General features: G+C 39.6%; 1 protein-coding gene across 3 annotated transcripts; it reads right to left on the bottom strand.

Moving 5' to 3' along the window:
- Positions 1 to 86,204: 86,204 nt before the first annotated feature.
- Positions 86,205 to 202,317, bottom strand: LOC126266727 (ubiquitin carboxyl-terminal hydrolase 35). 3 transcript variants are annotated; one of them, XM_049971204.1, is made up of 11 exons: positions 202,088 to 202,297; positions 199,594 to 199,638; positions 196,640 to 196,784; positions 172,899 to 173,104; positions 148,280 to 148,606; positions 144,324 to 144,691; positions 142,267 to 142,425; positions 105,010 to 105,200; positions 104,159 to 104,344; positions 89,700 to 89,965; positions 86,205 to 87,922 (listed from the first exon to the last, which is right to left on the bottom strand). In XM_049971204.1, exons 3-11 carry the CDS (start codon positions 196,777 to 196,779, stop codon positions 86,940 to 86,942), a joined length of 2,826 nt encoding a protein of 941 aa, XP_049827161.1. In that variant the 5' UTR covers positions 196,780 to 196,784; positions 199,594 to 199,638; positions 202,088 to 202,297; the 3' UTR covers positions 86,205 to 86,939. The 3 variants fall into 3 exon arrangements, with proteins under 3 accessions (XP_049827161.1, XP_049827160.1, XP_049827162.1); XM_049971203.1 differs by lacking the exon at positions 199,594 to 199,638 and having other exon boundaries at positions 202,088 to 202,317; XM_049971205.1 differs by lacking the exon at positions 199,594 to 199,638 and having other exon boundaries at positions 201,661 to 202,095.
- Between the last annotated feature and the right edge of the window lie 86,041 nt (positions 202,318 to 288,358).

Here is a 288,358-nt window from a genome sequence, read left to right as displayed (position 1 = left end):
CAGTCTAGCTCCTTTAGTCTTTCCCTAAAGTTTACAGTATTTATATTGTTAATTGAACGCACTGCTTTGAAATTCTGATTTGATATACTGCATGGAACTGTGCCATGTACTGTAACTAGCTGTGCACCATGATCTGAAAGACCATTCTCAACAGGATAAGCATTTATGTCCTTAAACTTATCTTGGTCTATAAAAAAGTTATCTATCAATGTCCTGCTGTTCTTTGTTATCCGAGTAGGAAAATCAATGACGGAGCTCAAATTGAAAGAACTGAGTAATACTACAAGGTCATTCTTCCTATCACACTCTTTCAGGGAATCAACATTGAAATCCCCACAAATGATAATTTGCTTCCCCCCGTCTGACAGATAGCACAACAAAGCATCCAAGTTTTCTAGAAATAGCTGGAAATTCCCTGAGGGGGACCTATACACTGTTACAATTATGAAAGTGCCATCATTTAGTTTTAGTTCAGTGGCACATGCTTCCATATGTTGCTCTACACAAAATTTTTTAGTTTCTAAATGTTTTGCGCTGTGGAAGCTTTTGACATATATGGCAACACCTCCTCTCATCATATTATCTCTACTTACATGTGCAGCTAATTTGTACCCATTGATGCTAACCTTTAGCATATCAGTGACAATGTGATGCTCAGACAGGCATATTACATCTATTACATTCTCAGTTTCTATATCTTCTAAACAAAGCAGAAGCTCATCAATTTTATTCTTCAATCCCCCAATATTTTGATGAAATATACTAACATATTTCATTTTACTTTTGTGAGTATCTTGAACTTTTTTAACATCTTTAGTACTTGCCTGGCTGAGTTTCCCACTGGACACTGATCTTACACCAAAAAAGAGTTACCACCATGAGATGTAGTTCCTCCCCCTTTAAATTTCCTGCTATCAGCCCAGCCAGTTTACCCTTCCCCTTCTTGTTGAGGTGTAGGCCATGTCTAGTATAGTCCCACCTACAGAGTGAATCAACAGGAGCCACACCAATGTGTGACCCCGCATCAGATCCAAGTAGCCGTTCCAACTCCAAATTAACTCTCCTGACAGAAGAGCTCAAATGAGGCCGTTCGTGGCGCTCCAGAACTGACACAAACCCAACACTGGTATGACTCGATGCCGATGCAATATTTGCCAGGTCACACGCTATGCTGTACCCTGGATCTCTGTCAATACTGTTGCCCGGCCCACCCACAATAACCACGGTATCTTCCTTAGTAAAGCCTCTACATAGTGAACCTAAATCCTCTGTAACCTGCCCCAGTCCAGCACTAGGTTTGAAAAACTTGTGAGCTGGTATTCTGACCCTAATTCATCCTGCAGAAGTTGGCCCACACCCCTAGCATATGAACTATCTAGCAACAAGACTTTCTTTCTCTTTGCACACTTCCCTACCTTCTTATTCAATTTGCTGCTGAAAGCTTGTTGAGCCCTGTCTACATCTACTTCTGTGAGAGGCTCATCAGTTTCCGACTGAGGCTACAGGTCAAACCTATTTTGTACATTAATAACAAAGTTGTCAGAAGAATTTCTTGGCCTGTTCCTTATGCCTGTTGCCACTTCCCACCCCCGTTTACCCTTCTCCCCCCTTTACATGCACAGTTCTCGTCTAGCCTCATCTAACTCAGCCTGAAGGGCAGCAATTTTCCCCTCCTGTTCCACAATCTTTCTATCTCTACTGCATAGCCTACAGAACCACTAATGAGTCTCGCTCATTTTCCCAATTCCCACGCTACTACAATCTCCCCAATGAAAAAAGTTACTACATCCATCACACCAGACCCCGGAGCTAACGATTCTACGGCACGTCAGGCACTTTACACTCATGGTACAAATCGATTTTAGTGACAGAAAGACAATTAAGTTACCGGAAAACAATGAAAATACGTGTACAAAAAATTAGGCCTACTCGCGACAATGTAAACAATGGTTCAGATGTTTCTTACTGGAAATTACTTAAGAGATGACGATATTCTACAGATATAAAGGGGCAGCAAACGTATTTGGTACACTAAACTATCAGTAAATGCACTTAAAATTGCGGTATGAAGTTTAATCTGAAAGCTTAAAATTTCGGCCTGGCCCCAATATGTAAACAATACGAACTTTGCTTGATTACTGTGAAAATACGCGAGTGAGACAAAAACTTTTAATGGTACGCTTGAAGAGCACTATAATTAACTTAATAAATTAGTTTAAATTGTTAGAAACAGTTTATTACTACTAAAATTACTTATCTTGTACGGGAGCTGTGACTCAAACGTCCGTATAGCAGGCGCAGGGCTATTGTGTCAGTATACTCTGAAAGGAATGTCACTGGTACAGAATCGGGAGTGGGGACCTTGCCTTTATTAAGTGTTTTACGCTGCTCCACTACACCGAGGAGATCTGCTTCTCAGTTTCCTCATGTTGGCAGTTGTTCTTGATTCGAATAGAAGGATATTTACTTCGTCTTCTTTTGTGAAGGACTTTCGGAAAACCTTGTTTAGAAACTATGGTTTAGTGGAACTGTCATCAGTAACATCACCGTTGTTATTACGTAGAGAAAGTATTGATTGCATATTGCCGCTTGTGTACTTTACGTTCGACCACATACAACCAGATCTCTTTGCGTTTTCAGCTAGATTGAACGAGAGAGAGAGAGAGAGTTGTGGAAACTGCTGAAAAGCATCTCGCATCGAAGTTCGTGCTAAATTCCGAGCTTCTGTAAACTTCACCAATCTTGGGGATTTTGCGTCTCAATGATGTTAGTGTCATGCTCTTAACGATATCAAGTGGTTCAAATGGCTCTGAGCACTATGGGACTTAACAGCTATGGTCATCAGTCCCCTAGAACTTAGAACTACTTAAACCTAACTAACCTACGGACATCACACAACACCCAGTCATCACGAGGCAGAGAAAATCTCTGATCCCGCCGGGAAGCGAACCCGGGAACCCGGGCGCGGGAAGCGAGAAGCGACGACGAGCTCTGGATCCTACGACCATGAGCTCTGGATCCTACATAATGCAAGGTCCCTAAGATTGACAGTGTGTCTACTACATTCCTCTACAGTACTGGTTTTTATTAGTTTGTCATAAATATACTTTACATTCCTTCCATTAATAACCACAGATAATAAAATAATAAAATACACACATTTCTGTTCTGAAAATAATATCGACGTACTGTGTTGTAATGTTAAACACTGTTGGTGCAGCACGAGACAATGACGAATGTAAATTGGAAAATTCAGAGAGAAGGTAGAGGTAACGAAGAGGAATGACAATTTTCCTCAAAATATCTATAAACGTGCTAGGGCAATGGAAATGGAGACAGATTCACCTCCAGCCGCCAGGACGGACTACTATAGTAGAGAAAAATTCCACGCTGAAACATCGAACCAAGTGATACAAATGCAAGTTGATCAACCTGCCATTGGAATCCATCGCAAAACAAATATAAAAATGTGATCTAAATGATGGCCCATTTTAACCATCAAAGGCTGTCATTTTTATTCATGTGACATGGGATGTAATCATCTGTAAGGACTGTTTTACTACAGTAATTTTGGGCCACTTTATAATTTGTGTAATGACGAGAAGTATAGAGGTTATTTTCGGCAATGGCATATAATACTGAGACCATTATTAAAAAGATATAATAAGACCACGGAGCATCACTGAAGCAGTAACGTAAGTTTAATTGTGCATATAATGATTAAAAGCGCTGTTAATATCCATCATGTAAGACTTTATAAAAATTAACGACATTTACACAAAAACTCTGATGGTCTTATGACTGCAGCTCCCCCTGATGATAACTTTGTCTCTGCAAAGTGTCAGGTCTTAGAATGCTCTTTGGTTCACACATGCTTCCCGCGATTTATGGTAGTTATGTTTATGTATGAGACCGGAAAAGTACATGGTGTGCTGCTTAATGAATGTGCAAGGGCCAGGAAGCCACCTGTTAATAGGATTTTTGGCTACATGAGGTGTTGTGAAAGTTGTTCTTTGAAGCTGATTGGTATGTGCAAGACTATATCTGTAACATTCTACATGTGTGTAATTGACACACTCCGACGTCACCGGCAACTCCAGCGACATATTCGAAATTTGCTCGCGGCTAAGAAACGCCGGGAATGGCGACAGACATGCACCCGTTTAAATGCTACCCTGCCTATAAACTCGTCCAAGTTCTGGTCAGCCTTCCGTCGCCTTACCGGAACTAAACCCTTCCCCTACTATACTCTTCTCCATGATGATCACCCCTTCCCTGACACCCTAAGTAAGGCCAATCACTTTGCCTCTTACCTCTCTGATGCCTTTTCCATCCCCGATGATCCTCAGTCCGATTACTCTCTCTTCCCAGATGTCCGCGATCGAACTGACACCTCTGTCCCTCCCTCGCACCTGGTTTCCAGTACTTGGACAACATTGCACACACAGAACTCAATGCCCCTATCACTACACAGGATCTCATTGCTACACTCCGCACGAAATGCGACACCGCTCCTGGTCACGATCGTGTCACCTACCGTCACCTTCGTGAAGCTCCTGTCTCTTTCCTCTCCACCCTGGCCAGGCTCTACAATGTAAGTCCTCTCCACCGGTTACTACCCCGACCTGTGGAAAACCTCCCATATCCTGATGTTCCTTAAACCTGGTAAACCGCCGTCCGCCGTCTCCTCCTACCGTCCCATCAGCCTTACCTCGGTCTTAAGCAAGGTCCTGAAATCTACCCTCACACACCGCATCCACCAGCATCTCCACCAGCACCGCCTCCTTCCTGTTACCCAGTGTGGCTTTCGGCCATCCTTCTCTTCCGACGACCTTCTACTTCACCTCGCTCATCTCCTTTCTGAACAGCTTAATTCCCGTCGCTCCGCAATCTTCCTCTCCCTGGACCTCAAACGTGCTTATGACCGCGTATGGCATTCCGGTCTCCTCTTCAAGCTCCAAACCTTCGCCCTTCCCATTAATTACGTCCGTCTGATAGGCTCCTTTCTCTCTCACCGTCCTTCCTACGTCACCATCCATAACACGGATTCCTACACTTTTTTTCCCTCCGCCGGTGTGCCCCAAGGCTCCGTCCTCTCTCCCCTTCTGTACCTTTTATATACGGCGGACTTGCCGCAGCCGTCAACCCCCATCCACCTTATCCAGTTTGCCGATGACACCGCCTTCCTTGCCCTTGCCCCCACCCTGCAGCACTCCCAACACCTTCTCCAATCCCATGCACCGCTTGGTGCAACCAGTGGTTGCTCAAGGTCAGTCCCTCCAAAACCCAGGCGATCATTGTAGGCAAAACCTCCCCTTCCTTCTGCCTCCTTTATTTCTATCTCACCATCTATGGCTGTCCTATCCCCCTCACCCCCACCCTTAAGTACCTTCGCGTCACCCTTGATCGTCGACTCTCCTGGAATCCCCATCTCCGGACAATCCAAGCCAAGGCACGCTCCTGACTCCATCTCCTCATGCTCCTTTCCGGCTGTACGTGGGGTCTGGACCCCTCCACCATACTCCAAACCTACAAATCCTTCATCCGCCCTATCTTTTGTTACACCCTACCTTTTATAAGTCCCTCCAAATCCTTGAACGCTATGCTCTCCACCTCGCCTATCGCATCCGTCTCCCCTCCCTCACGCGGATCCTGTATGATCTCATTCCATTCCCCCACCTCCTTCTTTTCCTCGAGAGGATACAGATCCTGTACACCTCCCGCAAACTCTATCCTCCTCACCAGCTTGTCTCGCCCATCCTCTCACGCGCCCGCCCGCTGCCGCGCCTGTAATCCCACGTTTTTCCCAGTCTTCATCTCTCCACCCTCCTTACCCTCTCCCAAGGTGGCTTCCGCCAGCTCCCCCTCCCTGATGATGTCCTCCTTCCCTCCATATACCCCTCCTACCAACTTTGATCCTCCCTCCCTCTTCCTGTGTCTGCTCCTGGGCACACTCCCTCCCTCCTCCCTCTCTGCCCACTCCACCCCCGGGCTTCCCCTCCCCTGTCCCTCTACTCCTCCTCCCGTCTCCTCTGCCATTGGCATCTTTGTTCTCCCCTCTCCACCCTCTCCACCCCCTCACCTTTCTTCCCCTCTTGGGAGGTCGCCGGACTCACACACGCTACGTGGACTTTCGCGCGCTGGAGATCATCGCCATCAGTGTCTCATGTGTGCCGTCGTGTTTAGTGTTCAGTGTTCACCGTCGCACTCCATCGCTCACCTGTGCAATCGCCATCTTCAATGTTTGTGCGTCGTGTCAACAGTTTGCAGTGTGTATTCTCGTCGAGTGTGAACAGCTTCGTGTTTGTCTTTATGTGTCTGCTTTTTATTGCCCACTGTTCTGTAACTTATGTGTATTCTTTCTGTTGTTTCTCATTGTGTATTCTATGGCTGAAGAGCAGCGTAGAATGTTGCTGACAGCCTGCCTGTTGTACAGGTTTTAAAATAACAATAAAGGGGAAAAAATTTGTGTAATTGAGAACACACAACACGAAACATAATCAGTATCACGTAATTTAAACAAGTGTAATGTCATCTACATCTACATCATCGCAAACCACGCAATGGTGTATGGCGGTAGGTACTTTCCATGACTAAATGCGCGGCTCTTCGTTGGATCTTCTCTATATCTCTGGCTCCCAGCCAGCATCCTTTCAGTTGGTTGGATGACGTGGGGAGACAGTTTCATTAGCGTCTTCCTCTTGGAACGCATTACGCCCAGAAATAAAAACCTTCTCCTTTTTATTACACTTTCGAAGATAGCAGCAGAGCTTCCACCAGTTCGGATAATATCAACCATAATTACCGAGAGAAATACATAGAGCCCAGTTATATTAGCGCATGATACTACTGCCATGCCATCAGAAAATAACAAACATCGCAGACAAACGTACTGCACAGCAAAGTTGAACATATACAGAACGCAAAGAAGACGTAAAATAAAATACGTAAGGGAATATTTATCTGCTGCGGCGGTCGATACTGCATAAGTGCAGCAAGTGTTTCTTGGACAGTTACATAAAATAATTGGATACGATGCAGTACAATACTTCGGGAACCGTTGCACCACTGGACTGCTACAATGACAAAAGAATGATTCGAAGTAACGCAAGCGAAAATGTTTGAATAATGGCATATCTAGTGTAACAGCAGGAACCACGCATCGTTAATTTATATGTGCCACCTGGAAATCAAAATGAGAAGCTGGGATATATTTCGGTAAAACTGAAATACTACACACACTATTTGATACACTCGTGGTGACCTCTTTATATTCGTAGCTTTGTCGCTGAAAAATCAGACACCGAACTTCAACTGTGGTGAACAACTTGGTTGCCTAATTATCAGTCTAGAAATGAGGGGTGACTGGGAGGTATGTCACGATGGCATTCACGGGTACACATACGTAACAGACCAGTCAGTAAGCAGGGCCGGCCGCGGTAGTCTCGCGGTTCTAGGCGCGCAGTCCGGAACCGTGCAATTGCTAAGGTCGCAGGTTCGAATCCTGCCTCGGGCATGGATGTGTGTGATGTCCTTAGGTTAGTTAGGTTTAAGTAGTTCTAAGTTCTAGGGGACTTATGACCACAGCAGTTGAGTCCCATAGTGCTCAGAGCCATTTGAACCATTTGAATCAGTAAGCAGGTCAGATCGCTTTTCTTTCGCATCATACTATCTAAACCAACAGCAAAGGAAATTTTGTCACTATGTTTAGAGGAACACAACGCTAGCCGCAATAAAACTAAATGTATGCAGCCAGAATTGTGGAAATTGTGGAAAATGTTGAGCACGTTGGTCATAAAAAAAGGTCGTGAAGGATGAGGTACATCGTAATTGGGGACAAAGGAAAAGACAAGTGAACAACTACTTAAATACACTACTGGTCATTAAAATTGCTACTCCAATAGAAATGCAGATGATAAGCGGGTATGCATTGGACAAATATATTATACTAGAACTGACAAGTGATTACATTTTCACGCAATTTCAGTGCATAGATCCTCAGAAATCAGTACCCATAACAACCTCCTCTGGCCGTAATAACGGTCTTGATACGCCTGGGCATTGAGTCAGAGCTTGGATGGTGTGTACAGGTGCAGCTGCCCATGCAGCTTCAACACGGACAAGCCAGTTGTTCGGCCACCATTGACCGGACGTTTTCAATTGGTGAGAACGTGCTGACCAGGGCAGCAGTCGAACATTTTCTCTACCCAGAAAAGCCCGTACAGGACCTGCAACATGCGGTCGTGCATTATCCTGCTGAAATGTAGGGTTTCGCGGGGATCGAATGAAGGGTAGAGCCACGGGTCGTAATACATCTGAAATGTAACGTCCACTGTTCAAAGTGCCGTCAATGCGAACAAGAGGTGACCGAGACGTGTAACCAATGGCACCCCATACCATCAAGCCGGGTGATACGCCAGTATGGCGATGACGAATACACGCTTCCAATGTGCGTTCACTGCTATGTCGCCAAACACGGATGCAACCATCATGATGCTGTAAACGCTTCCAATGTGCGTTCACCGCAATGTTGCCAAACACGGATGCGACCATCGTGATGCTGTAAACAGAATCTGGATTCATCCGAAAAAATGACGTTTTGCCATTCGTGCAGCCAGGTTCGTCGTTGAGTACACCATCGCAGGCGCTCATGTCTGAGATGCACCGTCAAGGGTAACCGCAGCCATGGTCTCCGAGCTGATAGTTAATGCTGCTGCAAATGTCGTCGAACTGTTCGTGCAGATGGTGTAGTCTTGCAAACTTCCCCATCTGTTGACTCAGGGATCGATACGTGGCTGCACGATCCGTTACAGCCATGCGGATAAGATCCCTGTCATCTCGACTTCTAGTGATACGAGGACGTTGGGATCCAGCTAGGCGTTCCGTATTACCCTCCTGAACCCACCGATTCCATATTCTGCTAACAGTCATTGGATCTCGAGCAACGCGAGCAGCAATCTCGCGATTCGATAAACCGCAATCGCGATAGGCTACAATCCGACCTTTATCAAAGTCGGAAACGTGATGGTACGCATTTCTCCTCCTTACACGGGGCATCACAACAACGTTTCACCAGGCAACGCCGGTCAACTGCTGTTTGTGTATCAGAAATCAGTTGGAAACTTTCCTCATGCGTGCACGTTGTAGGTGTAGCCACCGGCGCCAACTTTGTGTGAATGTTCTGAAATGCTAATCATTTGCATATCACAGCATCTCCTTCCTGTCGGTTAAATTTCGCGCCTGTAGCACGTCATCTTCGTGGTTTAGCAATTTTAATGGCCAGTAGTGTATAAGGCAATGGTGAACAAAATGCGCAAAGCCATGAATCAGAGGAAAGGTACGCTGTAACTGCAGGTGGTGGACAAAGATATGAAAATAGCGCGGGAAATGCAGGCTTGAACTTAAATGCAGACGCTAGCCAAGCGTGCAGGTTGCTCTGTTGTATTTGATCACGAACGGCCCCTGTGCATTGTCCTCAATACGCAACGTGTGTCGGTCGTTGTCAGAAGTGTGTTCCGTAGAGTCGTGAGTGTAGTACGTGAAGTAGAAAGTGGGCAAATTATTGGGGCTCGCGTGGTGGGTGGTTTTGAGAGACACCGTATCAAAGATTTATACCGCATACGGGAAAGCGGCAAAAATCGCAGCTCCGTAAGCAGGGAGATGGAATTCCAAAGTCACTCATCAGTGATACAAATGTCCTTTACAGGAAAACGTGATGCCGAAGCCATAAAACCTGGACTACGGAGAAATGGAAGATAGTCGTTTGATCGGATGAGTCTTGTATCACACTGTTTCCAATTTCTGGCCCATTTTACGACCCAAGCGTGAAACTCGACAAGAGTTCGGCGGTGATTTGAGCAGCAATATCGTAGTACCCCATGATCCCCATGGTAGCTCTGCAAGGTTACGTTACTGCCAAAAATTATGTATCTATTTTGGCTGATCAGGTCTATCCCATGGTACAATTTTTGTTCCCCGGTGGTGATACTGTGTTCCAAGACGGCAGGGTCCCTGTTCATATGGCTCGTGTCGTTCAGTGCTGATTTTGTGAGAACGAGGATGAATTGTCGCATCTCCCCTAGCTACAACAGTCATCTACTACTACTACTACTACTACTGCTACTACTACGTGATCAGGTCCAGCGGACCGCACGCATCTACAAGTTTCTTCCTCCACTGTATTCTGTCCATTGCTGCTATCCGCCATCCGTTCACATATACTGACACTTGATTTAAATCTTCGTGGAGTCCATCCCTCCACCGCTTCTTGGGTCAACCTGGCTATCTTTTTCCTGTAGGTGTGAAATCCATGAGCTTCCGAGGCCATCTGTGATCGTCCATCTGGGCCACATGGCCAGCCCACTGCATTCATTTGGCTTTGACAGTTCCTGCTATGTTGGGCTGCTGGTATAGTTCCTCAAGCTCTTGGTTGTATCTAATCTTCCATTCCCTGTATCTGCATCCAGAACCGGACCGAAGATCTTCCGAAGCACTTTTCCCTCAAAAATAAGGAGCTTATGGGACTCCTGTTTCCGGATACTCCATATCTCACAGCCATATGGAACAACAGGCTGGATCAGGGTTTTGTACAGTCGAATCTTGAACTTTTTGGAGAGATATCTGGACCGAAGCAGTTGTGCTAAGCTGTGGTAAGATCAGTTTCCTGCTTGTATTCTGGCATTGATCTCTGCTTCACACGAGGAGTTCTCAGTGAAAAGTGCCCCTAGGTATTTGATTTCTTGCACTCTCTTGTAGGACTGGTCCCCAACCTGCCGTGATTGTAGATGATCAGCATTCTGACAATGACCACGCGTCATAACGAGGTACTCTGTCTTGGCTTCGTTTATGTTTAACCCAAATTTGCTGGCAGCCTGCTTTAGTGCTTTGGTCATTTGCTCCAACTCCTCTTCCGACCTAGAGAGTAAGCAGATGTCGTCTGCATAGGCTAAGTATGCCAGTCTCTTTCCTTCGATTTCAATCTCAACGTTCTCTTGGAAGGTCTCGAGGGCAAAGTTGAACAGGATAGTGGACAACCCCTCTCCTTGTCTGAGTCCTGTCACAATTTCAAACTCCTCAGTTACGCGATGATCTTCACCTTTGCACGTGTTTCGTTCAAACAGATTTTTATCAAATTGATGCGTTTCTCTGGTATGCCAAACTCCCTTAAACAGTTGAGCAGGCTCTTGTGATGTATGCAATCGTAGGTCTTCTTAAAATCAACGAATAAAATATGCAAATCTTCACCGTATTCACCCAGTTCCTCAGTGAGCTGCCGAAGACTGAAGATGTGATCTACTGTTGACCGTCCTGGCCAGAAACCTCCCTGGTACTCCCCAATCATCGATTCTGCCACTGGATGAATTCTACGTATGAGGCACTTAGACAGGATCTTATAGCAGACGTTAAGTAGGGCGATTCCTCGATAGTTGTCACATTTCAGTTTGTCGCCCTTCTTATGTATTGGACAAATCAGGGCTGTTTTCCATTCTCCTGGTAGTTCTTCTTTGGTCCATATTGTCTGTACCAGTGGGTGTATTTTTTCTGCAACTTCCTCTCCTCCTGCCAGGATTACTTCAGCCTGTATTCCATCTTCTCCTGGACTCTTATTCTGTTTAAGGTGTCTGGTTCTGGTTTATATCTTATCCAGGGTAGGATTTTAATATTATTTAGCCTTCATAGTCTACTTTGGAGAGAAGGATGCTATCTTCCTCTATCCCATCACCGTTACCTGAACTTACCAATATTTTGCAGGGACAACGGTATTAAATTCCCTTGAAAACCACACAAGACCTTTATTTATCCATTCCTAAATGACTGAAAGCTATCCAAACGCCAATGGTTTTCCTACATTGTATTGTAATGTATTTTGTTTTTGGTGTTTCCATACTTTTGTCTACCCCCTGTATACGCAAATGGAAAAACATCACAAAAGATTTTCTTCTGCTCGCCCTGAGGGACTTGATGGTATTACAAACGATATAACTATGTTGTTGTTGTGGTCTTCAGTACTGAGACTGGTTTGATGCAGCTCTCCATGCTACTCTATCCTGCGCAAGCTTCTTCATCTCCCAGTACCTACTGCAACCTCCATCCTTCTGAATCTGTTTAGTGTATTCATCTCTTGGTCTCCCTCTACGATTTTTACCCTCCACGCTGCCCTCCAGTACTAAATTGGTGATCATAAATTCTGCTCCTATGCTCTGCGAGCCATTATGAAGTTCTCGGCAGAGGCTACCTTGCATTGTAACACTTATTATGGCTTCTTAAAATTCTATTCTCGTGTGGAGCACAGGAAGAATGACTGTTTAAATGCATCTGTGTGTGTGCTGTGATTAGTATAGTCTTCCCAGCGATACCTATGGGAGCGACTCGCGTGCCGGGTCCGGTTGGTGAAAGTCCAGTGGCATCTAATCAGTGGAATGTGCAGGCCAACGGATAACGCCTTCACGACCTACACAGTGACCAGATAAGTGCTGGACGAGCGTTTATCCTAGAAGCAAGCGGGTAGTGAGCCGGGGGACCATCAGGCTGGTATCACATACGTCTGTGTATTTCAAGTGGTATTGCCTCTAAGACAGCCGGACAGAGCGGGGTGGCGCAGTGGTAGCACACTGGACTCGCATTCGGGAGGACGACGGTTCAATCCCGCGTCCGGCCATCCTGATTTAGGTTTTCCGTGATTTCCCTAAATCGCTCCAGGCAAATGCCGAGATGGTTCCTTTCAAAGGGCACGGTCGACTTCCTTCCCCGTCCTTTCCTAATCCGATGACACCGATGATCTCGCTGTCTGGTCTCCTTCCCCAAAACAACCTAACCCTCTAAGACAGCCGGTTGTACTTGGTAAGAAATGGTGTCTTTTACTTACTAAGGTTACTGCGATGAAGTAAGGACCAGCCAACTAGTCTCGCACTCCATACATGCCTCAGCCTCTGTACATTCTCAGCGACCCAGTAAGACGTATTTCGTACTTCCAGCTTTCCATGGTTTGTGAAGGCAGCTTCATTAATGAAGAGAATTTTTTAACAAAGAAGTTGTTGTCCAGAGATCACATCAAAAGTGAACAACAGAATTCCGGGCGCGATCTGCAGATCCACTTATTAATCTGCTGGTGAAGCGACGCATAACGTGGACGGAAGCTGTTTGCGCAAAATGCGATCAAAGCTGGGCTGACTTACTCCAGAGGCACTCGCAATTTCTCTAAAGCTAACAAGTTGATTATGAACAACGGCTGCCAGGACATCTATTTGGTTTGCTCCATCGTTGTAGGCTTGCTCCTCACTCTCTGCATAGTATTCCACTGATCTTTTGCGCATTCGCTGAATTGTTGTTCTTGTTGGACATCATTTCGTTAGATACCATTATGAGTAAAGAACTCATTTAGTTCCTCTTGGTTTCTGAAAGACATTTATTTTTCAAACCAACCAGCACTTAACCCATGTTAAATGAACGCCGGTGTCACAGCAGTGCAACATAATGCTCCACCTTACCTGACATGAAGTATTCCCTTAGTTTGGTCTGAAGTCACGAACTTCCGCTTAAGACAGCATTAGGCTGCATGCTCAAACTGGATGAATGCTAAGTTTTAAATATTGTACTTTCTCCGAAACTACCAATCGAATTTTGAAGAGCGAAACGCCCTTGAATTCGCCTCTTGTTACGATAGTAGCAGTAGAAATAAGAATAGTTCCTTTAATGATGGTTGCATGCATGCATGCATGCATGTCTGAAGGAACGGATGACACTCTTCTGACAATTACAGCAGTAGTAATGATTACAAAATGGATTCGCAGTTTGTGAATGGATTGATATCAGCTGTTTGAGAGAAATGAAAATTTGTGCCAGACTGGGACTCGAACCCGGATTTCCCACTGAAGGCAAGCTGTCGACTTAATCACTTCAGCTATCCAAGTATGCCTCTAGGACCAACCGAAACTTTCATGTGTCGCGGAGTCCACAACCCATGCTTTTCTTTAGATTTGTAGTAAGTTCCTATGGGACATAATGGCTGAGTTCATCGGTCCCTTGGCTTACACCCGACTTAATGTAACTTAAATCAACTTTCGCCAGGGACAACACACACGCCCATGCCCGAGAGAAGACTCGAACCTCCGACGAGGGGGAGCCGCGCAAACTGTGACAAGGCGCCTCCGATCTCGTGGCTACCCCGGGTGGCCAGCACATGCTTCAATGGACTAAAATGACGATAATATAATTATCTCTCCCTGTGCAGGAATCACGAAATGTGCGAGCGAAAGGGTTGTCGTCTCTGGTGATGTATGGAAGTCTGGGTCAGTCCTGGAGGTGTGTTCAGACAGATGAAAATAAATCTGCCTTCGACAGTGTACTTGCAAGGAAGTCTTTCTTTATGTCCTTGCTGTGGAGCTCGCACTCTGTTGTTTTTGTACTTCAGCCATGTTTGCGCGCTATGTTTCCATTCGAAAAAGAATGGCATACTGGTATCGTAAATCGACAATGAAGATCAGTTTTTCGAGTGATTGTGCGCGTCTGAAAACACTTCAAATCGAATAATATCTCTGACATGTTGTTAAGATTGGCTATAGCGATCTTGTTGGCATATATCTATCCATAGTGTGTAGTGTGTTGTTTGTCAAATTAATAAAGGGCACAGTGCCTGACATGATTCTAAATGACACTAGGAAAGTATTGGGGCAAGGGAGACACAAGGATACACTGGATTCTTGTCAGATTTATGCAAGATGGCGGCATGTAGACTTGGCAACAGCGCATGATGTCATCCAAGATGGCTGCCATGACGTCATCCAAGATGGCGCATTTTAGCGAGAAGTTTGATTTTGGCAGGAAAGTGCCACAACCCCCTCCCCCAGAAAAATGGTGAGAAGTTCCAACTCCAGTAGGATAATGCATCACACCACGGTTGTCTCTATTAAGCAAAAAAAATCGCGGGAAGATAGCTCACTTGGGCTACCTCCACTAACCTAAGTCACCCAACTGACACTTTCTCCTATGAAATGGCTCCAAGTTTGAATTTTGGCTGTAAACAAAGGTCAATTGGGGGTTTCACTGCTAATCTAAGAAAATGACGCGAAAGAAAGGACACTTGTTCTAACATCAGACGCCAACCGCCACCTCCTCCTAAGGATTTGTGGGAAAAGGAGACAAGTCTTTATTTAAACAATTTCATGCATGTGTGTTCGCCACGAGGTCCAGAGCCCAACTGACTTAGTACACGTCGCCACCACCAGAGGGCACTCTCATCTTCGACATATTCCAAGATGGCGGCAACCAGTGTGTTCACCACGATGTCTGGACACCAACTGACTTAGTACATATTTCCACCACCAGAGGGCGCTATCGTGATGTCAGGTAACAAGTACCGCTATCCAAGATGGCATCAAACAGTGTGTTCATCACGAGGTCTACTACTCAGTACCACCACCAGAGGGTGCGGTCATCCGTTTCGTGCCGCAATCCAAGATGGTGGGCGGAGATGAGGGAAAACAACTCTGGACACACGTCTTTATTTTGCAGGCAGTCTCTCCATCATGAGATCTAGACGCCAACTGACCTAGTACACAGTGCTGCCACCAGATGGTGCTGTCATCCCTCCTTTGATGTAATCCAAGATGGTGGTCTGTAGTGGGAAAATTTCGCCAAAATGACTCAGCCTGCATTGGGCTGCTGTATAGAGTAAGGAAGGACTGCACTCTATTTATTTTGGAACATTTTATTTAGGGATGGAGTACATTTATCACACTGATACAAAACACTAGCCTTGTTGTGCTTGGGGCGTCTGATGTTAGAACAAGTGCCCTTTCTTTCGCGCCCACAGACCTGTAAACTATTTCTAAATAACGCTCTCGAGAAATGCAAACAACTCCTAAATTAAGGAAATAATTTCAGTACACACTAGCAAACTCATCCTAAGTAATGCAGCACAGTGATGTGCAACATACTCAGTAGTCGTAAACTGTCCAAGTAAAACGTAATGCACAGTACAGACCTGCTCACAAAATAATGCAATAAACACGTGGAAGCACCCCCCGCTAAGTGACCTGGTCATGAGCTGTCAAACTACACACAGGTTCCCTCAGGCATGAGGCGGTGACAGCCCTTTCATACTTGACACCAGAGAAATTCCTATCGCAATACGTGTTCACATAGACGCCAACGATGACACAATCGGATGAGAGCGAAGACTTATTTACAGAGCACAGACACTCCAGGCTGAGCCGCGTGATCGTGTGGTCGATGAGGGAGACGTGAACGGGTGGGAGCACACACACTCCAGGGAGCGCACACAGCCATGAGCCACCACCGGAAGCTGGGAAAGTTGTCTCTGTTTCCAAGTATACAGTCACCTTTATACTGTACCAACGTCACAGAGCTCCAAGGCACGTTCACGTCTGTCTCATACTCGAGACACCTCAAAGCTGCACTTTTCTTCACCGCTCATAACAGAATAGCGCAGGCTGATTTCCCGCTAGTGTTTCTAACGTACCATGTGTGACATGTTCCAGCCGTGCGTATCCGCCCCAGCATAGCTCACACCTCGCCTCGCTGCGAAATGTCCGCGTGGTGACTCGCCATCTAAAATGTTCTCAATGTTATTCTTACGTCACTTGCTTTTCTTTCTGGGACTTCCAGAGGTAAAGTCATTTTGCACAGATTGCTAAGTTCCATCGACTGTTAAACCCACAAACTTGTCAACAGATCATCAAATACATACGAGACTCACAAGAATATTGGAAGCCAGGAATACATTTACCAGTTAACTACAATTAAAGATTACAATTTCTGCTACATTCTGACACCGATCAATGTACAGGTAATGACTCCTCTTGACGATTGTGCTTCTGGAACGGATCTCAGTATCTATGGTGCTTATAATTTTTCACGTAAAAAATCTCTCTCATATCCTTGCGGTTATTGATGTGCTGAATCCATACGTCCCTCATGATAGGACACACAGTCATACTTTCTAGTCATGCCATAACATAAACAATAGTAACTTTACAATGCAATATATACTCATTTTACAAACTTCAGTGAGGTGCAGCGTGCTGTAAATCAATGAGTAACTACAAACAAATAGAGGAAAGTTTACAATACAATACTTTCAGCGTCAATAAACTATTTTATACTGATCACCATAGTGCACCGACAACTAAACCTCCCAAAGTGCCATACATATCGTCAAATACAGGAAGACTTTTACGCTTTTACAATGTTCGCCCACCAATGGCAGGAGCTTGAATATTAGTCCACAAAACCGATTGCCAACCCAGCAATATATAACCGCCTACCGTGTCAATGTAGTAAACATACAAACTCATCCCTTTTACATCATTCATACATATACCGTGAAGACGGACAGTACGTATATATACTCCTCTCATCACTAAGGCATCCCGACAGGTGCCCAGCACCTCAGAACTGGTCTACAAATTCAGGATCGTTTCCCCTCGGCACAAACGCGTTACTGTTTCTGCTTCCTTTCTTATGCACTCTTCTGCGCACATCTCCAGACTTGGGGATTACAAGAGCACACGTATTTTCGAATGGTTCGCCATAATATTACACCATTTTCGTGGTACTTCTCTATATCAAGCACTAGGCAGCATCCTAACCGATCGCTAGCGTAACATAATTCCCATGATAAAGACTGGAAATTATTTCTTTACAAACCCCAAACCTTAGCGAGGTGCATCGTGCTGTACACCAATTGAGTAACTACAAACAAATAGAGGAAACTGTTATTTCCACTCTCGGACACCGATGTTGGTGACGTAAGTTTCCAAGTCATCCCTATAAATTGCAAGCCAACTAAGGTCTTTCCAACGTCTAGAGAACAGGCAAATGTGTCTTCCGCATGCTAGATGCACACGCCACAATCGATCTTCCCTCAACTAAATAAAAGCGCGAAATGTACAGAAGCAGTCAACTGAACAGTCTACATCGGAGGGAATAACTGTCCAGCGCAAAAGCACCTCCTTTCACATGTCTCGCGGACAGCTCCCAGGACCCAGCTCTTTCCGCTGGTGGACCAAACTTCTAACATAGAATACGTATCCGGATGTAACGCATGGTTGGTCCAACCACGAACCCTATCGCAGATGTGGCATGTGGTGGATCTGTCTCTGAACATAGGTCTGGATATATGGTCCTTGGCACATCCACACTCGAACGCTAACTCGGATGTGGTATATTATACCTAGCAACATGCCTCCCATCAATGGACAGTAAATGGGATATAACAATTCTTTCTCCAATACCACACTGTCGCTGTCGGGTGCTACAGAGGCTCTATTGGATGCTCTCCACACACTACTGCATGATCTGATGACGTTGAAGATGGACCAATGAACACAGAAAAAGCTCCAGTTGCTGCAGCAGCAACCAGTGACTGTTAATCCACTGGGAATCTGGATGTAGTCGCACTGTCTGTTGGAGGGGCACTTGTGGACACTGCTGGTCTTCTTGCTTCAATTGGCATCTTCATGACGAATCGCATTTTGCGAATCCGGTTTGATATCAGCTGTTTGTGATAAATGAAAATTTGTGCAAGACCGGGACCCAAATCCAGGTTTCCTGTTTACGTGAGCGGTCGCCTTAACAATTTTTTTCAACTTACAGTGGTCATCTTAACTGTTTCTTTTTTATTTTTTAAATTTAGAGCGATCACTTTAACCACTTTTTTTAGCAGCAGCTAACTTATTTCAGCAGCAAGTATAAAACAATGTACAGAAATATAACATATTGCTGAATTTATTACAGTGCCACTAACAGTATCACTTTCTTATTATCAGGATATCAACATGTAATAGATTCGTTCAAGGTCTGAGAATAGCATCAAAATAACAAACAACAATAATTAGCAGACGAAAGCTCTCCTGGCAAACAAAACAAAATAGCGACCACATACCAATAAGAGATGAACGGTTTCACATTGGTCACCAAGTCCCAGCAGGCCTGATTTGGACACGTCACATCGATAAATATTCCTTAGTCCTGTCTATGGTTCGAGGCCTGGAACAACACCAAATAAGAATTTACCTTCTCGTACCTGGCACATCCAATGGTGGGGAAGAGTCATAAAAACACTACCCAAAACGTTCACATAATATAGACGATATTTCAAATGGTGAATTAAGGCGGTACGATGATACTGGAGAAAGGCCCAAAATTCAAGGAGCTCTCGTTGCTATCTTGAAACAAATAATGAACTGACAGTTCTTTAGTCCAGTTCACTGCATTTGTCTTTGGACAGGGGTAAAGGTATCATTTGGGAACGGAAGCGATTGTGGCACAATAGCTTGTGGAGCAACAGTTTCATCAATCAGCGATCCTGACAAACCAGCTTGATGGTGCAGACATAGAAGACAGCCATAATAACATGGACGTTAGCAAACCAAGGCTTCGTTCCTGAAGGGGAAGAGTAAGTGTGTCATAATGAACTTTGAAGAAAAGTCTCATGCACATGAAATAGCCAATTGCTGCTAGCAACCTGTTCACCATCGCCTTTGCCATTCGTAAGATGTGTGTCAAATGCTGTATCTCAGACGCCAGATGATAAAATCAGCCAATCATACCATGTCCAAAGCTCAGAGCTGATTACTATGGACTCTCATTCAGATCACTTGAAGGACACATTTATAGTCAGCTGCAGCCATTCTCTATATATTGCATGGGAAGGTGATTTGAGCATGTCCATCGACCACAGTGGAGCCACATTCCCTTCCAGAATACCGACGCCAATATTTAAAGCACCAGGCGTATTCAAATTCATATGAATGCCTGCAGCAGTTTCTAACTGAGTGATCCATTCCAGCGCCCCACACACCTCACCCCCAGACAGAACCAAGTAGACCAGGACATCCATGTATATCCAACAGATAACTGTATGTCCCCTCATCGTGAGCACAGTTAACTGGCTCCACAATCCACATAATAGTGGCTCAAAACCAATGGCAAAAAGTATCATCGACAATGAATGACTGACCAATTGTGAAATAATAACGTGATGCACAGCATGTCAATTGATCAGAACCCACAAAGAGGCTCCCCAAAAAAGTTGCATGGTGATATGTATATTGTCACACAGCCATGGCTCACCCTTTCAAAGACGTGGTCGAAGTCCACTGACAGCAAGGTGCCACAAAAGCAGCAGGTCACTGCTAGGGAAATAACATAATGATAGTCATTGAATGGAGTCTGTATGTTACTATCTCAACCAAGACACCTCTAATCCAGAGATATAATTTGAGGCAGGATACTCTTGAAATGGGCTGCAAGAAGCTCGGTGAAAATCTTAAAATCACAGTGAAGCATAGTCAATGGCTGGTAATGTTCAACCCACCATCCCCTGGATAACTTGGGGTCTGGAATAATCAGTCCTTCCACAAAAGCAGGTGGATGTGGAAAGTCAAGAGGCATCAATTCTTGGTACACAGCAACCCGATGAGAAACTATAATGTCATGGAGTGCACAATAGAACCCCAGTGGAAGATCACCTTGTGCCTGAGACTTCTTCAGGGCTCCCATACAGAGAGCATCATCAAACTCATCAGTCACAACCACAGCTGTAAGGATCTCCACAGTTGCCCCACCAAGGATGCAAAGCAAGGACTGGAGGACTTCATGCACATCTGTAGCATCCTGATCCAGCATCCTGATACAGTGCTGTCAATGGTGGTCCACAAAGGTACTTGCAGTATCTTCCTTAGAAATTAGGCAGTGACCATCTGGTGTGTGAAGTGCATGCACCAGTCCTCTCCAGCACCGCTGCTTCTCTAATGCAGTGTTTTGACTAGGGTTCCCCATGGATCTGATTTTGATATCTCTCATGTAAGATTCCTCCCTCAAGGCAGTGGTGTGCAAGCAAGTTAATCTGCATCTTTATCCTCAGAATGTCAACCTGTAGATCAAAAGATGGTGCTTGGCTAAAGAGCTCCTGGAGCAGCATGAAATGAAATTCCATTGTATTTTGATGCTAAAATGTCATGACCATATTGTATCATCGTGTGACACAAAGCAGACTTAGCACATTCAAGCCAACTCCAAAATGTTTAAGGGTATGTCACTAGGTGTCTTTTGCAGGTTGTCCATGTCTCCTGTATTAACTATGTGCGCTCTGGATCATGGATATGTGAGACATTCAACTTCCACTTGCCTCAACCCTGCCAAACCATCTTCCATTGGAGAGAAACAGTGCACATGTATGTGATACGGTCAGAGAAGGCTGCAGGTGACAATTCAGTGTCAAGAGTCACAGGTGAGAACCAGAGTTTCCATATGATCTCAGAATCACTCCTTTGATTCCTTAAGTCAGTCAATCTCTTATACCATGACTCACAAAATTCTTTCATGTTATTTAGCCTTTATCTTCGAACATTCTCACCATTATAAACTCACACCAGAGGCTTTTTGTATCTGCTTGGACCAATGCTCATACAAGAACTTCCATCTATATTCACTGAAGGTCTTTGCTTCAGTACTTAAGTTAATTTCCCATTGTTTAGCATCTCCTGCTAAACCACTAATTATGATATTTATTTTTTCCTGATCTGTGATATTTTCAGGAAACAGCCTTATGCAGTTCTTAATAAAATCCACAGCAGATAATCCACTGTGTTTTTGGTAAAGGTCGAATTTTTCTTCACCCTCTAGTACCTTGTAAATTGGTGTTCTGTCTACCACATAAGGGCCATTACACGTAAACTTTCTTTCTAGGTCACTAACTTTTTGTTGTATACTGGAAGTGTAATTGCAACACTTCTCTTCACAATGCTCTACTTTCTTTTCTAGGTTTTTCTCAGTGTCTTTAACAGTCATTTCCAGTTTAGAAATCTGTTCTTTGTTTGCTTCCGTTATTGCTTTCTTAACATGGGAAAACTTTTCCTCAAACTCCAACTCTACCATAGGTTTGACCTGCTCCTGTATTTTCCCTACTTTGGTTTCATGCCTATCATCAATGTCCACAATTCTGCATGTATATTAGTAACAGTTTCACCTAAATCTTTCACATCTTTCTTCATGTTAATAAGTTCCTCTGTCAGAAAACCTATTTCATTATTAATTTTTTCTAACTTTTGATTATTCCTTTCGATTTGTTCACTGTGTTTCTCACATTTTTCGTTTATGCTGGCAGTGTTTTCATTTAAAATTGAAATGCTCTTGTTTTGTGCTATCAACTGTGTATGCATAGTGTCAAGTAATGCATACAAATCAGTCAGTTGTTGTTCATTTTGCTGATTTTGTCTACACCCTTGTATTCCTCCTCTGAATCTACTTCTTTCTTAATATGAAATGGGCTTAACAGCATAGAAGTCTTATCCTGCAAATTAATATTGTTTACCTGCTTTTCCATCAGTAAAATCAATTTTCTCTGTCCTGTTCCGGGATAACTGTTTACAGAAGTGTCATCACTTGTATCCTCCTGCTTTACTTCTCTGTACTGCATATACTTATCTTTATCCATTTTTAATAATAGCTTGAACCACATATGTAATAATTTATACTGCTGTACCTTTCTCCTAACTGCTTTAACAAACTCATGTCCCTGAGACCTTTATACTTCTTCCAAAAGAATCCTACTTATCTGTAAAATGTATAACTGTGCTTAACTGCTTGCGGACTCTTAACTGCTGTAAAAACTCCTGTCACCAGGTGCCATGTATAACCCTGCCACTATTATGGTAATTTAGTATTCTTTTACCTAAATAACAGAAAACCCTGTCTCTATGTTGTCACGTATAACACTCTTACCAAAAAGCACAGTATTGGAGGATAGTCCTTTTAATAGGAAAAGCTAATCAATAGAGCTACCCTTTTTACAAGATTTGGCCTTGTATTGTGCCTAATGGATAAGAATAGAATAGAATAGAATAGAATAGAATATTTTTATTAGCCTTTCAGTATTTTTCATACAATTGGCTTCGTCAAAGTTTACAGAGGGTTTTACTTTCAGTACGATATTCAAATAGTTACAGAAAGGGGAGAAAAGGAACTAAAGGCCTTTTCTTCAGCATTATGTGAAACAATGTTTTATACAGTAATTAAATACACACATAAGAAAAGAATCACAGTGAATAACTAGCTTTATGTAATATCAAAACATTTTCTTCATAACTTAGGTAAAACATATATTTTGATGATAAGTTTCTAAGAATTCTTCAGTTGTATAGAATTCGTTGTATTTTAGCCAGGTTTGCAATGTATTCTTATATTTATTTAGTGGTACTGTACGAGCTGAGCATGGTAACTTATTGAAAAATTTTATGCTTAAACACTTATAGTTATTATGGACTACAGCAAGTCTTGTGAAAGGCAAGTCCACCAGGTGACTGTTTCTTGTACTGTGTGCATGCACATCACATTTCATGTTCATTTTTTTTCAGATTTTCTCTGACATATATTAGACAGTTATATATGTACATGCTTGGCACTATCGTTACGCCAAGAAATTTAAAATAATTTCTGCAGGACTCTCTGGGTGCTAACCCCTCCAGGCACCTGATTTCTTTCTTCTGCCATCTGAAAATACATTCAGCAAATCAGACTATTCAAGTCTTTTTCCTAGGATCTTATCCATTGGTTAGAAAGAAACACAATATGAATAGTCTTATTATATTGAAGTTGGAACGTCTCAGTTCCAAGTTCATTTAGTGATTTAAAATATGTGCTTACAGTTATCAGCCTATCCAGGCAATGAAACAATGAAGTATTGGAAAAGCAGGAGTATGAATTTTGCCTACTTTCTTGCTACTGTTTAAGTTGCTTCTTTGAATAAATATTACTCCATGTAAACAATGTTGGTACAGACACTGGAATTATTTGACTGCTACATCCTTATACATTACATTTTTAAAAGAGAAAAACCCAGTAGATAACTTCATTGAAGCTAAAAAAAAATTAGTCAGAGGGGACCTTTAGAATAGTACTTTCCATAACCAATACATTTGAATACTAAAATGTTTATATACTAAAGTACATACTTTTTATACTGAACATTTCACTTCAAGAAAACTTTCTTACTGGAATCTACTTTCAAAAGCTATTACTGTTTGAACTAACTCTGTATAGTCATTTAACAGATTCTAGTAACTTTGTTTCACTCTGGCTGAATCTTATGCAAGAAAACTTTTACTATAACACTTTGCAGTAGTTAAGAAAACTTTTAGAACAAGAATAGTTTGACTTTATTTCTTTGTAATGTACTAAAGCATGACAGTGTTATTACTCTAACTAAAATTTTCATTATGCCTTTCAGTGAAACAACTAAGACAACTCTTCTTTAACTATTGCTTAAGATGAAAATATTTATGAACTCTTTAACTCTAAGGTTCAAAATTACATTTAAATTCACTGTAATCAATTTACACTCTTCCACAATTGAGATGTAATTTCATTACAACAGGATGTAGTCCCTCACTCATATATCTCATTATATACACAGAAACAGTTTAAATGGCGCCTCTTTATATTAACTTTGCACTTCATAAGTCTGTAAAAACAGGATACTTGAATTAATCAAACACCAGGAAGGAATCCTAAAAGGTGTATGATTAGGATGAAATAACAGATTGAACCAGTTTCTCAAAAGTTCAAGGATGCTTATTCACTTATAAAACACAGTTTAAATTAATGGTTAACACTGTACAAAAGTAGAATACCAAAAGAATCTTATCTGGTGGCTGTAAATTTGGGTGTGGCAAACAACTATAGTGGCTAAACTACCCACAGTATGGCCTGCAGGTATCTTGCTGCATGGGCTCAAATTCTCTTCTTGGCATCGTTCAGTTTTACATACAGTAGCCCAAAAACTCACAGCTATGCCATAACCCATTTGCAGTCTTCATCCAAAGCATTTTTGTGCAAATCATCAGGCAAAGCTTCTCCTGCTCCACAAGAGGGTTGCATCAATCACTGTTGCCTACAGACAGCGTGACTTACTTCCCGTGCAAACTCTAAGTAGTGTGCCAATTTGCCCTTGACACCTTTTCCACTCCTCAGAGCCACTTTCATTTCAAGCAAAAACACACTGCCTTTTACGTAACACCTATTTCTTACATTGGTCCTAAGCATAACTGTTTCTTACAATTTACATCAACATGAACAGTTTATAGACACAAATATTTTTAAATACAAAATGTCATCAGAAAATTATTTAACATAATAAACAATTTAGATAGTATTTTACATACATTACTCACATACAATGCAAAGAACTTCAACTAGTATAGCATACTATATATATATACAGAAAATATAGTACCACTATGTGAAAATTTTCAAGCAAAAAATTATCCAAATTTAAATGAACCATAAACAAATAGCATTATAATGCCACCAACAGAGGGTAGAAAAACCATCCCTTTCTTCTGGCTGGTCTTGAGCTTTAGTGCACACATTTATAACCGTAGCATTACTTCTTAGTGTAACACTGACTAGTGTTTAAAAAAGAAGAAGAAGAAGAGAGAAAAAAAATTGCAACTGACAAGGCTGGGAGATGCGGACAAGATTTGCAAGCATTTGTCTGTTTCAGTGTCCAATAGGGTGTTTGTTTGAACATATGGATGTGCAATCCCTGGACCAATATCTCATCTCCCCAGTAAAATAGGCTTCCATGGAAGAGTGGCAACCTAATTCCTGTGAAACTCCACTGGTTAATTTTAAGGAACATGTGTTTGAGGTATGCTATATCTTGCATAGAGAGAATAGGAATGAGAGAGAGAGAGAATAATTTAAGGTCTGTCTTCATTAACAATGTTATATGCAGAGCAGTGAGATATGTACAGACTTAGCACAGTATTAATTTTTTCCACATGGTATCAGACAGTTAATGCCTTCAATGTTGGATTTATGGTAGAGCAGCATATCTCTCTTCCATCTCCTCCAGTAACCTTGAAGTGATTCCTTCATTAACTATCAGCCTAAGTCCATTTGATACATTGCCACATTTTTATAAGATCTATGGGATAACAAGATGCACCTTTCATAACTATCCCCCTTAAGTTTATCCAAATAGGAGTTTTGTAATATTATTGACAGAAAATCTGTACCCAGTACCCTCTGCCCTGTTGGACAGTTGCCAAAATGCAGTGTTAACAATTACAGAAATATAACTGGAGATGACAAAAAGGTATTTCAAAATTAGGAAGACAAAATTTGCTGTATATCTTGAACACAGCAGTTTTTAATGGCAGAGCTAGATTTATAGTTCTCCAGAGCAGTGATCAAAGAAATCTTTAATTTTAATTATACTGTACTTAACATAGTATCTGCATGATATCTGATTTTGACTAAAGCAGAGATCCCATCCTCCCACATTGACATTGTGCAAATTTGTCTCCTTTAGCTTCCTGTGTGAACTATGTATGTTTCTTTGGAACTCAAATGGCATTCAAAGTACAACAGCTGTTTCGGATAATCCTAGTGTCTATAACAGGTCTATACCAAGAAAATCAGAACACCATTCCTGCCCCATTCACATGGAAAGAATAGCTGTTGATAAACAGCCATAATTCCTCATTGTAGTCATTTCAGAAGATGTGTGTGAGGAAGTAGTGTTTCATACAAAATGGATTTGCATTTTGCAAGTACACATTGATGTCAGCTGTTTGTGACACATGAAAATTTGTGCCAGACCAGGACATGAACCTGGATTTCCTGCTTATCACAAGCAGTTGTCTTAACCACTTCAACTATCCAAGCATGGCCCCAGGACCAATCCAAACCTCCATATGCCACAGCTAGCTGACGTTTTAAGGCAACTGCTCATGATAAGCAGGAAATTTGGGTTTGGTGGGGGCATATCTTCATGTGTTGCAAACAGCTGACATCAGTCTGTATTCACAAAATGCAAATCCATTTCATATAATTTACTACAGCCATAGTGATCAGAACAGTGACTGTTCCTTTGGCCACATTTGTATGTTTGAATGACATCAAAATATGAAGATACAGACACTGCATAAAAAAAATATGTAACCATCAATAGAGTAATATATCACCACAACCTACTCCCCTGAATTTTTTCTTGACAATAAACCTCTTCATTATACATGATGCTTGTATTTGTAGATACTGCCACCTAGGGAGGAAATTTAGAGGTATTAAAGTGACAGTTATATTGTAGCTTGACAGGTATACTGTGTCCTTGTGCAAAAAAGTGATGCACACTGCAAAACCCAAATTTATCTGCAATGGTTTCAATGATTGTGATCCCACGAGAGAATCATTAACTAACTAGCACTGCAAACAAATACATTTCCCAGTATCGTCATTGTATCCAGTCTTGCACCTTCTTGTCAGTTTAAAACTGTGTATCAGAATGAGACTCACAAGTCAGGACCTTTGCCTTCCATGGGTAAGTGCTCTACCAACTGAGCTACCCTAGCACAACTCACAACTGTAGATCCAGCTTCACTTCTGTCAGTACCGTACCTCCTACCTTCCAGACTTCACAGAAGTTCTCCCGTGAAACTTGCAGGAGTAGCAATCCTGGAAGAAAGAATATTGCAGTGACATATTTTGCCTCAGCCTGGGGCATGTTTCCAGAATCAAATTTTTCACTCTGCAGTGGATTGTGCACTGATATGAAACTTCCTGGTGGATTAAAACTGTAGGTTAAATTGAGACTCGAATTTGGGACCTTCATCTTTTGCACCCAAATGTGACTCATGACCAATCCTCACAGCTTTACTTCTGCCAGTAACTCCTCTCCTACCTTCCAAATTTCCCAGAAGTTCCTCTGTGAGACTTGTGGGACTAGCATACCTGTAAGAAAGGGTAATGTGGTGGTGTGGCTTAAGCACATCCTGGAAAAGGGTGGGGTACAGGATGAATTTTTCACTCTACATATTTCACAGGAAAACTGAAGATTGGAAGATATAAGAGGAGATACTAGTGGAAGTAAAGCTGTGAGGACAGGTTGTGAGTCATGCTTGGGCACATCATCTAGTCTATCCAGTCTTCGTTGACTCAGCAACTTTAGCAAGGATCCAGCACAGGTAAGTTTGCTTTTCTTCTGTGTAGGAGTCACCAATAACAAAGACAGTCTACAATACACCACTCAATCCCCTTTTTTTTATTAAAGTATTGCTCTTTGGTACTGCCTCCCACTGTTAACAAATGTTCCATCAAAAAACTACAGTCTTCTACAGCATATACAACCCATTCTGATTTTTGAAATGCAAATTACTTACGATGAATGTGCAGTACTACAGCAGAGCAAGGGAATTGATGCACAACCTATATTTTTGTATAGTCAGCAAATACACTTGTCAGTCCTCTACTACATAACAGTACTGCTGTTTGTTACTGCCTCCACCATTATTAAATGTACCACTGAAACTACATTGTTCTACAACATATACATTCCATACTGATTTTCGAAATGCAGTTCCCTTCCGACGAATAGCCAGTACTCCAGCACAGCAATGGAACTGTATGCACAATACTTGAAAGAAGTTACAGAAAATTTTCTGTTCTTCACAATAAAATGTACCACAAAACTGACAAATAATTGAATACATTTGAATGAAGTTGAATTATTCATATTGTATGAAAAGTCTTTCAGCCTTTTTTATTTTTTATTTTTTTTAATTTTTTTATCACCATTCACTCCATATTCCCTCCTCATTGAAGTCTGTCTTTTCAGCATGTCACATCTTTGGATTAGTGTGGTTTTCAATCTGTATAGTTATCATCCATTTCATAGAGCAGTCTTTTACTTGAATTTTGTTTACACACATATCTGAAAAAGTTTCATTTCTGTATCAAAAAGTTGAGTACCGGCTTGTATAAAGGTTTTTGTTTTATACAGAAATTTGAGTTTCAGAGAAACCCTATCGACAAGTAGAAAAATGGATGTAGTTTCTAATACAAAAATACCAGTATTTAAACAAGACGTAATAAAGCTAAACTACATAAAATATATATATTTGAAAATACAAATACAGAATTGGTATGTCTGCAAAATTTCAAATAATACTCTTGAGTATATATACATGATTTATTACTGAAACAAAAGTCTTCACTCTAGAAGCACAAAACTGGTGTTTTTATGTTAGAACAAATATAGGTTAAAATTTGACAAAATAATCTATCCACTACACATAACTTATCCATAGGATTTTTTAAAACTCACTAGTGATGCACTAATATTAACAGAGGCATTTCACTCTGCTACATAAAAAAAATAGAAAAATTTGCAACCAATTTACACAAGATCCAGATGAATTTCACTCTCTGAAGCAACAAGAATTTGCCCAGCCTGTTTACTACATAAAATATTCAAGGGAGTTTCACTCTGAAAAGTCAAAAATAATTACATATCCTCTTTATTACATTCAATATTTACACATGTGTTCTAGTATAACAGTGATGTTCTATTTCATCAAATTAGGCCTTTTCACAGAGAGTGATAGGTGAGATTTAGGGCTAGTGATAAAATAACTTTTAAATTTTTTTTCAGGAACAGTAAAACTCTTCTTAGGTGTTTATTTCAATTTCAGGCATCACATAGCAAATAAAAATGGTAATTTTTGTACAACATTAGCAAAAAGTTGTTCCATACAGACAATCTCTCCAACTCCCAGTTTTTCTTACTTCTGAATCAGACCTGCCAACTTCCAACTTCCATCATAAATCAATAAAAATTACACAAAAATATCTGTATCTGAATTCAAGACATAGGAACTGACAAAATTATGTTACACTTAAGTAGTTCAGAAAAGAGACATAGGAATGAACAGGTACAAAATATATACAAACAGTAATTAATTTTACTTAAAGAAAAGTAGAATATAATGAACATTTTCTTATAACCATTGACATAAAAGTAGAAGAAGAGAGTGAAACAGAAAATGAAGAATGTATTCGCCCAGCTGGGGTAGCAATACTTTCCACATAGAGTTTTCTCTACGGATTAGTGAATCCTCTGCCAGCATAGAAAATCACATAAAATATTCCTATTTGCTTCATTATTTACATGAATTCTCAAAATAATTTATTAGTAATTTCAGAAGTTTTCTTAAAAATTGTTATCCAACACCCAAGTTTCAAAACAGTATGCTTTCTTTAATTGAACTGATACAGTAAAATTTTTAATATTTTTCCAACAGCAACCAACCAACTCATACTTTCTTGAAAAAAGTGTAATAGTTCCCTAAAGACAGGCAAAAATTATATATTTTCCACATTTATGTACTAAATGTGACTTAGAGAAAGCTTTTGACAATGTTGACTGGAATACTCTTTTTCAAATTCTAAAGGTGGCAGGGGTAAAATACAGGGAGCGAAAGGCTATTTACAATTTGTACAGAAACCAGATGGCAGTCATAAGAGTCGAGGGGCATGAAAGGGAAGCAGTGGTTGGGAAAGGAGTGAGACAGGGTTGTAGCCTCTCCCCGATGTTATTCAATCTGTATATTGAGCAAACAGTAAAGGAAACAAAAGAAAAATTTGGAGTAGGTATTAAAATTCATGGAGAAGAAGTAAAAACTTTGAGGTTCGTCGATGACATTGTAATTCTGTCAGAGACGGCAAAGGACTTGGAAGAGCAGTTGAACGGAACGGACAGTGTCTTGAAAGGAGGATATAAGATGAACATCAACAAAAGCAAAACGAGGATAATGGAATGTAGTCAAATTAAATCGGGTGATGCTGAGGGAATTCGATTAGGAAATGAGACACTTAAAGTAGTAAAGGAGTTTTGCTATTTAAGAAGTAAAATAACTGATGGTGGTCAAAGTAGAGAGGATATAAAATGTAGACTGGCAATGGCTAGGAAAGCGTTTCTGAAGAAGAAAAATTTGTTAACATCGAATATAGATTTATGTATCAGGAAGTCGTTTCTGAAAGTATTTGTTTGGAGTGTAGCCATGTATGGAAGTGAAACATGGACGATAACTAGTTTGGACAAGAAGAGAATAGAAGCTTTCGAAATGTGGTGCTACAGAAGAATACTGAAGATAAGGTGGATAGATCACGTAACTAATGAGGAAGTATTGAATAGGATTGGGGAGAAGAGAAGTTTGTGGCACAACTTGACTAGAAGAAGGGATCGGTTGGTAGGACATGTTTTGAGGCATCAAGGGATCACAAATTTAGCACTGGAGGGCAGCGTGGAGGGTAAAAATCATAGAGGGAGACCGAGAGATGAGTACACTAAGCAGATTCAGAAGGATGTAGGTTGCAGTAGGTACTGGGAGATGAAGAAGCTTGCACAGTATAGAGTAGCATGGAGAGCTGCATCAAACCAGTCTCAGGACTGAGGACAACAACAACAGCAACAACAATGTACTAAATAGATCAAAAATGCAAATGCAAATAATTGAGGACAGATCCAAAATCTTTTTGAAGAACTACAATGTTTCTACAAAGTAATGACATTTCATTAATGAAACACGAATATTCTCTGACACAGTGAAAATTTCATCAGTATGTAATAGTTACTTTTAAATACATATGAACTTTTTTGGCTTCAGACACAATAAAAATATAGAAATAAGGCAAATTTTTATTTCATGTAGCATTTTTTAAATATAGATAACAAAAACACCAGAAAAAATACCCAATAAGTAGACAAAAATGTAAAATTTTTTCCCTGTTATACTTTGAAATTGTGTTCTAGTAATAGGCATTCTTATTCTCCCACAAAATTAATCTTAGCTACTAAAGAGAAGACAGACTGACAACAAAAGAGAACATATAAAGAAACATTGAAGAAATAATGTAGCACAGAAGACTGAAAATCCATAAACAGTGATGCATAGCAGTGGACCTGTGTTTGCCAAGTACATATCATGAATAGATCTCATGACTACTTTAGGATTCAAATATCAATGTTCCTTCTTACTTTCACTGCTTCTTAGATCATCCATCCTCTTTAACAACTTTCATCTTTCTGTTTACATTAGTTGTTTTGGCTCTCTAATGTACAAACTTTGAGCAGCATTGATCCACAAATTGGATTCCCCTCAACAAACTGTCTTGCAACATTTCGAACAAGAACTTCACTTGCAACTTTGCTTACCCAGATATTTTCTGACCAATTTAATTTTTAATTTGGCTATCACACCTGCCATAAAAATATTTTTACAGCGAAACCAGCAGATTGGGGGGTGGCATGAATATAATGCACCATTCTGAGTGGGTCACACCCTATGGCTTCACTGTCTGCTGTGTTTCTGAGGATGCTCCTTTGTGAGATGTAAGTTGTCACTAGCAAAATTTTTCACTGGAAGGTTGGCCCACATAACACCACTGTCAGTGCACAAATTTGTAGACACTATACCCTTTTGAATTTGAACTAGCTTTTTGCCAGTATTGGACAATTAATTCTCTAACACAATCATTGGTTACAAGCTTTTCTACATCACATAACTTTACATCTTATTTAATAATTGTTCCCTTGGTTTCAACAGTTTGAGCATACAATTTCTCTCCTGAATGTTCTTTTACATTGTTCACTTCTGTTTTAATATTATCATCCTCCTCTTCAATAACAGTTCTAATTTTCTTGCAGTTCTCTTCATTTTTACTAGTTTCTTTGATAAATTCTGTTTCTATAATAGCTGTAAGGATAGTGTGGTCTACATGGTGTTCAGACAGACAGAGTATATCAATCTCAAAAATAAGAATGAGATTGATATACTGTGTCTGTCTGAACACCATGTAACTGTGGGCATGGATAGTGTCAGTATAAGTGGGTATAGTTTAGCATCTTACACTTGTAGCTCTAGGATGATAAAGGAGGTGTTGCCATTTTCATAAAAGAAGGGTATAAATGCAAAACTGTAGAAGTAAGCCAATTTTGTGTTGATCAGCACTTTGAGGTTTGTACATGTGAACTTCAGTTAGATAATGTAGTATTGATATTAGCAACAGTGTACAGGTCCCCATTGGGAGACTGGGAGCTGTTCATAAAAAAGTTTGGCCCTATTATGTCTGTCAGACACAAAGAAGACGTTATTAATCTGTGGTGATTTCAATGTCAACTTTTTTAAGTAATTGTGATAGGAAAAGTGAACTAGAAGTGTTATTAACAACATATAACTTGGAATCAGTGATCAGTTTCCCTAAACATATAGCCTGGCAGTAGAGGGAAGAGTCTGTTTTGAAAAAAATTAGTCATATTAAGTTTCTGTAGGTTGATTCTTACAAAGAAGAAAACAGCAACCAGCCGCTATTAATACTGCTATTTATTTAAGTAAATAGCGCCCAACAGTATAGCGCCCAATAGAAGTATTAATAGCGGATGGTTGCTGTTTTCTTCTTTGTAAGAATCAACCTACATTAATTGTATACAGCCATGGTCTCACCATGTGAGTTTTACACAAAATAGATTAAGTTTCACCTAACAACCTCTTGTTAAATAAGTAAAATTATTAAATCTTTGAAATATAAATGTTCTATTTGAGTAGATGACATCTCTAATAAGATATTAAAACAATGTGGAGCAATTACAGCTGATGTTCTGAGTCACATATGTAGTGCATCACTAACTCAAGGTATTTTCCCAGACAGGTTAAAATATGCCATTGTCAGGCCTCTCTACAAAGGGGGGACACTACAGATGTCAATAATTATTGGCCAGTATAATTGTTTGCAGTATTCTCAAAAATCTCCGAGAAAGTAATGTACTCAAGAGTAGTTAGCCATTTCAACAGTAATGGGATACTTTGTAAATCACAATTCGGATTTCAAAAATGCCCATTGATACAGCAATATACAATTTCACTGTCCACATAATAGAGTCCTTAAATAGTAAAATGTCACCAACAGAAATTTTCTGTGACTTATCCAAGGCATTTGATTGAATGAACCATGACATTATGTTACAGAAATTACAATTCTATGGTATAAATGGAATAGCATATGAGTGGTTTAAGTCATACCTACAGAACAGGAAGCAAAAAGTTTTGTTATATGAGCCAAGTGATTGTTTATCACTTCGTCTAAGTGGGGTGAAATTGTATTAGGTGTTCCACAGGGTTCAATCATGGGTCCCCTTTTGTTCTTGGTACATGTGAATGACCTCCCTTCCTACCTGAAACAGGAAGCTGAACTGACACTGTTTGCTGATGATACAAGTGTCATTATTAATCCAGTAAAAGAAACTCCAATTCAAAATGACACAAAAAAGGTCTTTGGAAAAGTCATTAATTTGTTTTCTGCAAATGGGCTTGCTCTAAACTTTGAATAAACACAGTACATCCAATTTTCTGCTGCAAAAAGTACATTTCCTTCAATAAGTATAACACAGGGTAGAGCATACTAAGTGTTTGGGTGTACATATAGATGAGAATAATAATTGGAAAATTCATAATTTGGATCTTCTAAATTGACTAGGTTTGGCAATTTTTGCAATCAGAATAATTGCCAATTTTGAGGATACAGAAATTAGTAAGCAAACATACTTTGCATACTTTCACTGTCTGATGTCATACAGAATAATATTTCAAGGTAACTCAACATTTAGACAAACAGTATTCACTGCTCGAAAGAAAGTGGTTAGAATAATGTGTGGGGTTCTTAGTTGCACATCTTGTAGGGACCTTTTAAAAAATTGTGAATAGTTGCAACAGCCTCACAGTACATTTACTCACAAATGAAATTTGTTCTCAACAACATGGACCAGTTTAAAAACAACAGTGACATTCATGATTGTAATACCAGAAAAAAGAAAGACTTACACTTTCCTTTACTCAACCTATCTTTGGCACAGGGAGGGGTAAAATATGCTGCTATAAAAATTTTCGACAAATTACCAGATGAAATAAAATGTCTGACAGACAGCAGTAATAGCTTCAAAAATAAATTGAAATCATATCCCCTTGACAACTCCTTCTATGCCATATATGAATTCTTGAACAGGAATAAATAGATCTATAAATATAGTACATGCATTTTGTGCCATTTAACGGATGGGGTAAATAATAGAAATATTAATCTTTAAATCTGTATTGTAATATAAAGGGTGTTTCAAAAATGACCGGTATATTTGAAATGGCAATACAAATTAAACGAGCAGCGATAGAAATACACTGTTTGTTGTAATATGCTTGGGACAACAGTACATTTTCAGGCAGACAAACTTTCGAAATTACAGTAGTTACAATTGTCAACAACAGATGGTGCTGCGGTCTGGGAAACTCTATAGTACGATATTTTCCACATATCCACCATGCGTAGCAATAATATGGCGTAGTATCTGAATGAAATTACCCGAAACCTTTGACAACGTGTCTGGCAGAATGGCTTCACATGCAGATGCGATGTACTGCTTCAGCTGTTCAATTGTTTCTGGATTCTGGTGGTACACCTGGTCTTTCAAGTGTCCCCACAGAAAGAAGTCACAGGGGTTCATGTCTGGCGAATAGGGAGGCCAATCCACGCCGCCTCCTGTATGTTTCGGATAGCCCAAAGCAATCACACGATCATCGAAATATTCATTCAGGAAATTAAAGACGTCGACCGTGCGATGTGGCCGGGCACCATCTTGCATAAACCACGAGGTGTTCGCAGTGTCGTCTAAGGCAGTTTGTACCGCCACAAATTCACGAAGAATCTCCAGATAGCGTAATGCACTAATCGTTTCGGATCTGAAAAATGGGCCAATGATTCCTTTGGAAGAAATGGCGGCCCAGACCAGTACTTTTTGAGGATGCAGGGACGATGGGACTGCAACATGGGGCTTTTCGGTTCCCCATATGCGCCAGTTCTGTTTATTGACGAAGCCGTCCAGGTAAAAGTAAGCTTCGTCAGTAAACCAAATGCTGCCCACATGCATATCGCCGTCATCAATCCTGTGCACTATATCGTTAGCGAATGTCTCTCGTGCAGCAATGGTAGCGGCGCTGAGGGGTTGCCATGTTTGAATTTTGTATAGATAGAGGTGTAAATTCTGGCGCATGAGACGATACGTGGACGTTGGCGTCATTTGGACCGCAGCTGCAACACGGCGAACGGAAACCCGAGGCCGCTGTTGGATCACCTGCTGCACTAGCTGCACGTTGCCCTCTGTGGTTGCCGTACGCAGTCGCCCTACCTTTCCAGCATGTTCATCCATCACGTTCCCAGTCCGTTGAAATTTTTCAAACAGATCCTTTATTGTATCGCATTTCGGTCCTTTGGTTACATTAAACCTCCGTTGAAAACTTCGTCTTGTTACAACAACACTGTGTTCTAGGCGGTGGAATTCCAACACCAGAAATATCCTCTGTTCTAAGGAATAAACCATGTTGTCCACAGCAAACTTGCACGTTGTGAACAGCACACGCTTACAGCAGAAAGACGACGTACAGAATGGCGCACCCACAGACTGCATTGTCTTCTATATCTTTCACATCACTTGCAGCGCCATCTGTTGTTGAAAATTGTAACTACTGTAATTTTGAAAGTTTGTCCGCCTGAAAATGTACTGTTGTCCCAAGCATATTGCAACAATGGGTGTATTTCTATCACTGCTCGTTTAGTTTTTATTGCCGTTTCAATTATACCGGTCATTTTTGAAACACCCTGTACATACACTCCTGGAAATGGAAAAAAGAACACATTGACACCAGTGTGTCAGACCCACCATACTTGCTCTGGACACTGCGAGAGGGCTTTACAAGCAATGATCACATGCACGGCACAGCGGACACACCAGGAACTGCAGTGTTGGCCGTCGAATGGCGCTAGCTGCGGAGCATTAATGCACCGCTGCCGTCAGTGTCAGCCAGTTTGCCATGGCATACGGAGCTCCATCGCAGTCTTTAACACTGGTAGCATGCCGCGACAGCGTGGACGTGAACCGTATGTGCAGTTGACAGACTTTGAGCGAGTGCGTATAGTGGACATGCGGGAGGCCGGGTGGACGTACCGCTGAATTGCTCAACACGTGGGGCGTGAGGTCTCCACAGTACATTGATGTTGTCGCCAGTGGTCGGCGGAAGGTGCACGTGCCCGTCGACCTGGGACCAGACCGCAGCGACGCACGGATGCACGCCTAGACCGTAGGATCCTACGCAGTGCCGTAGGGGACCGCACCGCCACTTCCCAGCAAATTAGGGACACTGTTGCTCCTGGGGTATCGGCGAGGACCATTCGCAACCGTCTCCATGAAGCTGGGCTACAGTCCCGCACACCGTAAAGCCGTCTTCCACTCACGCCCCAACATCGTGCAGCCCGCCTCCAGTGGTGTTGCGACAGGCGTGAATGGAGGGACGAATGGTGACGTGTCGTCTTCAGCGATGAGAGTAGCTTCTGCCTTGGTGCCAATGATGGTCGTATGCGTGTTTGGCGCCGTGCAGGTGAGCGCCACAATCAGGACTGCATACGACCGAGGCACACAGGCCCAACACCCGGCATCATGGTGTGGGGAGCGATCTCCTACACTGCCCGTACACCTCTGGTGATCGTCGAGGGGACACTGAATAGTGCACGGTACATCCAAACCGTCATCGAACCCATCATTCTACCATTCCTAGACCAGCAAGGGAACTTGCTGTTCCAACAGGACAATGCACGTCCGTATCTATCCCGTGCCACCCAACGTGCTCTAGAAGGTGTAAGTCAACTACCCTGGCCAGCAAGATCTCCGGATCTGTCCCCCATTGAGCATGTATGGGACTGGATGAAGCGTCGTCTCACGCGGTCTGCACGTCCAGCACGAACGCTGGGCCAACTGAGGCGCCAGGTGGAAATGGCATGGCAAGCCGTTCCACAGGACTACATCCAGCATCTCTACGATCGTCTCCATGGGAAAATAGCAGCCTGCATTGCTGCAAAAGGTGGATATACACTGTACTAGTGCCGACATTGTGCATGCTCTGTTGCCAGTGTCTATGTGCCTGTGGTTCTGTCAGTGTGATCATGTGATGTATCTGACCCCAGGAATGTGTCAATAAAGTTTCCCCTTCCTGGGACAATGAATTCACGGTGTTCTTATTTCAATTTCCAGGAGTGTATATTAAAAAATCTTGTTTCATATGTGCATTTCTTGTGCACTTGACACATTGCACATAGTAATGGCTACTGTGCGACTGATCAATGGAACGTGCAATCAACTAACAAACTAACTATAAAATGCATACATGAACTATCGGTATGGTAATTTTCCACTTTATTAAACACAGCCACAAACTACATCTGTGAAAATGTTAATAAGCTACAGACAACAGGAAGCAACAAAGAACATGAGAAACTGAAGACACATCATACTTGACACATATTGATTAGTTGATTACGTCACTTCCACACAGCCCCCTTGCTGCCCCTCTTCCCCTCCCCATCCCCCAAAGTATGGAGCACCAGGGATAAAGGGGAGTTTAAATGTGACCTTGCAGCCAGCTCTTGTGTGGACAACTAGATGTGGTGTGGTGAACATGTAACTGAAATAGGTAACAGAGCTGGTTCCTAGGAATGATAGTTGGAAGGGGTGTAGTGGGTAGGAGGCAGTGGGGGAGTAGTGTGTGATCTTTATTACCCCTGGAGTAATCGTCATGCCATTGGAAGTTGGTGGTAAATCCCAGGCTAGCTTAATCCACTCGATGAAGACATTTGTTTCATGTACCCATTCCCGTGCAATTAGATGGACATGTGATGAAAGCGGCAGACCGGATGGGGGGGGGGTAGTATGAATATGTCTGCTGTGTTTCTGAGGATGGTCCTTTGTGACAAACATGGCTGCACTGCAGATGTCACAAACCTCTCTAATGTTTAGTAGACTGTTTGTAGTTCATATTCTGTTGCTAGCAGAGTATCTTCTAAAAGACTGTTCTCCTGATATAACTAAGTAGTTTCACACATGACTGTTTCATAATCCTCTTCCATGTTCACCAATCAAGATGCGTCAATAAGACTTACAGTAGCACCAATCATTGTTCAAGACAGAAATACTTAAGTTTTGCGTGCTGTGAATGGCATGTGTTGTCAAATGATCCCAGCCTTGGACTGTGTGTTCCACAGCGTTTTCGTAAGTAAATTAGAATATTATCATATCCCTGGCAATGCTAAGAAATGGTTTGAGTCTTATCTAACAGGAAACAAAGGGTGGTGTTGTGAAATACCTGTGCAGTAAGCAGTCTGCCTTCATTTGACTGGAAATTAATTATATGTGGTGTTCCTCAAGGTTCTATCTTGGGTCTATTGCTTTTTCTTGTGCACATTAATGACCTCTCATCTGTTACATTGCCAGATGCTAATTGTATTGTTTGCAGATGATACAAACATTGCATCAATGCAACCAGTCATTTATCAGTGGAATAGTACCTGAATGGTTGAAATACTTAAGTTAAGGCACTGTTTAAAAAGGGAGATAAAGCAATATTGTCAAATTTCCATCCAGTTTCACTTTTGTCAGAATTCTCAAAGATTTTAGAAAAGGTAATGTACAATTGGATTTATAACCATCTTACCACAAATAACATACTGTCAGAGTCACTGTTCAGGCTTCTAAAGGGTTCTGATATTAAGAAGGCTATCTACACTTACAGTGAAAATGTACTTAATTCATTAGACAAAAAATTGCAGGCAACTGCTATATTTTGTGATCTGTCAGAGGCATTTGACTGTGTAAATCACAATATCCTTTTAAGTAAATTAGTATATTATGGTGTAGGAGGAAATGCTGCAAATGGTTCAAATCTTATCTCTCTGGCAGGAAACGAAGGGTGTTATTAGGAAAGAGACATGTATTAAGCTATCAGGCATCATCAAACTGGAAACTAATTAAATGTGGGACCCCACAAGGTTCCATCGTAGAGCCCTTACTTTTTCTTGTGTATATCAATGACCTTTCATCAGTAACATTACCAGATGCCAAGTTTGTTTTGTTTGCTGACAAACATTGCAATAAATACCAAATCAAGTGTAGTCTTAGAAAGATCAGCTAATAAAATATTTGTGAACATTAATCACTGGTTCCTAGCCAATTCTTTGTTACTAAACTTTGAAAAAACACTCTACATGCAGTTCAGAACTTGTAAGGGATGTCCCACAAATACACCTAACATACAATGACAAGCAGATAGAAGAAATGGACAGAGTTAAATTTTTGGGATTACAGCTTGGTAATAAATTCAACTGAGAGGAGCACACCACAGAACTGATGAAGCATCTTAACAAATCTCTATTTGCAGTGTGAATTGTGTCAGACATAGAGGATATAAAAATGAAACATCTTGCATACTGTGCTTACTTTCATTCCGTAATGTCATATGGGATTCTTTTTTGGCGTAATTCATCAAGCCAAGCTAAATTTTTCCAGGCACAAAAGTGTGCAATAAGATTTATATGTGGTGTGAACTCAAGAACATCCTGCAGGGGCCTGTTTACAGAACTAGGGATACTAACTAATGCTTGCCAATGTATTTATTCCTTAATGAAATTGTCTTTAAAAATATATCACTTTTCCAAACCAACAGCTCAGTTCATGGACTCAATACTAGAAATAAGAATAATCTTCACAAGGATTTAAAGTCACTTACTCTTGTACAAAAAGGTGTGCATTATTCATGAATACACAATTTCAATAGCTTGCCAGCAGCCATTAAAAGCTTAACAACCAATGAAATTAAGTTTAAGAGAAGCCTAAAGGATTTATTCGTGGCCAACTCCTTCTACTCCATTGATGAATTTCTCAGTAGAACCAACTGATTTGTGTGTATCTAACTTCTGCACCATTTCAGTGCAGTAATGTGTTCATTGTAAATAAGTATTGTAGAAGTTCTATTATATGTTTATTATCTTATAAATAAATAAAACTTTTTTAAATTTTAAATTCAGTGCATTAATGCGATCTTAGTAAATTAGTGTTTGTAAAATGATTCTTTCATATAGTGTTAATTAAAGAAAAAATGACGATCATTCCACTTGGGATCTGTGGAAGGTACATCAGCCTATGTGTTTCAGTTCTAAATATTTTTCATGTATTGTTGTTTTACTGACATGTTCTACACCCTGGAGAACCTCCTCGCTATGGATCAATTGGAATGAAAGTAAATAAAATCTAATCTAATAAGTAGCAAGTCAAGTACAGATTTAGAAATAGCTGCTAATCAAATTTTCACTGACATTAATAAGTAGTTTAAAGCTAATTCACAGTCATTAAACTTTGAGAAGACCCACTACATGCATTTCAGAACCTGTAAGAGATTTCCTCTTTCCAGCTTGCACATAACATATGAAGACATGCAGATCAAAGAGGTTGATAGTGTTAAATTTCTTGGATTATAACTCTATTAAATTCAGTTGGGAAGGGCATACCACAGAATTGCTTAAGCAGCTAAACAAGTCTGTATTTGCAGTGAGAATTATGTCAGGTGTAGGAGATATAAATATAAAAAACTTGTGTACTTCGCTTACTTTCTTTCTATCATATCGTATGGGATCATTTTCTGGGGCAACTCATCAAACTGAGCAAAAGTTTTTATGGTGCAAAAGTAAGTGGTAAGAATCATTTGTGGTATAAATTCAAGAACATCATGTAAAAACTTGTTCAAGGAACTTTGTATTCTAACCACTGCCTCTCAGTATATTTATTCCTTAATGAAATTTGTTGTAAGTAATACCCCTCTATTTCCAACTAATAGCTTGATACATAGTATCAATACTAGGAATAAGAACAATATAGCATAGCCGTTGGTAAAAAAAAAAAGAGTATAAATTAGTCGTTGATACTCAGTAATGGAGAAGTGCTATCTGCACTCTTAGGATAGCAGTCATTATTATCTTTGTCCCTTTGTACAAGAAGAATGAGCGTATTTTTTTTGTTTCATTATTTTATTGATTCTGATGTTCTAGCTAATGGACACTAATTGTTCACAGTCTCTAACTGATACAATTATCTGTAGTAGTAATAGAATTTTGTTGAATATATATGAAATTAATAACTGTAATATGTGTTTTTGTCAGTAGTGAATAACTATCCTGCATATGATTCAGTATGTAATAATTAAATGTTGCCTTGGCCATTTTGTGTAGGCTCATTATTTTAGTGACACCATTGATGACAAAAATTATATAAGTTCTTTTAACAGTCATTTAAGGCTAAAAGTATTAGAAAGAATAATTTCAATAAACTGTAAACAGTGTCTTGTAATATTTTCCAATTGATATCAGGCCAGAGGTACAGTTCTTTATTAATAGTAATATCTATAAATGCTTACGCTGCCATTGCACATAGGCAGCTATCCTGGAGCATCAAGCCTCACAGAAAAAATAATTAAGCATTGTTTAAATGGATTATCACATAATATTAAAGAAAGAATTTTAATCCTTAGTGAGTAAGATGGATGTCTTTGCTTTGGGGTATGTATGATATTTTTGGCGATAGTGCCCTGAGAAAAATTAAACATGGCTTTTAACAAATATAAAAGAGTACTTTCAAAACCATTTCATACAATAGGAATAACGGCACAGTTATCATTGTATGAAGCAGTATTCAGCTTAATTCATTCAAAAAAATTACGTGCTAACAATCTACATAAAGACCTAAAATCACTTACCTGGGTTCAAAAAGGGGTCCAATATTCAGGAACATACATTTTCAATAAATTGCCAGCAACCATTAAAAACTTGGTTTCAGATAAAGCATTGTTTTAACTTAGTTGGAAAGACTTTTTGATAGGTAACTCCTACTTTATAGATGAATATCTTAACAGAGATGTTAAGCCAGCTTAAGTAAAAATATCTGTTAGATTTCAGTTTTGACAGCACTTGGTCACAACAGTCAAGATTAGGTATTTTGTGTATTATAAATTTATTAATAGTGCATAACAATGTTTCAATCTGACAGCGTGTTAATTTCATAAATACTAGCTGTTCCAGTTTACCGCATTGTATTCATCTATTTTGACAATCTCCCACACCCATGTGAATCATCTCATTTTTGTGTCTATGGAATGAAAACTGAATCTAATTTAATGTTATACTAGGAGTAGTGTGACCACTGATGGAACTTGTCAGATGAGCATTCTCTATGTGGAAATCAGTGCCCAAAACAGTTTGCACAATGCCAATTAAGACAAATGTCCACTTGCAGCAATCGGTGCGTCTATGTCAAACACCAAAGACTTGTGACCACACATGTGTATGACAGATGTGTTAACTGCTGTTAAGAAAGCCCTACTGATTTGTTCAGCATCCATCTAGTTTGTGGCTGGCAGTATGCTGATGTCTGACACCACATCATTTAAAAACAATAAGCCTGATGAGTTGTCAGTGCCAAACATACTCTGTCATGTAGTGAGATGTAGCCATGCTGTGTACAACCCATTGTTGTACTGCAGCTGGAAGCACAGTGAGCAGTCCGACGAAGGTTGTGTATCTTAAATCCATGATGGGTCTTCTGTGGTAAGTGCTGTACATGAATGTCACTCTGTGTTGTGGCTGAACCAGATTGTTTTTTGGTATTTGGGTGCAAATATTGTTTATGGACATTGTAGCCCTACAACCAAAATGTCTGTAAAACCAGCAAATAACCACCTGAGGTAGCTCATAACTCTGTGACTGGTGCAGAAGGGCATGGTGTGTATGCACACTCTCTGCAGCCCCAGCCTGTAGTTGCAATGCTTCTAACTGCTTAACCAGCTTCTCAGTTGGGGCATGGAAAATTGTGAGGTCCTCAGGTATGCTCTACAGTTTTTGGGTGGAGGCATGTCACAGTGAAGCATCAGCATGTTTGACTGGTCCAGAATAAATTGGCAGAAGGAACACAAGTTGTCATGGCAGTCGCCATGGCATGCAAGTTAGTTAAGCAAGGCTTGCACTGTGTTGGCAACTTCCAAATGAGTGTTATATGACAACAGTTAAGGATAGCTGAACATGTGATGGCAATTGTTGCCACATGTGTAGTAACAAAACATCCAAATTGACACCAGCATCAGTTGTTCTCCACAAATGTCTCCATAATTCTGATGGTGTCTTGCTGCCAAGCCCCTCACAGTAAAGGATTTACATTAGTCTTTGACCTGTTGGTTTTGTGTAGCATGAGATCAGCACCACCTTGAGAGCATTGCAGGCATGCTTGAGGGGTATCCAATGTTACAGACTTATTGCAGGGTAAAAATGTTATCCATTATTGTAAACTATATTCCTGGTTGATACTGCATCAACAGTGGGACCTATATTTGCAAATGCAAAGTGGAAGGGCTGCAAGAGCCAATGGGTGGAAAGTATGTCGTTCTTGGCTGCGGTACCAACACAGTTGGAGGGACCGGGAGTGTATTCACATTGGGTTTTGTTCGGTCGGTTCGAGGGTGGATGCCGAGGAATAAAATAAAAAGAAACACATGTAATGCATATGTAAACTGTTTACTTAACTCTCTTCTGCAAGTTCAAATAGTAATCCACACTAGTACATTACACAGGCATGGCCATCAAAACAATCACAATAACAGAAAGGCAAACTGTTACTGCAGTGAAAGCTCCAAATGACAGGTGCCACTGAGGAGGCAGGAACCTAATTTGATGACAAGCTGCTGCCCACATCCCAAAAACCAGCCATTAGTTGCACATCCAAGGCCAGGGACGGAAAATCTTCTTCCACTGGCCAGCCCCAACAGCATCTGGAGGGTCATGGTGGCCCACTCAAAGTGGACCTACCTTTTACAGCTGGGGCTGCTGGCACTGTGGTGTCAGTGATGGTGTTGCACTGATGGTCACTGGCTCCTGGGCACCAATTCTGCATGAAAAATACATGACAATACAGTATTACACAGCCCACACAAGCAAAGCTGATTCTGATGGTGCTTCTGCAGCCCAGTGGGACGCTGTAAGACTTATAGAGAAAGGTCCAAGACTTTCCTGATAATGTCTCATTCCCAGTGCCTGGGTCTGCCAAAGACTTTGAAAAAGATGACATTATTAAAATTAAACTTAGAGCATTGTGGAGAGTGGTCCTACCACTGTGGAGGATGCAATAACTGAAGCAGTGTCCTATGTTGATATCCATTCAAAAGTTCCACTAGTGACTTGCTGTTGCATGGTATGATGAGTGGAAGAGCACTAACACTTACTCCTGCATACAAGAAGTGTGTAACTTGTTCCTCTGTTGCCTGAATGTTCAGTCAAAGCATTCTGAGTCAGCATTAGATTGAGGGTGGAAAGGTGCCACTGCCACATGCATGTCACTGGCATCACAAAACTGTTAACATTCTGCTGATGTGAACTGGTGTCCACTGTGCAAAACCAACACTTCTGGTAGACCTTTGATGCAGAAGTTAGTATCAGAGTCTTGATAGTACTAGCTGTTGTGGTGGATTGTGTGGGTACCACCAAGAGAAACTTGCTAAAGCCATCTACCACAATAAACCAACAAGAATTCCAGAAGGGACCCGCAAAGTCAACATGCGGTTGCTGACAAAGGTGCTAGACTTAGGGCAATTAAAAATTTCTGTGATAGAGCAGCCTGATGTTCCAAGCATACAGAACATTGTGAAGTTAATTGAGTCAGTTGTTCAATTTGAGTGTCCATGTGGTGAGTGTGCAGTGGTGCTGGGTCAGCTGCTTAGTATGTGCAATACCCCAGTGTCTTTGTTAAAGGAGCAAAGGATTTCCTTCTGAAGAAAGTGTAACACAACCACTCAAGAGTGAGCCCTTGCCTGGACTAACCATCAGTGGTTGATGGGATAACCATCAAGTGTTTCATTGGCCTCAACATCAATGTGCAAACATAAATCATCAGAAGTGTCAATTGCCAAATAAGCACCAACTGGGAGGCACAGAGAGTGTCTGCATTCAATTGCTTAGCTGTTGGCCTGTAACAGTTTTGTACTGATAATTTGAAAGGAGCAGAGACCAATGCTGCAATTTTTGTGCTGTGTGTAAAGGGACTGGTTTGGAAGTGCTGAACAATGAGGTGAGAGGCTTGTGATCCATCATCAAGTAAAATTTTCTGCCATGTAATTATTGGTGGAATTTTGGGCACCCCATCTATGATAGCAAGAGCTTCCTTCTCAGTCTGTCAGTATTTGCACTGAGTCTTGCATAGGTAATTAGCCTGTCTAATGATCCAACTTTATTGAGAGGACAGCACCAATCATATAAGCCACACACCGTCAGGTGGCTTGCGGAGTATGGATGTAGATGTAGAGGATAGATCAACAGCAAGAATGACCAGCTTACCAGGGTTAAAATGTACCAAACAATAATTGCTCAGTAGAGCAACTTTCAGTTTCTGAAGTGCACACTCTAATCCACTCAAACAGAACATTCTTTCATCAAAGATGAGGTAATGGAGCTGCAATCTCCTAAGGGACACACGATTATAGGGTGCTGATCATGAAAACTTGTTGCAACTGTCCATAAGCATCATGAAGATCAATCTTGGACAAGAAACAACCTACACCACATTTATGTATGAGTTCCTCAGGCCATGGCAAAGGAAGAGAGTCTGCCACATTCTGGATTTACTGTTGGCTAGAAATCAGCAAATTAGTGTAACCTGCTTGAGGGTTTCTTTATTATCACTAAATATGATCACCATTGACTGGCTGCTACAGTGTAAATTACACCAGTGTCCTGCCAAGATAAGAGTTCTTGTGACACCTGATTTCTGATAGTATGAGGGATGTGCCATTCTCAGTAAAACTGTGGTTGTCAATCGTCTCTTGCGGTAGTGGGAGCTGGTTGGTTAGTTTGGAGAGTAAAGGAACTAAAATGTAGATCATCAGTCCCATTTTCCTTATTCCAACAGGCCTCAGATTAAAACCATTCTCCAAAACAATCTCATTATCTGAAATCTGAAGAAGGAAAAAAGGCATAAACCTAACTGGGAACTACACTGAAGGAGAAAATGAAAGAAGCAAACCAAAGATGTAAAATTTAACTAAAATGAAAAAAGGGGTAGAAGATGTTAAAACAATATAGCTGATGGCCAGGGCTGGTTAATCACAAGGATAAAAAAGTGTGAGCCAGCCACTCTGTAAAACACTAAATCTCCAAGCCAAAAGCAAAAGGCAAGAAGAACAAAGATGGTAAAAGGATGAACATGAAGTAAAACAGAGAGCACCGGAAGGAGTGACAAAGAGCGAAAATTTAGGTAAGGTGAAGGCCTGGGAGAGAAGGCCACACACCCACCCTTAAACTGAGTGATAGAAACCCTCTTCATGAATAAAACATATAACTAGATCAGCCAATGAGGCACTGTCACCTAACACCATAGGTAGTATGTCCGAAAGGTTAAAGGACAGCCTCAGGTTGGCTAGAATGGGACACTCCAATAAAATTTGGACTACCATCAATCAAGAGCTGCAGCAACACTGGCGTGGGTCCTCAGAATGGAGCACGTGACCGTGAGTCAGTGAAGTATGGCTGATGTGGAGCTGGCAAAGGACAATGGGCAGTTGGCTCTCACGGATGACCTCCACACATTTGTCATCTCCTTTATAGCACATAGTTTATTTGGTGTACTTAGGATGCCCCATTCAGTATTCCAGATCCAAAAACTTTGCAGCATAAGACTGATTGGGGATCATTCTCTGATATGCCAATCTATAGAGTCAGTTTAGAGGTAGTCTGTTTGGCCAGCCTCTCAGCAAGTTCATTTCCCGGGTTTCTGACATGTCCTGGAGTCCAGACGAAGGCCACTGAATGTCCACAGATTTTGAGGGCTTAACGAGACTCCAGTATATTCATTACCAAAGGATGGCAAGGGAAGCACTGGTTCAGAACTTGTAGGTTGCTTAAGGAGTCACAATAGATGAGGAAGGACTTGCCTGGACAGGAGTGGTCATGCTCAAGAGTGTGAGAGCTGTCTATCTACTCTGAAGTGAAAACACTGCACTATTTGGCAAGGAGCACTATTCGGTATATCCAGCATGCCTGTAAGTGAAACCACCATGACCAGCGACCATTGATAGAATGTTTCTGAGCCCTGGAACTCGCTGAGAAGAGGGAAAAATTGGTGGCGGAGGGCCTCAGGAGGAACTGAGTCTTTTGGGCCTTACAATAAGTCCAGACAAAGCTGTGGCCAAGGCATAGACCATGGAGGTGTATGTGAGTGGACCCAGAGGAAAGGTGGTAGGGGAAAGACTCGAGTTCAGTGAGAAGGGACCGGACTTGGACTGTAACTGGAATCCCCGATCTCGCCATTGCGGGAGATAGATTGCCGAGTTAGGGAAAAGGATGTTGAGGGGAGCTGCAAATGTGCATGACCTAATTTGTGAGCAATTGTTGTCACCTGATCTGCAATAGAGGAACCCCAGCTTCCACAAGTAGGCTGTTCACCGGGCTCCTATTCCTCCTGTTGCAAGTTGATCTCCACAGTGGTGTGTAGAGTCCAGCATCCGCAATGCTGAGGATGATGCTGAACCATACACCATTCTCCCATAGTCAAGATGGGACTGCACAAGAGCTTCATACAACTGCAACATTATAGGGTGGTATGCACCCTAGATGGTAAGACTTAGGCATCAAAGAATGTCAAGATGCCACCAGCACTTTTCCTTAAGCTGCAAAGATGGGGAAAACAGGTTAAATGGGTGTCAAAAACAAGTCATAAAAAGCAATAAATTTCCACCACATTAATCAGATGGCCATTGAGGTAAAGTTCTGCATTTGAGTGGACAGTATGATATGATAACAAAAGTACATGATGCAAGTCTTGGTGGCTGAAAACTGAAAGCCATCAGAGAGGGCCCATGACTGCACCTTTCGTATGGCTCCCTGCAGTTGATGTTCAGTCACACAAACTGAGATGAGCAAAAGGAAATACAAAAGTCGTCAGCATATAAGAATGGCAGTACTGAGCAGCCCACTGATGTTGTGAGACCATTAATGGCAGTCAAAAAGAGTGGGTCACTCAGTACAGAGCTCTGTCAGGCCTCATTCTCTTGGATATGGGGGGAACTGTGTGAAGCACCAAGTCAAACTCAGAGGGTGTGGAGTGACAAGAAGTTCTGTATACAAATAGGGAGCAGGGCCCAGAGGCCCCACTTGTGTAATGTAGCGAGGATGTGGTGGCACCAAGTGGTGTCATAGGCTTTTGTCAGGTCAAAAAAAGACAGCAATATGGTGATGACAGAGGGAAAAGGTCATTCGGATGGCAGACTCCAAGTGTACCAAGTTGTCAGTGGTGGAGCAACCTTGATGAAAACTGCCCTGGATGGAGCCAGAAGGTCCCACGATTCAAGGAGCCAACACAACCACCGGCTCACCATGCATTCAAGTAACTTGCACAGAACGTTGGTGAGGCTAATAGGATGATAGCTATCCATAACTAGCAGGTACTTACCAGGTTTTAGCACTGGAATGATGATACTTTCATGCCATTGTGATGGGAACTTGCCATTACCCCAGATGCAATAAAGATGGCAAAGAGGTGGCACTGGTAATCCACTGACAAATGTTTAATCATTTGGTGATGGATGTGGTCTCACCCAGGGGATGTGTCAGGGCAATCATCAAGCGTACTGAGAAATTCCGTCTCACTGAATGGAGCATTATACAGCTCTGGGTGGCGTGTAGAAAAAGATAGGTATTGTCATTCCACCCGCTGTTTTAGGATACAAAAGGTGGGGTGGTAATTCTCAGATGCATAGGTTCGAGCATAACACTCAGAAATATGCTCTGCGATTGCATCTGGGTATGTATATGCAGCACCGTGTGTGAAAATTCCAGGTATACCTACAGGGATCTGATATCCATAAACGTGTCTCAGCTTTGTCCAAACCTGGGGAGGAGTGGTTTGTGTACCAATGGTGGCGACATCATTCGCAATACACCTGCCTCCATTGTTTGATTAGTTGACAGATCTGGACATGGAGCCATTTGAAGGCAGAGAGGTGCTCCAGGGATGGGTGTTGCTCATGATGTTGGAGGGCCTACCTACAGTCTCTGATGGCTGTTGTTACTTACAGCAACTGCCAAGGCAGTCTTTCACCAGGAGCAACATGAGGAACAAGGGATTGCCAATTCAGATGCAGACACAATAGTAGTAGTAATAGTCTGGATCACCTCATCAGTGTTGCCATGCAACAGAGGTCCAACAGTAGTAGAAGAGGTGAAAGTGTGCCAGTCAGCCTTGGTAAGAGCCCATCTGGTTAAGTCTCTAGGTGAGTGATGCTGGGAGAATGATGGGAAGAGCAGAAAGTGGTCACTACCATAAAAGTCAGTGTGATCTGTCCAGTGGATAGACGTTAGAAGGTCAGGACTGCAAACTGAAAGATCAGTGGCCGAGTATGTCCCGTGTGTCACACTGAAATAACTGAGGGCACCTCAGGCAAAGGTCGAGTTGAGTTAGGAGATGCTTGGCATCTTTACCATGGCCAGTAATCTTGGTTCCAACCAGCAAAGGTTTATGGGGATTAAAATCACCCAGAAATAGAAAAGGTGAAGGGAGTTGGGAAATTAGTACAGCCAATACAGGGCGTGGGGCTACACCTTCTGGAAGAAGGTAGAAGTTACAGACAGTAATTTCTTTAATTGCCTCACCCTGACACCCATAGCTTCTAAATGTGTCTGAAGGTGCACAGGTTCACTATGTAAAGAGATAAGGACATATATACAGACCCCCCCCCTGATATCCTGTTACAGTCAGTATGATTTTTATAATACCCCAGATAGCCAAAAAGTGCAGGGGTCCGCATTGCTGGAAACCAGGTTTCCTGAAGCGCAATGCAAAATGCAGGTGTGATGCTTAAGAGTTGTTATAACTCATCCACTAGGGGGGGAAAACCACCATAATTCCACTGGAGGATGATTCTTTCTGTAGTCTGGGAAGGCACAAGGTCACCAAGGAGGCAGTTTACGCCTCAGTTTCACCTTCTGCCCCTGTCGAGGTCCGGTGGCCTTTGTGTCCATTGGTTCTGAGGCTCTGGGGAGATCTAAGTCCTCAGGGGACACTAGGATCACCACCTCATCCTCAGAATTGGAGCCTGCCAGAAGTGGTGGTGTGGGGGCCACCAGGCTCTCTTTCTTCTTGAGAGGCTTCTTCTTTCATTCCTCCCACTTTTCTTCTGATTTCTCTGGTTGGGATGGTTTCTCCGAGTATGTCTCAGGAACCAGTGATAGGGATTCCCTATCAGCAGCTTGTGGCTCCTTCCGCCACTGGATGTTGTCCAACTTCACGACAGCAGAAGCCTTAGAAGATAATGTTCCAACGGACCCCTTCCTGGTGAGAGGAGCCAGACAGGGCTGTTGCTTTTCCAGTCAAGGAGTGGGGACAGTGTCCTTGATGACTGGGCAGGCATTGCTCCTGAAGCAGCCAACAAGAGAGCATGCATAGTCTGGCAGCCGTGAGGGCCCACTATTCGAGGTGCAGCTGGTGGTGTTACCGTTCCCAAGATGAAGATGAAGGCACTGGTACCAACCCTATACATACACCTGATGAAGTGTACACTGTGAGTTAACAAGCATTTCACTCTCAATTAAGTATGTGGCCGAAAGAGTCAGCCTGCAGGAATTGTGAAATGAACCCTGTCATCCAGGACTGTGTTCCACAAAGGGCACAGATTCACCATGAGATGGGAAAACTCACAGGTGTCTACTGTCTATTGAGGCATAAGCACTGTAATGTGTGAGTAGGACAGATGAGAACCTACATCATAGGGAAACCCAGCAGAAGCCTTTGTGGCCAAGGAGACGTAGCAGTGTTAAATGTGGTGGACCCAAGATCGGCCATAAAGGGAAATATTTATGAAAAATATTGAATTCTGAAGCAATGGAGGGAATCAAGCCACAGTAATTTTAATCTGCCATCCTCCAAATATTTTCAAGGCAATCCCAATAAAACTTGAATATTGATCATATCTATAACAGTTTAGGGTTTGCTGTTAAAGTTAAATTAATAACTTTTGTAACAAAGACCTGAATGCAAAAATCTGAATGCTTTAGTTGATCTTAACAATCAACATTTCATATGGAAGCGCATCATTAAAATGATTAATGTTGTAATTATCAACTCTAGCTAATTAATGGAAAATCTCATATAAAGATGTGAAACAATTACTAACAGAGATAGAGGGGCTGGCCAGTACTTACCTCAGCTCAGTACAGCCGATAGAAACACAAAAAACAACCGAAAATTTAAGTTCCTAGCTTTCGGAATAAATGTTCCTTCATCAGGGAGGAGAGAGGGGAAAGAAAGGGAAGAAGGGAAAGTGGATTTAGTTACTCACAACTAAGTAAGTTACTCACAACTAAGTAACAGTAACTAAATCCACTTTCCCTTCTTCCCTTTCTTTCCCCTCTCTCCTCCCTGATGAAGGAACATTTATTCCGAAAGCTAAGAACTTAAATTTTCGGTTGTTTTTTGTGTTTCTATCAGCTGTACTGAGCTGAGGTAAGTACTGGCCAGCCCCTCTATCTCTTTGTTAGTAAATATCAACTCTGTAACTTTACTTGTTTCAAAGGTACAGTAAATTTAAATTATCTGTATTTTCAGTTAAGCATCAGATCATCATTTCCTCCACACAAAACACACTGAACAATGACAGCACGACACCTTATTGAATCATTAGGTAATAGAATATTTGTTGTAAAGTCTAGTGCATAATAGTTAGCTCTGTTCTTCATTTATTTATCAGAAAGCACATTGGTGCAAAGCTACTGGCCATGACATTAAAAGTTAAGAAGGAAATTGTATTGGTTTTATGAAAAACAATTTAATGTTTATTATGTAATGGATATTATTGCTAGAGTATGTAGAGTATTGTAGATTAAAACTGAAGAAACTGCAAAAAGGTGGGAATTTAAGGACATGGGATCTGGATAAGCTGAAAGAACCAGAGGTTGTACAGAGTTTCAAGGAGAGCATAAGGGAACAATTGACAAGAATGGGGGAAAGAAATACAGTAGAAGAAGAATGGGTAGCTCTGAGGGATGAAGTAGTGAAGGCAGCAGAGGATAAAGTAGGTAAAAAGATGAGGGCTGCTAAAAATACTTGGGTAACAGAAGAAATATTGAATTTCAGTGATGAAAGGAGAAAATATAGAAATGCAGTAAATGAAGCAGGCAAAAAGGAATACAAACATCTCAAAAATGAGATCGACAGGAAGTGCAAAATGGCTAGGCAGGGATGGCTAGAGGACAAATGTAAGGATGTAGAAGCTTATCTCACTAGGGGTAAGATAGATACTGCCTACAGGAAAATTAAAGAGACATTTGGAGAGAAGAGAACCACTTGTATGAATATCAAGAGCTCAGATGTCAACCCGGTTCTAAGCAAAGAAGGTAAGGCAGAAAGGTGGAAGAAGTATATAGAGGGTTTATACAAGGGTGATGTACTTGAGGACAATATTATGGAAATGGAAGAGGATGTAGATGAAGACGAAATGGGAGATAAGATACTGCGTGAAGAGTTTGACAGAGCACTGAAAGACCTGAGTCGAAACAAGGCCCCGGGAGTATACAACATTCCATTAGAACTACTGACGGCCTTGGGAGAGCCAGTCATGACAAAACTCTACCAGCTGGTGAGCAAGATGTATGAGACAGTCGAAATACCCTCAGACTTCAAGAAGAATATAATAGTTCCAATCCCAAAGAAAGTAGGTGCTGACAGATGTGAAAATTACCGAACTATCAGTTTAATAAGTCACAGCTGCAAAATACTAACGCGAATTCTTGACAGACGAATGGAAAAACTGGAAAACTTTAGCGTCGTGTGGTAGCGATCTCGCTTCCCACACCTGGGTTCCTGGGTTTGATTCCCGGCGGGGTCAGGGATTTTCTCTGCCTTGTGATGACTGGGTGTTGTGTGATGTCCTTAGGTTAGTTAGGTTTAAGTAGTTCTAAGTTCTAGGGGACTGATGACCATAGATGTTAAGTCCCATAGTGCTCAGAGCCATTTGAAAACTTTAGCTTGGCTTAATCAATTACCCCAAAAAATAATCCCATATGATATTCTGTAGTGAAAGTAAGCATAGTATGTCAGCTTTTTCGTTTTTATATCCCGTGTCTGACGCAATTCAGATTGCAAATAGAGATTTGTTAAGATGCTTCATTAGTTCTGTAGTGTGCTCCTCCCAGTTGAATTTATTATCAAGCTGTAATCCCAAAAATTTAACTCTGTCCATTTCTTCTGTCTGCTTGGCATTGTATGTTAGGCATATACTCGTGGGACATCCCTTACAAGTTTTGAACGGCTTGTAGTGTGTTTTTTCAAAGTGCAATTACAGAGAATTGGCTAGGAACCAGTGATTAATGTCCACAATATTTTATTAGCTGATCTTTTTAAGACTACACTTGATTTGCTATTTATTGCAATGTTTGTATCATCAGTAAACAAAACAAACTTAGCATCTGGTAATGTTACTGATGAAGGGTCATTGATATACACAAGAAAAAGTAAAGGCTCTAAGATTGAACCTTGTGGGATCTCACATGTAATTAGTTCCCAGTTTGATGATGCCTGATAGCTTAATACATGTCTCTTTCCTAATAACACCCTTTGTTTCCTGCCAGAGATATAAGATTTGCACCATTTTGCAGCATTTCCTGTTACACCATAATATTCTAATTTACTTAAAAGGATACTGTGATTTACACAGTCAAATGCCTTTGACAGACCACAATGTACGTCAGTTGCCTGCAATTTTTTGTCTAATGAATTAAGTACATTTTCACTGTAAGTGAAGATAGCCTTCTTGATATCAGAACCCTTTAGAAGCTTGAACTGTGACTTTGACAGTATGTTATTTGTGATAAGATGGTTATAAAGCCAACTGTACATTACCTTTTCTAAAATCTTTGAGAATTCTGGCAAAAGTGAAACTGGATGGAAATTTGACACTATTTCTTTATCTCCTTTCTGAAACAGTGGCTTAACTTCAGCATATTTCAACCATTCAGGAAATATTCCTCTGATAAATTACTGGTTACACAGACAGCTTAATGTGTTACTTAACTCAGAATAACATTCTTGAATTAACTTTGTAGATATTTCATCATACCCATTGATCTTTCTTCTCATGGCGTAATGAGGGTCTAATTCATATTAAGGAAGTTGAAAAGTCTGGTCTGAGCTATCCCATGGCAGCATCTACAGAAACTGACGACCCCATCTTTTTCGTAACAGTTATAAAATGCTTGTTAAAAATTTCTGCAATACTATACACATCTGTCACTTTACGTATCACTCACTCTTAATGCTATTTGCTCCTCTTCATGTCTGGTTCTACCAGTCTCCTCCTTGACTGTATGTCATATTGTCTTTATTTTGCTGTCAGATATGACTATCTTTTCCTTGTAATATATTTGCTTTGATGTCTGTATTACAGTCTTTAATGTTTTGCAGTATTTCTTGTAATGTGCTATAGCATCAACATCAGAACTGTTTTGGACTGACAGATACAGTTTTCTTTTTGTTTTACAAGTTACCTCTACTCCCTGAGTAACCCATTGCTTCTTTGTAGACTTTGCTCTAACCTTTGTTAGTTTTGGGGGAAACAGTGTTCAAATAAGGTAAGCACTTTATTAGTCTCTGAGGAGTGTCCTAAAATATTGGCTTATTGATTACCCCTATGTTAAAATTTAACAGATTTTATATCCCGTTCAGTATAAACATTTAACAGAAGGAACTGCATTTCATGGTCTGAGAGGCCATTGACTATTGGTTTTGTAATATAATTTTGTTCATTGGATTTTTCTATAGATATTATCACTGGCCAAGAAAGCAATTCTCCATAGAATGATCTATTTGCAGCAGGCATATATTCAATGACTTTCTTCACACTTCCATCTTCATTCTAGAAATAGGTACTTGGTTTCTTGGGTAGGCCATTGGAATGCTGTCCATTATCACGGAATGATGGGCTCATGACTTTTTCTTTAGTGAAAAGTATGTCTTACTAATCCATCGACATACATATTTGAAATACACATGAATTCATCACTGCACGTACATTCAGGAAAGATTTCTTCCAAACCAGTCTCCTTTCACTTCCAAGCATTATATGGTAAAGAAACATTGCATCCCTACAGTTTTCACAACATTCTGCATCAGATTTCTGAGGATGCCTGTGCTTTATTTCCTTTGCTTCAAAGGATGCAGATGTGAGTCCTGGGCATCTTTGGTACGAAGATCAAGAAATCTTATTAAAATATTATTAAGCTGAATATGTCGATGCAGTCATAACATTTCATTCTGCAGCTGAAAGGAAATTAATGACATAAGATTGGTATTGCTGGTAATACTGATAACAGTTATATCTATACCGTTTCCCATGGTTGTTCCAAGAAAGATTGATATTTACCAGCAAGATTCTCTAACTGCTTTCCCTGGAATGTAATCTCCTCTCTAATTTTGATAAGGCAGTCCTTTGTTATGAGCTTCCTTTACCTTATTTCTGTAATAACCGATACTATTATTCTTCCTTTTTGGAGCCATAGTAATACAACCAACTGCCACTCAATGAACATCAACAGTGACTGTTAGTGCCACAACAAAGGAAGTGGATAATTTCACCAAAAATGTGTAGTATTGGAAGAAAACAGATTCTGTGCAGGAATGAGCAGCATCTGATGAAAAGAAATAAGTCAGTGGCTTATTTGGTTTCAACAACAAACAGTGTAAAGTGCACCTCCTTTTCTACCATTTGTAGGAGCATCACATGTTTCATTTCAACAGTAAATGATAGGCTATACTCTTAAATGTACTATTCAGTCAAACAATGAAAACTGGAAAATTTTGACTTATTTGGTTTCAACAATCTGCAACTCAATTAGAAGCACATGATACTGCTCAATAATGTAACTAATGAGGAAGCCCTGAATGGAATTGGGCAGACAAGAAGTGGCACAATTTGACCAAAAGAAGGGATCAATTGACTGGACTCATTCTGAGACATCAAGGGATCACAAATTTTGTGTTAGGGGGAAGTATGTAGGGTACAAATTGCAGAGGGAGACGAAGAGATGAATACAGTAAGCAGATTCAGAAAGATGTAGGTTGCAGTAGTTATTCAGAGATGAAGAGGCTTGCACAGGATAGAGTATCATGGAGGGCTGCATCAACCTAATCTTTGGACTGAAGACCACCACACAATACGCAAGTGAAATCAAACAGTGGAAAATGCCAAACAGAACAATGACAATATTATGAAAAGGACATATTGCTACTTACCATGTAGCAGAAATGTTGAGTCATAGACATGCACAGCAAAAGGCTAGAAGTCCTTCTGAAATAAACAACAGACACACACATATTCGTGCAAATGCAGCTCACACACACATAACCATTGTAAGTATTAACATTGTTTATTTAACTTTCTTTTGCAAGTCCAAATAGCAGTCCACACTAGTCCATTACATGGGAACATTCATCATTAACAATAACAATAACAAAGAGGCAAGCTACTAACACTGGTGAAGGCTCCAAATGAACTTCACAAATGGATGGGCTTGCATCAGTGTGGCATGTTCTTAAGCCAGCTCTGAGGTGGTGTTACTCGTGTGTTCAGCAGAGGGTCTGTCTATGAGCTAGCTGTGAACTGGCAGGGGAGTTGCATGTTTTATTGTCAACCTCTGGATGTAGAATGTCTAGTGTGGTGTCAACAGTGTATGACACCACTGCTTTAATCTCACTTAACAGTATCAAATGGCTGTCCAAAACATTGTTCTGTGGTTGCTTCACTATAACTGGTGCCATGACTGGCACAGTTATGGTATGGAATCCAGTGATTGAAGTGCAGCAGATGTGTGTTGCAGAACCTCAATCACATTTTTGATGCCCTAGTTAGTGCCATCAGTGATGTACAGTATGTTATCGATGATAGTTGTGGCTGTAAACTTCTGTACAGACTGTAGCACATCACCTATCCACAAGTTATTAAATACAGACACAAAATAAATGTGTGAAAACATTAATGAGCTAGAGAGAACAAGAAGCAACAAAGAACCTGAGAAGCTAATGATAAACTCTACTTGTCACATATCAATTAGTCAATTGTGTCACTCCTACATAACCATTCTGTTTTGAACTGCCTCCACCCTGGAACTCATGTCCAGTAAGCCGATCTCAAAGAAGAGTTTTAACTTCTCCATTTTATTAATATTTGCTAGAATTTCACCTTCAGGTTTGCTAGTTCCTCGCTGTTTTCTTTTACCCGGTTACTAACTTCATATTTGAAAGACTGAAACTATTCACTGTTGCTTTATATTAATCTTGATTCTAGTTGTTAATTGTCCTTGTTATTTCTGTTTTCAACTGTTAATTGCTCAATTTTAACTGCTCATTATATTCTTTAAGTTTTAACTGTAGTTGTTCACTATTTAAGTCTGGCACCTAACTGTTCACCTACTTTGGCACTGTTTTCAGCTTGGAAAACTTGAAACTTTCACTTACTTGAATACTGTCAATACACCTGCAAAATTTAGTTTTCATTCTTATAAACTGTCTGCAAATTGATCTAACAATTTCCAGCAACCCCATTGTCTTCAAGGTCTTTTGATACCAGTTTTTGCAATGGTGATGACTACAAGATTACAAATAAAACTTAAGAAAATAAAAATTTAAAGTCATTCATGTTATCTTCACCTGCGGTCCAATTGATTATTGGTTGTTTTATTACTATCTGCCACTATTGATTGTTAATTTTGAGAATCAATCTGACCATAAGTTCATGAATTTCAGAAATACCTTTTCATTCAAAATTCACATGTAATTTCACCTTCTTCATCTGAAACATATAAATCCATAACTGTGATCAAATCGTCTTTAAATTACCCCAGACAGAGCCAACAATTGTGATGACTCTCTCCTCAGTAACTCATAAACACACAATGTAGAATCTTTAACACAGTAATTACTGTCCTTTGATGCAAGTGTGTTTGCTAGTACAGTACAGCCACAGCGTACGAGAAAGATGGCAACACAAAGAGCAACATTGTTTAGTACTCATCTGTTAATGGCTCCATGTTGAATTAATGCACACTGAAATAACAGCGTCCAGGTAGTATGATCCCGGTTTTAATTTTAGAAATGAATACTCTGTGGTTGCAACACATACATACAACCATTTATTGATAACTTGAAATACAACACTTCATTTTAGTTGATGAAAGTAATAAGGATTTCACAATGTTCCAATGAACTGAAATTCAGCTTCACTCCATATATCATTCAACGACATAAAATCCCACTCTCAATTTTTGGGAAACAAAATCACTAGAAATAGCTTCCAAGCATAAAATCATGATATATACAAAATGTACATCATCATGGCAGTATGCACCAAGTGCTAACATCTACTTCCAACTGATACAACAAACGAGCTGCCTGCAACTCACCTGCTCCTGGCATGTTAACTTGACTGAAAATATTTGTATTGAACATATGTAAAATAAAAACTCATATGTTACTGTGAAATGCAATTAGCATAATTCTTTTAAAATTGTATTTTATTTACTTTTGTTTATATGTGATGTAGAAATGAGGTATTCATATCCTTGAATTTTAAAATACAAAACATTCTTGTCAACATAAAATAAATGGAGAAACAGTAACAGCCATAAACTATTTTATTGATCAAGTTCTCACAAAAACCAGCATCATGTAATTCCCAACTAAAGCGGCCTCCAAGTATTCAAAAGAAAGGTGATATCACAAGATTAAATTTAGTTTAAATAGCTCAAACCTTGGTTCATTACAATTGCCACTAAGATTCTGCACTATATATGTTTTGTGATTGGTGTAAAGGCATGAGTTACATTTGGTGACACAATCTGCAACATAAAAACTACAAGTCACATGTTGGCAATAGCAACCAACACTAGGTTCAGATACTGAGATACTTGTAGAAAACAATTGAAGTAACAGCCATATATGCTACACCAGAGTGCTGATGTGTGCACTTATAAAAAACATGGTTTCATACTTGTGCCATGTCTAACATACTTCACTGGATATCTGTAGCCGGCCTGTGTGGCTGAGCAGTTCTAGGCGTTTCAGCCTGTAACCGCGTAACTACTATGGTCGCAGGTTCGAATCCTGCCTTGGGCACAGATGTATGTGATGTCCTTAGGTTAGTTAGGTTTATATAGTTCTAAGTTATAGGGTACTGATAACGTCAGATTTTAAGTCCCATAGTGCTCTGAGACACTTGAATCATTAGGTATTTGCTGTCATTACATGAGCCACTCATTCACAAGAAAGGGTTCTAGTCCAATGCTCCCAAATTAACTAGCCATGGATTCTGTTGCAGAATTGAAGAAGAGGAAGAGGAAGAGGAAGAAGAAGAAGAAGAAGAAGAAGAAGAAGAAGGAGGAGGAGGAGGAGGAGGACTGAAACATTTACATAGCAGAACTGTTATTCCAGCAGTTTTCTAATATATGCATTTTAGCAATGTAAACATGAGCCTAAACATGTGTCTAGGAAATTTACAAAGTAAATGTTTAGTAAAGTTTATATCTTCTCTGGAGGAAATAAAGGATCTTGTCAGCTACCTTGATCCTGTAGGGACCGCTACGCATCAGTTTGGGAAAGAAAAATGGTGCAGGAGAGGGTCAGTTTACACTGGGATGCACAGTGAAACAATGGTAACATTAACAAATTTTTATTTCCAGCAACAACGTACAGTGTGACGGCATGCTCTATGCTGCCCAGAGGGCATGTGTGAAATGCACTGATGACATGACAGAGCCTGAGATGTCCATTGTCCTGTGTAATGGGTGGCAACTACCAGGCACTGTGTGGCCACCAGAGTTTGGCTGGCTATGTACCTATGTGCTTACTCACAGTACTAATGTCATGCACTTGGGTGCTACAGCCAACATTAGATATTCAATGTCAAGAAGCAATGGGCCATCATCCACCAAGGGTTGACAAGGATAGTGGCCAATGACATCTAGGAGGCCGCAAGAGCACACCTCCCCCAGCCAGATTGTAGAAAGCTTGCATCCCATCAGTGGCAGAGGCTGGCTGCACACCAGCTTCTCATGTAGTGAAGTTTCCAAGTCCACCAGCTGCTATGTAATGGGTTCAGTATGCCTCAGACTGGAACTTGACAAGTTGATCAGTGGGCAAGCAGCCAGGTGATGCTTATCACCAAAGTTAGTCACAGTGTCTCGGAAACTCAACAGACCATCATTCTTTCAGGTTTAAGATGCAGGGATAATGGTGGCGCAAGTGAATAATCTGAACCTCTAGGCTTGATTATTTGTACACTTACTGCTAGTTAGTTAGTTACATGTTCCATCGATCATTTTGTATGAGATACTGTAATGAAGTGGAATGGGTCATTTTTACATTTACATCACAAATTAATTTGTATATACAGTTACATTCTGAACATTTCTAAATTTTTTTTCCTTTTTCAAAAAGAAAGGAAGGTATGCAGATGTGAGAGAGTAACCCTCCACCTTTTATGCAATGCAATTACAGAAATTCTTCTACAAAATAGGAGTTGTCAAGGAGAAACTTTCTCAGTTTGTTACCAAATTTTACTTTACTCTCTGTCAGACATTTTATATCACTGGCTAAGCAATCAGAAATTTTTGTTGCAACATTGTGCACCCCCTTTTTTGTGCTCAAGACAACCTTAATGTGTAGTAATGAATGTCATGTTTCCTTCTGGTATTGTGGTTATGTGCTTCATTGTTCCTTTTGAACTGTTGTGGATTTATGAGGGAATAAACATACCATGAAACAGTAGTCATAACACCAAACTCCTGAAGTAGATGTCTACGTGATAACTGTAGATGAGCACCACATATTATTCTTACAGGACATTTTTTGCACAATGAAGACTTTATTTCTTAAAGATGAGTTACCCAAGAACATTATTCCATATTATGACATTGTTGAGTGAAAATATGAAAAATATTTCAACTTACTTATTTGTCTCTGCCCAAGATGGCTAAACTAAGTTGTTTTAAGAATTCCAAACTGAGTTTTTTCCAATTGAAGTTCTCGTAAATATGGACCTGTAAGAATTTTGAAGTTTCCACCACATTTATTATTACCTCACCATGTGTTACACTTATCATTGGCATAGCACCTCTAGATGTGCAGAACTGAATATGTTGTGTCTTTTTAAAATTGACAGTGAGATCATTCACAGAAAACCAGTCAATGATACTTTTGAGAACTTTGTTCACCATTTCTTCTGTTTCTGTACTACGCTTGGATCAATTACAATGCTAGATGCATCTGCAAAAAGACTGATTCTGCTTCTTATATACTAGATGGAAGATCATTTACATATATGAGGAACAGAAGTGAAGACTGAAACTTGGGAATCCCATACATAATTTATCCCCAATCAGAATTATGTCCCTGGACTATATTGCTTGACTTACTAAGTACAACTTTCTGCAGTCTTTTTGTTAGACATGACATTATCCATTGGTTCGCTATAACATCAATCACATAAAAAGTCAATTTATCTAGGAGAATACTATGATTCACACAGATGTCTTAGACAGGTACACAGAAAATACCAACTGGCACCATTTTATTATCTAATGCTTGCTAAATCTAGTGAATGAATGTGTAAATGGCATTCTCAGTAAAGCAACCATTTTGAAACCCAAACTGTGATTTGTTAAGGACACTCTGAATTACAAGATTGCTCCATTCACTTCGCCTGTGGGCAGTGTTCCAAACCCACCTGGGCGGAGAGTTTGACATAATGCCAGCAGTACTTCCCAGTGGCCTACTTGATTAACACATGGGACTAAGCGAGACTTTATTACCTGGCAGCATCTGGAATAATGCTTTAAAACAATTTACAGCTCGCAGGCCAAACTTTTTTGGGAGACAGTACACCTCTCCCCTTTTAAAAGAGTCATCCTTAATCTTCCAAGATGAGTTTTTTTTATCAGAATTACTGGTGGTGGTGGTTAGTGTTCAATGTCCCGTCGACAACGAGGTCATTAGAGACGGAGCGCAAGCTCAGGTTAGGGAAGGACTGGGAAGGAAATCGGCCGTGCCCTTTCATAGCAACCATCCCAGCATTTTCCTGAAACGATTTAGGGAAATCATGGAAAACCTAAATCAGGATGGCCGGAGATGGGATTGAACCGTCGTCCTCCCGAATGTGAGTCCAGTGTATCAGAATTACTCTTAACCATAAAACCTGCTTTTGACAACACCCAGCTTTCACACTAAGGATCCCACTTGAGTTTCTCCTGTATCTACTGTTAGCATGAGCTTACCCTTAAAGTGCAGTTTTCAGAACCTTATTACAATGCAATGCTTAATCTAATGCTTATACCATTTAAACATGTATGACTGTGTTCATTACAGAAAAAAGCACCTAGTAGAAAAACATCGCAACTGGTAGCCGAAATGCATATTGATATAATCTTGTGCTACAATTTTCTTGAACAACTGTTCCATTGAAATTTTCTCCTGCTGTGATTCAATAATTTTGTCCAACAAATTGAAATACATAAGTCTCTGTGCAGGTGCTTTTTTCTGTTACAGTAGTTTAGTCCTTATAAATACTGTTGTGTAGAGTAAGCATACAGTAAAGGCTGTCCTTCCTACAAACTGCATTGACATAATGTTCCTTTTATTGTTGTTGTTGTTGTTGTTGGAGGTAGGTGAAATGCTACGCAGGCAGCGGAACTGTACAGAGAGCAATATCCTGACAATAACCCACCTTCCCAATGGATGTTTCCTCATCTTGTTATGAAACTTCAAGAAACGGGAGGTTTCAACCCATGACAATGCAATCGTCATAGCACTCGCACATACGAAGCTGCCAAAGTTACTGTTCTCACTTCCGTTGCTATGAATTCACATGTGAGCACACAACAGCTTGAACACAAGATTGGCATTCCTGAAATCCGTGTACATCGTATTCTTACACGTCAGTGGTTTCGTCCTTACCATGTACACCTACATCAAGAATTGCTTGGGAATGATTTCCAGAATCGTATACAGTTCTGTCAGTGGGCACAGCAGCAAATCCTTGCCAACCCGAACAACTTCTACAATGTTCTGTTTACCAATGAATGTTCCTTCTCAAACAAAGGACAGGTACAAGGAGCATGCGTTAATGGTCCAGCGACAACCCACACTGGTTTGGACAGGTGGAACATCAGCATCAATGGAGAGTTAACATCTGGTGTGGGATACTACAATTATTGGCCCTTCTTTCATTAATGCCAGTCTAAACGGCACAGCGTACGCCAACTTCCTCAGACGAATTCTTCTCCCTCTTCTGGATAAAATGCCACTAACAACCAGAAGGCTTATGTTTATATTAAAAATGAGAAAAATCCTCCTGCTGTATTTAAGGTGTCGATTTTATTTTGGCAACTAGTTTCAAAATTGTAACAACGTCATCTTCGGGCCCATATACCTTTTGACATCAACTGTGTGAGGCCGATACTAGATGTCAGTGGTGAGATACGGACATGTGCAAGGTGGTCAGTAACCACCTTGCACACGGAGCACGTCCGTATCTTAAATACAGCAGTAGGAATTTCTTCATTCTTAATATAAATTTATACCAGCTGACCACCCACTGTCCTCCATTTCAACTATGGATGTACGAAGAATGCTTATATGGTGTCAACATGATGGATGTCAAGCACATAATTCCTTGCGTGCACCTTGTGTTCTGAATCGAAGGTATCCTGCCAGATGGATTGGTGGAGGAGGAACAGTTATTTGGCATGCTAGGTCCCCTGATTAAGAACCTGTGGACTTTTTTCTTTGGGGATGCATTAAAGACACTGTCTATCGCAATATCCCAACAACTCCAGAGGACGTGCAGGAACGTATCGTGCTTGCTTGTAACTCTCTTCAGCAGGCAACACTGGAAGCAGTAAATAATTCTTTCATTCAATGAGTGCATGAGTGTATGGTGTCCAGGGTCACCACTTTGGGCACCCTTGAATGTTCTACTCTTGGGCAATAGTACAGGAGAGTCAAAGCCAATTTTGCATTATGTTTTTACTTGGTTTTCATTTGTTTTCTGACAACTCCAGCAAGTGGACAAGTTTGAGATCATGGGCTCAAAGTCAATGTTGTGTTATGTCATTAATAACATTGTGTTTCAGTGAATGGTACACTGTGATACATTTTTGAATAGGTCTTTAGCAGAGGAAATGAATTACTGAATAAAAATTTAGGGTAGCATTTAAAAAAGTCAAACTGCTGTTCGTATCTTTGTAAAAAACTAAGCTACAACAAAGGCAGTCATGCTGATAGATGTCCCCCTGATGGCTACAGAACATTTGCTTGAAATATTTTGTAATTTGCATCACTACAGTTATTTAGGGAGGTCAAGATATATATGACACCCTGTATAGCCCTTTCTTTTTCACTTGAAGGGTATATTAAGAAAACAGCCTTTACTATAAATTAATATGAACCTTCACAATGGTAGAAAAATTTGCTCATTTCTTTCCTTAATTGTGAAAAATGATTAAAGACATTCACCAGCACCAAGGCATTGAGTTTATAATTAGGGACACCCGTTTTTAAATTAGGTATTTGCACTCAACACTGTGCCCATACAATTAAATATCTTTCTGAAATAATATCAAAAGGATGAAGATTGCTACTCACCATAAAGATGTCATGTGTTGCAGACAGGCACAACAGAAAGACTGATACACATTTAGCTTTTGGCCAAAGCCTTCTTCAGAAAATAAACACACACACACACACACACACACACACACACACACACACACACACCATGCACACCTTCTACACGACTTTTCTCCAGCTGCTCTGACCAGAATGCAATGGTGTCACATCAAATGCAAGCAGCAGTTCTGCGTGGGGCAAGGAAGAGGAAGGGATAGTAGGCACTAACCCCCAGACCTTGTCCCCAAACAGATTTCCTGTGCCACCCCCAGTCCTGTCACAACTTCAAGGCACAGCTACAATGAAGTGGCCTCTTTGTTCCCCCAATACTATTGGAACCAAATCCTTTAGCGGGGCTTTAATTGTATACCATCCTGCCCTGAAATGAGGGACACCCACCCAACATTCTTCCCACTTCTCCTAAAGTGGTGTTCCATCACCCATCCAACCTCCACGACATTCTGGTTCAGCCCTACACCACTCCCAATCCCAGCCCCTTGCCTCAGGGGTCATATCCCAGTGGAAGACCCAGGTGCAAGACCTCCCCAATGCACCCACCCAGCTCTTCCTACTCCGGTTCTACCCCATCAGAGGTTGGGCTATGTCATTTACTAGCTCTGCTGCAACCCTTGGACAGCCATTTATATTGGTATGACAAGCACCCAGGAGTCCACCAGGATAATGGCCACTGCCAAACTGTGGCTAAAAGCAAACATTCAGCTGAACATAACATGCTTGATTTTAATGGCTGCTTTACAACCCAGGCCTTCTGGATACTCCCCTCCACCATCAGGCTTTCTGAGCTGCACAGATGGGAGTTATCCTTACAATACATCATCCAGCCTCAGCCTAAAGTTCCCACAACTTCCATCCAGCAGTTTCCATCCCATCAGTCCTACACCACATCCTATTTCATGTCCCCTGCTACTCTCATTGTGTGGCACTCTCATTGTGTGCCACTCTCTGGGCTCTTTTCTCCCTCCATCTGTACCCTGCAATCCCTCACACTTACCCTGCCCCCACTCTGGATTATTGCTTACATACAATGTGACACCACTGCATACTGGCCAGAGAGAATGGTCACATGTACGTGAAATGTGCTTGCTTGTGTGAATGTGTGTGTTTTCTCTTCTGAAGAAGGCTCTGGCCAAAAGCTAAATGTGTAACAGTCCTTTTGTTGTCTCTGTCTGCAATTCAACATGTCATCTATGCGTTGAATAGCAATCTAGCTTTTTCATATTATTTTTGACATTCCTACCTGGACTTTCCATTGTTGTAATTCCTTTTCTTGTAATTTGCTATTTGGTACCTCTTCTATTTCAGATATAGAACAAAGTTTTAACAATGGTTCTCCTAAAAGCTCTTTATTCAATGTTTCTACTGGAGAAAGTCCAGTTGACAAGCGAGGTAATTGATTAAGGGTAACTTCAAACTCCGGAAACACTTGTGCCCAGGTCGTGCGTTTCTTAGAATATGTATGATATAAACTTCCTATCTCTTTTATTGTTCTTAGCAGGGTTGGACTGTAAGCGATGTTTTGATATAAGTACATGTTTTGCACATTCCCTTGTCACAAACTTTGAAAGTACTACTTACAAACTGAGTTCCATTATCAGGAAGTTAGTGACCGTGTTTGCCTACATCCAAAAAATAATCTCTTAGGCAACTGCTTATGGCAGTTTCATTTGCTAATTTAATGTGATATATTTTTACATATTTAGGCTAACATACTACTAAAACAAGATCATAAAAAACACCACTTCTGGCCTTTGGCAAAGGACCAAAAACATCTCCAGCTGTTAACTCATGAAATGCTGTAAAAATTACTGGATACAATTAACAATTAATTTGCCATTTTTTCCTTAACTTTCCAACAAAGATCACAACTTCTTAATACCTTTTTTATTTCTCTAATTAAATTTTTAAAATACTAAGACTCTGTCACATGTTGGATACACTTTCATATACCAAAATGCTGTAATTCCTTGTGTGTGAACCAAATCGACCTACCATTACAAAGCAGCATGCTTTGAATCGGCAACTATTACATTGAACTATACTGGTTAAATTAAATGCAATAAAGTGTGCCACTACTTCGACATGGTAAGATGTATGAGATACCATTATTTTAACACATTTACTGCCATGGTGTAGTTGGGTTACCAACCCCTTGGGGCCATTTACTTTTTTTCAATATCCTGCTTCAGTTTGCTCCAAGTAAACTTGTTAAGTGCAAATATGGCATTTTAGTACCTTCTGCCGCTCGGGGTGGCTGAGCGGTTCTAGGCGCTACAGTCTGGAACCGCGCGACCGCTACGGTTGCAGGTTCGAATCCTACCTCGGGCATGGATGTGTGTGATGTCCTTAAGTTAGTTAGGTTTAAGTAGTTCTAAGTTCTAGGGGACTGATGACCTCTGAAGTTAAGTCCCATAGTGCTCAGAGCCATTTGAACTATTTAGTACCTTTTTTTAAATGTTTTGTGTGAGTTATCTTTGATTCACATGGCCCCAGAGTAAAGGTACCAGGTGTGTCATTTGCTATGTCGCTAATAATTTTAGGTTCGTACTCTTGTCAGTTTTTCATTCCACAGTATTATTTGTGTTCAGTTCCATTATTGCTTTCCTGCATTGCTGCTACAGTATTTATTCAGTGTTGTTTGCTCCGTAACAAAGTGATATTGTGGCAGAAGAAAATGTCTCGTAGAAGTTATGAAGATGAACAAAAGCATGTACAGCAGCTTTTAGATGACATTATGGACATAAGTGATGAAGATTCTGTGTCTTTATTTGGTGATAGCTCCGACGAATTTTTATGAGAGGAGACCGGAAGAAAAACCGGCAGTTCTGATGATGGAATCACATCAGTGAAGGAAGGAAGAAGAGTTTCCTGTCCACATAAAGTCAAAGAACCTGACTTCACAGCTGTAAAAACCAGATAGCAAAGCACCTCTAACCGTGTTAGTGCCATAACTATTGCAGTTGATTCAGGCTCAATTAAAGTGTAATATCAGAAAGATCTGAAGATGACAATGACACACTTAGAACAAATTCTAATGAGATTGTCTGGGGACCAGTTACGGGTAAAAACATGAAAAACTTTACATTTATTCATTCCAGTTCTGGTGTAAATGCTTCTGTTGCACTAACTCTCAAAGGCAAGACACTATATGATTTCTTCAAATATTTTGTAACTGATGAAATTTTAGAACATGTGACTCAACAAACTAATTTGTATGCAAAACAAGTCTTAGAAAGTCATTCAAACTTAACTTGTACGATTTTTAGGATTTATTTTTGTTATGGATGTCACTAAATGTAAAACTGAGGGTTCCTAATTATTGGTCAAGAAATATGCTCTGTCACAACAATGTAAAATGTGTTATGTCATGCAATCGTTTTGAACTGCTTTTACGTATGTGGCATTTTTCCGAAAACAACCAGTGCCCACCGGGAAACCGCTTATTCAAAATTCAACCTCTTATTGATAAATTACTGCAGAGATTTCAAAGTGCAGTTGGGCCAGAGAAAGAAGTTTGCATTGACAAAACACTTGTGCCATTTCGAGGAAGACTACATTTCATTCTTTATATAAAGAATAAGTGCCATAAATTCGGAATTAAATTGTTCAAACTTTGTCTAAATGGTGGCTACACCTGGAATATGGAAGTTTACTGTGGGTGGAATGTGAATCCTGGTGTTCCTCTTGCCACTTCTGTTGTTATGAGCCTTATGAGTGGATTACTAAATGAGAGCAGAATCTTATACACAGACAATTTTTACAGAAGTGTTCATCTAGCACACTAGCTTCTTGAACAAGCAACACATTCAGTTGGTACTCTAATATCAAACAGAAAGCTGAATCCTCAAGATGTGGCACAGAAAGGGGTAAATTATGCTGCCACAAAAGTCTTTGGGCACCTACCAAACAGCATCAAAAGCCTGACAGATAGCCAACTAACATTTAAAAATAAATTAAAAGAATTTCTAGATGACAACTCCTTCTACTCATTGGCTGAATTTTTAGATATAAAGTAAGTAAAAAAAAAAAAATAAATAAAAAAAAACTTAATCATTAGTGTCATGCAATATTTTGTGTAATGTAATTTCTTGTACAGACATCTTTTATTAACCTGACACGTTCCACATCATTACGAAGTGTCGTATTCATGATCTATGGAACAAGTATTAATCTAATCTAATCTAATCTAATCTGTGGTACAAGCAAAACTGAAGAAGGGGGAACACAAAGCAAAGTACCACAGGTGTAGTAGTACTGAAATGGAAAGGTAAGAGGGATGTTCTGATGCTGAGTACTGTTCATGGAGAAAAAGAAGCAAAAGTTCAAACCAGGAAGGGCACAAAGAAAAAACCAGCAATGATTATTGACTATAATCAGCCAAAGTCTTTTATAGATCTTTCTGTCCAAATGATGTCATACTCACATTGTCTAAGATGGGGTGTGAAATGATACAGGAAGCTTGCAATTGAATTGTTGACAGAGTCAGCACTGGTAAATGCTCATGTGATTTACCAATACATCAACAATAAGATGATCTCAATCACAGAATTCAAAGAGGAAGTGACTTTGGGACTACTCCATACAGAATATGCCAATGAGCCTGAGACATCCCTCACCAAGGCCAATGTGTTGCCTGCAGATTGTGCACTTGTGAACATGGGAGCAGCTAGATGTAGGTGAACAGTGGGCTACGAAAACAAGAAGAATGAATTTGGATAAGAGCAAGCTGTCAAGAAAAGCAAACAAACTGCAGGGAAATGTAAGACCCGTGATTCATATTTTTGGTAAGAGTGTTTTTTCATAAAGCACAGTGCTAAGTGGAATGACCCAAATTTTTCAGTTTCATTGTTGTTGCAATTAGAGCTGAAGAATGTACATAAAACTGTATGTGATTTGCAATCTACTGTGTAAGTAATATTACAAACTAAATAATAAATAAATAATAAAAAGAAGAAAAGTCCAATACGTCTGAGCCATATGAGTTATTATAACTCACGAATTCAAATGTCAATAACTACACTTGAGCTCTTGAAAACCGTAGGCCATGAACATTGTTTGTTACTGGGGCCATAACCTACTATAACCCGAGTCACAGCATGCTCCTGTGACTTACAACTGCACCATGGAGCTTTAAATGGAAAAATGTCCGTTAGTTGTATTTACTTCATGTGGCCCAAAGAGGTCACTTCCTGTGAGTTATATTTAACTCACGTTCAATCAATATGCTAAATACATTGGTAAACTAGGGAGGCTCTTATCAGATAATGCCAAAGGAAAGCCTTCAAGAAATTTGTAGCATGTGAAGGAAGGAAACATGTTTCAAGTAAATCATGCATAGCTAATGTGTCTCTGTAGTTAGTTTTTCAATAAAACTTTTTATGTGGCACTTAAATATTTAAATATTTATCTTACTTGACTTTGAGGAAATTATTTGATAAGAAAATGGATTCTTTAGCATCTTATGATCTCGGATCACACCTTGACAATGAACTGCCTCTCTCTTTTCATTATTGCTCATAATTATTCTGACACATCAAATTTATATACCTCACAACATATATTTCACAATGTTTGTAGTGAAGAACATCGCTAGCTGATTTACATCTGATGCATTTTAAGTCACACATGGATGCGCACTAAATTTAGCTAAAATGTGGAATTTTTTTTAAAACTGGAAGGGTATCCATACCCTGTTTCCAATATCAAGTAAGTAGGTGATGTACTGTATACTGGTGGTCAGCCGCTACAGGCTATGACTCACCACACGAGTCTAAGGCCACATACTAAGCTAACATTAAGAGTTTTAAATCTAGAGGTAGGCTATTACAGAACAAGTGGCAGAATTAGCAAACACAGTATGCATCATTTTTCTTGTTTTTGCTAACGGTTTCATTCACGGAACATTCATTCAGTAACTGTTTTTGCTCATATATTTTTGAACAAACAGCATGTGTTCCAGCAACAATGAATGTGTAACCAGATTTTGCGATTAACAAACTATATCGTACTGTGTTCTGCATAATTGTAAGTGAGACAGACCGTGCGAGTAATACCAGAGCATTGAAATTCCCTCACTAAACGAACTGAAGATTAAGAGAGAGCACTTCCTACGACTGCTCTAAAGTTACCGACTAGTAGGTTCGTAAGAAGGAACTGCTCAATTCGCTCTGCTCTTGCTCTACGCGCATTGGGAGCGCTGACCCCTCACGTCAGACATATTTATTGTGATAAAATTTGAATCTGTCACAAACTGGCTGAAAGAAAAAGAAGTGTGTCAGTAAGTAAGTGAGGCTGGTAAAGTGCTTTGGCAGGTTAGCAAAATCTAAGGTTTTGCATAAAGTAGAATAGGAGATATCATTTGCATTACTTCTTACATGTACAACTTCGTTAATTTCACAGTTCTATCTTTGTTACATGTACAACTTCATTAATTTCACCATTCTATCTTTTTTAATTTCATTTTTCCACCTTCACTGTCAATTTCAGGGAGTGCAAGTACAAATCCTTTGGAAACATAATGCAACAATCTGATCTGCAACTGTTGACTCTTTATCAGACTATACTGAATTTTTTTCAGAGCAGTGTTTAGTGAATATGGTATGTTTAATCAGGGTTGCTACTAGTTTACCCAAATGAAATTCCCAGGTATTTCCCTGATTTCCAGACAAATTTTAGCATTTTTCCCTGACAAACTTTGAGATCTCAAAGACAAGTTAAGACATAAGTTGACAATCTGTCTTTGCAGCTACAGTACAAGAAACAATAGTGCAAACGAGGAAATGTCTTAACACTTGCAAGCAGATGGTGCTTTCTGAAGTGAACAACAATCTTCAGCACTAACTTCAACATCTTTTGTAACGAACTGTTTTTAGATGGAGAAAGCAAGCCAGATGGTATGTGTGTTTCTTTAAGGCCACTGATGTTATTTTATTTCAATATAACGAAACACATGAGATGACAAAAATATGCACAAGACAGATTTAAAATACCTAGACTGATTTCAGAAATAACCTCAGAAAAAAGTATGCCTCTTGAAAGAAGTGCATTAGGTTGGAAAGAACTGTGTAAACCATAACTGTAGGTGATTGCCAATAAAATATTGGTTCTACTATGTTCGCTATTCTTGGTTATTACCCATTGTGTGGTATCTATTATTTTACAGGTATTTTAAAATTTTTCTTTCAAGAAATATGTGAGTACATAGCGTACAAATGGCCAGCGGCTGACAATTTTCTTCTTCTTATCGTCCATACTTTCTAACAAGTGCTAAAATGTACCAGAACAAATAAAATGTCAATAAGATACCACACTGTACAATGTACTTGAGGTGAGAGAGCCACAATTCCTGAAATCGACTGCCCATGGCCTCTGGCCTGCTGAGGAGCACCACAGTCCTGGGTCCATGGATAAACCATGAAAAGCCACTGCATTATGCCACACACAAACAGACTGTGCCTACGCGCAGATTGGTGAGACTAGATTCCACTGGCAGAGCCCACACATTAGTGGGAACCGAATGGCTTCAGATCTGCAGTCCCAATCCATTACAAATACCCGCAGAAATGGCCAACGGTTTTGGCCCCTCACAGAAATCCACTCGTGTGGCCGCTATTCACAAGCCACAGACAACATGTTGTTGAAATGAGACCACAGTTATCAATCCATGCAACAGGTAACTCATTAAAATACTCTGAGAATCAATAATAATGAAGATAGGGAGCAACTCACCATAAAGAGGATTGCTAAGCCACAGACAGGCATGTAGAAAAGACAGTCACCCTCTCAAAACTAAATTTTCAGCCATAGCTTTTGTCAGGAAATGAGAGCACCCACACATCACTCACGCACAATTCACACAATCACTCGCGCACAACTCGTGCACACGTGACCGCTGTCTCTGCCTGCTGTATCTACAGTCTCTGAAGATCAGATTCAAAACAGCTGCTAGGCTAACAGAAAGAACTGGTGGCAGCACTGACTGCAAGCTGAGGGTAGTGGTAGGAAGGAGAGAAGCAATAGTAATGAGGAAGTAGGGAAGCGGCACATGTACCCAGCTGTCCCAGCCAGTGACGATGCACAACACCTCAATAAACAAACCATTTACGGAAACAACAAGATTTTTCCAGTGTTTCTTTTCTCTTCAAATTTATCTGATATTTCCCTGATTTCTCTCATGTGTGTGAAATTCCCTGATTTCCAGAACCTATGGCAACCCTGTTAATGTTCTATTTTTATTTATGTAAGAATCAGTCTTTCCAATAATGGAACTGCCCAAGGCAATCATGTGGCTTAATTCTAGTGATGCAAAGGCATCCAAGCCATTACTGTCACTACTTTGAGAAATGAGTGAGTGAACAGTATCATTTGTCACACCTTGTAAAGAATTGTAATGCATGCCCCCAGTGATGCTTCAATCCTATTTTTCATTTCATTTATTGTGCACATTTACAATAAAATACCATAATTAACAAATTACATATTTATCTTTTTACAATTACAGTGTATTACATGATGTCATTACCACCCTTTCCTGTTCCAGTCGCGTATGGTTCGCGGGAAGAACAACTGCTGGAAAGCCTCCGTGGGCGCTCAACTCTCTCTAATTTTACATTCGTGATCTCCTCGAGAGGTATGTATTTCGCTGCAATTTTTTAATGCTGCAACTTCTCTGTATACTACAGCACCATCCGCAAAAAGCCGCATGGAACTTCTGACACTATCTACTAGATCATTTATATGTATTGTGAAAAGCAATGGTCCCATAACACTCCCCTGTGGCACGCCACAGGTCACTTTAACGTCTGTAGTTATCTCTCCATTGAGAATAATATGCTGTGTTCTGTTTGCTAAAAACTCTGCAAATCCAGGCACACAGCTGGTCTGATATTCCATAGGCTCTTACTTTGTTTATCAGGAGACAGTGCAGAACTGTATCGAACACCTTCCAAAAGTCAAGGAAAATGGGATCTACCGGGGAGCCTGTATCTAATATTTTCTGGGTCTCATGAACAAATAAAGCAAGTTGGGTCTCACACAATCGCTGTTTCTAGAATCCATGTTGATTCCTACACAGAAGATTCTGCGTCATGTGTAAATCTAGAGCATGCATTGTGGAAGACACATGCAGACACGAACGCAGAGCAGAGAATGCAACAGTGCATGCAATCAACTGGCCACTCCACTCCCAGTACAGACTGGCATCAGCTGGCCCCTCTTTGCAGTTCACCATACTGCATTGCCTAGTTAATTCTTTTGGCCCTCACAGCTGCTGTTCCACAAACGTTCTGCTCATGTAAACTCAGCCAAAAGCAACTGTTCATGTACTTTCTACAATTAGTTTATACAGTTACTACTGTTTGAAGAAGCTTACAGACGAACATCTGAATGCATTGGATAATAAGTTAGATGTGGTTCGTACTTTGAGAGAAAAAGGTTATAGTCTTTGGTAGTACATATCTTATTGCACTTTTTGGTTAATATGAAAAACAGAATGGGTTATATGGTTATTTTACAATATCTTGTGAATAATCATATCTATTAGATGTTCATATTATTAACATCACTTAGAGAGAGAGAGGAAAGAGAGAGAGGGAGGGGGGAGAAAGAAAGAAAAGTGAGGAATGGAGAGGGGAAAGATATATATGTATTAAAAACAAAGATTCCAAGACTTACCAAGCGGGAAAGCGCCGGCAGACAGGCACATGAACAAAACACACACACAGAATTACTAGCTTTCGCAACCAATGGTTGCTTCTTCAGGAAGGAGAGGGAAAGACGAAAGGATGTGGGTTTTAAGGGAGAGGGTAAGGAGTCATTCCAATCCCGGGAGCGGAAAGACTTCCCTTAGGGGAAAAAAAGGACAGGTGTACACACGCGCGCGCGCGCACACACACACACACACACACACACACACACACACACACACACACACACACACACATATCCATCCGCACGTACACAGACACAAGCAGACATATTTGAAGGCAAAGAGTAAGGGCAGAGATGTCAGTCGAGGCGGAAGTACAGAGGCAAAGAAGTTGTTGAAAGACAGGTGAGGTATGAGCGGCGGCGGCAACTTGAAATTAGCGGAGGTTGAGGCCTGGCGGATATCGAGAGGAGAGGATATACTGAAGGGCGAGTTCCCATCTCCGGAGTTCGGATAGGTTGGTGTTGGTGGGAAGTATCCAGATAACTCTGACGGTGTAACACTGTGCCAAGATGTGCTGGCCGTGCATCAAGGCATGTTTAGCCACAGGGTGATCCTCATTACCAACAAACACTGTCTGCCTGTGTCCATTCATGCGAATGGACAGTTTGTTGCTGGTCATTCCCACATAGAAAGCGTCACAGTGCAGGCAGGTCAGTTGGTAAATCACGTGGGTGCTTTCACACGTGGCTCTCCCTTTGATCGTGTACACCTTCCGGGTTACAGGACTGGAGTAGGTGGTGGTGGGAGGGTGCATAGGACAGGTTTTACACTGGGGGCGGTTGCAAGGGTAGGAGCCAGAGTTGGGAGGGTAGTTGCGGGATGCGAAAGCTGTTTTCAGGTTGTTGGTGTAATGGTTCAGGGATTCAGGACTGGAGCAGATTCATTTGCCACGAAGGCCTAGGCCGTAGGGAAGGGACCGTTTGATATGGAATGGGTGGCAGCTGTCATATTGGAGGTATTGTTGCTTGTTGGTGGGTTTGATGTGGACGGATGTGTGAAGCTGGCCATTGGAGAGATGGAGGTCAACGTCTAGGAAAGTGGCATGGGATTTGGAGTAGGACCAGGTGAATCTGATGGAACCAAAGGAGTTGAGGTTGGAGAGGAAATTCTGGAGTTGTTCTTCACTGTGAGTCCAGATCATGAAGATGTCATCAATAAATCTGTACCAAACTTTGGGTTGGCAGTCTTGGGTAACCAAGAAGGCTTCCTCTAAGCGACCCATAAATAGGTTGGCATACGAGGGGGCCATCCTGGTACCCATGGCTGTTCCCTTTAATTGTTGGTATGTCTGGCCTTCAAAAGTGAAGAAGTTGTGGGTCAGGATGAAGCTGGCTAAGGTGACGAGGAAAGAGGTTTTAGGTAGGGTGGCAGGTGATCGGCGTGAAAGGAAGTGCTCCATTGCAGCGAGGCCCTGGACGTGCGGGATATTCGTGTATAGGGAAGTGGCATCAATGGTTACAAGGATGGTTTCCGGGGGTAACAGACTGGGTATGGATTCCAGGCGTTCGAGAAAGTGGTTGGTGTCTTTGATGAAGGATGGGAGACTGCATGTAATGGGTTGAAGGTGTTGATCTACGTAGGCAGAGATACGTTCTGTGGGGGCTTGGTAACCAGCTACAATGGGGCGGCCAGGATGTTTGGGTTTGTGAATTTTAGGAAGTAGGTAGAAGGTAGGAGTGCGAGGTGTTGGTGGGGTCAGGAGTTTGATGGAGTCAGGTGAAAGGTTTTGTAGGGGGCCTACGGTTCTGAGGATTCCTTGAAGCTCCGCCTGGACATCAGGAATGGGATTACCTTGGCAAACTTTGTATGTAGAGTTGTCTGAAAGCTGACGCAGTCCCTCAGCCACATACTCCCGACGATCAAGTACCACGGTCGTGGAACCCTTGTCAGCCGGAAGAATGATGATGGATCGGTCAGCTTTCAGATCACGGATAGCCTGGGCTTCGGCTGTGGTGATGTTTGGAGTAGGATTAAGGTTTTTCAAGAAAGATTGAGAAGCAAGGCTGGAAGTGAGAAATTCCTGGAAGGTTTGGAGAGGGTGATTTTGAGGAAGAGGAGGTGGGTCCCTCTGTGATGGAGGACGGAACTGTTGCAGGCAGGGTTCAATTTGGATAGTGTCTTGGGGAGTTGGATCATTAGGAGTGGGATCAGGATTATTTTTCTTCGTGGCAAAGTGATATTTCCAGCAGAGACTACGAGTGTAGGACAGTAAATCTTTGACAAGGGCAGTTTGGTTGAACCTGGGAGTGGGGCTGAAGGTGAGGCCTTTGGATAGGACAGAGGTTTCGGATTGGGAGAGGGGTTTTGAGGAAAGGTTAACTACTGAATTGGGGTGTTGTGGTTCCAGATTGTGTTGACTGGAATTTTGAGGTGTTGGGGGGAGTGGAGCTGGAAGTGGGAGATTGAGTAGATGGGAGAGACTGGGTCTGTGTGCAATGAGAGGAGGTTGAGGTTTGTTGGAAAGGTTGTGGAGGGTGAGTGAGTTGCCTTTCCGGAGGTGGGAAACCAGGAGATTGGATAGTTTTTTGAGGTGGAGGGTGGCATGTTGTTCTAATTTGCGGTTGGCCTGTAGGAGGATGCTATGTACAGCCGTGTGGATGTGGGAGAGGAAAGATTGAGGACTTTGATTTGGGATAGGAGTTGACGGGTGTGTTCATTGGCCGAGTCGATGTATAGGTGTAGGATTAGGCGGGTGAGGGCTATGGATTGTGCTGTTTGGAACTGGTATAAGGACTGATGGAAAGAAGGATTGCAGCCAGAGATGGGAACTTTAAGTGTGAGGCATTTGGGAGTAATGCCAAATGTCAGACAAGCCTGAGTAAATAAAATATGGGAGCGTAATCTGGCTAGGGTGAAGGCATGTTTGCGGAGGGAATGTAAATAAAATTTAATGGGGTCATTGTAGGGATGTTGTGAGGTTGACATGGTATTAGAAGGTGGAAAGGGTAATATGAGGTTAAAGTGAAAGTAAATAGAAATTTATATAGGGAGAGATAAAGGTGTGAAAAAAGTCGAAAGAGTGTTGGTTTGAGATGAGCTATGTTGATCCTGTGCTGAACTTAGGTTAGTGAACAACAATGGGTGCAAAGGTTGGGTAGTTATGTTGTCTCCAGATCACGTTAAAGGATGGGGAAATTCAAGAAAATTTCGAAAAAAATGAATACTATTTCACAGCTTCAGTTCCTTTCACCCATTACACAACCATATCAGTTATTTCCAACAACTTTCGTTTTATTTCCATTCCCGTTTTTCCCACATAACCCATCATTATTTAGCAGCTTCCCACAGGTTTACACGTTATTATTTCTTCATCAAACAATTGTTAGCCTCATTCTCATAACCTGCCAGCACATAACCAGTCCTTTGAATACATTTACACACACATTCTTCGAGATTTTATTCGAAAAATTTTTTTGAATTTTATTTTTTCGGAAATTACTTTTTCAAATCTTTTTTCGAAAAAATTTTTTTCGAAATTTTCTTGAATTTCCCCACCCTTTAACGTGATCTGGAGACAACATAACTACCCAACCTTTGCACCCATTGTTGTTCACCAACCTAAGTTCAGCACAGGATCAACATAGCTCATCTCAAACCAACACGCTTTCGACTTTTTTCACAACTTTATCTCTCCCTATATAAATTTCTATTTACTTTCACTTTAACCTCATATTACCCTTTCCACCTTCTAATACCATGTCAACCTCACAACATCCCTACAATGACCCCATTAAATTTTATTTACATTCCCTCCGCAAACATGCCTTCACCCTAGCCAGATTACGCTCCCATATTTTATTTACTCAGGCTTGTCTGACATTTGGCATTACTCCCAAAGGCCTCACACTTCAAGTTCCCATCTCTGGCTGCAATCCTCCTTTCCATCAGTCCTTATACCAGTTCCCAACAGCACAATCCTTAGCCCTCACCCGCCTAATCCTACACCTATACATCGACTCGGCCAATGAACACACCCGTCAACTCCTATCCCAAATCAAAGTCCTCAATCTTTCCTCTCCCACATCCACACCGGCTGTACATAGCATCCTCCTACAGGCCAACCGCAAATTAGAACAACATGCCACCCTCCACCTCAAAAAACTATCCAATCTCCTGGTTTCCCACCTCCGGAAAGGCAACTCACTCACCCTCCACAACCTTTCCAACAAACCTCAACCTTCTCTCATTGCACACAGACCCAGTCTCGCCCATCTACTCAATCTTACACTTCCAGCTCCACTCCCCCCAACACCTCAAAATTCTAGTCAACACAATCTGGAACCACAACACCCCAATTCAGTAGTTAACCTTTCCTCAAAACCCCTCTCCCAATACGAAACCTCTGTCCTGTCCAAAGGCCTCACCTTCAGCCCCACTCCCAGGTTCAACCAAACTGCCCTTGTCAAAGATTTACTGTCCTACACTCGTAGTCTCTGCTGGAAATATCACTTTGCCACGAAGAAAAATAATCCTGATCCCACTCCTAATGATCCAACTCCCCAAGACACTATCCAAATTGAACCCTGCCTGCAACAGTTCCGTCCTCCATCACAGAGGGACCCACCTCCTCTTCCTCAAAATCACCCTCTCCAAACCTTCCAGGAATTTCTCACTTCCAGCCTTGCTTCTCAATCTTTCTTGAAAAACCTTAATCCTACTCCAAACATCACCACAGCCGAAGCCCAGGCTATCCGTGATCTGAAAGCTGACCGATCCATCATCATTCTTCCGGCTGACAAGGGTTCCACGACCGTGGTACTTGATCGTCGGGAGTATGTGGCTGAGGGACTGCGTCAGCTTTCAGACAACTCTACATACAAAGTTTGCCAAGGTAATCCCATTCCTGATGTCCAGGTGGAGCTTCAAGGAATCCTCAGAACCGTAGGCCCCCTACAAAACCTTTCACCTGACTCCATCAAACTCCTGACCCCACCAACACCTCGCAACTCCTACCTTCTACCTACTTCCTAAAATTCACAAACCCAAACATCCTGGCCGCCCCATTGTAGCTGGTTACCAAGCCCCCACAGAACGTATCTCTGCCTACGTAGATCAACACCTTCAACCCATTACATGCAGTCTCCCATCCTTCATCAAAGACACCAACCACTTTCTCGAACGCCTGGAATCCATACCCAGTCTGTTACCCCCGGAAACCATCCTTGTAACCATTGATGCCACTTCCCTATACACGAATATCCCGCACGTCCAGGGCCTCGCTGCAATGGAGCACTTCCTTTCACGCCGATCACCTGCCACCCTACCTAAAACCTCTTTCCTCGTCACCTTAGCCAGCTTCATCCTGACCCACAACTTCTTCACTTTTGAAGGCCAGACATACCAACAATTAAAGGGAACAGCCATGGGTACCAGGATGGCCCCCTCGTATGCCAACCTATTTATGGGTCGCTTAGAGGAAGCATTCTTGGTTACCCAAGACTGCCAACCCAAAGTTTGGTACAGATTTATTGATGACATCTTCATGATCTGGACTCACAGTGAAGAACAACTCCAGAATTTCCTCTCCAACCTCAACTCCTTTGGTTCCATCAGATTCACCTGGTCCTACTCCAAATCCCATGCCACTTTCCTAGACGTTGACCTCCATCTGTCCAATGGCCAGCTTCACACATCCGTCCACATCAAACCCACCAACAAGCAACAATACCTCCAATATGACAGCTGCCACCCATTCCATATCAAACAGTCCCTTCCCTACGGCCTAGGCCTTCGTGGCAAACGAATCTGCCCCAGTTCTGAATCCCTCGACCATTACACCTACAACCTGAAAACAGCTTTCGCATCCCGCAACTACCCTCCCAACCTGGTACAAAAGCAGATAACCAGAGCCACTTCCTCGTCCCCTCAAACCCAGAACCTCTCACAGAAGAACCCCAAAAGTGCCCCATTTGTGACAGAATACTTCACGGGACTGGATCAGATCTTGAATGTGGCTCTCCAGCAGGGATACGACTTCCTAAAATCCTGCCCCGAAATGAGATCCATCCTTCATGAAATCCTCCCCACTCCACCAAGAGTGTCTTTCCGCCGTCCACCTAACCGTCGTAACCTCCTGGTTCATCCCTATGAAATCCCCAAACCACCTTCCCTACCCTCTGGCTCCTACCCTTGCAACCGCCCCCAGTGTAAAACCTGTCCTATGCACCCTCCCACCACCACCTACTCCAGTCCTGTAACCCGGAAGGTGTACACGATCAAAGGGAGAGCCACGTGTGAAAGCACCCACGTGATTTACCAACTGACCTGCCTGCACTGTGACGCTTTCTATGTGGGAATGACCAGCAACAAACTGTCCATTCGCATGAATGGACACAGGCAGACAGTGTTTGTTGGTAATGAGGATCACCCTGTGGCTAAACATGCCTTGATGCACGGCCAGCACATCTTGGCACAGTGTTACACCGTCAGAGTTATCTGGATACTTCCCACCAACACCAACCTATCCGAACTCCGGAGATGGGAACTCGCCCTTCAGTATATCCTCTCCTCTCGATATCTGCCAGGCCTCAACCTCCGCTAATTTCAAGTTGCCGCCGCTCATACCTCACCTGTCTTTCAACAACTTCTTTGCCTCTGTACTTCCGCCTCGACTGACATCTCTGCCCTTACTCTTTGCCTTCAAATATGTCTGCTCGTGTCTGTGTACGTGCGGATGGATGTGTGTGTGTGTGTGTGTGTGTGTGTGTGTGTGTGTGTGCGCGCGCGCGCGCGAGTGTACATCTGTCCTTTTTTTCCCCTAAGGGAAGTCTTTCCGCTCCCGGGATTGGAATGACTCCTTACCCTCTCCCTTAAAACCCACATCCTTTCGTCTTTCCCTCTCCTTCCTGAAGAAGCAACCATCGGTTGCGAAAGCTAGTAATTCTGTGTGTGTGTGTGTGTGTGTGTGTGTGTGTGTGTGTGTGTGTGTGTGTGTGTGTGTGTATGTTTTGTTCATGTGCCTGTCTGCCGGCGCTTTCCCGCTTGGTAAGTCTTGGAATCTTTGTTTTTAATATATTTTTCCCATGTGGGAGTTTCTTTGTATATATATATATATATATATATATATATATATATATATATATATAGAGAGAGAGAGAGAGAGAGAGAGAGAGAGAGAGAGAGAGAGAGAGAGAGGATTGAGACCAACCTTGGAGTTGATTCCATCAAGGTAAAGAGCATCATACTGAAAATCAGTATATGTAAACAAATTACTATATCAATAATAATTTACCTTACTATTGGCACGCTGAAATGTACCTAATTAAGTTCTGTAAATATCTTCGAGCTAGCGCCAATAACTTTGTAATTACATATACCACCTCTCTCCAATATTCTCCCCTTGCTGCCATTTCATCTTTGTCTCCCCTCATCCTTGCACACAAGTCCTTCTTATCCTGGAGTCTAAGCGGCTTGCTCTTCATTTTTAATTTTGCTCAATACGTCCCTTTCTATTGTCTTACAAGGCAGTGAAAGGCTGTGGAGCTGGAAGTGTGTGTTTCTACATGATATGCAGTCTTTTTTTTTATGAAATTGCTATTTGTCTGATTTTCTGAACAATATACCATGAAATTATTTTATCATTTCACTTTTCAAACCATAAATGGATGTTAAGGTGTGGTTGACTTGTTTGGGAAGAACTACACATAAGGGTACAAACCATTAGTGTCTTTAATGTAATTACAGCTCCAGTTTCAAAAAGCTGTAGAAAGATGTCAAATTTGAATAGCATATTATTGATGCAGGGGGGAAACAAGATGGAACAAAATTTTAACAAAAATTTTACCAAAACATGCAGCCGTGTCTTAACATAAATAGGGTTAGCTACAAATGACAGATGAATCAAAATTCGATGGCTAAAGTTTGAGTTGCACATTCCACCATCTGCATCTGCACTGTCCAATGTGCAAGAATGCTGAAGTCTAGCGGTCAACTATTGTAGTACTGTTAGTTAGTTAACCCCATCCACTACAGCAACATTATATCACATTGCAAGGGATAAATCAGTTTTTAATTGTTCTTAGGACAAAAACCGAATAAAAAGCAAAATGACACTGATTTCAAAATGTCGTGAGACTGGCACAAGACATGTTTCTGTATGCTGTCCACCAGTTTCTGCCATACCTTGAAATCAAGAAACTGCAGCTTCTACAACAGACTTGTATCTTGGGGGTCATGTTCAGAATGTGTTGTGCAATGTACCCCCTCCAATTCAGCTATGTTCATAATTGGAGCACTGAACACAACATCACTCAGGTAATGCCAGAGCCAGAGGTCACACGAATTAAAATTAAGTGATCTGGAGAGCCAGGCTGGAGGAAAAGAATGGTTGATAACTCTAGCATTTCCAAAATGCTTCTGCAGCAGCTGCTTCACTGGTTCTGTAATGCGTGGAAAAATGATAATACCCACACTTACACACTTCTGAAGAGTTTATATGACTCTACCTGGCACATTAAAACTGTTTGCCAATCTGAGACTCAAATTCAGGACTTTTGCCTTTCATGGGCAAATGGTCTACTAACTGAGCTAACCAAGCACGACTCTCGACCCGTTCTCACAGCTTTACTTCCATCAGTACCTCATCTCCTACCTTCTAAACTTCACAGCTCTCCTGCAAAACTTGCAAGGCTAGCACTTCCTGAAGAAAGGATATTGGTGAGAGGTAGCTTAGCCACAGCTTGAAAGATTTTTCCAGAATGAATTTTCACTCTGCAACAGAGTGTGAGCTGACATGAAACTTCCTGACAGAGACTTGAACTCGGGACTTTTGCCTTTGGTGGGTGAGTGCTCTACAGACTGGGGTACCCAAGCACGATTCATGACCCATCCTCATGGCTTGAGCACTGGGCGAAATAAAGCTGCAAGGATGAGTCACAAGTCGTGCTTGGGTAGTTCAGTTGGTAGAGAGCTGCCTGTGAAAGGCAAAGGTCCTGAGTTTGAGTCTTGGTCCGGCACACAGTTTTAATCTGCCACGAAGTTTCATATCAGCGTACACTGAAGAGTGAAAAACCACTCTGGTTGGTATGATGTTGGTGAATAAAAGTGTCTCATTGCATTTACAAGTGATGCTACATGTAACAGTTACCTACAAGACTCATTTCCTTAAAAACAAAATTGAAAAATTGTTGCCCTATGATAAACGATGCTATCAACCTGCATCACACAATCGCCTTTGCAGAATGAATTGGTACCAGCTGATGTGCGTGCAGCTTTTCTGTTCCCCATATTCTGGATATTTACATGTCCTTTGAGATGGAAATTGGCTTTGTCCTCAGAATGTTCCAAAGCCTTTCATTGTACCAATTCCATGTGAGCAAGAAATTCCACAGTGAACATTTATCTTGCCAGAAAGTCAGCAGGAAGCAACTTCTAAACATGGGTTACTTTATATCGGCAGCAATGCAGAATGCTCATAATCTTATCCAGTGTTTGCTCAATTCCCCATGCACTACATGCCTGCACACTACCACTCAAATCCACCTCTAATATTGTGGCCACATCTTCAACAGACATTGGATCAACTGATTTCCTTCTGCCGCCCACATCGCACTTCAAAAGAACCTGTCTTTTCAAATTTTGTAATCATTTTCTCCAGACCGTTAGCAGACAATGAACCAATGCCTTTTTTTCATACTTTGAGAGTCCAGAACTTCTGCAGGGCTACTGGCAAACAGTCACTGTTCTTGTAAAGCCAAAATGTAATGTTGTAACAATTGCTTTGATTGAAAGTAGTTTTACACTTCATATTGATTTTAATTAATAATCAATGAATGTTATTTATGAAATTTTTCATAGAAATTCTTTAAACATCAAATGAAATATTTAATTTACTTGCAAATGAAATTAAGGTTACCAAGTAAGATTTCAGAATGGAGGCATCAAGTGAGTTTAATCTGAAAATGTAGTCCTGAACAGGAGTCAAGATGAAAATCTGTTAAATGGGGAATTACAGTATTACAGTTCTAAAGCCTACACCATCACAATCTCTCTGTATAATCTAGGAGGTTTTAACATTTACTACCATGGTGGACAGACCACTATCAACAGTTTGACACACTCTCTCTAAATGTACCACTGCAGATACATTCGGAATTTAAACTAAAACAAAAACAATCTGGCATTTATGAAACGCATGCCACTACCTCTCTTCCCCTTACTAATCAAACACTGTTCATGAATATTTTCTCCTCAGCACCAGGATTTTTGTCATATTTGTAAAGGTTGGACAGCGAAAAAGTCAGTGAAACATTTATATGAATTAGGCAATATAGAATTGCCGTCTCTGGATAACTGTATATAAAATATTGCTGTTTGCATTATGCATTCTTTTCAAACAGCATAGGTCAACAATGGCCACATCTGTGACATGGAAAATAGGAACACAGAAGTAACATTCTTTTCTATCAGACACCAAACTTTTAGCCCAAATAGCTTTGCACTCAGTGTACAGTTTGAAACAAGTTTAACACTATCTGTTATTGAGACAATATTTATTCACTAATGGACATTTATGACAAGTTAAAATTGTGATCTGGATGGGGTCTCAAACTTCAGTATTTACTCTTCACACGCAATGCATTAGAAATTTTGCTGCTCAGACACATCTCACTGAGTATTTTACCTTGCCCTTTGTTCGTAGATGTCAATAATGCAGGCACGATTCTATGGAGTTTGTAAGGTACAGAGGGTAGCTAGTGGCAAACTGAAGCTTTAGAAACGGTCCATGGAGTGTGCTTAGAAAGTTCAGTTTGTAAAGCAATGCCCATGAAAGCAAATATTCAAGTTGAGTCTCCATCCAGTTATAACAACTTTACCTTGCCACAAATAAACATCTAAGGTACACTCCACTAAGAAAAAAAGACACATTAGCACTTCATTCATCAGTAAGTATGATTTGTTTTGCTTTACAAAACAAATACAAAAATTTCTGCTTGATATGGCAGATATGCATAAAAATCTGACATAAATAGAGAGGAAAAAAGACATCACTCACATAGCTTCGATGTAGAATCAGAATACAAGAAAAAGACTTTTTTATTTCACACAAAAAGTGAGACAATCGAATATTAAAGATGACTTTGGTCACTTCCTTAGAAAATATATAGAAAGCTTTGAAGTGAATTTTATATTCAGTCTGTTTTTCATACTCACTTCCATCAGATCACTGTTATTCCACAAGAAGTACTATCCATTAAACCTTTCTAATGAATCAGCTTCTTACATATTTAGACCCTCCATCCACTGAAAAATCTGCTCCAGTATAAAAGAAACACTTCAATATCAACTTACGAAATAATAATTCCAACCAAACAAACAGCTCTTAAAAAAAGATTTATGTTTACAATGCTCCGCATTTTGATCTGCAAAAGAGAAACCTTTGCAAATGTCATACGGTTCACAAAAATCTTTCTCTGCATATAAAATAGGCTGAATTTTCAATATTCTTATACAATATAAATGTTTCATGAACATTTCCTGCCAATTCATAATAACTCACTTATGTCAAAGCTGACCAGGAACATTATATACATATATAAATTGCTAAAGGAAGACAGTTTCAGTACCTCTGTCAAACATATAAATATGAAAAGCATATTTTGTGAAATGAGTGCAAAGTATAACAAGTATTAACACAGACATCATAACTGCATCTGCTGAAAGACAATTGTAATAAATATAATGAGGTAATTCACACAGCAAAGGAAAATACAATACAGGAAAAAAATGACAGACAATAAACACTATATATCTTTAAAATACCACTCTGTTGGCTGATGTACTAAATGATGATCCACCACCACAACTGCTTGGAGGGTCATCATCAGGTTTTCTTTGATTATACCAAGTCTTAGACATAGTTCCCATAGACAATCTTCGCCTTTCTTCTTTCTTTTGTTCTATGAATAAAGCATTGTCTTTGAGAACTACCTCTAACAGGTGGGGTTTTAGATTTTCTAGTGGGTGTGAGCCTACTTCCAGTTGGAGATTTTCACTAGGTAACGCATAAAACAATATGTAGGGAGTATCTGCTGCTTTAAGGTTTGTTAGCTCATCAAGAGAACTAGGATATATTGACTCATCATTAAATACAAACCAGGAACCACTTTGGTCTCGTGAGAACGTGTAATAGTGTCCTGAATCCACACTCCTTCCAGAATGTACAACTGCTGCATACAAATTATATGTCTCACAGTGTTTCTGTTGCTGTCCAGCAGCTACAACAGGCACAAATAATCTTTCATTATAATGCATCTTGTGAAGTAACTTTGTTCGTTGCATTGTGGTACTATCATAATGAAAGTGTTTTATTGTCAGAATAAGATGAGACGGTGCTTGCAAAATATTAACAGACCGCTGTCCCTCAGTCAATGCACTGCACTTATCACACCTATAGCAATTATCTCCACTCAGTTTCTCTGCAGAAACAAAGTAATCCAGCAAATTCTGCACATCTAACACATCATATTTGTTGTCCTCTTCCTGTGGGGGAAAAGACAACTGTAGATCGGTGAATGTATCTGTTTGGACGGACTGTGAATGACAAGTCAAACACTCATTACAAGTGACTATTTTTCCACCAAATGTTTGATGAACAAGGCTTAGATGTAAGCTAGGAACCTCTGTTAATGTTCCTGCAACACCTGCTTCATCACCACACACAGAATGGATTCCACTGTCTGCTGATCCTGACAATGTGCTGCTTAGAATCTCTGTTTTCTCTGAGTCAGTGCCATCTGCAATAAACAAGAAGAATTCAAAAAATTCTTTACATATTAATATGAAACATTTTAACATTAAAATGTTGGTTACAATCTAAAATTTTTGCAAATATGATGAACCTTTTCATTTAAATATAAGTAATGTAGGATTTTTTTTCCCCTTCTTCTTATTACATTTATGACACGCTGTGTTACGTACGTTTACATTTATGAAAAGAAAATGACAGAATTAATATGTTCTAAATCATTTTTAAATTAATGAACATTTTGTTAATAAAACAGTTAAATTTCCAAGGACAGAGGTGGGGTGGTCAATACTATCCTTCAGGAGTCACAGTTCTTAGCATAGCTAACAGAACGTACAAAATATACTACAGCAGTCCTAGCTTTAGGAACCACAGGTTGATTAGGAGAAGAGGCTTAATGGGCATATGTTGCTCAGAATAAAGCCTAAGAGGGCACATCCTGTATGAGAAACAAGGCAGAGATCAACAAAGCATCGTCAAAATTTGCATTTTTCCTTCACTTGAGTTAACATAATTGTAAAATTCTTGGAAACTACATCACAAAAACAATGGCATTTCACTGTCTCTCAGGCCATAAACCTGGGTGTGATATAAAATACAGCTCTAGAGAAATGGCACGAAAATAATAGCCCCCAGCCATTCAACACACTTTTGTTGAGAGATGGAATATTTTCATGTTTATTTCCCTCTCATTCTTTTCTATTATGTCTTCCTGAATCATAATCCCCGAGGACTTCCTAATTAATCTCTGCACAGACGTCTATTGCATGAGTGAACCTCTAGCTCCAATTAAGCTCTTCTCAGTTTATGTTTTATTGACTGGTAAGGAGCAATATTTTCCATTTGCACTGAAATAAATGTCTCAAGATATAAGGACAAATTTTCATCATATGTCACCTAAAAACCAACTATTTTTTGCATGATACATAAATGGGAATACTTTGAAAGTGTATTGTGTTTTGTGCCCAAAAAACATTTCCAATATTTTTATTATGAAATGCATTCTGATGCTGAATCATGAAAGGCAAGAAAGACTGGCACATGGTGAAAATTTACTATGTGTGCAGAACTCCACTGCTATTTGTAATTTGCAAGTGACTATAGACAACATTTCTAAGGTTAACTCAACAGCAAACGCATCTTAGGTGTCAGTCCATAAAAATTGAAGCTTATATCTACCAATAGCTGAAAATAAAAAAAAATAAAAAAATATTGACTATTAAAAATAACACTACCTCCATTTGATGATAATACAATTTTCTTTTGGTAAATTAAAAGAAAGGTACCAATCAACCATTGGAAAATCCAAGATGGAATGTAGTGTAGTTTCAGCTCTCTGAGACTGTAGACATGTGTGCAAGTTGCATTTGCGTGCGTGTGTGTGTGTGTGTGTGTGTGTGTGTGTGTGTGTGTGTGTGTGTGTGTGTACTGCTGGCAAAGGCCTTAATGGCCCAAAGCTCTAACTGTGTGAATCTTTTTATTGTGCCTAGACATGTGTGAAAGTTGCATTTGCGTGTGTGTGTGTGTGTGTGTGTGTGTGTGTGTGTGTGTGTGTGTACTGCTGCAAAGGCCTTAATGGCCCAAAGCTCTAACTGTGTGAATCTTTTTATTGTGCCTATCGCGCATCTTCGCTATAAAGAAAGGTACTAATTTGACATTCAACAGTACAATTAGTGGCAAGTTGTGCCCCTAATTTTGTGTTTCGACATTTGTGTATTGTTTTAACTTCAAACACCTACACATTTAATCACATAGCATATAATTACCTTGACTACAGTCTGCTAATGACTGTGCCTTCCTTTCAAGCACCCCACCATCTGAAAGATCCTCTTCAGTAGTCCAACGAGAAATGGAGCCCATACAATTGTCTTCTTCCTTTCCATCTCCTCCTCCTCCTCCACCACCTCCACCTCCACCTCCACCTCCACCTCCACCGGTGTCAACTTCCATTTTGACTGCTGGAGTTGGAACTCCAGTTCCCTCACTTTTAACAAACCTTGCTTCTTGCTCATGCAACACATCCAAAAGATACCTACAACACAACAGAATAAATAATACTGAATAACAAACTGAACATTTCTTTGTGAACAACTAATGACTATGGCATACCAAAAAAACTGTGTACATCATAGGCTAAGCACTTGAAATAAAATGACACCACAAAACAGAAAATCAAACAGTTAGAAGATGACTTTCACAGTAGGTCATCACTGTCATAAAGATGAAAGCAAATCAGATATGCATATTATCTTATCTTCCTAAATCTCCAAATCAAAATCTGTAGACAGCAATAGCTGTGTTCGTAAGGGCAAAAACACAGTGGACAGTCCTTTTAGGCACAGTTGTACATGCCATCACATCTAATTCCACTTCAAATATATTGAGGCACAGAAAGTGTGGATCAACATATGGACCCACCTTTTAGAGAACATTAAGTATGCAAATTGCCTAGGACAGTTTCTTGGATGGATAGTCCAGCAGCATGTTGTTCATTCAGGCATGGTCTATCACAGGTTGAATACGGCACAGCCATGGTTGTGAATACAAACATCGAGTTATAAAATAAGATGGCTGTAGGCATATAACCTGCTCATTTAAACTCTTCCAATATGATGAAAGCACATACAACCAACTGCCAATGAGAAAAAGTGTCCACCTCAAGGTTGTAAAATAGCATATTCACAATCATATTCTCTTCAATGTCTATCAGTTAGTGAGAAAATCAAGTTCTGGTGTGAGAGAGCCAAAGACTATGAGATAGAATCTCTGATTTTAATAAAATCAGTTGGAAATTGCTTTATTTATTCTCAGTGATTATTGAAATAGGCAGGAGGTTTATAACTGAGGCTTACCTATGTACAAGTACGTGAATGAAGGTTTGTGCAAAATATTCAAATATATGTAAACTGCTCATTAGAATAAACCTTCAGTAATAAATAAAGGTGAACCTATCACATTCTGAAGTGAAGTTTTCCTTATAGCATCATATACATTGGCAGAAAGAAAACATTCATAAAAAACTGTCAGCCTTTCTTTTTATCATTAAAAACACATTCTAGCAAGTAGTTTGTGCTCAGTTACTTTTAATGTTTGTACTATTTGTAGTAATTGTCTTAGTACAATTAGACATTCAAGATCACAGTTATGTTCCCAGGAGTTGCTACAGAACAACACAGAAGGAGTACCACACACCTGCATCAGGTGCTCCTAAGTTTGCCAGCTATTAGCCATCTTACATCCACTGCTGTTTTCACTCAACACTCATATGATCAACAAGCATCAGAGGAAACATGCAACAATGCTTGATAGGCTGACTGCACAACAGCTGTTAGACACATATATAAGTGACCATTTGCTACTTTTAATAATTCAGTCTCAGGTTTATATTAAATGAGTTTGCAGTTGTGAATAAGGATGACTATCAGCTGTAGAATGGTATGACGACAATGAAAACTTGTGCTGAACTGGGACTCAATCCCGGATTTCTCGCTAATTGTGAGCAGTCGCCTTACCATTTGGCTATCCATGGCCAGACCTGAAGTTCCAAATGTCATCAACCATGCATCTATGACCAGAACTTGTACATCCATTATGTATATTCGTGTACAGGTCAGACATTGTATTTGAAAGTCGCTTGCCTAGTATCAGCAGCTAAATATGATATGCAGTGCCTGCATTATTCTGATTACAATGCAAAGTTCATCTGGACACACATGCATGAAGTTTGTGTCTGGCCATGAGTCATACACAGATAGCCAAATGGTAAGGCGATCGCTCACGATACACAGGAAATCCAGGTTCGGGTTCCGGTCCGGCACAAATTTTCATTATCGTCATTCCTTCTACAGCTGATGGTTGTCCTTTTTCACAACTGCAAATTCATTTAATGTATTACATTGCATGTATGCATGCATGCCCAAAGAAACTTTGCATTGTAAGCAGAATAACACAGGCACTGCAATATCGTACTGACAGATTTGTCTGGTTTGACACTGACTGAAAATAGTTAAACTGGCAGTTCTGAAAGAGCCTATCCAGTCCATCCTCACTACTCAGTTTGTCTGATCTTGTTTACCATTTGCCAGTTTCCTAACCAAGTATTTAGCAAAGCCTCTTTCACTCTTTATTATTCTTGTATTACAACCTTTCATCACAATCTCCAGTTAATCTGTATTATCACTACTATCAGCCTATTTTATCACTTCTGTCTGTGCCCCAACAGGGGAAGTTTAACATGGGCACCCTGTTGTAAAAATGAGAGGTGTAGGAGAAGGAAGCAGAAGTAGATAAAATCTGAACTGAGCATTTGTACACACACATGGTAACAGAACTGTTGTAGTATAGATGAGTGATGGCTCATAGACCTGAAGTCAGTAATTATGGTTTTCCATGTATGAAAGAAAAAAGATAAGAAGAAATGAAAACAAATAATAAAGAAACAGCACTGTATATATCAAGTTCCCAATTATGAGCCTGCAAATTATCTGGTTTGCAGATTGTCTGTATAGTTCAACATTTTTTGGAAAAGAAAGTAAGTAGGTATTCTGTTATGATTAGAACAACTATTTTTGCTTAGAAGACATTATTATGCATGAAACTCATGTTTCATTTCCCGAAGACAATACGGGTCGCAATCCCACCATATGGTGTCCCTGATTTTTTTCTCCGTGGTTTTCCATTTTATCTTCATTGTAAATGCAGGAATCTAACTTTTCAACATATTCACCGCCAATTTCCTGTCTATATGATTCCATAGGAGCTAGTAGTTGATAAATTCCAACTCACCCGAGGATGACAGTGAAAGAAAATGATTTAGGTTTTCTTCTTGGATGGTTCCCTTTAGAATTCTTACTCCATGTTGATACAAAATGAAAATATACTGTTAAACATCGCCAGGGCAAATGCAGTGACAATCTTACTTTCCTACCTGCTGACATACCTCAATAATACCATAGCTTCTAACCTGAATCACTGACATTTCTTGTTGTTGTTGTTGTACTTGCAGATGATTTACATGTACTTGGTACAAGATAAATATTTGCAAATTTGTTGTTTTAAGTATCAAAAATAAGTTAGAAAATGGAAATTAGCAACAAAAATCAATCAGAGTTATGGGATAGACATAGTGAGAAACTAAAAGAGAAATAAAGAAATGATTTTAAATTTTATAGTCAAAGATGGCAGCCAAGTTCAACAGTCACAGTGAAAGTGCCTGAAAACTTCAACTTACATGGAACTAGATGAAGCATTGCACTTACGGTTCCAGGTGAGGAAAGCAGAGGTTCCACATCAGGTCCAATGTTAACAGAGAAGGTAGGAGAGCTCTACGAAACTCTGATGACTAAAGAAAAATTTTGCAAGTTATCAGAATGGCAGGCTCAGTTTACAAAAGACAACATGATTCTGGAAATTGCTCCTCAGAGCAAGGTTCTTAGTACCAACAAAGATTCAGATGATGCTTTTTGGGATGACTTCTTTAGTTACACGAAATAGAACTATTTTCTCCTGGGACATTTTAGGTGTGTTTATGAAACTGTGCTGGACTGGAAGGCGATACCTGCATGAATGTTATTCTCTCAGATGGAAGTGCATGTTCCTCAACAATGAAGCCACTCATTGGGGAAAAAACATGCATACATTTACAGGAATAATTAAGTTACCACTTTATTACACACATCAGAAAGGAATCTGGACGGACAGAACTATCTACAGAGACTGGTTCTGGTCTATGTTTGCATTTACTGTGCATCTCTATTTGGAAGGAAAATATTTACCCTAAAAAGTTGTTGATTTAATTTACAATGCACCTCATCATCCTGCAGATGATGTGCTCATTTCGAATGGCATAATGATTTTTGTGAGGTATCTTTTACCTTGAGTTTGTCAGTCATGTACCAATGAACCACGGTGAGGTAACAGCTATGAAACAACATTAACGGTCAAATTTTACTGGAACAGATCGTGCAAGAAGGTTCAGATATCATGGTTCAGGGCATCGCTGAATGTGTTCAATGTAATCCACAGTAGTTGTAAGACTTAGGACAACACGAAGATAAAAAAAATAGCTAACTTGTGGAAGAAAACTGCAGAAACATTTAATGAAACTGGAATTTGAGGTTAGAGTAGCAAATGATATCACTACACATTGGACTGCTCTTGTGAAACAAACTTCAGGTTATGATGATTATGACAAAAACAGCTGTGAGTGATTAAATAGCTATCACTATGAATCAGGATTCGAGTGGCTTATGTGACACAGACAGAGGAGGAACCTGTTATCACACACATTGAGGTACTGAAATGACTGACTATTATTAGAATACACAAGACAAAGTTCATTTAATTATAGCGATGTTTTGACTCTCCAGTAAGTAAGGACTGTCATTAGGAAAATGTGAATGAAAAGCAGAAACAAAAGAAATTAGGCAATTATTTCTCAAAAATGAACTGAAAGCAAGTAATATGCAATGAAACAATGGAAACTCCAGGAAGGAATATCAACAATGTATGACAAGACAAATTGCTACTTAGCATAAAAAAGACGATTTAAGTTATAGACAGGCACAGTGTCTTAATTGTACCTGTCTGCAACTTACAATGTCTTCTTTTTGGTAAGTAGCAATCTGTTTTTTTGTACACTGTTAACATGCACTATAATTTGTTTCAAATTTCATTTCAAAATAAGATGTCAGCTTATAAGAAGTGAGGCATAATTAATGTAGTGGACTTTCAAAAGTGACACACAGCTTGCTTTGTTAACACAGTAATTACTAGTCTTCATAAGAGAGAGAGAGAGAGAGAGAGAGAGAGAGAGAGAGAGATATTTTGGATAAGGTGTGTTTCTTGGTTATTGTGTAGTGTCAAATCTGCATTATCCTGGGCAACAGAATTTACTGCTATGGCATTATGATAACCTATTACACGTCACTTTTCCACATCATTCTGATGTTACAGTTCCACCAGAATAAAAAACCAAAGAGAATTATTTTTCATTTTTTCTTGCATTTTATGTCGCTCCAGAGATAATTTCTGCACTGGCACTCATTATATTTTCTTGCCTTGTATCTCTCCAATTTACTCGCTGACAGAATTTTTACAGTACTAATTATTACTGTGGGTTTCCAAACCTGTACACCTACCAACCCTTTACCAGCTCTATCATTCAAATAGTATAAATAAATAACACAACAAAATACTTGCAGTGAGATCTTGGTCATTTCCCATAAGTCTAAACAGCTATAAAATCATAGTTCAGGTGCCGAGCTCATGAAAATCTTGACATGTAATGCATTTAGAGCTCCTATCTCTCTTGTACATTTATATCAATAGTTTTAAGGACATGGCTTCTTGACAAAATTAAACCGAAACACTCAGTGTCTGAAAGTTTCAGTGCATGTTGAAAACGACCCGCAGAAATAAATAAATAAAACGAAAAACAGAAGCAATACACGCACCAAGAGCCAATTAAAATAATTTGTTGTTATGATTAAATTAATTTTGAGTACCGTAGCAATAGAAAAGAGCAGCATAGTAATGAAAAACAGCATAAACAATAAGTAAGCATTTTATGTACAATATTTAGATGACTGACCAAGCCATTTTCTTCAGGTGCTGCTAGTTTTCCCATTATGTGTACCCACTGCCTGGACTCCGATCAGACTGATCTATTGTTGCTCTCTCGCCATTACTTATAGCCGAGTTCGAATATCAACGCAAATTCTCCCAGCATTTCTCTCCTCTGGGGGATGTGATGGCCAGTGAGATTTTAATAAATTGAGTGCTGAAACCCAAGAATTACTTAAAATGAAATCTCCATTTCTATATCTGTTTATTAGGTTTCTGACATCTTTATTTCAATAGACTCCTTGATGAGGTGGTTCCATAGACTGTGTGTTTGCACAATGTCACTGGTCTCATACTATTTCATTTCACGATTATGTTCGAGGCAGTGCTTGGTGACAGCTGATTTTCTTGCTTGTTTTAGTTGGGTATGTTGTTGATGCTCCTGGCACCTTTCTTTGACTGTTCTGACAGTCTGCCCCACATAAGACATGCCACATATCCACTGGCATATGATACAAACTCGTTTTTCTGATACCATAAGTGATTTTTGGCTTTTCTTTCTTGGCCTGTCTCAATCCCTTCCTCAGCTGTTCTTGATTTTGACTACATCACCTGTTCCGTTTGATGATCTGAGTAACCTCTGCTTCAAAACACTTTTCATAGGTGTTTTAATTCTTTGGCAAGGCTATTCTTGACCAAAAGTGTTCAAGTTATATGGACCAGAGTCTTAAGCACCAAATTTCTGTGTATGGATGATGGCAGCATGAGGTGTGGAGATAGATTAGTGTGTGTAGGTTTTCTATGTACACAGTGACCCAGGGATGCTTCCACTGTTCCTTAACTAACATGTCGAGGAAAGGTAGCTGGCCCTATTTTATAAGTTCAGTCATTAATTTTATATTATGATGGTCAGAGTTTAAATGTTCCAGAAAGCTGCTGTCAAAATCAACAATATAAAGAAATTGAGTCTGCTTTGATGCAAAACACCTTGTTATTTGTTTACGAACCGAAACTAGTTTCGGCGACAAATATCACCATCATAAGTGTGTAATTTTAATCTTATTTATTTTATGCTATAGAATTATTGTCATTGTTTGTGACACATTTTCTGTGCTTTTTTTCTGTTGCCATCGCAAACAGTGACAATAATTGTCAAAAACATGCTATAACATACTGGTGATGGTGATATTTGTCGCCGAAACTAGTTTGGGAAAATAAACAAGTAAACAAATAACAGGGTGTTCTGCATTAAGGCGCACTCAATTTCTGATATTTTTGTTTTTCTATGCAAACATGGACCAAATAGATGAGTTCCAAGATATAATAATAAACGAATCATCAATTAAATATTTTATTGTCCAAGCAATAGCATCGACAATACTATTATTTTCAATTTTGCTGATTCAAATAAAATATCCAATGGGATGGGAAACAGAATTTATCCAATCAATAATAATTAGATCTAGATTATTATTAAAGATCGGAGCAGCAAGTTATTGCTGTCAAAATGTATCTAGAAAGTTCTGTGAAACAATCCTCAAACTTTTTTATGATTAGCTGCAAGCAATCAGAAAGAGGAACTCTTGAAAAGAGGGAAAATACATCAAAATTGACAATAATATCCATATCCTGGAGTCGCAATTGACTGAGGCAATGTAAAAAATCAGTGGAGTCATGGATGTGATGTTCACACTTCCCCACATGTTCAATGAGAACACATGTCAGGCACTTCGCCAGATGGTGGTATGCAGGTGTGTCAATTGCACCTAAGACTAAGAATGTCCTGTTTTCACAGAAGAGAAGTAAATCCAGAAGATTAAAGTCAGCCAGTGCATTGCATACTCTGATGTGAAGAATCGTTTAAGGCAACACAGCCTCAAACTTTCATGAAGTCATATACCCTGGCAATGAATCATCGTCTACAGAAGACTAGTGTTGGCATCCCTACTTTGACAATTGAGCAGGACACATCAACCTGCATCTGTAACAGTATGTGCAAACCTGCACCGCTAGTCCAACAACCAACTTTTCTACCAGTGAAATTATTGCAATTGCAGAACCAAACGTCAGAAAGTAAAACAGACACTTGTGACAGACAGGAGAGCAACACCAATAAAACAGTTTCTCTTAAAACTGCCTTACCATTGTCCCAAAATCCAGGTTAGGTTGTATTAATACTGCCCGCTGTCAACGGCAACACTACAGTCCTCATGGCACTGTGTGGGCTGCAATAAGCTGATTTTTGAGCCTTTGAATAACACTGCATACACACAGATTGATGTTGACCCTGCAAGTAAAATCAAAAGGAAGGTGATGACTCTTCTTACGAGTCTGCCTTGCCACATAATTTCATTAAACAGAAGTGCCACCATGGTTATACGGCCTTCCCAGGGTACATAAGAAAGGAATTCCTCCAAGAATCATAGTAACATTAGTACACCTACATATCACCATCTGGCATGTTACAGCTCATTTACAATAATGGAGCCCAGTGTGTAGCTCAAGTGACAGCATATTCTCCAAAAGAGTTTGGTGTTGCTCTCAGTGTGTCTATCAGGAATGTACCACCACTGTGCAGCCTCTTGAAAGATTTAAGTTGCCCTTCAAGTCCCTCTTCAGCTTTATGGATATTAAAGATGATATTATTTCCAATAAATTTTCTAAACCTTTTAACAACAATATATACATGGTGACAATTACTGAACTATATGAAAAAAAAACGTAAATGAGTTACAAATTACAGCGTGAACACACTTCATTCAAGATGTAAACACCACTACAGATATTCGGATTTACATTATAACATGTTCGATATGCCTACCATCATTGGCGATGATGTGGTGCAGACGAATAGTGAAATACTGCATGACCCACTGAAGTGTCAGAAATTCAATTCTGTCTATGATCACCTGAATAGCTGTTTTCAGCTCAGCAATGGTTTTGAAGTTACTGCTGTACATCTTGCCTTTAATAAGGCCTCACAAAAAGGAGTTGCATGTGTTCAGATCCGGAGAATATGGGGGCCAATTGAGGCCCATGCCAGTGGCCTATGGGTACCCCAGAGCCAGAATGTGGTCCTCAAAGTGCTCCTCCATGGCATCAAACACTCTTGTGCTTCCATGGGGTCGAGCTCCGTCTTGCATGAACCACATCTTGTCGAAATTGGGATCACTTTGGATAATGGGGATGAAATCATCTTCCAAAATATTCATGTACCATTCGGTAAGTCACTGTGCCATCAAGGAATATCGCACGGATTATTCTGTGAATTGACATTGCACACCACACTGTCACCTGTTGAGGGTAAAGGGACATGTCAATTGCTAAATGCAAATTCTCAGTCTCCCAAATGAGCCAGTTTTGCTAATTGATGAACCCTTCCAAATGAAAGTGGGCTTTGTCGCTAAACCAAACCATACAGCACATACTAGTACTCATTATATGCCTGTGCAGTTTGAATAGCCTAACACAAACCGTTTGTAAGGCATGACAATTTTATTTCATATAGTTCAATAACTGTCACCCTGTACATTGTTTACCACAGGATGTGGTCCATTAATATTACTTATTTCTCTTATATTCAGTCATCTCAGTCGGTCTATGCACACGAGGTCTCTTGATGTTTGAGTGGTAATACTGCCCAGTGGACCAACAGAACTGTTGGAGTATAAGAAAGAGATTTAGGCTTCATGGAAGTTCCACAAGCAGTTAGGGAAGTAACTGTCTAGCCAGACAGAGCCCCACTTGCCTGGGTACACTTGATCATGTATGGTTGGTTCTCCGGTTATAAAATGGAAATTTATCATATACCAGTCCCAACCTAGCATTGGTTGGATAAAGGAATGGGATGGATGGATGGATGGATGGATGGATGGATGGATGGATGGATGGATGGATGGATGGATGGATGGTTTGTAAGGGTATAGATATCAATCTAATACTTGAAGGATCAAATCTACCCTTATGCTTCTTTGCTACAGCACATTGACATCGCTGATGTGGGTGCTCTGTCATCTAGAAGGGAGAAATTGATGCCTGGAGATTGTTTGGCATGAAGGAGTGAGTGAGTTGAGCCTGAGCAAACCTGCAGGACATTTCCTAGGTGCTCACACATCCAGCAATCAGACATAAAAGTGAAGTATTTTATGGAAAGATTACAGTCCACCAAGCTGGAGCATGCATGCAGGGCAGCTTGTGCTTCCTGCAATTGCATATAAAAGTGAAGTATTTTGTGAAAGGATTACACAAAGTCATGGCAAGACCAATTTTAACAAGGCGGTACACTTGCAAAAAATGCCATTACAGAAAAGTGGACCACAACAGGGACTAGAACCTACAAAACAAGAGTTGGTGTGGAAACAGCAATGGAGACTAAATAAAATGAAACGATAAATAGCTTGAAGAGAGACGATAAAAATGGTCAAGGCAAATCAAATGGTAAACAGCAAACACTGGTAGTCTGATTTAATGCTAGTGTGTGACAAAGGGTAAAGACAAAGCCCTACATAAATTATCCCTGGTAATCAGCAAAAACACTTGGAAAGCATGCAAGAACTGCACATAATTACAACATATATTACAGTGCAAAGATGTTTCAATAAATTTAATGTCGTAGTAAAATACATGATGAAAAACAGTTCATCACCTATTTGTAAAATGTCTTGGTCGCAGCAGCTACGCCCTGGTCTGAAGCCTGCCTGATCAACTGGAACATTTTCTACGATAGCGCTACTTATTCTGTTATATATTAGCCTTTCAAAAAGCTTGTAGCAGCAGCTAATTAGGGCAATGGGGCAATAGTTTTCTACCTTGTTGCTGGGTTTTCCAGGTTTCAGAACAGGTATTATCTTCGCCTTTTTAAACTCCAATGGAAGTTGACCAATCAGCAGGATGTCAGTGAAGAATTCTGCCAGCCATTTCTTAGCTTTTCCTCCCATATGGATCAGGAATTCTGGATGGATACCATTGAATCCAGGTGCCTCAAGAGGTTTGAGGTCCTTCAGTCCAGAGTCAATGTCTGAAACTATGAAGGGATAGTTATACTCAGATGACGGAGATGCCTTCTTTTTCAGGTCACGAAGCTGTCGTCTGGGCTTGGTGCACTCAAGTGCTGAGTATTGTGGACCTGTTTGGATTAACAGTCATCATACAAGGCTTGTTGATACCCAGCTGAATACGAAAATGTGCATAATATCTGGCACAATCAGATCTACGCCAGTTTATTGGTTTCCACTGTTAACCGGTATAATTCCTCCTGCTCTACACAGATGTACTGCCCTTATGAGAGAATTCCATAAGATCTCCAGGAATTCTAACCTACCCTTACAAAGCAACCAGCCACTTTTAAATCGCAAGAAACTGAAATCACACCATCCAACTTGTGCGATGCTGCTGGCATGGTTGCTAAGGATTTCCAACCTCTTGAAGAATGGAAAGGTCGGTGGGAAGCAGTGCCAGATGTGCACCTGCATAACATCTGCTCAGGTGCTAAACTTCCAAGTGGATTCAACCTACCACGCAAGACCTGGACTACTCTCAACAGAATCCGTACCGACCATGACCGATGCAGGGGTGCTCTCTTTAAGTGGAAGAAGCTGCCTGATCCAGCCTGTGACTGCGAGGCTCCATACCAGACTGTTCACCACATTGTCAGTGAATGCATGATTCGAGCCTATCACAGTGCCAAAGAGGACTTCCTGTTATCAACTCTAGATGCAATGCACTGGATTGAAGGACTGGATATTCAGTTGTAAAGACAAACTTATGTTTCTTATATAAACTTCCACATGGGAAAAATATATTAAATATATTTAAATATGTCTGTGTATGTGCGGATGGATGTGTGTGTGTGTGTGTGTGTGTGTGTGTGTGTGTGTGTGTGTGTGTGTGTGTGTGTGTGTGTGTGTGCGCGGGCGCGCGCGCGAGTGTACACCTGTCCTTTTTTTCCCCTAAGGGAAGTCTTTCCGCTCCCGGGATAGGAATGACTCCTTACCCTCTCCCTTAAAACCCACATCCTTTCGTCTTTCCCTCTCCTTCCTGAAGAAGCAACCATCGGTTGCGAAAGCTAGTAATTCTGTGTGTGTGTGTTTGTGTGTTTTGTTCATGTGCCTGTCTGCCGGCGCTTTCCCGCTTGGTAAGTCTTGGAATCTTTGTTTTAATATATACATATATATATATAATTTCATGATATGTCTATATAGCCATACGCTAAATAATAATAATGTAAAATGTCTTTAGCAGTGCATAGAAGAAGCAAGATCATCTGACAGTTGTAGAGTCAAAGAGAGCACTGAAATGACACTAAGTATGGAAAACTGGCTAGACAGTGAAGATGAGGTGGATTTACTGAAAAATGTGCAATAAGTGAAGATTTAGATGAAGTGGGCAGTGGGAACATAGCCAGACAGGAACAGCAGAAATGTCTATGGCAAATGGTTCCAATTTAAATAGTTCTCATGGATAGATCAAATGGGAGTGGACACAAATGTTTGGAAGATGAAGCTCATGACATTTTTTTATCATCACCAGTAAAATTATCTGTGCCCAAGATGTCTCTTCTTGTACTGTGAGATGTTGTGTGTTTGGCATTTCAGGCATTTGGAAAGCTGGTTAATGGTTATATTGACAAAGCACAAGTACTGGTCTTAATTATTACAAGGCTTTACTCAATGCAGCAGCTCTGAAAATTGACTATCACAGAGAGAGCTACAACAAACTCAGAAAAGGCTAGCTTAGTGATTCACCAATGAGTTATTCATTTGATTTTACAATAATTTTCATTTCTATTAATTGTAATTACAAATACTTAGTCTGCAGACTTGTCAAATGAGATACAGAAAATGTGTTGCAATAGGTTTTAAATCCTAATCATTTGCATCTAACTGTGTCGGCTTTGTATCAGAACACATGAACTATCCTGAAAATAATAAATTGTCAAAATGCACAAGAAAACATGAAAATATAACCAGTAGGGAATCACAATTGCACTTAAGTACAGAATGCTTTAGTCAGCATTTCCCAATGTTCTATTTCTGCTTAATTTCCACCAAAATGACAAATGTAAGCAATTGTGTGTTGCGAGTCATCCCAGAAGTAGCGTATTGATTGGAATGTTGCTTTTACAGAGAGGTTTGTAGTTGACATCACAATGTAAAAATTATTAAGATATTCCTGAAGTCCTTGTAGAAGCTAATCTTATAATTTACAATGCTGGATTTATATTGGGGCCTATGACCCAGAAGGTTATTACCAGTGCAATGAAAAGTGAAATGAAAGAGCTATACAGGATTAATATGAAGTTCTCCTTGAAATACTATATGAACTGAGTTAAAGCACTTCCAAAAGAACACATAGCAGCAGCATGGGTGGAGCGTGCAGCAGCTAAAGGAATAAAGGTCTTATCTGCAAGAACACTGAGATGGTCCATAAAACAGCAATTATCTGCTTTTCTGGTAGGTTAGAATTTAAAAACGGTTTCTGAATTTAATCTTGGTGTTGGATAATTTTCTTGTTCTCTTAAAATTACAATTAAATATCTCCAATATTTCTGTAAGTTTATTGGTAACACAAACGAAATATAGTTCCTGTAAACTGTAGTTAAATTGTCTTAACGGCTAGGAAATACAGTCTGAAAAACAGAACCTGCAGTTCTTTGAGAAACAATGATGTAGTACTACAAAATTTGGCAGACTACAAATAACACAGATGACGTGAAAATTACCAACCTACAGCTTCAAACAGAAGCTCCCAAATTTTAATAAGTTTTTTTGGCCTCATTAGTGGAAAAGCTGTCATTTATTATTGTTAAGAGACATCAGTTGATCTGCAAGTAAGAAGCTACTTTTTAATCTAAATCAGTCTTCTAACACCATGAACTACTTTCACTGCACTTCATCTTCTCTCTCTCTCACTTCTGAATCTTATGCTGAAAACTGCTAACATACTCTCTGCTACAATCTGTTAACAAAGCAATGTAGTTTGCCCTTATGACAAAAATCTCAAACTTCAACAAACTTTAAAGCACAATGTCTTGTCATATCTGTCATTACAGTCATTTTTCGGCAAAAAGGTTTTTTTTTTTTTTTTTTTTTTTTAAGGAAACGGATCACTGATTTGGAAGGCACCAACAACTTTTAGATTTGTCATATCATGGTTTGAATATTGCTCCTCTGCATCATAAATTCTGTGTCAAATAGTGTGCCATTTTGATAAATTTTGAGGATTTCTGCAAATCTTACCGTCAGTTCTTCAGTCACCAATAGCAATAAAATTTCTCAATAAGAACTGAGGCTGAAAATTAAATTCTTATTGAAGCCTTCCATAATAAACATGTTTTTAAATGTTTCAATAGTCTCATAAGATATGTGGAAGCTACAATATTGTGTGTTTGGACCATTTTTGTATCTGTAAATCAATTTAACACTAAGCTGTATGTCCAAGGTGTGAATCATTATTGAGTTTTTATTTGTTGCTTTCCCAACAACATTCTTAAACAAGTGCTCCAACATGTGACAGTAAATCCGTCTTTTTTTTTTCCACTCCTTGTCATGTAATATGTTTTATGTATCATACATGGTAGTACAGTATACATCAATTACAAAAATATTACCTTCTGTTTAAATAAATCAAACATTTGAACACAATCACACAAAATCAGACTTACGTTAAAAATTCTGAACTGTCCTGCTGGTGACCTGGTAAAAAACCAGGCGGTCGGCATATGGCTAGCAAATCTGTTGGCGATAATGCTGGTCTTTTTGAATGAAGTAATAAAGCAAAAAGTGTCTGAAGCTTCCATATTAACTCTTGATTGTAATTTTTTTCTTTGGACAACAAGCCAAAACAAAACCTGGAAGTAAGTATAAATGCATCATTTATCTACTAAACTATATCTGATATTGAAACAACAAAAAAGAACACACTCTAGAAAAAAATTATTTCTATCACTGATTAATACTGCTAAAAGCACATGCACATAATGCATGCAATACAGCTGTAATGTGCATTGAAAAGGAGAGTATATCTGTTGAACCTTTCTCGTCACCACCAATAATAAGTAGTAGTTAACCCTAGAGACACATTTTTTTAGGGGAATTATGATCTAAAAGCTCTATCTTTTGAGCGGAATTATAATCTAATCTGTTATGATTTCTTTTTCAAAATTAAGCCGATAGGAACATTAACTGGGTTCAGTATTGCTGTTCATACAAATGATTTTAAGTTAATCCTCATACAATATTTTAAAAAATTTGAAAGCTACAGTTGTGAACAATTCAGAATACATAAATGTTGTTATCGGTGGCAACTGACTTGATAAAAGTAATGCAAATTTGGTAAAAGCTAAGTAATTTATTACCTCTTAAATATTCTATAACTGCTCATTGTCTCTACGAATTCTCATATTATCATTTCAAGATATTTCCCAAATAGCCTAAATTTACACTACTATGGTACCTTCTGTTAGCCTACTACATCTACATACTTCAAGACAAAAATAAAAGAAAAGACTCTTACCTGTTTGTCATGAAAAGTGCTTGCAGTATACTGTTCATGTAACAAGTGTTGCCAAGATTATAAAGACCAACACGTCCCGTTAGTTGATATATAGGAGCTACTTCAAGAGTAGGCATTAATCCATTTAAAGGTGACTTCCACTGTTTGATACTAAGCTGGGACCTACTAAATCTCCTGATTGTTGACAATTCCTAGAGCAATAAGAATCAATTTCATTTGTCAAAATCTTCACATATAATACTGTGCAGAGATGATAACCATTCTATTTAACAGCCTCAGGTGGAAAATGTGTTCAATGTGTGCTCCAGTTTACTTACTTCTCTGAATTCTATTTCAGAACTGCGTGGATTTTCTATCTATTTAATGTTTTGAGTACACAATTTTATGATATATTGTACACATGACCTGTGGGGCTAGTTAACTAAATTATTATGCTGGCATTCTGAAAGGTTCTAAAATGAGTCACTTGGTTTTCCGATAAGTCAGCTTTCGAGGTTATTTAGCATATTTATGATATGAGTCAGGAATTATGACAGCAATGAAAATGAAATGGAGAGATGGTGAGGAGGACAGATAAGTTGCCAGGTGAGTGGATGGTACATAGACACAGGAAGTTCCCAGTTGGATTCCAACTGATGAGAAAAGACTGAGACAATACTCGTGCAGGAGGTGGAAATTGGGCTATATAAAATACAAAGGGCAACACTGGTGTGGATAGCTAAAAATGTCACATATTGGAAAGCCTGAATGAGGCTTTTTATCTACCAGGGATTTGAAATGGCTGGTGGTGGTGGTGGTGGTGGTACGGTGACAATAGCAATGATGAACAATGAAGTATTTCATATGTTCATTGCCTCACTGAGATGGAGTACTATCTGAGAGCCAAATATGATTTTTACAATAAAATGTTTTCGTTAAGAATGTATTTGTAATTACATCTGTTATTAGATATTACTTGTGTGCAGTGTGTGATGAGCACAGCAAAATAACTCAAAATGCAGATAGAACATATATGAAACAACAACTTTTCTTAACCCTTTGGTTGGTTTGCATACCACAGTGCTTTTCAAGGTGTGGTCTACTGAAGCTGATATATCCTTGCCTTCCTCCAACATTTGAAGGGATTTTCTCAGCTGATTACTGAGGGACCAACAATTGTACATGAAACTACAGTGAAACTAGACATGTTTCACATTCACAAATCATTGTCAGAGATGGAGGAATACACAAGTGACAAAAAAAAAAAAAAAAAAAAACCTCAAAGGCTGGTCTTAGAATTGATTGTAGAAGTTTTGTTTTTGTAATTTGACACTTACCCAACAAAAGTTAACGTAAATTGGAAATTTTCTTGTAGATTCAAAAGTAATTAATCACAACAGTGGACACTATTCACAACATACCTAATTGAAATAATTAATCAGTTGTCCAACCCATCTGCTTTTTGTCCAGCTCAAGTAATATCAAATTCTTATTTGGTTGTAACAATAATGTAATAGCATATTTATATATTTATTTGTCTGTATGATTAATTTCTCAAAAGAATGATTGGTCCACACATGCCTGAAATAATGGATAGGACCATTTCCACAAACAGGTTTTAGTAAACTTCTAGCCTATGTAGGGGGGGAAAACCTGCATCACAGCTTTTGCGTTACTGATACAGAGGTGTAGGTTGGGGAAAGTTAAGAATGAAGCACAAGCCACTCAGATCCCAGGGTGAGCAGTACTTGCTTTGAGGCTTTCTTATCCTGGGGTCTCACCAACTTATGCTTTGTTGTTAACTTTCCCCACTCGATCCCTCTCCCCTCCCTGAAGCACGAATTAGTCCTCTCTGAAGCAGGAATTAGTCAGTCCCAAAACTATGATAGTGCATGTACTTTTTTTGTGTCTCTATAAACAGTCTTAAAATTTCACCTCATGAATTTAATTATTGGCCAGCAATTCCATTACACAATTTTTTTTTGGAATTTGAGTATTTATCATTACTGACACCTGTGATTGTTTGCAGTAAAACTGTAACCAATGACTAACCAGCAAATGGTCACAGTTCTTCATTTTTTACTGCCTGTCGAACATTGTTAAAACTTACTGACAGTGAAAGATGAGATTCAAAATTGTAAGAAACTTTTTTGCTAGATCATTATGTGACACCTCAAAATGTTCATGTAACCCTTAGATTGAGAAAACTTGCTATAAGCTGTCAGCTGCAAGTATGATGGTACACAAAGTAATTTTCATCATAAGAAAAAGGTGAAACAGTTTTAAGCATCTCCACTACTTCTCGGGTGCGCTATCTCCAGACCCACATGTCAAGGAGTAGTGGCACTCTAGTCTTTGTGGCATACTAGCTCTGGTCTGCACATGAAAAGCTTCTAACTAGAAGCAAACTTATTTTGACTTACCTGTGCATTTTGTAACTTAAATTCTTAAATTTTTTGCATATTGATGTACAAAGTTTTGAACATGGTTGCTTGTTTCAGTGATCATTTATAAATTAAAATTGAAACAAATGAGCCCTCGGTCACAATTTTTTAGTCTTATTAAACAGGTTTCAACACTTCTAAGAGTGCCTTCTTCAGAATTTAGTCATTTAAAGTAGTCTATAACATAATTACAAATTTATGGGAAATACAAGACACAGTACTTACATGTACGGATGCAAGCCGTTGCAACCTGTGGCTCTACAGGTATGAGCAGCCCTTAGAGGCTCGCCTTCACACATTCCTTTTAAATGTTTTGTGACTAAAGCCCTTCTGACCTGTTATTTATTTTATATGTGACATGAAAGTACTGTTTCTGTCTTGTATTGTTAGCCAGTACTTACACTTTTTTATATAAAAAAATTTTTCCCATAAATTTGTAATTACGTTATAGACCACTTTAAATGTCTAAATTCTGATGAAGATACTCTTAGAAGTGTTGAAACCTGGTTAATAAGACCAAAACATTATGACCGAGGGCTCATTTGTGTGAATTTTATTTTATATTTATTAACTTTTTTTAGGCACAATATCGCATTTTAATAAGTATCTACTGTATAGGTGCACCATTGTTTTGCAGAAGTCATTTGTTTTTATTCAAACACGCAATTACAGCTATAAGACACCTCAGTTAGATGGCAATTTCCATCCCTGTAGCAGTGCAGCACAATACAGGTTTTATTTGTGGATTGTTTTACGAGCTTTTAACTAGAAGCAACTTATTTTGACTTATTATTTTGATTTAACTGTGTGTGTTACAGCATAAATTCTTAAATTTCTTACATGTCTATAGATTTGTGAAGCAGTTCCACACTTTAAGAACTGTCTAGCTTGAGGTTATGTTTGTTCCTGTCACACAGCTTGAGGCTGTGCCAATGGGCATCAATGTGGGGGGCTGTACAAAGGGATCCAAGAGACGGCCAGCAAGTCTCATTTGTCCCCTGAAAGATCCACTACACTGGCTGCCATGGTACTGCCCACATTAAGGTTGACCCCTCAACAACGGGCAAGCAAAGGATTGTTTCAAAGTGTGTAAGCAGAGGATTGTTTCAAAGTGTGTCAGGCAGTGAAAGATTTTCTGGGGAGCCAACCGAAAGACCTTTTCAGTTCATCTGACAAAGAGATTTCAGGTTCCATCTGCGGCTGATAAAGATCCTGAGCCAGAAGCTGTCACTACTTCTGTTTCAAAAGAAACCTCTCAGCCTGCAAGATATGGGCATTCACAGACAGTGGGATTACTTGTAGTTGGGAACTGCAATGGTAGGTGTGTAACAAAGCACTTTAGGGATTTGGCTGCCAAGGCAGGTAAGCGGTTCAGTGTGCAGTCTGTGTGCATATCATGGGGAGCAAGACCAGGTGGGAAACAGTTGTTCTATGTGCCATGGGGAGCACAGGATGTAGCTAAATGTAGGTGCAGAATAATATCAGTATTAACGATGTGTGTTGCTTTGAATCAGAAAAAATTCTCTCTTGGTCTGGGCATCTATCTGAAATAGTAAAGACTGCCAGTCTTGCTTGAGACATGAAGGCAGTGTTCACCAACTGTGGTTGACAGAAACAGTCTGAAAACTTGTAAGTGCATTGCAGCGTAAGCCATTCTAAGAACCAAATGTTAAGAAAATTATTTACTGTGTAATGCTATTCCTGAGTTACTTAACAATGAAGTTAACCAATCAGGTCATAGTGTGTACAAATTCAGATGGCTTGCCAGAGATGGTATTGGCAAATGTGTTCTCCATTTGGTGTCCTAAAACCAAACAAGATAGTGATACAAAAATTGGACATGAAACAGTATTAAGACTGAACTTGAGCCAAAGGCTGAGCAGTCTTGTGTATTATCATCTACGCTGTGAGAACAGCTGACACTAATTGCATCTGGTGGTCTACTTGAGTCTGCACACACACACAGTGGCCTTATTTACAAACTTCAATGCTAATTAACTCTAAACTGGCACTACACACTGAATTTTTTTCTTAGCAATTATTTATCATCACAACCTACCCTGGCACACTCTTACAAGCTTTTCAGATTGTTTCTGATCCCTCTGCATATTCCATCACGCCCTCTGTGTACATATCTATCATTCAGCGAGCATTCAATGTTGTCATAAAATCAAGGTCTTATTGTCATGTCAATAAATTATGTTTAAAGACAGGTGTTATCTCTCCAACCTGCAACATGTCCCTCACTCTTTGACAATCTATTTCACTGCTTATAATAGAGGGAAACATAAATTAACTGTTCTTACATGAATACTTTGCAAACAGACGTGCACTTACTACTGCACGTGGGCATTTTTTAGTGCATTTCTGCAGAGCACATTACACTAATTTTTGTTATGTGGTCTGTGTAATCATCCCCACGATAAGAAAGCTACAAATCCCTGAACAAATGGGTAACAGAACTCTTGTATAACATCCAAAATGAAATCCCAAGTTAAGTATCAAATTACAATGTATGGACGAAATATTCTGTAAGAAGATGCTAATTTAATTTCCACAAACTGCAAAACTAAAATGTTAAACTACACAGTCTCTATAAACATAAAATCATACTTCAGTCTGTAATTACAATTTGTTTCCTTTGGATAAATATGCTGCCAACAATGAAGTTTATAAGGCAAACTCTATTTAATTTATAAAGTTTGTACACATTTCATAAATTTACCTTGCAAAACACTTCATGATTGTATAGACTGGAGAACAGCATATGCCACACAATAGTCCCCACTCCTTGCCTTGCATTGCTCCGAAAAGTTTATCAGTGGTTTCAAGAGTTTCTTCATTTAGAATGTTGTACACCTCTCTTCCCTCAAATTCATTTATAAGAGCATCTAGACAGAGATTGACATGTGTTGCTCTGAGCCATACTGTCGGCCAGTGACAAAAAATTTGCAATGCCTTTCTTACAACATCATGAAATGTGCTGTTACCAAGCACAGTTTTTACTTTACATTTAATGCACTCAGGCTCAGACATGTGTTGCTCTGAGCCATACTGTCGGCCAGTGTCAAAAAATTTGCAATGCCTTTCTTACAACATCATGAAATGTGCTGTTACCAAGCACAGTTTTTACTTTACATTTAATGCACTCAGGCTCAAGGAGTCCCAAGATAACTGCCAAACCAGGGGAAGACACACTGCCGATATTTAGAAAGCACTCGAGCACAATCACGTAAGTACTGAAAGCTGGCTAATGTCACAATAAGTCCAGCCGAAATTTTTACAAAGGATCTGGCGGTGTTTCGAAAGGATATATTAAATTTAATTGGTAGTAGGGTGTTTGTTCCTGTCAGTAGTAGTTTATCTTTTAGTGAACTTGATACAGATAGCACCTCCAAGTTAATATGAATAGAGGGTACACCTGACAACCAGAATAAATTAATAGAATGAATTCTTCATTCTTTTTAGAATGTGTGTAAAATCTTATGGTACTTAACTACAAGGTGATCATTCCCTAAGCTTACACAATACTTAACATAAATTATCCTAAGGACAAACACATACAGCCACGCCCGAGGGAGGACTCGAACCTCCGCCGGGACCAGCCGCACAGTCCATGACTGCAGAGCCTTAGACCACTCAGCTAATCCCACGCGGTAATAAATTAATAATTAGTTCCTTTTATTGGCCCCCAGATTAGATGAAACAGCTGCTGAATGGTTCAGAGAAAACTTGAATCCCACTTCAAATAGGTACCCCACTCACACAATTACAATTGGTGGCAACTTCAACTTAACTCTCGTATTTGACAAAATATGTTTAGTCACCTGTAGGCACAAAATGTCATCCAAAAACACATTAAATGCTTTCTCTGAAAGTTATTTTGAACAGTTTAATTCAAGGGCCCACTCAAAGTGTACAAGGGTGCAAAAACATACTTGATCCTGAGCAAATAGGGAATATCACGATGGACACACGGATTAGTAACCACAAAGTCATTGTAGTGAGACTGGCCACCACAACACACAAATCCACCAAAAGTAAATGCTAAATTTAACTACTTAAAATGCAGATAAAAAATCTCCAAGATTGGCAATGTCTTACGGAAGCTCGGAACTTAGCGTGTACTTCCAGATGCTTTCAACAGCTTCCACAATGCAACTCTGTCTCAGTACTTGGCAAGGCTCCAGAGAGATTACGGTCATATGTAAAGTACACCAGTGGCAAGACATAATCAATACCTTCACTGCATGATGGTAAAGGTAATGTTATTAAATACGTTTTTCCAAAATTCCTCCGCCAAAGAAGCTGAAGTAAAAATTCCAGAATTTGAATGAAGAACAGTCGACAACCTGAGTAAGTTAGAAAGAGCTATCCTCAATGTAGCAGAGCAACTCTTATCATTTGATAAAGGCAATTCTTTCAGTCCAGATTGTATATCAATTACGTCCTTCTCAAAGTATACAATTTCTCCATACTTAGCTATCATATACAAACACTTGTTCAAACAAAAGATCCATACATAAAGTATGGAACGTTGCAGAGGTCACATCAATACTCTAGACAGGAAATAGGAGTAATCCGATGAATTAAAGATCCACATCACTGACATCAATTTGCAGTAAGATTTTGGAACATTTATTATGTTTAAACATTATGAATTGCTTATATGAATGCATGATGTGTGTTCTTTCAAAAACATCTGAAAGAACAGACACCATGCTGAATTCACAACTGTTATAAATATTATGTAAATTGAAGATGGATGGGAGAAAATAGAGAAGAAAGGAATGAAACTGATGACATCAGCTAGATCGGGACATTATGCAGAACCAGCGGCGATGAGTGAAAATGTGTACCAGACCAGGACTCGAACCCGGAATCCCCTGTTTACTAGGAAGTTCCATTAACTACTGTGCTATTTGGACACACTGTTTATTGCAGACTATCTCAGCATGTTCCCCAGCCGACTCTCAATCCCAACTAGTGCCACCTATCCACAATCCGTGTCCATTTTCTCCACAGTCACTAATTTTTAGGTTCCTATAGGAGTTCGGATGTAAATGTGCATCTCTACTGAAGGTGGTGGATTAATTGCCCATTGAGGTGAATCAGTTATATGAATGTGTGGTGTCTGTTCTTTCAGACATGTCCTCCACCTTTAATTTACACAATTATGAATTACCTAGATGAAAATGATCTAATAGTCAGTCTCGTGAAACACAACTAGCTGTTTATTCACACAAAGTAATGAGTGCTACTGACAGGGGATCACAATTTGACCCCATATTTCTCGATTTCCGAAAGGCTTTTGACACCATTCCTCACAACCAGCTACTAATCACACTGCATGCATGTGGAGTATAGTCTCATTTATACAACTAGAATCTTGATTTGTTATGAGAATGGTCACAGCTCATAGTAAGTTATGGAAAGTCATCAAGTAAAACGTGTTACCTGGTGTTCACCAAGGAAGTGTTATAGACTCCCTAATGATTTTAAAAACAATCTGAGCACCTCTCTTAATGTGCGTTTTACACCTGTACGACTTTCCATCTGCACTAGGTGCAAGCAGCCTTTGCACGAAGAGGCAAGGGGTGCACGCACCGGAGCAAAATTACTCGTGTCTCAACTGTGCGCAAGGAGGTGCAAAAGTCTCACCATACCAGATGAGGAGACATATGCACAAGGGGGAAAGCACAGCCGCACATCGACTACCCACAAGGTTCACAGTTGTAAACGCACCTTTAGAATGTTTGCACATGACGCCGTTATTTGTGATCTAGTAAAACCATCGAAAGATCAAAACCAATAGCAAAAATGATTTACATAATATAACCATATGGTGCGAAAAGCAGCTGTTGACGCTAAATAATCAAAAGTGTGAGGTCATCCATATTATTACTAAAATGGATCGATTAAATTTTGCTTACATGATAAAGCACACAAATCTAAAGGCTGTCAATTCAACTGAATACCACGGGATTAAATTAAGAACAATTTAAATTGAAATTATAATACAGATAAAATTGTGGAGAAGGCAAACCAAAGACTAAATTAATTTTATCCATAGTGTATACTGTTGATCTCCGTGGCTATTTCTTTATAGGGTGTAGAAAAATTTCCGCTGTGACTGGTAGCGGAAATTTTTCTGCACCCTATAAACCAAAGACTGCATTTTATTGGGAGACCATTTAGAAGATGCAACATGTCTCCTTAGGAGACTGTCTACACTACACTTGTTCATCCTCTTCTGCCGCAATGCTACATGATATGGATTTGAAACAGATAAGACTGATAGAGAACATCTAGAAAGTTCAATAACGGGCAGCTCATTTTGTATTATGGTAAAATAGGGGAGAGAGTGTCATAGATATGATACATGATTAGAGGTGGTAATCATTAAAATAAAGCTGTTTCTCATTGTGATGAGATCTTTTCATGAAATTTCAGTCTCCAACTTCCTCCTCTGAATGCAAAAAATATTCTGTTGATGCTCACTTACAAAGGGAGAATGATAATTTTAATGAAATAAGAGACATCAGAGCTCACACAGATTTAAGTGTTCATTTTTCCCTTACAGATCAGAGTAGAACAGCAGAGAAACAATCTAAAGGTGGTTACATGAACCTTCTGCCAGACACAAGTGTGATTGCAGAGTGCCATGTAGATGTAGAGGTAAATTTATATGAACACTGAGCTAATCTGTAACCTGCTGAGCTCCAGGCGCAATGCAATAAAGTTTCATACTACAATAAGTTAGGTTAAAACTCACATACAATTTGTTTGTTAAGATGAATGACTTTGCAGTACTAGCGTTACTTAATGGTGTGCTTCTGGGTTTCTGCTGATATGTTGTTTCCATTTTATGCACTATATTTCAATGACTGAGACAGTTATTTTCTTCAGGTACTGAGAGTTGCGATGTTGTGTTTACTCGTTACCTGGATTCCAAGCAGGATGTGGACTATTGTTGGTCTCACATTGCAATTAATAGGCGAGTGCAACTCACAGTGCTCACTACACTCTTTTATGCTCTTTTGCATTTCAGAGCCTGTAATGACATTCCTTAGAACTCATTCTTTCAATGTTTTGCAGCTCTAGTGGATGTGATCACACAAAATCTTAATAAACAGAGCTGGACCCCAAGCACTATTTAAACTGAAACCTCCATCCCTGTTTGTTAGATTTTTGGACATCTTTATTTCAAAGGATTTCTTAATTGCATTGCATTGCAGGCAGAAGATGTGCTTTGTTTATGTTGCACATTTCAGCAATTTTGACCAAGATAAACTGATGCTGCAGTGTCATTCTTTGGTATGCCAGTGTAGGAGTCTGCACAGAAACGGCTAAGCGAAAATCCATGCAATATGCATTTTTCTTTATCATATGAAAGTCAACTTCAGAATTTCCCTTTGTGTGAGACTGCATTTATGAGATTCATGTGCTGATTTTAAGTTCAAACTTTGTATATTTCACTGATCAATTCGCTTCTGTATAATCTTTCTGTGACTATACCAATACCCATTTGTATTGTGATATATCATGAAATTTCGAACATTCACAAGTGCAGTGATAAATCCGTACTGTTATCATCAATTATTGGCTTTAAGTTAATTGCGCTCTTTTAAAATTTTTGAGAACAGCAGGCCTATCCTCGTTCAAAACAAACACACACTATTTTGTTGTAAAACTGTGTAAGAAAGAGATTAATTCTGAGAATTTTCAGATGCTTACAGAACAATATTTTTGTAAGTTATCAATATGAATGTTTTGAATATTTAACTTATTTCATAGCAAATCAGTGCTTGTGGTTAACAGTTCTGCCAAAGAATATATCACCCCTGAATTTCATTGTATATTAAGGCTAATAAATGTGTGTTTCTGATAATTTTCGGAAGCTACCACTGTCCTATGCACAACTTACAAGGAATTTGTAGTAAATTGGCATTTGTGATTTAGTTACTGTAGCAGATATTTTAACTAGCATACTGTGTTACATCTATGAAGCTTCCTGGCAGATTAAAACTGTGTGCTGGATCGATACTTGAACTCGGGACCTTTGCCGAGTCTCGGTCCGGCACACAGTTTTAATCTGCCAGGAAGTTTCATATGAGTGCACACTCCGCTGCAGAGTGAAAATCTCATTCTGTTACATCTAGTTTTCCCATAAAAAGGACTAGCCTTATATATTATCTGCAGTGATCGTAAATTAACTTTGTTTTCAAATTTGCTAACAACTATAATTAACCTCAAAAAGGTTTGAAAAATTTGTAGCTTTTACCACAGGTTTTGGTTTTGTCTTAATACAGATCTCATTTTGTGTATTTGCTGCGATTCTTATAGAGAATTAGCAACTTTTTAGCTCTACAGATTAAAAAATAATCAGCAGGTATTAAGTTATTCATTCACTGTCTTGTAATACATTGCGCCAGCCAAAATGCAGCCCCACTGTGATTGCTGCTATCCAACACTGGATGAGTGGGTTGACATTCATAAGCAGCTGGAAAAATCTGACTACTGTCAAACAGTGGCAGCTGCTGTGAATCGGTGAGTTGGAAGAACTCCCAAGTGTCGTGTACCTGTGATACCGGTACGAGGGGTACCCAAGTACTATCCTCTATGTGGATCCTGTCTCCTCTGCAGAAAGTACAAGATCTGCCATTACTCGTCCACTTCACAGCAAGTGGCATTTTTATAATAGAGCTAAGAGGACGGAGGGCGTTGTACTGATCCCCCTAACCAACAAATATGACGTACCATCTATCACTGAAACTGCTCTGGAGGGACTTACTTCATCTGTTTTGAGGAAACCTGTTTTGTCCATGTCAAGAGCATGCAAACGTAAAAGGGTAGGGTCTATCAATCATCAGAAATTAAAATGTATGGTGAATGATGGTAGCCCTTAGGGAAATGGCAGAGCAAGGGACAGGGAAGGGCACCAGGCGCACCCAGTGTGTATGCCTGGGGCACTCACGCAATTTGTTGAAGAGGCTATTCCAGCAGCCATTGAGGGAATTACTTGGGTCATTCCAGCAACTGGCAGATAAGGTCGAGAAGCCCAGCCTTGTGCGTGAAGTTTCAATGAACCTCACAATTTGCAGCATAGTCCCCAGAACTGAACACAGCCCTTTGGTTCTGAGTTGATTGGAAGGACTGAACCAGAGACTTCGAAGGTTCTGTGCCATCTAGGTTGTGACTTCCTGAACACGTGCCATACGGTTGAGAACTGTAGGGTCCCCCTAAATATATCTGGTTTACACTCCAATCAGAGGCTGCTACTCAGGTAGCTGATTGTGTGAGTGTGTGTGTGTGTGTGGAGGGGGGGGGGGGGGGGGGGGAGCAGACAAAGGTGTTTTAGATTAGGTGACTCTCCATCCAATCCAGATAATGATAGCTGTAGGAAACCCAGAGTTAACATTGAGAGAAATGCCTACCAGAAGTGAGAGTATGAAAATTCTTATGGTGAACTGCCAAAATATTTGCAACAAAGTGCCACAGTTTACGGCACTCATGAAAAGCACTGATGTTCACATAATACTAGGTACAGAAAGCTGGTTGAAGCCTGAAATTGATAGCAGTGAGATTTTGGGGGGAAATTTAAGTATATATTAAAAGGATAGGCAAATGGGAAATGGACTTGGTGTATTTGCACAGTAGACAAGAAACTCAAATCCACCTGGTAGAAATTGAAGATGCATGTGAGATTTATTGGGCAAGACTCACAAGGAGTTGTCTCCAGCAGTGGGATTGACCAAACAAATCAATTGAATAAATATAATGATCGAAGTCTTTTTAATAAACATTTAAAAACAATAAGAATTACTACACCTGATGAGAATCACACCTCTAGCATGTGAAGCTACCCTATCCATTACACCACACAAACAAACTGATGCAACTTTTTTAATGCTGATGTGTGTCACACAACATTCCAAATCTTTTTTCATCAATTACTCACAAATGAGAGTCCACCAGAATGAATGGCTGCAGTGTGTGATACCCAGAATCTTAACCTATACAGCTGCACATTTGTTTTCAAAAGGTTGATTCAACCATTGGGAACCCCTCTACATCAGTATTATGGGCATAAAATAACTTGATCCTTCTATCGCCCACCAGACTCAGCTCCTGATGTATCCAAAAACTTTAGAGAAAATCTCAGTTAACTTGTACCTAAGTTCACCAATCATACTGCAATCATCGGTGGACACTTTAACCATCTAACAATTAACTGGGAAAATTACAGTTTTGTTGGTGGTGGGAATGATGATATATTCTGTGAAACATTACTAAATACCTTCTCTGAACACTACCAAGAACAGAGAGTTATGAACCCCACTCATAATGGAAACATTTTGGATCTAACGGCAACAAATAGACCTGACCTCTCTGTGGATGACCACACTGAAACTAATATCAATGACCACAACACAGTTGTGGCAATAATGAGTACCAAAATATGAAGGAGAACTAAAATAAACAGAGATATATATTCAGTAAACTAGATAAAAAATGAGTAGTGTCATATCTCAATTAGAAATTTGAAACTTTCAGCACAGGGCAGCAGCATGTAGAGGAACTATGGTTCAATTAAAAAAAAATTAAACATTAAAAAAATAGTTGACCATGCACTGGATAAATATTTACCCACTAGAACAGTTCATAAAGGGAGGGAACCTCCATGGTATACTGTCACCTAAAGAAACTTCTAACGAAACCGAGATTACTGCATAATAGGTTCAAAACAAAGCATACGGCTATAGATAAGATAGATGCTGAATGAAACGCATTTGGCACTCAAGAAAACAAAGAACGATGCCTTCAATGACTACCACAGCAGAATATTGTCAAAATTATATTTCACAAAACCCAAAGAAATTATTATGGTCATATGTGAAGGCTGTTAGTGGCATCAAAGTAAGTATAAAGTCACTCACGGATGAAACAGAAACTGAAATTGAGAGTAGCAAAGCTGTAGTGACCCTTGTCATTCATGGAAGGGCATGTGTGTGTACGTCAAATATAGAGCTAGGAGTGAAGATGTGCATGATCACAATTAGTTCATAAACATCAGGCCACATACCATGGGAAAATATTGCTCAACAGCTGCAAAGTCTGCCTGTTGGAGAGCATCTCTTTACAGCAAGGAGTAACAAAGGAGTTCTGGTACCATGGCAGATCTCCAGCACCACGGAAGACAAACATGAAGTGTATATTGTTATATACATACATCAAAAAAAAGTTTTGCGTCACCTCGGTTCCGAGAGTTCCGGAACCCGTACAAAAAAAACTGGAATAGAGATCAACATCAACATCATTTCCGCTCTTTTTATTGCTCATTAAAACTACACATTGCATGTTGTACCACCATACATCGAGACCTTCAGAAGTGGTGGTCCAGATTGCTGTACACACTGGTACCTCTAATACCTTGTAGCATGTCCTCTTGCATTGATACATGCCTGCATTCGTTGTGGCGTACTACCCACAAGTTCCTCAAGGTACTGTTGGCCAAGATTGCCCCACCTCTCAAAGGAGATTCAGCGTAGATCCCTCAGAGTAACTGGTGGGTCACATCGTCCATAAACAGCCCGTTTCAATCTATCCCAGACATGTTCGATACAGTTCATGTCTGGAGAACCTGCTGGCCACTCTAGTCGAGCGATGTCATTATCCTGAAGGAAGTCATTCACAAGATGTGCATGACGTGGGCGCGAATTGTCATCCATGAAGATGAATGCCTCACCAATATGCTGCCGATATGGATGCACTATCGATCGGAGGACGCCATTCACGTATCGTACAGCTGTTATGGCACCTTCCATGACCACCAGTGGCAACATCAGCTCCACATAATGCCACCCCAAAACAGCAGGGAACCTCCACCTTGCTGCACTCACTGGACAATGTGTCTAAGGCATTCAGCCTGATGTCTCTGACAGTTGTCTGGCTGAAGGTATATGCCACACTCATCGATGAAGATAATGTGATGCCAATCCTAATCAGTCCATTTGGCATGTTGTTGGGCCTATCTGTGCCATGCTGCATGGTGTCACGGTCACAAAGATAGATCTTGCCATGGACGTCGGGCGTGAAGTTGCGTATCATGCGGCCTATTGCGCACAGTTTGAGACATAACACAATGTCGTGCGGCTGCACAAAAAGCATTATCCACATGTGTCCAGGCATGGGTGCACTATAGACAACAAGAGCTGTGTACCTCCTTCCTGGTGGAATGACTGGAACTGATGACTGGAACTGATTGGGTGTTGGACCCCGTCTGTCTAATAGATACTGCTCATGCATGGTTGTTTACGTCTTTGGGCGGCTTAATGACATCTCTGAACAGTCAAAGACACTGTGTCTGTGATACAATATCCACAGTCAACGTGTATCTTCAAAAGTGCTTGGAATCGGGGCGATGCAAAACTTTTTTTGATGTGTGTACTATTAACAGACAGAATGTTAGCGACAAGTATTTGAGACAGCAATATTAATTGATTCCCACGTAACATTTGTGAAAGTTTGTGATAATACACAGAGTTAACTGGAACCAGTCTACATTTTATTTAAGTACAGAAACAGTGTTTTATTCTATAGCCACTTCACTTACAGAAAGAAGTTCAAGCCGAGGAAGAACAGGGCACAACATAGCTGGACCGTGTGGTAAATCATTAGAGTTGGATGGCTGAATATCTACACCAATCTAATAAACAAGTGTTAAGGTGGTGGTGTTAGGTGTAGCTTCATCGAGTAATAGGTCTCAGACAGACATTGCTCAAGCAGTCAAAACATAGCCACACTAGCTAAATATAGCAGTCATTAGCCACTAAATAAACATTCCAAATCAAAAGCTGAAATGCTTAACTCCATTTTCAAATGTTCATTTATAAAGGAGAACCTAGGAGAAATGCCGCAATTTAATTGTCGTACCACTGAAAAGCTGAATGAAGTAAGTATCAGTCTCAGTGGTGTTGAGAAACAGCTGAAATCATTAAAACTGAACAAAGCTCCAGGGCCCGATGAAATCCCCGTCAGATTCTAAACTGAATCTGCTGCTGAGTTAGCCTCTCTTTTCAACCACAATCCCTTGAACAAAAATCCGTGTCCAATTCTTGGAAAAAAAGCTTATGTCACACACATCTACATGAACGGTCGGCACCAATGATGCCTGTTGTCGGGATTCCGAGGAAATCCTTGGGTCCTTTCGATGACTGGCTAAATTGGTGAAGGCGGCCTCCATCTCTCAAGGAGTGGAAGCCAAGCTGATGATCTGCTGCAGGGTCGTCTGACTTGGAGTCGAGCGGAGAATCTAAACCAGGGCTATGTCGACTCTGTGACGAAAATGGTTGTAGATTCCTCTACCTACGCTATGGGGTGGAAGGTTATAGGATGCCCCTCAATAGATCAGGAAGCAGCTACATGGGTAGCACAGTACTTGTGGTGTGCATATGGAGGTTTTCTAGATTAGGTTCCTCACCATGGGATACAAACCATTGGTCTGAAAAATTACCAGTTCATGACACTGATGTGGGTGTGCCAACTGTAAAAATTGTTAGTTTACCTAATCAGGTCATTCCAAAGGATTTAAATATGCTACATCTATGTTAATAAATTGTCAAAGTGTCTGTAGCAAGATCCCCGAGTTACTCTCCAAAATAAACAGTAGCAATGCCAATATTGTATTAGATACCGAAAGCTGGTTGAAACCAGACATAAATAGCAATGAAATTTTGAACTCAGTTTGGACACTGTTTATGAAGGATAGGACTGATGCTATGGGAGGTGGTGTGTTCATTGCAGTTAAAAGCTGTTTGAACACAGTTGGGATCAATTTTGGGTCAGACTGAAATAGTCTGGGTAAAGCAGTCAATCAGACAAGGATTGACCATTGTATTAGGATGTTTATATAGACCAACAGCATCCGAAACAACAATCGCAGAACGTCTCAGGGAAAGTCTTGAGCAATTGGTTAGAAAACCAACTTGAGATAGGAATATATTAGATATCTTGGCGACAAACAGACCTGATCTTTTAGAGGAAGTTAATCTAGAAGAAGGTATTAGCAACCATAATGTCATTGTGGCTTCTATGTCAGTGTGTGGGGAAAAAAAGCAGCATAGAGTTTTCTTGTTTGGGAAAGCAAATAAAAGTGTCATATTTTCATAGTCAGCTCCAAGCATTCACCGCGGGACACAAAGATATTGAGCATCTTTGGTCGGAATTTAAAGATATTGTCCAGCACATGCTAGAGAAGTATGTGCCTAGCAAAAATTTAGGAGGGGGAAAGGATCCACCTCGGTACAACAAACATATTAAAAAGTTGCTGAGAAAGCAGAGAATTTTTCACAGTTGTTTTAAACTTAGTCACTGCCCTGCTGACAAACAGAAATTATGCGCAATGTAAGCAGCTGTCAAAAGGTCAATGAGAGATTCTTTTAACAAATTTGAAAGCAATATTTTATCTATAGATTCTAAAAATAACCCCAAAAATTTTGCTCGTACATGAAATCTACGAATGCTACAAATAATTCAATACCGTCTCTTGCTGACAGTATGGGTAATGTAACGGATGATGATAAACAGAAGGCCGAAACCCTAAACTAGCTTTCAAAAACTCGTTTATGGTAGAGGACTGCAGCATCATTCCCTCTTTCAATTATCGAACAAATGCAAGGATGGCGGACATAGTGTATAGTGTATCTGCGATTGTAAAACAGTTAAGATCCTCAGATGCAAGGAAGGCATCTGGCCCAGGCGGTATCCCCATAAGATCATATGTTGACTATGCTACAAATATAGCACCATTCTTATCCATCATCTACCAGAGAGCATTGGAACAGCAGAAAGTTCCACGGGACTGCAACAAGGCCTAGGTCATAGCAATCTATAAAAAGGGGAACTGGCCAATTTCACCGACATCAATTTGTTGTAGAATCATGGAACATATTTTGTGTTTAGACATTATGACCTTTCTAGACTCTGAGAAGCTCATCTGCAGAAATCAGCACGATTTTAGGAAACAGCAGTCATGCGAGACACAGCTGGCCCTCTTTGTGCACGATACACAACAGGCTCTAGATACCAGCTCCCAGGTTGATGCCATATTTCTGGACTTTCGAAAGGCGTTCAACTCAGTTCTGCACTGTCGCTTGCTCCAAAAAGTGGGAGCTTAGGGTCTATCTGACGACATATGCAGTTGGATAGAAAGTTTTCTATCAGACAGAGAGCAATATGTCGTCCTGAATGGGGTGACTTCAACAGAAACAAGTGTAATTTCAGGTGTGCCCCAAGGCAGCGTAATAGGTCCTCTGCTTTTTACGATTTACATAAACAATCTGGTTGATGGTATTGACAGCGGCCTTAGACTGTTTGCTGATGATGCTGTAGTCTACAGGAAAGTAGTACCACACGAAAGTTGTGAACAAATCAATGAGGATTTGTAGAAAATAAATGCATGGTGTAATGACAGAGTTAACTCTCAATATTAGTAAGTGTAACCTACTGCGTATAACAAGGCGAAAATCCCCATTAATGTACGAGTACAAAATAAATTCCCAGTCTTAGGAAACGGTAACATCCGTCAAGTATCTGAATGTGACTATTTGAAATGATCTCAAATGGAATGATCAGATTACACAAGTAACGGGCAAGGCAAACTCTAGATTGTGGTTTATTGGTAGAATCCTGAAGCGATGCAGTCCTTCAAGAAAAGTAACTGCTTACAGTACGTTAGTTCATTCAGTCTTAAGAGTATTGTTCGTCCGTATGGAACCTTTACCAATTGGGCCCGAATCAAGAAATTGAGAAGGTACAAAGAAGAGCGACAAGATTTGTGACTGGTACATTCAGCCATCACGAAAGCATTACAAATCTCATAGAAGGTTTGAAGTGGGACACACTTGCAGACAGACGATGTGCTAAACAGAAGAGGATGGTCACTAAATTGCGAAATCCGATTTTCGCCAAGAATGTAGAGCATATATTATTACCACCAACTTTCAAATCGTGCAATGATCACCATTCAAAGATAAGGGAAATTAGAGCTCATACTGAGGTGTTCAGACGGTCGTTTTTCCCTCACACCAACCACGAGTGGAACACAGGAGGGTAAATATAACTGGCGTGAATTGTGCCCTCCGCCACACACCGCTTGGTGGCTAGTGGAGTATATATGTAGATGTAGATGTAGAAGGGTAGTAGAAGCGAGCTACAAAACTACCATTCAATATCCTTGACATCAATTTGTTTCATAATCTTAGAACAAATGCTGAGCGGAAACAGAATGAGGTATGATGAACAGAATGACCACCTCCATGCCAACCAGCATTGATTCCAAATCATCGAACATGTGAAACCCAAGTCACACTTTTCTCACGTCACACACTGAAAGCTTTGGTCAAGGCATGCAGGTAGATGTAGTATTTCTGGATTTCCGAAAAAATTTTAACTCAGTACCACACCTACGCTTATTGCCAAAAGTATGATCATATGGAGTACCAAGTGAAATTTGTGACTGGATTGAGGACTTTATGGTAGGGAGTTGGAGAGCCATCGTCAGATCTAGGAGTAACTTCAGGTGCAACTCAGCGAAGTGTATTGGGACTCCTGCTGTTCATGTTGTATATTAACGACCTTGTGGACAATATCAATAGTAATCTCAGACATTTTGCAGCTGATGCAGTCATCTATAATGAAGTACTATCTGAAAGAAGCTACATAAATTTTCAGTCATATCTTGATAAAATTTAAAAGTGGTGCAAAGATGGGCAACTTCCTTTAAATGTTCTGAAATGTAAAATTGTGCACTTCACAAAATGAAAAACTGTAGTCTCCAATAATATCAGTAAATCATCACTGGAAATGGTCAACGCGTAGAAATACCTGGGTGTGACACCTGGTAGGGATATGAAATGGAATGATCACATAGGCCCATTCGTGAGTAAGGGAGATGGTAAACATAAGTTTTTTAGCAGAATACTGGGGAAGTGCAATCACTCTACAAAGGAGATTGCCTACAAATAGGGACATGAAAAATTCATTTAAACGATAATGCAACAAATAACATGAATTTGGTGGTTTTTAAGAAAATAATGCGAATTCAGATGTTTTTAAGGAGGTAATGGGAATACGGCGGTTTTTAAGGAAGTAACGCAAAATCGGAGTTCTTCAACAAAATTTCTCTGTGTCCTCGTAAGAAGTGTCATAAATCTAATGATGTTTAATGTTGAAATGTTCTATGTTCAACTGTCACACTACTTTCTGCAGTTGTGACGTAACTAGTGGCCTTTCGACTATGAACTTTTGCGAGCGCGTACGAACGACCACTGTGTGAATTTCAATTATTTATTTCTTTTGCAGTGTATGTACCGCAGTGTGCCATTTCAAAGCAATGGTGCAATGAAAATCTATCGCAAACACATCGCCAATGTTTATTAAATGTGGTTAATAACACAGCAACGATATAAGTCTTGAAGAAATGTGATCACTGAGACAAGACAGTAGCCGAACAAATAAGCCACAACGTAACAGATAGTTTCGCGGTTTACGATACGAATGGAATTTCATGTTCCACTGATGCTAATATATATATTTTTTCCATCGTAGTGTTGCCGACACAGTATGGGTCTTTTGTTACGAATGTAATGCAAGTATTTGGAAGATGGGTGAGCGCAAACACTGCCAACACCGTCATCAATCATTAAGCTTACAACTCTACCACTTTTCACAGTAAAAGTAAAGGAAAAAATCCAAAAGTGTAATACAAGTGTGTTCTGTAATAAATGATGCATTTCTGTCTGGTTAGAGATCGAAGAATGAAATAAATATTTGGGTGTTTAGTTCCAAATGTTTGGTGAGGCAGGTATCTTACAGGACAGTGTTATGTTCTACGACTGAAACGAGCAGCTATAAAATTAATCTTTTTTTATTTCAAGCACGCTGGATTAATAACAAGACAGCAACCAGAGTTAATCAGTTTGATGCAGAAAACAGCCAAAGTTGCAAAGTTCAGTTACTTTTGTTTAATACTCTGTGACAGTATGCACACCACGTTAATATTGTACATGATTGTGTTTAAGCCATTAGTCAAGTTTGCAGAGACCATTCATTGGCAGGACAACTGCTTTACGTATGCTTGCTGCCAACCATTGCTAATGAGTATGTATTAATTATAAAAAATTTTAATTAATATTGATATGCTTGTTTTCAAATTTTGTTCATTTAAGCATTTACCAGACAGCTTGCCGTGCATGCACAGAGCTGAAATCGCATATAAGCAGTGCCTATTCCTGCTTCTGGCTACTCGGAGTGTATTACTGTGTGTGTGTGTGTGTGTGTGTGTGTGTGTGTGTGTGTGTGTGTGTGTGTGCTTTGTTCATGTGCCTGTCTGCCGGCGCTTTCCCGCTTGGTAAGTCTTGGAATCTTTGTTTTTAATATATATATATATATATATATATATATATATATATATATATATATATATATATAAAATAGAAAGAAACTTCCACATGGGAAAAATATATTAAAAACAAAGATTCCAAGACTTACCAAGCGGGAAAGCGCCGGCAGACAGGCACATGAACAAAACACACAATTCTGTGTTCTGTTTGTGTGCCTGTCTGCCAGCGCTTTCCCGCTTGGTAAGTCTTGGAATCTTTGTTTAAATAGAAAGAAACTTCCACATGGGAAAAATATATTAAAAACAAAGATTCCAAGACTTACCAAGCGGGAAAGCGCCGGCAGACAGGCACATGAACAAAACACACACACAGAATTACTAGCTTTCGCAACCGATGGTTGCTTCTTCAGGAAGGAGAGGGAAAGACGAAAGGATGTGGGTTTTAAGGGAGAGGGTAAGGAGTCATTCCAATCCCGGGAGCAGAAAGACTTCCCTTAGGGGAAAAAAAGGACAGGTGTACACACACACACACACACACACACACACACACACATCCATCCGCACATACACAGACACCAGACATCCTGTCGTATTTCCCTCTCCTTCCTGAAGAAGCAACCATTGGTTGCGAAAGCTAGTAATTCTGTGTGTGTGTTTGTGTGTTTTGTTCATGTGCCTGTCTGCCGGCGCTTTCCCGCTTGGTAAGTCTTGGAATCTTTGTTTTTAATATATATATATATATATATATATATATATATATATATATATATATATAAAATAGAAAGAAACTTCCACATGGGAAAAATATATTAAAAACAAAGATTCCAAGACTTACCAAGCGGGAAAGCGCCGGCAGACAGGCACATGAACAAAACACACAAACACACACACAGAATTACGAGCTTTCGCAACTGGCAGTTGCTTCATCAGGAAAGAGGGAAGGAGAGGGAAAAATGAAAGGATGTGGGTTTTAAGGCAGAGGGTAAGGAGTCATTCCAATCCCGGGAGCGGAAAGACTTCCCTTAGGGGAAAAAAAGGACAGGTGTACACTCGCACACACACTCACACACATATCCATCCGCACATACACAGACACAAGCAGACATATTTAAAGGCAAAGAGTAAGGGCAGAGATGTCAGTCGAGGCGGAAGTACAGAGGCAAAGAAGTTGTTGAAAGACAGGTGAGGTATGAGCGGCGGCAACTTGAAATTAGCGGAGGTTGAGGCCTGGCGGATATCGAGAAGAGAGGATATACTGAAGGGCGAGTTCCCATCTCCGGAGTTCGGATAGGTTGGTGTTGGTGGGAAGTATCCAGATAACTCGGACGGTGTAACACTGTGCCAAGATGTGCTGGCCGTGCATCAAGGCATGTTTAGCCACAGGGTGATCCTCATTACCAACAAACACTGTCTGCCTGTGTCCATTCATGCGAATGGACAGTTTGTTGCTGGTCATTCCCACATAGAAAGCGTCACAGTGCAGGCAGGTCAGTTGGTAAATCACGTGGGTGCTTTCACATGTGGCTCTCCCTTTGATCGTGTACACCTTCCGGGTTACAGGACTGGAGTAGGTGGTGGTGGGAGGGTGCATAGGACAGGTTTTACACCGGGGGCGGTTGCAAGGGTAGGAGCCAGAGGGTAGGGAAGGTGGTTTGGGGATTTCATAGGGATGAACCAAGAGGTTACGAAGGTTAGGTGGACGGCGGAAAGACACTCTTGGTGGAGTGGGGAGGATTTCATGAAGGATGGATCTCATTTCGGGGCAGGATTTTAGGAAATCGTATCCCTGCTGGAGAGCCACATTCAAGGTCTGATCCAGTCCCGGGAAGTATTCTGTCACAAGTGGGGCACTTTTGGGGTTCTTCTGTGAGAGGTTCTGGGTTTGAGGGGATGAGGAAGTGGCTCTGGTTATCTGCTTCTGTACCAGGTTGGGAGGGTAGTTGCGGGATGCGAAAGCTGTTTTCAGGTTGTTGGTGTAATGGTCGAGGGATTCAGGACTGGAGCAGATTCGTTTGCCACGAAGGCCTAGGCTGTAGGGAAGGGACCGTTTGATATGGAATGGGTGGCAGCTGTCGTAATGGAGGTACTGTTGCTTGTTGGTGGGTTTGATGTGTACGGATGTGTGCAGCTGGCCATTGGAGAGATGGAGGTCAACGTCTAGGAAAGTGGCATGGGATTTGGAGTAGGACCAGGTGAATCTGATGGAACCAAAGGAGTTGAGGTTGGAGAGGAAATTCTGGAGTTGTTCTTCACTGTGAGTCCAGATCATGAAGATGTCATCAATAAATCTGTACCAAACTTTGGGTTGGCAGGCTTGGGTAACCAAGAAGGCTTCCTCTAAGCGACCCATAAATAGGTTGGCATATGAGGGGGCCATCCTGGTACCCATGGCTGTTCCCTTTAATTGTTGGTATGTCTGGCCTTCAAAAGTGAAGAAGTTGTGGGTCAGGATGAAGTTGGCTAAGGTGACGAGGAAAGAGGTTTTAGGTAGGGTGGCAGGTGATCGGCGTGAAAGGAAGTGCTCCACTGCAGCGAGGCCCTGGACGTGCGGGATATTCGTGTATAGGGAAGTGGCATCAATGGTTACAAGGATGGTTTCCGGGGGTAACAGACTGGGTACGGATTCCAGGCGTTCGAGAAAGTGGTTGGTGTCTTTGATGAAGGATGGGAGACTGCATGTAATGGGTTGAAGGTGTTGATCTACGTAGGCAGAGATACGTTCTGTGGGGGCTTGGTAACCAGCTACAATGGGGCGGCCAGGATGTTTGGGTTTGTGAATTTTAGGAAATAGGTAGAAGGTAGGAGTGCGAGGTGTCGGTGGGGTGAGGAGTTTGATGGAGTCAGGTGAAAGGTTTTGTAGGGGGCCTAAGGTTCTGAGGATTCCTTGGAGCTGCGCCTGGACATCAGGAATGGGATTACCTCGGCAAACTTTGTATGTAGAGTTGTCTGCAAGCTGACGCAGTCCCTCAGCCACATACTCCCGACGATCAAGTACCACGGTCGTGGAACCCTTGTCAGCCGGAAGAATAATGATGGATCGGTCAGCTTTCAGATCACGGATAGCCTGGGATTCGGCTGTGGTGATGTTGGGAGTAGGATTAAGGTTTTTCAAGAAAGATTGAGAGGCAAGGTTGGAAGTGAGAAATTCCTGGAAGGTTTGGAGAGGGTGATTTTGAGGAAGAGGAGGTGGGTCCCGCTGTGATGGAGGACGGAACTGTTGCAGGCAGGGTTCAATTTGGATAGTGTCTTGGGGAGTTGGATCATTAGGAGTGGGATCAGGATTATTTTTCTTCGTGGCAAAGTGATATTTCCAGCAGAGACTACGAGTGTAGGACAGTAAATCCTTGACAAGGGCAGTTTGGTTGAACCTGGGAGTGGGGCTGAAGGTGAGGCCTTTGGATAGGACAGAGGTTTCGGATTGGGAGAGGGGTTTGGAGGAAAGGTTAACTACTGAATTGGGGTGTTGTGGTTCCAGGTTGTGTTGACTCCAAACCCCTCTCCCAATCCGAAACCTCTGTCCTATCCAAAGGCCTCACCTTCAGCCCCACTCCCAGGTTCAACCAAACTGCCCTTGTCAAGGATTTACTGTCCTACACTCGTAGTCTCTGCTGGAAATATCACTTTGCCACGAAGAAAAATAATCCTGATCCCACTCCTAATGATCCAACTCCCCAAGACACTATCCAAATTGAACCCTGCCTGCAACAGTTCCGTCCTCCATCACAGCGGGACCCACCTCCTCTTCCTCAAAATCACCCTCTCCAAACCTTCCAGGAATTTCTCACTTCCAACCTTGCCTCTCAATCTTTCTTGAAAAACCTTAATCCTACTCCCAACATCACCACAGCCGAATCACAGGCTATCCGTGATCTGAAAGCTGACCGATCCATCATCATTCTTCCGGCTGACAAGGGTTCCACGACCGTGGTACTTGATCGTCGGGAGTATGTGGCTGAGGGACTGCGTCAGCTTGCAGACAACTCTACATACAAAGTTTGCCGAGGTAATCCCATTCCTGATGTCCAGGCGCAGCTCCAAGGAATCCTCAGAACCTTAGGCCCCCTACAAAACCTTTCACCTGACTCCATCAAACTCCTCACCCCACCGACACCTCGCACTCCTACCTTCTACCTACTTCCTAAAATTCACAAACCCAAACATCCTGGCCGCCCCATTGTAGCTGGTTACCAAGCCCCCACAGAACGTATCTCTGCCTACGTAGATCAACACCTTCAACCCATTACATGCAGTCTCCCATCCTTCATCAAAGACACCAACCACTTTCTCGAACGCCTGGAATCCGTACCCAGTCTGTTACCCCCGGAAACCATCCTTGTAACCATTGATGCCACTTCCCTATACACGAATATCCCGCACGTCCAGGGCCTCGCTGCAGTGGAGCACTTTCTTTCACGCCCATCACCTGCCACCCTACCTAAAACCTCTTTCCTCGTCACCTTAGCCAGCTTCATCCTGACCCACAACTTCTTCACTTTTGAAGGCCAGACATACCAACAATTAAAGGGAACAGCCATGGGTACCAGGATGGCCCCCTCGTATGCCAACCTATTTATGGGTCGCTTAGAGGAAGCCTTCTTGGTTACCCAAGCCTGCCAACCCAAAGTTTGGTACAGATTTATTGATGACATCTTCATGATCTGGGCTCACAGTGAAGAACAACTCCAGAATTTCCTCTCCAACCTCAACTCCTTTGGTTCCATCAGATTCACCTGGTCCTACTCCAAATCCCATGCCACTTTCCTAGACGTTGACCTCCATCTGTCCAATGGCCAGCTGCACACATCCGTACACATCAAACCCACCAACAAGCAACAGTACCTCCATTACGACAGCTGCCACCCATTCCATATCAAACGGTCCCTTCCCTACAGCCTAGGCCTTCGTGGCAAACGAATCTGCTCCAGTCCTGAATCCCTCGACCATTACACCAACAACCTGAAAACAGCTTTCGCATCCCGCAACTACCCTCCCAACCTGGTACAGAAGCAGATAACCAGAGCCACTTCCTCATCCCCTCAAACCCAGAACCTCTCACAGAAGAACCCCAAAAGTGCCCCACTTGTGACAGAATACTTCCCGGGACTGGATCAGACCTTGAATGTGGCTCTCCAGCAGGGATACGATTTCCTAAAATCCTGCCCCGAAATGAGATCCATCCTTCATGAAATCCTCCCCACTCCACCAAGATTGTCTTTCCGCCGTCCACCTAACCTTCGTAACCTCTTGGTTCATCCCTATGAAATCCCCAAACCACCTTCCCTACCCTCTGGCTCCTACCCTTGCAACCGCCCCCGGTGTAAAACCTGTCCTATGCACCCTCCCACCACCACCTACTCCAGTCCTGTAACCCGGAAGGTGTACACGATCAAAGGGAGAGCCACATGTGAAAGCACCCACGTGATTTACCAACTGACCTGCCTGCACTGTGACGCTTTCTATGTGGGAATGACCAGCAACAAACTGTCCATTCGCATGAATGGACACAGGCAGACAGTGTTTGTTGGTAATGAGGATCACCCTGTGGCTAAACATGCCTTGATGCACGGCCAGCACATCTTGGCACAGTGTTACACCGTCCGAGTTATCTGGATACTTCCCACCAACACCAACCTATCCGAACTCCGGAGATGGGAACTCGCCCTTCAGTATATCCTCTCTTCTCGATATCCGCCAGGCCTCAACCTCCGCTAATTTCAAGTTGCCGCCGCTCATACCTCACCTGTCTTTCAACAACTTCTTTGCCTCTGTACTTCCGCCTCGACTGACATCTCTGCCCTTACTCTTTGCCTTTAAATATGTCTGCTTGTGTCTGTGTATGTGCGGATGGATGTGTGTGTGTGTGTGCGCGAGTGTACACCTGTCCTTTTTTTCCCCTAAGGGAAGTCTTTCCGCTCCCGGGATTGGAATGACTCCTTACCCTCTGCCTTAAAACCCACATCCTTTCATTTTTCCCTCTCCTTCCCTCTTTCCTGACGAAGCAACTGCCAGTTGCGAAAGCTCGTAATTCTGTGTGTGCGTTTGTGTGTTTTGTTCATGTGCCTGTCTGCCGGCGCTTTCCCGCTTGGTAAGTCTTGGAATCTTTGTTTTTAATATATGTGTGTGTGTGTGTGTGTGTGTGTGTGTGTGTGTGTGTGTGTGTGTGTGGGCGCGCGCGCGCGCACATATATACCTATCCGTTTTTCCCCCTAAGGTAAGTCTTTCCGCTCCCGGGACTGGAATGACTCCTTATCCTCTCCCTTAAAACCCACATCCTTTCATCTTTCCTTTTCCTTCCCTCTTTCCTGACGAAGCAGCCGCCGGTTGCGAAAGCTCGAAATTCTGTGTGTGTGTTTGTGTGTTTTATTCATTGTGCCTATCTACCGGCACTTTCACGCTTAGTAAGTCTTGGAATCTTTGTTTTTAATTTTTTACTTAGGAATACTTAAAAAATAACCTTGAAGCTTTCTCGGTGAAATTCATACAGAGAAATCTTTTGAGGATACAGCCAAGACATTTTATTTATTAAGAATGGCATTGCAAAGGCAGAGATTTTTGTTTGCATTAAAAGATTTTCTTCTAAATTTCATTATTGTTATTCCATAAGAAGTTTCAACCTTTTAACATAAATATTTAAGTCAATGAGAAAAATTGTCGAGAGTCAAAAATTGATTGCGGATCTGAAAAAAGGGAAGTTCTGTATATTTTTAATCTGCTGGATACATCATTGATAAATTATTTTTTCCCAGTATTTAAAATATATGTATCACTCCACACCATTCTGGCCTAGTGCAGCAACAATATACAAATGATAAAAATTTAAATAATAGTCTCTGATGCAGATACTTTACTGATGACAAGTTTCACACTCCTAAGGGATCTTCACATCATTCTTGAGCAGCGGAGACCAGCTTCTGTGGTCTCCACGGCTCAAGAACAATATGAAGAAGTGGGAAACATGTCATCAATAAAATATCTGCATCATACTTTTATTTTCATTTTTACCTTTGGTGTTTGTTTTTAAATAATTATTTGTGTCAAAAATTTTTGTTAAAATAATTTTTCTCTACACTTGTCTCATGTTTGGCCCACCCTATCTTAGGAATGGTTCCATTTTTAACATAGCATTGAAAAATGGTTAAATATTACAAATAGATAACTGTTAATAGAAAAAGCTTGCCAGAAAATAACACCAACAAATAACACCAAAAAGTGCAAAAAAATAACACTGATTTTGGTCAGAAAATAACACCAATTTTTTCCTGTCCCTACCTATAAATCACTTGTGCAACCGGTTCTAAAATACTGCTAAATTGCATGGGGTACATACCAAACAGCAGTAGCAGGGGATATTGAACATATACAGAGAAGGGCACCACAAATGGTCACAGGTTTCTTTGATCCGTGGGACAGTGTCACACAGATACTAAATGAACTGGAATACCTTCGAGATAGACAAGCTATCCCAAGAAAGTATATTAACAAAGATTCAAAAACCAGCTTCGAACGATGATACTTAGAACTACAATCCCCTATTTATTGCTCACATATGGATCAGAGGACAAAATTAGAATAATTACTGCATGCACAGAGGGATTCCAACAATAATTCTTCCCACACTTCACATGTGAACAGAACAGGAAGAAACCATAATATCTGGTACAATGGGGCAAACCCTTTGCCACGCATCACATGGTGATTTGCAAAATACAGATTTAGATGTAATCACACAGTCCCAGGGACTTAGTGTCTGCAATATGATCCTTGTTACATTGTATTTCATTTCATGATTATATTCAAGGCACCACTCTTGTGATAAGTGATTTATTTGGTTGTTTTACTCCAGTGTGGCACTGATATACTTTTCTCTCTCCTTGACTTTTTTCACAATCGGCCCCAAGTAAAACATGCCACATTCACATGGAACATGGTACACACCCTGCTTTCTGAGACCAAGATCATCGTCAATACTATAACGCATTGCATTTGCAATTGCAAAAGACTTTTTATGTTTGTTGGTAGTAGCGAAAAGTATTAGATGCCATGTTTCTGTAGAAGTCTACCAATCCTTTCAGATATTGGGCCAGCATAAGGCAGATAAGAGATTCTTAGCTTCTCTTCATTAGATTGTCTCGATCTTTTTTTCGGGCGTTATTGATGATGACTCCAACATTTGTTCCCATTCACTGGGAACAATATTCGTGCATGTTGTAATTCTTCAGCAAGGCTTTAGATTTTCAGGATGAGATGTGTCTTCCTGTCTACAGTGAGGCAGTTGAGATCTGCCAGCAGTACAACATGGATTAAATTAGTACAGCTGACCCACTCATGCTGCATGTATACTCTGAGGCCTCATTAGTAGCAATTGTGGTTAAATATCTGTATTATCATTTGGTAGTGAACGGATGGAAACAAATTCATTCTGTTAGTAAGCATATTTTCAGAGTTTGTGTATGTCAAGGAACAACAGTTTTGGAAATGAGCACTAAAACAGCTGCTTTTGGCTTTATCATTTCAAAAAGAGGGTTGATTTTATGAATTAACAAAGTGTTGCATACAAAGATGTCTTGGAAAATAAACTGCTATGATGATGTTGTTGTTGTGGTCTTCAGTCCTGAGACTGGTTTGATGCAGCTTTCCATGCTACTCCATGCTGTGCAAGCTTCATCTTCCAGTACTTGGGAGATGATGGGAACTGTTTATTATCCTGTACTTGCAGTGTTGCTAATCGAAATAATGCAAGAAGTATCAAGTGCAAAGAACACAGCAGGAAAGCTATTTTTGAAGAATCATAGGAACAGATACAGTTGTGTTACAATTTCTGGGAAAAAACTAATTAACAGCAGTTCTCGGGAAATATTACATACTGTTGGATCAAATACACTACACACACCAAATACAGTATCAAGACAGTGCTGTGTGGTAGAAAATTTGCTATGCTACTAACAGTGATGGGAGCAACAGACAGCATAGTGGTTGACAACATGGGGGCTGGTCATAACGCAGGCATTAGCCATCTTTGTACGAAGCGATCAATAAAGCATCAGAACCGGATAGCTATTTTCACAAAATACCAAGCAGCTGTGCGAGTTGTGCCACTAACATCCCAGTACATTGCAGTAAACACTACACTTCAAAAGATAAGTCCTATTGGCATTTTTTACAGTTGCACCAGTGCAAGACGGACACCAATTTGTTTGTGAATTGGTGTCAACTGCACACAAAAGATGTTTTCATGTAGCAAAAGGAGCTCCCTTGTTTTCTGCTGCATACCTTGGACAGAATGAGAACAGCAGTCCCTTGCATGTGCTGATCTGCAACCATCTTGTTGCATAGGGGAAAAGTCACTGAAGGAATTCAAAAACCAAAGTGCAAGCCAAATATTGAGCGTAATCTGTCTGTCCGAAATAAAAACACAACAGAAAGCAGTAAAAACAGCAAGATAATAGTACAATACCACTATGACATAAAGGAGAGAGCTTCGCAAGAAAGAACAAACTGCTATCCAATGCACAGCACCAATTTTTATTTTGTCCCACATATCAGAAGTTCAACCCATCTCACAAGCTAGAAGTAGACATGTCTGACACATTAGCTGAATCAATATCCATGCTAAATGAAGATACTATATTCTGTAGCTGGTCTCTATATACTCGAAAGTATCAGAAACTTAACTTCTCATGGAGAGTTATGTAACTAGATAGATAAAAAAATCTAGTCACCAAGTGGTGGCGGGAGAACACACACATTAAGAAAAAATAGTTTTACTTATGCAAGGTTTTGGAGCCAGTGGCTCCTCCTCGCAGCAGCAGGGTTGAAGGGGAAGGAAGAGGACTGAAGCGAAAGGAACTGGGAAGGTTCGGGAAAAGGGGTAGAATCTGGAAAAGTCACCAAGAACACTGGGTCAGGAGAGACTTACCAGATGGGATGAGAAGGAAAGACTGATTGCTGGGGACTCCACTGGACAAGATTCGAAAGCCGGAGAACTTAAAGGTGGAAGACAAGGTACTACGCAAGACAGTGATTATTGCTAAAACGTCATGAGTGAGTTAGTAAGAACGTAAATAGGGTTGCCACAAATTTCCCCAAGTGAAATTCCCCAATTTCTAGACAAGTTTTAGCATTTTTCCATGACAAATTTTGAGATCTCATGGGTGAGTAAAGACATAAGTTGCAAAAAAATGTAGGGAGTTCTGCGTTTCTAACTGTGTGAGCAAAAATCTTAAGTACTAACATCAAAATCTTTTGTAATGAACTGTATTTAGATGAGACAGCAAGCCAAACGGTATGTGCGTTTCATTAAGACCACTGATGTTATTTGATTTCAATAAAACAAAACACATTTGGTGACAAAAATATGCATTTCCTTGGAGTTGCAAGACAGATTTAAAATACCTTCACTGGTTTCAGAAATAACCTCAGAGAAAAGTAGGCCTCTTGAAAGAAGTGTATAAAGCGGGATATAGTTGAGTAAATCAACGCTACAGATAACCGCCAATAAAATGTTGGTTCTATTTGTTTGCTATTATCAGTTGTTAGCCACTGCATTATATATATTATTTTAGAGGTATTGTGTGTCCGCCCGCTTAACTGAGTGGCACCGTATTTGCCTACCTCACAGTGGGCCAGAGTTTGATTCTCAACTGGGTTGGAGATTTTCTCTGCTCATGGAGTGGGTGTTGTGTTGTCCTCACCATCATTTCGCAATCGCTGACACACAAGTTGGCAAATGTGGCATCACCTGAACGAAGACTTGCAACCCAGTGGCCGAAATTCCACAAATGGGGCCTGGAGGCCATCAATGCCACACAGTCATTTTATTTTACAGATACAATGTGATTTTTCTTTCAAGAAATATATTAATACATAGAGCACAAACTGCCAGTGACTGTCACAATTTTCTTCTTCTTACTGTGTTCATACTTTCTAGTATATGGAACACTTTCAAAATGCCAAATGTATTAGAATAAATAAAATGTCTATAAAATGATACACTGTACAATGTACTTGCAATGAGACAGACACAATTCCTGAAACACATCACCTGTGGCTTCTGGCCTGCCGAGGAGCACCACAGTCCTGGGTCCATGACAAAAATCTGCCACATTACGCCACACACAAACAGACCTGGCCTGTGGGCAGATCAGTGAGACTAGATCTGACGGACAGGGCCTTAATGGGAATGATAGACTTCAGATTGGCAGGCCCCATCCATTAGAGGTGATCACAGAAATGGCCTGCAGTTTCATGTGTCACAGGTACAATGACGAAATGAGACTGCGGTGATCAATCCAAGCAACAGCTTGCGTGAATACTCTGAGAATCAGTACTAATAAGGAGAGGTAACAACTCACCATGAAGATGATCGCTGAGTCGCAGACAGGCACACAGAAAAGACAATGATACTCTCACAGCCAAATTTTCGGCCACAGCCTTTGTCAAAAAACAAAAGCACACACACACTTTCACATAATCACTCCAATAAAACTCACACGCATGACTGCCGTCTCTGGCCGCTGTGTCAATAGTTTCTGAGAATTATATCCAAACAAACCACTCCTCACACTTCCCTGCCTCTCATTGGCAGCTGCTACGCTAGCAGCAAGAAGTGGTGGCAACACGGACTGCAAGCTGATGGGAATGGTGGGAAGGGGAGAAGCAGTAAGAATGAGGGCGTAGGAAAGCAGTGCACATACTCAGCTGTGCCAAGCCACCAGTGATGATGCATCACATCTTAGTAAACAAACCATTTCATCTGCTGAAACAAAAACAAGATTTAACAGTGTTTTTTAATTTCCCTGATATTTTTCTGATTTCGCAGACATGTTTGAAATTTCCTGGTATTCCCTGATTTCCAGAACTAGTGGCAACCCCAGAAGAGCTAAGTGCATTGTATGTAACAGAAGTGGGAGGGTGGCGGCAAAAAAATAGACAAGGCTTTGAAAGATGTAGAAAAACATGAGTGAAGAACGGTGTAGCTACTATGAAGAAATGCTGAAATTACTTAAATTGAGGCCAGTTAGGTGGTAAGAACTAAGGACACATAGTAGCTCTAAATCCCACCAGCCAAGTTCTGACAAATTGTGTTGGTGGATTCAACACCATTACCTCAAAATCATTCCTTACAATCCTTCCAAGAATTTGTACCATCGAGCACTTCTTTACAAACCTTCCTCACATCTCTGTAACATGACCTTAACCTGTCCTCTGCAGAACTCCAGGCTCTGTGTTCCCTAAAAGCTGATGACTCCATCATTATCCCCCCCCCCCCCCCAAATCAGACAAAGGATCTACCACTGTTTGACAGGAGTATGTTAGTGAAAGTCTATGCCAGCTGTCTGACACTTCTACATACAGCATCTGCTATCAAGATCCCACCCCTGTGATTCAAACTGACCTGGAGTCCCTCCTTAAACCCTCAGTCCCCTCAGAATTGCCAACAACTCAATCCATAGAACTTCTTATCCCACACAAACCATGCACCTCCACCTTGCACCTTCTTTGTAAGATCCACAATCCCTATCATCCTGGCCATCCTACAGTTCCTGGTTTAAAAGCACCTGCTGAACGTAAATCTGCCTTAGTTGATCAGCACCTGCAATCTGTAGTACAGATACTTCTTCCTGTATTAAACACACCAACCCTAGATCGTTTGATATCCTTGCTCATCCCATTCCTGCCATACACCTTGCTTGTCACCACTGATGCCACCTCCATTTATACCAGACCCCCCATGTACATAGTCTGTCTGCTGCCGAACATTTCCTCAGTCAGCATCCACCTGATTCAAAATTTATTACACCCTCCTTGCTCATCTTAATCAACTTCATACTTACCAACAACTACTTCACCTTTCTGAGACGGACATAAAAACAGATCAGGGGCAAATCCGTGGGAAGCAGGATGGCCCCTTCCTATGCCAACCTTTCTATGGGTTGCTTGGAGGGGGTGGGGGTTTCCTGGAATCCATAAGCCTTCAGCCCCCAGTTTGGTTCAGATACATTGGTGACATCTTTGCCATATGGACTCATGGTGAAGGTAAGCTGTTAAAATTCCTGGAATCTCTAAATACCTTCTCTCCCATTTAAATTTCACATGGTCCTCTTCTGAATCCCATGCTACTTTCCTTGATCCTGATATCATCCTCACTGAAGGCCAGCTACACACTTCTGTCCACATTAAACCTACTAACAACAAACAGTATTTAAATTTTGACAGCTGCCATCCTTTCTATGTCAAACATTCCCTCCCAAACAGGCTTGGCATTCGAGGCAAACATATTTGTTTGGATGCACACTTTTTACAGAAATATGCCACCATTCTCACCTCAGCCTTCACTGGATGTTATTACCCCAACAGCCTAGTTCAAAAGCAGATTTCCCGGGGCATCACATCCAATTTTATTACTGCTTATCCCTCCAAACAAACCAGCTTCAGAGCACTCCATTTGTCACTCAGAATTATCCTGGTCTTGAATGTATCAATCAGCTACTTTGACAAGGCTTCCTTATATCATGCCCTGAAATGATATCCATTCTGTCTGAGATTTTGCCCGCCACACCTAGAAAAGCTTTTTGTCACCCTCCCAATCTCCACAATATCAAATATCATTGTCAGACCTTATGCTCCTTCTGCACCCATCTTCAATCCTATGGCTCCTACCCATGTGACCATCCCCACTAAGACTTCCCCTATGCACCCTCCTACCACGATTCATATCAGCTGTGAGACTGGCAAAACACATACTATCAAAGGGAGAGCCACCTGTGAAATAACACATCGTACTCTAGCTGTTATGTAATTACTGAACAATCTTTTACATCAGCAGGACTAACAGCAAGTTATCAGTCACGATGAATGGGCACAGGCAGAGGGTTTATTCTGGCAACACACAATATCCTGTAACGAAGCATGCTACATAACATGACGGTCAAGATATCGGTGCCTGTTTCACCACATGCACTACATGGATTCTTCTCAGAGACACCAGTTTCCCAGAATTCCGCAGATGGAACTAGCGCTACAACATGTCCTTGGTTCTCGCCGCCTAGCTGTCCTTAATTTATGTTAATTTCTTCTCCTTCAGCATTTATTCATAGTAACTACTACTTTATTCACTCTGTTTTTCTACATCTTTCATTTTCTGACCTGTCTATTTTTTGCTGTCCCTATCCTGCCTCTGTTACATACAATGCACGCAGCTCTTCACTATTATTAATTCATGCACAATGTTTTGGCAGTAATCTCTGTCTTGCATATTACCATGTCTTCCACCTTTAACTTCTTAAGTTCTCAAATCTCATCCGGTGCAGTCCCCAACAATCAGTCTTTCCTTCTCATCCCATCTGATCAGTCTCCCCTGACCCGATGTTCTGGTGACTTTTCCGAATTTTACCCCTTTTTCTAAATCTCTCCAGTTCTTTCCCTTCACCCCTCTTCCCTCTTCTTTAACTCTTCTACTTGGAGGAGGAGCCATTGGCTCCGAAAGTTGCATAAATAAAACTTTTTTTTTTTCCTAATGTGCGTGTTCTCCTGGCATGCTTGGTGAGTCAACTTTTTATCCATCCATTTACATTATATTGTCAAAAATTGATTATTTTTGTTATCAAAGTGTGTGTTGTTCAAAAGGAGTACACAAATACGGCAAGGTATGTAGTTGAAGTGCAGCTGATCGTCACTGGCGTGGAAGAAATCTCTTATTTGGTGCTGAGCATGAACTGGTGCTCTCACTACATGAGCCTGTTGCAGTTCATCAGGCAAGGAAGCAAAATACTGCCTACAGTGCTACATTGAATTAAGACTACAGGTTTGGAGTCTTCACAGCTGTAATAACTGTTGTAGCCAGCACCGCTACATCTCTGCCAAAGCTTGAAGTAGGGTAACAAGAAGACCACAGTGGCAGTGGTCAATCAGAGATAGTGTCAGCAACTCTGACAACATTTCTTGAAATTTATTTCACCTTTCAGCGTATTTTTTTTTTTTTTTTTATTCTTTTGGCAGGCATATAATTAGGCTATTAGAAGTGTGCATTAAGACAGCTGCATTTGGGTTTGTCATTTCAGTTAAAGGTGTGATTTAGTCAATTAACGGAACATCGATGTTTATATAGCAATATCTTGAAAAATAAATTAACCGTAATCATCCAGCATTACCATCAGAAGGACTGTAATTTTCCAAGTCCAGTTACATCGTCCCAGTTTCACCTTGTAACTTCTACTGCTAATATCTTTGTCCAACTGTATGACCACCTCAGTACTGTGGTACAATCTTGAGCGAGGGAAGAGGGGCCTTTTCTTTCACTACAGTTTCTCAAGAAATCACTAGGTTGTACTGAAGTCCTAATATAAATACAATTTTTGTTACTACATTACATTGCAGTGACTGGAGAGTAGCTACCAGCAAAATTGTTTATCCATTGAAATGCACTCCTCTCCGTAACCTTCTTAATGGGTGTGATGAAGACTATTGTGGCAGTCCTATCACTAAGCCCCACACAAGACAGATTTCCCATTCACAGTAAAAATCATTTTGCATTTGTGCAATTAACTATTGAATGATACTGATGACACCGGCTTTCATATACGGAAAGATAGATCCTCTCTAAGCTTCAGCAACATAACAACTGTAATATCCTCAGCATACTGCTAAGGGGGCATTGGGCAGAGGGTAAGTCAGTAGAGCAGTGGGTAACTTCCACACTACAAATTGAAAGGCCTTGGGCTCAGTACCCCGCCAGTCTTCCAATTTTTTGCTACTTATCACTTCTTTCACCTATTCCAACAACTTTTTAATGTGAAAAATGCCAAGTTGTACCATTATATGGAGTCATATCACATTGTAGATCTACCTAACAACAGGCTAAGTAAGCCCATTCAAAAATTTGGGGAAAGGAATGCTGTACTATATCCAAAACATCATGCCCAGTAAAGGCCAATATTCAGGTTTATAAAAGCTTTACCTTTTCTACTTCGCAGGCCTGTCAACAAAATCATTTTCCTCCATCACTTCCCAATCTTATCACAAAATATTATATCTGTTACAGAGCAGATGTCAATCATGAACTGCTACTAGTAAAAAGGTCCATCTCAAAGACGCAACTCACCAGCCCAAAAATCATGATTAATTTGGTCATCATATTTATCAAGTAGTTTTTGTTTGAGTTCCCTGAAGTATTTGGCACTTGGCAAATTTATACATTTTAGTAAAAGTAAAGGGCATGGTCAGCATTAATACACAATTACACATTATAAAAAATGAAACACAAATGCTTGCAACGATGGCAGTTGTGGCAAAGACGATCATGGTGTTACGAAGACAAACATTAGTATGTTGTACCTAGGAACACGAACATAATTTTTCTTCTTTAGATGATTTAAATAGCCATGTACCATCTTCATTTGAAACATATGAGTAGTACATATTTAGCATTCATACCTCCATTGCCTTAACGACTTCTTCATAATCTTTCTTGAAATTTGGGATTTCTTCATGCATGATGCAACAGTAATTGTACAGAAAACGAAGGGAAGCACTAGCATTATTACTATTTTCAAGTTTTAACTGTGCTACCACACCCGGAATTCTTGATGAAATCTGGAAGCAAACAAATTTATGTAGTAATTGGTAAATCTGGAAGCAAACAAATTTCTGTAGTAATTGGTAAAATGGTGAAGCATGTAACACATTTTAAGTAGATTCTGTAACACCACAGACAGCAAAATTCACATTACAAAATGTTACTACTTTTAAAGGGTTTTATTGCAATTATACAATCAAGAAAATATGCCTGAAGGTATGTTTTGCAACACTTTCACAAGTATGTATCACATTACATTTGCGATCATTTATATTAATGTTGTGACATGTTCAATGTAATATAAGCCAATTTAACTGAAATCACAATGCTGTACATTTAAATCATTTATTGTTGAACGGAAATTATTAAAGATACTTTATTCTTTCTAACTTATAATAGCAGCAAACTCACATATTATTTACTATTACATTTCTACCAGTGAATAGTATAATTAATGATTGAACTAATTCAAGTATATCTCATGTTGACATATAATCATTTGAAAATGACTTCACAGCCAAAACTACAAGTAATAATTGTAAAATAAAGGGGTATTTTAATCCATCCAATGGCAGCCAGTATGGTTATGATTCAGTAAATTTGTGATGACAGTGAACCCTGTGGCAACTGCAACCGGCAGTTGCTGCATTCTCTGAATGAGGCTCCTGTGGTGGACACTTGATGTGGTGGTGGTGGGAGGGGGAAGGGGGTGGAGAGGAGGGGGTGGGATGCCTGCATTACAGAAAACACATCTGCCCCACTGATCTGATTACCATCAGGTACACATCTATAGGGTGGTCGAACACAATCTGAAAAGCTTGAAGTGTTGGAGAGCAGGTTGTACTGAGATATAACTGTTACAAAAAAAGTTTGATACTTTGCGCCACTTCAAAATTAATTAGCATTGAAGTTAGCAAATCAAGCTGTTGCACACACAAATCAAGCGGCTCACCAGGGATGATGTTGCCAAGTGTATTCTTCATTTGGTTTCCTTAACCAAACATGAAAATGACACAAAAATTGGGCATGGGACAGTAGTAAGGATCAAACCCTAGCCAAAGATTGAGTAGTCTCCTGCATTATCATCTACACTATGAGAACAACGGACACAAACGGTATCTGGCAAGCTGCTTGAATTTGCACATGCAATGGCATATTAGCTAATATCAATAACAATTAACTCAGAAACAGCAGAACACATTTGAATTTTTTCTTCACATTATTTCTCAGTACAACCTACCCTGCAACCTTCTCACAAGCTTTTTACACTGTTTCTGACCACTCTATAATGCATCGTGTCTACTGTGTACACAACTACATCTAGCCAGCTACTCAAAGTTATGGTAAAATCAAGGTCTTACTGTCACTGTTCACAGACGAGTGTTACCTTTCCAATTTACAGATGTCTCCAATTCTTTGAAAATGTATATCACTGCTTATACTGGTAACAACATTTTTAATAAATTAACTGTTTTTACACAAATACTTTGGAAACAGACTTGTGCACTTACTATTGCACATAGGGAATTTTTCAGTGCATTTCTTTAGTGCACATTACACTAACTTTTGTTATGTAATATCTGTAATCATTCCATAATGAAAAAGCTACAAATCCCTGAACAAATGGGTAACAGAATTCTTATATAATATCCAAAATCAGATCCCATGTAAAGTATCAAATTACAATGTATGGACTAAATATTCCGTAAGAAGATGCTACTTTAATTTCCACACACAGTGCACGAACTGCAAAGCTAATATATTAAACTACACAGTTTCTATAAACACAAAATCATTTCTCAGTCTGTAACTATGTTTTCTTTTTTTTCCTTTGGATAATTATGCTGCCAACAATGAAGTTTATAAAGCAAACTCTGTTGATTTTGTAAAGTTGGTACACATTCATTAAATTTACCTTGCGAAACACTTCGTGATTGTATAAATTGGAGAACAGCATATGCCACACAATAGTCTCCACTCCTTGCCGTAAGGCAGGTAACTGCATTGATCCAAAGAGTTTATCAATGGTTTCAATAGTTACTTCATTAAGAATGCTGTACATCTCTCTTTCCTCAAGTTCATTTATAAGAGCATCTATCCACAGATTGACATGTGTTGCTCTGGGCCATACTGTCAGCCAGTGACAAAATATTTGCAATGCCTTTCTCACTACATCATGAGACGTGCTGTTATCAAGCACAGTTTTTATTTCAAATCTAATGAACTCTGGCTCAAGAAGTCCCAAGACAACTGCCAAACTAGGGGAAGGCTCTCTGCCATCATCTATAAAAACAATTGAAACAAAGCACAATTAAAAATCAGAAAAAGAGAAAATAAAATACTTTTTATCTTCATTAGCAATGGGACAACTAACAACAGGCTGGCCAGTCAATTGTTTCTTCATTCAGTCACGTTTTTCAGTCAAATGAAAAGTATAAAACTAGTTTCTGTGACCATGTCAGCAATAGGAATGTCTGTTTATTCTCCAGGTATGAGTAATTTCATTTTATGTGAAACAAATGACTGACAAGTCTCTTATGGTTATGCCAGTTATATGAGTCTTTTCACTAATTTTCATGGAAGTAACGTCTTCACCTATTTGTTCAACTTTTTTGGTTGTACAAGAGCCATAACTAAGGTTGCCAACTTCTTTAGAGACAAATTACTTGAAGGAAAAGTAAATAAAATGTGTATTTCTATGAATAAAGTAGTATGAAAATGTTGTATTTATTTATATTAATAGAACTTTTTCATATTTCTGGCATTGAAAATAATTGGTGTTAGATTGTGAATTTTTATGTTTAGGTAAGTGAATGATTACTTTAAAATTACTGAAGCTTTGTCTCCCTCTGTATTCCAGTTTGCATCATTGATAGCTCACTTTTGGTAAATACTGGAGTGCACAGAAAGCATACAGGACACTATTTTTTTACTTGTTCTGTGACTTAAAATCACTTGCTTTTAAGCATATGTTGCCACCTTTACACAGTACTTTTTTGCGAAAAATATTTTGTCATCATTTGCTAATATTCTACCAGTCTAGCATTCACCTAGATGAGTGTGTGAACAGATGACAGCCTGTGACCAAATGCATCAATTACCTCGATGATATTGTTTTGGGTTCTTCCAATAAAGACTGCCTTAGAAATCTCTGATCGTTGTTTTCTGTTTTGCAGTATGCAGGTCTCAAGGGCAATCTTTTACAGCCGTCAATTTAGTACTTAGGTTTTGAGATTTCTTGCACAGGGGTCAAGCTGTTGCATCAGCATGTTGATGCAATTGCAGCTTTGCTGCAGCCAACCCCCATTAGGGAACTGTAGGTGTTTCTAGGTCAAGTTGCGTACTGTCTTAAGTTTTTACTGGTCAGACAGGTCAGCATCTGAGAGTCTCGGTGTGATATTGGAAGACAAACACACGAACGGGTCTGAACAACCCATTGCTTACACTTCTAAGACTTTAACTTCAACTTTCAGAAGCAGTATTCTCAGACTGAAAAGTAGACATTAGCGATTGTGTTCGCCTCAAGAAATTTCACATCTTCTTGTTTAATTCTAAGCTCCAGTTAATCACAGATCACAAGCTGTTGGTTGCTTTTTTTAACTATCCAGCTTCCATGACAGACTAGGCACTGCATCATTTGCAGCAGTGGGCACTCTTCCTCTCCTGTTATCATTATCTGATCCATTACTAGCTGATAGCACAACATGCCAATGCCGGATCTGGTGTTCGATCGGACAACTTGCTTTGCTTCTATTTAGATATTGAGAACCAGAATGCAGTTGGTGGTTTTCCCATCACTAGTGCCATGACAACAACGGCTATTGCCATGGATCCTGCACTTAATCAGGTCATCTCTTTTTGTGCAGCACTGTTGGCCAGAAAAAGCCCTGGACCGTGCCTTGGATCTCGTGTGTAATTGCTTCTATTTACAGAACTTTTTTTTCTCTATTTGATGGGGTTCTTTTGTTTGCTACAGGGAATGCTGCTCCCCAGGTTGTGATTCCCACTTCCTTACGCCATACTGTGCCACGGATTCTGCATGATGATATGGGGACCTCTCACACCAAAGCTTTGTCCCACCAGCATGTGTATTACCTGGGCATAAAGGGGGATATTACATGGCTTATTGCTGCTTGCACTAACTATGTTCAGCATCAGGTAGCCCACGGGCACCCTTCTCCCCCTGGCAAACACTGCAGCACCTCTGGCAGCATATACATCTTGATTTTGTTGAGCCCTTCCTAAGTCATTATTGGCTTACTGTAGTGGCTGCCTATTCCAAGTTTCTCCATGTGGCACATTGATCGTCCACATCTGCAATAGCCACTATTTTGGTCCTAAGATTTTTGCAATTTAGAGACTTCCGTATACTATGGTTACCAATAATGACCCCCACTTGGTTTCTCTCAAATTTGCATCTTTTGGCAGACTAGTGGTGTTCACCATCTCTTAGCACCCCGTTTTATCCTCAATCTAATTGTGAGGCTGAACACATGGTTTGGACATTTACTACTCAGATGCGGAAGTATGTATTTGGCAGGTCCCCTGAAGCTGCTTTAGACTGTTTTTTGAGTTCATACAGTTTCACTTCAGTGGGTGACAAGAGCCTAGTGGAGCTGCTACATGGATGCCAACTGCAGACCCTTCTTCACCTGATGCATCCAATGCTGCATCCACTTGCGTCACCAGCTCTATGATAGTTCCAGCCAAGTACGCCTGTCTGGGCTGCTGGTTTTGGCTTCTGGCTGACCTGAGTTACTGCCGCCATCAAGTGTCCACTGCCCCCACCACCACCAATGCCTCTTCCTGTATCTCAGATGGTCTGGTTCTCACCACAGAGGAGGTTGTTGCCTGGCAAATTGCTATCTGGTGTTCCTGCCTCCACCCCCACTCCTCGATTGCCATCTCTGGTGCAGCCCCCACTACACCTGACACTGAAGCCACCGCCACCTCCGTTACTGGTTCCTGTGTGGTTGTCATCTCCTACAGACTCGCAAACACCTCAGACATTGACTGGCAACATCAATGCAGATGCCACTATACAGATGCCATTCCCAGTCCAGCCCTATGGCCTCTCACAAGAGAAGGCCGGCACACCAAACCTCCCCCTTATCACTTCCGCCCCTACTCACCAGTGACTGCCCGTCATATGCTGTGGCAGTCACCACCACTGGGCAGTGAAAAGGATGTCAGCGCCATCATTGGTGTTTTCTATGACTCGTAATCTCAGTCCCTTGTGGGACTAGTGCTTTTTTTCCCACAGTACCAGTGCTATTTTCTGTAGCACGTTTCTTCTCTGGACCACAATTTTTTTCTGTGCCTAGTGTTTTCACGTACATATATGGGTTCCCACCCTCTTGAAGGGAGGTGATATGTACTTTCACTCATGCCACGCATGATTTGCAGGATCACACATCCATACAGTTCACAAGCCCGCTTACAGAGGTTGCCTGGGTCAGCCACGTGGCACACACTGCCGAAGAAGCAGTATTATTTAAGTGATCAGAAACCAAGTGCTCAGCCAAATCTGTAAACTTTATTACTATTGTCCAGTAAATGTGTTCAGTGCTACGCACAACCTGTACTTCATCATATCATACTATAAAGTACTATGTTCCATAAATCAGCTATGTTCTTACTATAGCATTATCCTCACAAGTCCACTGACAGCAATCTTAATATTCCATGAGAACTGTACTTTATTTTTCAAATTTACCATGTAATTACACTTATCTGAACAGAATTTAGTTTTTTTTAAACTGCTAGCTTGGAATGCTGTGTGTATGTATCTTCATACAAAACAAAACAACTCTCAGAAATGTCACATGTTTACAGAAATTGATTAACAATAATTATAAAATCTGTACATACCTTTATTAGCTATAGCTGTATAAACTATCTTCAGGCAACAATAAATAATTTCTTTTCTCTGCCGCTTTTTCAAAGCATCAGTTAGAAATTCTCCAATTTTTGAAACATTTTCATGAAACTGGCGAATTGCTTCACATTTAGCAGCAGGTGTTGCAAAGGATGAAAGGCATGCTACTATCGTTTCGCAAAACTTTTTCAACTCCTCTTCACATGGTAAACATTTTGGATGACGATTCAAGAATACACAAACATCAGCCAAGAGTTTGTCATCAAATGAAACCAAGCGTAAAAAGTCTGTCAAACAGTGCTGCACCGTTGGTTCTAAACCTGCAAAATAAGTTTTATATAACATAATAACTGAACTGATAGCAAATTTACACAACTAGAAGCCCATAATTAATGTACCGATGAACATTCTTTGTTATGTGTACAGAAAATGAAGACATAAAAAATGTGATTTTAACTGCATTTAAGTAACTTTACATACTGTCAAGCTCTTTAGTTTAAAGACTGTCTTTGATGCAGCTTCGACACTAGTCTATCCTGCACAACATTTCTGCATAATTACAACTTACATCCATTTGAACCTCTTTAGTGGAGTCAAGTTTTGGTCTCTCCACCCCTGCCCACCCCCCTCCACACCCACACACATATATTCAAATTTTAGAATTCACACATATATTCAAATTTTAGAATTAGATTCGTTACTTCCCCCTCCACTTCTATCTGTTTTTTCTCAGTTCTTCACTGCTTTCACCAAGCAAATGCATTGTCTCACTTTTCTGTCAACATTCCAAAGTGCTATTTTTCTTACATTTCACAATCTACATTTCAGTATACTTTCTAAGCATTCAGTACTTCTGTGTGTCCTTGCTCTTATTTCCCCAGATGCTGAAAAACCCACTCATTTCCACCAGCCTATATACTCCCGTCACTTGTGATGTTTTGCTGTTTTTCCTTTTTGGTATGACTTGCAAAGATCAAGAACTACTGTATCATTTTTAATTAGTTGCCACACAATATCATGATAACCTTTCACCATCTTTCAAAAAGCTGAATGATTCTCTGCAGCTAGTTCACTCCAACCTCTTGCACCTGCCCTTATTGCAGTATGTCAACCCTCATTTCAACATGTAACAAGTTACCTTCTGAAAAAGTCTGACGGTTTCAGTACAAATGCGTCAGCAGCGAAGTGGATCACATTCTGATCCCACTCCTGAACATTATTTTCTGTCGGTTGACAAATACCTTCTTTCTGAGCTCCACTGCTATATTCAGAGTGAATGGGCTCTCCATCTCACACCAGCAATATATCAGATAATGGACAGGTATAGCGTATTTTTAAATAATGAAAAATCAAATTCTGTTTCAAAATTTAAAAAAAGAAATCTTTTTATTTCTTATATCAGATACTTCTGGTTGACTGTGTTTTAAATGTTAAGACATAAATCTCAAAATTTCACATGCGTATGATACACTTCAATGTTTTTACAACCCTATATTCTAGTCCTACATTATTGTATTGAGTACTTAGAGTGAACTTGTCCTTTCTTGTTCCTCGTGTTCTATGTTCACCAGTGTTGAGTCTACATACAACTACATTGTGCAACAAAATTAAATGATAACTTTTTTGAAACGCCAGAATTTTCTTGCATTCTGACGCATAAGTTTGAAATTTGGCTCAAAGGTGCCAACATCCTTCCTCTGTAATGATGCAAAAGCATGATAACCTGCGATGTCACCCTCCAGCTCAGCAACACTTCAAACAACTAGGAGTCGAACATGCAAAAGAGAGAGAGAGAGAGAGAGAGAGAGAGAGAGAGAGAGAGAGAGAGAGAGAGAGAGAGAGAGAGAGAGAGAGAGAGAGAGAGAGAGAGCCACAGCCAAGATATTTATGGGAGCTATAAAGTGGGTTAATGGTATCACACTGGAACGAAATTTTACCACAATTCAGTGCAACACGACCATGGACACGTCACACACAATGGGAAGGTCATCACATGCGCTCTTATCTGCAATTCGTCCCTCTTTTGACACCTCTGTGATGGAGGCCACCACCACGAGGCAAATGAAAACATTTTGGATGCACTGCTGCTCAGAACTGACACAAAAAGACCATAGAGGGTGATGTAAAGGGTGTCAATGAAACCATCCCTTCCTGTAGGGCTTTAATGCCCACAAATTAACAGCCAATATTAACAGTTGGCAGCGAGATGAGGAGCAGGACAATGTTTTCACAAGGTTCGACACTGATGCCACGCCAAGACATTTCAAACCTACTGTAACAACATTGTGGAGCCACTACCCCACTGAATGTGCTCTGATCCCTTTGAAGTGTAGTGTCACCACAATTCTTGCTCCAGTGTACAGTGTGGAGCCACTAGGGACCTTCCAAATCCATTTAATGAAATTTAAATGTGATGCAAAGCAGAAATGTGTATTTGCACTTTTCATCTTTACTTTTTCACACCCTCCTGTGGCGTGATCATGGGAAGCTGCAATATTAACACAAGCATGAATAAAATGGCAAAGGGTTCATCTGAGACCCCCCCCCCCAAGTTCAGCATTACCCTTGGAGTTACTCGCAAGCCTTTGTTAAGCATGTTACAAATGTACCTCTCAGAAACTTGGGACACACTTTCAACCTCATGACTGCTTCAGTGCCTAAAGGCAGGTACATCCCACCTAAAGGGTTTCAAAGGGGCTGCCTAACCCTGAAGTGCTTGAGCAACAAAGAGACTGAATGTGTCTGAAGTTTCTAACAGGTACATACATAATGTGCTCAACTGAGGAATGTGGGTACCACCAAGGGTGTTGCTGAATTGAGTGATCTTTCTGCTTTATATCACATTCAAATTTCATTTAATTATTTCAACAGACCCTAGTGGCTCTAATCCATATACCAGAGCAAAATTTGTGGTCGCAGTATACCCCAAAGAGGTCAGCTCATGTTCAATGATGATGCAGTCCCATGATATCCTTAAAGTAGGGTTGAAATGTCCAACAGTTGGTAGAAGTGTCAAACGTTATCAAGAACTTTCATGCCAATTCTACATCTACGTGGATACTCTGCAAATCACATTTAAGTGCTTTCACAATTTATTCTTATTCCAATCTCATATAGTGTGCTGAAAGAACAAACACTTCTATCTTTCCGTATGAGGTCCGATTTCCCTTGTTTTATCATGGTGAACATTTCTCCCTATATAGCTCAGCGTCAACAAAATATTTTCACACTCTGAGGAATTTTGTGAGAAGATTCTGCAGCAACAAAACACTTCTTTGTTTTAATGATGTCCATCCCAAATCCTGCATCATTTCAGTTACACTCTCTACCCTCTTTTGCAATAATACAAAACATGCTGCCCTTCTCTGAACCTTTTTGGTGTACTCCATCAATCCTAACTGGTAAGGATCCCACACTCCGCAGCAGTATTTTAAATGAGGATGGACAAGAGTAGTGCAGGCAGTCACCTTAGTAGATCTGTTATCTTTCCTAACTGTCAATAAAACATAGTCTTTCATTAACCTTCCCCACAATGTTTTCTATGTGTTCCTTCCAATTTAAGTTGTTGATAATTGTAATTCCTAGGTATTTAGTTTAATTTACGGCCTTTTGATTTGACTGATTTATCATGTAAATGAATTTTAATGGATTTCTTTTAGCACTCATATAGATGACCTCACACTTTTCATCATTTAGGATCAGTTGCCAATTTTCATGCCATACATACATCTTTTCTAAATCATTTTGTAATTGGTTTTGATCTTCTGCTGACTTTACTAGTTGATAAATGACAGCATCACCTGCAAACAATCTAAGACAGCTGCTCAGATTGTCCCCTCAATCGTTTATATAGATAAGGAACAGCAAAGGCCTATAACAGTACCTTGGAGAATGTCAGAAATCACTTCTGTTTTATTCGATGACTTTCTGTCAATTACTACGGACTGTGACCTCTCTGACAGGAAACCACAAATCCAGTCCCATTACTGAGACGATATTCCACAGGCACGCAATTTCACTACAAGCTGCTTGTGTTGTACAATGCTGAAAGCCTCCTGGAAATCCAGAAATACGGAATCAACTGAAAATCCCTGTTGATAGCACTCAACATTTCGTGTGAGTAAAGAGCTAGTTGTGTTTCACAAGAACGATGTTTCCTAAGCCCATGTTGACTGTGTGTCAATAGACAGTTTTCTTCGAAGTAACTCATAATGTTTGCACACAATATATGTTCCAAAATCCTGTTGCATATCAACGTTAATTGTATGGGCCTGTAATTTAGTGGACTACTCCCACTATCTTTCTTGAATACTGGTGAGAGCTGTTGCAGCTTTCCAGCCTTTGTGTATGGGTCTCTCGTTGAGCAAAAGGTTGTACATGATTGTGAAGTATGGAGCTATTACATCAGCATAGTCTGAAAGGAATCTAACTGGTATACAGTCTGGACCAGAAGATTTGCTTTTATTAAGTGATTTAAGTTGCGTCACTACTCCGAAGATATCTACTTCTATGTTACTCGTGTTGGCAGCGGTTCTTGATTCGAATTCTGGAATATTTACTTAGTCTTCTTTTGTGAAGGCGTTTCAGAAGGCTGTTTTTAGTAACTTTGCTTTGGCAGCACTGTCTTCAATAGTATCTCCACTGCTATCGTGCAGAGGAGGCATTGACTGTGTCTTTACACTAGCAGTATAGTTGCAGTACATCTGAAATGTTTTTCTCAGCTATCGATAAGAATATCGCATCATTTCAATGCTGGGTGTCATGGTTCTGATCTCCATCACAGAGGCATCAAAAGGAGGAGTGAAATATGGGTAAGAGGGAGTGTAGTGACCTTCCCATCTTATGACACATCCATGGTGGCACTGGGCATAAATGTGGTAAAATTTAGTGTCAATGTGACATCATTAACTCACCTTAAAGCATACATGAACTTCTGAGCTGTGGCCTTTTTTTGCATGTGTTGACACCTTGGTGTTTGAAGCATCGCTGAGCTCATGAGTGATGTCACTGGGTGCCATGCTTTTGCACTGTTACAAAGGGAGGTTGTGTGCACCTTTGAGCTAAATTTTGAACTCACATATTAGAATCGAACATTTCTGCAGTTTCAAAAAAACTGATCTCTTAATTTTGTTGCACATTGTAAATGACAAAAGCACAAATTACAGAAAAGCTTTCTTTTCGTTTCAACGAAGAACACGCACAGCAGGAATGCTGATGTACACAGCAAACTGCCACTGTTGAAATATTATAACTACTACACAGCAAAAGCTTCTAAAATGGTGTTATCCATAGTCTAGTTTGCACTAAGACACTAGGTTACATGTGACTACACTGCCTGACCATTGCACACACGCTGAACACGTTTGTGCAACTTACTGATGAAACTAAGCAGTTTCATCTCATTCCAACTTTGGCGACACTACTTGCACAGGTTTTGAGGTGGGGTGTGTCAGTATAGAGTAAACAAATTGAAATATGAAAGGGGGAGAGGAAGAAATTCTTGACTTCCTGGACATCTTTGCTATGCGTAGGTGTTCGGGAGATTTCAATTATGTTGACTACAAAAACAGGCAGCGACGTGTTGCTGCACTTGAGACCATCCTATGCTATGCTATCTGAAGGTTGAAGGACTGGTGATGTCTGTGCTACAGGGCATAATACATTCAATTAGGAATATTGTACAAATGAACTAAGAAAAATACAGGCACGCAAAATATCTAGCAGTGGAATAGTCCACGACTACAAGACAAAAATCCCATGGTTCAAGTTGGCTGGTTCATTTTTTGAGGGAAACTGTGTACAGGTGGAAAGGATACACAAATCTGCCAAGCTGAATTCTTTATTCAATGTTCATTTATTGAAAAAGTTATATCAGTGCTACACATTCACAATCTGTAGTGCAAAATTTGTAGTATTTGTATATATTTTTAAACTCTTAAATTTTGTCAAGGTACAGCTCCATCTGTAAGCAAGTAGGTGGAAAACCATTCTCTTCCTAATGCAACCTGTTTCAAATAATTATTGCTGCCAGCTTGCAGCTGTGCATGTATCAGCCTGCCCCCCCCCCCCCCCCCCCCCCCCAGCAATTATGCTTCTCCATGTCCTTGGCTGATGAACTCCACTTCCACATTCTTTTTACACATTACAGTAACTTCTCTTTTTCTTTATTGATTGTTAAATGTATTTTAAACAAAAACATGGACTGGTCTGGTAACGTCCTAAGATGTTTCAAATAACTTTTAGGTCACTGAGCAACTGAGCTGACGTCTTTTCTTGATTCAGTCACCAGCCCCAAACAAGTTTCTTATTTTTTTTATCTTTTGTCTTATGTAGCAGTCTTACGCAAATAAGCATTAACTCCACCACAACACACACAGCTACTAAAATTTTCATTTTACACAAGAATATACGGCTCTCACTGACAGCGCCATGTCTACAGACATATATGAAACCATTTGCGTGCCACTAATTTCATGCAACATGTGGCACAAGTCAATGACACCATGTAAACTAGCTTTAAGCTACAAAATTGAGTCGGTCAATAATGATGTTTAAACGTCAGCTAGTTAAGCCAGACTTTACTGCAATTATCTGAAAAAACATTCACAGCTAAATGGGTCGTCCAGAGTTACGGAATCAAAATAACCCAAGTTCATTTTCAACATTTTCACCTAATGTGAGTCTGCAGGATTTTGTGGCCACTGTCACTGAAGGTAAAACCATCAATGACAAATTTTCCACTTCAAGTTTTTTTAACCAATTGATGTTTGGATGCCTCTGCTGAGATCTTCTCTAGAATCTCTTGAAATTTGACATTATCTGAACACTACCAGCTAACAGTGTTCTGCTAACCATGAACTCCACATGATCCTAAAGAATATCCCCGCAGAGGGGCCAAAACATCAATCAAGTAGTAGAAAAATTTGAAGAAAAAAATAATGTGGCCTTATGTCCTTGAAGATTTTACCTTCAGTCACCTAATTGTTTAAAATTTATTTGGATATCCACCCAATGAAATCCATGTTACAATATTGGCTTTATATCCATATGGAACAAACAGTATGTGAATGCAATATACATCAGTGATCAAATCCTTTAAAAAATTTATTGGGGACTTCTCCCCCTATCAAGCTGACAAAAAAACTTGCCTGAAACACATTATGAGCTCTAGAATACAGGCTCCAAAAAGAAGGAAGTGAAAATAAAACACATAGCAGTTTGACAATAATGATGTAACACCTGTACAAGACCAAATATGTTTTTCATTCTTTGTTTAAAGAGCAAAGAGTTGCATTTTCTAACTATAAGAAGGTTAAGTATAGGATAGTTAACAGTTACGAGAGGCACCAATGATTGATACGCAATTATGCGCTTGCTAGAAACACTGGAATGGTATCATCATAAAGGACTGAGCACAGAAAGCTTCAAAATATGCATGAGGGATCACCAGCAATGTGTTTGCCACTCATCACCTGGAAGAGCTTTGGAATTACATTTCACTACAAATCAATAACTGGGGTGATACATCTTCAGATAAACACAAAGATTCTCATGACTTTCAGCTAATGAGCTACGACTGTGAGTCTACAGGAGGTCTTAGAAATTTACAAAAGTACTTTCTCCTCAATCTCACAGGACATGTTTGGGCTGCAGCCTAAAGGCAAGTCGCTGTACGTGGTCTTGTTCTCAGAGTCCTGTCATGCTGAAAGCAGCTCTGGACCAAGAATGGCAATCACTTCCTATGGAGGTCAAACATGCAGTCATACCCACAATTCACGTTCTCATTCTAGACCGTAAGTTTCCAGAAACCTCCTGCAGATGCAAGGCCAACTGGGCCTCTAGTCTTGTCCAGGTGACACGCTTACTGCATTGTACAAGTGTTCCAGTATTATTGAGAGCTGACTAAACAAAATCTGCATATGAAAATAATCAACGTAATAACTAGGGAAACAAACTCGTGCTAAAATTTCACAAAACTTGGACATGAGGAACACCAAGTAATAAAGAGAGAGCAAAGAAAGACAAAAACATGCAGGTAAATACTTTATTTTATTCAACACCCACCAACATTACCATCAGGTAATATTGTAGTAAAACAGAAGTCACAGGTCCATTATTGAACTTTTCTATTAGTAATATTTTACTGTTGTGATAAGTACAATATTTTATAACAGCCAAAATACTGTTACTGTGAGTCTGTCAATTTCAAAAGAAAATTCAATTTCTATTTAGGCTCGAATACATAAACTGTAAATCCATTCTCACATCATCATTGACTAAAATAGAAGGCAGATCTCCAATTAACAATTTGTGTTTTGCACTGCCACACTTAAATTTATGCTGAAAACCTGGCTGCTTTTACCTCATTTTCAGCTACAGTAACTCAAAACATTTTAGTTGCAATAAGCTCCACAGTCACGATAAACTTCTTGAAAGAAATTAGTTTTCTGAATCAGCATGTTTCTAGAATGTTTATGGTATATTCATTATCTTTATATTAATGCAGAATGTAGACTTTCTTATTAAAAGTGGTGCGTATCTCACCCTTGTATATCCATGAAACACTTTTTTCGTAACACTGTTCACGAAAAGAGGAAAATTTGATCAAGAGCATGTGTACAGAATTTTTTTTTAGGAAACAACCAAATTGTTTAATAATGTAGCAATAGGCTTGTCTTTTGTACAATAGGACATCTGAGGACCAAAAAACATCTGAGGACCATTTATGAAATAAATATTCTACTTTGTATAAGCAACTTTGAAGCACTTTAATTCAAACAGTGTGACTTTGCACTCAATATACTGGCAATTAGTATCTTTTCATCATACTTTTCCAGTTGGTTTCTCACCTCTCTGAACCCACACTACTCATCTCATCAAGGGCAACTCCCTTTCACGTCAATAGCATATTGGCAGGAGAATTGATATTCGTGCTTCGTAGCTCCCTTACGCTCAGCTGGTCATACAGTTTAGTTTGTTCCTTCATGTTTATATCATAGAATTTGTTATTTGCTCAGAAGTATGAGAAAAAATTCCTGCACATGCACTTTTCTTGTCTATGCTTGCACTGTATCTAGGCTAGTTTCCTCCATACACGCATCTTTTTACAATCTCCAGGTCTCTGTACTATGTAAAACTATGCTCCATATACAGAATGTGGTTCATCTTTTCCTTCAGTTTTTATACAGTGGCCTTAATACATATTTCGTCTTTTTCTTTAATGTTTCCTTAGCTATCATTATTTTTGACACTGCTTGTGTGCCACATTGTAAGTCTTCCTTTAAACATTCCTCGAGTGCTTGAATTTTGCAATTTGTTTTAGTCTTCTCTCCTTTTCCTCCCAATACATTTTTGGTTTTTTTCCTTATTTATTTTCATTCCACACATTTCACATCTGCTGATCAGATCTTGCACTATTTCACTAAGCACCTTCTTGCATTTCACCACTACCACCACGTCATCAGTAAAGCAGGACATTCCACCCTTTTGTTTCTGCCACACATATCTCATTCCATCCATCCACTCTGCTACAATCCCTTCCAGCTAGACAGCTAGTGTAGGTACAAAGCACCATCACTGGCTGACTCCTCTTCCTATTCCCATTCCCTTTGTTAGTTCTCCGCCAAATCTGTCTCAGCTTTTTGCTTGTGATATAACTTCTTAATCAATTTTTTTCTCTCCAATCAATTTTGTGTTTGTTTAGAATGAGAATGAGTCTACCTCACCTCAACTTATCAAAATGTTTTCCAACCCAATAAAAGTAGCATAAATCTTTCTATTCTTTTCAATTCACCTCTCTCTTATGACTCTTAGTACATACCTGGTACCAAACTTAAGGTTCTATGTTCCTTGCATTTGCTTCTGTTGTTTTTCTTCTTTATGGGCACCAAAATTGAATGTCCGAAGTCATTAGACAACTCTCCTTTTGAGTATATATACCTGCATATTCTCAACAGCCCTCCCTCTCCTTCTGCAGCTATGGCTTTTAATATTTCTGTTGGCAGCTCATCAGTCCCTCTACCCTTTACATTGTAAATCTTAAGAGCTGCAACCAATACTCTTTTCTTCTTTTAGCTCTTTTCTTCTTTCTCTTCTTCATTCACTATTCTTTCTATTTTCCACCTTCACCTTCATTTAACCACTGAATACATTCTTTGCATCTCTCCTTTAATCCACATGGATCATTCATCATCAATGTACTGTGTCTCTATGTCCATGAATCTCTCTCATCCCTCCTTCCCACACATCAACACCATTGCTTCTTTCTGAATGAAGTCATAACTGCCATCTCTCTCTATCATTCAATGTAATTATATTTCTGCTCAATCCACTTCTGTCTTAGTCATTCTCTCCCCCTCCATAATCCATTACTAAAAACCTTGTACATTCATTTTACCTGTTCCGTGTTAAATTTTTACATGTCCTCCTTTCCTCCATTTTATTGATCATTTTATATATTCTCCACACTTTCCATACCCTCTCTCTGTTCCTAGTATTTGTTTTGCTGCCGACTTTAAATTATTAAGTTTTCTCATCTTTCAGTGATACTGACATTAATTTTTTTAAATTTTTCTAGAAAGTAGCCTTGTGCTTCCATAGGTTTTCCCTCTTACTTTAATGTTTCTAAATACAGGATTTCTCTTTTCATAGCTTTCTTGACATTCTTTAGTCTAATACACAGCTCTCCATTGTCTGAATTGTGATCCGAGCAAGTACTCCTCCTGGGCAACATTTTGCATTCTCAAACTATTTACTAAATAGCCAATTTGGTACTGTTTATCATTCATTCCTAGTGTACCACCACATTTTGTGGTGCTCAAAGAAAACAGAAGTTGACTAACTTCTGCCCTCTCTTGCTTCTTCTTCCAAGACCATAACTCTCAATGCATTAGCCCTCTCTGTGTTCACCCATTGTTGCATTTGCATCTTTCATAACAGTTATATATGGTCCCATCTTTTATTCTCTTTCACTAGTTTTTCTATCTTCTCAGAACACTCGTCTGCCTCTTCGTTGGGATGTTGCTTAGCTGGCAGATATACTTGTATGAGTACTAAGTCTCTTATTGTTTCTTTCAGTCACATCATATATTTCATTTACATATCTTCCTTTTATAGTTTTTTGCCTTCATACTCTTGCCTATTAGTAGTCAGAGTTCATAAATATCAGCTCTCTCATGCCCTGAGTAGTTAAACCTATAATCTCCATTGTCTACCCCTCTGTTTCTAATTTGCCTTGCTGTACAAGTTTCAGAATGTTCCACATTCCAATCATAATGATTTTCTCTTCTCTCGTTTCACTCAATTTCTTCTTTCTTCCACCCACTTCACTCACAGTATGTGGCCTCAATGGCTTCCTCAGCCAGAGATGGGTTATGTATGGGGATTGTATCAACCTGTACTACATAAAAAAAGGCTGAAGATGACATGACACAACGAAGCGTCGAAACTGGTAGCAACAAAATAAAATAAAATCATAAGGATGGCTGTAGGAGTTTTTATTTTCTGTCACAAGAGATCAGAGTGGTGGAAAATTTTTGCTCTGAAATCTTTTACACAAAGATCCATACCATGCCTGTCAAAAGAAACTGTAGCGTGGTAGCCACCCACTTCTTTCCACACTTTTAGTAAGAATGCCTAGCCAGGTTCAGCTGCTGTAGTGTCACGTAAATAATGAAACTGGGTACTTGCTTAGTAGGAATAGCTGATATCGCCACTTTCCAAAGAGTAATGTACCCAAGTTTTAAAACTGCTGGCCACCATCTGCCTTTAGTGGAAATTATACCAGTAAAAGGAGTAAACCACCTTCATTCAAGACTACTCTTGTCTTGTATTTGGACAAGTACTGACATTCAGCAGTGTAAATATAAGCAAACTGCCACCACATTATATTGTTTTAATTTAATAACGAAACTGCTGGAGTCCATTACATTTGGCTTCAGAGTTCTTACCAATATCAAATCTGTCATTTACACATGCATTTAAAAATGTTACAGAGGTTATGACTTCTTTCAGTATAACGCAAATTCATTAATCTCAGTTACTGAGTGGAAAGTGACAAGAATTCACAGTAACATAGTATCACTCGCATTATTTTGCCATCAGATTTTTGCTTTGCTGTTTAAATAACATGTAGGATATAAATCAAGGTTCAGTTCAGAGAAAAACTAACAATTCATTGGTCTTTCACTCAACATGTGACAAATATTTTTTTTTACATTTAGCAACCAATACAACATCATTACTAGAAAGTATATTACATTGCCCACTCTGACTCAGACACTGCAATCCTCTGGACAGCTCAGCAATCCTTCGAAGCGACAACTGACATTTTGCAGGGGGAACTCCCTATATTGGGAGTCAGATTGTACTCTTATAAGTATTATAACTCACTGGTCTTTGTTCAAACTCAGTCAGTCTACTACTCTGGTCTAATCGAGTGTGGGGTGCTCATTCCCAGGCCATAGACACGCCAGACAGGATCAGAAGAGCAATGGGTCTGTATGAAACAACAACTAACACCACCTTTTTCCAAAGAAAAATAATGCTAAATATATTCAAAATCATATGATAATTCAGAGGAATACCATTATCAGTCAAAGCTTGCCTAACCATACTACTGTAACTAAACACATGTAGTGCAGAAATAGTATACTGGAGAGAAAAAGAAGAAATGCAAGCTTCCACAGCTTTCTCATACTATCCAGCAATTAATAATTGAACTGTAGTCTATAATGATAACCTCAATCACTCAGGAAACATGGAAGTATGCCCAGGAATGAAGGGCAACACTGAGAAAACATGCCTGTGAAATTACAAGTGGCAGGTTTTCAGGTAAGCCAATCAGGTCTATGTTTTACAGCCATCAGACCAAAACTGTTAAATTTACTACTGCTCTCACATCAGAACACCAAATCCACTCAGTTAAAATGTGGTAAACTGGAATTTGTGCTCCACAGCCACCAGACATGGATGGGATATCCTGACAGAGTAAAAAGCCATCCGTGACAAGGGCCACAACCTATAAGGAGATGGAAAACCGTCACTTTATCCTGCCTTTGTAAGTGGAAGGAGGAACACCACAACCTAATAACTACTACTTGTAATCCTATACAGTGAGCATGCATAATTAAACAGCACACACCTCCACAGATGGCCTAAAGAGGCTGCATCTCATCAGCACACATGGCACAGCAAATGCTGTGCCATGTCCAAAACAACCTTAGAGAAGCCAGTGCACCAGGCCCTTGGTCACTTTAAGGTTTAGATGACAAATATATACTTCACAGTTAGACTGTGCATTAATGTACTCCTTGGTTACATGTGTTTGTACTGATTACTACGTCATTCAGTGCCTTAGTATATTCTTTCATATGGAAGGGGAATAAAAGCTGGTTGGTGAGAAGTTTGATATTCTTTTTGTGCAATGTTACAATACTTTTGGCAATGAGTATGGTATTCTTCTCTGGGTGTTTCATTTCAAGTTTCACAATGGTCAATATGTCAGAGGAACAAATTCTTAAATCTCTTGTTGAACAGCAGCGAGCTTTAACCAACTAGCATCAGGCTCTCCCCATGGTAATACACAATTTGGCAGTAATGTTGACACGGCAGGGTTAACCGCCACTGACGCAACCCCCACCATCTTCCCCATATGATGATTCTGAAGAGATTGGAAAGTATATGAAAAACTCTTTCGCAACATTTCTAAGCTTTTGGTGTAATCAAACCCAATGTGCATAAAGCTTTCTTACTGTCAAAGATTGCTCCTCGTGTTTATCACCTTTTGTGTTTGCTAGCTCCTCTTCAGGAACCTGCCAGTCTCTCTTTGGATGAAGTGTGTCAGATGCTCTGTATGTATCACTGCAAATGCACTCATGTTATTGCTTCTTTTGTTGAGTTCTACCACTGTCAAAAGTGGCTGCAACAGCCATACAGAGCTCGGGCAGCAGAACTTCACAGGCTTAGTCATTACTGCCAGTTTGCTGCTGAAGCTCACCGGAACTCATATGCTGAGCCAATGGTTTGTGATGCTACATTACACTTGGTGCCTAATAGAGAAGATCAGATTAAAAATGGAAGTGGATACAGGTACGCTAGTGACTTTGTAAAATTCTCAGACTGGCATTGTCCCTTGTTGGTTGGTGAGTTACAACAAACACCACACACCCATATTGGGACAGTTTTCTACTTCCATAGTGTATAAACCAGTTGGTCAGTCTTTGACCTTTTCAGTGGTGGATGATGCCAACACTGAAAACTTATTTCGGTTAGCTGCCTTCAAAATTTTTGTATTATCCATTTCAGAGAAAGTGTATCTGTTACTGGATCAATTTCTGTAAAAACAACTAAACACACACTGCCTGGAGTTTTCCTCACTCTTTCCAGAAGTTTTAGGTGTGCTACTTATTTCATAACTCACATCCCAATGAAACCAATGGTACAACCCATTTTTTTTTTTTTTTGTGATCGTCCCATCCAATAGCTTTGCAGGAACAATTCAAATCAGAACTCAATCGACTTGCTTACTTGGGTGCTGTCATATCTGTCTCCTCTAGTGCGTGGTCTACTCCAGTGGGAATTATAAAACAAATCTAACTGCAACCTTTGGCTCTGTGGTGATTTTAAGAAGTCTGTAAATTCACAGTATATTATTGACACATATCCCTTACTCCATCAGGTTGAACTCATGGCACGGCTTTCTGGACACCAATATTTTTGCAAAATAGACTTTGCAGGAGTCTATTTGAAACTGCCTCTGGATGACAATTCTAAAATTATCCTCGTAGTGATTTTCCCCTTTGGGATAGACCAATACCAGTGCCTGCCATTCAGTGACACTAGCGCTCCCGCCATTTTCCTATGATTTTTTACGAAACTCACGGCCTCTGCTGGGGTGCATTGATTACCTGGATGATATTGTTGTCTCCAGATCCGTAACAGATGAATACCTGTGAAATCTTTGTGGGCTGTTGGCGGTGCTGCAGGCTGCCAGGTTGAAATCACAGTTTTTTTCAGCCGTCTATCATCTGTCTTGGTTTTGTAGTCTAGCATGCTGGCATGAAGGCTTGACACCAGCATGTCAATACCATTGCAGCTTTGCTGCATCCTAATAACCTCAAAAACTTGCATGCCTGTCTTGGTAAGATTCCATACTGCCATTAGTTTCCTCCCCATGTCGCTGCAGAGTTCAGCCCCCTCTTAGGTAAAAGTGTTCCTTTTCACTAGTCGCGTACCTGCAAGTGTGCTTTGATGCTGTTGATGTCAAAATTACACTTAGCCCCTTGCTTGGTTATCTTTCAACCATGCCAACATCTTGTTTTGCCACAGACAACTTCCAGTATAGCATGGGGCCATTCTTGTGCACAAATACATGGACAGTTCCAAACGCCCTATTGTGTACGCTTCCAAAACCCTGAATTAACTTGCAACTATTGTGTACACATTAAAACAATTCCATGTTTTCTTATAAAGTCCTAAATGTCATGAGATTAATGATCATAAACCTCTTGTTTCTCATTTCCATCCTTCAGCATATCTACCGGGCAAAGTAGCCCATAATCTGCAATGCTGGGTTCTGCTTTTCTAATGCTAAAACTACAAGATTCACTTCCAACCCACAGCACAACACACTAACGTTGACACTCTTTCTCAGTTGCCGATTGACCCCAATCCAGCATCTGATCAGAATTTTGCAGGTCCTTTCCTTAACTCCTTTTGGCTTGTAATAGTTGATGCTTTCTCATAATTTCCTTATATCATTTGTTGCCCATCCACATCCACAGCAGCTACAGCTCATGACCCTCGCAAAGATTTTTTTCTTGGAAGTATGCTTGTGACTGACAAGCCATAATTTGTGTCGCAGGATTTTGAATTTTTGCACAAAGGGTGACATCAGGCATGTTATGGTCCCCCTTTTCATCCTCAGTCCAAAGGTGTTGTGGCTGGCCCATACTTTCAAAACTCAGATGAAAAGATATATCGCACAATCTTCTCCTGAGGAAGCTCTCGATAGGTTCTTGAGTTCATATGGGTACACTCCGGTTACAATAGTAGCAAGGCAGAGCTGCTTCACTGCTGCAGGCCCCGCACGCTGCTTCATCGGCTCAGGCTGCCACCTGGCCTCCTGCTGGCATCCGTCTCTCAGCAGTTCCATTAAGTTTCTGCTACTTGGGACTTTAGGTTTGGCCTGTGTTCTAAGTGGATAGCAGCAGTTATTTACCATTGTCAAACCTGACACCTCCTGTGTGTGTATCTCCAATGGCTTGGAGTCACGACACTACTATCCGCTCAATCCACTCTGACCAACCACATGCCATAGCCCCATCACTGCCGTAGCCACCTCCAATGTCCACGCTGGGCCCCGCAGCATGGTCTGCACCCCCTCCAGCTTCAGTATCGGGTGCAACCACCACCTGGTGAAGTAGTTAGCCTCTACCTCCACAGCCCCTTAACCACCGCTGCTGCTGCCGCTGCCTTTGTCTTCTCTGCTGCCTCCATCGCTGACTGCCAGCCTGGATGTAGACATTGATGCAGTACCTCTACCATTGGTGCCTCCTACCAACCTCTTGCAGGGGAGTAAGCATCGCACCTGTCCACGCACAACTGCCCACGCCTGTGCCATTCCGCACCGTATAGTCCTGTGATAGCACAACACCTGCTCTGGCAGTCGTACTCTTCTGATGAAGACATAGGCATCATCATGGTGAACATTTTTCCACCAAGGGGGAAGGAGTGTTATAACCCTGTAGAGTGAGCACACATAATTAAACAGTGAGCACCTCCACAGCCAGCCTAAAGGGGCTGCCTCACATCAACACAGATGGTGCACCAAGTGCTGTGACATGTGCAAAATAGCCTTATATAAGCCGACGCACTGGGCCCTTGGTCATTTTAATGTTTTTTATGTGGTAAATTTGTACTTCACTGTTATATTGTGCCTTAGTTTAATCCTTGGTTATGTGTGTTTGTACTCATTACTACATCACTCAATTCCTTTGTATATTCCTTTATGTGGAAGCAAAGTAAAAGTTGGTTAGTAGGAATTCTTATACTGAGTTTGTGCAACATTACAATACTACTTGCACCATCTGCAGCCTCCCACTCACCTGTAACCCTCCTGTTCACATTGACAAGAGAACCTTATTCAAAAAGGAGACCACAAAAAAAGGGTTCAAATGGCTCTGAGCACTATGGGATTCAACTGCTGTGGTCATCAGTCCCCTAGAACTTAGAACTACTTAAACCTAACTAACCTAAGGACATCACACACATCCATGCCCGAGGCAGGATTCGAACCTGCGACCGTAGCAGTCGCACGGTTCCGGACGGCGCACCTAGAACCACGAGACCACCGCGGCCGGCCAAAGAGACCACAGACCACAGTGGAATATCACATTCAACTCTTATCAGCCCTTCACGAATCCTTGGCCGGAACATCAGCTTGCCCATTTCCTCTTATCTGCATGTGCTCTAGTATCGTCCCTTGCTGTTGTAACAGGATAAGGGAGTATTTCAATGTTCTGGACCATTCTATCTGTTGGGTACATTTGCTGAGGAGCCTAAAGAATGGCAAGACAGCGAGAGGCCAAGAAAGTCAAACAGTTTTAACCTGCCTGTGTTCACAGAGTTAAAATTGTTCCATTCAGTTAAAATATTATAGTACGACCAAAAAATCAAGTTTAGGGTACTCCCTTTCTTAAAAATTCACCAGATTCAAAACAATTTAGTCTCTTCCTAAAAATCCAAAAGGGAGTTTTACTACAACCTTGGAATAAAAGCTTAATATTCACGAAACCCATTATTGAATTTAAAGTCAGCTCTATCACTGAAAAATGACTCCATGGCCAGTTGAGCACTGGTGTGGAATGCAAATGCCATTGGCAGGTGTGCTAAACCCACAGTTACCACTACTATTCGTTGTCAGTCTCACTCTGATCCATATGCTGCAACAGCCAAGGGGCAACTGGCTATGCCAGCACACCGCAGATGTTACTCAATGAACTGAGCTAAGACTCAGATGCTGCAAATGCAGGGATCGATGCCAGCAGCTCCACTGTCTGGCGCGAATCTACAACACTGGTTGCATGTGCTAACTCAAAACTTGCACCACCAATCTCAGTGATATCTACACTTGGCTGTACATATACCAACACAAGCCTCCAGAACTCAATTTACACCATGCTGTCAACTGCTAATCATCGTGCATCCCTCAAGATTTGGACATTGTTAAGCTACTGACCTTGTATCGTCTCCAAGCAATTTCAAGTTATTTTATGTTCTGCCTTCATGTGTTGTACCAAATAAACAGATTAAAATACATGTGTTCTTTTGTGTTGTGTACCACAACAGTAGGCTATGAATTTTATATGCTTGTTACATAATGTGCAATTGCTGACAACTGAGAAACGGTAGCTCGCTGGCCTCCATGTAGCTTCTGGGAATGGGGCTGGTCCTAAATACTCATGCGGCTAGAGTAATTCATTCATACTGAATTACATCCAATACCTGCAGGCATGATGAGCTGGTTGATCTATACATCATGAATCCACACGCAAGCTTAAATTATACACTGATTTTATAAAAATTTAATAATACATGTTTGGCTTCCTTCCCACATCCAGCTAAGTGGGCTTCCCAACCATGGTGTTTCTGGCCATTTTGTAGATACTGCAGTGCCGCGGGCACTATGGGACTTCCCCTTTTGGACTGTAGTGTTTCCATCCCTTTTATAGGTGCTGCAGTGCCACAGGTATTGTGGGACTTCTGATTATCAGTTCTACATAATACGCTTTTCGACCAGGACCTCTCCCATGGCTGTTTTATGCCTGTCATCTGCCAGCAGCAGATGTGTTATCACGTCAGTCAGGCAGTGCCCTCACTGACAGCCTTCATGCTGATATAGTTTCACATGGAAATTTTCTCAAGAATGGTCATCGCTACCAAGTGCACAGAAAACGTGATGAGTCTACAAACTGGTCGTTCATGAATTCTGAGCGGAGTAAGTGCTGAAGCTGTTTAAAATTGCAAATGATAGAATCACTGCTGATCAGCAACATTCTTGCCGACCTGACATAGTAGATGTGCAGATTACGAAATGAATGTGTAACTACAGGAAAAGAGTTTTTGAAGAAAAGACAATACCTGTTTTCCAGATTTTGAATTCCAAGATTTTGAAAGACAAAGGTTTAGATTTTGTCACAAGTATGACACATTATGATAATTCCATGAAAAGCAAGGAGGACAGTTATTGGGAGGAATCAGAACCCTGGTAGAAGATCGGAGACTCAACTCAGCAAAGACATTTTGAAATTAACTGAAGGTAATTGTTTTTTGAAAATTGACAACGAGTCTGCTTCTGACAAAAGAATTCTGGTGTTCAGCTGTGAAAATGAGACTGTTCTTCTGTACGGGGTAATGACAGTTCAAACAATTATACACCATACACTTTGACACTGGAAGCACAGAAGAATAGACAAAGGTTATTTCCTGATTTATTTGCATTGCCCTCAGACTACAGTCAAAACACACATGAAAAACTTTTTCTGGATTGAAAAACAAGCTGTTTGGATGTCACTGAAAACTGCAGAGATAGACTTTGAAATTGCTATAATTAAAGCTATGAAAACAGTGTTCCCCTAAACATCCCTTTCTATTTGCAATTTTTCACTTCAACCAATGTTTGTGGAAGAAAATACAAGAACTGGGATTAACTGAGGGACTAAAAAGAAGCCTGGCTGTTTTGTCACATATGTGTTGCACTGTGACATCTTCCAAGAAACAGTGTTGATGAAGTGTAGGTGTTAATAATGGAGCAAGTGCCCAGAGGAGAAAAGGTCAGGAAATTGACCACATAGTCTGCCAATCAATAGATGGAAAATTACAGAATACCAATTGAAATGGGGAATGTTTTTCACCAGTGGCACAGAACCACGAATGCTATTGGCTTAGGAAAGTAAACTCCTCAATACATCAAAAAACATTGGAATGTATACTTACTGATTAACAAGCTACAAGAGGAAGCAGTAAAAGCTATATTTGAAATTAAAAGAGATCTCATTTCTCCTCCTCTTCAAAACAGAGGAAAAAGATACACAAGATCCCAAATAAAGGGTTAAAATACGTCGTAGGTTTTAAGGTGTTTAAAATCTCTGGCTTTCTTATAAAAAGTTAAGTGAGAAATTAAAATTCATAAAATAAGCCAAGAAGTTTAAGCATTTGCTGCTGTAACACTGCAGAAGAAGAAGAAAAAACATAAAAACTTAATAATTATAAAATGGGAAGGGATGTTCGTATTACAAAATGACTGGCAGAGCCTGCCCCACTGTTGCAGTTTTCTTTTGACAGTCTGAAAACTCACAGCTAAAATACACTCATGTTGATAAAAAATGGAACACATTGAAAGACTAGAGAAAGGACGTTCATATTCACAGGACACATACATTAGTGTGTTCTTTAGAAATGATTAGCATTTGAACCATGTCGGCCTACAGGTTCAATGTCATCATCGATATCATGGCCACGTTGTTGCTATAAACTGAAGGTAATGGATAAGTGTGACTTGAGCAAACATCACGATGCCTCAGAGACATACAGTGTACGTTCCGAAAGTAATGCAATTGAATTTCCCGCGCCGCTCCTAGTAGTCGGAATGGGAGCGGGCCACATGGAGTAGGTGGGGGGGACGCTAAGCTTTGCCGCGAAACCGGTTTCAGTGCTCTCCGAGCTGTGGAAGCGGCAGGACGTCTGTTATTGTAAACCTCTGCGCGCCGACCGTGTCACGGAAAAGACGAAAAGACCAACCGAGCGGAAATTTCAAGTGAACTTTTGCAATGTGCTGAAATTGAACCTGATTATTTGGACAACGTCATCACTGGTGATGAAACCTGGGTTTTTGAATACGACCCAGAAACAAAACGCCAATGCTCTGAGTGGCACACTGATCAGTCCCCCAAGCCCAAAAAGGCAAGAATGAGCAAATCAAAAGTGAAAACAATGCTCATTGTCTTTTTCGACAGCATAGGAGTGGTCCATAAGGAGTTTGTTCCTCAAGAACAGACAGTTAACGCTGCCTACTACGTGGATGTGATGGAAAGACTCCACAAAAGGGTCGTCAGGACAAGAAAGGACATCTCCGCTACCTGGCAACTCCATCACGACAACGCGCCTTGCCACAACGCGCTACGAGTCCGCAAGTTCCTGGCCAAACACCAGGTGCCAACGCTGCCCCACCCCCCCCTATAGTCCTGACCTCGCCCCAGCTGACTTCTTTTTGTTTCCTAGGATTAAGTCAGCCCTGAAAGGAACCCGTTTTTCGTCCATAGACGAGATCCAATCCGCCGTGACGAAGACCTTGCGAGAGGTCCCAGAAGACGCCTTCCAGGGCGCGTACCAGTCATGGCAGAGTCGCTGGAAAAAATGTGTAGAGGCCCAAGGACAGAACTTTGAAGAATTTTAAGTGTTTGTGCAAATCTGTTCAATAAATTACTTTTAAAAAAATAATTGCATTACTTTCGGAACGCACCCTGTATGTATGAGCCATACCATTAAACCAGTGAGTGTGAAAGATGGGGTATTATTGGCATGAGAGAATGTGATACAACCATCTGGGAAATTGGTGGTCGTATGGGACGAAGTGTTTCAGCAGTGCAAGTGGCATGTGAAGAACAGTTCACAGAAGGCCACACACACTGTGAGATGGGTCAGGCTGTACCATCCAGATCCCCCCCCGCCCCCCTCCGAGAAGATCGACACTTCGACACTTCATCCGAGGACAGATCTGCGTAGCTCTTGCACATCAGTGGAACAATGTAACACATCGCACACTATCAAGGGTGAGAGCCCATCACCGTTTATTACAGCATGGGTTATGTGCGCATTGTCCACTTCCCCACCTACCTTTGACAAATGTGCAGAAACATGCTAGATGCCAATGGTGTATGGAAAGACATCTCTGGGAACAAGAATGGCATCAGATAGTGCTTTTGGAAGAATCCGAGTTCTGTTCATTTGAAAATGATGGCAATATTTTGGTTTGCTGTAGACACGGGGAGCGCCATCACAGTGACTGCATTTACACAGGGCATACAATGCCAACTGGAGACCTTATGGTGTGGGGTTCTATTGGGTACAAACCACAAGTCACAAATGGGTGCATGCCCAGGGCACTGTGACCAGTATGACCTACACATTCTGTAACTGGAGCCACACCCTTTCTACACAACACATCAGATTTTTTTTTTTTTTTTTTTTTTTTTTTTTTTTTTTTTTTTTTTTTTTTTTTTCCAGCAAGGCAATGCACGTCCACACGTTGCTGCATGAACACGTGCCTTCTTGGTGTCACACGATGTCAGCCTTTTACCCTGGCTCTTCAGATCACAAATAAGAAATAAGTGGGATGTGGTGAAATGAGTGGTGCTGCACTGAGACTCAATGCCAACCACCACAGATGAATTTCGGAACAGGTAAATGCAGCATGGATGGCTATACCACAAGACATCACCTGTGCCTTACATGCATTGATGCCATCATGCTTAGGACAAGTTATCAGGGCCCAACGCAGACACTGTGATTACTAAGCAACAGGACACTTGCTAAAATGAGGTGACTGCAATACTAATCATTTTTGTAGAACATACCAATGTATGTATCCTCTGAATATGACCATCCTATCTCAAGATGTTCTATTTTTTTCTGAACATTAGTGTATCTGTGGTCTGAAACACCATGTTGACATCATGGGTTGCAAAACCCAAGGCCAAAAATCACACTACACCCCATGCCCTAAGCACAACACATTTTTAAATATAAAGTGCACTGAGATACAGAGTACACAGTTTCCCGCAGTGTGGTAGCTTATCAAATATGAGGCCCAGATATTCAGCAAATATTTAAAGTATAAAATGAAGTCCTTCATTCTAAGTTATGAATGAACACTTAAAACAGCACACTCATATTTTTTCTGTAAATAGTTAAAACAAAATTTGGTGTCCATTCCACCAGCCTCCTGTTATCCACAGTTGACATGTACTTGCTACAGGGCTGCAAAATAAACCAAAATGCATAAGGTTATCTTGCGTAAAATGAACATATAGAATATCTCCATCGCATTACCTTAAATAAAGTGTACGTGAGAGGAGGGTCCATGAGAAACGGACCAGAAGAGGTCGCTGGAAAGTTCACATGTCAAGCTGTCTGGAGTACTTAAGCTTCAAGTTATATCATAAGACTTCCATGTCCACAGCATTAAATAAAATGTATTTTTTCATGTGACATCTACTCACCTTCCAATAGATCATTATCTACATATTTTCCTATCTCATCAAATTCAACTATGAACATTCTTGACTTGTCTGCTTAATTTTGTCTGGTAGAACATTGTCCTAATCACAATTTCATTTTCTTTGTGGCCACAATTAAATCTTCCATTCTAGCATTCTAGTCTGCTTTTTAATCCCTTTGTTTACTTTCTCTCACTCATAGTGATTATCAACACCCGTTCATATTACTCACAGAGTAACCATCAGTTTTTGAACTGTTTTCACTATAAAGATTCAAGTCCACATAGCCAAAACACATTGAATATAAAATTTTCATTTCTGACACATCAGAAGCTTAATTTTTAAAACTTTTGCCAAAATCACTTCACTTCAAGCATATGTACATTACTTTAGTAACTAATTTTCAATCTTAGCTTCAAACTTGGTGCAGTAAATTCTTTTGTCATTATTGAAGTTTATCTGCACTAAAAGCAAAGTGATACAAAGTGATGTGATGTCATTAAGTTAAATAGCTTTATACTTAACTGGCACACCAACTGGCTGTAACACTTGCCAATTGGGAATAATGTTGGGCTCAATGTTTCTCACTGGCGCAAACAACAGAGAATACAAGGGGTGACAAACTGTAGTTCTCTGTGTCATCACTTTCACTGTTCCCTACCACAATGTCCCTCTTCCCCCACCCCCACCCCCCCCCCAATCTCCTTTCACCTTCCTGAGCTCAGTATTTCCTTCATTGCAGAAGGCTGTCTACTCAGTTTTATACACAAATGAGAAAAAACGAAGAACATAATGAAAAATGGTAACTATTGCCACAGTTCTATGTACAGTTATTAAAACTTTAAATTGGCAGCAAAAATAGCATAATTAATGAATTACCGTCTCCTTTGAATGTTGTGGCCCTTCTGTGTTTAGGAAATTAATATAAGAACACAAAGTGATAGTAAATGATTATTTTGGGATAAAGACAACAAGCATTACTGCCAAGATTTAAGTCAATGAATGGAGACTGCTAGTGTGCTTCACTATGTACTACTAAGGATTCTTCCTCAAGCAAAGGATTACACGGCAATATGCCTGTCAACCTGTGAAGGAGTCTTTCTTGAAAATATATTGCTATTTTTTTCTCAAATATTTGTCTTTGAGCACTACTCTGGCTTTAGTTTTCTACAACGATACAAAACAAAATAAAATCACAGATTTCTACCTCAATACAAAAACAATTAACTCTAAATAATTTAGAAATTACGGTTTGAAATCTGGAAGTGTGTTACATTAACTAAGATATTAAACAAATGTATTCCAATACACGTTTCACTAATTCTGGAAAACCTACCTAGATCGCTCCCCCTCTCAAGGCACCACTCTACAAGTAGAAGTATCTCCTGAGGATTGTTTGGTGGCTTGGTGCCTATAAACAAATCCTTAATAACAGTTGCATTCAGCAATGAACCAAAGCACACACCTGGTTTTTTTGCCAAACATCTTAAAATTCTCCACCCTACAGTGATATTTCGGGAATTCTCACTGTTGCGTACAAGGCTGAAAAAAAAGGAAGTGGTCATAAATCATGCTGTATACAAACAATTAACTCAACTGATTGAATTATCAATTATTTTGTAACATAATGAAACATAATAGCTGGAATACAAACAGTGGAATTACTTTAAAAAATCACCATACAGTGTAGACACAGAGTAGCTCACATATACAAAAAAAAAGGTTTAATGTTATAGTACGTTTTTTCCCCACCCTCAGAATAGGAACACCCTTCTGGGTCCCTCTCAACCTTGGATCTGTCCTCCTTTTACCATCACCAACCTATCCTTCACACCTTTCTAAGGACAGAAAAGTTGATTCTGAAAGTCAGAAAATGTTTCACTTCATGTGTGTCCATTAGCATACTAAACCTTTTGTCTCCTGGAAGTAAGTAATAGGCAGCCATTCTGTCTCATAATTTGTTTGTTCTCTTGACTGAACCTTCCTGTTATACAATTAAGTTCTATTTGAGTAAAAATTAGTGTTCACTTTTCTCGAGTATGTCAAATTTTCCATCACCCGTTGGCAATAATGTTTAGGAGGATGTAGCTGCAGCCAGTATTTCTTACTGGTCACAAGAAACACTTGAACGCCGACTTCTTAACAGTAAAGACCTGTTGGGTGGGTTATACCAGTAAACTTCTGATGCAGATGTCATACATATATGAAGTATGATCAGGAAAAGCATTTTTTCATGTCAAACTAATAAACAATTACACAGAAATTATACTACAAATGAAAGATATTAAAGCAGAATTCAGGAGTAATGTAAACAACAAATTTAAAGTCAATCGTTCACTTGCAACAGAATTGTTCACAAAACTTAGGAAGGACCATCAATCGCAGAACATGCAAAGAGCACACAGTATATCATTTATCATAGTTTATAACAGCTCCCTTCCACTAAAACAAAGAAATTTCTTCAGTAGCAACCAGCCAATGCTGAAAATGAAACTTATCAGAACACCATGTCCGAGTAGTGGATGTTATATTAAGAGATTATGGCAAAATCAAGTACTGTTTGTGGCATATATATTCCACGTTGGAGTATCCACAATATTATGAAAAGAATAGACTGCTACTCAATGTAAAGATAACACACTGAGCTGTATCAGGAGCAATGAAAAGGTTGTTACACATTGAGTTTTCGGACACACACATACGACCACTATCTCTGGACACTGAAGCTAGAATGCAATTATCACATTGAATGAAAGCAGTAATTTGGAATGGGGTGGGGAAGAGAGAGAATCAAGCCAGAGTACAGGTGTGGGAAGAGAAGAGCACTGTCTGCCAGAGCATGGGGTTAGATGGCAGTTAGACAAGGCTGCCAGGCACAGCATCAGGAGACTTTGAAGGAGGGAGGGGGAGGAGCGGTAACAGAGAGGGGGTAGGAGAAAAGAATGGTTTAAGATCAATGGGTGCAGCTGATAGAATAGATGGGATGAAGTGAAGTTTTTGGAAAACATTTAGTTTTACTTGGATGGCACTGCCCAGAAGTTATTCAATATCAACAAAGACAAGCTTAATAGCTAAGACCAATTCCAGGCCAAACTCAAGAAACCATTTGATGACAATCACCAGCAAGTCTACTTAGCAGAAGAACTATTGTGAAATAGGCTCCAGTATCATGGAGAAATAACACAGTCTTACATACACAATAAATTTAGCCATAAGTCACATTTTGAATCAGAATACGACAGAAGCCAACAAAATCTCACTGGATAAAATGGTCACAGAAGAAATTTACCAATCTCTTCTGGTAAAGGATTTCACAGCAACAGAGAAATTCACAAGTGGTGCCAGCACATCAAGGAAAGCAACAGAGAAAGTCAATGAAAGATGTATGACCTATCCCAGAAGATGGTCCTTACTGCAATTGTCGAATGCCACCATGACTTCGTCCCTCTCATATAGGTAGTAAGAGAAGAGGTAAAGCAGTTCGTAACAGCCAGAAATGCCAGACTGGGTAGCAAGAGAGATCAGCCATAAATGTCAATAGGTAATAGAGAATGTTGAAGAAGAGGTGTATCAATCTTTAGCACCACTCTCTGCCTCCTGTTAAACACTCCGGGAAGAATGAAAATGGCCAACTCTGACTTTTGCAGCAGCCATCAAGCAACAACTCAGCCCCAAAAAAATGAGGCTACAAACAACTCCTCCACCAAAGGTAAAGCCCCACAGAAGAACACACATTTCGAGGACAGAGGACAACACAATAGCATATATGTGATAATGATGATGATTATGATGATGTCTGGACACATTTTGCACCACTGCACAGAAAGAAGATGAGTTTTTGATGGCTACTACACTGTCAGATGTCAACCATCACAGCTATTCTACTTGTACCTGTCAAATGTAGATGATTATAATCAACCCACTGACAAAGCCGATCGCTGTGCATTGGATGAGATCGTTCATCAAAAAGTTGTAGCCATTCCTCATTGCCCTACAGAAGCACCAGCTATTGCCAGGTTGCCAAACTCAAGGAAACTAAGAAAGGCAGCCATCTAGGGAGGTGAGTGCACAACAGTCACCAAAAAGTCTCAAAATCACACTTACATTGTCATTAACAGCCAATGTGCCTGGATGCTAGTTGACTAAAGGGCTTCTTTTTCTGTGATGTATAATGCTTATTGTTGCCAACTAAAAATGACTTTGTTCCATTATAAGAAAGCGACTGTTCTGAAAGTCGCAAATAGGAAATGCATTCAGCAAACAGGAGCATCTATTGCAAGAACAGCTATTAATGATGGAACACAGCTCTTCAAATTTGTCATTTGAACAGACTGTCACACTGTTATTCTCTGATGAGACCTCTTGCAGACATCACAAGCAGTCACAGACTGTGAAAAATCAGAGCTCCAGAATGACAAAACTGTTTGAAAAAGCACACACAACAAAGACTGCTGTGGGCGGCTGTTTGCCTTTGAGGGTGCTGTTATTTTGTCATTAACAAGAGAAGTTCCAGCTGTCAGTCTAGATGCTCAGTTAAATTGTGAAGCAAAAAGGTACTAACTGTCAGTGGTGGTCATAAGTGTAATGGGTAGTCAAGGAGAACTGTGAATCACTGATTGTCACGAACAGCTACAGTTCATACCTAAAGGTATGTGTATGGGGACGGCCAATCCAGTCCACAATGGGCAGCTTAGTGCCATCGACTAAGAATCTTACTCTGCTACCCGACAGACAGCATAGGGGAGGAAGCCACTATTGAAATGGCAGCAACATATGGCTAGACCCAGGAAAAATGTCTGCTTGTGTTTGGCATTCTTCCCCAATTTAAGAATGTTTTCATATCCAGAATAGAGAACAAAATCATGGGTAAAAATGGCTATTATTGCTTTGCATTGAGGACAACCTACACTGACTGAATGGAACAAAGTATTTCTCAACTATGGACATGGATGCAGGTTATTGCCAAATGGAGGGTGACAATGCTGTCCTGGAAAAGATCGCCTTCATAACTCCTAACAGACTCTTATGAATTCGAAGTTATGGCATTTAGACTATGTAATGCTCCAGCCATCTTCAAAAATTTGATGTATAGCCTGCTTCAACACTTTAAATGGATGAAATGTCTTCACTATATGGTGGAAGACATTGTCTTTTTATGTCTGACTAACAACCATGAAGTACATCAGAATGCAGTCCTCTGTCAATCTGGAAATGTGACTTTTTGCAGCCCAATAAATAACAATCTTGGGGCACCTACAGAAAAGTGATGTGAACCTGTGCCAATCCAAGGAAAATAAGAGCACTCACTGATTTTTTGAATGTCTGGCACATTTGTGATGTGAGAAATTCTCAGAATGTGCTCGCATCACTAGCAATTCATAAAGGACTTCCGTATTGAGGCACCTCCTCGGCAAGAACAACTTTGGGGAGACGCCTGACGTCACTGCCAGGAATTCCATGTTCCACTACATTGCAAAGTCTGAAAGGAAGACTCTGCCATGTCAGAGAGGAATGTGGGTCGTGAGATGCAACAACAGTTTTACTTTACAAGCAGAATTTAGGATATGCCATAGTGTATGAAGTCACAGAGTATTTGGTGGCTGTTATATTAGAGGGCATGAGGTATGAATATAAGCTGTTTCCGAGCACCAGCACATTGAAGGTCTTATTAAAATGTGTCATATTTGGTAGGATTTGTTACAATAAAATGACAGGAAACTACATATTGCTACATCCACGCTTCTCGTAACTGATGCTGCTCGTGTTGTAACTTGCTTGCTATAAAAGTATACTGTTTCAATACTATGGCACAATGATGATTAACCAAAAGTGTGTCTTTTTGGTGCAATTTGTCACAATTAAATACCAAATAACAACATTTGCCATTACAGCCTTTAGATATCATAAACCATATAACTTAGGTGCTGGTGTAATGTTGAAGTTGTCGTGTAGTTGACACTGTCATAAGCTATAATTCATTTGTTTTCAGTTTTTGTTTTCTAAAAGATTCTAGGGTTTACTTCATAGTTTAATGGAAGTATTATCTGCAATAGTCAATGTTATTTATTATAAGTAATGTATTTACTGCAATTCTTGTTGCATAGGCCAAGTCAGCGGTGCTGGCTTTGGTCACACACCTTGAAGCTGTTCCCAATGGGCACTGCTGATGGAGGCTAAACGTGGGGATGTGAGGTAGAGCCAACACATCCCTTGTGTCCGTCAATCAATCCACTACTGTAGCTGCCGTGAGTGCTGCCTTCACTGAGAATAACCCCTCACCCATGACAAATTCAAAATTGTTTCATGGTGGGGAAGGCAGGAAATATTTTACGATAGGGGAAGGGGAGGGGGGCTGATCGAAAGGCCTCCCCAGTTCATCTGATGAACAGGTTTCAGGCGCTATCTGTGGCTGACAAAGACCCTGAGCCAGCTGCCCTCACTCATCCTGAGGAAGCCTCTTGGCCCACAAGACTTGGGCATCCACAGGATTGTAGAAGATGCAATGGGTCTACTAAAGAGACTGCCTAAAACTACGTCTGTCTGTTCTATTACAGAGTGTTACTGTGCTGTATGGAATCCTTACCAGACAGGATCGATGGAGGACATCAAAAAGTTTAAAGGACAACTTGTTTCATATTATATTAAACTGGGGACAGAGTGTCATGGATATGATAAGTGAGTTGGGATGGCAATCATTAATACAAAGCCATTTTTTGGTGTGGTGATATCTTTTCAAGAAATTTCAACAAATAACTTCCTCTTCTGAATGTAAAAATATTTTATTGTCGCCAACCTACATGGAAAGAAATAATCATCAAAATAAAATAAAATAAATCACAGCTTGCATGAAAGATTTAAGTGTTTAGTTTTCCTGTGTGCTATCAGAGTGTGCAATGGTAGAGAAATAGTCTTAAGATGGTTCAAAGGATCCTCTGCTATGCACTTAAATGCAAATTGCAGTGTAGTAACGTAGATGTAGATTAATGGTAAAATCGAGGCACTGAAAGCAATGTTGACATTAGAGCTGAGAAATAATTTAAGGAGACATAAAAGTATATGGGTCAGGCCAATAAGTAGGTCAGAGTAGTCATGAAAAGTGTAAACAGGCATTGTTGAACAAGACAAAAGTGACACACATAAACCAGATAAACTGTCAGATGTTCTTATAAGACAGTGCTTCTTGAGTTATCCTTCCATCGAGTCGTACTATCATAGATAGAAGTCTTCAAGAAGATATTTTCATTCAGGGCTGAAAATTACACTAGTGTATGGCGATTGTAACACCAATTTGAAGAAAACAACAGCATGCAAGCATCTCTAAAAAAATATACAGCTATCTATTCCGTGACTAATTATTCGGTTTCTTTCAACCAAAGAAAGATCAGTGTCACAAATTTGCTGCATTTAATTAACTGACCAAGAATGAGATGCTGTTAAAACAAGATCATCATGATAAACATTTACAGAGCAGTGATCTGGCTCAAGTAAAGAACAGTGAAGGCAGCATGCTAGCACACAAGTGATCCAAGTATTGTAGCTGTAAATTCTGATCTACATGCCATGTTGAACATTCCAAAGGGACCTTGTAGCTAAACATTCTACCACAGAAAACTGACAGCATATAATCTGACCATATTTAATCTGAGAAATCAAGACAGCACTTGTTACTTATGGAATGAGATAGATTCAAAAGGGGTCAACTGAATTTGCCGCATGCATCTGTCTATGTTCGCATCATAGCACTACCACTACAAGTGAGGATGTCGGATGTGAAGGTCAACAGAAGACCTCTGTACAACATGAACCATCCAAATTTACAGTCAACAGATCATGCATTTTTTGAAGCAGGTCACACAGAAATGGAGTGTGAATATTCATTCCAGGATGAAGAAGAAAAGTATGTGTCACTGTACCACCATGAAGGATTGGCCCAAATCATTTAAAGTTGCAGGAGGAATTCTTGTCCTTTCATCATCCAAGCTATGTTGTACAATGATTTCCTAAATTTTCAAAGTGACCAGAAAGACATCCCCAAAATTCCATTGCACAGTATTTGTATCCTCCACTATGAAACAAACAAACGTCTTTAAGTGTTCTACAAGAGAGAATTTAAAGAAGCCTTTGATAAAGTATCCCTAAAAAGAAGCTATAACTTTCAGTAAATGTGTGTTAACAAGGAATTACTGAAAAAACGTCCAATAGCAGAATCAAGTGCAAAGACTGATTCCATTTACTTTTGTTATCCATCGATACACGATCAATGCCCAAAGGTTCTGGATAACTTTTTTGGCACATGTGTTTGGGTGGCAGAGAGTGGCTGTAATGTGGTTAATGCCCAAACCAAAACAAAAATTGCTGAACAAATGGGCACAAAAGGAAGTTACGTTCTCACTAATGATAGCCTTACTAGGATCAATCACAGCCTATATTTTTTGTGAACCCTTCACCACAGCTTGTACAGTGGCTCCCCTAGAGGAAAACAACCAAGTGAATCTGGAAAACATGTCAACACACACCAAAATATACTTTAGACAAATGTGAGTTCTAGGCAACATTCCTACAAAGCCCACATATAATTTTTCAAAGGGCTGCCGGGGTGGATGCCAGGAAACTGACCTTAGTCTTTTCCACTGGCTTACTCACAGCACACACATTATGATTCTGTACACTATCCTTGATATCCTTACCCATACTCTTCCAAACAACCACTGATTTTTTCCCAGGTTCTTAAATAACTGACATGTCTTCCCATTGGGTATTCACAAAAATATTTAAATCTATACGAAATTAGCTCCGTTTATGTTACCAGTTTAGGCTTTCCATCAACTTTCACTGTCCCACATTCGTTCCCTAAGTGAGTATGGAGTCATCAACTCGCCTCTATTTAGTTGATCCTTAATGGCCTTACTGACTATTCTTTGGTCTTGATACTGCCTAATACCTTCATAAAATGATGGAAAGTGCATTAAAGTTAAATTAATTTGTTCAGGATGAGAATGCTTGCTTGGTAACATATCCTGTTCCACAATATTTTCCGCGGAGAATGCTTGCTTGGTAACATATCCTGTTCCACAATATTTTCCGCGTTACCCAGTCTACTAACACCACTGGCAACACAATTTTCAGTGTCCTTAATGAGCACAACCTCAAGCCTAAATGCCAATATTCAGGTAACACATGGCGCTATTCACCTGGTCTTATGAGCCCTGCCCAGGACACAACTCAATGCCTAGTTATCAGTCTCGAACTGAAAGATGGTAGTATGTTCACCAGAGTGAAAAGATGATGCATCAAGGTGATTTTGATGGTGTAATAACAATCCATTCTAACAGCTTCTCAATGTGCCTTTTAAAGGCCTTTACTCTAGGTGGTGATAATCAATATGGTGTCTTCCTAATTTGAGTCTGACCTATGAGCTCTATTTTATATTTAGAAGTTAAGTGAATTCCAATTCTATGGTCAAGACACCATTAAAACTTGTTCATAGGTCACGAACTTGGAGTCTCTGCTTATCACTCAAATGCTCCAAACCCTTCATTGACATCTCATTTATTGGTGTTGCCACCCCATCCACCTCTGGAGTATTTCCTTGTATTAGCTCCTTTTGGCCATCATCATGCTCAAAACAACAAAAACCAGAAATTCTGGGCAAACCTGAAATAATAAGCACTGCCGGTACAGTCAACAACTCTCCCAATCTTCCTCAAAACATCCACACCAAAAGTAAAAGGAGTTGACAAATTAGCAATTACCCTAATTTTAACCTTCCACATAAAGCATTGTATTCTCGAACAGTCAAGTAATATGCCTTTGACCTCCATTTGGGTGTTGTCTGGTACTACTATTTGCATTGATTCCTGTTCAATCTTCTTCCATTTGCAAACAACTATTATTTCTACTATCCCACCCCTGATCCAAAATTGTTACGGCGCTGCCAGAGTCCACAAACCCACACACTGGTTCATTATTAGTGTAACAGCATATATATGGAAGCTGTGCTTAGACTGTCTCTCCTTCATGATTGTTAACTGACTCAACCCGTAGTTCTCCCCTTGCCACCACATGGTATGAGTCAACTGTTACTGTTCTGCTCTCCTGCCTCTGCCTACAGGGCTGCGCCGGGCTAGGTGGCCAAGACTACCATGAGGAAAATGCTTTAAGTTACTTTGTACTGCATACCTGGTATTCTCACATAGTTGGCTTCCTTTGTTTATTTCTCTTTCCTTTGCTCACTGTCATAAGCAACATCTCGGCATGTGACTAACCATATCACTCAAGGTAATAAAACCACAGTGCTCTACACAAAATACCAGTTTCTGCCAGTCCTCTGGCTGCCTACCCTCAAGAACATGCCTTAACATTCTGACTAATTCCAGGCATAAGATTCTCGCACTCCATCTGACTACCTACATAGCAGGTAAACTCTTAAGACTTTGCACATGCCCATAATGCAAATAAATGAACTCCTGCATGGCTATGTGGTATGGATTCCTTGGATATCCTCTTGCAAAATACATGCAAAGTTTCACACTGGCTAATGCTATTCTTCACCTTTCCCAACTCCCGTTAATCGTCATGATTATTAGTTGCAACAATTATTCCTGTCCAACATTTAAGGCTCAACCCTTCTCTTCCAATCTATCCAAAAAAATATAGAAACTTACTGCCTCTGCAATGGAACTTACTGAAAAGTCACCTTCTTGCTGTAAAAAAGCTTGAAACAGGTTCAACAACTTACTAAAGTGACCAACCCCAGTATCCCCTGCAGTTTTGCCTATCAAAACTGCCTCTTTTCTTGGGCCCACTTTAAAACTCACTAACCACAAGGATAACATAAAACATCTCTCTTGCAATTCCACCAACTGTCACTAACAACAAATCCTTAATTCGGTTCCTACAATGTTTCAGCTTCACACCCAACTTTTTAACTTGACCTGCAAATGGAACACTATTAACCAACAGGTCTTGAGTATCAAGTTCTTTCAATGCCTTATCTATGATATGAAGTGTAAATTTTATCTCTTGTTCCCCCTTGGGCAGTGCTACTAATGGCTTTGATCCAACACCCTCCACATGCTCCATATTTCCAAGGCAGCTTCCTGAGGTTTATCCCCTCTAATTGTAATTTCATACATCAACTCCTCTTTACAGAGATATCTAGTAACGAATCAATCTTGGTTCCATCTTTTAAACTTGACTAACTTGACAAACTGCATAATCCAAATCAGCTACACCAATAACCCTACCAATTTCCATTGTAGCAGCAAGGCACAGCCCTGATAACCGAGCAACCACACTCTGCAGCATACCACTTAAAACACCTGTTCAGTCCCACAAGCAATACGTGAGCTGGCAACTGAGGTTTATCCCTTTTGTGATATTTACGCGATGTCTAATTACAAGACCCAAGTCAGGCACTAGTACCAACAACTAACTAGGGAAATTAAGGCACACACCAATTATCACTCTGGAAGGCTTAAAGTTATATGTGTTTCACAATGTACTGAAAAATGCAACACAGGTCAGCCTCATATACACTAGCATATGTCATACCTAGACCAACTACTAAATACAGTAAGTGATCCACTTTAATCAATGTTAAGATATATCAGGCATTGGCTCCAGATCAATTCAGAATTGTTTTAAAGTCCCTAAACATGAACTGCAAATAACAACCACTGACAGGTTGAAAAGAGAAAATCAATAACAAATACACTAAACTAAGACAGACTTCATGACCCCAAATAAACTTAATCTGGAATTCCACTTGGGAACAAAAAATTTCTGAAATTTGTGACAAAACAATAAATATGAGCACCAACGCCTACTGACATATTAGAAAAATTTGGTTAACTAACCCCACTCAATTCCAGATGTGCTGTCATACGACCGAGAGCAATGTCACCCTATTACTATTTGCTAACATGCAATTTAAGGATATACTTGCAATCAAAGGCAAGCCCCATCAATGGATATGCTTTTAAGGAAATTAAAATTGCTCTTCATGAATACTACTGACAAGAATGGACTTGTACATGGTAAAATGACAACAACACATCATCATCACTCCACACTTAACAGGTGTCATGCTAATCAGCGCAGCACTTAAAACCACATAAATATTTAAAGAACACCTACAGCAATGCTAAGCACAGCTTAAAAAATATCACACAAATTTATCTCGGGGAATACACAACCACAACAATATATCACCAATAGGGAGAAATTCTTAGTCCCTGCTCATATTCCCTGCACAACAGCTAACATTAGCAAAAAAACACATCATCACTGAACCTGCAAATGTCAATGGCTGGAAGGTAATCACTGATCTCTAACTATGCAATTCCTCAAACGACAATGGAAAAAAACACATTTGTAGCAACTCTCAAAGACAACAATGTGTCAATGGCCCATCATACACACCACTGCAAAGGCTTCACTCAACTCACTGGCTGCTCATCTGGCTGCTACTGGGAATTGGCCGCTTACTCAATATGCAACAATATGAAGCAATGGAGTCTTTTAAATTGATGTTGTAGTGAACCACAGCTGAAGGCAAAAGAAAAACTCACGGGAAATGCCATACGACAGAATTTGTAACTGTGGTAACTATAAATCAAACACAAATCAATTTCTTAAATTACCATTTATGTGACCTTTAAGACCCTGTTAAATATTCATTTGCCTTTATCTCAAAAGTAATGTAACACACACACATTGTTTTGGCATGAAGTGGACAATACTAGAAAGTTACTATGAAAGCAAAGAGAGCTTCTTCCAAGATGAAAGCAAACCCAAAGTCTTGTTGATAAATGAGAGCTGGAGGTAGCCTAATGAGCTCATGGAAATGAATGCAAAAAGCATTAAATGAATCTGTAAGTAAAATCTGGCCAATTGACCTAACAAAGAAATTTTTTGCAGTTTTGGTCTTTTGTAAAACAAATAAGCAGATCATAGCCACCCACTGCAACTCAGTGAGCAATCTGACACAAACAGAAAATAGCAAATGGCTACTGAAATACTAAATTATGTCGCAAAATAGAAAATCAACTAAAATAATTCATCGGTGGAAAGACACTCGAGGGAATGAGATACCTGTGAGCAAAATAACATTTTCACTTTCTAGCGGCAGTTTATCGTAGGTCACTCACTGGAGCAATGAAGTGTACAAAGCAATTAGGGAAAAGTTTGCGGGACATTTAAATTTTCAAAAAGGGTCAATGGATAGATGCAGGTAATAGTAGACCTCCAGAATGAATTTTCACTCTGGGGCAGAGTGCACACTGATTTGCAATATCCTGACAGATTAAAACTTTGTGCAGCACTAGGGCTCTAACTGCAGAACATCTGCCTTTTGCAGTCAAATGCTTTACCAAATGAGCTATCCAAGCACAACTCACAACTCTCTGTCACAGCCTTACTTCTAACAGCATCTTTCTTCTATCTGCAGAACAACTTATATTAGTGCCTCCTAATTTAAGGTTTAGTTGGTTAAAATGTACCATGAATGGTTAAAATTAAGACAAATGTATCTCCAGTGAAAACTTGGACTAAGTACACGAACCACAACCAAAGTGTCTCAGAAAATACCACAAGAGTATGAAGAGAAAATACACTTCTGGAAATTGAAATAAGAACACCGTGAATTCATTGTCCCAGGAAGGGGAAACCTTATTGACACATTCCTGGGATCAGATACATCACATGATCACACTGACAGAACCACAGGCACATAGACACAGGCAACAGAGCATGCACAATGTCGGCACTAGTACGGTGTATATCCACCTTTCGCAGCAATGCAGGCTGCTATTCTCTCATGGAGACGATCATAGAGATGCTGGATGTAGTCCTGTGGAACGGCTTGCCATGCCATTTCCACCTGGCGCCTCAGTTGGACTAGCGTTCGTGCTGGACGTGCAGACCACGTAGGACTACGCTTCATCCAGTCCCAAACAGGCTCAATGGGGGACAGATCCGGAGATCTTGCTGGCCAGGGTAGTTGACTTACACCTTCTAGAGTACGTTGGGTGGCATGGGATACATGCGGACGTGCATTGTCCTCTTGGAACAGCAAGTTCCCTTGCCGGTCTAGGAATGGTAGAACGATGGGTTCGATGACAGTTTGGATGTACCGTGCACTATTCAGTTTCCCCTCGACGATCACCAGAGGTGTACGGCCAGTGTAGGAGATCGCTCCCCACACCATGATGCCAGGTGTTGGCCGTGTGTGCCTCGGTCATATGCAGTCCTGATTGTGGCGCTCACCTGCACAGCGCCAAACACGCATACGACCATCATTGGCACCAAGGCAGAAGCGACTCTCATCACTGAAGACGACACGTCTCCATTTGTCCCTCCATTTACGCCTGTGGCGACACCACTGGAGGCGGGCTGCACGATGTTGGGGCGTGAGCGGAAGACGGCCTAACGGTGTGCGGGACCGTAGCCCAGCTTCATGGAGACGGTTGCGAATGGTCCTCGCCGATACCCCAGGAGCAACAGTGTCCCTAATTTGCTGGGAAGTGGCGGTGCGGTCCCCTACGGCACTGCGTAGGATCCTACGGTCTTGGCGTGCATCCGTGCGTCGCTGCGGTCCGGTCCCAGGTCGACGGGCACGTGTACCTTCCGCCGACCACTGGTGACAACATCGATGTACTGTGGAGTCCTCACGCCCCACGTGTTGAGCAATTCGGCGGTACGTCCACCCGGCCTCCCGCATGCCCACTATACGCCCTCGCTCAAAGTCCGTCAACTGCACATACGGTTCACGTCCACGCTGTCGCGGCATGCTACCAGTGTTAAAGACTGCGATGGAGCTCCGTATGCCACGGCAAACTGGCTGACACTGATGGCGGCGGTGCACAAATGCTGCGCAGCTAGCGCCATCCGATGGCCAACACCGCGGTTCCTGGTGTGTCCGCTGTGCCGTCGTGTGATCATTGCTTGTACAGCCCTCTCGCAGTGTCCGGAGCAAGTATGGTGGGTCTGACACACCGGTGTCAATGTGTTCTTTTTTCCATTTCCAGAAGTGTATTATCTTTCCATCACTTTACTATTCACCATAGAAAAAAAACCAGTGTGGAAATAAGCCAAATAATGGATACTGTCGAAACTCTTCTGATATTTGATGTGCTGTGTAACAGAACTGTTGCCATGAACTGTGCTAAAACAGTAACTATAAAAACAAGTAGACACAGAAAAATGCACTACACTGTTGACCTTGCATGCTGTGCTCACAGTACTAAATTTAATCCAATGATTATTTTCAAGCACAAAAAATGCAAAAAGCTTCTGAAATACCACCAGGTGGTGCTATTCACATACATGATAAGACTTGGACGGACGAAGCTTGTATGAAATTATTGATTAACAGAGTGGGGAGAGAAGGAAAGGTGTTTTATTGAAGAAGAGTTCTCTTCTTGTGCTAGATCAGTTTAGTGGTCATTTGAAAAGTTCTGTGAAAGAGAAGTTGACACAGGGATATACAGAGCTTGCTGTTATTCTGAGAGGACTTATTTCACAATTGCTACCTCCTAATGCCTTGATAAACAAACCATTTGAAGTGCTTAGGAGAGAGGAATGAAACAAATGGATGATGGATGAAACCCAACAAGAATGCATGTTGAAGCAAGCTTAAAAATGACCTACAATCAACCAAATGTGTCAGTGGATAAAACAGTAGTGGTCTAGAGTGAGAGAAGATATCATTAAATCTTTCAAGAAGTGCAGCGTAAGCAACACTCTCAATGGCAATGAAGACCAACTTCTATATGAAAAGGACAAAGATGGCAATGAAGACTGAGGACGATGAGGAGGTGGTTCAAATGATTTTCATGGATTGTAAAAGTCAGTTCAGTACTATAAACTAAGTATTTTTTGTCTGGCTTTGCAATCTAATAATAAAATTGGTAAAAAATGTTATTTTTTAAAAAATTGCTTAAAAATTAAGGTGCATCTTGTAGTCCATAGCAACTTATAGTTTATAAAACGTACTAGTTAATTTACCACGTGCTCTCTCACCTGAAAAAGTGTGAGATTTATCCAATATAAGTTTTGATAAAATAATTTAATTGGATAAATAAAAAAATCTACTCACCAAGTGGTGGCAGAACACCCACATCGAAGACTTGTGATTGGCAAGCTTTCGGAGCCAGTGGATTCTTCCTCAGACAGAAGTGTTGAATGGGAAGGAAGAAGGGTGAAAGAAATGGACTGGAGAGATCTAGGAAGGAAAGGGGTAGATTTTGGGAAAGACACCCAGAACTGTAGGTCAGGGGAGACTTACTGTATGGGATGAGAAATAAAGACTGATTGTTGGGGGCTGCATCGCACAAGATTTGAAAACCTGAGAGCTTAAAAGTGGAAGACAGGGCAATATGTAAGACAGAGATTACTACTAAAACATCATGTATGAATTAATAAGTGTGAGAAGGTAAGTGCATTGTATGTAATGGAGGTGGAGGGGGCAATGAAAAATAGATGGGAAAGACAATGAAAGACGTAGAAAACTAAAATGGAGTGAAGCAAAGAGTAGTTACAGTGAAGAAAAGCTGAGGCAGAAGAAATTACCAGGCCAGGTGGGTGGCGAGAACCAAGGACATGTTGTAGTGCTAGTTCCCACCTGCGGAGTTCTAAGAAGCTGATGTCTGTGGGAAGAGTCCAGATGGCACATGTGGTGAAATAAGGCGCCAATGTCACAAATGTCGTGTTGTAGAGCATTCTCTGCAACAGGATATTGTGAGTTGCCAGTATACACCCTCTGCCTATGACCATTCATCCTAATCAATAATTTGGTGGTAGTCATGCTGATAAAGGCTGAAGGAGGAGCCACTGGATCTGTAAGCTACCCAATCACTACAGTCTTCGGCGTGAGGGTTCTGCCACAGCTTGGTGAGTAGATTTTTTATCTATCCAATTACATAATTTTATCAATAATTGACTGTTTTTGTTACAATATAAGTTTTTGTTTTATTTTCTTCATACCCTTATTGTTAGAAATTATTTCTCTGGGAAGATTATTTAGATATCATCTCACCCCTTCCTGAAAACTTTTCAGGCAAGTTTTATTTAATTTACATTATTCTACCATGCTTCTGTTATTATACAGGGTGGTCCATTGATTGTGACCGGGCCAAATCTCTCACTAAATAAGCGTCAAACGAAAAAACTACAAAGAACGAAACTCGTCAAGGATAGCTTGAAGGGGGAAACCAGATGGCACGATGGTTGGCCCACTATATGGCGCTGCCATAGGTCAAACGGATATCAGCTGCATTTTTTAAATAGAAACCCCCATTTTTTATTACATATTCATGTCGTACGTACAGAAATATGAATGTTTTGGTTGGACCACTTTTTTCGCTTTGTGATAGATGGCGCTGTAATAGTCACAAACATATGGCTCACAATTTTAGACGAACAGTTGGTAACAGGTAGGTTTTTTAATTTAAAATACAGAACGTATGTACATTTGAACATTTTATTTCGGTTATTCCAATGTGATACATGTATTGTGAACTTATCATTTCTGAGAATGCATGCTGTTACAGCGTGATTACCTGTAAATACCACATTAATGCAATAAATCCTCAAAATTATGTCCGTCAACCTCAATACATTTGGCAATATGTGTAACGACATTCTTCTCAACAGCGAGTAGTTCGCCTTCCGTAATGTTTGCATATGCATTGACAAATCGCTGATGCATGTTGTCAGGCGTTGTCGGTGGATCACGATAGCAAATATCCACCAACTTTCCCCACAGAAAGAAATCCGAGGATGTCAGATCCGGTGAACATGCGGGCCACGGTTTGGTGTTTCAATGACCAATCCACCTGTCATGAAATATGCTTTTCAATACCACTTCAACCACACACGAGCTATGTACCGGACATCCAACATGTTGGAAGTACATCGCCATTCTGTCATGCAGTGAAACATCTTGTAGTAACATTGGTAGAACATTATGTACGAAATCAGCATACATTGCACCATTTAGATTGCCATCGATAAAATGGGGGCCAATTATCCTTCCTCCCATAAAGCCGCACCATGCATTAACCTGCCAAGGTCGCTGATATCCCACTTGTCGCCGCCATCGTGGATTCTCTGTTGCTCAATAGTGGATATTATGCCCGTTTATGTTACCGCTGTTGGTGAATGACGCTTCGTCGCTAAAGGGAATGTGTGCAAAAAATCTGTCATCATCCCGTAATTTCTCTTGTGCCCAGTGGCAGAACTGTACACAACGTTCAAAGTCGTCACCATGGAATTCCTGGTGAATAGGAATATGGTACGGGTGCAATCGATGTTGATGTAGCATTCTCAACACCGACGTTTTTGAGATTTCCGATTCTCACGCAATTTGTCTGTTACTGATGTGCGGATTAGCCGCAACAGCAGCTAAAACACCTACTTGGGCATCATCATTTGTTGTAGGTCATGGTTGATGTTTCACATGTGGCTGAACACTTCCTGTGTCCTTAAATAACTTAACTATCCGGCAAACTGTCCAGACACTTGCATGATGTCATCCAGGATACCGAGCAGCATACATAGCACATGCCCGTTGGGCATTTTGACCACAATAGCCATACACCAACACGATATCGACCTTTTCCGCAATTGGTAAACGGTCCATTTTAACATGGGTAATGTATCACAAAACAAATACCGTCCGCACAAGCGGAATGTTACGTGATATCACATACATATACATTTGTGACTATTACAGCGCCATCTATCACAAAGCGAAAAAAGTGGTCCAACTAAAACATTCATATTTCTTTATGTACTACACGAATATGTAATAAAAAATGGAGGTTTCTATTCAAAAAATGCAGTTGATGTCCATTTGACCTATGGCAGCGCCATCTAGCGGGCTAACCACAGCGGCATCTTGTTTCCCCCTTCAAGCTAGATGAGTTTCGTTCTTTGTAGTTTTTTCGTTTGATGCTTATTTCGTGAGATATTTGGCCCAGTCACTATCAATGGAACACCCAGAATACTTGAACCTTGCCTCATCATTAACAGATGATTAATTCCTTTTGAGATTTGTTTTGCTTTCCTCACACCTGCAACACCCATTGCTGTTTGTGTAAATATATGTGTAAAGCAACTGCTTAATTTCTTACAGTAAATTTATCTGGCATACCTCTTTATTCTTAAAAAAATTCTTATAATCTATATTTCCACATATCCGTAGTACACAGTCATTCGAAATTCTAATATGCCTTAGGATCATTCCATATTGTACAATATATTTTACAAACACATAACACATTTTACATATATGCTATGTTTAAGATCTCGTTACCAATCAAGAACCATAGAATACCATTCCACAGAGGTCTAAGGCACATGGCACAGTGTACCCTGCGTGTAACTATACAAAGTGGAAAAATACTTTGTTCACATATCCCCAACACTCCCCACTGAACAAAAATTTTTCAGGTACTGAACACTACATATCACAGGTTATACCATAATATTTCATCAAATTCTCTAACTTGTCCTTATTGAGAGGCTGGGTTAGGAGACCTCATAACATTTCTTCTGTGCATAGATAATTGATGGTTATATTTCCCTTCTCCAGCTGATCTCTTATAAAGAGATATTTTATGTCAATAGGTTTGCATCTCACACTGGTGACACTGTTCTCGGGAAGTTTAATAGCTCCCATATTACAGTAGAACCCCTTTTTAACGAATCTCAGGGGACCAAAAAATTTGTTTTCCTTAAATAAGGGTTTAGGACAAAATGCACTAAATAAGTGTTCCAGAATCAAATTGGAATCTAGGCTATTTAGGCCATTTAAATACTCCATAATCACAAACTCACCTTGTGCTGCATACCAAAATACAGTGAACATGAAAATGTTTCTTGGCAAATTTAAAACTACTAGATATATTTATAATACCCTTTTTTAAGATATTTTCGATGTTAGGTCACATCAAAAGTTATCAACTGGTATCTTGATTTAAAAGGAGAAAATTTTATTTAGCTAATGGCACTCAATGAATTAGATATCACAATAATGAATAAAACTGCTATGCTGTCTTTATCTCTGAAAAAAAATCTAGAAGAGTAGTCTGCTGCTTCCTTCCAGCACAGTGTACTGCTAGAAGTTTTCATTCCAGCTGGTTAATACTGTTAAGAACTGACTCATCCACAACAAAGGATGAGAAATACCTTCTAAAAGTCTCAACTCCTTCCACAGCTGCAGAAAAACTTGGTGTTGGTGAGTCCACATCATCATCATCATCCTCATCCTCACCACCACCACTGTCACCGCCAACTAGTTTTTTAACCAATATCAGCAGCAAACAGCTCACTCATGTCCATAGTGGGTGCAGAAGTAAGTACATTATCATCACACGAAATAAAATCTTGCAATATCACAGTCTCAGGAACATCTATAACATTCCTATCTTCTTCAGGGATATAGTCCTCATTCTCTTCAAAATTGCAAATAATTGTTAGCTTCTGCTGTATCATCAGTTTTCTTTGTTTGTTGGCCATATTACACGTACAAAAACACTACTGTAAGTAGACTGCACAACTACAGTATACACTTAATGCTTTCACTTTATAGTGTCAGACACAACAGCAGGAACGCGGAAGTGCGGAAGAATTATGTTTTCAAATTATCAGTTTAACATTCACCAATCTCGATAACTTCACAACTATCAATACAAGACCAATATCCGAACGCTGAGATTGATTTTAAGAATGCAAATGATCAAAGCCTAACATTACGATTTAATGTCTGAAAACAAGAAGTGCAGCTGCAAACTGTATCTTAAGTTGCGAATTGTAACACACTTATTCCTTATAAGCGGGATTTAAAAGAAAGCGCAATTCGTTAAAACTGAATTTCAGGAACACTGTTTTTATGGCGTTATCGCCGGGACCAATGAAAGTATTCCTTAAAAGTGGGATTTCCTTAAAAGCAGGTTTGTTAATACGGGATTTTACTGTATCACAAAATATCTGTTTGTTTTACTTTTGTAAGAAATTCTATTTCACCCATCAGTGTTCTGACCCACCGAGCTTCTTAGATAGTGGAAGATAAGACCGCTTTTACAGAGCTCAAAGCAACTGTCTTCTTTGTCTTAACATGACCTGGATATCAATCCTCACATTAGTTTAAGGCAACTTCTAGTGATGAAGTTTCTGGTTTCCAGCTGTCTGCATCACTGTACCCTGCCATCCAATGTTTTCATATTGAATCATTGCAAAACTTGTTTCAGCATTTGTGGCAAATGCAATGTCTGGTCTGGAAGTCTGCGCCAAGCACAGCAGACTTACCACAGCTTACAAATAAGGTACACTTTCCTTACATTTCTTATCTTCATCAGTTGTTAATAGGGGATTTGCATTAATTTTCCATTGGGGTAGAAGTACGCTCACAATTTTCCATACTGAACTTTTCTAAGATTTTTCTTGTATACAGAGATTGGTCACTCTGCAATTGTTCTCTGTTGGTACTTCTTATAATCTTCGTGTCTAAGTGTGATTAACTTCTCCTAAGTAATGCATGTTAAATTCTGACCATAACTGTTTCTAAGAAGGTCAATTTTATTTTCACTATTAGTCCAAAGAAAAAAATATCTACCCATATGGCCATGACTGTAATTTCTTCCATGCTTCTTTCATAGTATATACTTGGATCTGTTTTTGATTGTGACATGTTTTATCAAAGTTTTGTGTAAACATTTATTTCAGCAATAGTCACTCTGCTTTAATCAGTACCTGCTTTTCTTCAAATGTCAAATTTTCCTTTTCCCTAGATGAGATCTTTTAACTTCATCAGGTGGGATAACATGTATTTCCTATTCCAGCTTTCCATTCAGATAGGCTGTTTCCATATCCATTTGATGAATCAACATGTCTTCCCTTACTGCAAGAGTTAAACAGTATCGTAATGATGAATTTTTCATCACTGGTGAGAAAGTCTCACTATAATCCATTCCCTCTTTCTGACAATATCTTTCAACTTCAAATCTGGCCTTGAATTTTGGTATTGAATACCCAACTTGCTCTTAGTGGCTTTTTATTTTCAGGCATGTCAACCTATTCATATGTATCTTTATCCAAAAATTATTGTAATTCTTTTTCAATAGCCTCTTTCCAACTTAGAGCATTTGTACTTGCCAAGGATTCATCAACTGTGATGGGTTCACTGTGGCAGGTTTGGGCAACATACATTTCATTCTCTGGATATCTTTTTGGGTTTGTTACACATGTAGAATGCCTTAAATTGACTTCCTCTATTGAATCTTCTTCCTCAATTTCATTCTCGTGTAGTATATCAGTTTGCTCTTTATCATTACCTTACTTTGTTCCACTTTCCATCTCTCTTTCATCACTATCACACCTTATATTTGGCTGAATTAGTTTGTCTATTTTCCTTTAATTTATGTTTAGAATCCTCCAAAAATACTATCCCTCTGCTGCTTGTTATCTTCTTATTCACAGTATTACAAAATATGTATCCTTATGAATCCTCACAGTAGCCAACAAAAGTACATTTCTGAGATTTTGCATCCCATTTACCTCTTAACAGTTTTGGAATCTGAACCCTGGCTTCACATCAAAGACTTAAGTGCCTTAGGTCTGGTTTCTTACCAGTCCATACTTCATGATGTGTCCTGTCTCACAACTTTGGTAGGTGATCTGTTACTTAAATACATTGCAGTTCACAGGCCCTCTCCCCAAGAAAACTTGGGTAGCTCAGCATCGCTTAGCATACTTCTTGTCCTCTCTATAATGGTTCTGTTGGCACATTCTCCAACTTCATTCTGAGAGGGACTACAGCGAATGGTAGTCTGATGCCTGATACTCGTTTCATTCAACTGTTCCTTAAATTGTTTGCTTAAATGTTCTTACCCATTGTCTGATCCAACAATTTAATTTTCTTCCCAAGTTGTGTTTTGACTATTTTGCAACGAACAGCAAATATGTCATTCATTTGATCCTTGGCACTTATACACTAAACATGAATGTGTCTAGAAAACTCATCTTTGAATGTCAGGAAATAGCAGTTACCTCCTAAAGATTTATTCCCTATAGATTCACAGAAATTAGTATGGACAAGTTGCAAGACTTCTGTAGCCCTGCTCTGAATCGATTTAAATGCAGTCTGGCCTGCTTCCCTTGCAAACACATCCCACACTGCACATTATTCTTCCCATAATTTTCTATCCTTGTTGCCATATTCTTCAACAAAGCCATACTTTTTCTACTCAAATGTTCAAGTCTCCTGTGCCACAAGAAAACTTTTGCAGGGTAAACAGTGTGATTTCCAGTTTCAGCAGCATCTTGAACTGTATTTAATTTGTAAATATCTCTTACATTAGTTGCAGTAGCTACAATATTGCCACAAGAGTCAATTATTTTGGCTCCCTCTATTCATAGATAACCATATTACCTTTCTTTACTATTTTTCTTACCAACAACAAATTAGCTGCAATATTCTTCTCATAATTTACATCATGAGCAGTAAAATATTAACATCAACTTTTCCTGTGTGTTCACAATTTAACTTAGACCTATCAACTGTGAAAATTCTGATGTCAGTCCTAGAATGAACACCATACAAAACTGATGGAACTTTAATAATGTGCACAGATGCTTCTGAATCTAGAAATTATTCTGCATGTTCATCACCCTCTTCACTAAAAGAAAGTAGCTTACCTTTATGGGTAGTTTTCCTCTCATGACTACTGGAATTAACGTTATTCTTTTCTTTAATGCTCAACCTTTCATTACACTGTGGTGAAATATGTCCACACTCTCTGGAATGTGAAACATTTTATTGGATTCTTCTTGATTTATTTAGAATATAAAGCCAACATTTTTTCTATCTTTGGAGCATAAGAATTTGGCTCATTTTTGACGTGCTGTAGAATATTTAATGTCACACTATCTGCTGTAATGGGAATTCCTGAACTTTTCAAACCCACAATCATAGGCGAATATTTCTCTGGTAGTCCAGTTAACAATAAAGTGCCAATCCATTCTTCTGCAATTTCAAAAGCAATATTCTTCAGATGATCTGAGATTGAAGTTATTTTATTCACATATTCATTCATGCTTTTGCACTTGCTCAATTTTTTAGTTATCAGCTCGTGAAGTAATCCCCCTTTCCTCGTTAAACCTCCATCTTCAAATGTGTTTCCCAGTTTGTCCCATACCTCCTTTGCTGATGTAGCCTTTTCTGTGTGAAGATAATTTACTGTATCAGTCAAAAGAATTACTTTTGATTTCATCTTCCAATCCTTAGCCGAAAAATCTGATTCCGTATGGTGTCCCACAGGTCATTCAAGTGCAAATACGCCTCAATGGAAATTTTGAAATTACATAATTCTCATCACCTACAAGCTGCTCTCTACTTGCAGTATCTGTGTGTTACATTAACAGCTACATCTAATCACTGTGTACATACTGCAACTTTGTACGAACCTCTCCACACTTTTGGACAAAAATATGTCACTGTGAAATTTATTATTTCACTTTAATTCAGTGCTGTTGGATTCTTAGTTTCATGCAGCAAAATGATGTGTAAAAATTGTGTAGGGGCAAAATAGAAGCTTTTATTTTATTAACACACAACACATTTTACATATAGGCTACACATAAGATCTCACTGCCAATCAATAACTACGGAATATCATTTCACAGAGGTCTAATGCACTCAGTACCATGTATCTAATGCACAACTATACACACTGGAAAAATACTTTGTTGACACATCCCCAACGAAAAATTGTACTCCACCTTTTCTTTTGTTATTCATAATAAATAACATCACTGCCAAGTAACTTATTCAAGTGTGCTGTGTGATACCAAAATTTTCGATCTTTCAAATTTGTTTTGGTCTGTGTTAATTAAATGGTCCACCAACACATAGCAATAATATACACATAAAATAATATCCAAAATTCTCACCCTTCATTTTCAAGACATTCACAAATTAAAAAAAATTAAATTTACTTCTTATATAGCTTTCAAGTGCCAGCAAACTCATTCTCAACTTATTCAAGCAGAAGAATGGCACATTTTGATACTCACTCTATTCCTGCATGCAATACTGCTACCTGGTCTTCTGAACTTAGTTCATCGCCATTGTCAAGTAATGCATCCACCACATTTTCGAGGACATTTTGAGGGAAACAACTGCTCAGCATATTTTTCAATGTGTCTCGTATCATGATGCCTATTCAACAAATACAATTATATTACAAACAAGAGAATTCTACAAATTTCAATAACTAAATAAATAAGTGAAGCTTGCCAAAACACTGCAGATATGTCGTTATCATGTTTACACAACAGTCACTGCATAGAAACTTTCAAAGAAACAGAGACTGTTGCACAGTAGGTATAAAACATACCACAGGGCTATACACAGTGATACTGAGTGAAACACGTTAGGCTCTCAAGAGAGAAGTGCAAATATTACCAAAAGACCTCTCACAAAATCCAAAGAAATTTTAGTCATATGCAAAAGCTAATAGCAGTACCAAAGTTGTGTCCAGTCATGGAGGAGACAGGAACTGAAACTGATGGTGTCAGAACAAAAATGCTGAACTCTTGCTTTGTAACATTCCTTTCCAAAGGAAAATCCAGGAGTATTGCCTCTACTTAACATCCAAATCACTGCAAAGATGAGTGACATAGATGCTAGTGTTGGTGTTGTTGGAAAAAAGTGATTAATTTCTATAACTGAGCACAGCTCCAGGACCCAATGGAATTTCTGTGCCATTCTATACCAAATTTATGGCTGACTTAGTCCATCTTTTAACCATAATTTGAGACAAATCACTCTAGCAAAATACCAAGCCAGGAACACACACACTCAGACTAGAATGCACCGGTAAAGTAGAATGGAAACAGCAATCTGGAGGGCTTGGGGAAGGGATAGCAGTGTACAGGTGGGGGGAGGGGGGGGGGGGGAGAAGAAGAACGCTGTCTGTCAGTGTGTGCAGGACCTACACTGCTAACGTGCAGCATCGGTAGGCTGTGGAGAAGGGAGGTGGGAAGGAGAGGATGGGGGAATGGAGAGCATAAAAAGAAAGCAGCAGGGAAGGGAGAAGAGGATGGGTATGTTGGCAGAGAGCTGCACACAAAGAGGGTGGAAGACAAGATTAGGGAAGAGGTAACAGAAGAAAGTGGGTGAAAACTATTGGGTGGAGAGTGTGAGAACAGTATGTTAGCGTAGGTTGAGGCCGGAATAATTTTGGGTGTGGATAATGTGCGCAGTTCAGAAAAGGTCGTGGTGGAGGAAATGATCCAGGTGGCTCAGGTAATGAAGCACCCATTGAAATTAAGGATGTTATGTTACGCAGCATGTTGTGTCATAGGGTGGTCTACAATGCTCTTGGCCACTGTTTGGTGGTGGCCGTTCATCTTGGTAGACACCTGGTTGGTAATCATATCCCCCCCCCCCCCTCCTTCCTCACTTACCTACCACACAACTTCCAGACACTGCACCTGACGGCAGTCTAGTCCCTGCACATTATGTCAGTCGGAAGATGGCAAAACACTGCTATTCCTTCCCTTTCAGATTGCTGCTTCCATTCTACATCACTCACATTCTGGTCCAAGCTGCAAGGTATGGTGGCCGTGTGTGTGAGGTGTGCTTGCTGGATGAATGAATGTGTGTGTATTTCTTTTTCTGGTTAATGCTAATGTTTAAGTGTGTTTTAGTTGTGCCCGACTGCAAACTTAACACGTAATCTTTACGATAAGCAGCAATCTATTTTTTTCCTCATATTGCTGATATCCCAACTGACATTTCTACTGTTAGATTTTACACAAATATCCAGATAAATATCGACAAGATTTAGGAGTAGAGTAAAGACTGCAAACTTGCTTTAAATGTTCAGAAATGTAAAACTGTGTATTTCACAAAATGAAATAACAGAGTCCTACAACAACAATATCAACAAGTCATTCAAGTCCCAACTGAAATTGGTCACCTCATACAAATACCTGGATGTAAGAATTTGTAGGGATATGAAATAGAATCATCACGTACACTCATCAAAGGTAAAGCAGGTGGGAGATTACCAAAATTGGTAGAATGCTAGTGAAATGCAATCAGTCTCCAAAGGATGTTGCTTACAAAACACTCGTATGGCCCATCCAAGAATATTGCTCAAGTGTGCAGTACCCGTATCACATAGAACTAACAAGGGATATTGAACATGTAAAAAGAAAGGCAGCACAAAGGATCACAGGGCTGTTTCACCCATGGAGTTGCTGAAGAAACAGAACTGCCAGATACTTGAACATAAACCTACCCTTACAAATTTTCAGAAACCAAGTTCGAGTGATTAATGTAGGAAAGTATTAAAAAACAATACATATCACTCTCAGAGAATAGTAAAGATAAAATCAGGCTAATTTCAGAATGCAGAGAGGCATATAAACAATCATTTTGCCCTACATAATAAATTTGAATGGAACAAAAAGAAGCTCAAATAACTGGTACAATGGAAAATAGCCTATTCTCTGCTGCACACTTCACAGTGATTTGCACAGTATTCAGTCAACAGCACAAACTTGGTAGATCCAAACATGGTTCAAAACTGCACATTCACTCAACATTTATAAAAATACAGTTTTATGTGAACTTAAAGAATTTACCCCCATCCTTGCTCTTACCCATTCCCCTCCCCTTTCTTGGATCTGACACATTTGGAATTTCCCTTGCGCCTTAAACAATATGGCGACTATAACTTGATTTTACTGATCTTTTTCAAATAGGCTTAGCTAGAGATCAGTCTGTCACCACAACCACGATTTTCTTAGTTATCACATACATTGGCTTTGCTGACTCAGAACCAAACTGTTACCTTTCAACCTAACACCTAACCTACACTTCAGATAAGCTACAGGTCAATGTGTCACCACAACCAGCTACCCCCTCCCACCTTTCACATTCATTGACTTCAACAACTATCAACAAAATTGTGAATGCATGAACCGAGAGGTGATGTGGCAGCAGCCTTTAACATTACCTCACTGGCCAAAGCCCACAACTTGTATGGAACATTCCTTTTGACCTGGAAAAAAAAAACAGATTTTATCATCATGCTCATTATGCCAATACAGGGTATAGTAATGTGAGTATGGGCAATATTGTTTAGGAAGATGGAATCACTACTGAAAATAACTCCTGCACCAGGAACTAAGTCATGTTAAACTGTTTCATAGATGTCTGCAGGCTTTTGTGGCCATTGTCACTGAAGGTACAATCTTCTGGCCCACTGGGTCATTTCTGTTTCTTCTGTATGATCGACAGTTCAATAATTCTGCTGGGACCTTCTTCAGGATCATATGGTATCCACAACTGACTAAACACTGAGTGTAGAGTCCATTGTGTACACCACATGATCCAGAAGAAGTTCCCGGCAGAAGGGTTGAAACATCAATCATATAGAAGAAATATGATGCAGCCTAACAAGCCACAAGATTTTATTTTCTGTTTCATGGATGTAGTTACTAAACTGCTTTGCTATTTGACCACAAGATCTCCCGTGCATCCACTCCCCCCCCCCCCTCCCCCCCAAAAAAAAGAGATTAAAAAAAATCAAGAACACAACTCCCAAACCATTACAGGTCCTTCAGCATCGTTGAGAAACTCTGTCTGAACTATCCATACATATCCAGCAATCGGAACCAATGTAAAAGTGTATTGTCTTGACCACATCAGATACCACTATTTCTAAACACATTCAACACATAACACTCAATGCTCTTCTTTGCTTGGACTTAATTTAAAGGCATTTTGACAACATTAACTCTACCGTTAATTTTCTTTCTGCACAGTTCATCTCCCATTGTTTTTGAGATTCTGTTCTTTAAATTCATATTATTAACTTGTCACTTTCATGGTCTTCATCTATTTAATCTTTAACGTTCCCTTGTCTCTACTGGCATGTACTCCTTCCACAATTTGTTAAGCAAAGTTTTCTCATCAAAATTTTATGATGTTTCATCACTTGATAAAATAGCTCTGGACATCTGTGGTAGATATGCAACATCCAAACATTTTCTTACTTGTAATTCACTGGAACTCCCTCTTGTTTACTTTTTACAGTATCACATCTCTGGAACAATTTCATTCCCTCAGCTCATCTGTGATCATGGGTCCGTCAACAGTCAAGTCAGAACTTACAGACTTCCAACAAGCAAAAAAATCCATAATCCTTCTAAATGAGGTGGATGCAAAGAAATGGTTTCGGTCATGCAAGATGCACAAAAACTTAACTAGCTATTTGTAAATGAAAATGTGGCTTATGATCCCAGAAGGCTGTTTTTTAGTGTTTTCTACAGTAGAACATGTTTACATATGGATAACACAAAAAGAAGTTAATAACTGACTATATTCTTTCAACTATGATTCACAGTTGAAAGAACATAGTCTTAATTATTAGCTTGGATGGTCATCATGTTATTTGCAGTACGTCATATGTACTCAGTAAACATAAGTAAATTAAGATCTGTGACCATGATAGGGGACATGTTCATTACATGGTATACACATTGTTTCAGACAGGGCATCTTATAAAATAAACAACCCAAGGAAGTCAGCAGTTGTAAGTTCTCAGATCAAGTGCTCCAACTGGTTTGATGACCATATTAATGAAGCAACAGATCAGTCCCTAGACACTGCACCACATACATTTGATCATTAACATCCCATTGTGCTTTCAGTACTGATAACACAACTAGCAGCCAGTTGCATTCTTCCACCATCTCTTCAGAAGAGATTACAACATAATGTTGCAACGAACAGTATAAAATATTAGTGACCACTGTTGAGAAAATTACTTATGAACATCGTGTTGTTCAAGGGAAAAGCTAGATGACTTGTTTCACGTTATGGACAATCCTTGCAGTAACACCTTTCTCACAATCTGGTCTGTGTGAATAGAAAATATTACTTTGTATAACCAACAACTGTAAAAGTATCGTCCTAATTTCTTTACTAGCACTACGCAACTGCAGAATCCAGTTGTCTTTTTTTCACATTGAACTCAAAAATAATTTTAGTACAGGTAATACATGCACATTACAGTTACCTTCGAGTTTCAGAAGGAAGCATCACAAAATCTCGTTGCTTAGCCAAAGCCAAGGGCTTAGTATCATAATTTAACGCGACAGAGTGAGTTAAACGATGTCCTCCATTTAGTATAAAACATTAACACATTTTCGGGCTAAATGCTTCGTTTATAATATTTACTTTCGAACCTTTTAAGAAACTTATTTTCTACACAAAAGAGAGCTGTCTGAAAAAGCAGTGTCACTCAGTGGAAACGTCATCGGAGACGTACCGCGTATGAAAGTGACAGAAAAAAATAATAAAGATGACACTACGAACCGAGGGCCTTTCTTAGTTTTACGGCCGTCACTACAACCTCAGTTGTCTCAATTTTTAGCTAATTGTAACAAAAGGTATTCAACAGATTACAGTGACTAATCTTCACAAATCACTAGATTTCAACATACCTCACTTTACACATAAATACTAAATTATGCCTCGGGCTTTCCTCGACTAGTATCAATCCTTAAGATAAATGGCACACATCACCACGCAGTACGTAGTGATTTGCTAACTGCTAACTAAATAAAAACTACACACAAACACACCACAAAAATAGAAAAACTCATCACATCAATTGTCAAATCCAATCGAACCAAAGATGTTCAAGAAAATGCGTTCTCTGGAACAAAATACATGCGACAGGTGCTTACCAACATGGCATATGCCAATTAATTTTCAATACAAACTTCAGTAGTATTCTTTATAAAATAGAGATGTTCACTGGTTACGCTAAACTTATGTTATTGGCATAGCTGTTAAATACTCGAAAGCTATTTTTTGGACAAAATAAGATGATTTGTAATCCCGCATGAAGCATTAGCATGTAATTTCTCTAAATCTGAGAGAGTATCGTAGTTCCCACATGACAACAAAATCATTATTGAAGTGAATAAATGGTTTGCAACAATGCTCCAATCTGTGGTCGCAAATCATATCTACGCTGATAAATCATAGCGTGTGGTCTGGATATCCCTGCAAATCTTGCGCGCGACGTGTGTGAATTATCTGTTTCTTGCGTATAGTGTCTCCCGTCTTTCCGTGTGCAACGAATTCTCAAATGGCTAATAACACGTAAGTGCAGTACAGAGGTCATTGCTGAATTTACTGAAATATACAAAGGCATACGTGTTTGCGAAAAGTTAAGACGCAAGGACTCACACAAGAAAATAGCCGCTTACAATTCTAAAAGTCGATAACATGTTACTGTTGGCTTTCAGACAATGAACTGAAAATGTTGGGAATATGTAGTTTTTTAATTATACTGATGTAAGCAGTAGTATTTTATATACTGGTATCTTAGTGTATTGTTGCATCGCAGAGGAATATGCTGGGTGAACGCAATTTTCTTAAACGTTTTCCCCAGCCAGTGCTGAACCATGCAAGGCAGGCTCAAGCGCACTGTCGCAACCGGAATGACAAATCGGCAGAAACCCAATACCGCAATATCGCGACACTCGACAGAGGCCATTGCCACATGTCGCTTGAGCAAGATGTATGAATCGTCAACTCAGCAAGTTGACCTCACTATGCAAGCAACATAACAGCACTTCAAGGTGCCAAACTACACATAAATCTTACAGAAGGACGTCTTTTAGCCTGCTGACACTGCAGAAAAGAACGAAGTTGAAGGACTGAAATCCACAGTTGGGACACCACGGCGCAGAGAAGACTGCTGATGAACTTAGAAAACGAACCCATCCTCGGTCATCCTCACCAACACATAACGTCATTGCTTCCAACAGACAACTGTAAATACTAGGGATCTCGAGCCCCTAATCTTCCAGTTACAGTGATCCCAACACTGAGGCTGGACCTGTAATGTGCTACCTTCCATTAGCCAGATGACTACTACTTTAGGGATCCCAGCCAGCCTGGTCTGCTGTGAGCTGCAAACCTCTCATCCACTAATGTCAAATCTTGGAGAATTCAACAAGCAATGCACTGGGGCCAAAATGATTATGTTTTATGAACTACCATACTGCCACTGTATCATTATTGGGCGTCGATATTGCTCGAGCAATGCCTGTTGCCAGTTGCGCAGCTACAATACGCAGCACTGCTCTGCTGCTTGAACTACCATGACCTCACCAAATCACTGAGCTGCACATGTTAGATTGTTCCACACTGCATACTACATCCGCAGACTTCCTCATTGCTGCTGCAGGGGAGACAATGCAATTGTAAAATAAAGCTAATAACTGTATAATTTGCTAATGCTCTCTCATTAGCACCAACAGCGCCTGATGGGCCTCATCACCATGCTCCATGCTTCGTCACCCTGTGTAAGCAAGTATTCCAGCCCAATGGCCCTTATAATATGCTGAAGACATCTGCCAACAACACCAAATAATTATCTAATTATATGACAGTTTAAATCAGCTTTGTGTCGCCGCAATTGGTCGAAGATTATTACCAACAAAGTGAATTATATCTTTGTTTCCTGAGCTCATGTGGTCTTTGTGTACTTCCTTTCCCGCCACTCCAGTGCATAGCACATTCTGTTTAGTCGTGATCTTCTTTGCAGCGTCGCACATCATCAATTGGTGATTTAATCAAGCATGTTATTTTAATAGCATCCATACTTTACTGTGGACCAGTGTTCCCACAAGTGATGTTCCCGAAGAAGACCATGAACAACCAAAAACAAACTGAATATGAAGATACTCAGCTAGCTACTGTGAATACCATCTCATTAGACAGTCCTTTTACAACGCAGAGGAAGTGTATTCTGTTCCTCCAGTGGCAACAAATAATTGACAAGTGCCAGGTACTTCATGTAATACGTAGCCCAAAGACAATTCACCTCTTCACTGTATCACATCTTCCTCACTGTGAGGAAAATTCGTCTCTCCAATACATACCATCACAACCAGACCTATAGCTCTGGCTTTTGGAACTTTCGTTTATCGCCTATGGTATTTGTAATGTCAACCTCTAATTTGTTCTGAACATCAGTGCTTTAGACACTCAGATTCTTTTGTTATTCTCTGACACTGTTCTTAGCCCCCCCCCCCGAATGAACCATGGACCTTGCCGCTGGTGGGGAGGCTTGTGTGCCTCAGCGATACAGATGGTGCAACCACAACGGAGGGCTATCTGTTGAGAGGCCAGACAAACGTGTGGTTCCTGAAGAGGGGCAGCAGCCTTTTCAGTAGTTGCAGGGGCAACAGTCTGGATGATTGACTGATCTGGCCTTGTAACAATAACCAAAACGGCCTTACTGTGCTGGTACTGCGAACGGCTGAAAGCAAGGGGAAACTACAGCTGTAATTTTTGCCGAGGGCATGCAGCTTTACTGTATGGTTAAATGATGATGGCGTCCTCTTGGGTAAAATATTCCAGAGGTAAAATAGTCCCCCATTCGGATCTCCGGGTGGGGACTACTCAAGAGGACGTTGTTATCAGGAGAAAGAAAACTGGCACTCTACAGATCTTGGAATGTCAGATCCCTTAATCGAGCAGGTAGGTTAGAAAATTTAAAAAGGGAAATGGATAGGTTAAAGTTAGATATAGTGGGAATTAGTGAAGTTCGGTGGCAGAAGGGAGAATACTTCTGGTCAGGTGAATACAGGGTTATAAATACAAAATCAAATAGGGGTAATGCAGGAGTAGGTTTAATAATGAATAAAAAAATATGAGTGTGGGTAAGCTACTACAAACAGCATAGTGAACGCATTATTGTGGCCAAGATAGACACAAAGCCCATGCCTACTACAGTAGTACAAGTTTATATGCCAACTAGCTTTGCAGATGATGAAGAAATTGATGAAATGTATGATGAGATAAAAGAAATTATTCAGATATTGAAAGGGGACGAAAATTTAATAGTCATGGGTGACTAGAATTCGAGTGTAGGAAAAGGGAGAGAAGGAAACATAGTAGGTGGATATGGATTGGGGGTAAGAAATAAAAGAGGAAGCCGTCTGTTAGAATTTTGCACAGAGCATAACTTAATCATAGCTAACATTTGGTTCTAGAATCATAAAAGAAGGTTGTATACATGGAAGACTCCCAGAGATACTAAAAGGTATCAGATAGATTATATAATGGTAAGACAGAGATATAGGAACTAGGTTTTAAATTGTAAGACATTTCCAGGAGCAGATGTGGACTCTGACCACAATCTATTGGTTATGAACTGCAAATTAATATTGAAGAAACTGCAAAAAGGTAGGAATTTAAGGAGATGGGACCTGGATAAACTGACTAAACCAGAGGTTGTGCAGAGTTTCAGGGAGAGCATAAGGGAACAATTGACAGGAATGGGGGAAAGAAACACAGTAGAAGAAGAATGGGCAGCTTTGAGGAATGAAACAGCGAAGGCAGCAGAGGATCAAGTAGGTAAAAAGACGAGGGCTAGAAAAATCCTTGGGTAACAGAAGAGATACTGAATTTAATTGATGAAAGGAGAAAATACAAAAATGCAGTAAATGAAGCAGGCAAAAAGGAATACAAACGTCTCAAAAATGAGACTGACAGGAAGGGCAAAATGGCTAAGCAAGGATGGCTAGAGGACAAATGTAAAGATGTAGAGGCTTATCTCACTGGGGGTAACATAGATACTGCCTACAGGAAAATTAAAGAGACCTTTGGAGATAAGAGAACCACTCGTATGAATATCAAGAGCTTAGATGGAAACCCAGTCCTAACCAAAGGAGGGAAAGCAGAAAGGTGGAAGGAGTATATAGAGGGTCTATACAAGGGCGATGTACTTGAGGACAATATTATAGAAATGGAAGAGAATGTAGATGAAGAAGAAATGGGAGACACTATACTATGTGGAGAGTTTGACAGAGCACTGAAAGACCTGAGTCGAAACAAGGCCCAGGGAGTAGACAACATTCCATTAGAACTACTGACGGCCTTGGGAGAGCCGGTCCTGACGAAACTCTACCATCTGGTGAGCAAGATGTATGGAAAAGGCGAAGACCCTTCGGACTTCAAGAAGAATATAATAATTCCAATCCCAAAGAAAGCAGGTGTTGACAGATGTGAAAATTACCGAACTATCAGTTTAATAAGTCGCAGCTGCAGAATACTAACACGAAGTCTTTACAGAGGAATGGAAAAACTGGTAGAAGCCGACCTCAGGGAAGATCAGTTTGGATTCCGTAGAAATACTGGAACACGTGAGGCGATACTGACCTTATGACTTATCTTAGAAGAAAGATTAAGGAAAGGCAAACCTACCTTTCTAGACTTAGAGAACTTTGTAGACTTAGAGAACTTTTTTGACAATGTTGACTGGAATGCTCTCTTTCAAATTCTAAAGGTGGCAGAGGTAAAATACAGGGAGCGAAAGGCTATTTACAATTTGTACAGAAATCAGATGGCAGTTAGAAGAGTCGAGGGACATGAAAGGGAAGCAGTGGTTGGGAAGGAAGTGACACAGGGTTGTAGCCTCTCCCCGATGTTATTCAATCTGTATATTGAGCAAGCAGTAAAGGAAACAAAAGAAAAATTCGGAGTAGGTATTAAAATCCATGGAGAAGAAATAAAAACTTTGAGGTTCGCCGATGACATTGTAATTCTGTCAGAGACAGCAAAGGACTTCGAAGAGCAGTTGAACGGAATGGACAGTGTCTTCAAAGGAGGATATAAGATGAACATCAACAAAAGCAAAACGAGAATAATGGAATGTAGTCGAATTAAGTCGGGTGATGCTGAGGGAATTAGATTAGGAAATGAGACACTTAAGTAGTAAAGAAGTTTTGCTATTTGGGAAGCAAAATAACTGATGATGGTCGAAGTAGAGAAGATATAAAATGTAGATTGGCAATCGCAAGGAAAGCGTTTCTGAAGAAGAGAAATTTGTTAACATCGAGTATAGATTTAAGTGTCAGCAAGTCGTTTCTGAAAGTATTTGTATGGAGTGTAGCCATGTATGGAAGTGAAACATGGACAATAAATAGTTTGGACAGGAAGAGAATAGAAGCTTTCGAAATGTGGTGCTACAGAAGAATGCTGAAGATTAGATGGGTAGATCACATAACTAATGAGGAGGTATTGAATAGGGTTGGGGAGAAGAGGAGTTTGTGGCACAACTTGATGAGAAGAAGGGACTGGTTGGAAGGACATATTCTGAGGCATTAAGGGATCACAAATTTAGCATTGGAGGGCAGCGTGGAAAGTAAAAATCGTAGAGGGAGACCAAGAGATGAATACACTAAGCAGATTCAGAAGGATGTAGGTTGCAGTAAGTACTGGGAGATGAAGAAACTTGCACAGGATAGGGTAGCATGGAGAGCTGCATCAAACCAGTCTCAGGACTGAAGACCACAACAACAACAACAACTGTTCATAACATGCCATCTGTTCACAAGTATACACACTTTACGAACATGCTCTTTCAAGTGAGCTAACTAATAGATCTTCGAATCCAACAAGTTCTGAACAGTGAAGTTATTGGTAATAAATTGCCTTCTGAGTTGTGGTGTCATCAAGTTCGTGAGGTAACATTATAACAGGTGTGTTTCAGTCAGTTGCCTTTCTCTGTAAATACTGCTGCAGTTTGAAATAATACTGTGAACTTGATATCAGTTACTCTTTGCTGACCAACTGCACAGTATTTTGTTTCATGAGAACATGGGGGGCCCTATAAAACGGCGATGGCATTGTGAGTGTAGTCACGGTGGACGACTTTAGATTAGAGAAACTTAGCTCGCTCCAGCACGACTTGAGCAGCCTCCAGTGGCAATTCTGGCAAACTAGAGCGAGTCCCAGCAGCCCACAGCTAATCATCCGGCGTAGTTCTCGCCATGGCGTCACTAAGCAATGCAATACGTAACTGGTGTTTGTATCATTTCCATTTTGGACGACTGGCTAGAAAACGCAATCCCTCATGCAGGTGCACAAATGACAGCAGCGGCCAGGTATAGGCATGGCCAGTTGCTCTAATATAAAGTATCTACACTCCACCGCCACATCAAATAAAATATCTGATGTTTCATGTGATCCAGAGTCAGGTCGTGAAAATCAAACTCAAGAAAATGGATTGCTTCCTAGTATCAAAAATGTGACTCTATCTGACATGTCAACTCGATGGTCTGCTGCTAACGGTTTTGGTACATCATGTCACTTATATGTCCCTAACACCTGTATTACATGAAAACATTAAATCAACTCGGCATCAGTATCACTGTTCTACTGGCGAAGCTAGAAAAGCGATCTTCTGTTGCCTTGTTGCCTCCTGGTTCACTGCAGCTAATAACACAAAAATTTCTACTTTGAGAGAAAGTATAGAGTTGATGAACTTTCTTGTCACTGAACCTTTTCTTGGGGCTGATTTCCTACTCCACTATCATGTTGATGTTGACATGTGGAAGACTGAACTTCATATGAATGGTGAGATTGCTTACAGACGTAAAAGGTTGTTTAAGCTTCCTTCATGAGCTGGAAGGTCACACCTCTGCGTCAGGTGCAGCAGCAACGCAGTGGAATTCTGTGAATTCGCCTATTAACAAGAGGACAGTGAACTGTTTGGAAAATAAGAGACCTTAAAAAAATTAAAAGCAGGTGTTGTTAAAGACAATGGTGTGTTTACATTTCCGAATTGAAAAAGCACCAAAGCCCTAAAAAAAAGTTCAGATTGAACTGCAGATGTTAAACGAAAACATTCCTACCCTGACGTCCTTAGTTAATGGGGATAAGCTGTCTGTGTACCTCCCTGGTGTGGCACACAACACTAGCCATCGCTTTCCAACTAAGCTGGACCGCCAGTAACTTCCAATGCTCGCAGGATGGTACCTAAAAATTATGCCATAACAAAGAAAGAATTTTAGGATTTATTAAACACGGAAGTTGTTCGACATCCCGACAGCCTGTAGCCACTGACCCACCATTTGGTGAAGACCTAAGGCGGCTCCTAAGATCGTATCAGGAGCTGACACACTTTGAATGTGGGGACAACTACAGACTGTTATTCTGTTCAAAACCTCCAGGACTTTACAGTTGACTTATCAGGTGCACAGCTTTCAGCATCATTGATTACCAGAAAGCCTATCATCAGACTCCCATAATACTTGTAAATATATCGAAAATGGAAGTGATCACACCTTTTGGTCCCTTCAAGTACATCAGAAAGCCAATTGCACTAGGTAATGTGACTAAAATATGGCATCATTTTATCGATGAAGTGTTTTACGATCTGCCCTAACGTTTTGTTTATTTGGACTGCATGACTGATATCTCTTCTTTGCATCCACCTCATTTAGAAGGATTATGGATTTTTTTGCTAGTTGGGAGTCTGTGAGTTCTGACCTGACTCTTGACTGATCCATTATCACAATTATCACATGTGAGCTGAAAGAATGGAATGGTTCCAGAGATGTGATACTGTAAAAACTAAACAAGAGGGTGTTCCAGTGAATTACAAGTAAGAAAATATTTGGATGTTGCATATCCACCACAGATGTCTGGAGCTACTGTATCAGGTGATGAAACATCATAAAATTTTGATGAGAAAACGTTGCTGAACAAACTATGGAAGGAGTGCTTGTCAGTAGAGACAAAGGAACATTAAAGAGGAAAAAGATGAAGGTCATGAAAGAGACAAGTGAGTAACATGAATTTAAAGAGCACAATCGCCAAAACAACGTAATTTACAGGAACCACTCATTGCCATGCTGTGATGTCCAACTTCAAGAGAACAATGCCCCATGAATTGGGGTCAGAGATGTTACTGGTGTTCGACAATGTCAAGTACAGTTTAAGAACCTGTTGTTTTTAGTGCATCCTATCCCTTCCATGACCATTATTATTGTTAATGTTAGTCAGATAGCGGAAAGGTGGTTCTTCAACAGCAAATCAGACATACAAGGCACTGCTCGGATTCTTTTTTTGCATACTGTCGGTGTCCTAAGCTAGATGGAATGACCTTGATCGAGATTTGTTGGAGTACATGAAGCTATTAAACATTTCAGGCTGAATGTGAAGTCACATATCTCTACAGTTTTTGCTAACCACAAACCTGTGTCCTTTCCTTTCAAAACTTTATGAAACTCATTATGAATAAGACTATTCCGCCATTTAGAATTTATCAGCTAGTTTACTACTGATATCTGCCATTTATGAGGGGCAAATAATATTGTGGCTGACTATTTTTCCAGAATTAATGCGGTGACCGTGACCATCAACTTTCGGTGACTGGTGGGGGTGCAAGGCACTGATGCAGAGTTACAAGAACTTATTACGAAAAAAAATATGGGTTCTTATCTGTGGAACCTTTCACAGGACAATTTCCAGTGCAGTGTGAAACTTCTCAAAACCGAATGTACGCTTTACTTCCAGCAGATTTTCAGAAACAAGTATTTGATTACATTCTTGGACTCACTCATTCTGCAGCCAGTTGCACTATATGGATGGTGACTGATAGATTTGTATGGTTGGCGACCAAGAGTGACTGCGTGTTGTGAATAAAAAAATGGTTCAAATGGCTCTGAGCACTATGGGACTTAACAGCTATGGTTATTGGGAGCTCCAACGTTAGGCGAGTGAGGGACCCCCTTAGGGAAATAGCGAAAAGGTCGGAGAAGAAGGCCAGTATTCACTCTGTCTGCTTGCCGGGGGGTCTCGTCCGAGATGTGGAGGAGGCCCTGCCGGCGGCGATAGAGAGCACTCGGTGCACCCGACTGCAAATTGTTGCACCAATGACTCCTGCCGTCAGTGTTCAGAGGTCATCCTCAGTTCGTACAGGCGGTTGGCGGAATTGGTGAAGGCGGAAAGCCTCTCTCGCGGTGTGGAATCAGAGCTAACTATTTGTAGTATCGTTCCCAGAACCGATCGTGGTCCTCTGGTTTGGAGAAGAGTGGAAGGCTTAAACCACAGGCTCAGACGATTCTGCGGAGATCTGGGGTGCAAATATCTCGACCTCCGCTATCGGGTGGAGAAATGTAGGGCCCCCTGAATACGTCAGGCGTGCACTACACGCCGGAAGCGGCTACAAGCGTAACGGAGTACGTGTGGAGTGCACATGTGGGTTTTTTAGGTTAGAGAATTCCCTCCCTAGGCCCGACAAGACGCCTCCTGAGACGCAGCAAGATAGGAGTTGGCAAAATCAAACAGGGAATAACAATATTAATGCGCTAATAATGAACTGCAGGAGCGTCTATAGAAAGGTCCCAGAACTGCTCTCATTAATAAACGGTAATGAAATCCTAAACTCTGATTGGAATGCATACCGCAGAGACAGGCTGGACAGTGAAGAGGGAGGCGTGTTTATAGCCATAAGAAGTGCAATAGTATCGAAGGAAATTGACGGAGATCCGAAATGTGAAATAATTTGGGTGAAGGTCACGGTTAAAGCAGGCTCAGACATGGTAATTGGATGTCTCCATAGGCCCCCGGGCTCAGCAGCTGTTGTGGCTGAACACCTCAAGGATAATTTAGATAACATTTCGAGTAGATTTCCCCACCATGTTATAGTTCTGGGTGGAGATTTTAATTTGCCGGATATAGCCTGGGAGACTCAAACGTTCAAAACGGGTGGCAGGGGACAAAGAATCCAGTGAAATTTTTTTAAGTGCTTTATCTGAAAACTACCTTGAGCAGTTAAACAGAGAACCGACTCGTGGCGATAACATATTAGACCTTCTGGTGACAAACAAACCCGAACAATTTGAATCAGTTAATGCAGAACAGGGAATCAGCGATCATAAAGCGGTTACTGCATCGATGATTTCATCCGTAAATAGAAATATTAAAAAAGGTAGGAAGATTTTTCTGTTTAGCAAAAGAGACAAAATAGCAGATTACATAGTACCTGACGGCTCAACACAAAAGATTTGTCTCAAGTACAGATAGTGTTGAGAATCAGTGGACAAAGTTCAAAACCATCACACAATATGCATTAGATCAGTATGTGCCAAGCAAGATCGTAAGAGATGGAAAAGAGCCACCGTGGTACAACAACGGAGTTAGAAAACAGCTGCGGAAGCAAAGGGAACTTCACAGCAAACATAAACATAGCCAAAGCCTTGCAGACAAACAAATATTACGCGAAGCGAAATGTAGTGTGAGGAGGGCTATGCGAGAGGCGTTCAATGAATTCGAAAGTAAAGTTCTATGTACTGACATGGCAGAAAATCCAAAGAAATTTTGGTCTTATGTCAAAGTGGTAGGTGGCTCAAAACAAAATGTCCAGACACTCTGTGACCAAAATGGTACTGAAACAGAGGATGACAGGCTAAAGGCCGAAATACTAAATGTGTTTTTCCAAAGCTGTTTCACAGAGGAAGGCTACACTGTAGTTCCTTCTCTAGATTGTCGCACAGATGACAAAATGGTAGATATCGAAATAGACGACAGAGGGATAGAGAAACAATTAAAATCGCTGAAAAGAGGAAAGGCCGCAGGACCTGATGGGATACCAGTTCGATTTTACACAGAGTACGTGAAGGAACTTGCTCCCCTTCTTGCAACAGTGTACTGTAGGTCTCTAGAAGAGCGAAGCGTTCCAAAGGATTGGAAAAGGGTACAGGTCATCCCCGTTTTCAAGAAGGGACGTCGAACAGATGTGCAGAATTATAGACCTATATCTCCAATCAGTTGTAGAATTTTGGAACACGTGTTATGTTCGAGTATAATGACTTTTCTGGAGACTAGAAATCTAGTCTGTAGGAAACAGCATGGGTTTCGAAAAAGACTGTCGTGTGAAACCCAGCTCGCGCTATTCGTCTACGAGACTCAGAGGGCCATAGACACGGGCTCACAGGTAGATGCCGTGTTTCTTGACTTCTGCAAGGCATTTGACACGGTTCCGCACAGTCGTTCAATGAACAAAGTAAGAGCATATGGACTATCAGACAAATTGTGTGATTGGATTGAAGAGTTCCTAGATAACAGAATGCAGCATTTCATTCTCAATGGAGAGAAGTCTTCTGAAGTAAGAGTGATTTCAGGTGTGCCGCAGGGGAGTGTCATAGGACCGTTGATATTCACAATATACATATATGACCTGTTGGATGACATCGGAAGTTCACTGAGGGTTTTTGCAGATGATACTGTGGTGTACCGAGAGGTTGAAACAATGGAAAATTGTACTGAAATGCAGGAGGATCTGCAGCGAATAGACGCGTGGTGCAGGGAATGGCAATTGAATCTTAATGTAGACAAGTGTAATGTGATGCGAATACATAGAAAGATAGTTTTCTTATCATTTAGCAACAAAATAGCAGCTCAGCAACTGGAAGCAGTTAATTCCATAAGTTATCTGGTAGTATGCATTAGGAGTGACCGTCGGTAAAGCAGGTGCCAGACTGAGGTTCATCGGAAGAATCCTAAGGAAATGCAATCTGAAAACAAAGGAAGTAGGTTACAGTACACTTGTTCGCCCACTGCTTGAATACTGCTCAGCAGTGTGGGAACCGAAACCAAATAGGGTTGATAGAAGAGATAGAGAAGATCCAACGGAGAGCAGCGCGCTTCATTACAGGATCATTTAGTAATCGCGAAAGCGTTACGGAGATGATACATAAACTCCAGTGGAAGACTCTGCAGGAGAGACGCTCGTAACTCGGTACGGGCTTTTGTTGAAGTTTTGAGAACATACCTTCACCGAAGAGTCAAGAAGTATATTGCTCCCTCCTACGTATATCTCGCGAAAAGACCATGGGGCTAAAATCAGAGAGATTAGAGCCCACACAGAAGCATACCGACAATCCTTCTTTCCACGAACAATACGAGACTGGCATAGAAGGGAGAACCGATAGAGGTACTCACGGTACCCTCCGCCACACACCGTCAGGTGGCTTGAAGAGTATGGATGTAGATGTAGAATCCATGGTGTGCTTAATCTGTAGGCAATAGTCAGTGACAACTGAGTCATCTTGTTGCAACAGATAAGTCGAGTGGTTATGTTGCAAGCATTGGACCTAAATTGTCATAATTGTTTAGCCAGTGTATGACATACCACATCGATCTCAAATGCTGTAATTTCAGGACTTGCATAAGACAATCTCAACTTTCAGTCTGATTATCAAAATACCTTTTCTTGAGAAAGACCTGTAGATGTTGTAATTTGCAGGCAAAATAAATCATCTGATTAACTGTATACTTTGCATATCTAAGTTTTTATGATACTATTCTCCTTTGAGGCTCTTGAAGAGGTCAAGTCCAGTGTGGCTGAGCTTGCACTATGCAGTATCTACTGTGGCCAAGTGTGCCATCTGACTCTGCTTCACCAAATGTATTGCAATGGTAACTGCCATCCTTTTCCAGTGGCACAATGAGTCTAATGTTGGGGTAGTGAGAATTTGGATATTGTTGGAACCTGGCCATTTAGTGTAAGAAGCCAGTAGGCTTGTATGTGGATAGCTGCTAGGTTTCTTCCTTGATGATATTTACTGCCACTGGATAAAGTAGGTAGTCCACAATTTTCCCTTAGGTTTGTTCAAAATACTGCCATCTTTACTGAAAGTAAGTTAATATTAGCAGATACCTGAACATATACATCACTGTAGAGTCAAACATTTCACAAGCAAGTACTGATGTGTACTTTAGGTGGACCTTGGTGCCCAAGAAAACTGCATAAAAGCTGAACATAATGTAATTATCTGTTATACAGTCTGTGGTCCAAGGGATAAGGCCCAAAGAGATCGATATGTGATGGCAGCACCTGCTTATGTATGGACTAGGTGTTCTTCTGAGGAACTTGATGAGTGGGTAAGTTGAGGCTCACTTGTTGTTCACTATTGGATTGAGTGAGGATTTTTCCTTATGAGTTTTGGTGATTTGATGCCCATGCTAGACTGCTTTTGTTGGTGTTCTCTAGGAAACCTGAGGTGTTGAAACACAGCCATCTTCTTGTTGACTTGAAGAACCTTCTCGTCATAAACCAGTTGTTGCAGAAAGATGACAGAGCTGTAGTTTTATTGCAACTTACGAAGTACTGTACTTTTATCTCTGGAACTGTTGACTTTAAATGATTGGGTACTGGTCAATATATGCCATATATTGTGATGAAGTTCCTCTGTTAGATTTGGTGTAAGAGCTGTGGCCACTTGCCCTACTGTCCTTATGAAACCTGATACAGGTAGTACTGTTGGCATTGGTGCAGAGTTTAGACCTCTGTCTGATAGTTTCATTATCAGTTCATTTGAAATTTTGGTGCATGACGAGCTACTACCATCTCGCATAAAGAGTCTGCTGGAGCCATTATGCCCTGTAGTTTCAAAATCAAGAATGATGGCAAGAAACAGTTTAATGCGCACAAGTTCTTTCAAGATAGCATTGATTTGCCAATGGTTATATCAGATCCTATTGCTTACTAGTGGCAAGCAAACTTGGCAGTAGTAAATGTGATGTGTCATTGTGGGAAGACACGGCTTAGCATAATTTGTCATATGAACACCACATGTGATCAATATGCTTTCCATCCAATGCTTGATTTATTTTTAGTTGTAAACTCAAAACCAATTTTAATGTTCAAGCTGCGAAATAACATGAATGTGTTGTCTTAATTATAAGAGTAATAGCAATAATCATGAAAGAAAGTTGAAGTTAGTCAAGTGTTGAAGTTAGCAGCCCCCTGCATCTCTAGCACTAGGTTTATTGTATATTTGTGAGAATAAACTTCCTAGGAACAACAGCTGCTGTTAACAAGAGTTTCTATAATTGTGTCTGTAACAACCAGCAGTAACTTTTTGCAAGGGGTTTAGTAATGTAAATAAAATAATGAAATACAAATAAAAAACTTAATCTTCAGACTGTGAGTTAATAGAGATTATAAGACATCAGTGCGGAGCAGCAAATAGTAACTCAATATGTTGGTCATTTATATTAATAAACTCTTCACACACACACACACACACACACACACACACACACACACACACACACACAAACTGAAAACTATTCATTACATAAAAACTTATTCTTCATCACACAAATAAACACAAACATATAGCTTTGCTTTTAACTGCACAGTGGCTACTTCCATTATCTTCAGACACTATTGTTACTTATTTGGCACTCCACTCTAAAACAACCACTCTCTATACTCTGAACTTTGTATACACACTAATGCTTTCTTGTTATTTGTTCAATATTCTCATCTGTTTCTGGCACTCAGGCCACTGTGACTGGTTTTGTAACTGCATCATTTCACTTGGCACGTGGCCTCAACAACATTCAACATTGGCACTCTAGCTGCTCCATGACTAGTACTCATCAGAGATCACAGTAAAGCAAAAATAACTTATATCCATCTCTAACTTCTTTTTGTAATTTGGAAAAAACAAATAATAACAAAGAAAACCTGTCAAGTCATGAAATTGAGACCACATACTAGCATGATATACTAATTTACTCTGCAAGCACCCCAGATTATTACAAGGTCATTTACAACATACAAATCAAATAACACTTCAAAGAGCCATAAAAAATGCATACACTGATAAGCCAAAACATTATGACCATCCACTTAATAGCTTGTCTGTCCATCTTTGAACGTAATATATCACTGATCCTGCATATCAAGGATCCAATAGATTGTTGGCAGGTTTTTAGATGTATGTTGCATTAGATATCTATGCACAGACCATGTAATCCACATAAATAATGGGCTGCTGATCTGTGTTCACGGTTATGGCGGCCGATAGCAACCCAAGCAGGTTGCATTGGATTTACATCAGTATTATTTGTGCTCTCTGCCGCCGTTGGATAAGCGGCTGCCAGCAGCACGTCGTATACCCCTAGCTTACTTGTTTGTTACATAGTTTAATTCTTAATTTCTTTGCGTGTTTATGGGTACTTGCATTGTTTAATTCATAAATGTCAGGCGTATTATAGTATTAATCAGAGATGGTTTTGGAAACCATTCTAATCTAAAGATAGTGAGTCACTTAGCGAACCTTATATAGAATATGCTACTGTGGTCAGTGCATTTATGTACTTTTAAATGAAAGGGGATGTACATACAGAAGAGAGATCATAGAAATGTTATACTGCACAATACTGAATCTGAAATGTTTTATATTTATTGATACATTCAATGAAGGTACTCTTTGCTCACAATATTGAAATCAAAAGGGCTACACATATTAGCAACAGACCACAGTGACCCACCTCATGGATGACCAAATGCTTCAAACATCATACATGTATGGGCAGTCACAGTGATCAGTCAGTGATTACTGATCATGTGGAAATTCTGGGCAATATGATGACTCATGCATGCAATATGGCTGCCTGGCTGGTTACCAGTGATGTCTGGATGTGATTCGTTTGTCTAGTTATGGTATGTGTTTATGTACTTCTGTTTCACTTCACTTTGCCCATGTTGGATAAGAACTTTACTTTAAATTTCTAAATATTCAGCGACTATGAACCACTTCGAGAAGTGAAGTTGAGGCCAGAGTTGCCATGCATATGAAGAAATAACACAAAATGCACCCTTCAGTTTTGCAGTGATTACATTTTTAATATTGTACTGTAGTAGTAGAGTTGATGGGAAGTTCATTGTAATATTCACGATACACTGTACTCCATCTGATGATTTTGAGTTATTTATCAATCAGTTAGTTTAAGGCTACTAAACAGAAAGATGTAACATAATATTAAGTGGATATTTTAAATTAAATGTTCAGAACAAATCAATAACAGAACTATACTCATGTCCCTTGCCATTTCATATAATCTGACTCCCCCTCATACAATTTAAATAAGAGTTATGGGAAGCAGCAGTCCCGCTATTGACAACACTGCTAAAGACGCATAGAGATTGCAATACAATTTGCATAAATACCTGCAGTTAAACTACAAGACAGCTGAACGAAAATAAGTGAAGACTAATGAACGAAAGACGAGTTGCGTTAGCACACTGGAAAAATGTAGGTAAACCACTTGGCGCTAGAAAAAAAAAGAAATATTTTCGTAAATTAACCTCTAGCTCCCAATAAAAAGTGTTTCCAAACAAGTTTAATAACTATAACTCACATTATAAACTTATTTTTTTGCCAAAATTCGTGTGGATATAGACGTCAACAGCAGCTGCTGTTAAATGTAGCAATTCATTTTACATAGCAGAACTTCTCCACATTGTGGGGTTCGTAGTAATGGCCGAAATTTCTTGACAAATTGGTCTTGTGTGACGGGGTCGAGATGAGCAACTGGTTGCAGCGATATTGCATGTGTTCTCTGCGATCCATTGCTCATATGTGGGGCCCTTAAGATTGGTAGTGACTGGCAAGAAATGAGTATCGGTTTTATTTACATTTTGGATTTTTTCCTGTTTTATTTTTCTGCATAGGCTTTGTACAAACTGACTTTCCAGTGAAAAGTAATTGTTGAGACATCCATTTTCAGTATTGAAATTTAGGTTTCATTTAAGAACTTGCAGATTTGCGACCATAGAGGGAGCTTTGCAGAGTTGATCTTAATGATTATTTATTCTTTTCACTTATATTTTCTGTGCATCCCAACTTCAGTAACGCCATAGCTGGGTAAATTCATATTTTGTTCAGGCTTGTTTATTCCTTCTCAGTTAGTTCTGACGACTTTGTTTGAATTTTTTACTTGTATACAGTTTAATTTCACACTGTACGACATGGATAGGGACTGTGCTTGTTGTGAGTGAACACAAGGGGAATTAGCAGCTGTCTGAAAATAGTCGACTGGCTTCAGGCTATTGCTCAAAGCCACAGCAACACTGGGCCACCATGGCGAAACCTGCAACACCTTGTAATCCTCTTGTCACTGCATCTTCCGATGGGCAACGTATTACCGGCCTGTGACAGACACTGGTATCTTCATGTCTCTCTGGGAGGAGGACGAAAGGTTATAACTGTAGCACAATTGTCTACTTACACCTTAGCAGTAGGTACAAGGTACTACCCAGTGTTAATAACACACCTGAGCCAGCACAGGATGCCTCTCCTGTTGGGTCACAGGAAAATACAGAGCACTGATATGGTGTTCTTTCGAGCTTCAACGTTAGGCAGGTAATGGAGACACTCAGGAAAACAGCATGTCGTAGGTCGCTGGAGAAATGAAGGACACCTAGAGACTGGAAAAAAGCGCACTTCATTACTGTTTTCAAGAGGAGTCATAGAATAGATGCACAAAATTGTTGGCCTACACTGCTGATGTCAATCAGTTGAAGACTTCAGGAACATGTTTCATGCTCACGTATCATGACATTCTTGGTGGTTGAAGATCTTCTCCATAAAAATTAACAAGGATTCTGCAAACAATGTTCATGAGATCAATGCTCAATTTGGTACTGTAACCCTGGACTTCAGGAAGGTGTTTGGTTAAAAAATGCGAGCTTACCGAGTATTGGTGCAGGTTTGTGACTGGATTAATGACTCTGCGTAAATAAGTCAACACTTCACTCTTAATGGAACAAAATCAACAGATGTAAAGGTAATTTCAGGATAACCAACGGAAGTGTGATAGGACTGTAGCTGTTTACAATATATTCAGTGCAAGTGATCTAGTGGATAACGTCGGAAACTATACGACTGCTTTTTGCAGATAATGCAGTTGTGTATAAGGAGGTAGCAACAACAAAACACTGTAGCAAACTGCAAGTGAACCTGCAGACGAGTATCAGTTGACCATGAACGCAAATAAATGTAACATATTTCCCATACATAAGAGAAGTTATCCACTAATCGACAATTACACTGTTTGTGACACGTTTCTGGAAACGATAAATATCTTTAAATATCTAGGAGAAACATTCAAGAGTGACTTCAAATGGAAAGACAACATAAAACGAATAGTAAAAAAAGGAGATCCCAGACTGAGATTCGGATTAAGAATCATAAGGAAATATAATTCACCCACGAAACATTTTTCAGAGCGATTCTTGAGTATTGCTCATCAGTAGCGGACTCTCAACAGTTTTGATTATGAGGAGAGATAGAGAAGATCCAACGAAGAGCGCGCGTTTCACCACGGGGTCGATTAGTCCTAGCGAGTCTCCTGTGGAGATACTCAACAACATCCAGTAGCTGATGCTACAATAGAGGCAGTGTGGGTCATACAAAATTTCTGATTCTGGAAGTCATATTATATACTCCTAAACCTCAATTTGTAACTGAGAAAAGTTAATATTAACTCAGGAACGACGTAAGAGGTGCACTGAGGTGTAGACGTATTTTCAGTTTACTAACGTTACCTTATATACACTCAGATCTGATTGTTAATTATTGCAGCGATCCCCAATTGTAAGATGCCATGCACTATATTCAAATTCACTTCACTATATATGTTCTTTGATAACTTTAATATTAGGAAATGCAGATGAAGAAGCACATCATGCAACTTCGATGTGCCAACAACGTGCATTTTGGGTTGACTGTAGTAGTCGAGTTTTGGGCAGTATCGAGAGGGCACGACCATTTGGAGCGGCTGCTTGGTTTGGTTTTGGTGGTAGACCACATATTTGAAATATTATATGTGCACCGCCACCTTCTATGTAATTAACTCAATGAACAACATCTCTGCAATGCAGAGTGGATTATAAATAGGAAATTTATTTTATTGTGTGAACTATGCAAAGTTCTAGCTGACAAAACCCAGCACTGCCCAGGCATTCATTTTGCCAGTTTCCTACCAGTAACGAAAACAAAAAATGAACTGCATTTGTAGTGTAATATCGAAAAACCTTAATTTACATATGCTTATGAAAATACCTTTGAAATTATGAAACAGTCATACAAGGAAACAAGCATAATATACGAATGTATAAGTACAGTATCTAAATTAAGAAACATACTATCAAAATACAAATTTTCTGTAATGTTTATTTAACTGAGAACTTGATTATAAAAAATATTTCTAGCATGCTGGGTGCAGCTGCTTCACTTGTCTACAACATGGTATTGCAAATGTTTCTATGGCAATGCCTCTTCATTGCTCTATAGATGGGTATTGTTTTCGACTACAGCCATTTGTTGAAAGTTATGAAAGGCGCTACCTGGTGTCAGGGTTTCTATATGCTGATCTGATTGTAAGAATATTTTAGTAATAAAGAATAAATGTAATAAACCTTCATGCATGATGCATAATTTTTTCATGCATCTCAGTGTTTATGACATCTTATCTCTTGAACTGTGTGTTGAGCAAAGATATATTTGTCTAGATAAATTCAGTGGTATATGGGAATACAGTCTGCAAAATATACTGCAAATAGAGTAAATCACAAGAAGTACTAAATTTAAACATCATACATGATTTGGCAGTGTGTATGACGTTATATCTCCACATCTGTAAGTTATACATTGATATAATGTTATAGGTACAGTCAATGTCATACGTGGATACTGTCTGGAATATGTCTTGTGAATAAAGTTAGTAGCGAAGTAGTAATAAATTTAAACGTCATGGACAATGTGGCAGTTTTTCACGGATCTCAGTATTTATGACGTCATATCTCCTGAAACATGATAGGTATGTCGTTCTTACCACCCCCCCAGCGATTGTTGCCTGTTAGTAAGGGACATGTCTAACAAGTCCAGTGGTTTAGGAGGAGAAGTGGAACATACAAAAATACACATATACTTCATCTATTTTTTATAATATGATTTAGCTGACAAACCTGGCACTGCGTGGATATTCATTTTTCCAGTTATCTATTAGTAACAAAAAAAAGAAATGAACTGTGTTTCTAGTGTAATATCGAAGAAATTTCAGTTTCATGTATTTGTTAATACATCTTTGCCATTATGAAACAGTTTCTGTGCACTGGGTGCAGCTGATTCACATGTCTACAATGCAAATTTGTAAACGTCTCTTCACATCTCTATGGACAGCTATTTCTTTTCGCCTACAAACGTTTGCACTTTACAGTTGAAATCTGTCAAAAGTGCTGCTAGGTGACATGGATTTCCTTCAGTTGATGCGGTGGTAGCAGTGTTTGAAAATACATGCATGATGGGGCATTTTTAAGCATCTCAGTGTTTATGACATCATAGTTCCTGAACTTTGACAGCTAGGTGGTTCTTACCCTCAGTGGTTTAGGAGGAGAAGTGAAACACATACATACATACATACACACACACACACACACACACACACACACACACACACACACACACACACACACACAGTTTTACAAAATGTATGGATTTTATATGTATACATATTGTTACATGCTGAAATTATATCATGTTTGACATTGTAGGCAAACATTTACTACATCGCTTGTTAGTAGTCTGTGGCTTTGTCTGCTATGTGATTCATGTGTTTATTGAAAGGTCACTGGAATCCCTATCTGAATTTGACTTGTCATTTAGTAAGATTGAGATCCTTAGCCCACTGCCTAGTAGATTTCGTTCAGCCTCACATCAAGAAATGAGGAGCCGCAACATACAGGCTCCATCCACACAGCAAAATCTGTAGAAGACACAAGGTAGGTGGACAGTTAGTATCTGTGTGTCCTGCCTTGATGTAGCAGATTACAACTAGACCCCTTGCATGCTCTACATTCAAATTAAATATGTGAACAGATGCATATTATCTCGAGGGGGGGGGGCGGCTAGTGTTAAGAGATAGGGGTAAATGGGGAACAAGTGCCCTGGCCACAGGTAACCAAAGGGGGTTCACTAGCCTGGATGTCTAATTAAATAGAAGTAAAAGGCGAATTTTAAAATCCACACCAACGATTTTGAGCAAAAGGTCTGACAATTGGAGGCCATAATTGAAACTGTAAGATTGTTTTTAAAAAATCTACACTAGTTAGCCATTAAATTAAAGCAGAATGCTATCGTTTTGCATGTAAGGCATGACCAATACATCAGATACTAAAGCAGAAAGTATTATTACTACATACATGCAAATTTGTAATTTTTATAATTATATTTTAATTTCCATCAATTGGTACCAAATTGTAGTGGAAGTATAAGGAAATGTTTTATTCGAAGTAACGACAATGATTTAATTATCATATGAGATTATTTCTAGTCACATTGAGTATGTATGTTACATAACATTAATAAGTATGCATGTAAGAAATTTAAAATTGATGCCTCTTGTTAAGTTCAGATTTTTCATGCTGATTGTGATGCAGCGCTCGTTTTGACAAGTCCAAAACTATTTTTTATTAGCTTCATATAAAAATAATGTCAATATTTAAAGTGTATTGATTAACAAAGGAGGTAAACATCTTAAAACGATTTTTGTGTTGGGCAGCTTTTATGTGGGGTAATGGTAAGTAATACTTTCAAATATTTAATGTGTAAATCCTTAAAGCTTTTTAAATATCTCAAAATTTATTAACATTCTACATCTCTGTTCTGCATGTCTACATATTTATTTCTCAACTTAGTCAGCCTGCCAGTGAACATGTCTCCCACAAAGAGACCAGTTTGTTGATACTGTCACTGTAGAATGTTTGACGTTTTGACAGAGCCAAAACTTCATCCCTGCTTGCTGTGCTTCATCACTACTAAAGTCAAGTCCTAAAGGGTATTATTTTGGAAACAGATGAAAATTTGATGGGGCCAAGTCAGAACTACATGAAGGATGTTTGCTGATCATGAACCCAAGGTGTCAGATTGTTGCAAATGTCACAGCCCTGAGTGTGATCTGGCATTGACATTCTGAAAGAGAGGGTGCTACATGTGTGGATAAACACATCAAATTCGGAACTAGATTACAACAGGCTGTTTCTCATGCAGCAATGTAGTTCTGTTACACACTGCCATGTAACTCTACAATTCGGATCTCCCTTTAAAGGCAGATGGGCACAAATAAATTGGCCTGAAGAATAATGATGCAGAATGTTAAAAATTTTGTTTTATTTAAAAAGTTTTCACGTAAAAAATTTGGAGGCTTTGCTTTTCAGTGCGCCCTTGGCATTTATCATCCACATAAAAGTTTTAAATACATAAAATTTTTTATAATTGATCTCTAAAAGTTTTATGTTCAATAATTTCTTCTTTTCTTCATTTCAAAACTATTTAGCCTTTTAGGGCATTAAGACGTAATTGCAGACAAATATGTTCACGTTTCGTTCGTTTTAATATGGTTCAAGCTTTCACATTTGTTTACTGCTATTTGTTTTGGGCTGCATGCAGCCCTCAGGCCATTAATTGGGCACTCTTGCATTAGCTGTTCGTTCCATTCAACAGATTCTGTAATTCTTCTTCACTTTCACTGAGCATAGAAATGTCATTCCTTTAGCTTACCCTTATTTTCCTCCAAATTTCCTGGTGCCTCTACCTTTCCCAAACGGATCGTCATGTAACAGATCAACAACTATCATTTCCATTCTTCTGGGTACTATCCTTGTCAGCAATGTGGATACATGGCTATCTTCAGAATTATGTGAATGATGTTTTTTCAAAACTTTGATGATATATCGCTAGTCTCTTACACTATACACACTACAATGAATGGTCGTTTTGTTGCCACTTCCCTCAATGATACTAGAAATTTTGATGGAATGTTATATATCCCTTCTACCTTATTTTATCTTAAGTCATACAAAGCTCTTTTAAATTCTGACTCTAAAACTGAATCCCTTATTTGTTCCCTGTCGACTCCTGTTTCTTCTTCTGTCACATCATCACACAAGTCTTCACCCGCATAGAGGACTTCAATGAACGCTTTCCACCTATTTGGCCTCTCCTCTGCATTTAACAGTGGAATTCCCAAGGTACTCTATATGCCTTTAATTTCATTTTTCTACAGGCTGTGTCAGTCCGTTCAACAATCATTCCTTTCACCATTTCTTCACATTTTTCAGGTAGGTTTTATCTGTTAGTTTCCCTGGACTTCCTACTTATTTCTTTCCTAAGTGACATATTTCTGTGTTTCTGAATTTACCTGAACATTGTTGTACTGCCTGCTTTCGTTGATCACCTTAAGAATTGAAACTTCCTATCAGCTTAAAACTGTGTACCCGACCGAGACTCGAACTCGGGACCTTTGCCTTTCGCGGGCAAGTGCTCTACCATCTGAGCTACTGAAGCACGACTCACGCCCGGTACTCACAGCTTTACTTCTGTCAGTACCTCGTCTCCTACCTTCCAAACTTTACAGAAGCTCTCCTGCGAAACTTGCAGAACTAGCACTCCGCTGCAGAGTGAAAATCTCATTCTGGAAACATCCCCCAGGCTGTGGCTAAGCCATGTCTCCGCAATATCCTTTCTTTCAGGAGTGCTAGTTCTGCAAGTTTCGCAGGAGAGCTTCTGTAAAGTTTGGAAGGTAGGAGACGAGGTACTAGGAGAAGTAAAGCTGTGAGTACCGGGCGTGAGTCGTGCTTCGGTAGCTCAGATGGTAGAGCACTTGCCCGCGAAAGGCAAAGGTCCCGAGTTCGAGTCTCGGTGGGGCACACAGTTTTAATCTGCTAGGAAGTTTCATATCAGCGCACACTCCGCTGCAGAGTGAAAATCTCATTCTGGGAACCTTAAGAATTCTTTATCTTTTTATTTACATCCTCAGAGAACTTCATTCCTATCTCCTCTTTTCTCGGTAGTTCTGCATCCCACTTCTTCAGGCCCTGATTCTTCCTGGCCAGTCTCTTAAACTTCAGCCTACTCTTCATCATTACTAAATTGTGATCTGAGTCTCTATCTGCTCCTGGTTATGCCTTGCAATCCAATATCTGATTTTGAAATCTCTGACTGCCTATGACCCAACCTAACTGTAATCTTCCTGCACATCCCAGTCAGAACATGTTTTTATGAGAAGTACCTCATTCTATATTTTTCTATGTTAAAATACATTCAATTCAAAACTTCATGCCAGAAGGAAATAATATATATTGTATGTAGATATATTTGCGAGTCCTCCGTCATAACAAGAAAGGGGAAATGTTTTCGGAACTAAAAATTATCTAGAAAAGGACTATAATACCTACCATGACAAAAAAGAAGAATAATATGTCTTTGTGAAAAAGAAGGAGTCATGTCAAACGTTGAGCACAATGAAAAGTTTTAATTCATTACACAGTATTAAAAGATAAATTTTGTATCACATATTTTCGTTCACACGACTATGTATGACTTAAAATTATGAAGCAAAAGATATAGTGATCTAATGGATCTATTTCGCATAATACACTTACATAAATACTCCGCAAGCCATCGTGGGGAGCGTGGCGGAGGATTCCATGTACCACTACTAGTGTTTCCCTCCCCTGTTCCACTCGTAGACTGAGGGAAGAACCACTATCTACATGCCTACACATCAGCCCTAATTTCTCATATCTTATCTTTGCAGTCCTTACGTATGCGTATGTTGGTGGCAGTAGAGTCGTTTGGCAGTCAGATTCAGATGCTGATTCTCTCAATTTTCTCAACAGCGTTCCTCAAAAAGAATGTCGTCTTTCGTCAAGATTCCCATTTGAGTCCCCAAAACAATGCCGTAACACTAATGTGTTGTTCGAACCTATTGGTAAGAAACCTAGCAGTCTCGTCTCTGAACTACCACACCCTCAATCTGACGTGGTATGGATCCCAAACACTCGATCAATACTTAAAATAGGTCGCACCGGTGTCCTACATAAGGTCTCCTTAACATGTGAACTATGCTTACCTAAAATTCTCCCAATAAACCGAAGTTGACCTTTCGCCTTTCTACAAAAATTCTCACGTCTGTTCCTTTTCATATCACTTTTGAGACGTTAGACCCAGATATGTACTGTAATGTCTATTTAAAAGTATTTTATATTTTGTAACTTTGTTACTTGTGGAAAATAAGAATTTCATTTGACATAAGCTTTGCAAATGAAAATTTTTAATGTTTTTTTTTTATAAATATTCTGCGATTTTCGCAAGTTTCGTTGTCAGTAAATAAGTCTATGTGAACATGTTTGTTTAAAAATTTCATTTTTGTTTAACGTTTCCTGAAAATTATGTGTAAAAGTTCTCAGGAAACACATACATTTCGACTTATTTTATGTTATTATAAGCAAATATCTTACCACAATGAAAATCTTGGCCAACATTTTACAAAGAAATACACTAGTTTTGATGGTATGATTAATTTTCATTTATGTCCCTTAAATCACACCATTTTTACCTGTTACATGTCTAAAAATGCATGACAGAGCTTATGTAAGTTCTTCAAATTACTGAAACTCACAGTACCACTTTGTTTTGAACTATTGTTATATTATTTTCAGATATATAATGTGTGATTCATGTTTTTGGATGTTTACACAATCTTACAAAGGTTTTGTGAAGTTCTGCTGTTAATAAAGTTAGTAGAGTATATATAGATATTTTTACATGTTACTCGGCTATACTTTAGATTCAGTCTTCTTATAAAAGTCACAATAAAATATAAAATACAACGTTGTTCTCAATTTTATTCTATTAAATCAAAGTAACGTCTCTTATGAGAAATGTCACTTATATTTGTTTAATTTACAAATGATATTATTTTGAATGATGTTATGATATGACTTACTATCTGAGTTTCGAAAAGCAGTTAGTTAATTTTGTCACCTTCAGAAACATTTTTCATTTTCCTTAATGTTTTCAAAGTATTTTGCTGTGTGAAACAGAACAACTGATTTTCATTTGTTTTAAATATTAAAATCCGAAATTATTCAGAGCCAGTTTGAGTCATCGATAGTTCTGTATGCTTCGAGAACAACATGTAACAGTCTAACAGATATACAACGTAATTCTGTCGGTAAAGAGAGTTTGTCACTGGTTTTATCACTATGCTTGAGACTAGTTCGTGAGACTCTTTGATATGAATAGTGTGAACTAAGAGCTAGTATGCAATATGATTTGTTATGCAAACTGTGATTTTATTAGCTGTGGAAAATAATTCTGATATGTCTACTGGCTCGGTAGAAGTGCAAATAAGAATAGGGTATGAAAAAATAATTGTGAACTATATTTCAGTTGCGGCTGAAACACTATGTTGGACCAACTTCTATTTCCATTAAGGGTATCGACTGGACAAGAATCTTAGACCTGACGTGAACAGCAACATGAGTAAACTTTATTCGTTAGAAATTTCTGCTCTTAAAACAATTCTATATATGTTGCATTAAAAGTGTCGCTAACTTATTTTCAATAAGTTTGGACCTATGAGATTCGAACTTGAGACTCTTCCATTATGCGATTTTGATGCTTCTCATTGACCTACAGATATCTGATCATTTCAGCAAATTATATTATACTTAACTAAGCTCCAAAATTATTTTATTTTTAGTGGCACCTTTTACACGATGCTTTATCAGACACTAAAATTTTTGGGTTGCTGCTGTTTTTAAACTGACAACAAAACAGGTTTTCATAAATTGGCCACCAATTAAGCTGCAAGCGACTGCAAAATTTTAATGACTTTTCAGAAAAAGATGTGTTCTTGAAAAATTCAGGCACTTTCCTCACACAAATTGCTTTAAGTGACGGTCTCTGTTCAATTTTAGATACTGAAGTTTCCTTATCAGTGCATTTAACAACAGGTAAACCGTTTTCACGCCCTCCAGGTAAAAAGCCGTCTTTCAAAGGACACATACAATTAATGATCTTCATCATCATCGTTAACTACCTCACTCAAGCCGTTAGCATCTTACACTTCATTAACTAGAGAACTATATTCTGCTGTGTGCTCTAATGGTCGTTTACTGTCTTTTTCTTCGAGTATAGCAATCTGTTCATCACTTTTAACAATGTTTCATCATTATCTTCCAGTGATTCACATATGCTTGCTGAAGAAAGAGGTTTACATGAGATGTATACCTGATGTTTGTTTTCAACTAGGGTAGTTATACTGAGTTATATTGGACGATTTCAGGAAGAGTGACTTAAATAACACTGGTAGCTCTTTTGTGCTTCCACTGCGAAATGTTGTGTTGGCTGTATATGCTGGATTTTTTTCATACACTCATACTGTTTCAAGTGTAACCATATCATTTCTTTGCTGTAAAAGTCAATGAGATATCTGCCTTGATCCACAATATTTAAATGCAGGTTCTCTAACTGGTGATGCATCAACGCTTTTATATTATTATCCAATTCTAGTGAAGGAATCCACAAGTATTTTTCTTGAAATACGAATTTGTTGGTGTAGTGCTACACAAATTGTGCTAACAGGTAGTATATGTACTGATGTAGCTGACTGATGTAGCTCCTTTGATAAAAGTGAAAGCAGTCCTATTGTACTTTCATGTACCAGGTCAATGATCATTTTTATTTCCATTTCCATTATCATTTCCAATGATCATTTTTATTTCCATTTTAATTGTATGAAGTTTAAAATCTGCTATAGACTGTTTAAGTCATCATTGTAATATATGCTGTGAGGTACTTAACCAGCTCATCTATTTTCCATAAGTAGAATGATGCTGTTACATTACTACTACTATAGTATATTTCTGATCCAATCAATGCAGTACTCCAGTTCCTTTTGTTTCATTCAAATGGTAGAAAGTAATTTGTATGTAATGCTGATGATAGCGTTTTTAAACTCAGAGCTTATGACATCCCACCTGAACCTAACCTGACAAACTAACGTGCATCATGGTTGTGTTTTACTTGTAGCCCACAGGAGGAACATCAGGTATGTATTGAAGTTGTGGTGGCATTGAAAATCTTAAATGTGGTTCTTTTTGCTAATAAGGTAGTGATATAATTCTTTGTAAATACCTGTATGAATGAAAGTAGTAGACACTACTTTGGTTTCTTTTAACACATGCCACCCAGTGAGTGTCAGGTCCTCCCACATCATCTAAATTTGCTGTTATCGTTTAATTATATTTTCACATGGCCACAAGTAGTTATCATAAACTCTTAGTGAAATCTTAGAACGGAGAACGTATTGATGAATTTGGGCACGCTGATGTTTATAAGTTATTTTTTGGGCGTTGTCAGCTACTAACTTCCATTTTTATAAAGTCTATCCCCTGTCAGTGTGATTTTAAATGTAGTCCTGCTGCAACAGCTACAGATTCTATCATCTGTTATGTCTTTCATTTTGTCTGAGCGCTTTCTGCATTTTTGCTCTTCTAGAGATTGCTATTGTGCCACCAGCTAAAGATCCTATACCAGAAATTCATACCCATTCTGTAATTATGAATCAAAGAAATTTGCTTGGTGTCCTAGATAGTGATAAAACTATAGGACTATATTCAATTTCCTTTCATGGTACTTTTAGTTGTTGCCATTGGTGATTGAATACAGTTTTTTGTTCTTCTTATTATTATTCACTGTATATCGAGTAATGTTTGTAATTTGGCTGAAATTTAACCAAAAACTCAAATTAATTACTGCACACATCGTCCTATCAACAAGAAGTGCTACAATATGCTGACCTATAACAATATCTCTTCCTACATGTATTTCTTTGTATCTATCAGCTGAAATTCATTCTGCAGCCTCACATCTTCATTTTTCTCACATATGCAAATTGCATTGTTTGCAAGTTTTGTCCAGCAGATTGATTCACTTGTCACGATTTGTGAGTCTTTTTTCTACCAGGATTGGTCTGCTAAATTTTAGATACTGTTAATATCTCTGATGACCATTTTGATACAAATAATTTTTCGAATGCAGTCTTGTAGTTTCAGATATGTACTAAATCACCTACACTAAATTTCTGTTTGCATGGATCCACAATTTTAGAATGACATTATATAGTACTCAGAAGCTCATTATCACAAGTGGAATTTGGTTTTATTTCAATTGTTTAGTGTACAGTTTGGTCATACTGAGTAGTCATTTGCAGGAAAATATCACTCCATTTGTATACTCCATGAAGATTAAACCGCATTTACATGCGTTTTTTTTTATCATTGCGTTCACATTTTCCACAATACTTGCCTTGACCTCAGAGAATGTTGAGTGGTAGTGTATTCCACACTGTTCCAGAACTGCCTTGAAATATTGGTTGTAAAACTCACCACCATGATTGGTTTGAAGTGTGTCAGTAGGTGATTTGTAGCCATTTGCAATAATTGATCCATCACATGTGAAACTTCTTTTCCAGTCTTTGTTTTCACAGGTAAGGTCCTGGTGAATTTGAATTATGAATCAATAATATGACAATATACTTGAAACCTTTAATGTCTCATGAATACATGAATATATACAAGACAAAATTGTCTAAACATCATATTGCAATACATGTTTGTGGGGATGTGTTGCATGTTGGTTTGTCTAGCTCTTGTCCTATGGTCTCTATTATTAGGTAACACGAGAAGCTCTGTAATGATTTCATTCCAATGAGATGCATCCCCACCTGCGGCCAATGCTATGAGTAGCCATAATTGTTCTACAACTTCGTTAGGGTGCTTGTAGTGTTATGGATATCGATTGTCATTTTTATCATGTAATAATAATGATGCTCCCAACTCTGCACTCTACTGCCAGTTCAATAATGTTTTTGTATTTTGCACTGTTTGAGCTTTTTGTTCCTCCACTTTCTTTCTTATATATTACATTGATACTTAAGTTTCGAGCGCTTTTTTTTTGCATGTTAGTATTCTGCTATGGGTTCAATTGTAATTTTTTTGTAGTTCACCATTGTTATTTGAGTTTATATGCATTATTTTTCTTCATTTGGGGATACTGAGTGGAGCTATGGACAATAGAAAATGGTGTGCCAGAAGTAGAGAGATTGGAAGATCTCCAATATATTTTTCTCTTTCAGTTTACTGGAGTGGTGGCAGCAGCAAACGAAGCCAAAAACACTTGCACCGTATATGGGGATAATGCTACTGGACAGAGCACTGAAAGAATTTTTTTTTTTCGTTTGGAGGAGGATTGTTTTGACATTAGTTCAGAAAAAAATTGGGTGTATGTGTACCGCATGCTCTAAGCCGAAATTACAAAAATCAGCAGGTGGCTATTTGTATATCTCTGCTTGCACATCTTCAATTACCTCGTGAACACCGATCATTCCTATTATTTATTGTTACTGGTGATAAGAAATGGTGTATTTATGCTAACATAGGCAAAAGACAGGAATGGTTGAGCCCAAATAATCTACAAAGTGTAACCACCACTGCTGACATTTATTATCAACAACTGAGACGTTTTGCAGACTGAATCCATGAACAGTGACCAAGAACACTGTGTGAAGTGATGCTATTCCGCAATAATGCCCAACCATATTCTGCCAGAGTGACAAAAAGCATTATAAGTTGGTGGGGTTGGGAAGTCTTTCCATGCCCACCTTAGTTATCTGATCTTGCACTCTGAGATTTTTCACCTTTTCTGCTCTCTGTCGAACAATCTTCAAGAAACTTCCTTTCTGCATAAAAATGCTCTCCAAATGTGGTTCATTAAGTTTGATCACAACCATATGATTTCCACAGTTGCAGTATCGAAAAGTTACATTAGCATTAATAGATTGTTGTAAATAATGGAGGACAGTATATCACTGATGTCTAAAAATGGTTCAAATGGCTCTAAGCACTATGGGACTTAAAATTTGAGGTCACCAATCTATAGATTAGAACAACTTAAACCTAACTAACTTAAGCACATCACACACATCCATGCCCAAGGCAGGATTCGAACCTGCGACCTAGCAGCAATGTGTTCTGGGCTGAAGCGCCCAGAACCTCTCGGCGACAGCGACAGGCCACTGATGAGTAAAGTCTCTGTTATGTGTATCTGTTGTGTTTATTAAACTTAAAGAAAAATGCTAGAAACTTATCCACCGACCCAATATATCAGTCACACATAATATTTAATTGTACATTTTTGTATATTTTCGTAAGCACTTGTCGATATTTGAAGTTCTTAAGAATATTACATGTCTGGTTAAATATGGCTGCATACCCACTATACCCAATAGTACAGTTTTTCCTAGCTGACTCCATAAAGCCTATCTGATTAACACTGTTATGTTTAACATGCTTACTACCATGATGCGTTCAACATAAGCAAACATAAGGGCAGAATCTTGTATCTAACGCTGTTTGCCCACTTGCAGCAAAAGCGGAGCCACATACCTGGTCTGGTGGTGAAACATATGTCATTACTAATGTGACAATCAATGTATTAATGATATCGCCAGTAACATCTTCTTCACTTGTCTGCCCCTTGCAATCAAGAAATTTTGTAACAGCCTTAATCGTTTCTCTGAGGAACTGGTCTCTTTCCAAATGGCTTGAACTTTAGCAATCGTAGTTTCTCCTAGTTAGCAATGTGCACTTCAACAAATTTGTTTTGCAAACATGTTATACACTGAGCAGCTTGCAGAAGACTCGTTGATCAACCTCAGAAAGGGTTGAGAACTGATTGGACCCCTGAGATTTATTTCAGTGTTTCAAGTCTCATGTTAAGATGTTTTATACTATCACTGAATGTCTTAATTTTCACAGCATTGTCCTGAATGTGGAGAGGAGGGATATGAATGCAAATTTGTCCATAGCGTGATAACTAATGGTATAAATACCTACGTTTTACAATATACACCATCATCATATAAAATTTTCCTGAAAATTTCACAGATATCGACAGTCATTGGATTGTCTTACTATATGAGCCACTTAGAACGTATGTTGTGTATGATGACAACACTCTCCAACAAAAAGTGTTAAATTCATTGAATGTCATGTCATTTACTATGTGTGCTTGATGAATGTGTTGAAATTCATACTATTTTGATTGAAGGCAACAATAATGTGTGTGTTATCGCTTACTGGCTGCTTTGGAATTCTAGGGTACTTTTGACTCAAATAAGATGACATCTAAACCTAATTGACATATGAAATAGAAGTATTTTCATATTTGATCTTGACTTTCCACTACATCATCATCAAATATAAACACAACTGACAGTGTCTCTGCAATAGCTGGTATTTGGGCTGGAATAATGCGTTTTTGAAAATACATATGCATGTTCCATGTAAATTCCAAATGGATGCACATGGCAAGGATATAAGAACATTCACATCATCAAAATACAATGGATATACAATTATCATTGTATATTGTCAGGTAGGAGTTATTCGTTTTTCTTCTGTTTTCTGCAGTATTTTCAAATCAGTCAGTTACTACAAGTCCTTATGAAGGTGGTGTTCCATCTATTCGCTCATCATAATTTCTATATGAGTGCATTGACGTTCCCTAGACTTTATAGGGAAAAAACCATTACACACATACCTCTCACACTCTTTTGATTATAAACTTTCGTATAAAGTTCTGCAGCTACATCTAGAGTGCTACATTCTAACAGTTTTCCACTGTCCCATCAACCAAAAATTAATTAAATTGTATAATTTTTACATTAATATTTCTTCGTCTGAATTACCAGTCATTAAATGTATTTCAGTAAATGTTGGGAAACACCACTGTAGTACAAAGGTTCCAATGTTGGTTAATGCGTAAACCACAGTCTAAAGCAGTGTTCACACATGCAGCAAAAGTGTCGCCACAGCCGGTGGCATATTGCAGTTGCATGTGTGAACTCCCAGTTTTTTGTGGCGCAACTCAAAAGACGCAACTTGTGTAATGCTACAAAAACTGCAACTTGGTTGTACTTTCTTGCGAAAGTTTCCTTCCACCACTGCTCCCTAGGGTCAATACTCCAAAACACGAATATTCTCTTGCAGTTATCATGGAGCAATTACCGCTGTAATTCATTCCATTTCAGTGAGTTTTCATGTTAATACTGAAAAAAGTGAAAACAGTGGTTAGCAGACACTTTCTCAGCTTCTGGAACTACAAGAAAAGAAGCGGCCTATGTTTGATCTTCTGCAGCAGTGTGTGTGTGTGTGTGTGTGTGTGTGTGTGTGTGTGTGTGTGTGTGTGGGCGAACGCACCACTTGCAGGCATTATTTGCAAACCACTTACATGACCCTAACTTGACAGATTTTTGGATGTATAAATAAATTAACTTAATATATGCAACCAAAAAAGCGAATCGTATAAACTTTGTGATTTGTGAGGCCAAGCATTATATAAATTGTGGATTATATGCAAGAAATAGCTCGCTAGTGCGATGTGGCAACTATTAACTTTAAAATTAGTTACTGAAATGCTTATATCGATTAATACAGTAACATTCTAAAATCTTGAAAGAGTGGAATATCTGTAAATGACAGTGACATGCCAGCTGTTGGTTGTTGCCACTGCAGACAGCAGTTTCGCCTCTGAGTGTTATTTCTTTTAGAAACACGTTTGTGCCCCCTGATTTATCCCTGTGCGAAATTTATTTTCAGATCCAACATTTGGGTTTCGCCTTCCTTGTATTTAGTTCTTGTCACAGCTCTAATGCCATAACCGGCATATAACGCTCATACCCATATATATGATTTCAACTGACGCTATATTGAAAGCTATGTAGAATTTAAAGCATTCTGTGTGAATGGTAGCTCATGATGCCACCTTAGAAAGCCACGAGCTGTGGCGCCACACTAGTTGCGTGTGTGAACCAGCCCTAACATAAAATTCGCTCTGATACGGCGGACTTGGTCGGCTGTGTGTTGTCTGTGTGGCGTTTATGTTCACTACGTCTCTCCTGTACCGTCCAGATGGTCTGCCCTATATACATTTTCCCAAACTGGAAAGCGATGCGACTTACGACTCTGGAAACCCGGAGTTTACAGCATCCCTTGTCAGTGCGGGAAAATGTATAAAGGCCAGACCATCCGGACGGTACAGGAGAGATGTAGTGAACATAAACGCCACACAGAAAACGCACAGCCGACCAAGTCCGCCATGGCAGAGCACTGCATCTCACATGGACATGACATGAACTATGATGGGACAAAGGTGTTACAGCAATCGAACACCTTCTGGGATTGTCTCCTCAAAGAGGCAGTGGAGATTCGGCTGCATGACAAACTAATAAATAAAGACAGCGGTTTCCAGCAAAGCAAAGCCTGGGATCCAGCTTTGAGTATGATTAAAACACAACGACATTCTACACGGAAGTCCGCTCCTGTCAGGACACCTGAAGAAGAAGAAGAAGAAGAAGGAGCATGGTCACCACGACGGCAGAGTTCCGCAAGTGGCCGTTGCTGCGGAAGGACTGTGGCCTGTGATCTGTCGCGGGGCGCCGCGCTTGCTCCACCACCGGCCACAGACCGCTCGGAAGCGCTCAGACGGAGGCTGCAGGAGAGGGGTGGAGATTATATATAGTCGGTATCCATCAGATATCGCTACTGCAGACCAATAACACTACATGCACGTCCAATACGTTTCCGCGAAAAAGTCTGGTGGGACCACATGCAACACATGACCAACCGAGCTAGCGCGAGGCTGAAACAGCTCTATCCTATGCTCAACAAGCGTAGCACACTGAACAGAAGGGTGTTGAGGTCCATGTACATGACACTTATGCGACCCCTGATGACGTACGCAGCTCCTGTCTGGGGATACGCTGCGCCTACACGCCTGCGCCGTCTGCAGCTCATACAAAAGAATGTACTCAAAATCATAAGCAATGCTCCACGATACACACGCATCGCGGACCTTCACCGGGAATACTGACTTGAGACTCTCACGGAGGTAATCCACAAACTCACCACAAGACTATACAGAAACTCCAGACATTCGCATAACCCGTTTATTCTCAATCTGGGGAACTACGACCACAACCACAGATAGGAACTTAAAATACCAAAAGACATACTTGTAAGGACATAACATCTATGGCCAAGCATACGCAAACATAACGGTACAGGCGAGCCCCTGCTAATCAGACGCCATTACTGGATATCCAGCTGAAATACACTGCCGAATAACTGGCACCACATAGGGAAGCCGTACCGTACACTGCATGCAGACAAGCTCCACACATCCTCCACACAGTGATATGATCTATGGCCGATGTCCCACTACTGTATAACGATCTTGATTGTTCCAGGAATGTAGCAGCTGCAGCAACTGGGACAAATCGCCATCGCTTGTCACGGTAATGATGTATGATACCTATACTAAAAAATCCAGCCTTGCATGACCTATTACAGCTAGTAAGCCACTACTGCTCTTACTACCCATCCCACTGTTGCAGAGGTTTTTTTCCCACGGCACGAGCCATGGCACTTTTTTCCCTCTGCTCTTCAAGTCGCTACCCTCACTCGCGTTTCGTCCACTATCTATCACCTGATGGACCGTGTTAATGCGTAGTCTTACCCAGACGCACGGACATCACAGCCCAGCATCCTGTGATCCACTTACTAGATAACTAACATGTTTACGGAGGTGACAGTAGAACTTTTAGAACTTTTGGTTTGGTCACCACGTTGGTGCGGGCGTGGAGGGAGCCCCATCTCTGTCTTAAAAGAAATCAATCCGACACCAAGAACACCTGAAGATGGCAAGAAGTCGTCTTGCCGGAATATCACGCCTTTTGGACGACGCTACCCGGCTGAATACTCTAGAAATTTTCAAGATTTCTGTACCCCGGGAAACCTCAGATCACACATCAGAGTAGGACTTGATTCCATCTTAAGAGAAAATTAGTTCTACATCTCTCTTCCTGCGACTGTCCTCTCGCATTGCTCCCTAATAGCTACTCACGTTGATCTCAGTGAAGACATCACAAACCTTGGGTGGTGTGCATCAATGATAAATGTTTGCAGCAAGTCTGGGGTTAATAGTTATCAAGAAATTATGTATGGTATGGACGAAATTTATGGACACAAAATTATTACCGGTAGAAATTTTTGGACATTATCTTGGAATGGAGATTTCGTGACCAAAATAAAAAGTGAACAACACATTTGCAAATTTTCGAAAACACAGTTGACACATGGCATGAATTGATTTAATTAAACAGAATATGTGTAGTAATCCACAACTGAGTAGAAGTTGTAGCGATAGACAAGCCCAAATGACAAATGGATGATGCATTAGACGTCGATCGCTTGCTGCAACACAGAGTGATTATTATGATGGAGCTTTTGTCCTTGTTATTCTTTATCTTAGTTGCTTGCTTACCTGAATAAAGAATGAAAAGATTACTTACCAGTTTATTTCATTTGCTACTATTATTTTCCCTGATCCCAACGAAGCAAACTACAAGAATTTATAAAATAACGTAATTTTTTTCTATAGGAGAAGTAGTAGACGTGTTGTCACAGCGATGCTATGTGACTCACACATCAAAATACTTTGTCACTAGAACTTAAGATTTATAAAGTTTTCGAGGATAAGGATGAACCATTGGGCAATGGTTCATCATAGCAACTGAGGTGGGCCCTGCACGCTTTAGCACGACCTGACCTAATACCAGGACAGTCTCTAAAAGTATTATGGCTACGAAAATCACTAACAGAATTAATGGGGTAGTTGCCGCCTATCCAGACCTGACACTACGAGTCGTCACATAAGGCTGACAGTGTGGCATGAATGTCACTTTGCGCAGTATTAAGCCGTCGGCACATGGAAGGAGACAGCTAACACTGACGTGCACGCACATGACACACATAACCATCGGCACACACCAAGAGGAGGTAGGCGAGAATGCACCGCAACGTTGCCTGTACCCAAATGGTATTGGGATACATTAAAGAGCCCCGATGTCCGCCATGATTCGGGTGTGCTCGGCGAAGAATGAAATATATGTGACACTATTAGTGACACACAAAGCGTTCAGACTTTTCGTGTATGACCACAATTCCGGTAAGAATTTCCTGATTGACTCACGGTTGGAAGTGAGTGTGTGCCCTTAAAGTATGATAAGTATGAAGAAAAGCCCGATCGCACTGGCACATCATCGTATCACTGCACCATAGGAATCAAGGATCGTCACATTTGGAGAGCAGGAACGAATTGTACATCTTGATGTCTGCACGAAATCTACTGGAACTTCATCACGACCGGTGTCACAGATCAAATAATCAGTAATGACTTTTGTCACGTCGACACCAGATCTGGTCAGCAGGAAACTGGTCGCAATCGATTTGGCAACCCAGCAAAGTAACACAGCAGTGAGCCTGGCACTGCAGAAGGTTCAGCAGGTGGATACACAAATTGAAACTACAAGCAACGACAACACATTCATTGATCTCTGGAATAAATATCAAGAGACCTCACATCGATTTAGAATGGTAAGAGGATTCAGACATTCGATGGTAAACGAAATCAAAGTACATCTGATCAACCAGCAGCAGCAGACTGGAGAGACTGCCATCAGACAAGCCACAAGCAGCACAAGCCAGTTTCGAAGAACTGTCATAACGGTAACATAACTTGTTACAATAGTCCTTTGGCTTCACCATTACATCTGGCATGTAAGAAAGATGGGTCTTGAGAGTTATGTGGTGACTACAGGGTACTTAATGCATATGCGTTTCCGGAGAGGAACCCCATACCTAATCTCAAAAATGGTTCAAATGTCTCTGAGCACTGTGGGACTCAACTGCTGTGGTCATAAGTCCCCTAGAACTTATAACTACTTAAACCTAACTGACCGAAGGACATCACACACACCCATACCCGAGGCAGGATTCGAATCTGCGACCGTAGCAGCAGTGCGGCTCCGGACTGGAGCGCCTAGAACCGCATGGCCACCGCGGCCGGCACCTAATGTCACATTTTAGTAGTGCTGTTGCACAGACAAAAGTATTCAACAGAAAAGATAGTGTAAAGTCATATTTACAGAAACCAGTAGCCAAAGAGAATACACAGAAAACCACAGTAATTACACCCTCCAGCTTGTTCCAGTATATCATCATGCCATTTGAGTTAAGAAAGGCAATACAAATTTGACAAAAATTGATGGAAGAGGTATTGCGCCGTTTTTTCTCTTCTGCTACATGGATGACACATTCGTTTTGTCGGCGCCAAAGGAAGAATGTAAGTTACACTTAAACCTACTCTTTCAACAGCTGCAAGAGTATGGAATAATGGTAAATTCTGCCTAACGCATACTACCGAACGAAGTAATAGAAAAAGGGTTTTCGCCACTTTTGACCCGACTAAAATCAAGAAGAAACATGCGACTAATGACAACTTTCAAGGACCTAAGTAGATTTCTCAGAATGGCCTATTACTACCGACGTCACCTTCCAAATCTAGCACAGTAATAAGAACCGGTTAATCCATTACTCAATGGCAAGTAATTATCAGGAAACCGTAAAATGCCATGGACGTCAGCTGGTGAAGGGGCTTTTAATATGATCAAATCATGTGTAGCTCAGGCTACAACTCTAGCACCCTCTTGTAGCGAGCCTCAAATACCTCTCATAATACATGCAAGCCAGACAACAATCAGCACAGTGCGGTTCTGCAACAAAGGACAGATAAGACACTAGCAACCGTTGCTACTTTCTTCACAAAGTCACTCATGGCAACAGACGAAATGGAGTGCAACTGATCGTGAGCTATGGGCAATTTTGCCGCGATCAAACATTTCGTTCAACTGTGAAAGGCAGGAATTTTATAGTTTTCACCGACCATAAGACTCTCACGTTTTTTTTCCAACAATTAAGAGAGCATTGTTCTCAGAGATAATGTAGCTGGGCGGGATTTATTACTCAATTTATGACCGACATATGTCTCAACTCGCTTGCACGGAACATCGTGGCAGGTTGTCTACTGTGAAACTCTGCTACCTTGAGTACAATGCCGTGGGAAGAAATATCCGATAAACAAAATGATGATAGGGAGCTGCAAGACCTGTGAAAAAATAAACATGGTGTTGCGGTTACAATGCATATTGGCAGTGCCGGCTTAAACAAGCATGAGGCTCTTAGCAAATTCTGACATGGGGACCTCGGTTTGTTTAGGTCGTTTAGTTTATGATGTAAAATAAAACAAGGTCGTTACAAACAAATACAAGTTAGATCAATGCCTCTGAGCAAATCGTATTCAATGTTCATTATACTGAGGTCATTTGGACTTTGCTGGCCCATTATATTCCTTAATTCATTTTGAATGTGCTTTAACAGTGAAATAGAACGTTCTCCACTGCAATTGGTGATCATTGTTGTGTTGTTGTTGTCTTCAGTCCTGAGACTGGTTTGATGCAGCTCTCCATGCTACTCTATCCTGTGCAAGCTTCTTCATCTCCCAGTACCTACTGCAACCTACATCCTTCTGAATCTGCTTAGTGTATTCATCTCTTGGTCTCCCTCTACGATTTTTACCCTCCACGATGCCCTCCAATAGTAAATTGGTGATCCCTTGATGCCTCAGAACATGTCCTACCAACCGATCCCTTCTTCTGGTCAAGTTGTGATACACACTTCTCTTCTCCCCAATCCTATTCAATACTTCCTCATTAGTTATGTGATCTACCCATCTAATCTTCAGCATTCTTCTGTAGCACCACATTTCAAAAGATTCTATTCTCTTCTTGTCCAGACTATTTATCGTCCATGTTTCACTTCCATACATGGCAACACTCCATACAAATACTTTCAGAAATGACTTCCTGACACTTAAATCTATACTCGATGTTAACAAATTTCTCTTCTTCAGAAACGCTTTCCTTGCCATTGCCAGTCTACATTTTATATCCTCTCTACTTCGACCATTATCAGTTATTTTGCTCCCCAAATAGCAAAACTCTTTTACTACTTTAAGAGTCTCATTTCCTAATCTAATTCCCTCAGCATCACCCGACTTAATTCGACTACATTCCATTATTCTCGTTTTGCTTTTGTTGATGTTCATCTTATATCCTCCTTTGAAGACACTGTCCATTCCGTTCAACTGCTCTTCCAAGTCCTTTGCTGTCTCTGACAGAATTACAATGTCATCGGCGAACCTCAAAGTTTTTATTTCTTCTCCATGGATTTTAATACCTACTCCGAATTTTTCTTTTGTTTCCTTTACTGCTTGCTCAATATACAGATTGAATAACATCGGGGAGAGACTGCTACTTTGTCTTACTCCCTTCCCAACCACTGCTTCCCTTTCATGTCCCTCGACTCTTATAACTGCCATCTGGTTTCTGTACAAATTGTAAACAGCCTTTCGCTCCCTGTATTTTACGCCTGCCACCTTTAGAATTTGAAAGAGAGTATTCCAGTCAACATTGTCAAAAGCTTTCTCTAAGTCTACAGATGCTAGAAACGTAGGTTTGCCTTTCCTTAATCTTTCTTCTAGGATAAGTCGTAAGGTCAGTATTGCCTTATGTGTTCCAGTATTTCTACGGAATGCAAACTGATTTTCCCCGAGGACGGCTTCTTCTAGTTTTTCCATTCGTCTGTAAAGAATTCGCGTTACTATTTTCCAGCTGTGGCTTATTAAACTGATAGTTCAGTAATTTTCACATCTGTCAACACCTGCTTTCTTTGGGATTGGAATTATTATATTCTTCTTGAAGTCTGAGGGTATTTCACCTGTTTCATACATCTTGCTCACCAGATGGTACAGTTTCGTCAGGACTGGCTCTCCCAAGGCCGTCAGTAGTCCCAATGGAATGTTGTCTACTCTGGGGCCTTGTTTCGACTCAGGTCTTTCAGTGCTCTGTCAAACTCTTCACGCAGTATCGTAGCTCCCATTTCATCTTCATCTACATCCTCTTCCATTTCCATAATATTGTCCTGAAGTACATCGCCCTTGTATAGACCCTCTATATACTCCTTCCACCTTTCTGCTTTCCCTTCTTTGCTTAGAACTGGGTTTCCATCTAAGCTCTTGATATTCATACAAGTGGTCCTCTTTTCTCCAAAGGTCTCTTTAATTTTCCTGCAGGCAGTATCTATCTTACCCCTAGTGAGATAAGCCTCTACATCCTTACATTTGTCCTCTAGTCATCCCTGCTTAGCCATTTGGCACTTCCTGTCGATCTCATTTTTGAGACGTCTGTATTCCTTTTTGCCTGCTTCATTTACTGCATTTTTATATTTTCTCCTTTCATCAATTAAATTCAATATTTCTCCTTTCATCAATTAAATTCAATATTTCTCCTTTCATCAATTAAATTCAATATTTCTTCTGTTACCCAAGGATTTCTACTAGCCCTCGTCTTTTTACCTACTTGATCCTCTGCTGCCTTCACTACTTCATCCCTCAAAGCTACCCATTCTTCTTCTACTGTATTTCTTTCCCCTGTTTGTGTCAATTGTTCCCTTGGTGATCATTAAAGATACGTAAATGTGTAAGGTTATTTCTAAATTTGGAAAACATGATCCTAACGAGTTTCCGTTAAAATCTGTAAATTTATAGTTAGAAAGCTTCGGTCTTGTTTCTGTCAATGGCAGCAGCGATGTCCGTTCTCAGTAGCTCAGCGAACAGTACCAGTTCGTCGCCTAGTGACTCTTCTAAACCATCTGTGTAAGCATTCACGATATTAGGAGTTCTTTGAAGATCTCTTCTGCTGTAAGGGATTTAAAGTCACGTAATATTCCACAAACATTAGTCAGGTGATGGTATTTGTCCACGCATTTCGCTAAAACCCGGTCCACACGCAACGATCTGTCTGCGCAGACATCTACGCAGATGTCTGTACAAGCAAAAGATCGCTGCAATTGTGGTGTGTTCACACCATACAAACCCCAATCTACTACTCGCCCGCCATCTGTCGGTGTAGAAAACAAATGTCAGTGGCAAGCGACTACGCTCCCCGTAAACGACAAAAATTTAATTCAGCTATTTTGAAATATAGAAATGGAGGAAGTTCTGTTGTGGTCGTGTTCGCAAGTTGTGATGCAAAAAACATTCAGACCAACCGCAGGAAACAGAAAGCGGTCAAAATGGTGTAGACAGTGGTTTTAAAGCGAAAGCAGTTTTCTAAGTTTACTGCGAGAGTTGCAGGACGAACCTAACGACTGGCGAAATTATTTGCGGATGGATGTCGAAACTTATAATTATCTCTTAAAGCTTTTCACCCCTCATATTATGCGAAAAAATACTTGTATGAGAAGGGCAATTTCTCCTCATGAACGGCTGGGGGTAACATTAAGATTCCTAGCAACAGGAAGGAGCTACAAGGATTTGGAATTTTCAACTGCAATATCGAAACAAGCGTTGAGTGAAATAATACCCAACACATGTGAAGCTATTTACGCTGTCCTGAAGCAAGTGAAGTAAATTAAGTCTGTCAGTTACAGATAATATTTTTGGTGTTTTAGACGTGTTTGAAACACAGTAGGCCTATATTATTAGAGATTATATACCTACATGGCAAATGAGCTATGGTTTACTTTGTTTCTGAGTAGGCATTTTCAGTTCGCTACTGTGTAGAAGCAACCTGTTACATACAAACTTTTGTTCCAGGATACAAAATTCCTACACCAGATCTTCTAGATTTCTGAACTTTGAATAACTCTTTTCGGTAAACAGTTAGCAACGAAATTATTTTTTTTATTACTGTTTCTCTGTTTGCCGAGGCGTCAACTGTCCGCAATTTTTCAATTAGAGCTTTGTATGCTGCTGTCTTTTTGTCTCGGTCACTAAATTCTTTACTTTTAATCTTCCACAAACATGGGTGTTTTCTATATATTTCAATGAATTCACATACAAACTCTTGAGAACACTGACGAGTATCAGCTATTGTAATGCCCTGTGCGCACAAATACAAACACTAGACTGAGCAAACAGCTGTTTCGCGCCAGATTTGCGGCGATATCCTGTCCACACGCTCCAACTTGTCTGCACAGATGTGGTTTGAACCCACAGGCTTGAGAGGTTTTGCTCAAACCTCCAACTCCAACTTCCAGGTTTGCACACACCTCAGGTTGGTGCAAATCTTCTGTTCACACGCAACGATTTGACTGCGCAGATGTGATGTGGGCAGACAGATCGTTGTTTGTGGACGGGCCTTAATGCAGCCAATACATAGTCAATGATCAAAATGAACACCTTAAATTCAAAATGTTTTCCAGCTGTTTGATTTTCTACAACTTCATCGAGTGTAGCTGACTCACTAAAATGGTCGTACTTTGTATTTTGCTCGTGTAATCTTGTAGTTTGTTGCTGATATTCTTTGCAACTAGTCAGGGTTTTGGCTTTTGCCTCAATTTCTGAAAATGTGAACCTCTTTGCTTGAATATATTCATGTAAGGATTTATAAAGCGCATATCCGGTTCTCAGATCTTGATCAGACGACTGCAGCAAAACACATTATTCCCGTTTCGTTTTCAAAAGCAGTGTGTTATTCCGATTGCAGCACTCTACCTTTTGGTGCATATTAGTAGATATGTCATTCAAAACTTGTTTGATTTTATGAAAGCCAAATAAAAGCGTCTTTGTAGCATCAGCTCTGGCCGGCCTTCTTGTGTTCGCCGGCCGCAGTGGTCTCGTGGTTCTAGGCGCGCAGTCCGGAACCGTGCGCAGGTCGCAGGTTCGAATCCTGCCTCGGGCATGGATGTGTGTGATGTCCTTAGGTTACTTAGGTTTAAGTAGTTCTAAGTTCTAGAGGACTGATGACCACAGCAGTTGAGTCCCATAGTGCTCAGAGCCATCCTCGTGTTCGATAACCTTTTCAAAATCGGAATTTTAATTCTATCGTTTTTCAATACTGTGAAAAGTATGCCCCTGACGATAGATAAGTAGAAGCGGAAAAAAAATGCATAGAGGCTTTCAAGGAAATCACATGAAATGGTTGCTTCTGTGCAACATTTTGCAGCACAGTTGGCGATCTAGTTTAGCGAATGTAAAAAACGGGGAATGTATTCATCATACTTATAAATATCTTTAATTTGTGCTTCTCGGCCATTGTTACTGGCATTGTCATAGCTTTGCTGACAACAATCTTGTCATTCCCTGTTAAAAAACGCACTAAGCTTTGGGAGGTTGTTCAGCAGTATGACCTTCCATACCCAAAAATTTCACAAATCCTTCCACTGATCCAGATGGTAGGTCATTGCGCACTAACAGAGTCAGTTGATCTACATGATATATATCAAGAGTAGAATCAAATGAGGGTGAATAGTATATGAATCTCTTAACTTCGCAAATAATACGATCCAGTGTGGCTGATACTATTAGATGGATAAATTTCTCGCTTGTTGTTTTGGACAAATATGACATATGTCGCTTTCCTTTAATTGCATGAATATGTATATGTTGGGGCACATCAAATTTCGCTAGTAATTCTAATAACCCTAAATAATTTCCATTGTGGGGTGAGCCAACAATTTCATCATTCCTTTGAAATGCTCGCCTTCGCTCAGCTGAAAAACTTATAACTGCAACAATTTGTTCTAACAGTGTTCTCCACTACTTTCGTGCACTCTCAATTTGGCTTACAAGTGAATCCTTGTATTTTAGAACTAACAGGAAAATTATCGCTTTTCTATGCGAACTGCTTTCTTCATGTCTCTTCAGCAAAATATTTGCATTCTTCCACAGGGTGTATACGGGGACAAGGAAAAAAAAATCCTGGATTTCTCCCGGATATCCCGTTTAAAAAATATGTTTTTTCCCGGGCGAAAATATACTTTTTCTGTGCTAAGTGACAGTAGGTTTTCCGTACATTTTCCCTCGGAACTGTAAAACGTATCAATCCTTTGAATGGTTAACGTTTTATACAATCACGTAGAGCTTCCCGAAAAAAAAAGAAAATACGGGGCAGAGAAGTTTTGGAGAGACTTTTAATTAAAAAAAAAGGAGAGAAGTTTTGGAAAGACCTTTGATTTGCAGCAACATTTACACAGCATATTTTCGTATTACGAAAGCATAAATTCGAATTTCACCAAACACAGGGCGTTTCCGGAGCGTTGAAACCGAGGTTGCGATGTCCTTTTGTAAGCGAGTCATACAGGGTGTTTCAAAAATGACCCGTATATTTGAAACGGCAATAAAAACTAAACGAGCAGCGATAGAAATACACCGTTTGTTGCAATATGCTTGGGACAACAGTACATTTTCAGGCGGACAAGCTTTCGAAATTACAGTAGTTACAATTTTCAACAACAGATGGCGCTGCAAGTGATGTGAAAGATATAGAAGACAGCGCAGTCTGTGGGTGCGCCATTCTGTACCCCGTCTTTCTGCTGTAAGCGTGTGATGTTCACAACGTGCAAGTGTGCTGTGGACAACATGGTTTATTCCTTAGAACAGAGGATTTTTCTGGTTTTGTTTTCAACGGAGGTTTAATGTAACCAAAGTACCGAAAAGCGATACAATAAAGGATCTGTTTGAAAAATTTCAACGGACTGGGAACGTGACGGATGAACGTGCTGGAAAGGTAGGGCGACCGCGTACGGCAACCACAGAGGGTAACGCGCTGCAGGTGGTCCAACAGCGGCCTCGGGTTTCCGTTCGCCGCGTTGCAGCTGCGGTCCAAAACGCCAACGTCCACATATCGTCTCATGCGCCAGAGTTTACACTTCTATCCATACAAAATTCAAACGCAGCAACCCCTCAGCGCCGCTACCATTGCTGCACGACAGACATTCGCTAACGATATAGTGCACAGGATTGATGACGGCGATATACATGTGGGCAGCATTTGGTTTACTGACGAAGCTTATTTTTACCTGGACGGCTTCGTCAATAAACAGAACTGGCGCATATGGGGAAGCGAAAAGCCCCATGTTGCAGTCCCATCGTCCCTGCATCCTCAAAAAGTACTGGTCTGGGCCGCCATTTCTTCCAAAGGAATCATTGGCCCATTTTTCAGATCCGAAACGATTACTGCATCACGCTATCCGGAAATTCTTCGTGAATTTGTGGCGGTACAAACTGCCTTAGACGACACTGCGAACACCTCGTGGTTTATGCAAGATGGTGCCCGGCCACATCGCACGACCGACGTCTTTAATTTCCTGAATGAATATTTCGATGATCGTGTGATTGCTTTGGGCTATCCGAAACATACAGGAGGCGGCGTGGATTGGCCTCCCTATTCGCCAGACATGAACCCCTGTGACTTCTTTCTGTGGGTACACTTGAAAGACCAGGTGTACCGCCAGAATCCAGAAACAATTGAACAGCTGAAGCAGTACATCTCATCTGCATGTGAAGCAATTCCGCCAGACACGTTGACAATTGTAACTACTGTAATTTCGAAAGTTTGTCTGCCTGAAAATGTACTGTTGTCCCAAGCATATTGCAACAAACGGTGTATTTCTATCGCTGCTCGTTTAGTTTTTATTGCCGTTTCAAATATACCGGTCATTTTTTAAACACCCTGTATCTCAAGCCACGAGATCTAGCCAGCCGATGACAGCAGCTATTCAGAGCATAGGACACGTGTTATAGTCAGCCAATAGCAAGATCACTGGTTACATAGCGCGAACACGCAAGAGGAAAAGTTAGCGGTTTACAGTAATGTACACAGTACAGTATATCTACAAGAAGAGCTAAGCTTTCACATATAATATTGGTCTCTAAGATTAACACGCTACAACAGAAGCTAAGCTTTCACAAGTAATGTTGATCTTTTTTTGCCTGTGTTATACTTTAAGATACATCACACAAATGTGCCAGTAAATTTAAAATTATGACATAAATGTCTAGGCTCGGAATTCTTGTAAGTGGCAGGTCCTCAAACTGTTCAGTTTCGAACGCTCTGTAATTTAGATATCCATCCCACTTTCTCACACGTAACATAATTCATCTTGCGTAAAAAGAAATTTACTTTGAAAGTAACGCTTTTCTAACCACCGTTCGCAATACTTTCCGGAGACTGTTCGAAATAGGTTCGATTTACCAGTTGCCAGATAACAGGCATTATTTGTGCGTGTGCAGATGCAGTGGTGTAAGAAGCCCGCATGTTCGTGTATATAAAGCACTAAGAGAGCTTACATTACACCATTAAAGAAACAGGGCATCAGAGGATACTCCAAAGAGCTTCTGACTTTCGTAAACCATAATAAAATGCATAATTCGGCTTGAAGTGCAAATTGGCTTTTTCCAGATTCACAATGAAGTAGGTCCCATCTGATATTAAGATTTTCAGTGTGGTTTTTGGGATGTAAATTTTCTTGGAGTACCATTACTCTACGATCTCATTTATGGTTCTTTATTATGGCATGTCATATATGGCAGAAGATGATAACGTGCACTTGAAATTCAGCGAACAGTTGGAACTAGCCAATACTGTACAATGAAACACTTCGTTTCAAATAAAATAATTGCCTCAGCGGAAAGATTAATAAAGCCAAACTTCTTTAGCAAACTTGCAAAAATAACTTCACTGTTCTGCAAGGCGATTAATGCTTGACTGCTACTAACTTGGAAATAAAATAAAATCAGAAAACTGAAATTAATAATATATTTTTGCCCCCCGTAGTTATGTGAATGTATTTTAATTCACTTGACAGCTTCCGGCCACAGAAATCCGTTTTGTTTTCATTTGATCTGGGAGCTGAACGCGAAGCAGCGAAATCACTTAACGTAAACATGGGTCACGTGGAGGTTAACCCCCCTCCCCACTACAACTCAGATAACTCTGTGCAAGCATGAATCTGGCAGCTAGGGCGTACGAGAAAAATTTTTCTCGTTTGCATCTGGCTGCTTGCTGCTACTACCGATACAGCTAACAGCCGAACTTCAAGTAGCGGGAGAAGGTAAAGCCTATACGCGAGTCAAATGCGCATGCACAACAGACCGCTGGCAATTAGTCAAACGAATTTAATGTGAACAGTTGTGACGTCATGCTCATAGCAAGCAGCTTATTGTTACGATGAATTACAATCTGCGCCCTACGGCCTTTGACATATTTTAGCTATTTGCAGATGCTTGTGCGTGCACGAGGTTTGATGTTGTAAATTGCACATTTCATTTGCCACTAAAGTTTTATTTTTTCCCTCTCGTTTATATTTTATTGCTGCAGTATCATTCTCCAGTAGTAGGATACAATAACATTCTTTGCTACAGAATCAATTCTGCAGTAAAAATTACAAAAATTTAACTGAAAGCTAAAACAATGAAAAATTCCCGGAATTCCGAAAAATTCCGGGTTTTTTCCCGGTTTTCTCCCGGATGAAAAAATTCCCGAGTTATAAAAAACACCCTCATATTCAGTTTTCATAAACATCTCCTACGTACAGACATCTTCAAGTTACAATTTTACTATATGCGTAAATTCACAGTGCATTGGAAATCACTGAGCGTATCATTCAAAGAGTACCGGCTTATAAGCTGCAAAGCTATGTCCAATATTGAACGATTTTCGCTGCCGATGTCTTGAGTGACAGGTGGACGTCACTCAAATTGATGGAGTTACCGTTAAGGGAACGCTTCCTTTGAATTATAAAGCTAACATTATTAATGTGAAGTACAGATACAAGGACTACACCATTCATCAACGCTACGGATTTGTTAATGAACAAGGACCTTACCTTATGCTTCAGTGGTTCCCTCTTTTCAGTCACTAGCTTTGGAATCAACATATGAAATCGATGTCACCCACTTAATATAATAATCTTCTCCTTTGTAAAAGAAGTTGACGATTGGCCTCCAGGCATCGATTATTAGATGTCAGCACCTCTCGGGAATTCTCTCTCCTGCTCTTTTTGAAGCGCCGTTGTCTACCTCAACACTCCCGCGCTTTTACATTTCTAATTGTTGTGCTGTGTGGCGTTTGTTACATGCAAAGGGTTTGTTGCATGAACTAAATGTCACTAACAAGCTATGCTGGCCATTGAGGTTAGCTTCGACACACCGATTACCCTGTTCTTCATCGTGACGCCAGAAACATTATTAATCAGTTGGCAGATTGTTGCGAACTTAACCAAATTGAGAAATAATTCATCTTTTTCACTAGTCTACTTGCAACAAATAAATGCTATACTTGAAATGACTGCAAAAAACAAGAGTTTTGGGGCCCAAGCGCCCTTCTGTTTTTACCAAACCCGGCACACAAGACCGAAAACTTTACTGAGGCTGTACTAAAAGCCCTGTCTACAAATTCAATTGATATTACTAACTGTAGGGACCAGTCGTACGACAACGCAAGCAATATGTCAGGAACCTACACTAGTTTGCAGGCACGCATTCAGGAACGAAATCCGAAAGCGCATTGCGTGTCTAGTGCAGCACATTCTTTGAATTTAGTCGGCATTAGCCAAGTCCCGACCACGCCTTTGCGGAGAAGCAAGGCAACTGTCTCCTAATTGAAGCAGCTGATCGCCGCCATTTGCAGGGGTGAATCCTAGTACTGGGGTTGTGATTTGAAGTATATGAGACGCAACAAGAGCAAATTAAAGCACAAATTATACACATGTTTGTTTAAAAAAATACTGAGTACTCGAGTCTATTTTAAAAGTGTACTCAAATGAATTAAGTGTCCTAATTTCCAAAATACGTCTGCATAGAGACGCCAAATTTAAGAATGTAAGGCTCTTTCCTGAAAAGGTGGAGTGAGTTTACATCGAGTTATTTGCATTAGATAATTACATGAAACTTTTAAAGTAGCAGACAGTACGGCTATATTTGCACTTAACTCTCTTGCCATTGCAATATTAGTGGAAAGTCCATCACAAGTAACAGCTAACACACTGACATTTACATCATACAACATTGAAATGGCCATCTCCAGTAACATGTCACTGTCAGTAACGTTAATAAACGAGATTACTTTATCGTATCGTTTACTACGTTTTTAGCTTTTAGTTCTTCTAAAATATTTTCTAATTTGAAAACCCTCTGCGTCTGTCTTTTGCACTTTTTGTTCACTGTATTTAACTTAGTCTTATATTGCACAATTTTTGCTTCCTGCCTTTCTTCAGTTTTTTCGAACTTTTCTTTCAGCTTACTTGGACTTGATGGAAATGAATAATTGTGGTCTCCAGTCTAACCAGAAAGGTGCACATCCACACACACGTTTTCTGCTGTCTCAACATTTCTTGGCTTTGGAGGTTTCCTTGCCTTGGTAAACTGGAAAAGGAACGTTCAAAATTATACACACTGACAGTATTTCCACACTATTTAACCTAGGCCTATATTGCACGATTTCCAGGATACTATACCTTTTTTAAATGAGTTGGAAATCCAAATACTGTCGGTCTGCATCGTCCTTCAGTTGACGTCTATTTACATAATTTTCCAAGTAAACATTCTCTTCAAAATGAAGAGAGCAACGCAAATGATTTGCTGTCGGTTGGAAGTTCTCTCTCTGAGTAGCAACTATCCATTACCGATTTAGAAAATCATTTGTAAGGGGAAACCTAAACAAAAACAAACGCACATGATGTATTATTTCTCCACGAAAATACTATATACAAGTAAAAGAAAGTAACAAACAACCAGAAATGACTGACCTGTGAAATGTAACCTTGTTTCCGTCTTCGTCTTTGCTTTCGTTCTTACTGTTACAATTACAAGCAGCACACGGACGGACCATGTTCACGCATTGTTTCCCTGCAAATGGCAGCTTCTATCACGTTCAATGTGGGGACGCGACACTAGCACCAATGCGCGGTCTAGTTTTATTTATTAAGTCTATGGCACTAGTGCTGAAAGCTGTTGTCGGGAAGCATGTTCATTTTTCAATGTAGTGAAAAACCTTTATAATTTCTTCTCTGCTTCTACAAAGTGCTGAGACAAACTTCTTTCTTTCATGAAACAGGAAGCAAAACGGTAAAAATCTTATCAAAAACACGTGGTCAGCAAGAAAGGAAGCGTGTGTGTATGAAAACTGGGAAGGCGTTATCTATGCCCTCACACATATTACCAATAATACTTTTGAAAAGCCACTTGTGCGAAATGAGGCTTCAGCTTTATTGAATCAACTCAGCAGACTGGAAACAGTATTCACGAAGACAGTTTGGAAGAACATACTTCAGAGATTTAATAGTGTACATCTGAAATTGCAAAGTGTAAATATTGATACTAAAATAGTGCATGAATTATATGGATCACTTGTTGGGTTTATTGCATCTATTCGTGGCATGTTCGCCTGTTATGAAAATAAATCCATGGAGATTGTGACTGACATAGACTATGAATGCACCTATAAAAGATCACGAAAACGCAAACTTCATGATGGCGAAGAAGCGGACTCTGAATAAGTTTTTCTGACTGGAAGGGAAAAATTTAGAGTTGAAACAATTCTCCCAGTACTCGACAACTTGTATGCCGAATTAATGAGGAGGAAGGGAAGCTCTAGAACACTGTTGGACTCCTTCACAGTGTTGAGTAACCTTGAGGACAGTTAACCTGACGACATTGTTGAACGTGCAGCAAAACTCCAAGTGTCATATGATACAGATTTAGAGCCTTCCTTCACTAGTGAATGTGTACATTTCGTGGAACTTTTGAAATCTTCTGAGATTACTGATATACCTGTCGTAATGAGTAAATTTTTTCGAAAAGAGAGGTCATATGCGTGTTTCCGAATTTTGACATTACTCTTAGAATATTTCTTCGAGGGTCACTTCAAAAGAAATGCACACTATTTTTTAAGAAATACAGTTTTCATTCTGCGTGTATGAAAGTTTTACAGTGTATAGATATATCCTTCCCGCTTGTTTTCAAACTTAGTTCAACCTGTTCCCGTGAGTTGCGCCGTCACAGCAGGTCTTCAAGATGTGTGCTACACTTGACGTCCGTCAGAAGCAACGTGTCATAGAATTCCTGTGCTCTGAAAACGAGACAGTGGGAGGTTGAAAAAGGTGTATGGAGATGCTGCTGTCGATCGCAGTACAGTAAGTTGGTGAGCAAGCAGGTTAGATGCTGAAAGCGGGCACGGCAATATTGAGGATTGTCCGCGCAGTGGGAGGCCTCGTACTGCACACACTCCAGACAATGTGCAAAGAGTTAACGAATTGGTGACTGCTGACAGACGCATCACAGTGAATGAATTGTCACGCTACGTTGGGATAGGGGAAGGAAGTGTTTGCAGAATACTGGAAGTGTTGGCGTTAAACAAGGTTTGTGCCAGGTGGGTTCCAAGGATGTTGGCAGTGGCTCACAAAGAAACAAGAAAAACGGTATGCAGCGAACTTTTGGAACAGTACGAGAATGGTGGAGATGACTTTCTTGGAAGAATTGTCAGGCGATGAAACAGGTCTCCATCATTTTTCACCAGAGACGAAGAGGCAATCAATGGAGTGACATCATGCAAATTCATCCAAGAAAAAAAAAATCAAAAACACACCTTCTGCTGGAAAAGTTATGGCTACGGTGTTTTTCGATTCCGAAGGATTCTTGCTTGTGGACATCGTGCCAAATGGAGCCACCATAAATTCTGATGCATATATGTTGACACTGAAGAAACTACAAACTCGACTGAGGGTGTTTTGCTGTTGCACGACAATGTACGGCCACATGCCAGTCAAAAAATAATGTAAGCCATGACAAAACTCGGATCGACAACACTGAAATACCCGCCGTACAGTCCTGACCTGGCTCCACGTGACTATCATCTCTTTGGGAAACTGAAAGGCCCCTCTTCGTGGAACAAGGTTTGAAGTTGATGACTCCAATGTGCACATTGCCAAACAGTGGCTCTAACAGGTTGGTCCAGAATTTTACCGTGCGGGTATACAGCAGCTGGTTCCAAGATGGCGTAAGGCAGTTGAGAGGGATGGAAATTATGTGGAGAAAAGAAAATATTGTTCCTAAAGGATGTATCTACACATTGTAAAACTTTCAAACATGTAGAATAAAAGATGGATTTAAACAAAATAGTGTGCATTTCTTTTGGAGTGATCCTCGTATGTATGACACTTATAAATTGTTCAGCAGAATGCTCGTTTTCATCTCTCAAAAGACTGAAATCGTACCTACGTTCTACGTTGTCTGAGGAGAGATTGAGCGCCTTGTGCAATCCTCACATCGAAGCCGACCTCCTAACTGATAACCGTCTGCACTATGAAGATATTATCAAAGAGTCCGCCTCCGTAGTGTTACCGCCTACCAAGCAGGGAGCCCGAGTTCGATTCCCGGCAGGAACTGGGTGTTGCGTGTCCTTCACCATCATTGACCCGCAAGTCGCCGAAGTGGCGTCAACTAAAAAGGACTTGCAATACAGCGGCCGAACTCCTCCGAATGGGGCCTCCCGGCTAACAATGCCATACGATCATATCTATATCATTATCAAAGATAATGGCAAGCCGGTCCTGGTGGCCGAGCGGTTCTAGGTGCTTCAGTCCGAAACCGCGCGAATGCTATCACCACCACCTAAAGAGAAGGCCGCGGCGCGCTCTTGTGTCGTCACGCAAAGCAGGCCAGGGTTGGCTTGGCGCTGCACTTAAAGAATCGAGACGCACGGCCTGCAAATCTATTCTGTAAAAAATAATTAATTTCTGAAATACTTTTAGCTTTTTATGGCAGCTTCATGATGAAGTGCCAATCATTTCGATAATGGTCATAACTATTGTGGTATTTCACAGATGAGTATCAAATTTGAGAATGTTGCCATCAAAAATAGGGGTCGCTATGAATTTGTGTTTGATGCATATTATAATTCTATTGCTTAGTATGGAATACAGATGAGGTTTTGAAATTTTCGTAAAACTTTGGATCAATATCTGCTTCCAATCTCGAAAAAATTGAGCATCTGCAGCAACAGCACCTCAGATTGCAACGCGCGGGAAAGAAATATTCATAATGCCTCTCATATCTCGTAAACAACTAGAGATAACGAAACGAGATCCTGGCAAATGATACCACGCAAAGAGGAGAGTACTTTGCCGTATTGTTAAAATAAGTAACTTTATCAATCGCGATATAGCAGAAGCTATAGTTTATAATTCTTTTTTACCAGTAATGTAATTGCTTAAGACTTACCAATAACCAGTGAAAACGTACGAGTGCGCGATGTAAATGATAGGTGGTGGTGCTGCTATGGTCGCAGGTTCGAAACCGGCCACGGGCATGGATGTGTGTGATGTCCTTCGGTTAGTTAGGTTTAAATAGTTCTAAGTTCTAGTGGACTGATGACCTCTGATGTTAAGTCCCATAATGCTCAGAGCCATTTCTGATAATGGTAAACTTTGCTGACTAAAGTGCGCGTCATTTATGTTGGCGGCCGAGTTTAGGTTCATTCTGCGCTTCTGACGTCACAAAACACAGTCAGCCAATGAACAGAGAACGACGTTGCCAGATCTCGACTGCAGAGCAGAGCACGGTCGAGTGCCTTCAGATTTAGAAACGTTCAGTCATAAATAAAGTAATTAAACAAAAGCAATGACTTGATAGCAGACTTTCTCTTATAGAAAGTTTGGAAAAAGCATTCTTTATACCAATTGCTTCATATTCTATTAATTAATTAAACCAAACAAGCAATAAGACTCCTAATTCAGGCGATAGCAAGGAATGGTGTTTGTATCAACCTCACGAACCGCTTTTTCGCAATAAAGAACAGCGGTAATAGTTTATTTCCTATTGTACTTCGACGAAGTGTGTGTAATCCATAGTCATACCAACAGTGTTTGTCAGTATTTTGTGTGACTTGTTAGAAACCTCATGGAGGTACGATGTATGACTAGCTGCATTAGCTTAATGGGTAAGTGAAAGGTGACGAGTACAAACCTTGTGCGATGCTTAATATTTTATTTATTTTAAAACAATATCGAAGTGTCTTACTTCAAGAATTTTACTCGTTTGAATGCAATTTTTTTTAAATTTCTAGTGCTTTGTCTCTTCATTAACCCTTTCGCTGCTGCAGACACGTGCTCCCCGCACGCAAAAGACAGAATATTTCTCAATATTACATACGACACCTATGTGGTACTTAAATTAAATGAGATATTGTTATACATTAAATTTTATATGAAATTTAGGTATCTTGTCTACATTTCATTCTCAACACTGTGGCAACTGAAATCGACCATACGGAGATTATACTCTATGGAATTTTACCTCTGCAAACTCTTCAAAATTTCGTGCAACGGTTTACTACATTTAATGCTGCATAATAACTGCGTTGAACATCGAAACAAAATTAAGTCATTTATGGAGGGAAGGTATCAGTCAAGAAGATGTGTAAAAATGTAATTTTTGGGCCAAATAGTTTTTGTGGAATCGAATGATAAGAGTGTCAAAGCAGTCGGAACACCATGTGTCTGCACAGGCGAGCAGTGCAGTCACAAAATGCGGGGAGCACGAAAGGGTTAATGAGGCCATGGTGGCTTTACTTCATGAACTGCGCCCCCCCCCCTAAACGTAAGCCTGCGAACTATGCTATACTATGGCGCTGCTTCTCTTGGCGCGTGCATCGTGTGCAACAACTGCCAACGAGGCAGTCTCCCGCGTCTGGGCGGGCATGCGCGAGCAGCCAAGGTAAAAAAGTTCAACTATAGTGAGTTTGTTTATTTATTCATATTGGTTTTAAAAATTTAAGATTATAAGGTGATTTTTATTATAACTCAGAGCACGTTCATTGGATTTACAAATTACGTATTACCTGCTTATTTTATAATTGCCGATGGCAAAATATGGAACTAAACCTCGTTTATGCCCAGTCGTGACGGAAGGCACCCGACAATACTAAACAATACCTGAATGACCCAGGCCGCTCGGCGCTGTACAGTCGAGTCATACTGATACTGTAGTATATTACAACTGATGCATGTTCTTGGCGTCTGCTGAATTCAATAGTTATCGTCGAATTGTTCTAGGAGAGTATGCTCGGATGAAAAAGTGTTAATAAATAACGTAGTTCAGTTCTGTCGATAAATGCGTAAAAGCTTTGCTAATACCTTTAGAAAGAGCTATGTTGAGAACAGTAACTGCAGTACAAAACTGTTCAGCCCTTACATGGATTAAAGGTATTGTATACACTTATTATACAGAATCTAGCTAAGCAGACCCTAATGCTTCACACGTTAACTATTTGAGTATATAACAAATTTGATTTTTCCACACTAGTCTGTAAAATTATGTAATAGCAAATCCAGTTCTGTGTTTGTTCGTCTGTATTTAGTTATTACTTCGTGGCCCGAAATCCCTATTTCATTTTCATTTCTTACGCTTTCCAATAGATTCACATTTTAATACCGAACGTGTCTTTTTTATCTGCTACACATTCATGTTATTGCATCGTAAAACGACAGTTTAATTTTGAATGCATCTCTAAAAAGTACGTATTAATTTCTAATGTTCGCTCCAATTTTTAGATCGTAACACAACTTTCTTTATTTTCATTTTCAACGGTTTCGTATAAAACAACATATTAAAAGTGAATGTACAGCAAAAATCCGTTGTCTCCTACACGCTCTGCTGAATTTTTGGGCCGTAAAAGAAAAGTTGTTTTCCTTGTGTTAATTTCTGTTGTCTTTCGACAGAAGAAAGTGTTAACACCATGTATGGTTTACCTAGGGGCGCAAAATTTTTAAATCCGCCACTGAGCAGAAACTGGCTAAAGTATTAGTTGGTGAGTGGTCCACATGTTTCGAAATTCCATACTCGCTCACTACACTTGGAAGTCATCAATTGGAATCACAGCTGTTCACGGAAGCAATGGATATCTGCGGCTGCAACCATCTATGCATAATTATTTACCATTCAGCAGGCAATGGGATTGTGGAGATGTTTCACCGGAAGTTACAGGTAGTGCTTACGTGCAACAAGACAACGTGGCCCAGTGTGATACCCCATTATTAGCCTTTCGCACAGCAGTGAGGGAGCGGCTCTTCCATGAGAACATGGACACGAACCTTAAAAATTAAAAATTTTCTTATTACAAATGTGACTATCAGTTCTATTCACTGAAACACATTTTTTAAATTTGAAGCTTTATTTTCATGATAGGAAGTGCTCAAACTGAACAAGTGGCTTTATAGATTGTCTAAAATTTCAGTTTCTAGAACCTCTACGAAATTAAGTTTTCAGAGGTACTACAATGATGCATTGTAAAGTAATTTATTAACAGAATATATCTGAAAAACTTAACAAGTATCTTAAACCAGCCCATTTCAATAGCTTACATTGATATTATTTTATTAGTAAAGTGCCCAGGCTGATTTATTTTTTATTGTTATCTCCTGTCATTGTGTTAGTGAGAAATGCCAGAAATTTGTTTTTCAGGTCAATGCAGTTTCATAGAATCCTGAAAATAGCCAGGAAATACAGATTAACAAGATAGATAAAAGCCTCACACCAGAGAAGAAATATTCATTATAAGCAATATATTGTAATGGTAACGGAATGACACATGTGGTACTGGAATGACATAAATGGAGTAACGGAATTTTATAACTGAATTTGACTGATATTCCTTAAGATGTTAAAGGTCAAATACATTTATATGTTGGCTACACTGCAATTTTGTGTGTTGGCCATACTGTTATTAAAATTGGGGAGAAAGTGGGGAAATCCCACAAACCAAGAATGTACTTTTTAGACAGAAGATACTTATATCCAGTGAGTCTGAAGAGTAACTGCTGAAAGGTGAGTAAATAAGCTTCTTTGGTAAAGATAACAATGTAATGACTAAATGGCTGCATACTACATTCAGAATGGAGTTAATTATTTTGATAAACAGTATTTCTTCTTCCATGACCTATGCTTTCTTTGGGAAGAAATGGAAACGCCACATTATAAGAAAACCTCAATATTACCTATAGAAAAATAAGTTACTGACTTTCTATGTACTGCAACAGAATGTTAATTATCTTTGAGGGTCATTATGTATTATGCCTAAGTAACAGAGACTTTTATGTATTGTGTTTTTAGATTACTATATTGAATATAATTTTTTATTTAAAATAGATATTGGCTTATTTCTAGCAATTACACTGTTTCCACAATAATTCTCAAACAAGATACTTCATTTTTACAGTTGTTATCATGGCTCTCACATCAGTTGAGAAAATGAGAAAATACTGGAAACGTCTCAACATAAAAAGAGTTAAGTGATGAGGTTAAGAGAAAGGACAGGGAGAGGAAACGGCTGAAATGACAAAATTTAACTGTTGCTCTACTTAAGAAGCAAAGAGAAACATAATCAAAGAAGATTCACAAATAAAGTTAGAGGCAGCAGTGAAGGAAATGTTGATGTTTTTTGTGTCATCTACACCAATTGTCCATATAAATTCCCAGCTACATTAAGCAAAGCAGTTACCTGTGTGGAAACTTGTTTATCTGCTTGGAATTTGCAGCTGCTCATGGAGTTTTGGTAAACAAACAACAGGTGAAAAATCAAATTCAGTACCTAAATCCAGGCACAGAAGAAACTGTTGTTACTTTTTACGTACAAGATGACATTTCGTGACAAAGTCCTAGAATGAAAGATTATGTGATAAGGAAGGTGGAAAAACCAAAGTCCAGGAGGTACACGATCATGACATTGAAAGAAGCACATGTTATATATCAAGGGGAATTCCCCGACATGCCAGTAAAATTGTCCAAGTTCTGTGCAGAGAGATGCACAACTTGTCTCCCTGCTGCTACCAGGAGAACATAAGCTACTTCTGAAAGTTATAAACAAGGTTGTTCCACAAGTGAGAACCACATTTCTTTTATTTCTCTCCTTTCCGCTACTTACCCCCTCCCCCCTCTGCCCCTTCTCTCCTGCCCTCTGTCTAATCTGCAACACTTGACTGTCTGCCACTCCAACCATACTACCCCTCCCCGCCCCAGCCTCCTCCTTCCCCTCAACCAGTCGCCACCCTCATCATGCACTGGTGCTGCTGTTCATAGTGTGGTCTCAGCTCTCTGAGACTGCAGACGTGTGTGCAAGTTGCGTTTATGTGAGTGCGTGTGTGTGTACTGCTGCCAAAGGCCTTAATGGCCGAAAGCTTTAATTGTGTGAATCTTTTTATTGTGCCTTTTGCTACTGAGCATCTCCGCTATATGGTGAGTAGCAACTTTCCTTCTCTGGTATTGTTACATTCCATCCTGGATTTTCTATTGTTTGCTTTTATGTCAATTTGTGTGTCCGTGCTTTTACTTTTTGAATTCTATCAGAAAAGGGTTCAACAGTTTCATTGTTTTTTCCATCAATCCACTCCACTACTCTCTAAAAAAAATCTAGTACTATTCTGTTTATTGTATCTCTGGTGTACAACCTCTGTAACTGTTCGAATGTGCGAACTTTGCTCATGATACATCACAAACATTTTAGGTTCACAGGTCAGATGTAGACTGCCTCTCTTCAGACTCATTTTTCGCATTCCTGATTTTATCCCTTAGTTTTCCTGATATTCTAGATATAGGACTTATCTTCCTACTGGTCTATTTTGACATTAATATATGTACACACTAATCCCTACCATCACCTTTCCCTTCTGAAACTTCATATAATTAATCATGTTTGACATCTCTGGAATTTCCCCAATTCCACGCCTTTTACTTTTTACTAAACTAGCAGAGGCACCAGAATCTTCATTACTAGTATCAATTTTTAACATACGCTGAACACAAACAATCGTATTACTACTTATAACTTTTTCACTGTAGTTTCTTTTTCACTTCCTTCCACCAGTTTGCACATAAGGCTCTACTGATCTTTGTTAATTGCCTCCAAAATATTACCCTGTCAGCATTGTTCCCAAATTGATCCCATAATAATATTAACAAAGTAGAAAAAGACAGATTGCTACTTACCATAAAGAAGACACATCAAGTTGCGGACAGGCACAATTAAAAGACATGACATTCTGGCCCAAGATGCTGGAGTTGGCAGTTGTGCATGTGAAAGTTTTATGTAGGTGTCTTTTAATTGTGTCTTTCTGCATCTTGACATGACTTCTTTATGGTAAGTTTCAGTTTGTCTTTTCCTACATTGTTGATATTCAACTTGGAGTTTCCATTGCTCCATAACACTATTAAAAGTTTCTCCCCATTACCTTCCAGATTTATAAACAGATTTAAATGACAGGTTATCCCACTCTTACCTTTACTTCTTCCAATGATTATGGACTGATCAACATAGACAAGTAACAACTCTTTTTCAGGTGGTACATTTTCCCTGAATTCATCAACAAAAACATCATGAACATTTAGCCTCATTTCATCTCTATTTGCTTCAATATACACTTTATGCTCCCCTTTAGAATCCTCAGCATCTCATTCCTTGACAGAGATACTTGTAACATCATTACCTTCACCAGTATTATTTTCAACATTGCCCCCCCCCCCCTCCCCTCCACCCTCACATTCTCCTTACAACTTGATGTAGCTCAGCACTATCATTCACTAAGTTATCATCTTTCTCCTCAAACAAACTCCCCTCCTCTAATTTAGGGCTTATGTACATTTCACTTTCCTCATTATCAGTTTCAACCTCACTTTTATACCAGTTGTAAAAATCACTTATAGCCTCTACACCCAAATTTGGATTTTCTACACATTCCTGAGCTGGATTATTCCTTAACTATTCCACATATTATCCCAAAATTTGTTATAGAAGCTTATATGATTCATCTGACACTCTACTTGTGTGATTCAACTCTATAACAATTATTTTGCTTATTTGAATTCCAGTAAAAGTTAGAGGTCCCATTATAATTTTATCTGTTCATCCAAAAACTGCGGCTCTTCATTGAGGCAATCTGATGTTTTCTGAACAGTCTCCCTTGCTATACTGTCTCCAAATTTTTACATTCTATTTTTCCCATTCCAGCTTCCATTTCTGTCACCAACATTTCTTTCCCAGCCTCAGTCTCTTCTGTTTCCACTGTAATCTCTTGCCCTGCCATTTTGATTTTCATGTCTACAGCTGCCATGGTGACAATTCTCATAGCTAAAGTTTTGTGTATGATTTCTCTCCATAGTCCTATCTAATCTGTCTACATCAAGAACTCATCTGACTCATGAACTAGATCCCTCTGTAATCTTCCTGGCAAATTCCTCTTGAGTGTGTCCATGTGGCTTATTTCATATCTAAGTGTAGTAATTTCTTTAACTGATTCCTGCAAAAGTCCTACGTAGTTCCATTTCTCTCTCTGAAAACAGGCTCAATTAAAAATTCACTCTTGATTCTAGCTTGCTCAGACTCTGACCAAAACTGGTTCAAAAACTTTTCTTAAAATCATTAAAGGTTTCCCACTAATCAAGATTTTGATTGGCCCATGACAATACCTTACCATCGAAACTTTTAACAAATGTAATCTAATTATCTGACATACCAAGTACAAACTTTTCTTTACAGTGTTGCAAGAAATCAACGGGACATAAATTATCTTAAGGAAAGCTTTCCACTGACAAGCTGGACCACACTGTACCACCATTCAAACGTATAAATGTTTTGATACAAAATATTCTCAAATTTCATTCTTAGGGGCGCCGATTAGACACACCTCTACATTGCCAGGATGTTTTTGTGGAACCCGTAGAGCAATAAAACATGATTAGCAAGTTAATATTTATTACTCAGATTTACTGTTATTTGTGTTCTCATCAGCCTTGGCTGAGGCCTCGTGCCAATAAAACAGAGGAATTCCGCTGACTCCTGTTGCCAGCTTGGTTGTGCTGGTAGCCAAGGCTGCTACACCAGCAATTTGGCCAAAATATCATGGGCTGCCAACTGGCAGATGAAACCGGAGCATGCGATTATGACCCAACATTGCATAACAGCATCGTCAATCCCACTTCAGGTGATGATGACCAATGGGGACCCACTGAGATATACTGCACTGTTGGAAGTCGGCTGTTCCTGGCCGCACTGGACAGGTAGGCTCTTCCACCTGGAAGTATCTGCAGTGGTGATCAGAAAATGAGACACCGGATGGACTTGTCACCCAGTAATGATGACAGTGTTAGAGTGATAAGCACCACGAAATGTATTGGTTTTGGAAGACAGTCAGTCTACCCCTTAGTAATGTGATAGATAGCCAATGTGAAGTCCCACGAGTGGCAGATCATTGTTACTTGGATGTTACCATCTCAAGAATGGCAAGCTATGTGTTCATGAGAAATGCTGGAACATCTGATACATGGATGCCCTGCACCATAGTAATCATTGAACTGAGTACTTCAGTATAAACATCATGGATCCTAATGATCAAATGGCTTGTGGTATTTATGGAGATGGGTGAGAAGCAATGATGTAATGGTCTGTTCATGATGAGTGACTATGACCTGCTTCTTTGCTAGTTGTCAGCAGACCGCATACCACTTTGTTTGCTTAACAATTTGTTACAGACTCTTAACAGCACTGTCAAGTCTCTGATAGCTGTTATTGCATGCAAGGTATAATTTGCTGCTCTCTTTTGCTCCCTTGTGGACGTGTTTCTGAAAGTGTAACTTGTTCCTGGCTACTGGTACCAACGCAGCTACATGTGCTCATGTCTGTGACCCACTTACAGTGTTGTTTCTTTCTGGTGCGCAACTGTATCACCCCTTCTGCCTAGTAACGCCTATGGCTATGCTAGTGTGAACCTACGAAAAATTTTAATTTCTCCCCCCTTTCTACTCTGTGGCATCACAATTTAGTTTTTTACTGAATATGTTCACATCTTTTGTAACACACACACACAAGCCAGAAGGTGATTGTTAGATTTTGTTTCACTTCTCAAAAAAAACACACACACAAACACACACACACACACAAACACACACACACACACACACACACACACACACACACACACACACACACACACACCAGAAGGTGATTGTTGGATTTTGTTTCACTTCTCATATTACATGGTAGTTCTACTGTTTGAGAACTTAAATTCCCCACTTGTCCTAACAAGGGTCTCATCAAATCACGTAAGTCTGGCTTTTTATCAACTTGTGATAGCTCTGAATCCTGACATATTTGATACCACCCCTACTGCTTGATTTAGCATCTTCACTGATTGTCATTTTTGTTAATGTAATCACAAACCACGTGTCTCGTTATCTCAGTTATTCTTGAAGCAGGTATTGTTCACAGATTTCACGTCCAACTCAAAAATTTCTTTATATATGCTCAGTGCTGAATCTCATTTTTTAAAATTATATTTCAGAATAACTATTTTTCATTCATCTGGGATAAAGAATGTACGGCAAAGGATCCCAACACAGGATACTACATCTAACAGTCATCCCCACTGCCCCATCAACAAAAATTTAATCATATGGTTTAATTTCAACAGTAACATTTCCTCGTTTGAACTACCAGACATGTAAATGTATATCAGTAAATGTTGAAAAACAATCATGCAGAATAAAAGTTCCAGTGTTGGTTGTTGCAAAAATTAGAAAATATTAACAATACTCATTGGGATTATTCATGGCTCAGGTAATTGTCCAATATAAGTATTTTGGGATATGATTTTTAAAGGGGCTCACATTTGAAATGTTTTAAAGATGTTACTAATTTGTATGCAGTAAACCAGTGTGGTTTAATGTATCCAACAATTATTTTGAGAGACAAATAGCAGACTCTCCCACCACTATCAAAAGAAACAGAAGGCGACACATCCAAAAAACATGAGTGGCGAGATTACAGTGGTTTCATGTTTAATGTTAGTCAAAGCGCTGTGCACTAAACTATAACATACATATGTGGAAGAACAGGAAAATGACATAACACCAACAAAAAAACCATAAGTATCAATAACAGTTAATACTATTTATAGCAGCAAGTTAATGCATTTGGACTCTTCATGATCTAGCAAAAAAAATTTCAAGAGAAAAACCATACTGTCACAGTGACCACTGAAGAAGCTTTATTATAAAGCGAAATGTGTTTGGTCTTAATAAGACTTGCATGACAGTTGCAAAAGCCGGTAGATATTTAACCTATACAACTTGTCTGATGTGTTTACAAATTCTATACTTTTTCTGTCTTTTATTTTGTTCTCTAAAATGGAATAACTTTGCACTTTAACCTTCTTGTATGACTCCTATTCCCAGCATTAAATTCATTACAAAAAGTTTCAAATTCATTATGAAAAGTTTCAAATTCGTTATGAAAATCTTCATGTCTGCAGTGAATAACTAATCCATGTAAATGCAACTGTATGCATGGAACAGCCATTGTGTGGAGACAGAGCACAAGCTTGTATGTGAATTATTTATCTGATGAGGGAATACTAATAATCAGGCTTTTCATCAACATGAGTGGTAATGTTAATAAACATACATAAATGTGGAAATCTATTTGCACAATGTTGTGTGCAGTTATTTTAAAAATCACTTCAAAATCCTTTCAATCAACAATGGAATTATGAGAAGAAGAATACTATACAAGAACACAATTTGAATGTCATAACCTTACAGAAACTAATGGCTAATTGTCTAGTTTGCTGAACATAAACCTGAGAATTCAAGGTAAGTGTTACAAATTTTCTGGTGAAAATGTTCATTTCTTTCTCATATAATATCGCTACATAAATCAGTAAGCAATGGTCCTTGTGTACAAAGGAATGGAACTTTATAGCATAAAAAAGTTTAAAGTGTACCTGTATTTTTGGGAAAAACAATATTATTATAGGAGGTTCAGGATGAAGTGGTCAAAATAGTGATAAAAGACCACGCAAACAAAAAAATTATTTAGCTGATAAACATCTATTTAAAATGAATTATGCTTATACAACAAAACACAGTTTTCTGTCAAAAATCACTTTAAATACTATTTTCATTACAAGTAATGTGCTCTTACAGAATACATGTATTTTAAATGTTTCATTTATGCAAGTCCCAATGATATCTTGAAACACTGTAGTCCCACTTAAAATATACAAAGTATCTATTTATTAATTTGGTAGAGAAAAAAAATTTTGAAATTTTCAGATAATTCACTATTTATGAAACAAATACACTGTCACAATGCATTTTTCTACTTTTTAAAGCCTTTATTGGTTCTTCAAGTGTTAATTCTATTTTTGTAGCATTTTCTAAAGTGTCAGCAGGTGGTTTAAGGGTGATCCATTATTAAGTTTGATGACCAGTGTTGGAAGACTTGGCCTACATTTTTGTTGAAACTTAAGATTATCAACAATTCTTACTACCAAATTGGTTTTTCTTTAATGGTTTATGGATATCAAAGCCTAGAACTAGGTTTCAAGCAGGTAACAGATTTTTTTACCTTAGCATCAGCTAACTTCAATGAAGTGCTTTTTTCTAATATTTCTGGCTTCATAAAATGTTCTAATATTAACAAGTTTGTTTGCGTGGCCATCTTCCGCAGCAAGCATATAAATACTTGTTTTGTAAATTAAACTGCCTTTTGATGCTGCTATTTAGTTTATTTCTCCCATACGCGTTTCGCCTGATGATGCCTTAAAACAAGAAAAGGCGAAACGCGTATGGGAGAAATAAACTAAATAGCAGCAGCAAAAGGCAGTTTAATTTACAAAACAAGTATTTATATGCTTGCTGCGGAAGATGGCCACGCAAACAAACTTGTTATTCACGCCATGCCAGGCATTTCCAGGTGGCCTATACCAAAAATTCAGAAGACTTCATCTGAACATCCATAAATCCGCACTACATATAAAATTCAACAACATATGCAAATGTAACGATCTTGTACCTAAATATATCAATGTAAAGATTAAAAACAGTTCACCCAGCGCTCAAAAAGCAATGCATGCTGATTGTAAGTAACTACTTTTTTACAAAAATCGCGACGTGAACTGTTTAATAATCTAAAACTAAACAAAAATGTATCTTTGTAGATCCCACTGATGATGCCTTAAAACAAGAAAAGGCGAAACGCGTATGGGAGAAATAAACTAAATAGCAGCAGCAAAAGGCAGTTTAATTTACAAAACAAGTATTTATATGCTTGCTGCGGAAGATGGCCACGCAAACAAACTTGTTATTCACGCCATGCCAGGCATTTCCAGGTGGCCTATACCAAAAATTCAGAAGACTTCATCTGAACATCCATAAATCCGCACTACATATAAAATTCAACAACATATGCAAATGTAACGATCTTGTACCTAAATATATCAATGTAAAGATTAAAAACAGTTCACCCAGCGCTCAAAAAGCAATGCATGCTGATTGCAAGTAACTACTTTTTTACAAAAATCGCGACGTGAACTGTTTAATAATCTAAAACTAAACAAAAATGTATCTTTGTAGATCCCACTGATGATGCCTTAAAACAAGAAAAGGCGAAACGCGTATGGGAGAAATAAACTAAATAGCAGCAGCAAAAGGCAGTTTAATTTACAAAACAAGTATTTATATGCTTGCTGCGGAAGATGGCCACGCAAACAAACTTGTTATTCACGCCATGCCAGGCATTTCCAGGTGGCCTATACCAAAAATTCAGAAGACTTCATCTGAACATCCATAAATCCGCACTACATATAAAATTCAACAACATATGCAAATGTAACGATCTTGTACCTAAATATATCAATGTAAAGATTAAAAACAGTTCACCCAGCGCTCAAAAAGCAATGCATGCTGATTGTAAGTAACTACTTTTTTACAAAAATCGCGACGTGAACTGTTTAATAATCTAAAAGTAAACAAAAATGTATCTTTGTAGATCCCACTGATGATGCCTTAAAACAAGAAAAGGCGAAACGCGTATGGGAGAAATAAACTAAATAGCAGCAGCAAAAGGCAGTTTAATTTACAAAACAAGTATTTATATGCTTGCTGCGGAAGATGGCCACGCAAACAAACTTGTTATTCACGCCATGCCAGGCATTTCCAGGTGGCCTATACCAAACATTCAGAAGACTTCATCTGAACATCCATAAATCCGCACTACATATAAAATTCAACAACATATGCAAATGTAACGATCTTGTACCTAAATATATCAATGTAAAGATTAAAAACAGTTCACCCAGCGCTCAAAAAGCAATGCATGCTGACTGCAAGTAACTACTTTTTTACAAAAATCGCGACGTGAACTGTTTAATAATCTAAAACTAAACAAAAATGTATCTTTGTAGATCCCACTGATGATGCCTTAAAACAAGAAAAGGCGAAACGCGTATGGGAGAAATAAACTAAATAGCAGCAGCAAAAGGCAGTTTAATTTACAAAACAAGTATTTATATGCTTGCTGCGGAAGATGGCCATGCAAACCAACTTGTTATTCACGCCATGCCAGGCATTTCCAGGTGGCCTATACCAAAAATTCAGAAGACTTCATCTGAACATCCATAAATCCGCACTACATATAAAATTCAACAACATATGCAAATGTAACGATCTTGTACCTAAATATATCAATGTAAAGATTAAAAACAGTTCACCCAGCGCTCAAAAAGCAATGCATGCTGATTGTAAGTAACTACTTTTTTACAAAAATCGCGACGTGAACTGTTTAATAATCTAAAACTAAACAAAAATGTATCTTTGTAGATCCCACTGATGATGCCTTAAAACAAGAAAAGGCGAAACGTGTATAGGAGAAATAAACTAAATAGCAGCAGCAAAAGGCAGTTTAATTTACAAAACAAGTATTTATATGCTTGCTGCGGAAGATGGCCACGCAAACAAACTTGTTATTCACGCCATGCCAGGCATTTCCAGGTGGCCTATACCAAAAATTCAGAAGACTTCATCTGAACATCCATAAAACCGTATTACATATAAAATTCAACAACATATGCAAATGTAACGATCTTGTACCTAAATATATCAATGTAAAGATTAAAAACAGTTCACCCAGCGCTCAAAAAGCAATGCATGCTGATTGTAAGTAACTACTTTTTTACAAAAATCGCGACGTGAACTGTTTAATAATCTAAAAGTAAACAAAAATGTATCTTTGTAGATCCCACTGATGATGCCTTAAAACAAGAAAAGGCGAAACGCGTATGGGAGAAATAAACTAAATAGCAGCAGCAAAAGGCAGTTTAATTTACAAAACAAGTATTTATATGCTTGCTGCGGAAGATGGCCACGCAAACAAACTTGTTATTCACGCCATGCCAGGCATTTCCAGGTGGCCTATACCAAAAATTCAGAAGACTTCATCTGAACATCCATAAATCCGCACTACATATAAAATTCAACAACATATGCAAATGTAACGATCTTGTACCTAAATATATCAATGTAAAGATTAAAAACAGTTCACCCAGCGCTCAAAAAGCAATGCATGCTGATTGTAAGTAACTCCTTTTTTACAAAAATCGCGACGTGAACTGTTTAATAATCTAAAACTAAACAAAAATGTATCTTTGTAGATCCCACTGATGATGCCTTAAAACAAGAAAAGGCGAAACGCGTATGGGAGAAATAAACTAAATAGCAGCAGCAAAAGGCAGTTTAATTTACAAAACAAGTATTTATATGCTTGCTGCGGAAGATGGCCACGCAAACAAACTTGTTATTCACGCCATGCCAGGCATTTCCAGGTGGCCTATACCAAAAATTCAGAAGACTTCATCTGAACATCCATAAATCCGCACTACATATAAAATTCAACAACATATGCAAATGTAACGATCTTGTACCTAAATATATCAATGTAAAGATTAAAAACAGTTCACCCAGCGCTCAAAAAGCAATGCATGCTGATTGTAAGTCACTACTTTTTTTACAAAAATCGCGACGTGAACTGTTTAATAATCTAAAACTAAACAAAAATGTATCTTTGTAGATCCCACTGATGTAGCCTTAAAACAAGAAAAGGCGAAACGTGTATGGGAGAAATAAACTAAATAGCAGCAGCAAAAGGCAGTTTAATTTACAAAACAAGTATTTATATGCTTGCTGCGGAAGATGGCCACGCAAACAAACTTGTTATTCACGCCATGCCAGGCATTTCCAGGTGGCCTATACCAAAAATTCAGAAGACTTCATCTGAACATCCATAAACCCGCACTACATATAAAATTCAACAACATATGCAAATGTAACGATCTTGTACCTAAATATATCAATGTAAAGATTAAAAACAGTTCACCCAGCGCTCAAAAAGCAATGCATGCTGATTGCAAGTAACTACTTTTTTACAAAAATCGCGACGTGAACTGTTTAATAATCTAAAACTAAACAAAAATGTATCTTTGTAGATCCCACTGATGATGCCTTAAAACAAGAAAAGGCGAAACGCGTATGGGAGAAATAAACTAAATAGCAGCAGCAAAAGGCAGTTTAATTTACAAAACAAGTATTTATATGCTTGCTGCGGAAGATGGCCACGCAAACAAACTTGTTATTCACGCCATGCCAGGCATTTCCAGGTGGCCTATACCAAAAATTCAGAAGACTTCATCTGAACATCCATAAATCCGCACTACATATAAAATTCAACAACATATGCAAATGTAACGATCTTGTACCTAAATATATCAATGTAAAGATTAAAAACAGTTCATCCAGCGCTCAAAAAGCAATGCATGCTGATTGCAAGTAACTACTTTTTTACAAAAATCGCGACGTGAACTGTTTAATAATCTAAAACTAAACAAAAATGTATCTTTGTAGATCCCACTGATGATGCCTTGAAACAAGAAAAGGCGAAACGCGTATGGGAGAAATAAACTAAATAGCAGCAGCAAAAGGCAGTTTAATTTACAAAACAAGTATTTATATGCTTGCTGCGGAAGATGGCCATGCAAACAAACTTGTTATTCACGCCATGCCAGGCATTTCCAGGTGGCCTATACCAAAAATTCAGAAGACTTCATCTGAACATCCATAAAACCGTATTACATATAAAATTCAACAACATATGCAAATGTAACGATCTTGTACCTAAATATATCAATGTAAGGATTAAGAACAGTTCACCCAGTGTTCAAAAAGCAATGCATGCTGATTGCAAGTAACTACTTTTTTACAAAAATCGCGACGTGAACTGTTTAATAATCTAAAACTAAACAAAAATGTATCTTTGTAGATCCCACTGATGATGCCTTAAAACAAGAAAAGGCGAAACGCGTATGGGAGAAATAAACTAAATAGCAGCAGCAAAAGGCAGTTTAATTTACAAAACAAGTATTTATATGCTTGCTGCGGAAGATGGCCACGCAAACAAACTTGTTATTCACGCCATGCCAGGCATTTCCAGGTGGCCTATACCAAAAATTCAGAAGACTTCATCTGAACATCCATAAATCCGCACTACATATAAAATTCAACAACATATGCAAATGTAACGATCTTGTACCTAAATATATCAATGTAAAGATTAAAAACAGTTCACCCAGCGCTCAAAAAGCAATGCATGCTGATTGTAAGTAACTACTTTTTTACAAAAATCGCGACGTGAACTGTTTAATAATCTAAAACTAAACAAAAATGTATCTTTGTAGATCCCACTGATGATGCCTTAAAACAAGAAAAGGCGAAACGCGTATGGGAGAAATAAACTAAATAGCAGCAGCAAAAGGCAGTTTAATTTACAAAACAAGTATTTATATGCTTGCTGCGGAAGATGGCCACGCAAACAAACTTGTTATTCACGCCATGCCAGGCATTTCCAGGTGGCCTATACCAAATATTCAGAAGACTTCATCTGAACATCCATAAATCCGCACTACATATAAAATTCAACAACATATGCAAATGTAACGATCTTGTACCTAAATATATCAATGTAAAGATTAAAAACAGTTCACCCAGCGCTCAAAAAGCAATGCATGCTGATTGCAAGTAACTACTTTTTTACAAAAATCGCGACGTGAACTGTTTAATAATCTAAAACTAAACAAAAATGTATCTTTGTAGATCCCACTGATGATGCCTTAAAACAAGAAAAGGCGAAACGCGTATGGGAGAAATAAACTAAATAGCAGCAGCAAAAGGCAGTTTAATTTACAAAACAAGTATTTATATGCTTGCTGCGGAAGATGGCCACGCAAACAAACTTGTTATTCACGCCATGCCAGGCATTTCCAGGTGGCCTATACCAAAAATTCAGAAGACTTCATCTGAACATCCATAAATCCGCACTACATATAAAATTCAACAACATATGCAAATGTAACGATCTTGTACCTAAATATATCAATGTAAAGATTAAAAACAGTTCACCCAGCGCTCAAAAAGCAATGCATGCTGATTGTAAGTAACTACTTTTTTTACAAAAATCGCGACGTGAACTGTTTAATAATCTAAAACTAAACAAAAATGTATCTTTGTAGATCCCACTGATGATGCCTTAAAACAAGAAAAGGCGAAACGCGTATGGGAGAAATAAACTAAATAGCAGCAGCAAAAGGCAGTTTAATTTACAAAACAAGTATTTATATGCTTGCTGCGGAAGATGGCCACGCAAACAAACTTGTTATTCACGCCATGCCAGGCATTTCCAGGTGGCCTATACCAAAAATTCAGAAGACTTCATCTGAACATCCATAAATCCGCACTACATATAAAATTCAACAACATATGCAAATGTAACGATCTTGTACCTAAATATATCAATGTAAAGATTAAAAAGAGTTCACCCAGCGCTCAAAAAGCAATGCATGCTGATTGTAAGTAACTACTTTTTTTACAAAAATCGCGACGTGAACTGTTTAATAATCTAAAACTAAACAAAAATGTATCTTTGTAGATCCCACTGATGATGCCTTAAAACAAGAAAAGGCGAAACGCGTATGGGAGAAATAAACTAAATAGCAGCAGCAAAAGGCAGTTTAATTTACAAAACAAGTATTTATATGCTTGCTGCGGAAGATGGCCACGCAAACAAACTTGTTATTCACGCCATGCCAGGCATTTCCAGGTGGCCTATACCAAAAATTCAGAAGACTTCATCTGAACATCCATAAACCCGCACTACATATAAAATTCAACAACATATGCAAATGTAATGATCTTGTACTTAAATATATCAATGTAAAGATTAAAAACAGTTCACCCAGCGCTCAAAAAGCAATGCATGCTGATTGCAAGTAACTACTTTTTTACAAAAATCGCGACGTGAACTGTTTAATAATCTAAAACTAAACAAAAATGTATCTTTGTAGATCCCACTGATGATGCCTTAAAACAAGAAAAGGCGAAACGCGTATGGGAGAAATAAACTAAATAGCAGCAGCAAAAGGCAGTTTAATTTACAAAACAAGTATTTATATGCTTGCTGTGGAAGATGGCCACGCAAACAAACTTGTTATTCACGCCATGCCAGGCATTTCCAGGTGGCCTATACCAAAAATTCAGAAGACTTCATCTGAACATCCATAAATCCGCACTACATATAAAATTCAACAACATATGCAAATGTAACGATCTTGTACCTAAATATATCAATGTAAAGATTAAAAACAGTTCACCCAGCGCTCAAAAAGCAATGCATGCTGATTGCAAGTAACTACTTTTTTACAAAAATCGCGACGTGAACTGTTTAATAATCTAAAACTAAACAAAAATGTATCTTTGTAGATCCCACTGATGATGCCTTAAAACAAGAAAAGGCGAAACGAGTATGGGAGAAATAAACTAAATAGCAGCAGCAAAAGGCAGTTTAATTTACAAAACAAGTATTTATATGCTTGCTGCGGAAGATGGCCATGCAAACCAACTTGTTATTCACGCCATGCCAGGCATTTCCAGGTGGCCTATACCAAAAATTCAGAAGACTTCATCTGAACATCCATAAATCCGCACTACATATAAAATTCAACAACATATGCAAATGTAACGATCTTGTACCTAAATATATCAATGTAAAGATTAAAAACAGTTCACCCAGCGCTCAAAAAGCAATGCATGCTGATTGCAAGTAACTACTTTTTTACAAAAATCGCGACGTGAACTGTTTAATAATCTAAAACTAAACAAAAATGTATCTTTGTAGATCCCACTGATGATGCCTTAAAACAAGAAAAGGCGAAACGCGTATGGGAGAAATAAACTAAATAGCAGCAGCAAAAGGCAGTTTAATTTACAAAACAAGTATTTATATGCTTGCTGCGGAAGATGGCCACGCAAACAAACTTGTTATTCACGCCATGCCAGGCATTTCCAGGTGGCCTATACCAAAAATTCAGAAGACTTCATCTGAACATCCATAAATCCGCACTACATATAAAATTCAACAACATATGCAAATGTAACGATCTTGTACCTAAATATATCAATGTAAAGATTAAAAACAGTTCACCCAGCGCTCAAAAAGCAATGCATGCTGATTGTAAGTAACTACTTTTTTACAAAAATCGCGACGTGAACTGTTTAATAATCTAAAACTAAACAAAAATGTATCTTTGTAGATCCCACTGATGATGCCTTAAAACAAGAAAAGGCGAAACGCGTATGGGAGAAATAAACTAAATAGCAGCAGCAAAAGGCAGTTTAATTTACAAAACAAGTATTTATATGCTTGCTGCGGAAGATGGCCACGCAAACAAACTTGTTATTCACGCCATGCCAGGCATTTCCAGGTGGCCTATACCAAAAATTCAGAAGACTTCATCTGAACATCCATAAATCCGCACTACATATAAAATTCAACAACATATGCAAATGTAACGATCTTGTACCTAAATATATCAATGTAAAGATTAAAAACAGTTCACCCAGCGCTCAAAAAGCAATGCATGCTGATTGTAAGTAACTACTTTTTTTACAAAAATCGCGACGTGAACTGTTTAATAATCTAAAACTAAACAAAAATGTATCTTTGTAGATCCCACTGATGATGCCTTAAAACAAGAAAAGGCGAAACGCGTATGGGAGAAATAAACTAAATAGCAGCAGCAAAAGGCAGTTTAATTTACAAAACAAGTATTTATATGCTTGCTGCGGAAGATGGCCACGCAAACAAACTTGTTATTCACGCCATGCCAGGCATTTCCAGGTGGCCTATACCAAAAATTCAGAAGACTTCATCTGAACATCCATAAACCCGCACTACATATAAAATTCAACAACATATGCAAATGTAACGATCTTGTACCTAAATATATCAATGTAAAGATTAAAAACAGTTCATCCAGCGCTCAAAAAGCAATGCATGCTGATTGCAAGTAACTACTTTTTTACAAAAATCGCGACGTGAACTGTTTAATAATCTAAAACTAAACAAAAATGTATCTTTGTAGATCCCACTGATGATGCCTTAAAACAAGAAAAGGTGAAACGCGTATGGGAGAAATAAACTAAATAGCAGCAGCAAAAGGCAGTTTAATTTACAAAACAAGTATTTATATGCTTGCTGCGGAAGATGGCCACGCAAACAAACTTGTTATTCACGCCATGCCAGGCATTTCCAGGTGGCCTATACCAAAAATTCAGAAGACTTCATCTGAACATCCATAAAACCGTATTACATATAAAATTCAACAACATATGCAAATGTAACGATCTTGTACCTAAATATATCAATGTAAAGATTAAAAACAGTTCACCCAGTGCTCAAAAAGCAATGCATGCTGATTGCTAGTAACTACTTTTTTACAAAAATCGCGACGTGAACTGTTTAATAATCTAAAACTAAACAAAAATGTATCTTTGTAGATCCCACTGATGATGCCTTAAAACAAGAAAAGGCGAAACGCGTATGGGAGAAATAAACTAAATAGCAGCAGCAAAAGGCAGTTTAATTTACAAAACAAGTATTTATATGCTTGCTGCGGAAGATGGCCAAGCAAACAAACTTGTTATTCACGCCATGCCAGGCATTTCCAGGTGGCCTATACCAAAAATTCAGAAGACTTCATCTGAACATCCATAAATCCGCACTACATATAAAATTCAACAACATATGCAAATGTAACGATCTTGTACCTAAATATATCAATGTAAAGATTAAAAACAGTTCACCCAGCGCTCAAAAAGCAATGCATGCTGATTGCAAGTAACTACTTTTTTACAAAAATCGCGACGTGAACTGTTTAATAATCTAAAACTAAACAAAAATGTATCTTTGTAGATCCCACTGATGATGCCTTAAAACAAGAAGAGGCGAAACGCGTATGGGAGAAATAAACTAAATAGCAGCAGCAAAAGGCAGTTTAATTTACAAAACAAGTATTTATATGCTTGCTGCGGAAGATGGCCACGCAAACAAACTTGTTATTCACGCCATGCCAGGCATTTCCAGGTGGCCTATACCAAAAATTCAGAAGACTTCATCTGAACATCCATAAATCCGCACTACATATAAAATTCAACAACATATGCAAATGTAACGATCTTGTACCTAAATATATCAATGTAAAGATTAAAAACAGTTCACCCAGCGCTCAAAAAGCAATGCATGCTGATTGCAAGTAACTACTTTTTTTACAAAAATCGCGACGTGAACTGTTTAATAATCTAAAACTAAACAAAAATGTATCTTTGTAGATCCCACTGATGATGCCTTAAAACAAGAAAAGGCGAAACGCGTATGGGAGAAATAAACTAAATAGCAGCAGCAAAAGGCAGTTTAATTTACAAAACAAGTATTTATATGCTTGCTGCGGAAGATGGCCATGCAAACCAACTTGTTATTCACGCCATGCCAGGCATTTCCAGGTGGCCTATACCAAAAATTCAGAAGACTTCATCTGAACATCCATAAATCCGCAGTACATATAAAATTCAACAACATATGCAAATGTAACGATCTTGTACCTAAATATATCAATGTAAAGATTAAAAACAGTTCACCCAGCGCTCAAAAAGCAATGCATGCTGATTGCAAGTAACTACTTTTTTACAAAAATCGCGACGTGAACTGTTTAATAATCTAAAACTAAACAAAAATGTATCTTTGTAGATCCCACTGATGATGCCTTAAAACAAGAAAAGGCGAAACGCGTATGGGAGAAATAAACTAAATAGCAGCAGCAAAAGGCAGTTTAATTTACAAAACAAGTATTTATATGCTTGCTGCGGAAGATGGCCACGCAAACAAACTTGTTATTCACGCCATGCCAGGCATTTCCAGGTGGCCTATACCAAAAATTCAGAAGACTTCATCTGAACATCCATAAATCCGCACTACATATAAAATTCAACAACATATGCAAATGTAACGATCTTGTACCTAAATATATCAATGTAAAGATTAAAAACAGTTCACCCAGCGCTCAAAAAGCAATGCATGCTGATTGTAAGTAACTACTTTTTTTACAAAAATCGCGACGTGAACTGTTTAATAATCTAAAACTAAACAAAAATGTATCTTTGTAGATCCCACTGATGATGCCTTAAAACAAGAAAAGGCGAAACGCGTATGGGAGAAATAAACTAAATAGCAGCAGCAAAAGGCAGTTTAATTTACAAAACAAGTATTTATATGCTTGCTGCGGAAGATGGCCACGCAAACAAACTTGTTATTCACGCCATGCCAGGCATTTCCAGGTGGCCTATACCAAAAATTCAGAAGACTTCATCTGAACATCCATAAATCCGCACTACATATAAAATTCAACAACATATGCAAATGTAACGATCTTGTACCTAAATATATCAATGTAAAGATTAAAAACAGTTCACCCAGCGCTCAAAAAGCAATGCATGCTGATTGCAAGTAACTACTTTTTTACAAAAATCGCGACGTGAACTGTTTAATAATCTAAAACTAAACAAAAATGTATCTTTGTAGATCCCACTGATGATGCCTTAAAACAAGAAAAGGTGAAACGCGTATGGGAGAAATAAACTAAATAGCAGCAGCAAAAGGCAGTTTAATTTACAAAACAAGTATTTATATGCTTGCTGCGGAAGATGGCCACGCAAACAAACTTGTTATTCACGCCATGCCAGGCATTTCCAGGTGGCCTATACCAAAAATTCAGAAGACTTCATCTGAACATCCATAAAACCGTATTACATATAAAATTCAACAACATATGCAAATGTAACGATCTTGTACCTAAATATATCAATGTAAAGATTAAAAACAGTTCACCCAGTGCTCAAAAAGCAATGCATGCTGATTGCTAGTAACTACTTTTTTACAAAAATCGCGACGTGAACTGTTTAATAATCTAAAACTAAACAAAAATGTATCTTGGTAGATCCCACTGATGATGCCTTAAAACAAGAAAAGGCGAAACGCGTATGGGAGAAATAAACTAAATAGCAGCAGCAAAAGGCAGTTTAATTTACAAAACAAGTATTTATATGCTTGCTGCGGAAGATGGCCACGCAAACAAACTTGTTATTCACGCCATGCCAGGCATTTCCAGGTGGCCTATACCAAAAATTCAGAAGACTTCATCTGAACATCCATAAATCCGCACTACATATAAAATTCAACAACATATGCAAATGTAACGATCTTGTACCTAAATATATCAATGTAAAGATTAAAAACAGTTCACCCAGCGCTCAAAAAGCAATGCATGCTGATTGCAAGTAACTACTTTTTTACAAAAATCGCGACGTGAACTGTTTAATAATCTAAAACTAAACAAAAATGTATCTTTGTAGATCCCACTGATGATGCCTTAAAACAAGAAAAGGCGAAACGCGTATGGGAGAAATAAACTAAATAGCAGCAGCAAAAGGCAGTTTAATTTACAAAACAAGTATTTATATGCTTGCTGCGGAAGATGGCCATGCAAACAAACTTGTTATTCACGCCATGCCAGGCATTTCCAGGTGGCCTATACCAAAAATTCAGAAGACTTCATCTGAACATCCATAAAACCGTACTACATATAAAATTTAACAACATATGCAAATGTAACGATCTTGTACCTAAATATATCAATGTAAAGATTAAAAACAGTTCACCCAGCGCTCAAAAAGCAATGCATGCTGATTGTAAGTAACTACTTTTTTACAAAAATCGCGACGTGAACTGTTTAATAATCTAAAACTAAACAAAAATGTATCTTTGTAGATCCCACTGATGATGCCTTAAAACAAGAAAAGGCGAAACGCGTATGGGAGAAATAAACTAAATAGCAGCAGCAAAAGGCAGTTTAATTTACAAAACAAATATTTATATGCTTGCTGCGGAAGATGGCCACGCAAACAAACTTGTTATTCACGCCATGCCAGGCATTTCCAGGTGGCCTATACCAAAAATTCAGAAGACTTCATCTGAACATCCATAAATCCGCACTACATATAAAATTCAACAACATATGCAAATGTAACGATCTTGTACCTAAATATATCAATGTAAAGATTAAAAACAGTTCACCCAGTGCTCAAAAAGCAATGCATGCTGATTGTAAGTAACTACTTTTTTACAAAAATCGCGACGTGAACTGTTTAATAATCTAAAACTAAACAAAAATGTATCTTTGTAGATCCCACTGATGATGCCTTAAAACAAGAAAAGGCGAAACGCGTATGGGAGAAATAAACTAAATAGCAGCAGCAAAAGGCAGTTTAATTTACAAAACAAGTATTTATATGCTTGCTGCGGAAGATGGCCACGCAAACAAACTTGTTATTCACGCCATGCCAGGCATTTCCAGGTGGCCTATACCAAAAATTCAGAAGACTTCATCTGAACATCCATAAATCCGCACTACATATAAAATTCAACAACATATGCAAATGTAACGATCTTGTACCTAAATATATCAATGTAAAGATTAAAAACAGTTCACCCAGCGCTCAAAAAGCAATGCATGCTGATTGCAAGTAACTACTTTTTTACAAAAATCGCGACGTGAACTGTTTAATAATCTAAAACTAAACAAAAATGTATCTTTGTAGATCCCACTGATGATGCCTTAAAACAAGAAAAGGCGAAACGCGTATGGGAGAAATAAACTAAATAGCAGCAGCAAAAGGCAGTTTAATTTACAAAACAAGTATTTATATGCTTGCTGCGGAAGATGGCCATGCAAACCAACTTGTTATTCACGCCATGCCAGGCATTTCCAGGTGGCCTATACCAAAAATTCAGAAGACTTCATCTGAACATCCATAAATCCGCACTACATATAAAATTCAACAACATATGCAAATGTAACGATCTTGTACCTAAATATATCAATGTAAAGATTAAAAACAGTTCACCCAGCGCTCAAAAAGCAATGCATGCTGATTGCAAGTAACTACTTTTTTACAAAAATCGCGACGTGAACTGTTTAATAATCTAAAACTAAACAAAAATGTATCTTTGTAGATCCCACTGATGATGCCTTAAAACAAGAAAAGGCGAAACGCGTATGGGAGAAATAAACTAAATAGCAGCAGCAAAAGGCAGTTTAATTTACAAAACAAGTATTTATATGCTTGCTGCGGAAGATGGCCACGCAAACAAACTTGTTATTCACGCCATGCCAGGCATTTCCAGGTGGCCTATTCCAAAAATTCAGAAGACTTCATCTGAACATCCATAAATCCGCACTACATATAAAATTCAACAACATATGCAAATGTAACGATCTTGTACCTAAATATATCAATGTAAAGATTAAAAACAGTTCACCCAGCGCTCAAAAAGCAATGCATGCTGATTGCAAGTAACTACTTTTTTACAAAAATCGCGACGTGAACTGTTTAATAATCTAAAACTAAACAAAAATGTATCTTTGTAGATCCCACTGATGATGCCTTAAAACAAGAAAAGGCGAAACGCGTATGGGAGAAATAAACTAAATAGCAGCAGCAAAAGGCAGTTTAATTTACAAAACAAGTATTTATATGCTTGCTGCGGAAGATGGCCATGCAAACCAACTTGTTATTCACGCCATGCCAGGCATTTCCAGGTGGCCTATACCAAAAATTCAGAAGACTTCATCTGAACATCCATAAATCCGCACTACATATAAAATTCAACAACATATGCAAATGTAACGATCTTGTACCTAAATATATCAATGTAAAGATTAAAAACAGTTCACCCAGCGCTCAAAAAGCAATGCATGCTGATTGTAAGTAACTACTTTTTTACAAAAATCGCGACGTGAACTGTTTAATAATCTAAAAGTAAACAAAAATGTATCTTTGTAGATCCCACTGATGATGCCTTAAAACAAGAAAAGGCGAAACGCGTATGGGAGAAATAAACTAAATAGCAGCAGCAAAAGGCAGTTTAATTTACAAAACAAGTATTTATATGCTTGCTGCGGAAGATGGCCACGCAAACAAACTTGTTATTCACGCCATGCCAGGCATTTCCAGGTGGCCTATACCAAAAATTCAGAAGACTTCATCTGAACATCCATAAATCCGCACTACATATAAAATTCAACAACATATGCAAATGTAACGATCTTGTACCTAAATATATCAATGTAAAGATTAAATACAGTTCACCCAGCGCTCAAAAAGCAATGCATGCTGATTGCAAGTAACTACTTTTTTTACAAAAATCGCGACGTGAACTGTTTAATAATCTAAAACTAAACAAAAATGTATCTTTGTAGATCCCACTGATGATGCCTTAAAACAAGAAAAGGCGAAACGCGTATGGGAGAAATAAACTAAATAGCAGCAGCAAAAGGCAGTTTAATTTACAAAACAAGTATTTATATGCTTGCTGTGGAAGATGGCCACGCAAACAAACTTGTTATTCACGCCATGCCAGGCATTTCCAGGTGGCCTATACCAAAAATTCAGAAGACTTCATCTGAACATCCATAAATCCGCAGTACATATAAAATTCAACAACATATGCAAATGTAACGATCTTGTACCTAAATATATCAATGTAAAGATTAAAAACAGTTCACCCAGCGCTCAAAAAGCAATGCATGCTGATTGCAAGTAACTACTTTTTTACAAAAATCGCGACGTGAACTGTTTAATAATCTAAAACTAAACAAAAATGTATCTTTGTAGATCCCACTGATGATGCCTTAAAACAAGAAAAGGCGAAACGCGTATGGGAGAAATAAACTAAATAGCAGCAGCAAAAGGCAGTTTAATTTACAAAACAAGTATTTATATGCTTGCTGCGGAAGATGGCCATGCAAACAAACTTGTTATTCACGCCATGCCAGGCATTTCCAGGTGGCCTATACCAAAAATTCAGAAGACTTCATCTGAACATCCATAAATCCGCACTACATATAAAATTCAACAACATATGCAAATGTAACGATCTTGTACCTAAATATATCAATGTAAAGATTAAAAACAGTTCACCCAGCGCTCAAAAAGCAATGCATGCTGATTGCAAGTAACTACTTTTTTACAAAAATCGCGACGTGAACTGTTTAATAATCTAAAACTAAACAAAAATGTATCTTTGTAGATCCCACTGATGATGCCTTAAAACAAGAAAAGGCGAAACGCGTATGGGAGAAATAAACTAAATAGCAGCAGCAAAAGGCAGTTTAATTTACAAAACAAGTATTTATATGCTTGCTGTGGAAGATGGCCATGCAAACCAACTTGTTATTCACGCCATGCCAGGCATTTCCAGGTGGCCTATACCAAAAATTCAGAAGACTTCATCTGAACATCCATAAATCCGCACTACATATAAAATTCAACAACATATGCAAATGTAACGATCTTGTACCTAAATATATCAATGTAAAGATTAAAAACAGTTCACCCAGCGCTCAAAAAGCAATGCATGCTGATTGCAAGTAACTACTTTTTTACAAAAATCGCGACGTGAACTGTTTAATAATCTAAAAGTAAACAAAAATGTATCTTTGTAGATCCCACTGATGATGCCTTAAAACAAGAAAAGGCGAAACGCGTATGGGAGAAATAAACTAAATAGCAGCAGCAAAAGGCAGTTTAATTTACAAAACAAGTATTTATATGCTTGCTGCGGAAGATGGCCACGCAAACAAACTTGTTATTCACGCCATGCCAGGCATTTCCAGGTGGCCTATACCAAAAATTCAGAAGACTTCATCTGAACATCCATAAATCCGCACTACATATAAAATTCAACAACATATGCAAATGTAACGATCTTGTACCTAAATATATCAATGTAAAGATTAAATACAGTTCACCCAGCGCTCAAAAAGCAATGCATGCTGATTGCAAGTAACTACTTTTTTTACAAAAATCGCGACGTGAACTGTTTAATAATCTAAAACTAAACAAAAATGTATCTTTGTAGATCCCACTGATGATGCCTTAAAACAAGAAAAGGCGAAACGCGTATGGGAGAAATAAACTAAATAGCAGCAGCAAAAGGCAGTTTAATTTACAAAACAAGTATTTATATGCTTGCTGCGGAAGATGGCCATGCAAACCAACTTGTTATTCACGCCATGCCAGGCATTTCCAGGTGGCCTATACCAAAAATTCAGAAGACTTCATCTGAACATCCATAAATCCGCACTACATATAAAATTCAACAACATATGCAAATGTAACGATCTTGTACCTAAATATATCAATGTAAAGATTAAAAACAGTTCACCCAGCGCTCAAAAAGCAATGCATGCTGATTGCAAGTAACTACTTTTTTACAAAAATCGCGACGTGAACTGTTTAATAATCTAAAAGTAAACAAAAATGTATCTTTGTAGATCCCACTGATGATGCCTTAAAACAAGAAAAGGCGAAACGCGTATGGGAGAAATAAACTAAATAGCAGCAGCAAAAGGCAGTTTAATTTACAAAACAAGTATTTATATGCTTGCTGCGGAAGATGGCCACGCAAACAAACTTGTTATTCACGCCATGCCAGGCATTTCCAGGTGGCCTATACCAAAAATTCAGAAGACTTCATCTGAACATCCATAAATCCGCACTACATATAAAATTCAACAACATATGCAAATGTAACGATCTTGTACCTAAATATATCAATGTAAAGATTAAATACAGTTCACCCAGCGCTCAAAAAGCAATGCATGCTGATTGCAAGTAACTACTTTTTTTACAAAAATCGCGACGTGAACTGTTTAATAATCTAAAACTAAACAAAAATGTATCTTTGTAGATCCCACTGATGATGCCTTAAAACAAGAAAAGGCGAAACGCGTATGGGAGAAATAAACTAAATAGCAGCAGCAAAAGGCAGTTTAATTTACAAAACAAGTATTTATATGCTTGCTGTGGAAGATGGCCACGCAAACAAACTTGTTATTCACGCCATGCCAGGCATTTCCAGGTGGCCTATACCAAAAATTCAGAAGACTTCATCTGAACATCCATAAATCCGCAGTACATATAAAATTCAACAACATATGCAAATGTAACGATCTTGTACCTAAATATATCAATGTAAAGATTAAAAACAGTTCACCCAGCGCTCAAAAAGCAATGCATGCTGATTGCAAGTAACTACTTTTTTACAAAAATCGCGACGTGAACTGTTTAATAATCTAAAACTAAACAAAAATGTATCTTTGTAGATCCCACTGATGATGCCTTAAAACAAGAAAAGGCGAAACGCGTATGGGAGAAATAAACTAAATAGCAGCAGCAAAAGGCAGTTTAATTTACAAAACAAGTATTTATATGCTTGCTGCGGAAGATGGCCATGCAAACAAACTTGTTATTCACGCCATGCCAGGCATTTCCAGGTGGCCTATACCAAAAATTCAGAAGACTTCATCTGAACATCCATAAATCCGCACTACATATAAAATTCAACAACATATGCAAATGTAACGATCTTGTACCTAAATATATCAATGTAAAGATTAAAAACAGTTCACCCAGCGCTCAAAAAGCAATGCATGCTGATTGCAAGTAACTACTTTTTTACAAAAATCGCGACGTGAACTGTTTAATAATCTAAAAGTAAACAAAAATGTATCTTTGTAGATCCCACTGATGATGCCTTAAAACAAGAAAAGGCGAAACGCGTATGGGAGAAATAAACTAAATAGCAGCAGCAAAAGGCAGTTTAATTTACAAAACAAGTATTTATATGCTTGCTGCGGAAGATGGCCACGCAAACAAACTTGTTATTCACGCCATGCCAGGCATTTCCAGGTGGCCTATACCAAAAATTCAGAAGACTTCATCTGAACATCCATAAATCCGCACTACATATAAAATTCAACAACATATGCAAATGTAACGATCTTGTACCTAAATATATCAATGTAAAGATTAAATACAGTTCACCCAGCGCTCAAAAAGCAATGCATGCTGATTGCAAGTAACTACTTTTTTTACAAAAATCGCGACGTGAACTGTTTAATAATCTAAAACTAAACAAAAATGTATCTTTGTAGATCCCACTGATGATGCCTTAAAACAAGAAAAGGCGAAACGCGTATGGGAGAAATAAACTAAATAGCAGCAGCAAAAGGCAGTTTAATTTACAAAACAAGTATTTATATGCTTGCTGTGGAAGATGGCCACGCAAACAAACTTGTTATTCACGCCATGCCAGGCATTTCCAGGTGGCCTATACCAAAAATTCAGAAGACTTCATCTGAACATCCATAAATCCGCAGTACATATAAAATTCAACAACATATGCAAATGTAACGATCTTGTACCTAAATATATCAATGTAAAGATTAAAAACAGTTCACCCAGCGCTCAAAAAGCAATGCATGCTGATTGCAAGTAACTACTTTTTTACAAAAATCGCGACGTGAACTGTTTAATAATCTAAAACTAAACAAAAATGTATCTTTGTAGATCCCACTGATGATGCCTTAAAACAAGAAAAGGCGAAACGCGTATGGGAGAAATAAACTAAATAGCAGCAGCAAAAGGCAGTTTAATTTACAAAACAAGTATTTATATGCTTGCTGCGGAAGATGGCCATGCAAACAAACTTGTTATTCACGCCATGCCAGGCATTTCCAGGTGGCCTATACCAAAAATTCAGAAGACTTCATCTGAACATCCATAAAACCGTACTACATATAAAATTTAACAACATATGCAAATGTAACGATCTTGTACCTAAATATATCAATGTAAAGATTAAAAACAGTTCACCCAGCGCTCAAAAAGCAATGCATGCTGATTGTAAGTAACTACTTTTTTACAAAAATCGCGACGTGAACTGTTTAATAATCTAAAACTAAACAAAAATGTATCTTTGTAGATCCCACTGATGATGCCTTAAAACAAGAAAAGGCGAAACGCGTATGGGAGAAATAAACTAAATAGCAGCAGCAAAAGGCAGTTTAATTTACAAAACAAATATTTATATGCTTGCTGCGGAAGATGGCCACGCAAACAAACTTGTTATTCACGCCATGCCAGGCATTTCCAGGTGGCCTATACCAAAAATTCAGAAGACTTCATCTGAACATCCATAAATCCGCACTACATATAAAATTCAACAACATATGCAAATGTAACGATCTTGTACCTAAATATATCAATGTAAAGATTAAAAACAGTTCACCCAGCGCTCAAAAAGCAATGCATGCTGATTGTAAGTAACTACTTTTTTACAAAAATCGCGACGTGAACTGTTTAATAATCTAAAACTAAACAAAAATGTATCTTTGTAGATCCCACTGATGATGCCTTAAAACAAGAAAAGGCGAAACGCGTATGGGAGAAATAAACTAAATAGCAGCAGCAAAAGGCAGTTTAATTTACAAAACAAGTATTTATATGCTTGCTGCGGAAGATGGCCACGCAAACAAACTTGTTATTCACGCCATGCCAGGCATTTCCAGGTGGCCTATACCAAAAATTCAGAAGACTTCATCTGAACATCCATAAATCCGCACTACATATAAAATTCAACAACATATGCAAATGTAACGATCTTGTACCTAAATATATCAATGTAAAGATTAAAAACAGTTCACCCAGCGCTCAAAAAGCAATGCATGCTGACTGCAAGTAACTACTTTTTTACAAAAATCGCGACGTGAACTGTTTAATAATCTAAAACTAAACAAAAATGTATCTTTGTAGATCCCACTGATGATGCCTTAAAACAAGAAAAGGCGAAACGCGTATGGGAGAAATAAACTAAATAGCAGCAGCAAAAGGCAGTTTAATTTACAAAACAAGTATTTATATGCTTGCTGCGGAAGATGGCCATGCAAACCAACTTGTTATTCACGCCATGCCAGGCATTTCCAGGTGGCCTATACCAAAAATTCAGAAGACTTCATCTGAACATCCATAAATCCGCACTACATATAAAATTCAACAACATATGCAAATGTAACGATCTTGTACCTAAATATATCAATGTAAAGATTAAAAACAGTTCACCCAGCGCTCAAAAAGCAATGCATGCTGATTGCAAGTAACTACTTTTTTACAAAAATCGCGACGTGAACTGTTTAATAATCTAAAACTAAACAAAAATGTATCTTTGTAGATCCCACTGATGATGCCTTAAAACAAGAAAAGGCGAAACGCGTATGGGAGAAATAAACTAAATAGCAGCAGCAAAAGGCAGTTTAATTTACAAAACAAGTATTTATATGCTTGCTGCGGAAG

Source organism: Schistocerca gregaria, chromosome 4, assembly GCF_023897955.1.
Source record: "Schistocerca gregaria isolate iqSchGreg1 chromosome 4, iqSchGreg1.2, whole genome shotgun sequence".
Lineage (NCBI taxonomy): Eukaryota > Metazoa > Arthropoda > Insecta > Orthoptera > Acrididae > Schistocerca > Schistocerca gregaria.
Note: the sequence above shows the minus strand (reverse complement) of the source record. Positions and strands in the feature narration are given on the sequence as shown.

What these genes read in the sequence shown, in the direction of transcription:
- LOC126266727 (XM_049971203.1), bottom strand. Translation starts at nt 196,779, where the DNA reads ATGATACGAGACACATTGAAAAATATGCTGAGCAGTTGTTTCCCTCAA. An exon ending in TGAGAGGGGGAGCGATCTAG is followed by an intron (nt 148,607 to 172,898) that starts GTAGGTTTTCCA and finishes CTTATTTTGCAG; the next exon opens with GTTTAGAACCAACGGTGCAG. An exon ending in TACAGCTATAGCTAATAAAG is followed by an intron (nt 144,692 to 148,279) that starts GTATGTACAGAT and finishes TTGTTTTTATAG; the next exon opens with ATGATGGCAGAGAGCCTTCC.